At 52.9% G+C, this 237,820-nt stretch overlaps 7 protein-coding genes and 3 long non-coding RNA genes across 34 annotated transcripts; 5 read left to right on the top strand and 5 right to left on the bottom strand.

Moving 5' to 3' along the window:
- Nucleotides 1-3,966: 3,966 nt before the first annotated feature.
- Nucleotides 3,967-29,096, bottom strand: ASMT (acetylserotonin O-methyltransferase). 4 transcript variants are annotated; one of them, XM_049704907.1, is made up of 6 exons: nt 27,264-29,096; nt 25,204-25,335; nt 20,311-20,451; nt 14,101-14,265; nt 4,752-4,828; nt 3,967-4,398 (listed from the first exon to the last, which is right to left on the bottom strand). In XM_049704907.1, the coding sequence occupies exons 1-4, from the start codon at nt 27,523-27,525 to the stop codon at nt 14,237-14,239; spliced, it is 564 nt and encodes a 187-aa protein (XP_049560864.1). In that variant the 5' UTR covers nt 27,526-29,096; the 3' UTR covers nt 3,967-4,398; nt 4,752-4,828; nt 14,101-14,236. The 4 variants fall into 4 exon arrangements, with proteins under 4 accessions (XP_049560864.1, XP_049560863.1, XP_049560862.1 ...); XM_049704906.1 differs by having other exon boundaries at nt 3,967-4,828; XM_049704905.1 differs by lacking the exons at nt 3,967-4,398; nt 4,752-4,828 and adding an exon at nt 11,595-13,341 and having other exon boundaries at nt 13,410-14,265.
- An 11,442-nt stretch (nt 29,097-40,538) lies between these two features.
- On the bottom strand, nt 40,539-49,778 carry AKAP17A (A-kinase anchoring protein 17A). Of its 3 annotated transcripts, none has more exons than XM_033420270.1 (6): nt 49,588-49,778; nt 47,211-47,988; nt 46,437-46,585; nt 43,448-43,688; nt 41,524-42,455; nt 40,539-41,273 (listed from the first exon to the last, which is right to left on the bottom strand). In XM_033420270.1, exons 2-6 carry the CDS (start codon nt 47,970-47,972, stop codon nt 41,249-41,251), a joined length of 2,109 nt encoding a protein of 702 aa, XP_033276161.1. In that variant the 5' UTR covers nt 47,973-47,988; nt 49,588-49,778; the 3' UTR covers nt 40,539-41,248. The 3 variants fall into 3 exon arrangements, with proteins under 3 accessions (XP_033276161.1, XP_033276162.1, XP_004265481.1); XM_033420271.1 differs by having other exon boundaries at nt 40,539-41,243; XM_004265433.3 differs by having other exon boundaries at nt 40,539-42,455.
- A 22,385-nt stretch (nt 49,779-72,163) lies between these two features.
- Nucleotides 72,164-123,583, top strand: P2RY8 (P2Y receptor family member 8). Of its 5 annotated transcripts, none has more exons than XM_049704900.1 (2): nt 72,164-72,274; nt 120,389-123,583. In XM_049704900.1, the coding sequence occupies exon 2, from the start codon at nt 120,416-120,418 to the stop codon at nt 121,475-121,477; it is 1,062 nt and encodes a 353-aa protein (XP_049560857.1). In that variant the 5' UTR covers nt 72,164-72,274; nt 120,389-120,415; the 3' UTR covers nt 121,478-123,583. The 5 variants fall into 5 exon arrangements, 3 of the variants coding, with proteins under 3 accessions (XP_049560857.1, XP_004286318.1, XP_033273313.1); XM_004286270.4 differs by lacking the exon at nt 72,164-72,274 and adding an exon at nt 99,745-100,594; XM_033417422.2 differs by lacking the exon at nt 72,164-72,274 and adding an exon at nt 115,728-116,220.
- A 4,061-nt stretch (nt 123,584-127,644) lies between these two features.
- Nucleotides 127,645-155,057, top strand: ASMTL (acetylserotonin O-methyltransferase like). Of its 3 annotated transcripts, none has more exons than XM_012539293.3 (13): nt 127,645-127,851; nt 129,396-129,527; nt 130,716-130,763; nt 132,774-132,838; nt 133,565-133,626; nt 135,082-135,190; nt 137,073-137,460; nt 140,460-140,622; nt 144,603-144,790; nt 146,757-146,874; nt 147,676-147,819; nt 151,014-151,136; nt 154,763-155,057. In XM_012539293.3, exons 1-13 carry the CDS (start codon nt 127,759-127,761, stop codon nt 154,963-154,965), a joined length of 1,836 nt encoding a protein of 611 aa, XP_012394747.2. In that variant the 5' UTR covers nt 127,645-127,758; the 3' UTR covers nt 154,966-155,057. The 3 variants fall into 3 exon arrangements, with proteins under 3 accessions (XP_012394747.2, XP_049560849.1, XP_049560850.1); XM_049704892.1 differs by having other exon boundaries at nt 127,647-127,851; nt 129,396-129,583; XM_049704893.1 differs by lacking the exons at nt 127,645-127,851; nt 129,396-129,527 and adding an exon at nt 131,940-132,182 and having other exon boundaries at nt 130,254-130,763.
- On the top strand, nt 140,629-142,555 carry LOC125963083 (uncharacterized). The gene is made up of 2 exons (XR_007474871.1): nt 140,629-141,295; nt 141,803-142,555. It is a non-coding gene; the product is annotated as an uncharacterized LOC125963083 (long non-coding RNA).
- On the bottom strand, nt 145,850-146,640 carry LOC125963080 (uncharacterized). 4 transcript variants are annotated; one of them, XR_007474861.1, is made up of 4 exons: nt 146,582-146,640; nt 146,282-146,369; nt 146,077-146,205; nt 145,877-145,891 (listed from the first exon to the last, which is right to left on the bottom strand). It is a non-coding gene; the product is annotated as an uncharacterized LOC125963080 (long non-coding RNA). The 4 variants fall into 4 exon arrangements; XR_007474859.1 differs by lacking the exon at nt 145,877-145,891 and adding an exon at nt 145,983-146,026; XR_007474860.1 differs by lacking the exon at nt 146,077-146,205 and having other exon boundaries at nt 145,850-145,948; nt 146,206-146,282; nt 146,546-146,640.
- A 4,996-nt stretch (nt 155,058-160,053) lies between the features above and the next one.
- IL3RA (interleukin 3 receptor subunit alpha) lies at nt 160,054-199,902 on the bottom strand. Of its 4 annotated transcripts, XM_033417427.2 has the most exons (12): nt 193,740-193,856; nt 186,322-186,420; nt 178,044-178,186; nt 175,898-176,012; nt 174,235-174,367; nt 173,969-174,147; nt 171,767-171,885; nt 169,325-169,351; nt 167,472-167,592; nt 166,744-166,840; nt 165,483-165,564; nt 160,054-165,195 (listed from the first exon to the last, which is right to left on the bottom strand). In XM_033417427.2, the coding sequence occupies exons 2-12, from the start codon at nt 186,383-186,385 to the stop codon at nt 165,121-165,123; spliced, it is 1,155 nt and encodes a 384-aa protein (XP_033273318.1). In that variant the 5' UTR covers nt 186,386-186,420; nt 193,740-193,856; the 3' UTR covers nt 160,054-165,120. The 4 variants fall into 4 exon arrangements, with proteins under 4 accessions (XP_033273318.1, XP_049560854.1, XP_033273320.1 ...); XM_049704897.1 differs by lacking the exons at nt 175,898-176,012; nt 178,044-178,186 and adding an exon at nt 198,558-199,902 and having other exon boundaries at nt 173,969-174,053; nt 193,740-196,827; XM_049704896.1 differs by lacking the exon at nt 160,054-165,195 and having other exon boundaries at nt 165,552-165,689.
- Nucleotides 160,130-163,154, top strand: SLC25A6 (solute carrier family 25 member 6). Its single transcript, XM_004286271.3, has 4 exons — nt 160,130-160,266; nt 160,897-161,383; nt 162,049-162,189; nt 162,608-163,154. Exons 1-4 carry the CDS (start codon nt 160,156-160,158, stop codon nt 162,763-162,765), a joined length of 897 nt encoding a protein of 298 aa, XP_004286319.1. The 5' UTR covers nt 160,130-160,155; the 3' UTR covers nt 162,766-163,154.
- Nucleotides 167,619-228,867, bottom strand: CSF2RA (colony stimulating factor 2 receptor subunit alpha). Of its 8 annotated transcripts, XR_004480235.2 has the most exons (15): nt 228,785-228,859; nt 222,355-222,462; nt 221,745-221,887; nt 220,617-220,740; nt 217,198-217,327; nt 216,933-217,105; nt 214,545-214,678; nt 214,011-214,040; nt 213,174-213,309; nt 211,292-211,388; nt 209,424-209,505; nt 208,597-208,702; nt 208,118-208,203; nt 206,068-206,573; nt 167,619-168,026 (listed from the first exon to the last, which is right to left on the bottom strand). XR_004480235.2 is itself a non-coding variant. In XM_012539291.3 (13 exons), exons 1-12 carry the CDS (start codon nt 228,819-228,821, stop codon nt 208,604-208,606), a joined length of 1,293 nt encoding a protein of 430 aa, XP_012394745.2. In that variant the 5' UTR covers nt 228,822-228,859; the 3' UTR covers nt 207,098-208,203; nt 208,597-208,603. The 8 variants fall into 8 exon arrangements, 6 of the variants coding, with proteins under 6 accessions (XP_012394745.2, XP_049560852.1, XP_033273322.1 ...); XM_012539291.3 differs by lacking the exons at nt 167,619-168,026; nt 206,068-206,573 and having other exon boundaries at nt 207,098-208,203; XM_049704895.1 differs by lacking the exons at nt 167,619-168,026; nt 206,068-206,573 and having other exon boundaries at nt 207,098-208,203; nt 208,597-208,699.
- On the top strand, nt 192,898-204,653 carry LOC117199049 (uncharacterized). The gene is made up of 4 exons (XR_007474856.1): nt 192,898-193,089; nt 199,897-200,809; nt 204,175-204,313; nt 204,518-204,653. It is a non-coding gene; the product is annotated as an uncharacterized LOC117199049 (long non-coding RNA).
- Nucleotides 228,868-237,820: the final 8,953 nt, after the last annotated feature.

Here is a 237,820-nt window from a genome sequence, read left to right as displayed (position 1 = left end):
AATCATACATTACATTTATGTTTTCATGAATCTTATACAATTTGTAGTTAACATATCATGCACAATGGAGACGCAAAAATGTTATTTGAGACCCCAATGCATAATTTTCTTTAACAGACTCTACGGGGTTTCAGCAAGACGGGGGATAGGATTCAAACACTGGGGAAGAAAGGTGGCGTCTCCCCAGGCACCTTCTGGCCCCTCACGCGATGCCTGGGACGTGAGCACGGTGGCGGTGAAGGCTGTGCGCTGGGTGCCCAGTCGCAAGGAGTGTGGACTCCGGGAGCCGCAGCCCCTGGGCTCCGTGCAACAGCCCCTCTCTCCTCCCCCAGGCAGCCCCTGACCTGTGACCTCAGACCCCTGCCCATTCCCTGACCCCCATCTCCCCTCCTTCCTCCTACCGACCCCATTCCTCCCAAGGCCCCACCTGCCCTTCTCTACTCATCCTAGAACCAGCTCTGCCCAGGACAGCAACCCCACCACTCACTGCACTCCTGCCGGACGGGCCCTGCGTCCTGACTCCCACCCCATCCACACACACCCCTGTCTTCTTTCCCAGGTCCCTTCCCCAGCTGTATCCGTGGGGCTCTCCAGAGAAGCAGAACCAATGGGATGTGTGGATGGAAAGAAGATAGGTAGATAACAGATGGATAGATGATAGATAGATTGATAGATAGATGATAGAGATGATAGATGGAGATGATAGATGATAGATAGATACATATAGATATAGATACATATAGATAGATAGCCATGATATATCCTCCCTCCACTTTTGTTCTATTCAGACCTTCAACTGATTAGATGAGGCCCGCCCACCCTGGGGAAGGCCACCTGCTTCACTCAGTCCACTGATTCACATGCTCATCTCATCCAGAGACACCCTCCCAGACACGCCCAGAATCACATCTGACCAGCTGTCTGGGCCCCTGTGATCTATAAAGTTAAGCTGACACAGAATTAACCATCACAGCTGGGGAGCAGCATCAATACCCGTGCGGAGGGGGAGAAACAGGGTGGACCCCCCACGTCTCTCTGCAAAGCCAGCCAGGAGAGGGCTCGCGGCTCTGGGGCTCTTCTTGGGAGCATCAGCCTGCAAGGAGAGGTCAGGGTGCTCACGCCCTCCTGTCTCGACAGAATCTGCGAGCCCCCCATACAGACATCGTCCCAAGCTGGCAGGAAGCTGAGGAAACCTCTGTCGTTCCTCTCTCCGTGTGGCCTGTTCCAAACGCCTGACGGTATAAATCCCCATCAGAAGGAAAGAAGCCGTTTCATCTGGGCGCTTGGATGCGAACCCGTTTTCCTCGCGGGGGCTCACCCCGACTATATCAACGGGCAGAATTCAACAGAAATCATTCTCCTTTCCCTCGGAGAGATGCAGCCCAGGGAAACAAAGACCTTCAGGGTCAGCTCGTGGGGTCCCTTCCTATTTACTGCACTCCGCAGAAATCCTTAGAATCCTTAGAATTCCTATAAACAAGGGGTCGCATTTGCAGGTGAATTGGGACGACCTTGGCTGCCTGGTGTTCACACGGGAACGGAGGATGCTCTTCCCGCTCAGTAAAGCACATCTGATGCAAACAGTCCTCTTCCTTCCGCTTTGCTCGTCCTCGATGTTTCTGAAATCTAACCCAGGTTTGTAGGCAAGATTGAGGTGAAGACGGCAGTTACGCCTGGTGACCCCAAACCGGGTAATCCAGGAAGATGTCATCCTGAGATCCTTCAATTCATCCCATGTGCAGAGACCCTGTTTCCAAACACGGTCACGGTCACAGGTTCTGGAGATAAGGATGTGAGCACATTTGGGGGGGAACCCAGGCCCTGCTAGTATTGCCATGTTGTAACCACATAATCAATCCACGAATGGGGGTTGTCCACAGCCACCCAAACGGCCAGCACACAAGATGGACAACCCTTCCTGCAAAGACCAGAATGGAAATTAATCTCAGAAACACAGCTGCCCCTGAACTGATACCTTCCTGGAAGTGACAGGCTCGTGACTGCACGAAACCTCCGTATAAGCAGGTACGGCGAGACACTCATTTTCTGCTTATTTTATAAATTCCCGAACCTAGGTCGGAGGTAATAGATTTCCTTTTCCAAAGAATATGCCTCAGCATCTCCGTATATAAATAACCTGCTTATTCAGGGGTAAAACTAGCAGCGTGGATGGGATCGTTCAAACAGAAACAGCGAAGGAGAAGAAAATGAAATGTGCAGACTCCAAAGGTTAAAAATGGTGGGCAAAAAAACCTGAAAGAGCGCATGTGCAGTCACAAAAGAAACAGTCTGCTCTGGAAATAAGCACGTGGGAGAAAAAGAAGCACTCAGCTGCGCTGTGGGGCGGGGGGGGGACATCATGAACCAACACAGGTGGAAGCAGGGGATGTCCCCCACCCCATCATCACCTGCCTCACCTGGGGAAGGTCATCCGGACCAACCAGTCTCCTCTGTAAACCAGGGATTGGATATGGGTTTGGACGCTGTATCAAGGTTCCCAAGACACCCCAGGATTGACAGCTGTCTGGAAGGACTCAGGCTCATTACAAGGTGGAACTCATGGTGGTGGTTTAGTCCCGTGAACGGATACAGAGCAAAATTAGCAAAGGGAAAGCTGTGTGGGGTGGATCCTGGGGGGAAGCAGGTGCAAGCTTCCAGGGGCCTGTCCCTGTGGAGTCGCACAGGATGCACTGAAGTCCTCAAGCAACGAGCTGTGACCACATGTGTGAAATGTGGTCGCCAGGGAATTTTAACTGAATACAGTAGCGCTCAAACACTGTGACTGTGCCCCCAGGGGACACTTGGCAATGTCTGCGGACAGTTTTGGTTTTCACCACTGGGGAGGGGATGCTCCTGGCACGTGGTGGGTGGAGACCAGGGATTCTGCTCCACAGCCCACAGGGCCCGGGACGCCCCGCATCAGAGCGTCACCCAGCCCCGATGTCAGTAGTGCTGAGGCTGAGAAACTGTGACCTAACATGAGAGACTATCTATCTATCATCTATCTATCTATCTATCTATCATCTCATGTATCTATCTATCCATCCACCCATCCGTCCTGTCTTATCTACCCATATATCCTCTATGTATAATCTATCTATCCATCCATCCATGTCTATGTATCTATATATCTATCCATCCATCCATAACCTTTCTCTCTCCGCACCCATTTATCCATCTGTCTATCCATCTATCTATCTATTCATCCATCTATCCATCCATATCTATCTATCTACCTACCTACCTACCTACCTATCTCAGTGGTTCATAACTGGGGATGACTTGGCCACCCAGAAGGACACTTGACAATGTCTGGGGACATTTTTGGTTGTTACAACTTTGGGGAGGATCCTACTGGCTTCTGGCGGGTGGAGACCAGGGAATCTGCTCCACAGCCCACAGGACACAGGACGCCCCACAGCAGAGGGTCATCCAGCCCCAGATGTCAGCAGTGCTGAGGCTGAGACACCCTGTCTAGCATGAGAGACTATCTATCTATCTATCTATCTATCCATCCATCCATCCATCCATTTATCTGTCTATGGCTGTGGTTCTAAACCAGAGATGACTTTGCCCCCAGGGGGACATATGACAATGTCTGCGGATGTTTTTGGTGTCACACTGGGGGGAGGGGGTGCTCCTGGCACCTGATGGGTGGAGACCAGGGAAGCTGCTGCACAGCCCACAGGGCCCGGGATGCCCCGCCTCAGAGAGTCACCCAGCCCCACATGTCAGCCGTTAAAACTGCTCTAAGGGGGCTTCCCTGGTGGTGCAGTGGTTGAGAGTCTGCCTGCCAATGCAGGGGACACGGGTTCGTGCCCCGGTCTGGGAGGATCCCACATGCCAAGGAGCGGCTGGGCCCGTGAGCCATGGCCGCTGAGCCTGCGCATCCGGAGCCTGTGCTCCGCAACGGGAGAGGCCACAACAGTGAGAGGCCCGCGTACCGCTAAAAAAAAAAAAAAAACTGCTCTAAGGAAGTCCTACCACCATGAATTTTCAAAACATTCTTTTCTCTCAGTCTTTCCCAGACTTGGTACCAACGACATCTGGCACCTGAAAGGCCGCACATGCCCGGCTTGTCAGGAAAAGACTCTTAACGGGAAAACGCAGAGGTGGGTGGGAATGTGAAATTGGAAGAGGATGGCTGACTTCAGGAGGAAGACGGTTTACAACTCGGACGTGGAAAGGCCAGGAGAAGAGCGAGGAACAGAACGGAAGGCTCAGGGGAGCAGCCATGCCGGGAAGCGGGCGGCGTGGATTCGTGTATTAATTCAAAGCAGGAAGCGAGGATGCAGGGCGCCTCCCAGTGCAGCTGAGATGTTGGTCTGTGACGTGTCACGGGGGAGCCGGGGCTCACCTGGTCCAGCCTCACCGGCTCAGGAAGCCTCGTTAAAGTTGCTGAAAACGAACACGGGGGGCGTGAGCCACAGGCAACAGAAGCCACAGCTGAGGAGGCAGGAAACACAGGCTGTGGGGAACCCAGGGCTGTCAACTGAGCCCGGGAGGGGATCAAAACCAGCCTGCGCAGTTAGACATACACGACCTTCTCCTCCCCTTTCACCTGGCCCTTCGTGGTCAGCAAATGTCACGGCCTTTGAAAAGCGCAGGACCTGCCCTCCGTGGACCCCGTGTGGCCGTCCCCCAGGGAATGACACACAAAGGGCCAAGCAAGAAGATGCCCTGAGCATCGCTCCCTGAATCCCCTCCTCCACCCTGCGCGCCCCCACCCCCAGCCCCAGGCCCCCACTGACCTGCTTCCCGTCACTATGGCAGTGATCGCACCGTTTAGAACTTTCTAAGCAGGGGATTTCCAGACATTTACATTTTCCTAGAAATGGAAGGACACCGTGTGTTCTTTGGGGTTCTAGCTGCTTTTACTCTGCATCGTTATTTGGAGATTCCTTCACCTTTCTCCTTCTTACACTTTCGTGCCAGGCTTCTTTTTTTTTTTTTTTTTTGCTTTTGCTTTCTTTTTTCTTGAATGGCCCATTTCAATGAATCAAAGAGGTAGATCCCTAGAATACATCCCCCCCATCAATGCCACACAGTTAATCCCACACGTTTTTAACCGTAAAAAATAAAATCCTGTCCTAAAAAAGAGATTGGAAGCTACGTGTATGCTTTTATAAAGGAATGCCTTTCTAAACACGACGGACAGAGGTGGACACGGTGAACAGAGACTGGATGATTTGTTTTCCTATCAAATTAAAAATGGCAAATCAAAAAAACTTAAGCGGGAGGGATAAATTGGGAGATTAGGAGTGACATAGACACAGGACTATATATAACACAGATAACTAATAAGAACCTACTGTACAGCATGGAGAACTCTACTCGGTGCTCTGTAATGACCTATATGGGAAAAGAACCTAAAAAAAGAGTGAATACATGTATATGTATAACTGATTAACTTTGCTATACACCTGAAACTGACACAACACTGTAAATCAACTCTACTCCAATAAAATTTTTTTTTAAATAAGTTAGGGACTTCCCTGGTGGCACAGTGGTTAAGAATCTGCCTGCCAATGCAGGGGACACGGGTTCGAGCCCTGGCCTGGGAAGATCCCACATGCCATGGAGCAACTAAGCCCGTGCGCCACAGCTACTGAGCCTGCGCTCTAGAGCCCGGGAGCCACAACTACTGAGCCCACGTGCCACAACTACTGAAGCCCAGGCGCCTAGAGCCCGTGCTCTGCAACAAGAGAAGCCACCGCAATGAGAAGCCTGCGCACCACAAGGAAGAGTAGCCCCCGCTCGCCGCAGCTAGAGAAAGCCCGCACGCAGCAACGAAGACCCAGCACAGCCATTAATTAATTAATTAATTAATTAATTTTTAAAAGGTTAAAAAAACTTAAGTGGCAAATTACAAACTGATTGGAAACGGGCAAAGCAGGCAAACGGGCTGTTTGCACAAAGTCATCACGCTTTGCACGCACGCCAGGACTCATGTTTTTCCAGCTGAAACCCCCCCCTTTCAAGTATTTATCAATAGGAAAATTGCCTCAGAAACACACAGTAATTAGCCCTGCGAGGAGGGTAACTGACACTTTTCCGATCCTTTCTTCCTTTCTCTACATCCTGCTGTTTTCCACAGGGACTGTCTTCAATTTTGCTGTTTGAAGCCACTTGTGTTATTTCCGTGAGAGCCTCGTTTCTTGTCAACGGAGACTCTGTTCTCAGGCGGCCCTGGGGACCTGGCTGTCATGTCCAGCCACTCTCCTCCGGGCACAATTTGGACGGTTTCCGGAGTATCAAGAGCTCTGTGTGTAGCATCAGCTCGGGAGGTGGGCAGCCGGGATTGGAGTGGGGTGTCTCTGCACGTGAAAACGCACCTGGGGAAAGGTGACTGCTAGCAGCGGCCGGTGGTCCAAGGCTGTGGTTTCTGCTTTCTTTTTTAATTAATTAATTAATCTATTTATTTATTTATTTTTGGCTGCGTTGGGTCTTCACTGCCGCGCGCTGGCTTTCTCTAGTTGCGGCGAGCGGGGGATTCTCTTGTTGCGGAGCACAGGCTCTAGGTGCGTGGGCTTCAGTAGTTGTGGCACGTGGGCTTCAGTAGTTGTGGCTCGCGGGCTCTAGAGCGCAGGCTCAGTAGTTGTGGCACACGGGCTTAGTTGCTCTGCGGCATGTGGGATCTTCCCGGACCAGGGCTCGAACCCGTGTCCCCTGCACTGGCAGGTGGATTCTTAACCACTGCGCCACCAGGGAAGTCCCTGCGGTTTCCTCTTGGTGCAGCCTGGTCTCCGGTACGCGACAGGGAGAAGTCCAGCAAGGCTGCAAGTAGCCCGGGGCCTAAATGATGCAGATAAAGAGGAGGGGGCGGGGCATGGGGGGCGGGCGGGCAGCCCTACTCAGCTGGCATGGGGAGAGGACCCCCTCTCGGGAAGCAGCACTTAGCCCAAAAGCCAGCGTCGGCACCAACAAGCCACACGGGGGTGTGAAAGCATCTCACAAAAAAGGCATCGGGAGTGTGTTCTGGGCGGAAGGGATCCAACTCCTATTATTTTTACAAATCCTCCCGGTTTCCCAAAGTCCTTAGAATAAGCAGGGTCGCGTTTATCGTCATACAAATGACCTGTCACCTTTTCCTTCAAAAAGCATAAAAAGCGATAAAAGCCGAAAGGGAGTTGATTCTTTTCACGGGACAAATTAAGCAGAAGCGGCCAATGCATCCGACGGAAGCCAAAGCAGAGCCGAGGAGCTGGGGATTCATCTGAGGAAACAGATACCTGGGGCCGATAGTCCTGTAAAACGTTAAGTCTCCTGGTTACGGCAGAAACGCAAATGAGTCTACGTGTCATAAAGACTAAGGTGGGCTCTTCGGTGGAACGGTCCCTCCGACTGGACCGGCACAGTCTTTCTGGGTGGAAGTCTGTCCACATACATGAGTCTTGGGTCCTCAGATCTGAGTCGGAAATCACTATTTTACAGTTATTTCTCAACCCCACGTGGATCAAACCAGGGTCGCTGTCGGTGGCTTTCTGGGACCAGCACACGCTGTGGGATTTATCATCTGCCTGTGGGATGAAAAGTCTAATCGCTGAGTCATCCCCAGGGAGCATACCTGAGGGTCCCACATCGCCTCCGGGGGCCCAGTCTGGGGTCTGGCTCGGAACCCGTTTGCTGAATGAATCAATCCGCCCACTAATGATTCAGTGAGTGAGGACATCCATAGGTCATCTACAGTGAAAACAGTCAGAAATGCCCTAAATGTCCTCCCAAAACACAAGCCATTCGATGCATGTACGCAGCCGCCAAAACCACACGGTTAAGGAAACTTTCAGAATGTGGAGGAGAGACCCTAATGAAAGAGTAAACAGACATGATCAGTCTATTTTTGAATGTTTGGTGCCTAGCAAAGAAATACACCAATTATAACTAGCGGTTATATCACCAAGACGCGCAATTTTTAAGCATACTCTCTTTTCCTAACTCTTATTGAAAGTCCTCAAGTTTTGAGTTAAATTATAAAGAAAAAACCATGCACTTTCAAAGCGGTTTTGTAGTTTCTTGCATTAAGTAACTGAAATTTAGCTGATGCCTACGTTATACAAGAACTGGCCTTGACATCTCCGCATGTCCTGTCCCCGGGGGGCCACAGGTGGGCCAGTCAGCAGGCAGCCTGGGTGGGCGTGCCCTGCACCCCGCTCCCCCATGTCTGGCTCCACTGCTATGTCAGCTGTCCCGTCTGAGGCTCTGTTTCCTGTTCTCCCCACTTACAAATTCTCTTCCCCCTCTCATCCGTAACTTCAGCCACGCCAGACGACTTCCCGGCTGGAAATGTTTCTTCCTGTCTACACCAAGGCCACGTGCTCTCGAGGCCCTCCCTCCTCACGCATTCCACCTAGAAGCAGCGGGGGACTCAGCTTCCCCCCACGTAATGAGCCAGGAGGACCTGATTTTCTGAGACTGGGGGGGCGTTGAGGGTGGACCTTGTGTCCACACCTCATTTATTATCTCTCCAAGGGAGCAGTGATGTTTACTTCCTTCCTGGAAAACCACGCTTTCAACAAAACATTTCTACTAGTGCCTTCCCATCCAAAGGGCCAAAATATTCCCCAGGGTTATATAGTACCTTTTCACAAGCCGTCCCTCTGATGCTGGACCAACTCCATGGAAACCGGAAGTTGAACCCCTCTGTCCACAGCCTTTTATCTCCTTTCCATACACACTTGACATTAGGTTTGGGGCCGCAGACTTTAAATAAAAGCTGGAGTTGTCTGTCTTAGTCACAGGACCCCGGTATCCCCACGACAGAATTTTCATGACCCCTTCCACCTAAGCTCAAATGGGGACACAGAGCCCAGGTTGGCTTGATTTGGAAAAACAAAGGAGTGTGACATGTCCCTTAAAACAGTCCACACATCATCCCTCTTCCACGTAGCAACCGGGTGACTTCTAGTCATCCAAGGACCATCAGACCCCAGCCCCAGCACCAGCACCGCTGGGCTCAAAGCTCCGTGCTGATGCCCACTTCCAGAAAGTCAGTGACGGTCTGTGCCTCCGTTTCCCCATCCATAAAGTGAGAATAAGAATGCCTGCCTTGGGGGAAGGTTGGTAATGAAAATAATGAACGAAATACGGAAAGCATGCAGGATGGTGCCCCGCACAGACTACATGCCATATGGCTGTTAGCACTTTAAAAAATATTATGATCATTATTAATCATTATTACAATAATTCTATAAACACAAGGGAGAAAATGGCTTCCTGAGATTACATATCTCAATGTGTGTTTAGCCAGACGTAGAGAACAGACTTGTGGACATAGAGAACAGACTTGTGGACATAGAGAACAGACTTGTGGTTACCAAGGCAGGTGTGGTGGGGAGGGAAGCATTGGGGGTTTGGGGTTAGCAGATGCAAACAATTATATATAGGCTGGATCAGCAACAAGGTCCTACTGTAGAGCCCAGGGAACTCTACTCAATATCCTGTGATAAACCATGGAAAAGAATATAAAGAAGTATATCAGGTGTTTTGAACCCTGTGTTATTAAAAGCCAAAACAAATCAAGAAAGCAAGAAGAGAGAAATAAACAGAACAGGGAGAGAGGGGAAGGAAGGAAGGAAGGAAGAAGAAAAAGAAAGAAAGAGAGAAAGTTGAGTCAGGATTGGCAAACTCCATTGGAGAATGTAGGGGAAATTCATACCCAATTTAGGAAGATTTATACTCAAAATTTTTCTTTTATTCAGACTTTAATTCAGTTGTGCTGAATACCTCTTTCCATGGCCACCTGGAATAAATGAGGTGTCTCTGTAGTTGGAAAAAAAATGCACAGAGATGCCAAGTATTTGAATAAATTGTAACGTTGTAAAAAACAAAAGTGTTTAGAACACATAAGTTGCCTATACTTATAGACAGACCACAGAATAAGCTTTCAGATTATACAGAGACAAGCAGTGGGACCGGGGATTAAAGAAATGGACATAGTCTTATCATCCCGGACACACACGGGTGTAGACACACACGCAGGGTCATAAATACAGACCCGGAGATATCTACGGACAGGCGCCATCCTTGGATTATATATTATAGAACCAGGTAGAAACAGATGCTGTATAATTACAGAAGTAATACATGTAGTCATACACTGGTCCAGTCTCCACGTAAAACAGCAGGACAATTACTAGAAGTCATAAGTCAGACACGAGTAGATGGGAAGCCACTTCCGACCCAGAGTCCCCGGCAAAGCGAACGCCCCGAGCGCCACCACCAGGCATCTTTCTTCGGGACAGACCACAAAGTGAATATATAACAAAGTGAATCAGTTATACATATACATATGTTCCCATATCTCTTCCCCCTTGCGTCTCCCTCCCTCCCACCCTCCCTATCCCACCCCTCTAGGTGGTCACAAAGCACCGAGCTGATCTCCCTGTGCTATGCGGCTGCTTCCCACTAGCTATCTATTTTACGTTTGGTAGTGTATGTATGTCCATGCCACTCTCTCACTTTGTCCCAGCTTACCCTTCCCCCTCCCCGTGCCCTCAAGTCCATCCTCTACGTCTGCATCTTTATTCCCGTCTCACCCCTAGGTTCTTCATGACCTTTTTTTTTTTTTCTTAGATTCCATATATATGTGTTAGCATACAGTATTTGTTTTTCTCTTTCTGACTTACTTCACTCTGTATGACAGACTCTAGGTCCATGCACCTCACTATAAATAACTCAATTTTGTTTCTTTTTATGGCTGAGTAATATTCCATTGTATATACGTGCCACATCTGCTTTATCCATTCATCTGTTGAGGGACACTTAGGTTGCTTCCATGTCCTGGCTATTGCAATCAACGTGATACACCATATTAATAAATTGAAAGAGAAAAACCATATGATCGTCTCAATAGATGCAGAGAAAGCTTTTGACAAAATTCAACACCCATTTATGATAAAAACCCTGCAGAAAGTAGGCACAGAGGGAACTTTCCTCAACATAATAAAGGCCATATATGACAAACCCACAGCCAACATCGTCCTCAATGGTGAAAAACTGAAACCATTTCCACTAAGATCAGGAACAAGACAAGGTTGCCCACTCTCACCACGCTTATTCAAAATAGTTTTAGAAGTTTTAGCCACAGCAATCAGAGAAGAAAAACAAATAAAAGGAATCCGTGTTGTGCTTTGTGGCCCAATTCTCGACGCCACCGAACGAATTATCCGGAAATTGTCACGCTCGAAAATCTCAGGTAAACAGCTCAGTGGAGAGGAGAGGAAAGACAGGGGCGGGGACACAGGGAAGCATCCCTCTGGCTAACTGGGGTTGTACCATCTCGGCACAGACGTTTTAAAGGGGACGGGGAGGCTGTCGACACGACAGGCCTCATCAACGGAACATCTGTTTGCAAACACTCATCGAAGCCTTCCCTCCGTGATGAATTTCTAGAGACGACTCTGGTCGACAGAGCAGCTGGACGGGATGATGAGGCAGGAGCGCCCCCTGCTGTCCGTCGGGACACCTGCTCGCTCCCACCTGGAATGCGGCTTCCCGGATAGGACACCTGTGTCCTCCAGCTCCCTGCCACCCCTACCAATGCAGGTCCCTCACCCTCCTGCTGCTTCTCCCGAGGCAGGTAGCAGGAACCTGTCCTCCAAAGCCAGCAGATTCCTTCTGCGGCCTGGGTCATCGCGTCTGCGCTGAGGGGAATGTGCCTACAGTTCTTTATAGGGGATTTGTTTTAATGATGGAAAAAAGATGCAACATCAAATTGACCATTTTTAAGTGTACAGCTCAGTGGTCTTGAGCATATTCACGTTGTACAGCCATCTCCAGCGTCACCTCCAGAACTCTTTCATCTGCCCAGACTGAAACTGTCCCCATTAAACACCCACTCCCCAGCCCCAGGCACCCACCCTCCTTCTCTCTGTCTCTATGGATTTGACTCCCCTAGGGACCTCATATAAGTGGAAGCCTGCAGGATTTGTCCTTCTGTGACTGCCTTGTGTCACTGAGCCTCATGTCCTCAAGGTCCATCCATGTCGTGGCCTGCGTCAGAATTTCCCCCCTTTTTTAGGACTGAGTAATATTCCACTGTGTGCAAGGACCCCATTCTGTGTGTCCATCACCCATGCATGAACATTTACGTTTATGGACGTTTACAGTCCATATTTTGGCCGTTGTGAATAACGCTGCAGTGAACGTGGGTGTGCAAAGGCCTCTCCGAGTTTCTGCTCTCAATTCTTTTGGCTAAATACTCAAAGCCTGCATCCTATGGTAGTTCTGTGGTTAACTATTTGAGAAACCTCCATTCTGTTCTCTGCGGCAGCCACACCATTTTACATTCCCACCAACACCGCACAAGTGTTCACGTTTCTCTCCATCCTCGCCAACACTTGTTATTTTCCGGAGTCTCTTTTGATAGTAGCCATCCTGAGAGATGTGAACCTGTTTATGATTAATTTTAGAATCTATTTTCCCAACTGAAGTCTCCTATACTAATTAGGCTTTGATTTGCTGGTAGCTTAATGACTTGGGTGGCGGGTCAGGTATCTGGAGGATGGCTTTACTATTAAGGACAAATTTTTAACGCAATTTCTACTTTTCCAAAGCTAACCATTTTGTAGCCATGTCCATCTATAAGCATCATGAAGATCACTTATTATTCTAAAAAGTAAAATAATGTTCATAGCTGCACTATTTACAATAGCCAGGACATGGAAGCGACCTAAATGCCCATCGACAGAGGAAGAGATAAAGAAGATGTGGTCCATATACACAATGGAATATGACTCAGCCATAAAGAAGAATAAAATCATGCCGTTTGCAGCAACGTGGATGGAGCTGGAGACTGTCATATGAGGTAAAGTCAGTCAGACAAAGAAAAATATCCTATGATGTCGCTTATCTGTGGAATGTAAAATATGGCACAGGGACTTCCCTGGAGGTCCAGCGGTTACGACTCTACACTCCCAGTGCAGGCAGCCCGGGGTTCGATCCCTGGTTGGGGAACTAGATCCTGCGTGCCGCAACTAAAGATCCCGTGTGCCCCAACTAAGACCCGGCCCAGCCAAATACATAAATAAATAAATATTTTTTTAAAAAAACCCTGCTATACGGATTTACATTTGTTAAAGAATCACATTAGAAAATTTAAAATAAACGGTGCCAAGGTATTGTCTAGCCGAGGGTGGCCCTTTGAAACTCTGATAACGTCCGAATAATACCCGTTTGTACAGCCTGGCACTGAAGAAGCTCCTTGCTTCCTTCCTGTACGGGTCAGCGCCTTGGAGATCATAGATGAGACACTCCTACAGCGTGGGCTTGGCCAAGGGGAATCCCCAAGGGAGGGGGATGCACCCCCCCCCCCCAGGTCTCGAAGACCAAAGGAAAGAGCTGCTCAGTTTGGGGAGAAGAACCCAGGAGAAACCTGCTAGGCAGCAGCCCCTTCTCACCCATTGGCCGACGCCCCCTCCCCGAAATCAGGCAGTTAGAGAGCCAGGCAGGTGTCAGTCACATGGGCACAGGGCAGCCCAGAGATAAACCACAGTCGACCTGGAGGACCCCGTAAGCCTTCTCCAGCACAGTTTCATCACCAGCATCTCCACAGGGCAGGGGTTGGGGGTGACAGTCCCACCCTGGTGCATTGTTCCAAACAGGACAGACTCCGCTCCTTAGCAAACATCTCCCTGCATGCATTTGCACAAGCCCGGCAAGTCCATTTTTGCACACTCAGCCCCAGGGGTCCCATGAGATGCTAGGCGTGAAAATTCTGTAAAAGAGGAGGGTTTGGGATGTGCTTATTGCCGTCTCCCTTCAATACCATATTTCCCTTCGATGCTCTTCCCATAGACACGGTCGTTCTGCAGGAGTGATGAAAGCCAAAAATGCAAACTTTTGTTTTAATTTTTTAAAAGTATTTATTTATGTGGCCGCGCTGGGTCTTAGCTTGCGGCAGGCTGGATCGTCACTGCGGCGTGTGGGATCCAGTTCCCTGACCAGAGATCGAACCCGAGCCCCCTGCATTGGGAGCCCAGGGTCTAAACTGCTGGACCGCCAGGGAAGTCCCTTTTTTAAATTTTTAAAATGACTTTTTACTGGAGTATGGTTACTTTACAATGCTGTGTTAGTTTCTGCTGTAAGGAGCCGTTAACTTACATGGATGGATGCATTCGGCCCTTGTACATAAAGGGGTTCCACTTTGTGCAGACTTGGGGCCCCACGTGGAGGATGCAGGAGGCATTGCAATGACCCAGGCAGCGGCAAACACGTTCTTTGGGAAATGTTCATCCGTTCAGCGTACATCGTCGTCCCCCGTGGAAGCTAATACGTCAGAGAAACAAAAGAGAGGGGTTTTCGTTTTCTGTGACAACCTTGTATAAGAACTGTGTGTGTGCGTGTGTGTGTTTTTTAATCCAAAGGGTTCATGTCGTGCTATGTGTTTCAGCAGCTTTTCTTCTAAACAAGCTGACCGGGGGCTTCCATATCACCTCTGACCACGCAAATTCTTTATTGGGGCAGAAACCCTCCAGAAAGGTGGTGTTTCCGGCAATGGCTCCAGGGCCCTGCTGCGAGAGATGCAGCCGGCCCTACTGTACATTTTTATCCACCAGGCCCAGGGTGTCTCTCCACGGGACAGGGTGTTGGCGGGGGGCAGTGTCCCCTCCCTTACTTAGAACCTGGAGAATGATGCCTTTTATTCTTACTTTGTAATCGCCCTTCACGGGGGAAAATGATGAAAAGGTACTTGTTTTCGTGAAACCTAACATTTTCGGGGGCAAAGGCATAAAGTGTGTGTGTCTTCTCCGTTTACGGCTACCCCAGCCTCCTCTGGTTGGTGACTGCCTGGTCCGTGGAGCCAACGTCCATTAAACCACCCAACGGCGCCATCTGCTGGCAGACAGGCATCCCGGTCCTGCCCCAAGTGATCCAGCGTCGCCGTGGCAACGGGAGGATGTCTCCCTCCAAGGCTCCAGGCTGTCCTGAGAGGTATTTGGGAAGAAGCCAGAGCAGGTGATTCCCGGCGCCCTGGAGGGTCCTTCCTGCTGGGTCCACCCGGTCCCTCCCCAGGCGACGGAGCTGGACCAACGCTGGGGAGCACAGTCTGGGACCAGCAGCTGGCTTTCCATCATCTTCTGAAGGTCTTTCCAATATCTGTTTCTCTTCCTACCCCCAAGGAGACAGCGTGACCCTCCCAGAGCCCTCAGCTCAGGAGGACTCTTAAGAAATCTACGCACCCCTAAGAGCCAGTCCTGTCGTTACTGCCACGAGTATCGGGGAAGCTGCAGTGTGACCACATCCTAACCCAGTCTCCCTAGCCCGGCACTGTGGGCACTGGGGGCTGCTGGGCCACTCGCTGATGTGGGGTACCCTGTGCACTGTGGGGTGTCGGGCAGCATCCCTGGTACCCAGTTACCAGCTGCCAGCAGCGTCCTCCAGTCCAGCGTGACAGCCCAAGACGCCTCCAGACACTGCCAGGTGTGTCCCCAGCGGGGGGCGGGGGGCAAAATCACCCCAGCTGAGAAGCATTGGTTGGACGTAGTCAAAGAATCGCAGGGCATTTAAGACGAACTTTGGAGATTACCCAGTCCCGTCTGTTAAGTTTGAAGGGTGAGGGTGCAGAGAAGGTAAGTGACGTGCCCGAGGTCAGCTTCCTGCTGGCTAGAAATTCCGGGCCTGCAAAGCCGTGCTCCTCCGCTTCCGAGGGCTGCCCCTGGCTTCAGCACCATCGACGGCTTCCCTTGCAGAGTTGCGGCCGTCCAGAGATATATGCAAACCGGCAGGCGCTGTGTTTGGATCTCAGACACAAGGGGGGTGAGCGGCAAGGTGACCGTGGTTGCTGTGGGCAGCGGCCCTGGTGCCAGGTCCCTCCCGGGCGTGGCTTCACCCAGGAAACACGGCGGCTTTATTTATATATTTTTGTAATTTTTTTTTTTTTTTTTAAAAGAGCCTAAATCAGCTCTCCTACAAGAGCTGGGGAGAAATATGTGTGAGGGGGTCAGATTACAAGCTGGACTTCTCTGCCTGGACCTTTCATCAGCATTTGGTTTTCGAATCATGCAAATGTGTTAGTCCTCCAAGAATTAACACATAAAAAGCAGAGGCAAGGCCTAAACACTGGAAGCAAACCAAAGACCAGGAGCCGATCCATCGGCGACATCACCTCCGGGCGACAACTGCAGTTTCTGTGACCCTGGACGCACCAATTCGTGGATATTCTAAACAGAAGAACTGCAGACAAGCCACAGCACGGCCTGGCAGTTCTCTTGTTTGCAGTAACCTTGGTTTTGCTCCTTTGGGATGACGTCATGTACAGATCAGGACAGGCAAACAAGTACTATTGATGATCTTAGGAGCATGGCTCCGGGCGTAGGACTCCACACAAGGACGGCGTTAGAAACACTGAGTAGCTGCCCGGTAACGTCCCTATGGATGGAAATGTAAATAATTCAGCGTGTTCAATCCATTTCCTAGCTCTCTCTGCGGAAGGGGTCTAGAAACACTGCCCTCCCAGCAAGGGCAACTCCACCTCTGAAAATGATTCTCCACCAACAGAACCACAGTTTCTGGGGAAAATGGACGATTCTGGAGAGGGAGAAGCAATGCAAAAGCCTGAGGCATGGTGACGTCCCGAAAGCAAGGAAACCTTCAGCAGTCAGCTGTGACTGTGACCTCATCACACACAGAGGCTGTGCCCACTCCCTCGTGGACCCGCAGCATCGTGACCTCACAGGATACTGTCCCCATCACACACAGCGGCTACCTCCATCTTTCGTTGGGATACGCTGCAGGATGGTTATCAATGCCATTTTTTTGTCGGTTTTAATTACTGCTGTGGAAGGAGAGCCATTTGGTTGGACGACTCCCCTTACCTGTGACATGAACTCAGTCCCCGGCACCCCAAGGAGAGTCTGCCAACCCTGCCCCGAGTTGACAGCACAGCGACACCCAGCCCTACCACATATCTGTCTTGCAGGCTTGACAGATTCTCACCAGCAAGTGTGAACACTTCTCATCCGTCCAGTCATGCAGGGCCCTGGCCAGGATGCACAGATCCGGCTCTGGAAGGCAGTCTTTAAAGAAATCTCCTGTAACCCAGGGCGAGTGCCCTGGGGTCAGCCTGCATCTCAATCCTGTTGGACCACACCAACACCCAGCAGGGAAAGGCCACCTATATGGACCGAGCTTTCCCAGATCTTCCCAGCTGGTGACCCTTCAACCAGCCCCTGAACAAAAAGAAATCTCAGTGAAGACAGGACCATTCCGAACGATGTTTGGGGGCCCCTTTCCCTCCATCAGATCTGGACAATGGTTTTATTTTTATTTTGTTTCCGAAGGTCTCGTGTAAACAGACAGCATCCTTTAAGCCATGGATTTCAGGAGGTCCCTGGCAATGGATGAGAAGCTCCATTCCGATGAGTCAAACTGGACCAACAAGGTCCATACGTGTTTCCCTGACTGAATAAAGATGCCCACGAGACTCTTATCTGTAGGTGATGGCCAACACTCAACTCTCCTCCCATTTTTCCTGCAAGAAGTATCAATGTGGGAAGAGAGCTTGGATAGCCCTGAGCCGTACAGGGTTACCTCAGCTGACCTGTGTGGTCCATGCTCTGCAAATTCACGGGAATTGGGGAGGATGTCTTGGATGACATAGATGCTATCCCCTGGATCTCTTTCTTGTGCTGAGTATCCCAGGAAACATGGACCCCAGAATATTCCCCCATGAGACAGGGCACGGAGAAGGAGGTTCCTCCAAATGGGTTTTCTTCCACTCAGTGAAGAAAGACGGGTTTTTCTTAGAAAACTACGGCCCAAGGGCCAAATTCGGTCAGGCGTCTGTTTGCCTACAGCCTGGAGAGAATGCAGACCCAGGAATGAAGGTCGACATGCCTGCACCTTCTACCAGCTGCCCTTGGGGACCAATCGCAGACACCCAACCTCAACGGGGTAACAGCACATAATAAAGTAGAATTTCACTTAATTCCCCCAACCTCCAAAGTCTGCTTCTTCACCTCATTTTCCAAATGAGGCACCGAAGTAACACTGATCGTGTAACTCCAAGAAATAGGAGGAAGGCTCCCCAGGGGTGGGATTAGGGTTAAGATCAGGGTGAGGCACTGCCTCTGCGCACAAAATTTAAGGGGCCCCAAAACTTGGTCATTGAGGTTCAATATATTTTAATACAATGGCTTTAGAAATCAACATTAGGGACTTCCTTGGTGGCACAGTGGTTAAGAATCCACCTGCCAATGCAGGGGACACGGGTTCGAGCCCTGAGCCGGGAAGATCCCACATGCCAGGGAGCAACTAAGGCCGTGCGCCATAACTACTGAGCCTGCGCTCTAGAGCCCACGAGCCACAACGACTGAGCCTGCGAGCCACAACTACTGAAGCCCACGTGCCTAGAGCCCATGCTCCGCAACAAGAGAAGCCACCGCAATGAGAAGCCCGCACACCTCAACGAAGAGTAGCCCCCGCTCGCCACAACTAGAGAAATCCCGCGCGCAGCAACGAAGACCCAGCACAGCCAAAAATAAATAAAAATTAAAAAGAATTTTTTAAAAATCAGCATTAAGCCCCCCACACCCCCCACCAAATTCCTGACGGTCAAAATTTCAGAATTTTAAATTTTTATTTATTTATTCATTTAGGCTGCACCGGGTCTTAGTTGCAGCACGCAGGATCTTTAGTTGCGGCGTGCAGACTTTTTAGTTGCAGCTAGTCTAACTGCGGGGTCTAGTTCCCCGACCAGGGATCGAACCTGGGCCCCCTGCATTGGGAGTGTGGAGTCTTAGCCACTGGACCACCAGGGACGTCCCCAAATTTCAGAATTTTCAATAAAGATGGTATCCAGCCCTTCAAGGACATGATTCAGCACATTCTTGTCACCTTGAAATCAGCCTGTCGGATCCAGAGCTATTCAAAAGGAGATGATCCTTCGTCTGGATCAGTCAACATTTCGGGAGTGTCTACCCCACATCTGGCCCCAGATGCAATGCTGATGGCCTGTCCCATGAGATGCCATGAACTTGGCGGTGATTTTTTTTTTTAAAGATCTTTTGCTGTAGATCATTTTATTGAATTTGTTACAATATGGATTCGGTTTTATGTTTTGGTTTTTTGGCCATGAGGCATGTGGGATCTTAGCTCCCCAACCAGGGATCGAACCCACACCCTCTGCATTGGAAGATGAAATCTTAACCACTGGACCGCCAGGGAAGTCCCGTGCAGGTGATATTTTTAAAAAAAAAAACATAATAGCGAGGGACTTCCCTGGCGGTCCAGTGGTTAAGACTGCACGCTTCCACTGCAGGCGGCACAGGTTCAATCCCTGGCTGGGGAGCTAAGATCCCACAAGCCGTACGGTGTGGCCAAAAATAATAATAATCATCATAGTGAATTTACAGCAGATCTAAGAGTGGATGGAAATGATATCCCCACCTGGTGTTTTTCTTCTGAGCGAGCAGAAAAATAGAACCACGAAAGGCCAGTTTCCTCCATAAATGGAGGTACAGGGCGTCTGCTGGTTAGACCTTAGTTCCTGGGACAGCATCTCTGGGAGCCGCACCCCGCATTTCCAAAGCAAGAGGAAGTCCCTTCCAGCTCTCGGCAAAGCTGCTGTGGTCTCTGAACCTTGGAAAGCCCGAGAACCTTCTCAAGCTTCTGCGTCAGGAACTGACCCCTGACCCTACCGTCAACCCACGTCATTTACTGTCATTCATAAGTGACCTGGATTTAGATGCCTGTGTGGGTGCCCTGCGGCGGCCGTAAGAAATGGCCACAGACCAGGAAACCCATCCTCCCCCATCCTGGAGACCAGACATGTGAGGTCAAGGTGTCCCAGGGCCGCGCCCCCTCCAGAGGCCCCAGGGGAGGGTCCTTCCCGCCTCTTCCAGCTTCTGGGGGCTCCAGGCGTCCCTGGGCTCGTGGCCGCGTCCCTCCCGTCTCTGCCTCTGTCTTCCCGGGGCTTCTCTGTGTCTGTGTCTCTCCTCTTCTGTGTCTTGGAAGGACCCTGTCACTGGATGTAGGGCCACCCTCCTCCAGGGGGACCTCATCTCAGACCCTTCACTGCATCACCTCTGCAAGCACCCTATTTCCCAATAAGGTCCCATTCGCAAATTCTAGCTGGACATGAATTTTGACGGGACAGTGTTGAACCCAGTACAATACTCAAGAAAGAATTAATTGCAAGAAAACAATATACCCTCCCAGAGTTTTCCATCTGTCATGACTCACAGTTCTAGGTTGAGGGGAAGTATATTTGGAGGGTGAAGGAACCCACTCTGACCATCCACTGCCGCCTTCTCCCACGCCCCCCCAGGACGCATGTTTCCCCGTGGACACAGACAGCACTTGGAAACCCACCTTCACAGAAGCCGATCCGTTCATCCTCCGGGAATAAGAAGTGCCTCTTTGCCATCTGGACCACGTCCGGGATGTCAAACACGGTGACCTGAGACCCCGGGTACAGAGACATGCACGCCTTGGCCAGAGCCCCGGAACCACCTGCAAGCGGACACAGGACGTGACAGGGTGGGGACCTGGGTGGTACCCACACTCTGGTCTCCATAGTTACAGGCTCACCTACAGGCCCTGGAATCTAGGGGGTCTTCCTGGTTGGGCCGACGCGCATGCCAACCTTCCACACAGACTCTGACCTGACTGTGTCCTCTCGTGCCAGGGCATTTGTCCGCCCGAAGACAACAGCCAAGCAGAGGAAGCCCTGGGCAAATGCTGGAGTGAGATGTGCCCGTGGGTCCCTGTGGGGCACATTTCCAGGGGACGCCCCAGTGAGAAACAAGGGGGACCCTCCCAGACGCCAACGGCATGCACGTCCCAGGTCCTGGAGACCCTCCTGTCTTGCATTTTCACACCCAGCTGGCCCCAAGGCAGAGCAATTGCAAGTCTGCTCTTGCTTAGAGGAACCTGCTACCAGCGAACATGGCAAAGACACCCCTTGTGCACCAGAGATGATTTTCTGAAGCCTCACATCCCTACCCGAAGGGCGACCCGTGCTTTCCGTCCCTCCTCTATGGGAAGGCAGTGCTGGGTCAGGAGGGAGCTGCGGGGTCTCCTGAAACCAGACCGAGGGTTGGTGCTCACCGCTGCCGTTTTGCCCTCAACCAAGCCCCACCCCCTTATCCCGTAAGACAGGGAGGACGACCACCCACCCAGTCCTGCGTCTGTTCTGGGAGCTTCCCAGTGTCCAACGCACAGGCGTGGCCGGCCTTCCTTCTCATCCCCGCTAGCATCACAACGGAGGAGTGACATCTGCCCCCCAGGACCCCAGTAAACTCTCCTGATCCTTGCAGGCTCACACGGTGTTTTCCTCCACCAGGAAGGCAGCGTGAGAAGACTCTGCTCTCGGAGTTTCAGCAGACCAGCCTGCAACCCCGCCCAGAGGATTCTCACTGCTGTCTACACGGAGAACCACATCTGTGTCCCACGCCCTCGTCCTTGGAGCCGGTGCTAGTTGGCTGCAGTGAAAGGAGCTAGGACCACAACAGCCTTTGGGAAGTGACAGAAAGATGCTCCCCACTGTCCTACTGGGATATCCATCTTCTTCCTTCGCTGGGTCACCGGGAACTATTAAAACCAGGGTGTCCTTGTGCACTGATGGTGGAGATGTAAATTGACGCAGCCACTATTGAGAACAGTACACAGGTTCCTCAGAAAACTACAAAATATAGTTGCCGTATGAACTTGCAATTCCACTCTTGGGCGTGTGTCCGGAGAAAACCATAATCTGAAAAGATCCCAAGATGCACCCCAATGTTCACTGCAGCACTGTTTCCACGTAGGACATGGCAGCAACCTAAATGTCCACTGACAGAGGAATGGATAAAGACGATGTGGTGCATATATACAGTGGAATATTACTCAGCCAGAAAAAGAATGAAATGATGCCATTTGCAGCCACATGCACGGACCTGGAGATTACCATACTAAGTGAAGCAAGTCAGAGAAAGACAAATACCATATGATATCACTTCTACGTGGAATCTAAAATATGACATAAATGAACTTATGTATGAAACAGAAACAGACTCACAGACACAGAGAACAGACTAGTGGTTGCCAAGGGGGAGGGGGCTGGGAGAGGGAAGGAGTGGAAGGTCAGGATTAGCAGATGCAGCCTCGTATATATAGGATGGATACACAACAAGGTCCTACTGCAGAGCATAGGGAACTCTATTCAATATCCTGGCATAAACCATCATGGAAAAGAATATTAAAGATTGTATAAATGTGTATAACTGAGTCGGTTTGCTGTACAGCAGATAGTAACACAACACTGTCAATCAACTACACCTCAATAAAATTTTAAAATATAAGCATAACCCTATCAGAGCAGGTGCTTGGGACCTGCCTGGCGGTCCAGTGGTTAAGACTCCTGCACTCCTACTGCAGGGGGCTCGGGTTCAACCCCTGGTTGGGGAGCTAAGAGCCCGCAGCGAGGCCAAAAAAAAAAAAAAAGCAGTTGCTTGGCGTTACCTGTAGATGGCAGTGAAGAGCTCCTCGGAGGGAACCCCAAAGGCCTTCAGATACCGGTTCCTCCTGTCTCGGAAATCGGGGGCGGGCATCACTCGGGTTCTGAGACTTTACTGCACATTAGGTACCGCACACTGGTGCTCACAGACCCTATCCTTACATCGCAGACAGAACAAACAGGAAACAAGTAACCCAAGACACTCACGAATTCCTTTCTACTTTGCAAAAAATAACTGCACATTCAGAGCTGCACGTTACCCGTCTAGCAGGCCTCTCTGATGTGAGGAAAGAAGAAACGAGGGACAGTCTAAAGACGGTGTAAAGATGCCGTGAAATGAGGCGATGCCTCGGTCCAGGAGGACTCAGCCCCTGGCACCTGGGGATGGGGCCGTCCTTGTAGCTGGAGGGCCAGCGGGTCTACCCACAGCTTCCTGCTACTCCCCGGAGGCCGGTGGGGGGGGATTTCTGGGTCCTCCTGGGCCCCGCTGCCTGATGTACAGGTGAGCTGGCTCCCTGCGGTGTGTCCTCCTTCCATCCTGGATCCTCCGTTGCTCCGAAACCAGAGGCTCCTTTTGCACGTGGGGCAAAGCACTGAAGTCCCTCGGCCCGACTCCAGAGGGTCCAGCAAGGGCTGCGGAGATGTGGCGGCGCCGCTGGTTAGTCGCACCCTCGGGCGGAGTCCACTGGGCTGTGTCCAGCTCCTCACGGCTTCCTTCTTTAACTGAATGGGCCCCAAGGTCAAAACCTCAGGGGATGTCCCCTTAAAATCGCGACAACCTGCTTCTCGTAAAACACAAAGTTCGGAAGCTGGGGCGGCTGTCACCCCATGGCCGCGTGGGCACAACTTGTGGGAGCTGACGGGGGGCTGACCCCTTAGACGGGCATCCACGCTCTGCCGTGCCACTGCCCCTACTGTGCCCTCTTGTCTGGTTGTGACACGAGACCCCTGACGCTTTGGTCTCCCTCAGAGACCTACTGAGAGTCCCCTTGGCTCCAAGCTGTGGGCCCGACCCTGACGCACTTTGCGCACCAGCCCTGGGCCACCTGGAGACGCTCAGAACAGCATCGACGCCACGTGCGCGGTGAGTCTCACGTGGGTGTGATCTTGGAAGAGAAACGTGAAATCAAACAGTGACGATAAGCGTGAATCTGATGAGCTGTACCTTTTCCAAAACCAGCGGCAGAACTGGGTCCTCGGGTTCTCACGGCTAAGCTACCGGAGGCTCAAGATGGGGTTTAAGTTAAAATAATTAAGAAAGAAAATGGAGAGCCACGGTTCTCAACAATGTCAATGTCTTCAGTTGGTTGTCACAACTGGGGGAGGGCAGCTCCTGGCACCCGGCGGGTGGGGACCAGGGAAGCTGCTGCACAGCCCACAGGGCCCGGGACGTCCACATCAGAGGGTCACCCAGCCCCGATGTCAGTCGTGCTGAGAAACCCTGACCTAGCATCAGAGATTCTCTCTATCAGTCACCTATTATAATTCCACTAGCTATCGCTTATTGTCTATCTATCTATCTATCTATTCAGCCAGGGTTCCCCAACCCCTGGGCCGCGGACCAGTACCGGTCCATGGCCTGTCAGGAACTGGGCCACACAGCAGGGGGCAGACGAGCGAAGCTTCATCTGCCGCTCCCCACGGCTCGCATTACCGTCTGAACCATCCCGCCATCGCTTGCGTTACTGCCCGAATTATCCTGCCAGCCCCCTCGCCCCGTCTGTGGAGAAACTGTCTTCCATGAAACCGGGCCTTGGTGTCAAAAGGTTGGGGACTGCTGTATTCATCTATCTCTCTATCATCTATCTAGACCCACCTATCAATATTTATCATCTTCTATCAGTATTTACCAATAATGTCCATCCATCATCATCTATCTCTCAAACTATGCATATTACCTATCAATCATCTGTCAATATCTATCATCTATTGATCACTATCTATCAGTACTTATCTATCAGCATTTATCTAACAATATTTATCTATCATTAACATCTACCTATAGATTCACTATCTATAGATCCATCTATCTACCTATCATCTATCCATACCTAACAATAGCTATCATTTTATCAATATCTATCTATATCTATCAATCACCTATCAAACTGTCAATATTGTCTATCAATCATCTATCATCTATAATGTATCATTACTTATCTATCAGTATTTATCTAATAATATTGATCTACCAATATCTATCACTTATCTATAGCTCTATCCATCTGTCTCTACCGTAGTGATTCCCAGTTACAACTGATTTTGCCCCCAGGAGACACCTGTCAATGTCTGGGGACATTGTTGGTTGTCTCACTGGGGGGAGGGGGTGCTCCTGGCACCTGGCGGGTGGAGACCAGGGAAGCTGCTCCGCCCCCCACAGGACCCAGGACGCCCCACATCAGAGGGTCACCCAGCCCCAGATGCCGGTGGGGTGAGGCTGAGAAGCCCGGTGTGCGGCACAGCCATCACACGCAGAGAGCAGCACGCAGGGTTTTCCACCGTATGTTCCAGATTATCTTCCTGCTTTGCCCTGGGGCACCCCCGCTTCCCCTGGAGACTCCTGAAGCACAAGGATTCTCATCACGACATCATTAGAGTAATCCCGTCGGTCGACACCAGGTGACCTCACACATCTGCTCCGGATTCCCAAATCTAATGATGTCGCGTTTGGTTCTACAAGAAACCCGGCATTTCGATTCCTCGGATGCCCTGAAAACCAGCCCCCAGGCAGCCCTGGGACTCAGGAGCGCCACCGACACCGCACCCACCTGACAGCCGCGCGGCCAGGTGGCCCCAGCCCAGGTAGGTGGTCCTGGCCGTGTACAGCAGCATGTCCTGCTGGGACTTGGGGCTGGCTCTGGCCAGGTAGGTGCTGGCGAGCTCTGTGTTTTCATACACAGCTGAAAACACACAGAACAGAGGAAAAAAAAACCAAAAACGCATTAGATACCAAGGCACCGCCGACATGCTGACACCAGCACTGGGAACACCCTGATGGAAACGCGATTCCTGCCTGGGACAACGGAAGTCCCAACAGCTGGACCCTCGTCCCGAAGGGCCGGCTGATCTGTGGGCAGCAGCCGCACCTGCTGGGTGCAGCTTCGGCAAATCCCATGGGAAGATCCGGCGGAGCAGTGAACAGCCAACGAGCCCGAGGGAAACGTATATTACAGTCTGCGGACCTTTAAGCAACACCTGATTCTAAAATGGACATATGGGGGCAACAGCCCGACTCGTGCAGAGGAAACAAAGATCAGGGGAGAAAGGGGCGCTTTTTGGGTGAGCTCAGCTGTGCAGCAGGGACCCGAGCCTGGTGGGGCCATCATCTCCACAAGGTGCAGGACGCCCACAGCCCCCCGGGGCAGACGGCACCGTGCTCCCCGGCTGCACCCTAAGCCACTCCATCCCTCCAGCCCCCGACAAGGGGGGACGGCCCTGGGCATCTCGGGGCCACATGTCCGAACGGCTCATCCGGTGCCTGGGCCTGTCCTGGGGGCCCAGCTGTGGTGCTTGGGGTCCGGCGTGGTCCTGTTCTTGGTCATGGCATCCCTCCTAGGACAGGAGCGCCTTGTCCCGCTCACGAGGAGGAAGGATCTAGCCTTTCATTTCTCCTGCACAATGCGTACCTGCCCAATGTTTGTGGGTCTCCACGGGGACCCCAGAGGCACAGCCGGAGTGGACGCTGCCGTCACGGGGCTTCCCAGCCTGTGCGCTTGCCCAAATCCTCACCTGCCTGGGCCGCATGTCAGCAGGAACCACAGGCTCCTCCCACCCCCAGGTGCTTCCCATAGAACAGCCAGCATCCTCCACAGGTGTGTCCTGGCTGGGTCTCAGCATGGGCTGGGCATTCAGGGGCAGTGCTGCCAGTGGGGGCCGGGAGGGGGACCTGCAAAGCTTGTTCCCGTGGTGTGGCTGGTACCTGCTTGATTTCCAAGCCAGGCTATCTGAGCACCACCAACCCCTCAGATGATGTCTCCCTGTTCAAGTTAACTCGGCCGCACCCCAGAAATCCAACAGGTACACAAGTCCTTTGGCTGCAAGAAAAAAGCCCACCAGCTACCCCCCCCCACCTCTGGTCCACCCACTCCTGTTCTATCAAGCGATAGTCCCTACACTTTGCAATTTCTCGGATTGACAAAACTCTAAAAAACCATCTGGATGACCGACATAGGGTTGATAGTTTTGAATCTTGCAAAGGAAGGACATTAAAAAAGAGAAAAAAAAACCCTACCATCACCATCTTCCAGCAGCTTCAACACCAAAATAATATACTCTCATAAATGGCAACCCCTGAACTGAATCAGTTCAGCTTGATGGAAAATTACTCCCTTGAGATTTCTTTTTTTCACATTTTTATCTTGTTCCTTGGATACTTCATCGGGGTTCCAGTGCATACACCAGCCTGAGGAAACCTCTAGATCTGATTTTGGCCCTCTGCCTGTTTTTGTCAATAAAGTTTTATTGGAAACCTGGCCCACTACCTGTTTTATCAATAAACTTTTATTAGAACCCTAGCCCACCACCAATTTTGTCAATAAAGTTTTACTAGAACCCCGTTCCACCACCTCTTCTGTTAATAAAGTTTTATTGGAACCCTGGCCTACCACCTGTCTTGTCAATAAAGTTTTATTGGCACTCAGCCCCTCCCATTTGTTTGTCTCCAGCTGCTTGGGTGCGCCAAGGGCAGAGATGAATGGCAGCTGCAGAGACCACACCGCCAGCCCACGAGGCTAAGAATACTTACTCTCTGGCCCTTTACAGAAAAAAAAAAAAAAGTGCTGAGGGTGCACCTTTAAAATGCCTCCTTCAAAATAGCCAGGATGCTTACCTTTTTCTCTCCTCACTTCCACTTGAAGCAGCTTCAGGGACACACAGGCATCCAGCAGTAGCTCTGTCCCCCGGGAGCTGACGCCCAGACGTGCAGCCACTGCAGCCGAGCCCAGGGCCTCCGGGACCTCGGCCAGAAGGTCAAAGACTCCCAGCTCACAGGCAGCGAAGAGAACCTCGGGGCAACGGCAGAAACCAGACTCAGCTTTAATTCTCTTAAGAACCACACTCAGACGCACACGCCATGGGGAGGGAGCGTGCATCTGCAAGTGCTCAGGGAAACAGGGCAGTTCCTCACAAAATTCAGCGTAGCATGACCACAGGATCCAGCAATTCCACTGCTGGCTGTAGACCCCAAAGAACCAAAAGTAGGGGGCCAGATAGCGTGGACACCCGTGTGTTCACGTGAAGCATTCTTCAAAATGGCCAAAAGGTGGAGGCCACCCAGGCGTCCACTGATGGATGGATGGATACACAAAATACCGTGTAAAAACAATGGAACATGACTCAGTCTTAGAAAAGACGGGAATTCTGATTCAGGTACGATGTGGATGAACCTTGAGGACATGATGCTGAGTGAGAGAAGCCAGACACAGAAGGACACGTACCAGGGTTCCCTAGAAGAGTCAAATTCACCGAAAGGAGATGGTGGGTCCAGGGGCTGGGGGAGGGGGAGTCAGTGTTTAATGGGGACAAAGTTTGGGAAGATGGGAGAGTTCTGGACATGACGGTGGGGATGGTTGCCCAGCAATAAATGGACTTGATGCCAATGAACTGTGCCCTTAAAAATGGTAGATTTTATAGTACGTCTATTTTACCACAATAAAAACAGTTTTTAAATGACGCTCCACCTTGCACCCACGAAGAGACTGCTCCTGCTGTTTCAGCCCTAATCCTGCCCCACGGGAGTGGATGGATCGGTCCCCAGGGAGGGTGGGCGCCAGGGCCCGGTGGGGGCTGTCCCCCCAGGGGCAGGGGCCAAGGGCGTCATTCGTGGGCTGGCCAGCCGGGCAGGAGCAAAGTTGTGGGAGCCTGGTAGGTCCAGGCGTCTGCAGCAGCTGCCCCCGCCCTGTCCGTCCACAGAAGCTCTTCACGGAACCTGCCCGGAACAGCAAGAACCTGTCCTGGGAAATGCACACCCCCCGTGAGGGACTCTGAGGTCTCCAAAGGGGACGCCCAAGGGATATCGAGGGGCACATGCAACCACGGGAAGCCACGCGTGAGTTTTCAAAATCCTATAATCCTCTCTCGCTGGTCACACTGGTCACCTGGGAGCAGAAATTCGGGGGATGGGGGACAGACAGGGCCTTCTGCGTTTTCATTCTACACCCTTCCTTCTGCATTGTTTGCATTTTCCAAACAAGGAAATATACGCAGTCCTTTTTCTTTTTCCTGAAGGTGTCAGTGGTGTTCCCTACCTGCTGGTGTCAAGAGTCTTAAGACGGTTTATTTTCTCTTTTTCTCTCTCCATCTAAAGAAGTGAATGGGGTGCCTCCAAATAATACAAAAAGGGTAAAAATAATGAATAAACCATCAATGCATTTTTCTCCCTCGCACACAAGGTTTGGGATAACATTGGCCATGAGAGGTGGATCCATTAACGCCCCACAAGGAGAGACAGTTATTTTTCTTTTTTCCAGAATTGTACCCTAGATTTCGGGTACAATTTTTATTTTTATGTTTTTGAAGTAGAGTTGATTTACAACGTCGTGTTAGTTTCAGGTGTACAGCGAAGTGACTCAGTTATATATAAAAGAATACACGTGTACATTCTTTTTCAGATTCTTCTCCCATATAGATTACAAAATATTGAGTATAGCTCCCTGCGCTAGGACGCAGGGAACTGTCTCTCTACAATACAAAATCCAACTCCAACTTCCCTCCAGTTTTCATTGAAGCAAAAATTCAAGTAACACAGAATCACCTTTAACCATTTTAGACTAAACAGCTCAGCGGCGTTTAGCACATCCACAACGTTGGGTAACCGCCACCTCCATCTGGTTCCAGAACCTTCTCACCCCCCCAGAGGACACCCCGTCCCCACGAGCCGTCACCCCCCATCCCCCTCCCCAGCCCCTGGCGCCACAAGCCCACTTTCTGCCCGTCTGACTTGCCTGTCCCCCTGGCGCCACAAGCCCACTTCCTGCCCGTCTGACCTGCCTGTCCTGGACGTTTCCCATAAACAGAGTCGCACACCCTGGGACCTTCTGTGTCTGCAACTTTCACTGCACATAATATTCAGCCACGAGAAGGGATGAAACACTTACGTCTCCTACCTCCTGGGTGAACCTTTCAAAGCTGCCCCGATTTTAAACGCATCACCTTAGGGTGCAGCAGACGAGCACCCGTATTCCTCGATCACCAAGTGTTTGAAATAAGTTGACACCTGTATTTCATTTCCTTTGTAATCTTACCTAGTTCAGGTTAAGCTTGCATGAACAGCATTCTGAGATGGAGTCCACGGGGGTCAACAGATCCCCAGAAGGGCCCCAGGCCCCGATGGCCAAGCTTCGGCACACAGTCTTGTCCAGAGTTCCCGGACATTCTCATCCCCCCGGAGGAGAGCAGACAGTGCAGGTGACAGCCTCAGGCTGTCTACGCGCCCGGCCGCTAGCTCTCAGAGCCCCCGACCTGGGCGACCACAAAGGCGCTGGAATATTCCTCCAGGAGACCGCAGTTCTCCTCCCCAGGGGGAACCCGTCTTCCCTCCAGGCCAGCCTGGCTTGGAGGACCCCAACGTCCTGGCTTCGGGAATCACGGGTCTCTGAGCAAGCTGAGGGGACGGCCAGGGGCTCAGTGCTGATGCCCTAAGCTCTTTGCTGGAGGCCCGGGAGTGAGCCCAAGATGGATTGTTCTAGAAAATTCCATCAGCCTGATTAAGGGGATGACAAAGCTTATGGGGACCCCCGGGGTTTCCGCTCACTCCTTCTGTCCCTGATGAGCACACAGCCCTAAAATCACCTGCACCCCCAGCCCCTGCCCGCCCTTGCACCATCAGCTGTGGAACTGGTCCCAAACCCGTACGCCCACTAATCCCTGGTGTTGATAACCCATTGGATGGATTGAACAGCTCTGGGCCCTTCATATGGGGAGAGAGGGGGTGTATCAACTTTCTGGTGCAGCTGTAACAAATGACCACAAACTGGGGGGCTGTAAACCACAAACATTCATCCTCACCTAGTCCTGGAGACTAGACGTCTGAGTTCAAGGTGTCCCAGGGCTGCGCTCCCTCCAGAGGCTCCAGGGGAGGGTCCTTCCTGCCTCTTCCAGCTCCTGGGGGCTCCAGGCGTCCCTGGGCTCGTGGCCGCATCCCTCCCGTCTCTGCCTCTGTCTTCCCGGGGCTTCTCCTCTGTGTCTGTGTCTCTCCTCTTCTGTGTCTTAGAAGGACCCTGTCACTGGATGTAGGGCCACCCTCATCCAGGGGGACCTCATCTCAGACCCTTCACTGCACCACATCTGCAAACACCCCTTTTCCAAATAAGGTCCCATTCCTGGGTTCTGGGGGTTACGACAAGGACATATGTTTTGGGGGGCCATCATTTAATCCGCTACACCAGGGTGATCAATTATTTCCACTGAAGGCGTTTCAATCACCAATGAACCATGGTGAGCCATGCTAATCCCAGAGGAAGCCCAGAACCCGCCCTGAACCGGGTCCTGCCATGGCCCAGCCCCGCTGGGGAGCTGCTCCCCCCTTTTCCAGCCATTTCTGACGCTCAGGTTTAAACCCTCAGAGCCCAGATGGGGGCTGCAGCTCCCCCCCGCACCTGCTCCCGCCGTGGTGGCCCTCCTTTTTCCACCCTGGACCCCGGCAAGCAGGACCTCAGTGTCAGCTGACCATGCCACGGTGGACACAGCCTGAAGGCGAGAGCGACGGGGGACCCCTGGGAGGGACCCACAGGAGGCCAGAGGGGCTGGCCTTGGAGACCATTTGCTTGATTAAAACGCAAGCAGCCCTTTCTCAGCCAAATCCCCCTCGGCTGCAGGACAATCCGGCATCTTCACTTAAGGTGATTAGTTTAGTAACGAGATTGAGTGACAAGAAGGAACCTATGAAATTCAAGGTCGGGGCTTGGATTTACTCTTCCAGGGGCAGAAAGTGTTACCGACCGGGGTTCCTGGCCTCCTTAATCGATAGAAATTGATCAGAGGCCAGACAAGAAATTCAGGCAAAGCTTTACTGGGGTCCCTGCTGCAGCAGGGGGGGAGCGAGAACAAATAACAGGTACCCTTGCCCCGCTCCCCGAGGGGGGGCAGCTGGTTCCTTCTACGGGGTGAGGGTACGGGTGGGTCCAGGGGTCGGGCCGGAGGGGAGGCTTAGGGGGTCTGCCCACCCCTTTGGTGGTGTGAGTGCAGGGGGCGTGCGCAGTGCCCTGCCTTGGTGGTGTGAGTGCAGGGGGCGTGCGCAGTGCCCTGCCTTGGTGGTGTGAGTGCAGGGGGCGTGCGCAGTGCCCTGCCTTGGTGGTGTGAGTGCAGGGGGCGTGCGCAGTACCCGCTTTTGCTCCCGGCTCTTCAGAGGTCACAGGTGGGTTTTTGGTCTCTTTGTATCTTTTGTCCAGAATTTGCCCCAACTGCGCATGCACGCAGTTATTTTTAGTCCCTTCTAGTTTCTTTGTATTTTGCTGCTCCAGGAGAGGTGTGTCCAGGTGCAAGCCCTGCAGCAAAGGGTCCCAGGCCCCAGCCTGTCTCAAAAGGACTTAGAGGCCACGAGAGCCCCGAGGTGCCTGGCCGTGCTGAGCTGTTCATTGGAGCATCTGTCCTGCACAGCCAGGCCCTCAACGGTCCCCATTTATACCGGAAGAAGGAAGACGGCATCCTGACAGAAGGCTATTCTCATCGGCCCGAAAAGAATTTATGTGGACGAGTGTTCTTTAAAAATGAGCCTAGGGGCTTCCCTGGCAGTGCAGTGGTTAAGAAGACTCCGCGCTTCCACGGCAGGGGGCGTGGGTTCGATCCCCAGTTGGGGAACTAAGATCCCACATGCCGTGCAGCGAGGCCAAAGAAAATAAAAGAAAAAAGCACACAGATATCCGCTGGAGAGATTGCGGGTTCGGTTCCAGGCCACCCCAATAAAACAAACATTGTGAGTCATAGTAATAACATCAAAAACCATAGACACCATAACAAATAATTTAAAGGTTTGAAATGCTGCGAGAATGACCCAAATGTGACACCGAGACACAAAGTGAGCAAATGATGTTGGAAAAATGGCGCCAACAGACTTGCCCGACACAGGGGGGCCCCAAACCTTCCATTTCTAAAAAATCCACCATCTGTAAAGTGCAGCAAAGCAAAGCATGACGAAACAAGGTCTGCCCATCCGTGGAAACTTAGGAAGAACCAGAACACCAAAGTAGCCTCAGGTGATCGCACGTACAGGCCGGATGAAAATGCACGGCCTGTTCTGGGCTGCGTGGCTGCCCTGCCGCTGTCTCCGGGGGTCCCTACACATCAGTGTTGAAGACACACACGTGCAGGACAGAGACGGATATCCCCACTGCTCCTCTGCTTCTCAGTACACGAGCTTGCAAACAGCCTCTTCTGCTTTCACTGCAAACAACCATACGCGTTCTAAAACCATCTCTAAATCATATGGTCCAGTAACACACTGACTGGTAAAGATCCATGCACCCCAATGTTCACAGCAGCACTATTCACAGTAGCCAGGACACGGAAGCAACCTAAGTGTCCATCAGCAGAGGACTGGATAAAGAAGATGTGGCCCATATACACAATGGAATATTACTCAGCTATAAAAAAGAATGAAATCAGGCCATTTGCAGCAACATGGTGGACCTAGAGATGATCATACTAAGTGAAGTAAGTCATCCAGAGAAAGAGAAATGTCATATGATATCACTTATACATGGAATCTAAACTATGACACAAACACCTATGAAACAGAAACAGACTCACAGACGTAGAGAACAGACTTGTGGTAGCTAGCCAAGGGGGAGGGGGTGGGGGAGGGATGGAGTGGGAGTCTGGGGTTAGTAGATGCAAACTATTACATTTAGGATGGATCAACAAGGTCTTACTGTAGAGCACAGGGGACTATATTCAATATCCAGGGATAAACCATCATGGAAAAGAATATGAAAAAAAATACATATATACGTATAACTGAAACACTTTGCTGTGTAGCAGAAATTAACACATTGTAAATCAACTCTGCCTCAATAAAATAAATGTTTTTTTAAATCTGTAACTTAAACGTAAGCACAAATGTAAAAAGCTTTCGGCTTTTTAAACACTCCCAGGGCTGACGTGCAAGGAAGATGTTAAATCAGAGATTCAACATGATCTAGTCACTAGGTGAGAAATGGTTGTATCAATTCCAAAATGTACATTTAAAAAACCCAAACACTTAACTTCTCTGAAATAGGGATGTTGCACTGGGTTGAAGACTGTCCCCCTAAAATTCCTGGAACCTCAGAAAAGACCTTATTTGGAAATGCAGTCTTTGCGGGTGTGATGCAGTGAAGGGTCTGAGATGAGGTCCTCCTGGAGGAGGGTGGCCCTACATGCAATGACAGGGTCCTTCTAAGACGCAGAAGAGGAGAGACACAGACACAGAGAAGCCCCAGGAAGACAGAGGCAGAGACGGGAGGGATGCGGCCACGAGCCCAGGGACGCCTGGAGCCCCCAGAAGCTGGAAGAGGCAGGAAGGACCCTCCCCTGGAGCCTCTGGAGGGACCTCGGCCCTGGGACACCTTGACCCTCACATGCCTGGCCTCCAGGACTGGGGAAGGATGACTGTTTGTTATTTTAAGCCCCCAGCTTGTGTCCATCTGTCACAGACGCCCCAGGAAACCCATACAGATTCCTCACCAGTAGCGGCGAGTCACGGATCAGTGTTGGACGGCAGCGTTCCTGTTTCAGAGGTGCACCCCTCACTCTGCGCCTTGCAGCGGGTGGGGTCCAAGGCTGAGGAGATACTGGGCTGCTGTAAGGACGACGCAGGAGCAGGAGAGACGCCCCGGGCTGGGAGCCGCGTGGGCTGAAGCATGGCGGGTGGGCGGCGGCCACACCATCCTCTGCTCCGCCCACGGCCCAGGAGGGCGGGGCTGGCCGATGTCTGGGGACCTGTACACCCTCCAGTCCCTGAACCAAACCAGCCTTCTAAACCTTTTCAAAGATCGAGGCGCCCAGGGAACTGTAACCGAGTAGGAGCCTCTGGGGCCTTCCGGGACAGACCCCTCCCCCATGCCCTCTGCCGTAGCTCCTCCCTGAAGTACTTAGATAACAGTATCCGGTGCACGTTTCCGGAGTTGCTCTGCAGAGGCTAAAACCACCACCAAGTGGAAGAAATTAACTACCTGATGATCATGAGCACGCAGCCCCCAGACCCCCTGGCAGCTGAGGACTGATGACGTGAACCCCTGTGACCCTGTCCTGGTCCCTCACCGTCAGGCAATCAGAGAACTGTGCAGGAGCTGATCGCACATCCTGGGACACGCCTACCGTGCTTCGCCTTTAAAAATGCCTTGCCGAAGCCCTTCGGGGAGGTCGGGTTTTTTGAGCACCAGCCCTGTTCTCCTTGCTGGGCCCTGCAGTAAGGCTGCACTTTCCTTCGCCACAGGGGTGAAGGAGACTGGCTTTGCTGCACACAGGACCCGAGTTTGGCTCCGTTACAGAGTTAGACCAAGAAGCCGGGAAAGGAGAAATCAAAGAAAAAGCCAAAACACCATATCCTTAGGTTTTCATTCGTGTAAAATGCACGTAACATAAAACTGACCATTTTAACCATTTCAGGTAAACAGCTCAGAAGCGTTTAGGACTTTCACAGTGTTGTGCAAACCTCACCTCTATCAAACCTTCTCATCCCCCCGAGGAGACCCCGTCCCCATGAAAAGTCTCTCCCCCTCCCCCTCCCCCAGCCCCCGACAACCATGGATCTCCTTTCTTGTATCTGTGGATTTGGCTGTTCCGGACGTTTCCTACCAACGGAATCACACGCTGTGTGTCCTTCTGCGCCCGCTTCTCTCACTGAGCATCCTGTGTTCAAGGTCCATCCACGTGGCAGCCTGTGTCAGGGCTTCACTCCTTTTCACGGCTGAGTCATATTCTACTGTGTGCATGGGCCCCGTGCTGTGTATCCATCCATCCATGGACACTTGGGTTGTTTCCACATTTGTCGCCGTTGTAAATACTGCTGTTATGAATATCCCTGTACAAGCTTTTCTTAGATGACTGCTTTCAGTTCCTCTGGGTGTACACTTGGCAGTGGGATGACTGGGTCCCACAGTACGTCTATGTTTAACTTTTTAGGAAACTGCTATACTGCTTCCCACAGCAGCTGCCCTATTTACATTCCCACCAACTGTGCACAGGGACCCAGTTTCTCCACATCCTTGTCAGTGTTTATTTCCCTTTTATTATTACTATCAGTGATGGTGATTAGTAGCAGTAGTAGTACTGCCGCTCTAGTGGGTTTTGGCTTTTTAATTGAGCAAATTGTTTGCTTTTTAGTGTGGAGCCTGGGGCCGCAGGATGATTTAACTCGCCGCCCTAAAGCAAGAGGGAACGTGATTGGAGAAGGGCGAGTTCAGACGCACTTGGAGACCACCTGGTATTCGTTACTTGCAGCTCCTGTAATACCTCAGACTGGGGGCTTATAAGCAACGGACACTGATTCCTCACGGTCCCGGAGGCTGGACGTCCGAGATCCCGGCGAGGGCAGATTTAGCATCTGGTGAGGACCCTCCTCCTGGTTCCTAGATGGACGTCTTCTCACTGTGTCCTCACACGGAGGAAGCGGTGAGGGAGCTCCCTGGGGTCTCTTTTCTAAGGACACTAATCCCATCCACGGGGGCTCCACCCTCATGACCTCATCACCTCCCAGAGGCCCCACCTCCTGACACCATCGCCCTGGGGGTAAGGGGCCCCCCACAACACGTCTGAATTTGGGGGGACGTGAACGTTCCATCTACAGCGCCTGGGTGCGAGCGTTCTGACGGGGCGGTGAGGGTGGTGGGAGTGAGGGCAGCGCCTGAGTTGCAGGGCAGGAGAGAAGACCCTCCTGCAGGAGTTTTATGGACGAGAGCAGAGATGGGGGGACTCAGGCTGAAGCGGGTGTGGGGAGACACGTACACAGCTCGGGGATGGAGACGTCAGGCTGTCTGCGCTCTGACTGGAGGGGCCTGATGAGAGAGGCGGGTACGTATAGCACCCGGGAAGGGCCTGCCCGGAGGAGGGGGCTGGGCCTCGGGCACACCATGTGCGTGTGGGCAGTGGGGCAGGTGGGAGGGGCTGGAAGGGACGCTCCACGAAGTGCACCCCCTCCTCCGACAGAGCACGAGCATCACCTGGAAAACATCTGTTTACAGGAGCTCCGCCTCCCCCCCCACACACACACCTGCCGCGTGGAATCCTGCCTTTTCCTCTCACCCCGAGGTGAGCCCAGAACACCTGGAAGTCTGAAACCAGACAGCCATCCCGGGGGAGGGGTCTTTCAGGTACCCGCTACGCTTTTTTTTTTTTTTTAATATCATCTAAATGCAAATGCAAACGGTGCAATGCTTGGCATATAATAGACGTTTTTCCAATTTGCTGCATTCTTTAGTGTCTGATAGAACCTGAACACCCTAGCGATTTAATAACTACATCCATCCACTTAAAACCCCACAAGACAGTGTGTTTAAAATAATAATGTCATGCGGTTTCCTTTTCTAGTTCTATCCACGTTCTCAACTCACTTCTCTCCCCGCCAGGATTCTGGACTCTGTGTTTTGTGCTTAGAAATGTACCTGGTCATCCCATCATACTTGTGAAGTAAGATGTCTATACACGAGGTGACGGAGGCTAACTAGCCTTTTCGTGGTGATCGTTTTGCAGTATACACAAATTTCAAACCAATATGTCAATTATATCTCAATAGAACTAGAAAAAATAAAATATATAAATTGAAATTGTAAGAGAATTTACGTTTTTTGGGTTTTTTACTGTTAACAGAAGGTTTTATGTGTTTTCTGTGCTCTGACTCATCGTGAGCAGGTGTATAAATGAAAACTTTGCAAATGTTAATAACTGATGTTCGATTGGAAATGCGTCCTCTAAACGAGGTGGACAGGGCTTCCTCTCACGATGGCTCAGAGTGAACTTTCTCCCGGTTTTCCTTGGGTCTGGGGCAACCTGGTTCATGTACTTGGTGGGAGCAGAAACATGGACAGAAGGGTGTCACTTCCTTTTTAACAATCTCCCAGCACACACCTCCAGGAGGTCCTTCTTCCGTTCCGCTGTCACCGTGTCGCTCCCAGACCCACCTCTCCAGGTGACACTGGGACCCTAGAAGCCGTGTCACCTTGGGGAGCAGAGCCCAAGTATGAGGAAGGAGGAGGCACGGTGCCTCCACGGGGGCCGCGAGAGGGAGGAGAAGGGGACGCTGGAGCCAGGCACATTCCCAGGATGATCAGTTACAAGAACAAGTTTAGAGCGAAGCCGAGGACTGAGAAATGGACCCGACCCCCTTCAAACCGTGTGTGCATCAAGGACCCCGTGAGCTGGCATGGAGCCCCACATGGGAGATCACAGGGCAAAGACAGGAAGTGGGGACTCTAGCTAGCAAGACGGCAGCCTAGGTGACTCAGGTGAGTCGGCGGCGTTTCCGCCGTGTGTGTTGAGCAGGGATAGGCATGGTGAGGAAAAGCACAGGTGCCTGGAGGAGCGAGGCATGGTTACAGTGGTGACACCCTCCTCTTTGGCAGAACTTTAAAAATCCAGATAAGTAAAAGCAACCACAAAACGAAAGCAGGTCAAAAATCCCTTTGCATCGATAGTCGCCTGTCAGATGCAGGGTTTGCAGGAGTGAAGATGGCAGTGAAAGGGGTGAGACAACTGCCCGACGCCACGTTAACCTCGTTCTTCCCTGGAGCCCTCCCTGAGAGCTCTGCGCCTTTTCTCATGTCCCAATCTCTCCTCGAATGCAGGTTGCTAGGTTCCAGAGGACACAAGAGCCACAGTCAAGTCCCAAATCCCAGAACACCTGGTGACCCCCAGGCCCTCAGGTCTGGAGAACATCTCCACCGGGTGAAACTGATAAATTGGGGGTGGATTTTATTTACCTACAATGAGATAATGAGCCCACTCGGCTAGAACGAGGCTCAGGACAAAATGCTATGAGACAGAAAAGGAGAAGCAAACCTCCCGTTCATTCACCCCAGAAGTTGGCAGGACAACGCTTCTAGGGTGGAAACCTTCCATTTCCTCAGTGAATGTGTTCCTTAGTCACAGCGCCCTTGGTTACAATCTAGTCACCTCAGAACTAAGAAAAATCCTGGTTTGTGAAGATAAAATCTAATTAGTTAACAGACGTGTTTCAATTAATCTCTATTTTTTATCGCTAACAACTCCTACAGAAAACAAGAGAACTTATAGAAAATAAATGAAAGCACAATTGTCCCTCGGTATCTACGGGGATCCGTTCCAGGACTCACTGCCAGTACCAAAATTCGCCAACGCTGAAGTCCCAGAGTCCACCTCCCGTATCCATGGTTCCGCACACACGGATTCAACCAAGCACGGGTGGTAAACGTAGTATTCAATCTGCGGTTCACTGAATCCACGCATGTGGAACCCGTGGATAAGGGTTGGTTGCACGGGTAACCTGGGAAATCCCACCCTAAGTCATAAGGACGACAAGTGTCTTAAACCCAAGATGAGTCCAAACCAGCAGGATCCCAACGGGCTGTATGGGTGCTCTTCACCTGGTCCCCACGCAAATCACTGCCGTCAGCCTCACAGAAGAGGGGCTGTTGGGTGAAACGGTTCTAAGCCAGGCTCCCGAATCCTCATTCTTAGGCACGTTGCCTCTAAAAGTATCTGCTGTGTCACAACAAAAAACTACTGTCCTCTCCTCTGCGGAGCTTGGCTTGAAAAGAGAGAACAATCATGGCTTACGCCAAAACCTTCTTTTCCCGACACCCTCGGATGCTGTGTGTGTGTCTAGGAGACACATACATGTAACGGACATCTCTTTCCATCAAATTCCTTTCCTCCCCATTTACCACCAAACAGACTTCAGGACAAGGAAAATTATCAAGGTACAGAAGGGCACTGCAAATGACCAAGGAGCCAGTTCTCCAAGGAGACGTGACAATCCTTAACTTGTACGCAACTAATAACACAGTGTCAAACACAAAAGGCACAAACTGTTAGGCCTTTGAGGAGAAAAAGATGCATCTGCTGCTACGGCTGGAGATGTCAATGCCACCCGTCTCAGGAACTGACAGACCCAGCAGGCGGAGGACCAGTCGGTTAGGGAGGATTGGCCTGGGCAGCACTGATTACGCCGCCACCTTCTGCTGCGTAGCTCAGTGGTTTTGGAGGTGGAATACGCATGATCAGTGGAACAGGTTTAGAATTCAGATGCCTGACTCTCGTCCACAGCGATACCTCCCCTGACCTCAGAGATGTGTGCTGATCTGACTCTCCCTCACTTCAGAGAAACCTCCTCTGACCTCACGGAGATCTCCCTTGACTTCAGAGACCTCCCCTACATACACACGCGATGCCACGTGGCCTGCTCCTCAGTCCTGTACTTGCTCCTTCAAGATTCCCATGTTTCAGGGGGCCTGTCTCATCCAGCAACATATCCTGGGCACCCAGAGTGACACCCAGTCCTCCGACTTCCTCAGAGCTGCTGATGGGGCAAAAAACACTTAATGCCAGGCTGCAGGAATCCTGACACAGCTGCCCGTGTGCATCTCTGAGAGGCATCTCCAATCACTGGGCATCTGAGCACGTCCTGCACCCACACCTCGACTGGTGACAGACCAGACCAATGCCAGCGCAGAGAAAGAAAGTGCAAGTCTATTGTGCCGACCTGAGATCTTGACGATGATGTGACTAGGGTGGAAAAAGCATATAACTGCCCTCCACATGCTGAGAACATCTGCATTTGACTTAAAACACAGACAGACGGAGGGATCACTTGCAGCTCGGGGTCCCAGCAGGGGCACTGACACCTACCTGCTACCTCAACTCAAGGTGAGGAGAGAACCACTTTCTTTAAGTCTTTTTTTTTTTTTTTTAATGGCACTGTAGCTTTAAAAAGACTGCTTCTGTGACCTTGCTACACTTTTATGTTCCCGGTAAGCAAATCGAAAGAGTCTCAGGACCCGTGTTCTCCTCCAGGGAGTTACTTTACAAAAGTCACAGCATGTGAAATGAATCTTCAGAAATCAGCGATTTCAGATATGCCAAATTACGCTCAGGTCAGTGAGGCAGCCCAAAGAACTTAAAAACGCGAACACACATTAAGTATGGGAAACATTAGTTCATTGGAAAAGGATTTTATTTCACCATAAAAATGCAAACTGGAATAAACACCATCTCTCCTAAGGCGGACGATAACAGCTATTTTTCAGTATTTCTGAGCTTCACTCAGAGAAGCCAACGATTATAAAATTTAACATGTTTGCAGCATTAAATCTGAAACGCTCCAAGTAAAAATAATTTAGCAAAACGGTTTCTTAAAAAAACCACACAGGCTAACCTTGACTAGGAACCAAAACTAATTTTAATCAACCTTTTTTTTTTTACGCTGAATTACTTGAATTTGTAGAAAAGTGAGCTTCTGGGACCCTCCATACCACTTCCGCACCTGCCCACACCTAAAAAGACGGCACGTCTGAGTTTCCGCGTTGCAGAACGTACAGCTTCCCCGCCGATGACTTAAATGCACCAGAGCCTTTTCCTTTGGCATCCCACCCAAACTTTGTTCCCAGTCCGTTAAACTTACAAAAGAGGGAAGAAACCAAAAAACAAAAAAACACCCGCAGGGCGAGGCTTCCTCTTTTCCGTGCCCCATGGGGCTGTGGCCGCCACACCGGACAGTCCATCCCCGTGACGCAACAGGCAGCTCCCGTGAAGTGAGTATGAGAGGCATCTCCGAGCAGGTGCAGGGATTCGGCGCTGCCAGCCTGTGTGCCCAGGGTGGGGTGGTCTGCAATTCTCACGGCTGGCGGCCTACGTGTTCCTCCTGATTCAGAGAGGACTGCTGACGTTAAAGCTATTGGATCAACAGTTTTAAGGGAAACGAAAGCTCGTCACCGGGGACGATGCCTCTGAACTAGACCCACGGCCACGAGGGAGAGGAGGCTGGAGGCGGTGCCTTCCTCACCAGGGAGCTCCCTGGGTGTGCTGGGGGGCGGTGGCGGGGTGGCGTGGGGGGCAGCGAGCAGCAGCAGGACGTGCGCCCCACCCCCCACCCCCGTCCTGGTCCGCCGGGACGGCTGCTGCCTGGGCCCTCCGTGCATTACCTGTTCCAGGTGCTGCGGTGCCGGCTGGGGGAGCCCGAGCGCGACCTCTCGCTGCGTCGGTGGCGGCTGTGCTTCCTGCCCGAGCTGCCCCTGCGGTCCCGGTCCCGGCTCCTCTCCCGCCGGCCATGCCGGTCTCTGCTGTGGGACCTCCGCGACCGCTCATGCTCGTGCTCGCGCTCGGGGCTGGCGCTGCGCCGGCGGGGGCTCCCGTCCTGATGCGAGCGCTTCCTGTGCGACCTCCGCTCCTTGGGCAGCCTCACGTCCTCCCGGCTGCCCGCCCGCCGCGGCCGGCTGCGCTCCCGCTTGGGCCCGTCGTCGCTGCCCCGGTCCCCGCTGGCCCGGCCGCGGCCCCCGCTGGGCTCACGGTTGCACTTGTCTTGTTCGGAGCGCGCGTCCTTCCTGGGCGCGCTCTGCTCGCAGGCGGCGGGCGCGGCCTTGGGCTGCTGGTTGTTGTCGGGGATGCAGGCGAGGACGCCGGGGCACCTCTTCTCGGAGGGGCCGTCGTCGGGGGCGACCCGGCGAGGATCCTGCTCCTCCTTGCTCGGGGCCTCGTCCGTGGCACCGCCGTTCATGTTCTGGGCGGGGCCCGCGGCCGGCGGCCGGGGCGGGTCCTCGCGCTGGGCGCCGGGCGTGGGCGGGGCGGCACCCGCGCAGCCGGCCGACACGGTGTGCAGGATGTCCAGCACCGGCTGCAGCAGGTGCGCGTGTGCGGCGCCCAGGCCCGCGGGCGCGCGGGCGCCGTCCGCCTTCTTGCTGAGCAGGATGCTGAGCAGACGCTCGCGCAGCTCGCGCTCCCGGCGCTGCAGGCCCAGCGCGCGCTCCTTCTCCTCCTCCACTCGCCGCAGCTCCGCCTCCTGCAGCCGCCGGCGCTCCTCTTGCTGCTGCAGCCGCAGCGTCTCCTCCCGCTGCTCCTGCTGCCGCAGCTTCACGGCCTGCGGGACAGAGGGGGCCGCGCCTGAGCTGGGCTCTGAACCCGCACGGACGCTCCGCGGCGCGCGGCTCTGCAGACGCCGGCCTGGGGGACCCGGCGGGCGGGCGGGCGGGCGGCCGGCTGGAGCCCGGCCCGCCGCACCTGCCCGCGCCCGGGCGTCCTGCCCAGCCGGCGGAGGAAAGCCCTGGCAAAGCTCCTCGCCGCAGCCCCGGGGCGGGCCTTCTGCGCCTGCGGTCGGTGCGAAGGTCGCCGGCCACGGGGAACTGAGATTACGGCGCGGAGGCGCGGGGCCGGGCCTGCTCAGGGTCTTCAATATTCACCATGAAACAAGAACACGCTGCCACAGGTCTCAGCGCGCCCGCCACGCTCCTTCCCGCGGACTGATCACAACTGTAACCAGACAACAGGTTAGGGTCGCCCCGCGCCTGACTCCGCGGCCCGCCTGAGCACCAGGCGCGCCCAGCAGGGTCCGTCCACGCCCCCGGCCCGGCTCGCGGCAGTTACCGGCCTGGCCTCCAGGAGAAGCAGGTGCGGGAACCGGGAGGGCCGTCCGCACAGCGCAGCTGAGACCTGTCAGCTCTGCAGCTGCGGACCGAGGGGGCGCGGCCCGGCTCCAGGCGCCTGGCTTCCCGGGGCCACGGCGAGGACCGCGCATCTTCCGGCCTCCGCCCCGACCCCCGGCAGGCCCCGGCCCAGGGCGGCTGACCTGACGGGGCCTGAGCAGCGCGGCCCCAGTGAGCCCCGGGGGTGGGCGGGCGGCCCTTGGCGGGCTCTGCCCACCCCCACTTCCCGCCACCTAACCCCCCCCCCCGCCCCCGTCAGGCCGGCCCTTGCGAGGCCTGGACGTGGGGAGGCCAACCCACAGCTCCGCGGGCTCCCTCAGCACAGGGTGCGGATCTGGAGCGACGACCCGGGACGCCAGAAGCGTCGTCCCGCGCAACGAGCCCCACCCGCGGGCCGGGCGCCGTGTCCCGCAGGCGCGGCAGGTGGTACCTTGGCGCGGCTCAGCAGCTCGGCGATGAGCCGGATGGACTGCAGGTTGCGCTGCGCCAGCAGCAGCTTGCGCTCCTCCAGCCGGATCTTCTCCTGCAGCTTCCGCTGCTCCTCCGCCTGCAGCCTCTCCAGCTTCCGCTGGCCGCGCCGCAGCTCGCGCTCCCGCTGCCTCTGCGCGCGCCTGCGCAGCTTCTCCTCCCGCCGCCTCTCGCGCTCCTGCTCCTCCAGCTCCTTCTGCTTCCTGCGCAAGCGAGACACGGGCTCCGTGAGGCCGCGGGCCGCATGCGCGAGGGCGCGCCATCCACAGGGCACCCGGGTGGCGGCTGCGGGGCTCGGCATCGCGGCGCTTCCTCCCCGGAGAAACCTCAGTCGCATCCGGGGACCCCGAGGAGCGCGGCGCTCAGGGGCTGCGAGTTTCCGGCGTCACCCGTGGGAGAGTCTCGCTGAGTGCGACCCCAGCCCGGAATCGTGAAGAAAGGGACGGATGGCCAGGGAGGACGCAGCGGCCGCTGAGTTTTGAACAAGAGGCACCCGGCTGGCGGAGGGGCGACGACGGACGGACGGGGAAAGGGCTGCGACGCGGAGCGACGAGGCCCCTCCGCTGGCCGCACGCACCCTGAGCGCAGAGCCAGCGTGCTGCACCGTCCCCAGCCCCAGCGGCAGCGGAGACACCCGGCCCGGGCTTTCACACCCCGGGAACCCGCGGGCCCTGAGCGGGAGGGAATCGGCAACGTACACAGCCGCAGGAAGGTTCCGGAAGCAGCGAGCTAAGGGCAAGACCAAACACGAGAGACTGTACCGCATGGCCTTTCATAGGAAGTAGTGGAAACGACAAAGGCACGGGGACGCAAACCCGACCCGGTCTGCCTTGGGGTGTACCCCGACAAAGGGGTCCCCAGAGGACGCACTGCCTGGGGAAACCCTGCGAGATCACTGCGTACACACTCCCTGGAGACAGCGACTGTTCCATAAACACCCCCGCACCACACCCGCCAGCCTAGACCCTAAAACATCCTTCCTCGTTCGGAAATGAGGATGCCACCGAAAGCAGGATGGCTCCAGACCCCCAGGGAAGGTCTGCAGACCAACGGATGTGTCCACCCGGCACACCCGCATCTCCTGCGAGCTTTTGTTCGCTGAGTTGCCGGTGGGGCCGGCACAGCAGAGAGGCGAGGTCACTGCGGGCAGGACCAGACACAGAGGAGACCCCTGAGGCCAGAAGGCGGACTGTCTGCAGAAGAGCCGACATCACTCCCAGGGTGCCAGGCCCGGAGGAGGCGGCGGGAGGACCCAAGCTCATCCGGACGCGGAGGAGGGGGGCGGGCTGGGCACCGAGGCCGGGCTAACGCGGGGAAGCAGGACAGCTCGAGGGTGCCGGCGTCCAGGAGGCCACACACACCTGAAGGACTCCCGCAGCAGGTGTCCGTCAAGAGCTGCGGGTCCTAGCTGCCTCACGGGCCTCAAGTGACTACAGCTCTCAACTGTGGAGCTCATGGCCCACGACGTGCCACGACCAGGAACGCGACCGCCACTGGCCGGTTGCACTCGGTTCCTATGAACACCGAAGGACCCAGAGACGCGCGCCCGTGATGCAGCACAGACGCCGAGGCTCCGCCCCACAGCCCTGGCCACCACTGCTCACCCTGGGCGCCTCCCGAGCCCACCGCTCGTGCCAGGCCAGCCCTGCCACGCTCCATGGCCACAGCCGAGGCGCCGCCCTGGGGCTGCGAGGCCGGGTCCTCACCAGGACGTGTCCTGCTCTGTGTCCTCCAAGGCCACTCTCAGTCCCGTTTCCCCACCCGCTTTTCCTGCCATAAGGTCAAGCAAATTGCCTTTAACGAGACCTCAGAGCTGCTTTAGGAAGGCCGTGGGGAACTTCTACACCCCCCAGCTCGGGGGCTTGTGGTCACGGCCCACCTCGAAGAGGGGGGACAAGGCCCGTTTGGGACAAGGGCGGGTGGGTGGTCCGCACGCCACTTGCGCTTCCCGGTTCTGCCTGAGGGGGCCGTGCTGACGCTACGGCCCGGTTCACTGCACGATCCCAACCATCCCCGCCAAGGGCCGCCTCCTGAGGGCAGCCACGCAGCAAGCACAGCCTACACTCCCCGGACGCCCGTTCCTCTCTCTGCACCGACGGCCTCACTCCAGGGCTCCTGGCCCCCGACCAACAGCCACACCCTCGTCTGCAGCCCAGGCCTCCCTGCCTCCCCGCGGGAGCCACGTGGGGCTGAGCAGAGAAGAGTGGCATGGTCTGGACGTACTACCCTGGAGCTGGGTTCCGGTGCAGACAAAGGAACTGCTACCCGCCGAGATATCTCCGCATCTGTGTTAGTGCTGTCGGTGAAGAAGGGAAAACAAAACAGGAACCCGACAGCCGGAGCAAGAGGTAAGTCAACTCAGCCAACAGATAAACAGACTGGTGAACAATGAACTGCCCAGATCACGCACACCTAAGACTGAACAACACTCTGCAAAACACACGACACCTTGACTGTAACACACACACACACACACACGCTGGAAAGAAACACCAAGCGCACAGCAGCCGTGATGGACCAAGAAGAATCTTTCCTTGTTTTCTAAAATCCAGGTAGTATCGTTAGGTTGCTTTTATAACTCACAAAGCAAAAGATAAAAGGGGGAAAGGTCGTCCCCCGGGTTTGCCGTTAGACGCGTGAACCTCAGTTACTTTACAGACCTCCTAAATGAGGCGTTTTTGCTAAAACCCGCCAACGTCATCAGTTCTCTACTTCACTTAAAAGCAGCTTCAGCCTGAACGCAAAAACCTGCAGAACAGCCAAGACTCCGTGCCTGTGTCAGCAGGACCCGCGCACGGCACTCAGGGAGGCTCGGAGGGGGAACGCCCGTCCAGGGCACTAGGCAGGGCCACGCGGGTAGGGGGCTTGGCCCCGCCGCCGCCCGCACATGCGCACACGGGTGCGCGCACGGGGCCCAGGCGGGAGCCCCGAGCGGCCCGGGCCGCACGCACCTCTCCTCGGCCCTCTGCCTCTCCTCCGCCTCCTTCTCCCGGCGCTTCTGCTCCTCCCGCTGCTGCTCCAGCTCCTGAAGCTTCTGCCGCTCGAGCTGCCGTTTCCTGATGGAGGCGTCGCTCAAGTGCTTGGTCGAATCGAAAGAAACCTTCAGAGGGAGAACGGGGCAGGTTGGGGCGGGTCGGGCGACCGGAGAGCCCCCCTGAGGGCGACAGCCCCGCCCGCGCGAGGCCGGCTCCCCCAGACTCAGCGCAGGGAAGGGGCTCCCGGGACGCCCTCCCCTGCGTGGCCGCGGGCCCCGAGCCTCACGGTCAACGCTCAGGACCCCACTCCTCCCGAGAGGGGAAGGGGACCACGAACCACAGGGACAGCGCCGGGAGCACGAGCGCACCCGGAGCCCCGACGCCCTGCCCCGGTACCGGCGGGAAACGCGCCCCTCTCCCCTCCTGCCACAGGGCCCCGGGGCCCCGAGGCCGGCCGCCGCGCCTCCCCCGCCCAGGCGGCACGGGGCACAGTGCGCGGCCGTAAAAGAACCGTCGCCTCGTTTCAAGGGACGTTTGGGGGCCCGGCTGGAGCCCCTCCCAGGGCGACCGTCACCCTGGCAGCCACGGGAGGATGTTCGGCTCCCTCGCGCGCCCTGAAGACGCAGGCTCTGTGAGAGAAGCACGGGGCCGCCCGCTCCCCTGCCCGCGGCTGCCGTCCTGCAGGGCGCGGCCTGCCGCGGGGACCTTCTCCACGGGGCCCTGCCCGCGCTGCAGGGGCCCCTCCCTCACCTTGATGTTGCAGGCCACGGCCTTGCCGTCCTCGCCCTTGTACATGAGCTTCATGCCGCGCAGGGCGCTCATGGCCTGGATGAAGCCCGCGTACTCGCGGTACTGCACGTAGGCCTCGAAGTTCAGGTGGCCCCCGAAGCTGAAGGTGTGGAAGTTGCGGCCCGTCATCTCCTCGCGGTAGGGGTCCAGCATGGGGATGTCCACGTTGCGGATCTCCCCGAAGCGCTCAAACACCCGGACCAGCACCTCCTCGCTGGGCTTCTCGGAGCCCGACTCCTTCAGGGCGAACCACTTGCAGGGCAGCCCCTCCAGGTGGATGGTGTCGGGCCGCTCGCCCGGCAGCGTCTCGTTCATGTCCTTGGCGTCCCGGAAGAAGGAGTCCCAGTCGTGGCGGGTGGGGAAGTCGATCTTGAACTCGGCGGCGCGCACCTTGAGGATGTCGGAGAAGCCGCTGAGCTTGATGGTCTTGCCGTCCAGGCAGGCCAGGAAGGCCCTGACCAGGCTCTTGTTCTCCACCTCGCCCTCGAAGCGGATAAAGTCCATGGTGCTCTTGGAGATGCGCAGCGCGGAGAACTGGTGGTCGCGCACCATGCCCTTCAGGCGCTCCATCACCTCCCAGTTGGAGATGGACTTGCCCGGCTGCTTCAGCTGCGGGAGCGCCACGCTGATGGTCATTTTCGTGATGGGCTTCAGGTACAGGCCGTAGGGAGGGCACAGCTCCACCGCCTCGGACGTGTCGTGCACGATGGTAGCCGCAGCCATAGCCGGGACCTCGGGCCTGAAAAACACGCGTGCGCGACGGGTCAGGGCTGGGCACCGGGCCGAGGTGTCCCAGGCTGGCCGGTGCCGCGGGCCCGGAGCAGGGAGGCAAGTCTGCTCGCTCTCTGTACGTCAGGCACACGGGCCTCTACAGAGGGAAAGGCCCTCGGCCCGAGACGTTGGTGCTTTTAATGAGATAACACTAAAGCAGGGGAGAAAACGGGCCGACAAAACGTTTAGGCACAGTTGGCAGCCCGACTCCTCCAGCAGCGCTGACCTGCCCCCAGTACCCAGAGGCAGCTCTCCCGGGGCCAGGGCAGTGGGAGCCCAGCTCGGCGGGGTCGGTCGCTGCCCTCAGCGAACACGGGGCAGGCCGGCTCCACCCGCCACCTCCACCAGAGGGTGCACACACCTCACGGGGGAGGGAAGGGACGGCCCAGGACAGGCATCTGGGAGGGTCTGTGGAGGAGGTGGCCCTGTGTTTCCACGGAAGAAACAGGAAAGAAGTTTCAGGCTGAAAAAAACAGCCAAGGGCCATCGACTTCAACTTCCCCACTGTGGGCAGAGGCACCCTCTCTGTTCCCAGATAAAGCATAAAAAGTGACCTTTCGGAAACCGGGGGAGGGGAGGGAGCCCCTCCTCCCCTCCTCCCCCAGCTCTTCCCACCTGCTGGGAGACGTGCCTGCTTCCAGAAAGCCTGACCCACGGACACCAAGCCCTACAGGTGGCGGCCTCAGCCGGTCTGCCCGCCCACCCGCTAGCTCTCGGAGCTCCCGCCCCAGATCCAGGAGGAACCCCAGGGGTGCGGGCGTCCCAGCTGGAGGAAAGCCACGTGGCAGGGTCAGGAGCACTGCAGAGGAGCTCTGGCCTGGTTTGAGACCTGTGACTCCCCGCTCCACAGGACCCCAAAGGCCGCAGGGAGGGCCCGAACCAGAGCCCCGGACACCCTACCCCCTCCCCCGCCTGCCTGCCGGGAGCCCCGGTACTCCCAGCTTCCCTGTTGCTTGGCTTCTCCTGCCTCCTGGGCGCGACCCCCAGCTCCTTCGCTGCCCTGATACCCCCAGCTGACCCTACGCGGTGCCCAGTACCTCCAGCCCCTCTAACTGTCCCCCCCGCCCCTCAGTTCCCGCCTTCCCTGTCCCGGGCCGCTGCCTGTAACCCCCGCCAACCCCATTAACCTCGGAACCCCCAGCTCCCGGCCCCGCCTCCTTCCCTCTCTGTCACCGGCCCTGCCCTCACCCCCCGCACCGCCCCCCCCGGTGCCAGTGGCCTCCTGGGAACCCCCGTCTCCCCGGACGCCTTCGGCTCTTCTCCCAGCCCCCAGTGTCCTCGGCCCCAAGATCCCCGCAGACCTCGGCCCCTGCTACCTCGTCACCCCAGGTCCCCCTCCCCCGGCTTCTCACAGACCTAGGCCCTCGATTCCCAGACTCCAGGTCCCCAGGCCTACGACCCCCGCCCCCAGGCCGCCCGCAGACTCCCGACCTCTGGGTCCTCCGCCCCTGGGTCCCTGTTCCCGAGAGCCCCGCAGACCCCGGCCCTCTGATACCACGGCCACTGGGTCCCCGCTCCCAGACCCCCGCCCGGCTCGCGGGCGGAGGCGGCTGCGGGCGGCGCTCACCGGAGCGGGGTTCCGCCTGCGTCCCAGGCCGCCGCCGCCCTGGCCCCAGCTCTCCGCGGGCCCCCGACGACCCTGGCAGGCGCGGCCTCCCCACCCGGCGTCGCGACCGTCCACCGGACGCAACCCCAACGCGACCCGCCGCCACCGTCGCCGCCACCGCCGCCGCCGCCGCCCGCCCCTGTGACGCATATCCGCTTCCGGCGCCGGGGCCCGCGGAAACGGCCGCGCGGCGGCTCCCTGTTTCTCCTCCAGGCCCTGGTCCCGCCCTCAGAGGCGGGACTTCCGGAGACGACGGGGTGGTGCAGGCCGGGGCCTCCCCTCCCCCCCGGGCTTTGCACTGCTCATGCGCGAGCCCACCCCGCCCCCAGGCCGCTACCTGTGTTCAGGTCCAGGCGGAGGCCACACCTGGGGCAGGAGTGTGAGGCCACCTGCCTTAGGACCGGGACCAGGTGTTTGGGCCTAAATTTCTATTATAATTATGCATCGGACATAATATGTAATATAATTTCGTTATAAACTATTACCTAATTACATATTGATTATTTTATTTACTATAGGAATTGATTCGTTGCATAACGTTATTATATTGTAAGGTAATTACATCTACATATGTAATACAATGTTAGTGTAAACATATAGTATTTTTACATTTTGAATGTTTTACATTTTAACATTTATTTTTCTATAATATTTATTTTTAATATCTGAAAATGACACAAATTACATATCGATTATTTTTACTTACTTGATATATACTTTATGTATTTTATCATTTTAAGCTGAAGCCTAATAATATCTAAAATTTAAATGTAAATAAGTAATAATATGCTTTAGGTGTTATATGCAACGTATTTCATATGTAATGAACTTTTGCATAACTACATGTTACATATATTTTATGCATAATAATATACATATAATTTTATGATATAAATTAACAAATGACAATTTATTAAGCTCCCACTTTGTGCCAGGCGCTGCACAAGGCATGTGATTCTGATGCCCCAAATATGTCACAAGTCCCCACATTGAAAATCCAGGGTTGGGGGCTTCCCTGATGGTGCAGTGGTTAAGAATCCGCCTGCCAATGCAAGGGAAACGGGTTCGAGTCCTGGCCTGGGAAGATCCCACATGCGGCAGAGCAACTAAGCCCTGCGCCACAGCTACTGAGCCTGCGCTCTAGAGCCCATGAGCCGCAATCACTGAGCCCGCGTGCTACAACTACTGAAGTCCGTGCGCCTAGAGCCAGTGCACAGCAACGAAGACCCAACACAGCCAAAAATAAAAATAATAAGTTTATTAAAAAATAAACAACCCAGGGTCGGAGAACAAGAGCACAGACCCTCTGTTTTTCAACATGGAAAGTGCCAAAGCATTTGCTTCAGAAGGGGCGAGAGTGGGTAACTCCACCCTATGTCAGGTGGAGTTTTGAAAAGAGGCTCCTGGGTTTTTGCTGGGTGTCTGCTATGGGTGAGATATGTAGTCGAATTAAATGCTACCCATATAGTCAAATATAATCATGACATCCACCTGACAAGGAGGAAACGGAGGCTCCAGGGTCCCCCAGGTAGGGGGGTCCCTCTTTGAACACAGGCAGGCTTCTCAGTGGGGTATGTATCTTTTCTGCTTTCTTTTGTCTTCTTCTGGAGAACGTAAAGGTGTTTGGCGTTCCCTTGAAAGCCGTTCTCCCGAAGGCTGCTTGCATGTGGACGGCCTGCTTATTTCCCTGGAGAACTGTTAAATTTGGAAACTGCTTTTCCGCTGTGTTCTACCAAGCAATTTGCAAAGTGAATTAAGAAATGAGGTATTCACTTCTTCGGGAGCGGCAAGACTAAGAGATGATTGTAATAATTTGGGAAATGTTCAAGGAAAATCCTTTTACAGTTTTGAGCAAAATGTTCCTCCAGGGGATGTACCCCAGAAACAGAAAAACAAAGTTCCCAATTACCTGTAGCCCGAATCCTTTGTCCTGGCGTGATATATGCGTGGGTATATAAATCCCTCTCGTTGAGCGTGACGGGGACCTGGGAATAGGATGAGATATCGCTCCCAGGATCATATGGCAATGGTGAAGGAATTCTGTGGTTGTAATTTAAGTCTATAATCCACTGATTCGAGCTAATGGAAGGAGAGATTATTCTGGATGGGCCTGACCTAATCAGGTGTCGGGGTCAGGGCTAAGACGTCGGAGAGCTTTGAAACAGCAGAGGAACTGCCTGGTTGCCTCGAGGGAGCAAACTGCCTGGTGGAAAAATACCACTTGGCAGGGATTGGCAGGTGGCTTCTGGGAGATGACGGTCTTAATGCCCCAACACAAGAAACTGAAATTCTTCCAACAAGCACTGAGCTTTGAAGAGAGCCCCAAGCCCCCAGTGAGACCCCTAGCCCCGGCTGACACCTTGATTTCAGCCCGGTGAACCCTTGAGCAGAGGATGCCATTAGCCTGTGCCTGGACGCCTGACTTAGGGAAACTGGGAGATGGTAAACATGTGTTGTTTACAGCCTCTACGTTTGGAGCCCTTTGTTACCCAGCCATATATGACTACTACATCTGGAATCAACATATGGATCCTCAGCCCTCCTTAATCACAGAAAAACATGCCTCTTTACCCCACGCAGAAAATGACCTCCTCTCGTGCTTAAATAAGCAGTGATTTTCTTATCATCACTCGATTCAGTTTTTAGGACTGCTGTAACACATTACCCCAGACAGCACAGAAATGTACCCCCTTCAGACCAGAAGCCTGAAATCAAGGTGTGGGCTGGGTGGGTTCCTTCTGAGGGCTCCGAGGAAAGATCTGTCCCAGGTCTGTCTCCTGGCTTTGGGTGGTTTGCTGGCACTCTCCAGTGTCCCTTGGCTTGTGGCAGCCTCCCTGCCATCTCTGCCTCTATCCTCAAAGGATCGTCCTCCCTCTGTGTGTGTGTCTCCATCTCTTTTTCTCATAAGGGCCCCGTACACATTAGATTAGACCCACCCTCCTCCGCTGTGCCCTCATCTTCATGTAACTAATTACAGCTGATGCAGAGGTACTCAGGTTCATGCTGGATGTAGGCATTCAATGAGGTACTGCAAGAATTGAGAACAGTAAGCTGGACACCTGTTTCTGAACCCAGAGCTACTCCAATTCTGGCTTCCATCTAGATTCAGATACTTCCCTCCAGGTTAGACACCTTCCCCCCGTCTGTATCAGCATTCCTTTCACTTTGAGCCATATCGAGGGACCCTGTTAATCCTTTTCCTTCGAGAAAAGTGCCTGGTGTTAGTATGGGCATCTATAAATGTATGTATATATGTATGCATACATCTATCTATCTGTTCATCCATCCATCCACCCACCCATCCATCCATTCATCTACCCATCTATCCATCCATCCATTGACCCATCCAGCCACTCATCCAACAACCCATCCATCCATCCACCTATCCATCTGTGTGTCCATTCACCCTCCACCCATCCACCCATCCACCCATGCGTCTCTCCATCACCCATCCATCCATGTACCCACCCACCCATCCATCCATTCATCTATGCATCTATCCATCCATCCATTGACCTGTCCTTTCATCCAACAATCTATCCATCCATCCATCCATCCAACCATTTGTCTGGCTATCCATCCATTCATCCACCTGTGTGTCCATTCATCTGTCCATTCATCCTCTACACTCCATCTGTCTGTCTCTTCATCCATCCATCCATCCATCCATCTATCCACTCATCCACTGGTCTACCCACCCACCCACTCATCAGCCTATCTGTCCACTCACCCATCCATTCACCCATCCTTCCATCCACCCACTCACCCACCTGTCCATCTGCCCATCGATCCACCTACCCATCCAGCCATCCCTCTCTCCATCCACTTCACAGATCCATGCCTCTCAAGACTTTATTCAAAACAACCCCTTTCCACCAGGTGGCGCACACACCTCCTTAATGAACACTGGCAAGAGCTCCACCATATTAATCCTCTGGTCTGGATGTGAAGCCAAGGTCTGAAGGGTCATCCATCCTCAGCAAAGTATCAGTCCAGTCATTTCCCATGAACATTCCCCTATTTATGGAGTCCACCTTCTGCCACTCAGTCTCCTATTAGATCATTTCTTATTTATTCCAGAACTTTCTATGCAATGTATCATGCCGTAAGCAGCACAATAGAAAGAAAAAGGCACCCCACAACTGAAGACTCTGCAGAAATGCACTCTCGCCTCTGCTGGTGCTGGCGGTACAAATTAGCCTGATGTTCAAAAGTAAGTTCCACAAAATCTCTCAAGTACCATGTTTAAAGTGCTCACATTCTCTTTGAGTCTCCAGCCTCAGTGTTGGTAATTCAGACTATAGAATTATTCCCCACAGATATACAAAAGCATATGTGTAAGTTCTGCATGCGTGCGCGTGTGGCCACACACACACATATAGTATGCGTATATAAGGTACATATGTGTGTATATACATATATATATATGTGTGTGTGTGTATATATATGTAGTCCCTGTAGGTATACAAGGCATATGTGCAATTAATACTTCTGGCTGCGTTAGAAGACCTGAAATTGGAAACAGCCCTAATGCACACACACAGGATGCTGAGTAAGCCGTGACAGCAACCTCTATGCTGAGTCAGGCACAGATATACTCACCCACTCACTCTCTGAGTGTTACATGAAGACCTCATGCTGCAGACGTGTTACACGCCCCCGCTGTTGTGATGATACGGTGGTACTCAACGGTGACGTCAGACTGTGGGATCAGTAGTTTGGGGTGGGTGACTGCACCACTGTCGAAGATGGAGAAAGGGGATTAGGCTGGGATAAAGGACTCAGGGATTGATCAAGGGTGTCTGGTTGGGTTACGAGGGTCAGGGGTGGTGGGATAAGAATGACTCTGAGGTCCCAGGCTCTGGCCACCGGGTGAGGTCAATGACATGCACTGAGGGGAAACCAACAGAAGAAGGTGCAGTTTGGAAGAGGAAGGAGGCAGGTGGGTCCAGGAGGGTTGACTTAGCTTGGAGGTGCCTGCAGCCTTAAGGGAGCTGTCCTGTAAACTCAGGAGCCCCGGGTGAGTTTAGAGCAGGAAAAACCATGATATTGGAGGTGCATCCCCGGTACAGGAGAAGATACTGGGCACAATTCAACCATCCACCCCCCAATTCATCCATCCATCCAGCCAGCCATCCATCCATCCATCACTCCATCCATCCATCCATCCGTCATCCATCCATCACCCATCCGTCATCCATCCATCACCCATCCATCATCCAGCCAGCCAGCCAGCCACCCATCCATGCATGCACGCATCAACGTGTGACAATATGCACAGAATATTGTCCACTAGGGAAACTCACCTGAGCCTCAGCATCCAGGATTATTGGTACTCAACCACGTGGCTGTCCTTTAGTCTCCAGCCCCCTCCAGACGTTCAGGATACTAATGTTTGTAGTCTCCATCTTCTCCTGGAGTTTGGAACTGATATGGCATGTCCCAAAGTCCCCATCATAAATCGCATCGTTAAAGGGTCCAGCAGCCAACGTCCCCAAGCAAACAAAGACACGCCTATGAAGCAGGACACTGCAGGGGCCTGGAGGTCACCTCTCGGGAGTAGAGGGCAAAGACAGGCCTGTCTCCGGGTCAGGTTAAGTCTTCACTACACACAAGCAAAGCACAGGAGTGCTACAATTTATGGCAGTGCTTTGAAGGAAGATGAGAAAGGGTGACATAAAGCCTGGGGAGGGCGAGGGTGGGGTCCCCTCATGAGAACAGGGCGAGAGCTTTAAGGGCAGTACAGCAGGGCTTGTGGAAGGTAGTTGAAGGGAACGTGGCCTCCTGGTGCAAAGAGGCACCCTCTGCACAAGCCCAGACAGGAGTGGCCAAATGTCCTTATGGGACTTTCCCTGGGGGAGATCAGAGAGCCCTCCGGTGGGGTCCCCAGCACAACGAGATCCTGGCGGGTCCAGGAGAGGCTGAACCATACACCAGCCGTCAGCACCCAAGTGGAGGCTGCGGTTATATCTTGCTGCGTTAAGATCGATTTCATCTCCCACTTCCCCTCACCTGTGTGGTCCACCATACGATCGCAGAGAGACACACAGTGTTTCCTGGAGCAGAAGGTCGGTTTAGCAAGGGCCCTCCCTCCTCACTCTGTGCAAAGATGGACTATATTTTCAGGGTGGTTGTTCCCAGTCTGTAGACATGAGTAAAGTGTCTTCATGATTTGGTGCCTTCCCCATTATTTCTCAAGAACGTTCCTTAAATCTCTACATTATTTCCTCCCCAGATCTGCATAATTAGAGCTGGAATTTTTTTTCCTTTTTTTTAGTAAACGGTACCAGCCTCACCTCTCCAAGTCTTTGGAAGGAAAGGTATTATGTGTGTGGTTCTCTCGGAGACTTTCTCCCACTGTCCCTTTCTCTTCCCCCGACTGCACTACAACACGTTAATCATCTCTGAGCTTGGGTTTGCAGATACAGAGACCTAAGGGGTGGTCGACAGGAGACAGACACCACCCCAGTCACTGGAAGTGGTCTGGAGGTGAGGTCACCAGGAGAGATGATCCGTGTCTAGCCCTGTTAATGATGAGATCACAAGAATCAAATACACTCCATGAGAAAGGACCCAGGGTACCACGACAGGTTACCTAAGGTTGCTTAGGAACAGGGGGAGTGGGGAGATTTCACTGACAACATAGCCTGATGAGAAAATGCTGCTTCCTGTGTTGCAGAGTCCGGGAATTCATTAGATGTTGATGTGCAAGTGATATTTTAAGGAGATATGCTATGGGGGGGTGGGGTCTTATATGCTATGGGGGGTCTTATTTCCTGTGTGAGGAGGAGAAAATCAGATGTTGTGAAGATCAGAGCAGAGGGCAGTCTCGGAGCAGGAGATAAAGGTACAAAACTGAGATAAAGGAGAGTCCCTCCTTTCACAGAAATACGTCCTCAGGTCTGTCACCAACGTGCGGGCCTTCCCTTTTCTCTTTAGGGTAACTGGGGTGTAATTCAGAACAGAGTGGAAGGTGTTTGTCCGGGATGAACAGAACCAGGAAAAAGCATGGGCTCCAGAGCCAACTGTGTAGCGATGGTCAACTGGAAGTTTCCAGTGGCAGGTGACAGCTGGGGGTGGGGGAGGCCCAGGACTGTGGTCCACACCACGAGGCCCCCAACAAGTGAGGGCTGCCAGACAGACTCACAGACAGGGCCCAGTCCTGAGAGGTCGGCGAGAGAAGGACTCATCCTCGGGGACTGGGCTCTCGCCTCCTGGAGCTGGACACTGAGGGCGACGGGGGGAGTGGGTAAGCGTTGTGTGGACTGAAAAAAATGCAGAACCTAAAAGTTGAGAATTACGTTTTATTTGGTGGACTTGCTGAGGACTTAAGTCCGGGAGGCAGCGTCTCAGAAGGCTCTGAGGCACTGCTTGCAAGAGGTCGGGGAGGGGCCAGGGTATCTAGGGGTTTTTGCAAGAAAGACCAGGTGGTCAGAACATTAAAAGGTCACAGTTAATTAAAGAAAACCAGGCATTTCAAGTGCATGAATTCAGCGCGTTTCTATGTATGGGGAGATGCAAGAGTCTGGGCTCATCGAAATCATTCCTTTGATGTGCACCTTAGCTGTCCGGGGCCAGCATCCTGTTTTTCTCCATCCTGAGTCCCTCCAGGGTGCACCGTTGGGAGTGGCTGTAGTGGCCTCATGGCCGCAACATCCTTTATTTACTGAAAGGGCAGGCAATATTTTTCATTCACGGTTGCAAGAATCCCAGCGACCAGTGAACTGAACTAGGGTCCAGTGTTAGAGCACTGGCCACCTTTGTCCTCTCCATCCATCCACCCACCCACCCACCCATCCTTCCTACATTTCTACTGGCCCAACTTCGATGGATGAACGCTCATCAAAAATATTCTCAAAGTCTCCTTCTTCACCCATCTCATCTTAGGTTGAGAGAATTGCCCCACTTGACAAAATTCTCTTGACCAAGGGACCATCAACCTCTCATAATGTTTCACTTCACCTCATGGGTCCCATCCTTATTTAAAACGCTAATGTTTTGTTCCTTGTGGATTTTTGCATCAATTTTTATTGTTGTCAGTGATCACATGACATGAGCATCGTTACGCTGAAGACTGAATTTGGGGCACAATAGTTTTATTTTATTCCCCCCCCCCCCCGGACGTGCAATCAACAAACCCAGGGAAACTCTCACCAGTAGTGCTGGGTTTTCCCCCCCACAGCTGGGTTGCCAGCCCTGTTCAGTCACCCAGGTTTGCTCAGAGGTGGGGCTCCCCAAGGTAAGGGGATAACTCGGGCCGGCTCTTCATTTCCTGCCTTTTTTCTGTTCCATTTGCACCTCATTGCTCACTGGACATCCTGTGGACATGACTGACATGCAGAATTCCAGGGATGTTTAGAGCTGGAGAAAGTGTTACCCGCCGCATTCCCCTTCTCCCTCTACCCACTGTGGCCAGGACCACCACGCCTGGCTCTCTCCATAAACCAGCAAGTTCCCTAGCATTCACTGTACCACCCTCTGGTCGCAGGCAGCTGCAGAAACGCAAGCTGGCTTTATGATTTTCTTCCTTGCGCACGGAAAGCTGTGAGGGTAAGATTAGCCTGGACGCAGGAACGGTGGTATCTGCTCAATCTTCTTGTCGGCAAACCGAAAGCTGAGCACCGCCTTCTCACTGGAAGACTTGTCCACGGAAAGTTAGCACCTTCCTGAAGCTCAGAAGAGCGAGCCTTTTTGGTAATGAACACCTACCAGCCTGGGTATGAAACAGACAGCAACCCCAAGCCTGCCTGCCTCTCCACAAAGGCAGCAGAAAGAACTCGGCCACCTGCCCTGGTCCAACGTCCCGTTTTAGCAAACGTCATCATCGTGTTTCCCTGACACCTTCCAGGGGTGACTGCGTCCCCGGACAAACACCACAGGGTCCGCATCCCAGACAACAGCCTGTCTGTGGGACAGATGTCCCCCCTGTGACCAAGCCTGGACCCCACCGCAGTTTGTCACCCGAACCCGTTGCGTTCCATCGGTGTCTACGCAAACCAGCCGACGCCAGTAGATAAAAACAGACAAGACTCCACCTCATAAGGCTGTGGATTCACTCATGGTGGCTGACCGAATGGCCGCCACTTCTGGGCCTGCGTTTCGGATGCGACGTGGAAAGGAAGAACACGGACTCAGGGCACAGCGCGCCACACGAGCTGGTCCCAGGACCTGCTGGATTTTTGTAAATGTTCGCAGGCTCATTCCCGGTGGTTCTATCACGTGGACCACCTGCATGGTCTTGCGACGTTCACTGGCGCAGTGACCATTTGCAGAAGCGCTGGACGGCTGCCCAAGGCGTATTAGGAGTGCAAACAACGGCCCTCCTTCCCCACCCTGGTCCCTAAGAAGCTTAATTTAAAACCAGGTATTTTTCTTTACTGCGGTGAACCACAGAACATGTAACTCACCATGTAAAACGTACAGCACATTCACAATGTTGTGTAACCACCACTTCTCTCTGGTTCCAGAACCTTCTCATCCCCCTAAAGGAGACTCTGTCCCCATGAGCTGTCACTCCCCATCCCACTGCCCCAGCCCCTGGTAACCAGGAACCCACTTTCCAACTCTGTGGGTTTGCCTGTTCTAGAAACTTCTTACCAGTGGAATCCCACAGTGTGTCCTTCTGTGTCTGCTTCTCTCACGCAGCATCCTGTGTTCAAAGTTCATCCACATTGTAGCCTGTGTCAGAGCTTCAGTCCTTTTCATGGCTGGGTTTTCACCCCAAGGAAAGAAAGCCAGTTATTTTTACTCTAAAGAGAGCAGCAGGGCATTCTGCTGGTTTTTTAAACTGGGTTTGTTTTCAGTAGATGTTCTGGGAACAGGTCAGAGCAGAGAGCATCTGCCTACACACTTCCAACTAGCATGGGCCCGTGGACCTGTGGGGCAGGATGGTACAATCCTTCCAGGTGTAGAAACCTGCCCAGTGTGTTAACTATCACTGGGGACTACCACGGGTTTCAGAGCTATCCCTCTAACCACCCAAAAGAGAAAGGGCCCTGCTTAGGGATGGGAGCTGGGGAATTTTTAGGGACCAGATAGCGTTTGTGCTTTGCTTTGCATCTCTGCTTTTCTCTTGGGTCCTGCTGTGATCTGCTCTCTGCAGACAGGTTTTCTCCATTCTCCATGTGGAGCAAAGAGGCAATCCCTCCACCTCTCAGCATACAAGGTTATCTATTTGTGACGGTTACTGTTATGTACCCACGTGGCTGGGCCACAGTGCCCAGATATGGGGCCATATATTATCCTGGATGTTTCTCCGAAGCTATTTTGTGAGTGAGATGAACATTTACATCAGTGGACTTTGAGTAAAGCAGACTGCCCTCCCCAGTGTGGCCGGGCCTCATCTAACCAGCTGAAGGCCTCAAGCGAATGAAAACCCATCTTCCCTGAGCCAAAAAGGAATTCTGCCAGCAGATGGTCTCTGGGCTTCAGCTGCAACCTCAGCTCTTCCCTGGGGTCTTCAGCCTGAATATCTGAGACTTGCACCCTGAAAATTGCGTGAGCCAATTCCTTAAAATGAATCTCTCTCCATACCTATACATCTGATGGGCCCAGTTCAAGTCACGTGTCTCACTTCAGCGTCTGCCCTGATGCCATCGGTAGGTCTAGCCAGAGGTCCTGCCCCCTTTCCAGGGGCAGGATCCTGGAAAGCACTGTTGGGAGATGACAGGACAGCCCTGACTGTTCCTGCTCTGGGAGGTGGGGGCCAATCCTTGGTGTCACCCCGGTGAGCAGGGCAGCATCCTCTGCTTGCCCCCCACCCCCTAATCCCACCCCCTACCTGCTTGTGAGCAGAGACCCTGCCTGAAAGATGCAGACACACAGGGAACCCAGAGAACCAGGGAAGCCCTTCAGGACGCCTGCTGATTGTTCAGAAACATGGTAGACCCCACGGCAGCTGCTCCTTCTGCAGGTCCAGCACAAAGATGGGGGACAGGTGGTCAGAGATCCCCGCCTCTTATCTAAGTGCCAGGGGAAGGGTGTCCTCGGGACTGGAGTGATCAGAAAAGTTACGAGTGGGAAGGACAGCATGGAGAATTCTTAACAGGCAAATTAAAATCAAGAGCCAGGGCAGTAAAGATGGGAGGTCATCCATCATTAAATCCATCAGGAAGGGTCAAACTCCGGCGGAATAGTGAGGTAAAAGGATTAAAAGATAATTTAATACTGAACATATTATTACATGAATGTGATATAACATATGTATGAGTTACAGGAATATATATAAAGTGTATGAATATAGTATATATATGGTGTTTGTGTATATACACACATACGGTGTATACATAGCTTACGTTATATATGTGCATGCCATATTTATTATTTCATATCTCTACACATAGTATATTTGCAACATAAATCCCATGAAGAAAACCAATAAAGCAGAAACAATAATCAAAAAAAAATAAACAAAAATATCCCTGTACTGAATACAGCTGTGCAAAGAAAAGCACCCCTCCCCCAAGGGAAAAGAGACCCAGAAATTCCTCTTGGTAATTTTTCTTAAATACTGAAGATAAAGAACATCGTCTAGAACACAAGAAAAATAAACAGATTATTTACAGAAACAAATCCTCAGTCATCCCCAGAACCAAATACCCAAACATCTGAAGCACCAGGTCTCTCCAGGTTTTTTTGGGGGGTGGGGGGGCCGGGCGCAGGGGCTGTCTATCTAGTTTTGACAGGGAAAGGTTTTCCACCCCAAAATCCTGTGCTGGAAAAGGTGTCATCTTGGAAGCATAAAGTTGCAGGCATGATTCAAAACATGCTCCTCATGTTCCCTTTTTGGAAAAAAAAAAAAAAAAATCTCATAAAACTAACTCTGGCCAAAGAAGAGAGGAAGTGAAATCTAAAATTTTAGAGTGGAAAAGCTTCGGTACAAAATAATTGGCAGTTTGCCATAAAAAATAAAGAGTTTAACAAAAAACATTTTAAATGTGTAATATATAAAAATACACAATGCGTTGGCATAATTACATTGTAATTAATAATTAATGGTAATGGAGTAATATTATACATATTAGTTGTTATGAACTAATATGAACATTATATATTTGTAACCTTTTTAAAATTGAAGTATAGTTAATTTACAATGCTGTGTTCATTTCTGGTGTACAGCAAAGTCATTCAGTTTATATATATATATATATATATATATAAAATATAGTTTCCTGTGCTATACAGTAGGTCCTCGTTGTCTATCTTATATATAGTATATATAGTAGTGTGTATCTGTTAATCCCAAACTCCTAATTTAGAACACAATGTATTTTTAAAGTACAATATAGAAAACACTGACTTTGAAATAAAAGATGTAAAATGTTTCAAGAAATATAGGATCTAGCTCTGGAATACCCGACTGTATTCTCATCCCACAGACTGGGGTCCACAGTGGACTGGGGTCCGCTTTTCATGATAATAATAATTTTTTTAAAAACAGGATTCCATACAGTTACTTCTCACTGCAAATGCAACTGTCAGCAGGGATAGGTTGATATTTGCAAAACACTGAAATAATAATTCCTGAAACTAATTCAAGCAAGTGTAGCATGAGAAATAGAGGGCATGAAACAAAGTAATAATACTTTCAACAGTAAATGCAAAGATGTTCCATTCTAGGAGCCCAGACTGTTTTTTTTGTTTGTTTGTTTTGTTTTTTGTTTTGTTTTTTGTTTTTGCGGTACGCGGGCCTCTCACTGTTGTGGCCTCTCCCGTTGCGGAGCACAGGCTCCGGACGCGCAGGCTCAGCGGCCATGGCTCACGGGCCCAGCCGCTCCGTGGCATGTGGGATCTTCCCGGACCGGGGCACGAACCCGTGTCCCCTGAATCGGCAGGCGGACTCTCAACCACTGCGCCACCAGGGAAGTTTATTTCCCTTTCTACCGCCAATTTTCTCCAGTGGGCGTTCTTTTTACAATTAGAAGAAAAGTGATTAAGAAAAACTGAAGCAGAGGCAGAAACAAGGCAATAAAGGTGAAGCCCACAGCAGGGAAAGAAAACAATTTTGGAAACGCGCAACTGATGTGAAAGTCTTAGAAAATGGCAACTATAACTAGAAAGAATCATTTTTTCCACTTGTTGCCCCACGTACTTGGAAAATACCACAAACTTTATACAGCTTCTTTTTTTATACTTTTATGTTTTTGTTTTTATTTTATATTGGAGTATAGTTGATTGACAATGTTGTGTTAGTTATACAAGTTCTATTTTATTTTTTTAAAGAATGTAAAAAGGAGTGGATATGTGTTTTTTTTATAACAGATTCACTTTGCTGTACACCTGAAACTAACACAACATTGTAAATGAATTATACCCCAATAAAAATTTTTTAAAAACTAGTTATGCAACCTCTAATGTAACACCATAGATCTTCCCTCCTGGCTTTATTATAGTAAATTAATATAGATACCCTTGTATTTCACTTTGATGACATAAAAGGATACACAACTCCTCCTTCCTTGTATTGAAAAACAGAGAGAGTCCCAGGGAGGTTTCAGAATTCAGAAAGATTCCCTGAAGGATGAGTTTGGACCTGCTTCCCATGGATGAGTGGGGTGAAGGTCGGCTGACCACAGAGATTGCTGATGTCGTGGGTGGGGGGAGCCCCACTTCACGGGGTGTGCAGCCAACTTAGAAAGGTCCCTTTGCCACACGGTGTTGAAGGAATACATCCCATCATCCCAGCATTATTGGATTATCTCCCAATATTAAAAAAAAAAAGTATATGGTGTTTGCAGGTGGAATCCCTGACCCAAATGTCCTTCCTAATTGCATTGCAGATCCAACCTCAGGATCAACCCCAAATGCCTCGCCCTTGACATCTTCCTGCTTCCTTACCCCTCCACACTCCAGCCACACACACGCTCAGGGTCTCCTTCCCTATAAAACATCCTGAGAAATGACACCACGTTATTACAGAAACTAAACAGCACGTATCTTCCCAATAGGGTGACTGTTCCCTGATAGGGAAGAGCCACCCGCAAAACAAGGGGGAGTGTCAGTGCCCTGGTCCCGAAACCGAAGAATCCTTGGAGACCAGGTGTCTTGTCCATAAGGCACCTGGGGGCCTGGGGCTGTTTCTTACACCTTCCCTGCCAACTGGGTCTGATGTGCACCCTCCAGGGGGCTGTGAATCCCGGGAGACGACTGTCCTCTCTGGGGTCGCAGCCGCTCCCCAGACGGGGACGGCAGGAGTGTGAGTGAAGTGTGACCCTCCCCGGAGCCAGGTGGGACCAGGCCAGGGCCCCCGGGGGTGGTATGGCCCCGGTCACAGGACAGAAGGGCCGGCAGGAGCCCTCCAGTGCCTCTGCCACAGCCAGGGTCTCTCTATTCGGCTGGTCTCCAAATCTCCATTCACAGCGATGGTGACCGCACGGAAGCTAAGCGACCCCAAAAGCACGCTGTGCCGGGAGATCAGTGCGGGACAGACCAGGAAGGACAGTGTGGGCAGATTCGCCCTCTTAGGGCAGACTTCTCAGCCTCAGCACTCCTGGCATCTGGGGCTGGAGGACTCTCTGATGCGGGGCGTGCTGGGCTCTGTGGGGTGTGCAGCAGCTTCCCTGGTCTCCACCCACCACGTGCCAGGAGCATCCCCTCCCCTCCGTGCTGACAACCGGGAATGTCTCCAGACGTTGTCATATGTCCCCTGGGGGCAAAGTCATCCCTGGGTGAGAACCACAGCTGTAGATAGATAGATAGATAGATAGGTAATAGATAGATATAGAGAGACAGGCAGATAGATGAGGTTCTTTGCTCAGTTTCTGAGCTGCCGAAAGACAGGAGTCTGACGAGGAGTCAGGGAGGGGTCCCTCGCTCTGAGCAGTTCTGTCTTCGCCTTGATGAGAGGGAATCAGACAGATGAAGAGTGGCCCAGCACTTGCCCCAGAGGAAAACCCCAAACCGCACAGGCGTGGGTGCTTTCTGTGGGTGGGTCCACAACCCCCGGATTGCCTCAGAATTAACCCATTCACAACCACAAAGCAAGCCCCGGTCCAGGGGAGACTCCGGCGTAACCCCATGGCCCCTCCACCGCAGGTGAGCCCTGGAAGCTGAGGCTTCATGTCAACCTCCAGAACTTCTCTGTGGGACGTAATGGAAATAGTCTATGCAGAGGTAATTCATGCAATGATCCACATGAGGTCCCCCTGGAGGAGGGTGGCCCTACCTCCAATGCCAGGGTCCTTCTAAGACACAGAAGAGGAGAGACCCAGACACAGAGGAGAAGCCCCGGGAAGACAGAGGCAGAGACAGGAGGGACGTGGCCACGAGCCCAGGGACGCCTGGAGCCCCCAGAAGCTGGAAGAGGCAAGAAGGACCCTTCCCTGGAGCCTCCGGAGGGAGCACGGCCCTGGGATACCTTGACCTCAGACGTCTGCTCTCCTGGACTGGGGGAAGATGGATTCCAATCATTTTAAGGTGTCCAGCTTATGGTCATTTGTGGCAGCTGCCCCAAGAGACTCACACACCGGTATTATTTAAAACGTGCAAGATTTCGGGTCTTTTGGACGTGTAGAGAAATCTGGGGTCTGGAGACCCCAGGCCAGGAGACCCAGAGGGCACGCACGGGCCTGGCAGGTGAGGGTTTGCTCTCTCGGGGCTGTGTCCTTGGCTGGGAGCCCGCACACATCCCGATAGGCCAGCCAAGTGCAGGTGGGCCTTGGGCGTCCCACAGAGCCTGGTGTTTGCTTTTGGTTTCAAGATCAACATTGCAATGTCCCAAACCCTCATGGGGAGCTCACGCTGATGGGGCCGTAGAAACTAAAACTGGGGTGAGTCAAAAGCAGGTTATTTATTTTCCATCCATTGTCAGTTTTACTTTTTGTTTCCAGAGAGCGACCTCCAGGGTCCCATCAGCTCTGTGTGCAGCCTGGCTCTGCTCTGCCGGATCATACGAATGCCAGAGGGACCTTATTGCCGAATCAAACACTCCCCCATCCCAACGGTGGGCTCTGGGCTCTCAGCTCGGGGTGGGAGGGGGCCCAGTGGGAGACCTGAAGGTCCTGGTGCAGCTGACATTCCCATGAACGGAGGCCAGTCCGTCTGATTCTTTTTATTTTTTTTAAATTACAGGGAAATCCACATAGCATACAAGTAATCCCTTTAAAACACACAGTCCAGAGGCACTTAGCACTTTCACAGTGCTGTGCAACCACAACATTTATCTAGTTTTAGGACATTCTCATCCCCCCCAAAGAAGACTCTGTCCCCATTAAGTCATCCCCCTTCCCCTTCCACAGAAAGCACCACGAACCCACTTTCTGTCTCTGGGGATTTGCCTGTTCTGGACGTCTCCTATCAGTGGAATCACACACTGTGTGTCCTTCTGGGTCTGGCTTCTCTCACTGAGCATCGTGTGTTCAAGGTCTATCCACGTTGTAGCCTGTGTCAGAGCTTCACTCCTTTTCATGGCTGAGTCATATTCTACTGTATGGATGGACCCCATGCTGTTTATCCAACATCCATCCACCCACCCACCCATCCACCCATCCACCCATCCATCCATCCATCCATCCATCCACCCATCCATCCAAGGATCCATCCATCCATCCATCCACCCACCCACCCATCCATCCATCCATCCACCCACCCATCCATCCATCCACCCATCCATCCAACCATCCATCCATCCATCCATCCATCCATCCATCCATCCAAGGATCCATCCATCCATCCATCCACCCATCCATCCATCCATCCATCCATCCACCCATCCATCCATCCATCCATCCAAGGATCCGTCCATCCATCCATCCATCCATCCATCCATCCATCCAAGGATCCGTCCATCCATCCATCCATCCATCCACCCACCCATCCATCCATGGACACTTGGGTTGTTTCCACCTTTGGGCTGTTGTGAATCATGCTGCTTGAACAACACAGAGTCATTGCCTCCTGGGTCCCAGTTAATGGGGCCGAGAGCTTTTTGTGACACCCCCTAAAGCTGGAGGATCACTCACACACCGAGACCGCCCAGCCTGGCCTCACGCCAGGGCTATGGGGAAGTGAAACGGTTTCCCTGGGCCTCCCGTACCCATGAGCTTGTTTTTTCTCTTGAGGTTTTGTCAGTACCAGCCTCTGGAGGGAAACAACCGGCCCAGAAGTTGAGGACCTGATGTTGTGGTGTGAGCTGGAGGGTGTGTCCCTTCCTTTTCCTGTGCATTCACCAGATTCTCAGCACCATTCGGTCCACCCAGGGCTGCACAGAGACCAGGAGGCCGTGGTGCAGGGACCCACCTTCCTGAGAAGCCAATCATGGTTTCTGTAGAACCGGGGCCTCGCTTCATTGCCTCTTGGGGTCGGCTTTGCTCTGAAAGTGGGGGTGGGAAAAAAAGTGCAGGCTTGGGGCTGTGACCCGGCATGTGGGTCTGATCTCTGTGGTTTGGATGAGGAAGTGTGGGCAACTGGATTTCCCCCAACACATGCTCAGGGCACTCGCTCAACCCAGATGGCATCAGCGTCTACCCTGGGGGGTCTGACCCTCTCCAGTGGCAGATCACCCTTCTCTTCCTGCACCCCATGTTTGTTTGCTGGAGACAGGACCGCTGTCCCAGCAAGCCAGGATGGAGCGCAGACCCTTCACCTGCTGGAAAGACCCCAAGAGGATGGGTCTTGGGGTTTGGGGGTTTGTGGGGCTTGGGTGGCTGCCACATTGCCATCCTGTCATCCTAAAGTGTTTTTCAGCAACTGAATAATCTCACACCACGTGGAGAATGGACTTCTCTCTCCCCATTCTAACCGAACAGGACCCTGTAGGGGAACAGATCCCCACCACCACCACCCTGCAATGTCCTCCGCATGCCTTCTCATTTGTAGAAAAGCTTTAGCCTCTGAGACCTTCCGAGTTCCAAAGAATACATTTAATCAGAGAAGTGAGAAAATGCAGGAAGAAAGGAAAACAGTCAAGCAAGACAAAATAATAATAGTTGGGCCATAAAACAAAGTCAAGGACTTTAGTTCCTCCTCAAGGGCTGTAGATCATATTCTGAGCTGTATCCTGTGGGCTGTTTTGCAGATACTGAAACCTCCACCAGGTGGGAGAAGTTACCTTCATATGCTGCTCACCAGCATGGAGACGCCAGACCAGCTGGGACCAGAAGGTTGATGATGTGGACTCCCGATGACCTCGCCACCAACCACTCAGAAGAATGTCCACCAGCTGATCACACAGCCCACAGCTCCACTCCCTCACTGTCTTTAAAACCCTTTCCCTGAAAGCCGTCAGGGAGTTTGGGTCTTCTGAGCACCAGCTGCCTGGACTCCTTGCTTGGTGCCTGCAATACATGCTGTACTTTCCTTCACCACAACCCAGTGTCAGTAGATTGGCTTTACTGCACGCAGGCGAGTGGACCCCAGTTTTGTTCGCTGGGGACAGGATGGGGCACATCTCTCAGATGAAAACCCTAGAAGATGAAGGTCAACCAGGGTGGGTCCAGCATCAGGCATGCAGGTGGCTCCAGTGGGGCTGTTTGTCACCCTCCTAATGCCTTTTGGGAATTAAGGGGCACCAGGGGCCATTTGCCATGGAGCCTCTGAACTTCCCAGAGCCGGTACCTTGTCTACACTGCGGCCAGTCCTGGGGTCCGTCTGTGTTAGAGGCAAACCAAGAAGCAAGCTGAGGATGTGGAGAAATCGGAACACTCAGGTACAGTGGGTGGGAAGGCGAAATGGAGCAGCCACTGGGGAGAACAGTCAGCAGATCCTCAGGAAGATGAGTCCATTTTCCCCACCAGGCACACGCAGACCACGTCCCACCAACACATGGGGTTCACGAATGGCCCTATGTTAAACCCCCGCGTGTGGCCTCTGCACAGGGGACTTCGCCATTCCACCACAGGGGCCACAGAACAGGGCTCCAAAACTCAGCCCTCAGACCTGATCTGGCCCTCAACTTGCTTTTGTAAATAAAGTTTTATTGGAAGAGTGCTGGGTTCACCGCACTGTTGTGGTGTCAGCACCACATTGTTCATTACAATGGCAGAGTCCAGTGATCTCAGCAGACACCACATGGGGCTCAAAGCTTAAATATGTACCTGCTTCCCCGCTACAGACAAAATATTCCAATGTGTGTTCACCACAGGTCTACACTCCAGGGCAGGGTCTCTGACGCCTTCAGCCCATTCTTCAGCCCATCAGGATTCTGAGGTATTGGCTGCATCATTTAAAAAACTTCTTTCTTGGCATGGGTCTGCCTTAGACCTGCACACTTTGGAGCTGATGGGACAGCAGATTCAGGTAAACTCCACCTGGTCTGTTTAGAGATGAGAGAATTGACCTTAGGATGGTGAAGTTAATCACTCAGCATCCTCTGTATGGCTGGGGCAGCATCCTGTAGATAACGATCCCATCCACCATCTCCTGGACCAGGTGGTTCTTTCTCCACATGACTTCATAAGACCTCTCAACCTCACGGCCACACCTGGGCACACCTGAGCCCTGTGGCCCAATCCACCTGCCCCCTTTCCCACGCACGGTGCCCATTTCCCATAAGGAACTCCATCATGGCCCCTCCAACCTGACCACCTCCGCAGGAACCTTGTAATGGTTTCCTGAAATCAGCCGTGGACACCAGGGAAGAATTCCTCTCGAATCTGCCTTCCAGTGAGTCAGCCCCCTTAGAGGCTGAACTTTGTCCTCCCCAGCCCCACCTCCCAAAAGTTACTTTGGATTCCTCAGCCTTGATGAGAAAGGATGGTTTTGAAAATGGAAATCATGTGCAAACTCACCAGGTGGAACCTTTAGATATCAGGGGTGATGGGCAGAATTGTGTCCCCCTCCTCAAATTCTTTTTTTTAATATAAATTTGTTTATTTTATTTATTTATTTTTGCCTGTGTTGGGTCTTCATTGCTGTGTGCAGGCTTTGTCTAGATGCAGCGAGTGGGGGCTTCTCTTGTTGTGGAGCACGAACTCTAGGCGTGTGGGTTTCAGTAGTTGTGGCACACAGACTCAGCAGTTGTAGCTCACGGGCTCTAGAGCACAAGCTCAGTAGTGTGGCGCATGGGCTTAATTGCTCCGCAGCATGTGGGATCTTCCCGGACCAGGACTCAAACCCGTGTCCCCTGCATTGGCAGGTGGATTCTTAACCACGGCGCCACCAGGGAACTCCAGACACAGGGTCTTTATGGAGGTGATCAAGTTAAGATGAGGTCATTAGTTTGGGCCTGATCCCATAGGACTGGTGTCCTTATAAGAAGAGGAGATCAGGACACAGACACACACAGAGGGACGACCACGTGAGGACACAGGGAAGAGACGGCTGTCTACACGCCCAGGAGAGAGGCCTCAGGAGGAACCAGCCCTGCCTATGCCTGGATCTCAGATTCCAGCCTCCAGGACTGGGAGACATAAACGTCTAACGTTTAAGCCACCCCGTCTGTGGTGTTTGTTATGGCAGCTGAGCTGAGCTAACACAGACGCTTTCAAACACAAACCAGGGAATAGCGCATGGAAGCCCATATACCTTCACCCAGTTCCAATCATTACCCACAACGTACTGACCTTTTAAATTCTCCTCTGACACTTATGCCCAGCACATGTGCACCATTGTCCTTTCTTTTCTTCCGTTTTACATTTGGGCCATTTAAAAAGAAACAGAGACTTCCCTGGTGGTGCCCAGAACCGTAGCAGCCCGGGGCCACGTCCTCTCTGAGGGGCCAACCCACCACCATTAGCTGTGAACTTGCAACATGGGAGAACCACAGTCTATAGAAGGATGAGATGTATAAATCGATGGATGGACTGATGGATGGTAGATACAGATAGATGATAGATACACAGTGAGATGCTGGATGGATAGATAGATAGGTAGATAGGTAGGTAGATAGATGGATAGTTAATAAGTGGTGATAGATACAAGGATGGATGGATAGGTAAGCAGACAGATGGATGGATAGATGGATAGATAGATAAAAAGCGGTAATAGATGCAAGGATGGATGGACGCATGCATGAATGGATGGATGGGTAGGTAGGCAGACTGATGGATGGGTGGGTAGACAGATAGAAGAATGGGTGGAGGGTTATGTGTGTGCATGGGCAGGCAGATAGATAAATAAATGATTGATAGAAAAGTGACTGATACATACATGTGAGATAATAGGTAGATGATGCATAAATAGATACAGACAGATGACAAATAGAAACAGATAATAGATAGATATGATGATGGATAGATAGATAATAGAAATCAAAGACAGATAGAAGACAGATGATAGGTAGATAATATCATCTGATATCTAAAGATCACTAATAGGTAGATAATAGATAAATATAGAGATAGAAAGATTGATGGATGGATATATGTCATCAGGCAGGCGTATTGATGGATAGATATAGATAGATAATAGATGATAGTTATAGAGATAGAAGATAAATAAGTAGAGAATTGATAGGTAGATAATAGATCAATATATAGATATAGACGATAGATACATGATAGAAAAATATAATTAAATGATAGATAAACATAGATACAGGTATAGAATGTAAATAGATGATCGATCGACAGACAACAGATGCCTAGGGGTACATACATCCTCCATACTCTGTAAATAGATGACCCTGGGTTTCCCCGGGGAACAGCGTTTCCATATTCGCGAATTCATCATCCCCATGACTTCCCGGCACACAACCTCTGAGAATCACCACCCTCCTTCCCCCTTCCAAGTGACCCCGGGGCGCCAGGGCTGGACCTTGGTTCGGGGGTGGGGGTTGGGGTGGGCTTTCGAGCAGCTGCCCCTTTCCGATGACAGCGCGCCTGGCTGTGAAGTCATCATCCTCACCTGCGCACGTGCGCCCCGCCGGCCGCCCAGCTCCCTCTCTGCCCTAGAGGACGCGGTCCGGGAGGCGTGAACCCCGCTCCATCGGGGGTGGGTGGGTGGATGGGGAACATGTGTCAGGGGCACGCCCCCCCGGCCCCGCCAGGGCAGTGTCCGGGCAAGTGTCACCGGGCGGGTCACCTTCTGGCTGCAAGACCAAAAGAGGTCGCCAGGCACCCAGCTTTCGCCTGCAAGAGGAAGTCAGTTCGCTTAGCATATTTTTAAAACTTAAAAAAAATTTAAAATCCCAGGCATTTATTTGTTCCGTCTGGGAATCCACTTCAGGTCACCGCCAGCTACACCATCGGACTGGGCCCTCCCTCCCGGCCCGGTCTGCAGGCAGCAAACCCTTTCGGAGAGGCAGGGTCTCCCCGCAGCCGCCTCGGGACAGGACGAGCCCTGAGGTCGCGGCTCTGGGGGCCGGCACCCCGCCCCCGGCAGGGCGCGCGCTGATAGGACGGGGACCGGCGGGTTTGCACTACGGGAGCGAGCAGACAAACAGACGTTACACAGGAAATTTCAAAACGGGTTTCCTCTCCACCTGCCCTGGGTCTCCACAGCAGCCTCCGGAGCCCGGCAGGGGGACCTTGGAGGATTTGCAGCCGGCGAGGGTGCAGCCGGCGCGTCATGCCCCGCGCGCACCTAGCCCGAGAGACGGCCGGGATGCTGGCACCGGGGCTGCGTCCCGACACCCACCCCGGCTCCTTCGTGGGCAGCGGGACGCCGCTTCCCGACACCAGGCCCTGAGGCACAGCTGCTGCGTCTTCCGATCCAGTCCCGGCGGCGTCTACACTGCAGACGCGCACCGCTACAGCAGCCCCGGCCGTTCCAGGTGCGTTCAATGCCCGCTCTTTATTGACGTGCGTTGTCTGCAACAGGGAGCGTCGCGGGGGTGGGGGGGGGTGGGGTCTTACGGGGTGAGAGCCTGGGAGGCGGGCTGCGTGCGTTCTCGTCTCCGCGGTGCAGACAGAACAGGAAAACCTGTAGAAAGACACGCACGGCCACTTGGCGGGGAGGCGCTCGGGACACGCTCTCCTGTGCAAACTCCTTCAGGAAACCGCACCTGCGTACAGGTGAGCGCTGAAGGCGGCCAGGCACGAGGGAGGACGGGAGGCTGAGCCTGGAACGGTTCCGGCCGCTGAGGGCCCCCCGTGAGACCTCAGATCAGCTCTCAGGCCCCGGCTCACCCAGAAACCCGAGTTCTAGGTGCATTTTACAAACCGTCCCAGACGAGCCTGGGAAGCAGGGGCGCCGCACGCGCGGGCTGGCGGCGGCCCCGGGGATTCGCGGCCGTGCACACCAGCCGTCTGCACCCTTCGGATCACGCCCGGCCGAGAGGAATTACGGAGCGTGTGGTTCCGCTTCCAAAGCGAGGTGGGGTTTTTTTCTGCCATCTGTCATGGTGTCACGTGCGCTCAGCGTGTGCGGTCAGAAGCGGGGCCCCGGACAGGAGCCAGGAGGAACCAAGACCCGGAGGGCCGCCCCCGCATGGCCGCGTAGGAAGCCCCTTGAGCGGCTGGATTTGAAGGGGGCAGCTGGGCCGGACGTGCGCGTGTATTCTCCGTTTAAGATGCTTCCACGGCGCGAGAATGGTGTTTTCATTTGCTGGGGCGTTGCCAAGGCCAGCGTTGGTGGAGGGAGGGGCCTTCAACCCCTGGGCGTTGTCCCTGAGTCCCGGCGACCCCCTCCCCCTCCAGGAGGAAGCGGGCCATGGGAAGAGCCAGGAGGACCCTCCAGACCTGGGCTGTAGTTTCTGAAATATCCCCGCTCAGCCACAGGGACCGAGGAGGGCGCAGGGGCAGGACCACCCTCGACAGGCCACCTGAGACCCCCGGCCAACCCTACGGAGGCCTGTGCTGTCACCTTAGGGACAGGGCAGGGGGTGTGGGTGGTGACGGGTTAGCGACAGAATGGCGGTCCCCAGGGTGCGGCTTCTCACCCAGCCCTGTGCCTGTCTGCGCCCCGTCCGTAGGTGTGGCCACCAGCCGGCAGAAGCGGGGGCCTGCCGCCCACACCCCTGTTCTGGCCCGGAGGCAAGGAGCTGGGCGTGCGGGGTACAGGGAGCCCCATGCTCCCCTGACACCTCGCCCTGCTCCCTGACCGCTGGCAGCTGTCCAGGCCCCCGGCGCCGGCCACAGACCCACCCCCCCCAGGGCCAACACCGCACCGCGGGGAGGCATGACCTGGCGAATGAGCACACAGAGGGGCTGCAGGGTGGGCTCCCCCAGTGCGTCCCCTGGGGTCAGCACTGGGAACCCCCAGGGAAAATTCTGCAGCCGTGTCCACACCCTCCTGGCTGGACAGACAGACCCATGGATGCAGGGTCTGCCTTATTCTAGGGAAAGCCATGCGTTGAAAGGCAGCTGGTGACTGGGTTTGCTTTTGAGCCATGCAGGGAACTCGGGTGGCCATGTTCCTGCCGGGACCTGGGGGAGGGTATGTACTTGCTGTGACCTCTGGAGGCCACGTCTGTGCCAGGACCTTGGGGGGCCACATCTGTCCTGGGCCCTCGGAAGACTGTGTATCTGCTGTGACCTCAGGAGGCCTCGTTTGTGCCGGGACTTTGGGGGGCTGTGTCCACGCTGGGACCTGGGGGCCACATCAGTGTGGGCGCCTGGGTGAGGGAGCAACGCCTGCCGTTCTGTGCAAGTTTTCCTGCTGGGGGGAAGGTGGCCAGGCCTGAGGGGCAGAAGCTGGCTCTCTCCGTCCCAGGCTCCTTGGCAAAAGGAGGGCAACATGCCAGAGCAAGGGCGTCGGTGGACGGGTGCTGTGAACCAGAACTGTGTGTGCATCGACCCCAATGCACACGCTGCCCATGGACCGTCTCCTCCAACCCTAACCTCGCCGTCATCATCCCCACATCCCAGGTGGGGAAACTGAGGCTGGAACTCGGCCAAGCACACGGCGCCTCTGAGGGGCCGAATGGGAAACTTGCACCGACTTTTGCCCTCCAGGGCCCTTTTACCTAACTCAGTGTCCAGCCGCTGGCCTGGACAGTTGATGCAGGCAGTGGACTAGGCACCCTGTGCCTGTCGTGGTTCAGAGCACTTCCGGGGAATAGAAAGACCACACAGGGAGATGCAGGCCACGAAGGTTCAGGGCGGGAAGGAATCCAGGAGGCCTTCCTGGAAGAGGAGGCATTTGCCGGGGCTGAGTGGGACAGCTGGGAGAGCAGGGCTGTGGCAGAAAGGATGTCATGAATGGGAGCGGCGGGGGGGGGATGGGGGGTGTGTTCTGGGTGGAGGGAGGCTTGGGGCGCATTGGACAGAACGGTCCCGGGAGGATGGTGAGACTTTAGCGGCTGGCCCAGAAAAGCTGCGGAAGCTTCCGGCATGGCTGGCGATGCTGGACTGTGCTTTGGAAAGAGCTCTGGGCAGGGCCGTTGTGCCGGAACAGGGGTGTCAGTGGGGTCAACAGTGTCCTGAATGGAAAACAACTTAGGGGTGGAATCTGTGCTTTGCTGACCGATGACGGGGCCAGACAGGAGGTAGGGACCGAGGTGGCGCATGGCTGGGGAGAGGGTGGTGTGGACCAGGCAGGGCAGAGGGGCGGGCCGGGCTGTGTGTGTTGCAGGTGGTGCTGGCCTGACCCCCAGGGAGGCTCATGAATGGGCAGGGGGCTGAGAGTGTGGACCCTGGGCTTTGAGTAGTCATGGGGGTGGCTGGGCGTTGTTTATGGGGGCGCAGCATGAGCATGGGACCCCTGACAGAAGGAGGGGCGCAGGAAGAGAGGGGCGAGGGGGTCTTGGGGAAGAGTCAAGGTCACATATACAGGGTCAGGACCCATCTCCTGTGGTGTGGCACGAGTGACCCTGCGGCTGGGTGGTCCTGTTGTGCAGTGTGGGATGTGGAACAACCTCCCCGGTCTCCACCCATCAGGTGCCAGGAGCTCCCTCTCCCCCAACCAGAAATGTCCCCAGACATTGTCATATGTCCCCGGGTGGGAGGGCAAAGTCACCCCTGGTCACTCACCACTGATAGATGAATAGATGACAGGTAAATGACAGGTAAATAGATAGGTAAATTAGATGCTCGATAAATAGACAGATGATTGATAGATAGATGATACATCAATTGACATGACTGATGGATAGACAGATGAGTAGATGTTAGGTAGATAGACAAATAGATTATAAATAAATTAGGTAGATAATAAATAATTGATAGATAGATGGTAGACTGACTGACAGCTGATAGATGGGTAGATAGACAAGTAGGAGATTTTTGATTCATAGATAAATACATAGAAAATAAATGATAGATACATAGATGATAGATTGACAGATGGATGGATAGATAATAAATTATATAGACAGATAAATATAGATACATGCATAATAGAAAAATATAGATAGATGATAGATAAACAGATGGTAGTTTGATTAATTGATTGGTAGATAATGGATGGATAGATAGACAGATAGATAGATAGAAGGCTCTCAACTCATACTACTGGCATTTTAGACAGGATAATTCTCGGGGTGTCCTACACACTGTAGAGTATTAAACAGGATCCCTGGTTTCTACCCACCAGATGTCAGTAGCAGCCCCACAAAGTATGACACCCCCAAACTGTCCCCAGATATTATCAGGTGTCCTTTGGGGGGCAGAACTGCCCCCAATTCAGAACGACCCAGAAAAACACAAGAAGGGTCAAGGGACAGTGCAGCCAGAGGGCTGGGGGGAGAAGCAGGGCCAGGTCCCATCTCCCGGGTCTCAGGGAGAGAACCAGACTGGGTCAGGGCATCCTGGGCCACTTTCTCCCTTGTCTCAATCTTATCTGTGCGCTCCTGTTCCTATAAGATGATAATTAAAGTTAAAAAGACCCTGTGATAGGCACAGAGATCATGTGTATAGGATAAACAAATATCCCTCTGGCAGGCCACGTCCCGGGGCAAATGGGTCAGGATTTAATCCCTACCAGTCCACAGAAAGGGCCCCGACTTGAGCATGTGTCATCCCTGTCCCGTGGGATTATCTGCCCGAGAACAAAACATGGGCTCCAACAAGTGGCATTTTTCTGACAAACCAGGACCAGTAGGAAGACTCTTTGTAATATCCTGTGCTATAAAGGGAACAGAGGAAGTGGGTGGATTAGGTGATGCAGCTCCCAGCTGCCTGGTCACTCCCTGCCGCAGGCGTTGCCCATCTGCCACTCGCATCTTCTCCTGCGAGTACCCTGCCACCGGAGGCGCCGGTCTCCAGGTTTTTACGTGAAACATGCACGTGTGCCAGCGGTGGGATGGGCAAGGCCATCTCTGCACTCCGGACGGGGCAGACCAGCCAGCAGGCACGTGGTGGGATAGGATCAGAGATAACCCCTCAGGCACAGCCACAGGAAACAAATGGGCTGGGTGCCCGCATGAGCTGTGACCTTGTAGGTGAGGGGCCAGCATAAATCAGCATGAGCTCACTGACGCTTTGTTGGATGATGGATGGATGGATGGGTGGGTGGGTGGATGGTAGATGGATGGATGGATGGATTGATGGATGGATGGATGGATGGATTGAAGGATGGATTGATGGATAGACGGGTGGATGGGTGGAGGGATGGAGGGATGGATGGATGGGTGCGTAGATAGACAGATGGATAGATGGATGATGAATGAGTGGACAGATAAAACAGGAGCTGAGACTGGTTCCCCATGAATTCCCCTGAATTAGTTTCCTGGGACAGCCATACAAATTACCACACACTGGGCGGATTGAGACAACATAATTTTATCCTCTCACGTTCCGGAGGCCGGAACTCCAAGATCAAGGTTTCTGCAGGGCTGCGTACCCTCCGGGGCTCCAGGGGAGGGTCCTTCCTGACTCTTCCGACCTCTGGAGGCTCCGGGCGTCCCTGGCTTACAATCAGCTCCCTCCAATCTCTGCCTCTGTCTTCCCACAGCCTTCTTCTGTCTGTGTGTTTCTGTGTCTCTCTGTGCGTCTTCTATTCTTACAAGGACACCAGTCATATTGAATTAAGGCCCACCCTAATGACCTCATCTTAAACATCTTAATTACATCTTCAAAGACTCTATTTCCAAATAAGTCCACATTCTCAGGTACTGGGCTTCAATACAGCTCAAACAAATTCTCCACGAAACCCTGTGCTACTCATCCTAACCAGAGGAGGAGAGAGGGTGCATTGGATGTGTGGAGACCTGGGGCCCCGCTCAGGCACCCCCCACTCTGAGTCCCTCTCTAGCTCACGGACCCCTGGCCGCAGACTGCCTCATGGGGTCATTGTGAAGACTGCGTGAGATCCATCTATCTGTTCAACGCTGGTGGCGAGCAAGGCCCTGACAGATGGCATTCTCCTCGGGGAGTTCATCCCACATCATGCGGGATTCCCAGTAGGGCCATTGTTGGTGCTCAGATGGACTCGTGGAACCCTCATGTTGTCCCTCGGAGAGCATTGTCTAAATCCCTTTACATATGGGGACACTGACGCACCAGGCGGCTTCGTGGCCTTCTCAAAGCCACCCAGGCCGTGGGCTACACTGCCTGCTATCGTTACGCCTATGATGATGATGATTCCTCCATGCACGGGGATTCTGAGCATTCTGTCTGCCGACAGTACTTAAAGCTAAAATACCCGTCCACTTGGGCGTGAGGGTAGCGTCCTAGAGCTAGGTGGGGGTCGTGTCTGCACAACGTGGCGAATGCAGCCAACGCCACTGAATCATTCCCTTTGAAATGCTGAGTTGTATCTCCGTTTAAAAAAAGAGACAGAGGAAACAAAATAACTGTCCGCTACGTTAGCCCTGCTCTTACTTCCTCATCCCGGGCTATAAACTCTCTGAAGGAGGGTTTGAGCTTCCGAGAGCTCTGGAAGGTTCTGAGTCACACTCACAGGAAGCCGGTAAATGGGCGTTGCTGAGATCCCCACCACAAGGTGCCTTTCCCCGGCCTCGGCTGGCTGGTTTCCTTCACTGAGCTCACTCGTCTCCCTTCTAAATAAACGCGGCCGTTGCCAGTTCTAAACAATCATGCAAATGATGGACGGCCAGGTTTCTGCACGTGGGGCTCTGTGCAGCCGTGGCTTTGATTCCGGGTTCCTGAGGTGCCTCACAGCCAGGTTCCCTGCTGGCTGCTCTGTAAAAACATCTGTCTTTGTCCACGTTGCCGATGATTAAAACGGACCGTGCAAGAGAGATGATGGGGGACCGGAGAGGATATCGGGGACCAGAGACACTGCTGGGGACAGGAGAGAAGATTAGGGGCCAGGAAGATTACTAAGGAGCAGAGAGAATATCAATGAGCAGAGAGAAGATTGGGGATCAGAGATATTATTGGGGGACCAGAGACAATATTGGGCACCAGAGAGATTGTTGGGGGACCAGACAGGTTATTGGGGACCAGAGATTACTAGAGGACCAGAGAAAATATTGGGCCTCAGAAAGATTACTGGGGGCAAGAGATTATTGGGGACACGTTGCGAACATTTTGGCCTCATGCCCCACCATCAGGGGATCTCACCTGGGTCTCCGAGACAGCAGAGCACACTTTCCCCTGAGAACATGAAAAGGCCATGCCCGTGCAGAGTGACCCCAACATGGAGGATTTGATCTCTGCCCAAGCCCAGCGCACAGATTAGCTACAGACCCTCATTTTCCACCGAAAGTGGTTTCCATTTTACCCAGAGCATCGGAAAACTTCCTTAGTGCCTATCCTTTGTCCTCGGACTCTGGGGGGCGGGGGCCATCAGCCCCAGGCCACGTGCCGGGGCTTCCCGTAGGGGTGGGACGGGGGCTGGTTGCTCCCCCACGTGAGGGCTGACATCTGTGGTGCTTACAGCTTGTCCTTGGACGTCTCTGCCTCCCCGGATGTCCAGGTTCATACCCACCAAGCACAAGCCAGCTCCCACTCAACACCGCCACACTCACCTGTCCCCCAGGTGTGCACAGAGCCCCTACCCCACCTCCTCGCCGCTCACCTAGCACCAACCCACGGTCTCCACGCCATCCCCTTACAGTCTGCGTGTTAGGTGTGCGGTCACCAGCTGTCTCAATTTGCCGGGGAAGCAGGAAGCTCCAGGGGGGTAGAGCTTTGGGGGCTAAAATGGGGACAGTCCTGAGAAATGGAACTAATTGATTACCCTGGTGTAAGGGATTGAAGGACGTCCTCAAGCACACATCCATGTCCTGACCCCCAGAACCCAGGAACGGGACCTTATTTGGAAACAGGGCCTTTCCAGATGTGATGCAGTGAAGGGTCTGAGATGAGGTCCTCCTGGAGGAGGCTGGCCCTACATCCAATGACCGGGTCCTTCTAAGGGGCAGAAGAGGAGAGACCCAGACACAGAGGAGAAGCTCCGGGAAGACAGAGGCAGAGACGGGAGGGATGCGGCCACAAGCCCAGCGACGCCTGGAGCCCCCAGAAGCTGGAAGAGGCAGGAGGGACCCTCCCCCGGAGCCTCTGGAGGGAGTTAGTTTGGGGTCACTTGCTAGAGCAGCCCCAGGACACTCGTATTCTAGACTGTACCCTGGAAGGAGACCTACAAGGCCTGTGACCACCAAGCCTCCTGGCGCGTCCTGTTGATTTTACTCATGTCCTATGATGGGCCCTGAGTGAGAGGGTCCAAAAGGAAGGCTGGAGGAGAAGACCGGCCCTGAGATACTCAGGTGCCCTTGGGAGGGTCCCTGCGCCTCCCGGCCTCAGTTCCCCTCCCTCCCTGTGCACCGTGGTCTTGAGTCTTTCTGCCATTGCTCCCGGCCCCGCCGTCCTACACTCAGTCCTAACGGTAGTGACCACAGACTGATCCTGAGATGCCCACGCCACCTGGGGGCCATAATGAAGATCGGACCACCAGCCACTCCTGCCCTCCCGCCCAGGATGGCCCGGCCATGGTCAGGGTGACCCCACGCAGGGGATCTATCTAACCGCAGCTCACGGACGCCCACCTGGGTAAACAGGAACTTGACTCCATCTCAGAGGCTGACCGTCGGTGACATTGAGGGACACTGGGGCTTCCTCATGTTTCAGGGAACACCCAATAGTGTTGTCATGGAAAATCAGAGTCTGTTGTATCGAATCCAGTGAATTATGACGCAGGCCAGCTTTCTTGTCCTCAGCACTGTGGACATTTGGGGCTAGATGGTGCTCTGATGTGGGGCGTCCTGTGCACTGTGGGGTGCTGAGAAACATCCCTGGTCTCCACCCACCAGATGGACCCTCTCCCAAGTTGTAACAACCAAAAATGTTTCCAGACATTGTCAAGTGTCTTTCTGGGTGGCCAAGTCACCCCCTGTTATCAACCACTGAGATAGATAGATAGGGAGATAGATGGATAGATGGATGAATATGTAGATGGATAGATGGATGGATGAAAGGGTGTAGAGAGAAATGATGGATGGATGGTTAGACATAGAGATATGGATGGATGGGTAGGTAGATAAATGGATGCAAATACAGATGGATAGACGGATGGATAGATAGATAGATAAAGAGATAGATGATAGGTAGATACTTAGATGATACATAGACGGATGAATGATAGATACATGATGGATAGATAGATAGTCAGATGATAGATAGATGTCAGATAGATAGGTAGATAGACAGACAGATAGATAGAGTCTTTCATGCTAGGTCAGGGTTTCTCAGTCTCGGCACTACTGACATCTGAGGCTGGATGAGTCTCTGATGTGGGGCGTCCTGGGCCCTGTGGGGGGCGGAGCAGCTTCCCTGGTCTCCACCCACCAGCTGCTGGTAGGACCTCCCCCTCCAGACTTGTGACAACTGGAAACAACTCCAGACATTGCCAAGTGTCCCCTGGGGGACCAGATTGCTGAAAGCCCTTGATGAATACTCAGCCTAGTTAAAGCGCAATATTAGCTGCATCTCGTGGGCTGACTGCCCCCGGTTTTGAGGGATGCCAGGACGTCTAATATTGACCAGAAAATCAGTGTTAGTTGGACCGAATCCAAAGTACTTTGACCATGACCAGCCCTTGGTCCTTCCCCCAAACCCACAGGTAGTCTGTCCGGGGCTCTGCCATGAGACCGAATCAGCGGCTCCCTCTGGCCCTGTGTGAAGCCGTGGTGGTGGGAGGTGAGAACCACGGGGCCACCTCTAGCATCATGACATGGACCATGCATGGTCTGGCCTCACCGTGAGGAGGTGTGTGTGTGGCAGGGACCCGTGTGGCTTTGCATCTTCCATGCAGATCTTGACACAACCCCAGCTGTATGTCTGACCACGGCCACCCCATGACCTAATGACTTAACCTCAATTTCCTCTTCTGTTAAAGAAGAAAAACACCACTTTCTCAGCACAAGGACGCTGTACTAATAAACGAGTCTCTATAGATATAAAACTCCACAAACGAGAGGTGTCCACCCATGAAACAGGTTTACCGGCTATCGATGGTGTGTCCTCAGCTCCTCCGAGCCTCGGTTTAGCAATCCATACAATGGGTATACCGGCACTCTTTGGTGTTGAAAGTTGAATCAGCTCCGTGCCTCCACCCCAGGATACACGGTAAATTAGGCAACGTTGATTATCAGCTCAATGACGATTTTCTGGTGTTGCGGCTTGGTGGGGTCCCAATGTTGGTCCATGAGTGATCGGTCTGTAGATTGTAGACGTCAGATCCTGGAAATTCTCACCCTCCACGACCACGGGATGGCTTCTAGGATAAGCCCAGCTCCCCCATCCAGGATAACCTCCTCCAACCCCCCCCTTTCTAAACCTTCCTGGCTCTGCTCAGAGGCAGGTGGTAGGTTGTGCATGAGAAGGGGTCGCCAGTAGCCTCGTGATGGTGGGACAGGGCTCCTTGGACCCACATGGCCTCTGGTTTGAACCTTCCCCAGGACAGATCTTGGCTTTGCCTGGCTCCCGGGGCCCCTGAGTCTATGATGCTTCCAGGAAAACTGCATCTTTTGGTCACCCTGTCCCTTCCGCTGCCCCAATTCACACCGTTGCTTTGAAGTTACCTGGTTCTGCCATTGATTGAGAGTCTCGTCACTGGAGTCCTAGGGGGCATGGCGGGAGGGTAATGTGGGTGTTCTGGTGGGAGGTGGGAGGGTTCTCTTGAAGGCGAGGGTCTCAGAAGTCAGAGAGAGACATGTGTTTTCCCTCCGCACTGGGAGGAATCAGGAAGGTCGTCCAGGGTCTTGCTTCTGTGAACTTTCAGGTATAAGTCAGGGTTCTCCAAACAAACAGACTCAGGTGGGTAATTTTATGTGTCAAGTTGATGGGCCACAAGGTGCCCAGGTGTTTGGTTAAGTGTTATTCCAGGTGTGTCTGTGAGGGTGTTTCTGGACAAGATGAGCATTTGAATGAATGGACTGAGGAAAGCAGATGGCCCTCCCCAGGGTGGGTGGGCCTTGTCCCATCCTCCAATGGGCTGGAGACCTGAATAGCACAAAAGGCTGGGTAAGGAAGAAGGAGTTCTCTCTACCTGACCATCTCTGAGATGGACTTTAGTCTTCTCAGAATGAGACTTACATTGTTCACTCTCCTGGGTGTCTGTAAGATAGTAGATGGCATATCCTGGGACTTCTCACCCTCCGTGATCATGGGAGCCAGTTCCTTATTATATGCACCCTATTGGCTCTGTTTCTCTGGAGAATGCTAATACAAGAACCAAAAGGATGGATGGATGGATACATAGATAGATAGATCGATCATGGATGGATAGATAGACAAGATAGATGATAGATACATGATAGATAGATGTACATATCTATATTTATCTATAGATTAGACAGATGATAGATAGATAGATAATAGAAATAGATTGAGCTAGAGGTCGATAGATAGATAGATCATGGATGGATAGATAGAGAAGATATATGGTAGATACATGATAGATGTATACATCTATAGTTATCTACAGATTAGATAGATAGATAGGAGAGACAGAGCAAGATTTAAGGAACTGTCTCATGTGATTGTGGGGCCTGGAAAGTCCCAATTCTGTAGGGTAGACCAGTAGTCTGGACACTCAGGGAAGAGGTGATGCTGCAGCTTGAGTCTGAAGTGTGTCTGAAGGTAGAATTCCCTCTTCCTCGGGGGATCTCAGTCTCTTTTCTCTAAAAGGCTTCAACCAATTAGATGAGGCCCACCCACATTTTGGAGGGTCATCTGCTGTACTCAAAGTCCACCGATTTAAATGTTAATTCCATCTTTAAAAAAAAAAAAACCTTTACACCAACATCTAGACTGGCATTTGACCACATATCTGGATACTGTAGCCCAGCCACACTGATACACAAAATTCACCATCTTGGTTTGGTAGCAATCCACATGGATAATGTCTGGTCCGTGGGGCCATGCTCAGGGCTGACCCTGCCTCTCACAGCCTGGCCTGGGTCCCGGGGTCTGACCAGCCCCCAAGTCTCCTCTGTGTCCTCCATCAGGCCCCCAGATCTGATATCCCCCCTGGGTTTCTGTGACTAGCTCCTTACTCCTCAGGCTGGGCCCCCAGGTCTCCTTTCAGCTGCCCCTTCCCAATCCTCTTCTGTAGCTGTGGAACTCACAGGGCCTACCCATGTCCCAGGGAAGCACACGTGTCCAGAAAACGGAAATATCAAGGACTCAAGTGTAACACTCATAAGTCACTGGGCCGTGGTGACATGGCTGAGCTTCTGGTCACCATGGCATTAATGGGGAGAGGTCTCTCAAGGGTCCTTGGGGATCTGGGGTGGGCGACAGCCTCACATTCACCCAACGGGCATCTTTGCTCGCTAAGGAGGTGAGCCCTTTTCTCCTTTCTGTGTGACAAACCTCCCATCTCACTGTAGAGGGGATAAGGGCATGGGGAACACGTGTTTTGATGTCTTATACAAGTCCTTGTGTGGACATGTTTTTTTCCTTTCTTTATCCCTCCAACATTTTTTTTTAACTATTACTATTCATTAGAGTGGAGAGAAAGAGCAAACACTGGCTACAAACAATATGCAAAAGACACAAATACAAACAGTAGTTAACATTTCTGAACTTCTAGACTTAAGTTCTAAAAGGATGTCAAAACTCAGGACACTATTACATTTAACCATGATGTCAATCACCTCAAAGACAGAAATCTAGCTCCTGAGAAACTGCTTTGTTTTAATAACAGAAAGGCATTTTGTGTGTAAACTGATGGGCAGACCTCTACCAAAGGAAAAGCAACACTTGCAGTTTATGGAGTCCCCAAGAAAGATGTTGAAAAGTCTCTCACTCCAATAGATGCCCTACACATAGGGTTTGCTTCTCATAAATATTTAAACTGTTTGTTTAGGATGTAGGAGTTATCCCCGCAAACTTTATTGAGATGTAAGTGACATATAACATTGTCTGAGTCCAAGGTGCACCACACGATGATTTGGGTACCAGTGTGAGGGAGCAGGGTTTAAGAAGGAAACAAAGATGCTTTGTTCAGTATCAATCAACATGGATTTCTGTTATGAAGTTTAGAAATGGGAAACAATAAAAGAAGGCCATACTTCTTTTGGACCTCAGAAACAGAAGGGAAGTTTTACACATGGAGAACGGGGAGCCTTGTTATGCTGATGGGCGGGATGTAAATTGCCAACAGCCACTCTGGAGAAGTGTATTGTGTTTCCTGAAACATCTAAAAAACAAAGCAACAGAGCCTAGGGCACTTCCACTTATGGTCCTATAGCTTAGGGAAATTAAAATCAAAAAGACACAGCCACCCCACAGTGGAAGAAATGGAGAAAAATTACAACCCCTTCATTTGCAAACCAGTCTTTATTTTTTTTTCCTAATCTCACTGAGAATCCTCTGAATTTTGTGGTCAGAGCCAAAGTGAAGAAACCTTTATTTATGCCTTTGGAGATTCATCAGCTGTATCGAGACAGAGAGGGTCAATTTTTTGATCCCCGCCATGGTGAACGCTGGGAAATTCAGTAAGGGGATAGGCTATCTGGTCGTGAACACCCCAAGGTAAACGGAAAGGCACCTTGTGGGATACTCATCACTCCGTTCACAGAAAGATAAAGATCTGCTTCGTATGATCTTACCAATTATGCAACGATCAGCCCCCTGGTCTCCACTTGTCACACAGGAAACCTAGCCCTTCTCCACCGTGAGGCCGTGCCTCTGCATGGTAGGAGATGGGGCCTCAGATTCTGTGTCTGCACAGCACAAGTCTCCAAGGGTTCACAGACACAGATAAACAGCGAGAGCCCGAAGCGAAGTTTCATGTAATTCATTCAGTGGGAAACCGACAGAATAACCGTCTACCTAGCTATGCATCCTGCTGATGATGTGTGCATGCCAGAAAATCTCTGCCTTAAATGTGGGAGGGTGTTATGAGCTGAATTGTGTCCCCGGAAAATTCAGTTGTGGACGGCCACATCCCCAAGACCTCAGAATATGACTTTTTTGGAAATAGGGTCTTTGCCGAGGAGGATCTTTTAAGGTCCTTTTGCAGAATAGGGTCTTTTAAGATGAGGTCCCTAATCTAGTAGTGCTGGTGTCCTTAGAAGAAGAGGAAATTAGGACACAGACACACACAGAGGGATGATCCTGTGAGGACACAAGGAGAAGACGGCCGTCTACACGCGCAAGAGAGAGGCCTCAGGAGGAACCAGCCCTGCCCACACTTGGATCGCGGACGTGCAGCCTCCAGGACTGAACGAATAAATGTTTATTGTTTGAGCCGCCCTGTCTGCTTCATTACAGAAGTCACCAGACATTCTACAGCTGGGACTAGTTTCTACTCAGCCTTGAGTCTACAATCACTGTGTCTTTCTTCTCTGCTTCCTGTTCTAACCTGTTATTTCTCAGCAAGAGTGACCAGTCCCACGGAGGAGAGACCGACACCGTTGTCTGCTAGAGGACGCCTTCTGTCCGGAGCCACCCTCGCTGGCCTCCTAATGAAATGTGGCCTGCACATGGCTTCCAGGAGGAACTCCTTGTATCCACGGCCCCTGTCAGCTGGAGCCTTCTCCGGACCAGACAGACATGGACCACCCTGTAGAGTTCTCTCTCCCGTCAGCTACTGAAGCCGGGCACCCCAGGGGACAGAGACCATGAAGGGCAGTACGTGGACAGCCCTTGGCCTCCGGCCACCCAGGATTTCCGTATCTGTGCTCTGGACCCCACAGACATAACGATCATCTCCATGCAGCCCCCAAACAGAACATCTCCTGAGTCTGCAGGAAACCTCACATGTTTCAAAGGATGAGACACATTCAGGATACACTCTCTGACCTTCATGGAATTAGACTGGAAACCCGTGAGCTAAAAGATGACTGAAGATTCTTCAACTGCTGGACATTTCTGAATAACCCAAGGACCAAAGAAGGAATCATGATGAAAACAGAAGAGATTTTTCATGAATGATACAGTAGACAGAATAATGTTCCCTGAAGATGTCCAGGTTCTAAGCCCCAGAACCTGTGAATATGTAACCTGACATGGCAAAGGAGCCTTAGCAGATGTGATTAAGTTAAAGATCTTGACATGGGAGATGGTCCTGGATTATCTAAGCTGCCTTAATGTCATCACAAGGATTCTTATAAGAGGGAGGTGTGACTCTCAAAGTCAGAGAAGGAGATGTGATGACAGGAACAGAGAAAAAGATATTTGAAGATGTTCAGAATAGAGAGAATCAGAGGGGAGAGAAGAAGCTATTCTGGCTTTGAAGGTGGAGGAAGGGGCCCCTAGCCAAAGAATAGAGGTGCCTCTAGAATCTGGAAAATGCCAGGAAACTGATTCTTCCCCAGAGCTGCCAGAAGGAACCAGCCTTGCCAACACTTTGAGCTGGTGAAACTGATTTCAAACTACTGGCCTCCAGGACTGTAAAGAAAATAAAGTTCGGTTGTCTTAAGCTTGTGGGAATTCATTACAGCAGCCACAGAAAACTCACAGAAATGATACTGAAGATACAACAAATCAAAACCTATGGGATGAAACCAAAGCAGGGAAAACAGGCAAATTCATGGCCTTGAATGCATTCACTGGAAAAGCAGAAAGGTTGCAAAGCCATGGCCTAAGATTCCATCTTAAGAATCTAGAAAGAGTTTCTCTTTTTAGATCAAACCCAAAGAAAGTAGAAGGAGCGAAATGATGAAGATAAGACCAGAGATCAGGGCTACCCTAGTGGCGCAGTGTTAAGAATCTGCCTGCCGATATAGGGGAGACGGGTTCAAGCCCTGGTCCGGGAAGATCCCACATGCTGCAGGGCAACTAAGCCCGTGAGCCACAACTACTGAGCCTGCGTGCCACAACTACTGAAGCCCGCGTGCCTAGAGCCCGTGCTCCACAACAAGAGAAGCCACCACAATGAGAAGCCCGTGCACAGCAACGAAGACCCAATGCAGCCAAAAATAAATAAATAAAATAAATAATTATTTTTTAAAAAAGAAAAGATCAGAGATCAGTATAACAGAAAGAAAAACGTGCACAAGAGAAAAGCCCACAAGAATAGTATCTACACCACAGGGTCCTTTTGAGTTGAACAAGATGCATCTGTTGGATGCTGGCTGATAGTAAAGCCTGATGCACACCCACTCTTTAGAGTGAGAAGTTCCAAAGAAAGCCACACCTAAGTTCTCCAAGGGTACATCACCACCCTGCTTCATGTGACACCCTCCAAAAACGTATGTTTGCCACAAACACAATGAAATTCTGAAGCGTCTGCCTTCTGTCTACACCCATTAAAACCAGAAAGAAAAAAATAACAGACAACCCCTGAAACACTTTTGAGACCTAGGCTCAAAGACTAATTTTATTTATTCTAGTGTTTTTATTGTGTTCAGTGTAATACCATATAGTCATCGAGCTTTTTAGTAAATAGTAAAGCTAGTCCTTTGAAGTAATCACCATTGTCCCAAGAGCAACTTTTCACTCCCACTCTCTGCTGGAGTTTGAGCCGGTCAGTGGAAAGCAGAAACGTTCTCATTAATATTCTCTCCCTCTCCAGATACTGTTCAGCTGGGATGGAGGTCAGTCTCCAGCTGTCCAGATCCATGCAGGGTTCCTGAGGCTCTGAGTTGAGTGATTCTATGTCCCTTCTGAAAAATGCCCCCAAATCACACTCCCTCACTTAACATTTTCCACATTTCCACATGCATTTACAATCCCATACAAATCAAAATAATTTCATTTAGGAACGCCTTTTTGCACATAGGCCGGCACCCCTTGAGTCCTGGGTTATCCCCTGCCTCTTCCTGCATGAAGGTTTAGGGCAGTGGACTTTTCATGCTGGGATACCCAGAGCACCAAAGATCATCTTGGTTTTTAGAACAATCAAGGTCAGATCCTGTACAGTCCAAGAGGATGATTCTAGTATTACACAGACCTATGTTGGAAAGTCTTTAATTCATCAGCTCATCCGACTCGTGACAAGCAAAATCGTTTTGTTTTGTTTTGTTTTAGTCAAGATTCTCTACAGTTCAAGTGCAAGTCCAACATAGAGAACAAACTGGTGGCTGCCAAGGGGGGAGGGATTTGGGGGAGGGATGGAATGGGAGGTGGGAGTCAGCAGATGTCAGCTTTTATATACAGAATGGATAAGCAACAAGATCCTACTGTAGAGCACAGGGAACTATATTCAATATCCTGGAGTAAACCATCATGGAAAAGGATATGAAAAAAAAAGAGGAATATATATATATATGACTGAGTCACGTTGCTGTACAGCAGTAATTAATACAACACTGTAAATCAAGTATACTTCAATGAAAAAAAAACAAATGCAAGTCCAAGAAAATTGTAGAATTCTGGGTGAACATGAAAAAGCAAAGCCCTCCCCCAGGACAGATGTAGAACAACAAGCAAAGGAGGTGCCCACCTTCTTAACATCCAGCCCAGGTGTCACAAACCCAGAGGGCCTCACGTCCACACTCCTGGAGGTACCTGTGTTTTGAGGGTTGGGGGGCTGACTCAGACGCAGGTGCTCAGGGCCCCAGGCAGCGGAAGCTCCCCTCCTCCCTCCATGACGTTGCAAAGAATGGAGAGGTGCCAGTTGGACACACCAACTCCTTTCAACATGGCGGGATCATCTCATCTCCTTGTGATTTTCAAGATTCATGGGTTAATCTCAGGGAAGAAACTTTTGCACCATCTCCTTCAGATCTGCTACATGTTACCCCAAGACTTAGCAACCACTTACTTGAACAAGTCACAGTCTACTAGGTCTGGTACATGAAGTTCTCATCCTTTATGACCCTATAAACTGTGCAATACATTCAATGCCTATTAAAAGCTAAAGTGAGACAAATGAAATTATTTATGCGACAGAAAGAGACCCACAGACTTAGAAAACAAACTTACGGTTGCCAAAGGGGAAAGGGAGGGGATAAATTAGGAATTTGGGATTAAAAGATACAAACTACTATATATAAAATAGATAAACAACAAGGACCAACTGTTAGAGCAAAGGGAACTCTATGCAATATGTTGTAATAACCTATAATGGAAAAGAATCTGAAAAAAAATAGAGCTATATGTGTATAACTGAATCAGTGTGCTATATACCTAAAATGAACACAACGTTGTAAATCAACTATACTTCAATTTAAAAAAAAAAGAAAGAAAATAAATAAATAAATAGAAGCTAAAATGATATACTAGAGATCGGTTCAAGATGGCGGAGTAGAAGGACGTGCTCTCACTCCCTCTTGTGAGAACATTGGAATCACAACTAGCTGCTGAACAATTGTCGACAGGAAGACACTGGAACTCACCATAAAAGATACCCCACATGCAAAGATAAAGGAGAAGCCACAGTGAGACTGTAGGAGGGGCACAATCCCAATCAAATCAAATCCCATAACTGCTGGGTGGGTGACTCACAAACTGGAGAACACTTAGACCACAGAAGTCCACCCACTGGCGTGAAGGTTCTGAGCCCCACGTTAGGCTTCCCAACCTGGGGTCCAGCAATGGGAGGAGGAATTCCTAGAGAATCAGACTTTGAAGGCTAGTGGGAATTGACTGCAGGACTTTGACAGGACTGGGGGAAACAGAGACTCCATCCACTCTTGGAGGGCACACACAAAGTAGTGTGCGCATCAGGACCCAGGGGGAAGGAGCAGTGACCCCACAGGAGACTGAACCAGACCTACCTGCTAGTGTTGGAGGGTCTCCTGCAGAGGAGGGGGGTGGCTGTGTCTCACCAAGGGACAAGGACACTGGCAGCAGAAGTTCTGGGAAGTACTCCTTGGCGTGAGCCCTCCCAGAGTCCACCATTAGCCCCACCAAAGAGCCCAGATAGGCTCTAGTGTTGGGTCGCCTCAGGCCAAACAACCAACAGGGAGGGAACCCAGCCCCACCCATCAGCAGACAAGCGGATTAAAGTTTTACTGAGCTCTGCCCACCAGAGCAACAGTCAGCTCTACCCACCACCAGTCCCTCCCATCAGGAAACTTACACAAGCCTCTTAGATAGCCTCATCCACCAGAGGGCAGACAGCAGAAGCAAGAAGAACTACAATCCTGCAGCCTGTGGAACGAAAACCACATTCACAGAAAGATAGACAAGATGAAAAGGCAGAAGGCTACGTACCAGATGAAGGAACAAGATAAAGCCCCAGAAAAACAACTGAATGAAGTGGAGATAGGCAACCTTCCAGAAAAAGAATTCAGAATAACGATAGTGAAGGTGATCCAGGACCTCGGAAAAAGAACGGAGGTGAAGATGGAGAAAATGCAAGAAATGTTTCACAAAGACCTAGAAGAATTAAAGAACAAACAAACAGAGAAGAACAATACAGTAACTGAAATGAAAACTACACTAGAAGGAATCAATAGCAGAATAACTGAGGCAGAAGAACGGAAAAGTGACCTGGGAGACAGAACTGTGGAAATCACTGCCACAGAACAGAATAAAGACAAAAGAATGAAAAGAAATGAAGACAGACTAAGAGAACTCAGGGACAACATTAAATGCACCAACATTCACATAATAGGGGTCCCAGAAGGAGAAGAGAGAGAGAAAGGACCAGAGAAAATATTTGAAGAGATTATAGTCGAAAACTTCCCTAACATGGGAAAGGAAATAGCCACCCAAGTCCAGGAAGCGCAGACAGTCCCATACAGGATAAACCCAAGAAGAAACATGCCGAGACACATAGTAATCAAATTGACAAAAATTAAATCAAAGAAACATTATTGAAAGCAATAAGGGAAAAACGACAAACGACATACAAGGGAACTCGCATAAGGTTAACGGCTGATTTCTCAGCAGAAACTCTACAAGCCAGAAGGCAGTGGCACGATATATTTAAAGTGATGAAAGGGAAGAACCTACAACCAAGATTACTCTACCCGGCAAGGGTATCATTCAGATTCGACGGAGAAATCAAAAGCTTTACAGACAAGCAAAAGCTAAGACAATTCAGCACCATCGAACCAGCTCTACAACAAATGCTAAAAGAACTTCTCTAAGTGGGAAACACAAGAGAAGAAAAGGACCTACAAAACCAAACCCATAACAATTAAGAAAACGGTAATAGAAACATGCATATCAATAATTACCTTAAAAGTGAATGGATTAAATGCTCCAACCAAAAGACACAGGCTCACTGAATGGATACGAAAACAAGACCCATGTATATGCTGTCTACAAGAGACCCTCTTCAGACACATACAGACTGAAAGTGAGGGGGTGGAAAAAGACATTCCATACAAATGGAAATCAGAAGAAAGCTGGAGTAGCTATACTCATAACAGTGAAAATAGGCTTTAAAATAAAGACTGTTACAAGAGACAAGGAAGGACACTACATAATGATCAAGGGATCAATCCAAGAAGAAGATATAACAATTTTAAATATATATGCACCCAACATAGGAGCACCTCAGTACATAAGGCAAATGCTAACAGCAATAGAAGAGTAAATCAACAGTAACACAATAATAGTGGGGGACTTTAACACCTCACTTACACCAATGGACAGATCATCCAAACAGAAAATTAATAAGGAAACACAAGCTTTAAATGACACGGTAGACCAGATAGATTTAATTAATATTTATAGGACATTCCATTCAAAAACAGCAGATTACACGTTCTTCTCAAGTGCACATGGAACATTCTCCAGGATAGATCACATCTTGGGTCACAAATCAAGCCTCAGTAAATTTAAGAAAACTGAAATCATATCAAGCATCTTTTCCAACCACAATGCTATGAGATTAGAAATCAATCACAAAGAAAAAAAAAGTAAAAACTACAAACACATAGAAGCTAAGCAGTAAGTTACTAAATAAGCAAGAGATCACTGAAGAAATCAAAGAGGGGATCGAAAAGTACCTAGAGGGCTTCCCTGGTGGCGCAGAGGTTGAGAGTCCACCTGCCGATGCAGGGGACACGGGTTCGTGCCCTGGTCCGGGAAGATCCCACATGCCGCGGAGCGGCTAGGCCCGTGAGCCATGGCCGCTGAGCCTGCGCGTCCGGAGTCTGTGCTCCGCCACGGGAGAGCCCACAGCAGTGAGAGGCCCGCGTACCGCAAAAAAAAAAAAAAAAAAAAAAAAAAAAAAAAACCAAAAAACCTAGAGACAAATTACAACGAAAACACAAGAATCCAAAACCTATGGGATGCAGCAAAAGCAGTTCTAAGAGGGAAGTTTACAGCAATACAAGCCTACCTCAAGAAACAAGAAAAATCTCAAACCACCTAACCTCACACCTAAAGGAAATAGAAAGAAGAACAAACAAAACCCAAAGTTCGTAGAAGGAAAGAAATCATAAAGATCAGAGCAGAAATAAGTGAAATAGAAACAAAGAAAACAGTAGCAAAGATCAGTAAAACTAAAAACTGGTTCTTTGAGAAGATAAACAAAATTGATAAGCCTTTAGCCAGACTCATCAAGAAAAAAGACAGAGAGGACTCAAATCAATAAAATTAGAAATGAAAAAGAGGTTACAACGGACACCACAGAAATACAAAGCAACATAAGAGGCTACTACAGGCAACTCTATGCCAATAAAAAGGACAACCTGGAAGAAATGGACACATTCTTAGAAAGGTATAACCTTCCAAGACTGAACCAGGAAGAAATAGAAAATATGAACAGACCAATCACAAGTAATGAAATTGAAATTGTGATTAAAAATCTTCCAACAAACAAAAGTCCAGGACCAGATGGCTTCACAGGTGAATTCTATCAAACATTTAGAGCAGAGTTAACAAGAACACACTTTGACATAAGTCACAGCAAGATCTTTTTTGATTCACCTCCTGGAGTAATGGAAATAAAAACAAAAATAAACAAATGGGACCTAATGAAACTTAAAAGCTTTTGCAAAGCAAAGGAAACTACAAACAAGACAAAAAGACAACCCTTAGAATGGGAGAAAATATTTGCAAATGAACCAACAGACAAAGGATTAATCTCCAAAATATATAAATGGCTCATGCAGCTAAATATTAAAAAAGCAAACAACCCAATCCAAAAATGGGCAGAAGACCTAAATAGACATTTCTCCAAATAACACATACAGATGGCCAAGAAGCACATGAAAAGCTGCTCAACATCACTAATCATTAGAGAAATGCAAATCAAAACTACAATGAGGTGTCACCTCACACCAGTCAGAATGGGCATCATCAAGAAATCTGCAAACAATAAATGCTGGAGAAAGTGTGGAGAAAAGGGAACCCTGTTGCACTGTTGGTGGGAATGTAAATTGATACAGCCACTGTGAAGAACAGTATGGAGGTTCCTTAAAAAATCAAAAACAGAATTACCGTATGATCCAGCAATCCCACTACTGGGCATGTACCCAGAGAAAACCATAATTCAAAAAGACGCATGCACCCCAATGTTCATTGCAGCACTATTTACAATAGCCAGGTCATGGAAGCAACCTAAATGCCCATCGACAGACGAATGGATAAAGAAGATGTGGTACATATATACAATGGAATATTACTCAGCCATTAAAAAGGAATGAAATTGGGTCATTTGTAGAGACGTGGATGGATCTAGAGACTGTCATACAGAGTAAAGTAAGTCAGAAAGAGAAAAACAAATATCATATATTAACGCATATATGTGGAACCTAGAAAAATGGTACAGATGAACCGGTTTGCAGGGCAGAAATAGAGACACAGATGTAGAGAACAAATGTACGGACACCAAGGGGGGAAAGCGGCAGGGTGGTGTGGTGGTGGGATGAATTGGGCGATTGGGATTGACATGTATACACTAATATGTATAAAATAGATAACGAATAAGAACCTGCTGTATAAAAAAATAAATAAAATTCAAAAAAATAAAATCAAATGACATACTAGGGGCTTCCCCGGTGGTGCAATGGTTGAGAGTCCGCCTGCCACTGCGGGGGACACGGGTTCGTGCCCCGGTCTGGGGGGATCCCACATGCCGCGGAGCGGCTGGGCCCGTGAGCCATGGCCGCTGAGCCTGCGCATCCGGAGCCTGTGCTCTGCAACGGGAGAGGCCACAACAGTGAGAGGCCCGCGTACCGCAAAAAAAAAAAAAAAATGACATACTAGCTGCAGGGTTTTATAAATCCTTAGCTGTACAAATATTCCTTTTCGTCAAATGTGTAGGAAGATCTTGACGGTAATGCACCTCATTCAGGAAGCAAAATCCAATACATTCTTTTTTAAGTTTATTGTTTAATTATTGTGCATCAAGGTCCATAATACACTTCTGTTGCTCTGATCACTTTTCATCCGAGGACCACTCGCTCGGAAGAGACCTTTTAGCACGTAGGCCCTGATGGTACAGGAAGTGAAACCCGTGTTGAGGTGCCAACGCTTACACCTATTTTTGTTGCCGTGAGTTGGATGGGGTGATATACAAAAGATTTTCCGACATAGATTTCGACAATACTAAAATTAGACTCTAAAAATGGTAGAAATGAAAAGACAATTTCACAAAAGGAAAGATGTGAATTTTTGAGAAAAAAAAAAGATTTTAAAGAAGAAAGAAAGGAATACTGTGAAATTCCCCAATCTTTAAATTGAGTTTCTCCATGGGCTATTTCAATGGATGATGGAGTATATAGCACCGATACAGTTAGAATCCACAGCATACCCTCACAGTTGTCACCCAGCAGTTGTATGTTGAAATAGCATGGTTCATGATTTGTCAGAAATTGTTTGCATCCTTTAAAACTTAAAATATTAGCTGTCAACACTGAAATTCTTTTAGCATGTGCAGAGAACGTTGTTCGTGCTACTTCCCTGGGGGCCATAAAAAGGACCACAAACTGGGGACTTAAAACAGCAGAAATGCATCCTCCCCCATCCTGGGGACCAGACGTCTGAGGTCAGGGTGTCCCAGGGCTGTGCTCCCTCTAGAGGCTCCCGGGGAGGGTCCTTCCCGCCTCTTCCAGCTTCTGGGGGCTCCAGGCGTCCCTGGGCTTGTGGCCGCGTCCCTCCCGTCTCTTCCTCTGTCTTCCCGGGGCTTCTCCTCTGTGTCTGTGTCTCTCCTCTTCTGTCTCTTGGAAGGACCCTGTCATTGAATGTAGGGCCACCCTCCTCCAGGAGGACCTCATCTCAGACCCTTCACTGCATCACATCTGGAAAGGCCCTGTTTCCAAATAAGGTCCCGTTCCCAGGTTCCAGGGGTCAGGATGTGGACACGTTTGGGGGGTCACCACTCAGCTCACCACACCACTGGAGGCCATGAACCCTGCTTTGCTGGGTGGAGGCTACTGATCCAGCCTCACTGCTGAGGGGCCAGCTGGGGACAGGGCTGTCCCACAGCGGGGACCCCCCGGGGGGGCCTTGGGGGTGGGCATGGCAGCTGGCACAGAGGCCCCAGCAGGATGTCTGCAGGGGAAGGGGGCAGGGCCCACTGAGAGTGACAAGAAAGAGGAACTGTGTCCCCAGCGGGGCTCGTCCCCGGCCGGCTGTCACCAACACAAGCTCCATGTTACCAGCGGGGAGGGACCGAGGGAGAGGGGCTTAGAAGCAGGGTAAATAAACCCATTCTCTTTGCAAGGTACACATGGGGACATAGTTCCACCCATCACACGTCTGGAAATGGCTTTACTTCCAAATCCAAAAGTGAAAGCTGAACAGAAACTCACAGACACGCGAAGGCCTGCAGCTCCCGGCCAGCAGCGCTACCAACGGCTCCGGGGTCAGACATTTTGCGCTAGCAGGAGTCACCTCCCAACACAGACAAGCCTGGGCCAGACCCAGACACTGGAGGACAGTCCCACACCCTGCCATGTTGCCCTGTGGTCACGGGAAAAGGTCAGGGTTAAAAATCCCCACCTCGATAAACAAGGGGGGGGGGGGCGGTGGAGGGAAGGCCTGGGAGTTTGGGGTTAGCAGGTGCAAACTGTCATATATAGGATGCATCCACAAGGCCCTCCTGTAGAGCCCAGGGAACTGTATCCAATCTCCTTGGATAAACCATCACGGAAAAGAATATGAAAAAGAAAACGTATATGCAGACATATATACGTATATGCATACATATATACATATATGCATACATATATACGTATATATGTGTATAGTGGGGTCACTTTCCTATACAGCAGACGTGGGCACAGCATTGGAAATCAACTACAGTCCAATCAGAAAGTAATAATGGAAAAAAAAATCCCCACCTCAACAGGACAGAACAGCCCGGGCTGCAGACGGGGGCCACTTCGGGCCCCCACGCCCTGTCCCTTCCATGGCTGCCACCCAGAGGGTGGACCGGCTGCAGCTCACCCTCCTGACGCTGGGGACTCTCCCGGGTTAGTCCTAAAAGTCGCTCCTCCCTGGAAGCCCCTGCAAACCCTGCATCCTGGCTGAGGGAGCTCGGCGGGGCCAGAGACACAGACACACGCAGAGAGTGTCCTCGCCGGGCACACGGGGAGCAATGGACCTTCTGGGGCGGTCGGGGAAGGCTGGGGAGGGGCCGACCCTCAGACCCGCAGCCGCCTTCTGCTGATGCCATCATGACCCCAAATGCTGCCTCTGAGCCTGGTTGGATCCGGAAACTCCTGAACATAGAGCAGCACCCACAACATTTAGGGTGCCTCCCTCCTGCCACCCCATCACACTTAGAAGGACTCTGTGCTGACACGGGGCCACCCAGACAACCCGGGGTCATGTCCCAGCCTCGGCCGCCCCTGACCAGGCAAGGCCCACATGTGCTCGGGCAGCTGCATCCTGTTTCCAGGCTGTGCACCGCTGACCGAGGGCTTACACTGGAATCAGTGTAGAAATTCCCTTTCTCTTCCCCCACCAAATCTGAAAAGCTCCATTTTAGTTTATCTTCTTTTTTATTGTATCTTATTTTAGTTTACTTTGTTTTCTTTTTTCATATTCTTTTCCATGATACCTCATTACAAGGTATTGAATATAGTTCCCTGTGCAGGGTCTTGTAGTTTATCTATTTTACAATATATATAGGAGTGTGTATCTGCTAATCCCAAACTCCTAATTTATCCCGCCCCCCCACGCTGTATTTTACTTTAAAATTTTAACTTTTACCTTGCTTTATTTTATCTCATTTTATTTTGTTTCTGTGGAAAGAACACTTAACATCTACCCTCATAACAGATTCTTAAGTGCATAATACAGTATCGTCATCCGTGGGCCCAGTGCTGTACGGCAGGTCGCTAAAACTTGTTCATCTTCCCAAACCAAGACTCTGTCCCCATTAAACACTGACTCTCCATCCCCCTCCCCCAGGCCCCGGCCCCCACCATCCTACTGTCTGTCTCTATGAATCTGACGGCTCCAGGGAGCTCCTAATAAGTGGAATCACAGAGTATTTGTGTTTTTGTGACTTTATCTCGCTGAGCGTCATGTCCTCAAGGTTCATCCTTGTAGCCTGTGTCAGAATCTCCTTCCTTTTTCACGCTGTATAATATTCCACAGTATACAAGGACCCCATTCTGTGTATATCCGTTCATCAAACAATTAAAAATAGAGCTACTGTGTAGTCCAGCCATCCCAGGTCTGGCTCTATATCCCAAATAATTGAGATCAGAACCTCAGAGAGAGATCGGCACCCCCATCTTCACAGTGGTAGGACTCACAGCAGCTAAGACGTGGAGACGCCCCAAGGGTCCCTCCAGGATGAACCCGTGTCAAAGTTCTCAACCTCTGAGTAATCCCTGGGTGACACGCGTGCCTTGCACGTCCCGGCTGTCCCTGGGCTCCCGGGCAGGACGGTCAACCCCATTGCTGGTCCTACAAACTTTAGGGAAGCAGGGAGGCTGGACTCCACCCACGGCCATGGGAAATGTCCGTGGTTCCCACGGCCACCAGGGGCACCAGCGTTGGCTTCCAACTTCCCTAAACTCTGTCACGCGGCCCCACCCCCGTCCTTCCCCACCCACAAGACCCTCATCCTGTGCCGGCCACTCCCACGGCCGCCTGCTGCTCTCCTGGGCCCGCCGGAGACTCTCTCCTCTTGGTCTTCACCGTGGACCCTCAAAAGCCACGGCAACCCAGGAGATGCAGGCTGCTAGCCTTGGGGGGCATCCCTGATCACAGCCCCTTCTCCAGGCAAGATGCCCCGACCGTACCGCGCCTCCTTCGCCAGAGGCGTCCACGTCCCATAATCCCCAGAGCCTGAGGGTATGTTTTGGTACTGGGCGCAGGGGGCTGACCTATACCATTCATGAAAACTCGCTTCTGTTTTCATCATGATTCCTTCTTTGGACCTTGGGTTATTCAGAAATGTCCAGCAGTTGAAGAATCTTCAGTCATCTTTTAGCTCACGGGTTTCCAGCCTAATTCCATGAAGGTCAGAGAGTGTATCCTGAATGTGTCTCATCCTTTGAAACGTGTGAGGTTTCCTGCAGACTCAGGAGATGTTCTGTTTGGGGGCTGCATGGAGATGATCGTTATGTCTGTGGGGTCCAGAGCACAGATACGGAAATCCTGGGTGGCCTGAGGCCAAGGGCTGTGCATGTACTGTTCTCCATGGTCTCTGTCCCCTGGGGTGCCCGGCTTCAGTAGCTGACGGGAGAGAGAACTCTACACGGTGGTCCATGTCCGTCTGCTCCGGAGAAGCCTCCAGCTGACAGGGGCCGTGGATACAAGGAGTTCCTCCTGGAAGCCACGTGCAGGCCACATTTCATTAGGAGGCCAGCGAGGGTGGCTCCGGACAGAAGGCGTCCTCTAGCAGACAACGGTGTCGGTCTCTCCTCCGTGGGACAGGTCACTCTTGCTGAGAAATAACAAGTTAGAACAGGAAGCAGAGAAGAAAGACACAGTGATTGTAGACTCAAGGCTAGTTCCAGCTGTAGAATGTCTGGTGACTTCTGTAATGAAGCAGACAGGGCGGCTCAAACAATAAACATTTATTCGTTCAGTCCTGGAGGCTGCACGTCCGCGATCCAAGTGTGGGCAGGGCTGGTCCCTCCTGAGGCCTCTCCCCTGGGTGTGTAGACGGCCGCCTTCTCCCTGTGTCCTCAGAGGGTTGTCCCTCTGTGTGTGTCTATGTCCTGATCTCCTCTTCTTATAAGGACACCAGTGCTATGGGGTCAGGACCCACCCTAATGACCTCATTGTACCTTCATCCCCTCTTTAAAGACCCCATGTCCAAATCCAGTCACATCCTGAGGTCCTGGTGGTCAGGATGCCAAGATACGAATTTTTGGGGGGAATACAATTTAGTCCATGGCGGGGGAACCTCAGAGAATATATCCCACTGCTTGACAACCAGGGGCCCTCTTATCCCAGTGTAACGAGTAGGCTTTTAAATAGCTAATATTAGCAGTTTTTGAAAAATAAACTAATATTAAATATATTCAAAGGACGCCACACTTCAACTCATTACAGTCTCTCATCATAAACTAACAGCTCTTAGGAAGTGATTCCTGAATCTATTTGGGGGAGACTTTTTTTAAAACTTGTTTTTCTAAAAAGACATATTATAAAAATATGTAAAATCCACTCTAGTGACCCATTCCACCACCAACCCCAGGGACCCCACCGTGAAAAAGAGGAACCTTTTCCATCCACGGCGGCTCTGCCCTCGGGCTCCGAGTTTCGTAACCTTTGTGCACTTAATTACATCTGCAGATGACAAGTTACCGTTAGAGGCAGTCTGCCGCGTCCCTGGAGGGTTGGGGACTGTGTCTGTTGCAGGGCTGGTTGGGGGACAGACAGTAGGGTCACCAGCAGAGTGGGGAGCTGTCTTGTTCCTGTGTGGACCTTCCTCTGAAGGGGCAACCTCCCGTGCCCCGGAGTGAGGGTCCCCAGCACCCGGCTCAAACAAGCTGCAAGGGGCCTGCTCACCCAAGACCGCCACCCTCCCAGCAGCCACCGTAAGTCACGGGACAAGGTGTGGGGGTGGGGGAAGGCAGTACAGCGTCCCCCAGGGGTGAGCCGGGAGGCAGGGGGACGCGTGTCTCCATTTTAACGGTGCCATTTAATTGCGGGCCAAGGGCTCACGTCACATCAGCTCACTTTAGGGCTGTGTTATTTTAACCCGGGCACCCCAAAGTCCTAAACGTATCTGTGGGGTTTGCCGAGAGAGGACAGAGGCTGCAGGGGAGTCCTGAGACTAGGGTGGCGGTGCTGGCAATGGTTGAGACTTCCATGGAAAACCCCCATTCTTCCACATCCTAAGGTGCTATTCTTGTCATTTCTGTTGATATGGAAACTGAGGGTCTGAGTTAAGGAACTTGTCCAAGACTCAGATGCAGAGAGCCGCAGAGGCGGGTGCCGGTGGCTGCACGCACGTGGCTACCGTGGAATGTCCAAGCGTTGGCTGAGGCACGAGGTGGGGGCTCCGTGGGCGCCCTCCTCTGGAATTCCGTCCCGAGTGGGGACGCGCTGCTTCCTGGTGGGTGAGTCGTCCCTCTTGGTGGCAAACAATAGAAACTTGGCTCATGCTAGCCGAGGCCAACGTGGAAATTGTCGAATTGGATAATTAGGAATGTCAGGGCAGCTTCAGGCATGGCTGGATCCAGGGGCTCAAGTGGTTGTCCGCTCCCGTTTTCTCTCTTGTCCCAGATTTCAGCTCCGCCATCCTCTGTCTCCCTGGCAGGCTTTAGTGGCCCTGGAGGAAAGGCCAGTCACTCCGTGGAGGGAAAGAGGGTCCCGGCAGCCCCAAACCCCCATCTTTACAGAGCAGAACTCACAGGGAAAGGAGACAGCCTCTCTCTCCCAGCACCTCTAGAGGGTTCTGACTGGCCCTGCCAGGGTCAGATGACCAGCCCTGGACTGATGCCTAAGGACAGAGTGAGGGAGATCCGTGATGGGCCAGGCTTCAGCCACTTCTCACTCTTGTGTGATTGACAGTCCCTCGGACCAGGGGCTCAGAGTGGGACAGGTTCCAGAGGAAGAAGGGATACTAGACACCAGGTCCCCTGCAGCAGGGGGATGTGAGGGGGGGGGGTTCTGGACACCAGGTTCACTGCAGGGGGGGACGTGTGGGAGGTTCTGGACACCAGGTCCACTGCAGGGGGAGTGACACGGGGGGTTCTGGACACCCATCCGCTGCAGCAGGGGGATGTGAGGGGGGTTCTGGACACCAGGTTCACTGCAGGGGGGACGTGAGGGGGGTTCTGGACAACAGGTTCACTGCAGGGGGGATGTGAGGGGGTTCTGGACACCAGGTTCACTGCAGTGGGGGGACAGGAGGGGTGGCTGGTTAACTTGTCCGAAGTCACAGGCCTAGGGCTGGTGACCTTCTACGCCACCCCCTTCCTTCTGTTTGTCCATCACGCCTCCATCTGTCCATTCACTCTGCATTTATGGAGACCGTCCTCGTGTCATCCATTCCCTCACTCTTCATTTAGCAGGAACGTCCTTGTGTCCGACTTAAACTCAGGACAGAGCTGTCCATGTCCCACGCAAGGCCCTTCATCCCTCTGTGCGTCGGTTTCCCCATTTGTAAACGGAAACCAGTAGGGGCTTGTCTCCGAGGAAGGGTCTAGGAGGACACGTTTGCACACATGCAGGATGATTCTTTCCAAGGAACGGGAGACGCAGCCCGAGGGCTCAGGGAACGGTGGCCCGAGCCTTCCACGTCACCCCCCGGGTGCAGGGCCAGGAAGGATGCTGTCTATGGCCTTGGTACAGAAGGAAATGAGAACAATGGCAGCCCCTGGGAACCTCGGCCCGTCCACGGTGGCTTCCAGCACGAAGCTTTGCGTAATCAGCGAAGATGTTCAGGCCACCCCTTCCTCCTGTTCAGGTCGTGGCTGGGATTCGCTCAGCCGTGGGGACCACAGACCTGAAGACGTGGGCGGTCAACTCCAGATACGCTGGCAGTGACCCGAGGGGTGAGGACGCTGGGGTACAGGGACGAAAGCCTCAGAACTAGGAGTTCACGGGGCAAAGGGCCAACTACACACAGGGAAGCACAGCAGAGGCGTCCTCAGGCTTCTCCCTGCGATTTATGAGGCATTTTTAAAAATTGAGCTATAATTCACACAACATACAATTAACCCTTTTAAAGTCAATAATACAGGGGCACTTAGCACATCCACAATATTGTGCAACCATCACCTCTGTCCAGTTCCAGAAAATTCTTATCCCCCCAAAAGGAGGCCCTGTCCGCACTGAGTAATCAGTCCTCATTCCCAACTCCCTGCGGACTCTGGCAACCAAAAATCTGTTTTTTGTCTCTGTGGATTTGATGATACTGGACATTTCACATAAATGGAATAATAAAATATGTGTCCTCCTGCGTCTGCTTCTCTCACTGAGCATCGTGTGTTCAAGGTCCATCCACGCTGTAGCCTGGGTCAGAGCTTTGCTCCTTTTCATGGCTGAGTCATATCCCATCATGTGGATGGACCCCATGCTGTGTATGCACCCACCTACCCATCCATCCACCCACCCATCCATCCATCCATCCACCCACCCATCCATCCATCCATCCATCCATCCATCCATCCATCCATCCATCCATCCACCCATCCACCCATCCGTCCATCCATCCACCCACCCATCCATCCATCCATCCATCCACCTATCCGTCCATCCATCCACTCACCCATCCATCCACTCACCCATCCATCCACCCATGGACACTTGGGCTGTTTCCACCCTTCGTTGTCAATACTATGGCTACGAACATGCGTGTACATGTTTCCATGTGGACATACGCTTTTATTTCTCTTGAGCTTCTACCTAGGAGGATAAGTGCTCGATCACATGGTAACTCTACATTTAACTAATTGAGGAACCACCAGACTGTTTTTACGAGGCAATTTGTAAAGAGTGAGGAGTTGAAGGGGACAGGATGAACTCTATCCTCGGTCCAAGTCCCCCGGCTTCCCACCTCATCTGGGGCCACCCTTCACATTAGGAATTGTCGGGCCACCCCTCAGTCTAGCCTGGCTCTCAGACCCCAGACTTGTATTGAAATGCTGACCATAATAATCGATGTATTAAGTAGTTTGTCTCAGGAAGGACCACATAAATCTATGTGTGTGGGTGACCCCATCAATCTCAGAACGGTCCTTTGCCTTATCACCACCCGTTTCTTGGGTTGAGACATGTCCCCCCAAATTCACATCTGCCCACAGCCTCCAAACAGGACCTTACTTGGAAACAGGGTCTCTGCATATGTGATGCAGTGAAGGTCATAGATGAGGTCCCCTGGATCAGGGTGGCCCTACAAACAATGACAGGGTCCTTCTAAGACACAGAAGAGGAGAGACCCAGACACACAGGAGAAGCCCCAGGAAGACAGAGGCAGAGACGGGAGGGACGTGGCCACAAGCCCAGGGACGCCTGGAGCCCCCAGAAGCTGGAAGAGGCGGGAAGAACCCTCCCCGGGAGCCTCCGGAGGGAGCGCGGCCCTGGGGCACCTTGACCTCAGAGGTGTGGTCTCCAGGATGGGGGAGGGTGGATGCTTTAAGTCCCCCGTTTGGAGTGTTTTATTCTGGCGGTCCCAGGACATGGACCCACATTGACAAGTTTCCACTCTCTCCATGGACCCTGGGAATCCAGTCACCAGCTCGCACTTTCTGCTATAAACCAGAGCCCCTGCCTCCACCACTGATGTATCTATCTTTAACTTTCTGGCCCAGCAAGGAATCCCAGGCTCGTGGGCACTGCCACTCCCTGCCACCCGTGACTCAGGCTGGAATTAGCCCTTTCCTGAGCCTGAGTTGTCACCCTCGGGCCCTGCATCTCCTTCTGGGGTTGGTGACTCAGCTCTCCTATGGAAAGGTGGTACCCCACTGACCTCATCTCTTCCCCAGTAAACAGCTTCCAAGCCCCACCTGGTTTTCCGTTTACTCATTTCCAGACCTAACCCTTGCGGGGGGAGGGGTGGGTCAATGTCTGACCGTGCATCTCAAAACATGTGCGTTCATTTCGTTTATGAACCAGACACTCACGGGCGGTCAATCCTTCTACTAATTCTTAGCAAAGTGCAACGTCTTTCTTATGTTCCAGACGAAAACCAGAATTCAATTTGCAAGCCCTGAAATGTTCTTCTCAGGCCCCCATGGGTCATCTTGGACCCTCTCTGGAGGATGGGCTTCTTCCTTGGAGACCCTCACTCCAGGCCGTCTCTGATTCGCCAGGTACCCTCGTAGGTTTTGGTGTGTGGTCTGCTCAGCCCGGAAGACCCCCATCTCTGACCTTCTCCACCTGTGCCTGGGGGCTTGGGGGCAGAGAACCCAAGTGGGAGGCGTGTCTGTGAAGTTTCACGTGTGATGCAGCTGACTGTCCAAGAGGACTTATTATGGTGACGTCATTTAAAATATCCTTTTTGCAGGGGGGCACAAAGCACTTCCTAAAAAGTCACCCTGACATGCATCTGTGTCTGTGCTTATCGCCATTTTAGGGGAGTTTTCCACTTTACCAAGAGAGACGTTTCCACGGCATCTCCAGAGCAGGAAAAAGTATATGTCACACCTCGGGGTTCTGGTCACCAGGGGTCTGAATCGAGACACCAAGGATGGAGCCCCTCTTGGGGTTCAGGCAGGAGCGAGATGACAGCGGTACCTTGGTCCCTTCTCAAAGGTTCCTTAGATGGTTTTCTCCCTGGCACCTGGGCAGGTCACATTGATAGCAGTTGGATGAAAGGAATCACCGCGAATATGATTAAACAGTTGCATGGCTAGCCAGTAACCTAGAGAAGGCATTTGAGTGACCACCTTTAAATAGAGGAGAGTATTAGTAAATCAAGGGTGTACACCTCTCTCTCTGTAGGTCTGTCTCTATCTCTCTGACCCTCTGTCTCTACTGATCTGTTAAGCAAGTCTCGCCACGTTGTTCACACAGCTGGCGTTCCGGTTCACCCACGAATGAAGCGCTTTTGAATCTCACAATACGTGCCACTTGCAAACTCCTATTTCGCAGCAGGGCCCCAGCCAACACCCCCCAGGCCGGCTCTTTTCTCTTCTTTACATCGTCACTTCACGTTCATTACCGCTTAATTAATGCATCCGCGTCAGGTTGCTTCCTGCCTCACAGACGGAGGCTAAATGTGCAGGTGTGATTCAGCCCAGACGGCTGAGAGGTGCAGCCTGAAAATGGAAACAAAACAAACCAAAAAAACCCCATTGTCATGCAAAAGAAAAGCAGAGGCTTCTTGCTTTGGGCAGAATGTGGTCTCTGGCTACTTTGGTGTCGCCCAGAGCTCGGAGAGCAAGACACAGGAGGCCAAGAACACTGGAGCGTGCAGGAGGTGGATGAAAATCACCTGTGTGTAGACGGCCAGCGGCATGCAAATCACCTGTGATGGACTGTGTGCAGATTGTGTAATCAAAGGGAAAATAAACGGAGGGACGGAGATAAGAGCCCCGCTTGTGTGTTTGCGCTTAGCGGGGAGCGTCCTCGCCTTGCAGTCTGAGGTCTGAGGGTTCTGCCGAGAGCACAGAGGGACAGATGCCCTATCTGTCCTCCGTCTCCCACAGCTGCCTCGTCTCTGCTGCTCCGTCTTCACTTTGAAGCTGGCAGAACCTAGCATCCCCTTAGGGTTAAAACAGCGGTAATGGGAGTCTTGTGGCTACAAAGAGGGGGAATCTGGAGGGTGTGGAAGCTTGAAGGCATCAGGTCCCACTCAGGAAAGTGTGGTTCCCGCCTCCAAGTGAGCAGACGGCCACAGAGGATGCAAGCACCCTCTTATAACGCCCAGCGTGGAAGAGAGTTCCCATTTCAGATCCTCACTGGCGTGTGGTGGTGGTGTTTGCAGATCTTAGTCATTCTGATAGCTGCCAGATGGTATCTCGATCTCGTGGTGGTAATTTACAATTCCCTGAGAGGCTACCAACGGGGAGCGTCCTTTCCTGTGCCTCGTTGCCATCTGTACATAGTCTCAGATGAAGTGGAGTCTTTGGCCCGTTTTTATATTGGGTTCTTTGTTTTTCTTATTGTTGATTTTTAAGAGCTCTTTGTATATTGTGGATTCCAGTCTTTTTTTTTTTTTCAGATGTGTCTTTTGCAAATATGTTCTCCCAGTCTATGGCTTGTCTTCTTATTCTATTTACAGGGTCATTTGCAGAGCAGACTTTTTTTTAAAATTTTGACAAAGTCCAGCTTATCCGTGATTTCTTTCATGGATTGTGCCTTTGGTGTTGTATCTAAAAATATCTGATTGAAATATGCAATCAGATAGTCAGATGGCCATGCCCACGATCATGTAGGTTTCCTCCTGCATTACGTTGTAGAAGTGTTATAGTTTTGTGTTCTACATGTAGGTCTCTGGTCCATTTTGAGTTAATTACTGTGAAGTGAGCAAGGTCTGTGTCTAGATTCCTTTTTTTTTTTTTCCACGTGGATGTGAGTTGTTCCAACACCATCTGTTGAAGAGGCTCTCTTCACTCCATTGTATTGCCTTTGCTTTTTTGTCAAAGATCAGTTGGCCATATTTATGGTGTCTACTTCTGGACTCTGTTGTGTTCCACTGATAAATTTCTCTATTCTTTCACCAACACCACACTGCCTTAAACAAAAAAATTACCTAGAATATTCCTAAAAGGTCATGATTCTCTTTTTTTAATTGAAGTATAGTTGATGTACAATATTATATGTTACAGGTGGACAATCTAGTGCTTCACAATTTTTAAAGGCTATACTCCGTTTATAGTTATTATAAAATATTGGCTATATCCCCTGTGCTGTACAGTATATCCTTGCAACTTATTTTATTTTTTTTAACTTTTTTAAGGGCTTAGAGAAACTTTACTTCTCTCTGCTGCAGGAAAACCCACCATAGCTTATCTTTTTTTTTTTTTTTTTTTTTATTTATATAGTTGCGGCACCTTCGCTGTGGTGTGTGGGATCTTTAGCTGAGGCATGCATGTGGGATCTAGTTCCCGGACCAGGGATCGAACCCGGGTCCCCTGCATTGGGAGTTCAGGGTCTTATCCACTGCGCCACCAGGGATGTCGCCACCACAGCTTATTTTATACATCGTAGTTTGTACCTTTTGCTCCCCCATCCCTGTATTGCCCCTCCCCGCTTCCCTCTCCCCCCATCTTGCTTCCTGTAGCGTTAGAGTAAGTCTTGAAGTCAGGCAGTGTCAGTCCTGCAATTTTGTTCTTCTCCTTCCATCGTGTGTTGCCTATTCTGGGTTTTTTGCCTCTCCCTATAGACTCCAGAATCATTTGGTCTAAATCCACCTCTTGTAACGAGGTGTTAGGATGGCAGGTGTCTCTGCGGTGCCCCAAACAAGCCCCTTAAGGCAAGGCTTACAGCCCCAGTTGGGGAGACAGTCAGGTTCGGGTGGGTGAGTGAGCCCAGGGACAGCTCAGATACAATTGCTTTACAAGAGTTTGGGATTTTACGTTGTGTTTTCTTGGGTCCCGCCATGCATTTGCTCGGCAGACACGGAGCCTCTGCAAAGAGCAGACATACTGACAATCCCCGTGTGTGACGGCACACGAGGAATAGTGACAATACAGCCTGGGGCCCAGAAAATAACAAACATTGGGCTTCCCTGGAGGTCCAGTGGTTAAGACTCTGCGCCCTCAGTAAAGGGTGCGCAGGTTCGATCGCTGGTCAGGGAGCTAAGATCCCACATGCCTCGCGGCACAGCCAACAAACAAACCAAGCAGAATTCCCATCACATATCAACAGCTGCTACCATCATGCTAACAAGACAGAGTTCTGAGTGGCCCAATGGCGGGTCGGTCTTGGTTTCCGAAAAGGAAACGCCAGTGTGAGAGCATGAGAAAGGCACTCAACCTCTGTGGCCGTTATGAAGGTGTGACTTGAAACTTCAGTCAGACGCCACTCATCGCCCATCAGATGGAAAAGATGAGACGGGCCACTGACAGATTTTCGGTGACAACTTGAGGAATGAGTTCCCCACCTCCATCCCCCTGCCCTTGTTCTATTTTCTGCAAATTCAAATTGGCACCGTGTGTGGGAAGGGTGTTTGGTGGTGGCCTCTCTGCTGCTTCAATCTTCTGGAAGACACTGTAGAGAACTGGTATCATTCCTTCCTTCAGGCTTTGGTAGAATTCATCACGAGCCCATCTGGACCTGGTGCTTCCTGCTTTGGAAGGTTATTAATTATTGATTCAATTTCTCTCATAGATATAGACCTATTCAAATGGCCTATTTCTCCGGGTGCCTTTTGGCATATTACGTCGAGGAAGTGGTCCATGTCATCTAGGTAATCAAATCTGTGGGCATAGAATTGTTCATGTTATCCCTTGAACCTCCTTTTAACGTCCGTGGGATCGGTAGTGATGTCCCCTCGTTGATTTCTGATATTTGTAATTTGTGTCTTCTCCCTTTTTTTCTTAGTCAGCCTGACTAGAGGTTTATCGATTTTATTGATCTCTTCAAAGAACCAGCTTTTTGATTTCTTTTTTTCTCCTCAATTGATTTTCTGTTTTCAATTGCATTGATTTCTGCTCTCGCTTTTATTATGTCTTTTCTTCTGCTCGCTGGGGATTTAAAAGACTCTTCTTGTTCTCGTTTTCTAAGGAGGAAGCTTAGAGGGTAGGTTTTAGATCTTTCTTCCTTTCCAACACATGCGTGCAATTTAAAAAGTGCACACCCTTTGTGTCAGCAACGCTACTCCTAGGAATCTGTCTTAGAAGACGTTATCACATGCTCGCACAGAAATGCTTGCAGAGGTGTGAGTCAGCACAGGCTGAAGTTCAGGTAATCCCTCCAAATGCCCACAGCCTGGGGAGCAGGGTGAAATACCCACAGAGCATTCCAGCGTGGAAAATGGCAGAGAGGAACTCTACGTAAGTTCGAAGTGGGAACGTTGGGACAGGTGATATGTACAGCATGCAGGTGAAAACTCCTACCTGTGTGGGTGCATGCACATACACGTGTGTGTGTGTCATGTACACCGAGACGTGTCTGCAAGGATGCGACACAGCAAACATACCCCAGTGGTCACCTCTGGGCGGGGGGAGCAGGGAGGGGCCTTGTACTGCAGGCGAAAAGCATGAGGTCAGACACAAATACTGCTGTTTCTTTTTATTCCTTGACCCGGAGCAAATATGTGTCTGCTCTATAATTGGAGTGTCTAAACGCTTAAGCAATGTTGTGCCTCTTTGGAGCCTGGAAGCTCAGTAGAGCCTACCTCTGCCTCTTCTTGGGCTGTGGGAACTCAGGAAGCTGCATAGAAGAGACAGCTTTGACCCTGGTCTTGTTGGGATGAGTTGGGGTCCAGTGGGGAAGGACCAACAGGAATGCAAAGGGAGCCCTGTAGGGGGGAAGGTGCAGGGTGGGAGGCTTCTGGTATGTACCTCAAAGGCATCTTGTCCTCAACCTCCTCCCTGCCCCTCTGCTTCTCCAGCTCCTGCCCTCTCTGGTCAAGCTTCTCTCTTGGTCTATAATTTCTCTGCAGTCTCTCTAGTTCTTGGGATTTCTCTCCCCAAAAGATAGAGAGGTAGAGATATATATATAGAGAGAGATCATAGATAGATGATAGATACATGATTCATAGATAGATAGATAAATGATAGATACATGATAGATAGGCAGATAGATGGATAAATAGATGATAGATAGATAGATATAGTAGACAGGTGATAAATGAAGGGATGGATAGATAGATAGGAGAGAGATGATAGGTTGATAGATGCTTAGATGATAGATGGATAGCTGGAGGGATCATAGGTAAATGATAGGTAAATAGACAGATACATAGATATATAGATACATAGGTACGTAGATAGATGGATAGATAGTCTTTCATGCAAGTCAGCGTTTCTCAGCCTCAGCACTACTGACATCGGGGCTGGATGACTCTCTGATGTGGGGCGTCCTGAGCATTGCGGGGTGTGAAGCAGCATCCCTGGTCTCCACCCACCAGGTGCCAGGAGCTCCCCCTCTCTCAGCTGTGACAACCAGAAATGTCCCCGGACATTGCTGAGTGTCCCCTGGCGGGGATGACAATGTTGACTGGGTGAGAACCCCTGGGGTCCGTCCACTATCTCTGCCCCCCTCAGGACCCCTCATATATCGAGATGACCTGTCAACCAAGACTCTTGCTCCAACAAGTTTCAGTGTGTGAATGGGGACCACGGGACCATGTCTTACTGGCCATGCCAGTAAGTTGGCCCAAAGCTGAATTCTCCTTGAAGCCAGTGTGACTCTGCCTACAAACATACACCTGTACCCCTGGCCCCACCAGGGCTGGACGGGATGCTGTGTCTGGGTCCTGGGGGGTGTCCCCCAGCACTGTGGGTCTCTGGAATAAGGGGTGCTGGGGGGAAAGCTCACCCACTGTGGGCAGGAGACCTGACCAGGAGAGCCTGGAGTATTTCTTTAGTCCTCGGGCGCAGCTCCACGTTGGCTGGAGCTTCCATTCATCCTGGGCTTCAGCAAAGCTCATTTATATGCCCTCCCCCTGAGAGTGTTGGCCAAAAAAGGGGGAGAGGTCACATCAATATGTGTTGATGTTGCTTGCCATGCAGTTTTTACATCTTTCGCTATTTCTATCCCTCCTCCCTGCTAGCGACGTCACCCCGAGGCTGTCGGCTGTGTCTCCATGTCTCTCTGTTTCCTACGATCTCATCCTTTCAGGCTCCATCTTTTCTTTGAGATCCCTCCCTCTCTTTTATTTTGCAGGATCATTGCTTTGGCTTTCTGAAGTCTGTCAGCTCAATCCTTTCTCTTTTCCCTTGTGCATTTTTCTCCTGGGGCTGCTGGGGGGCTTCAACAACACAGATTCAGCGTCTCTCCTTTCCGGAGACCTGAAGTCTGAAGTCAAGGCGCCTGCAGGGTTGGTTCCTCCTGGAAGCTGTCGGGGAGACTCTATTCCACGCCTCTCTCCCAACTTCTGGTGTTTCCTGGCCACCCTTGGCATTTCTTGGATTACAGAAACATCACCTCCGTCTCTGCATCCATTGCCACCTGGCTGTCTCCCTCCTTCTGTGTGTTTGTGTCCAAATGTCCCCTTAGGGACACCGGTCATAGTGGACTCAGGTCCCACCCTGCTCCAGTGAGATCTCGGCTAAATCTAACTAATTACATCTGCAAAGACCCTCCTTGGAACTAAAGTCACACGCTGACCTACGGGGAGTTAGGACTTCAACCTATGAACTTGGGGGGAGATGGAGTTCACCCACGACAACCCCAGAGTTTCCTATGTCTTCCGTGAGTTTCCCATGGTCGACCAGAAAACCCAATGCAGCTTCCTCTGCCGGGCAGCTCCAGAAGCATCAGCCAGGTCCTGGGGTCGCTGGCAAGAAGGGGGTCTTCCACACGAGGCCGCTGGTGAGGGCGCACAGCCTCCTGGCGTCCCGACCCTTGAGGGAACGGCCAGAATTCCTGGGCATGATGGTTAGATTCCAGACCAGCCTTGTGTTCCCTCCACCTCTGCAGCATGGGTGCCCGGGGTGGGCGGAGGGGGTCTTCTCTCCAAAAACCAAGGCCTCAGCCTTGGTGCTGGAGGGGATGTGGCTAAAACTGGAACCCCCACCCTGGGATGCACTGAGGTCAAAGAGCACTTAGAAATAATCTCCCTGATGCCTGAAGTTGGCTGAGGGGGGGTCTGCAAAAAACATCTCCACGTCCTGGCCTCCAGAGCCTATGAATGTGATTTGTTTGGAAACAGGGTCTTTGCAGATGTGACGAAATGAAGGATCTGCAATGAGGTTCTCCTGGACTTGGGGTGGCCCTACGTCCCACGACAGGGTCCTTCCACAAGTGTGTCAGACAGTCGGTGACCCTGAGCTATTCTTTAAAAGCCTACTGATTAGTACTGATTATTGGCACCTATGTAAGGATTCTGGAAAGACAAGTGCATCAAATGTCATGATCAAATTCCAGGAGAAACTCCCCTGTTATGAGCTGAGCTGTTTATCGGGCTCTTGCCCAGTGGGAGGGTGTGGTGAATTGAATGGTGTCCCCCAAGATTCATGACCACCCAGAACCTCGGGAAGGGGTATTATTTGGAAACAGGGCCTTTCCAGATGTGATGAAGTGAAGGGTCTGAGATGAGGTCCTCCTGGAGGAGGGTGGCCCTAAACCCAATGACAGGGTCCTTCTAAGATACAGAAGGTGAGAGACACAGACACAGAGCAGAAGCCCCATGAAGACAGAGGCAGAGACGGGAGGGATGTGGCCACAAGCCCAGGGACGCCTGGAGCCCCCAGAAGCTGGAAGCGGCGGGAAGGACCCTCCCCTGGAGCCTCTGGAGGGAGCGCGGCCCTGGGACACCTTGACCTCAGACGTCTGGTCTCCAGGATGGGGGAGGATGGAGGCCTGTTATTGCAAAGTCCCCAGCTTGCGGTCATTTGTTAGGACAACCCAGGGCACCCCCCGGTTACTGACCTAGTTAATATTTATGCGCACACCCCAGTTTATGCCATGCTTCACCATCACTGGGTCACTTGGTACCCTGGCAACCCTCAGAGGATGAGTCTATATCCCCGATGTGACACATGAGGACACTTGAGTGTTTGGGTGGGGAGACCCCACGCCACTCGTTTTCCCAGCACTTCCCACATCGGTCAGCTGTTAGTGCAGCATGGCTCCGTCATCCTGAGTCTGTTGAACAACATCTGTGGGGTGGGAGCTGTCCCGGGTACGAGAGGAACCAGTGGTCCCTGCAGCGATCAGCCGGGCAGGGCTGCTCAGCCCATGTGCATCTCAGGAGTGAATATTCTACGTACCACGAGGCGCCATCCACTTGGAGGCTCCGACATCACCAGCTCTCCGAAGCAGAGGCCCTTGAACGCTTCGGGGCTGAGGCTCCCGTGGCAGAGCACCACAACCCCAAGAAACCCAGAAGGAAGGCCAGTCCACGCTGCCCAGGGCTGGGTCACGGCTTCCCAGGGTCCAGACCCTCCAGTCCCCGCCACTGTGAGTGTAGCCCCAGCACTCGGGAAACACTGGCTGTGATGGTTGAAAGGATATGGGGGGGCAGTCCCCAAATGGCACTCATCCCTTTGACTCAGGGGTGCTTTTCACCTCCCCACCTGAGTAAGACCCACCTCAACAGAGATGGAGGGACCACTGTACTCAGCATCTCCAAACTTCACGTCGGGAGTGGTCCCAGGTGACCGATAAGCAGTTTGGTTCACAACAAACAAAAAGTGGAAACCCAAGTGTCCATGGATGGATGGATGGATGGATGGGTGGATGGATGGATGGATGGATGGATAAACAGCATGGGGTCCAGCCACACAGTGGAATATGACTCAGCCATGAAAAGGAGTGAAGCTCTGACACAGGCTACCACGTGGATGGACCTTGAACACACGATGCTCAGTGAGAGAAGCAGACCCAGAAGGACACACAGTGTGTGATTCCGTTGATAGGAAACGTCCAGAACAGGCAAATCCACAGACACAGAAGGCAGATTAAGGGCTGGGGGAGGGAGATGGGGAGAGACTCTTAATGGGGACGGGGTCTCCTTTCGGGATAATAAACACGTTCTAGAAACAGATAGAGGCGATGGTCCCAAAGCCTTGTGAATGTGCTCCGTGCCACCGAACGGTCCACTTTAAACATGGTCACTCGTACGACACATGAATTTGAACTTAATTTGTAAACCTGTATCCATGTGTGCTGGGGCAGGGGAGTGTGGGGTGATGGCCGTGGTGTGCAAGGTTTCTTTTCGAGACAATGAAAATGTTCTGGGATCACGTGATGGGGGTGGGTGCACATCTGCAAATCTATGAAAAACTGCTGCAGTGTGCATTTTTAAAAAAATTTTATTTTATTTACTTATTTTTGGCTGTGTTGGGTCTTCCTTGCTGCGCACAGGCTTTCTCTAGTTGCGGCGAGCAGGGGCTACTCTTTGTTGCGGTGCGCGGGCTTCTCATTGCGGTGGCTTCTCTTGTTGCGGAGCACGGGCTGTAGGCGCGCGGGCTCAGTAGTTGTGGCTCGCGGGCTCTAGAGCGCAGACTCGGTAGTTGTGGCGCACGGGTTTAGTTGCCCTGCAGCATGTGGGATCTTCCCGGACTGCAGCTCGAACCCATGTTCCCTGCGTTGGCAGGCGGATTCTTAACCACTGCGCCACCAGGGAAGCCCTGAAGTGCCCATTGTAAATGGGGGAACTTGATGATCTATAACTTACAGCTCAATAAGACTATTAAGAAAAAAGAGACCAAGACGGGGGGGGGGGGGCGGGGGGCCTGCAGGGGGGATGCACGGGAGCCCTGGACACCTGAGACGCAGCTGAGTCTGTGTCTCAGAACTGCCTGCGGTTTCCTGCAGAGAACAAGCCAGAACTTCCCACCCGCCGCCTCCAGGCCGCCTGCTTCGGGCAGCCCTGTGTCCGGTGCCTTTTGCAAGAGCCACCTCTGCTCGCCCAGCGCCTGGGGAGCGTCTGGCGGCCACCAGTGGCTGTTTGTCGCTCGTTTCACAAAATTTCCATCCTGTCACCGCCCAGACCTCCTCCAGGTCCAAACCACAAACGCCGTGGGTTTCAGAGAAGCCGGCATCTGTTAGAGGTGATTTCTTTATTAATCAGCCGTGATCTCTGCAGCCGGCGGCAGGCTGGGCTTCCGGAGCCCCAAGGGTGCTGCCTGCCCTCCCCTGAGATGGTACAGGTGAAAGCACGGGGGGGCCCACGGCGGGGGGAAGGCAGCAGCTACAGGGCTGCAGAGGGTGGCCAGAGCCTCCTGACATCCACATGGGTTTTCTGCAACCCATGCAGGGCAGCCGCGTGTTATGCAAATTCACACTCTTTTGAAGCTCCCACCTGGAGGTTAGGACAGATCAAAACCCCTGGGGGGTGGGGGTGGCATTCATAACTGTTTGAGCAGAAATGGAAAAAGGCCTCCCAAATGCCGCCCCGCCCTCGGAATTCCACTCGAGGGGGATGGGTTCTCTGTCTGAAGCTCTGTCCCTCACCGATCTTCTCAGACCACCCCCCCCCATCCCCCGGGGACCCACAGCAGCCTCCCAGGTCACCCCACCCCCCACCGTCTTCTGTAAATTATCGGCATCTCTCCCTTCCATGGGTCCCGCTGCAGCAGCCACGGGGATCCCAAGAAGTACGGCTCCCTTTTCCTCCTGAAGCCGAGGATGGATGGAGGTGGGTGGCTGTGAGGAGGGGCCCGTACCCACCCCCCGCAATGACCATAGGACGGCACCTGGCCGCGAGCCAGCAGAGCAGAGCGCTTCCCACTCAAAGCGAAACCCGGGCCAGTTTTAAGTGGGTTTGCGGAAGCTCGCTGTGCACACACGCACCACAGGTGGCACGGCTCCTGCAGAGGAAGAAAGACCAGGGCAGGAAGGCTTGAAAGGGGAGTTGCAGTCAGATAAGAGTCGAAGGCTGGGTCCTGGCCTCGCCAGTGGCTCAAGGACCACGTTTCCCGCTAACAGACATCCAGGGATGGACGCCCCTGTGACCATCTCGGGACAAGTCAAACTGCAGTGCGGATGGGAGCCGTGGCTGTCTTAGGGTCCTGTGCCCGGCTGAGCCCCACGCCCTGATTTCAGGAGCCCCGGCATCATACACACTCGCGGTCAAATGCAGAAGGGACAGCCTCGGCCAACGGCAAAATAGCAACGGTCATCCCCGGCAGGATCTCGAGAAGAGAAGTAAGAGGTACGGTGAGAAACACAGACCTCGAAACCCCAAGCCGATGGCAGAGTTTCCTCTCGTGGGGTGTACGCTGGGCTCCAGGGAAAGACCCCCAGGCTGGCTAAGACCCGGCCAACTTCTACACGACGTGCTGTTTGCACAAGCTTGCAGCTCCGGTTTCCGAGTCCCAAACCCTCGGGGGCAAAGGGCTTCTCCAGGTGACCCCAGCCAGAAGGAAACTCTGGATTCAAGTGGAGCGAGTCAAAACCCAGATGAACCCATCAGGGAGACCTAAGAGCAAGATGCGGGGTCCTGTGAGGTGCGGTGCAGGGAATACACACCTGTGACCACCGCCGTGTCACCACCACAGCTCGCATGCAGCCACGGGCTGAGGCCATCAGTATAATGTCTGTCTGGGTCAGTTCGGGCAGCTATCACAGAATATTGCAGACGGGGCAGCTTAAACAACAGACATTTACTTCTCCTAGTCCCGGAGGCCGGATGTCTGGCATCGAGGTGCCAACGGGGTCACGTTGTGGTGAGGACCTCTTCCTGGCTTGCAGATGGCCCCTTACAGGAACGTGGCATCCTGGGCAGATCCTCAGCACAACAGCACACCTAACGGTCCCTTACAGCATCCTTAAGCCATGTCCTTGACCCCCACCAGCTGTCCCCACCCCGTGGACTCCAGGTCAGGTCGCCCAACTTGAGTGCCATCTTTGAAAGTGAGAAAATGCACACGCCGCGCTTCTCTTTCTTCCTTTTGTGTTTGTTTGTGTGTTTTGTTGGGGTGTTTTTGTTGCTGTTTTTCCTACTTTAAGTGTTAAAGCTCTTTTGTCCGGCATTCGAAGAAAGAGAAATCCGGTGTCCTCCAGGTCGATAGGGCAGCAAAGCCGTCACCCAGACTTTGAAAACCAGCAGAAGTGAACAGTGCGCCGCCTTTGGTTTGCATTTACATAAGAAATTAGAAAGAAAGTGAAACGGGGACCCGCTGTGCCCAGAAGGCGGGGTGTAGGCAGCCCCAGGGATCCCTTGTCCCCTCTGGGCCCGGGCCCTCCGTCTCTGTGGGTCTGAGGGGCCGACAGTCAGGAGTGGGGTGTGCGGACAGCTGGGTGGACTTCTCTGTCACGGGGGCGGGGGGCAGATCAGCGGGAAAACAGAAGTTCAGGAGTGCGAGGCTCAGGTGCCAGCAGCTCAGAGCCCACTGGCTCCGGAGGGCATCCAGGGCATCTGCCCACACCTCAGTTATGCCCATATTTGCAGGAGGGACCCGGCGTGTTGGGACCTGGCATCGGCATGGCTGCCCGGCCCAGGGCTCTGGGGCTCTGCTCCAGACTCTGCTCTGTGAGCTCTGAAGGGCAGGCTTGGTGCTCCCCAGCGGCTCCAGGCAAAGAACAGGGGCTTTCACGCCATGAACGTGGGCAGGAGACCCAGCCACTTGTTCCCAGCTGGTTTTGGATTTAACGTTTCTGAGAAAGCGTGGCGTGAGGACCCGGTGGGAGGTGCCGCTGTGGGCAGGGACCTCCCACCTCTGTTATCCCGAGCGCTCTATGGAAGGGTCTGGAAATGCAAACCCACTGTCTCTTAACAGGAGGGTCAGCATAAAAGTAACGAGCATCTCGTCATGGTCCCCCAGCCCCAGGAGGGCCCTCAGGACCATTGGCTCTGTATCATCAGGGTTCTCCGGAGGAACAGAAACCAAAGGATGGAGAGCTATAGAAGCATGTATCTATACACGTGTATATTCAGTTGCATGTACCTGTATGTGTACACATGTACTACTGCACAGATGTGTATGTATATCTATACATAGACATCCTATGACGTGCATATATATACGTGCATATACACACACACATATATAACCTATGGCATATATACCCTATTGCATTTATGTACATATTTATGTCTACATATATACACATAAATTGTATACACATACTTGTGTAATTGAATATACATACACATGCGTGCAATTGTATATACACGTGTATATATATACACACACATGCATGGATATGCCATAGGATATATATCTGTGTGTATACACATACACACACACACACACACACACACACACACACACACACACACACACACACATATTGGGTTGGCCAAAAAGTTTGTTTCGGTTTTCCCATAAGACCTTACAGAAGAACCCGAACGAACTTTTTGGCCAACCCACTGTATGCAGGCAATAGGGTGTATATGTGTATATACACGTGTGTATACATGCAATATGACATATATGCGACCAGATACGTGTGTATACACACACACATGTATATGCACACCCACACATACAACTATATGCAAGAGGATGTATATATACATAAGTGTACACGCGTATACAAACACACAAGCCTATATTTGCACATATACGTACCTACAAATGTTAAGTACAATATATACATAAAGATATTTATCTCAAGGAATTGGCTTACACTGATTGTGGGGCTGGTGAGTCTGAAATCCGCAGGGCAGGGTGTCGGAGCTAGAGACCCAGGCACCAGCTGACCCTGCTGTCTGGATTCAGAATTCCTTCTTCTCCGGGAAACCTCAGCGTCTGCTCCTAAGACCGTGACCTGATGGGCAGTTTCCCCCACTCCTGTGACACATATTCTGATCGCATCCTCCTTTGCCCACAAAGAGCCCGTCCTATGCTTGGGAAAAGCCCTGGGAGCTCCCGGGGGGGTCAAGACAAGAACAAAGATGCCACACACCCGCCCGACAGCCGTTCCGTCTTCCCCATGGTTTGCAGGGAATGGGCTGCCAGCCGCACGAGGTACCTGGGCCTCTCCATGGGCTCCTGTATTGCTGTGCACTTCCCAGGAGGCAAGGAGGCCGCTGGGGTTCCAAAACCACGTCCGGCGGGGATGGCGGGGACATGGCACCTGGAAGCAGGTGCTTGCAAGACAGACACCGCTCCCTTCAACCGTAGTCCCTGGATCCCTCGGCTGGGAGCAGCCCGGGGGAGGCTCCTCTGTGGGATCATCGGGGAGGAGCAGAGGATGCTCTGTGTGGTCTGGGGGGGGGAACCCCCAGGACCCCCCATTAGGGCCGGAGCCGGGCAGGGGATCCACTCCCCTTTGCAGTTTGGGAACGTGTCACCAGCACACCTCCAAGCCCCTTTTCTATCTTCATGTCCTGCTGGTGCTACCGGTGATGTCACAATAAGAGGAGTATAGTGACATCACCGGGGAGGGAGGGAGGGAGGGAAGACATGGGGATGATGTCTCAGGGGCCCCAACATCCACCACCACCCCCGCCCCAAAGGAGCATCCACAACGTGTGCTCTGGGATTGGGGTCCCGAACTTGGAAGGGAGTGGGGCTGCGGTGTTGGGGTGATGAGCGGTTATGGGCCAAAGGCAGGAGGCCAGGTGCAGGGTGACAGTTACTATCCTGCTGGGACCACGACGCCAGCAGCACAGCACACCCGTGTGGTCGGGGAGGGCAGCCTGCGATACCCAGCACAGCCCTGGGGTGGGGGGACCCTGACTTCACTGTGTGCCAGTGAAGAAATTGGGGCTCAGAGCATCCGAGGGAAGCTACTTTGCAGGTTGGAAACAGAGTCATTCCCTTGGTAACTTTGTAACCTTGTACCTCGGCCTCACCGCCCTGCATCCTCATGGCCCCAGCATCGAAGCCTCCGCACCGTGCCTCACAGCACGCTCCCCATGCTTCCAAGTCACAGGAAGGAAGGAAGTTGCCAGGGGAGGGGCAGGAGTGCAGTGACCCAGGTGCAGCTGGGCTGTGGGCCGTTACAGGAAGAGTCCTGTGTCCTCTGGCCCCAGCAGACTTGAGCCCACACCTGCTGCCTGCAGGGACAGGACGCGGGGTCTCCACGTCCTGGTGTGGGGTCTCTTTCCCCCCCCACCACCCGGTGCAGGATGGAGGGGCAGGTTTGTGACCCCCATGCTGGGTCAGGAGCCTGGCAGCCGGTGGTGGGTGTTTTCATATGGTTCCTTGTAGCTTTTGTGGGTGATGCAGCCCTTGAGGATTTAGCATCTATTGGGTCTGGGATACAGGTGGAGGGCGGGAAGAGGGACCAGAAGGGAGGGAGGGCCAGCAGAGGAGGAACCGGGAGCTGCCCGCCCCTCGGGCGCCGGGGACCCTCCCATCTCTCCGTCCCTGTGCGGGCAGACCCCGTCGTCCACCCCTCTCACCCCTGGCGCCCCTTTTCTCTTCCAGATCGGCCCCCCAACCCCCGGCTCCAGGATGGACATGAACGTGACGCGTCCGGACAACGCCACCCTCCTGATGCTGCGGGACCCGGCCATCGCGGTGGTCCTGCCGGTGGTGTACTCGCTGGTGGCCCTGATAAGTATCCCTGGCAACTTGTTCTCCCTGTGGGTGCTGTGCCGCCACATCGGACCCAAGACACCCTCGGTCATTTTCATGATCAACCTGAGCGTCACGGACCTGATGCTGGCCTGCGTGCTGCCCTTCCAGATCTACTACCACTGCAACGGCAACCACTGGGTGTTCGGCGAGCTGCTGTGCAACGTGGTGACCGTGGCCTTCTACGCGAACATGTACTCCTCCATCCTCACCATGACCTGCATCAGCGTGGACCGCTTCCTGGGCGTCGTGTACCCGCTGGCCTCCGCCCGCTGGCGCTGCCGCCGCTACGCCGTGGCTGCCTGCGCCGGCACGTGGCTCCTCCTTCTGGCCGCCCTGTCGCCGCTGGCGCGCACGGACCTCACCTACGCCGTGGAGGTGCTGGGCATCGTCACGTGCTTCGACGTGCTCAAGTCCAGCATGCTGCCCAGCGTGGCCATGTGGGCGGTGTTCCTCCTCACCCTGTTCGTCGTGCTCTTCCTCGTTCCCTTCGTGGTCACCGTGGCCTGCTACACGGCCACCATCCTCACGCTGCTGCGCTCGGCCGACCGCCACGGGGAGGCCCGGAGGTCCCGCGCCGTGTGCCTGGCGGCCGTGGTGCTTCTGGCCTTCGTCACCTGCTTCGCGCCCAACAACTTCGTGCTGCTGGTGCACGTGGTCAGTCGGCTCTTCTTCGGCCGCAGCTACTACCACGTGTACAAGCTCACGCTCTGCCTCAGCTGCCTCAACAACTGCCTGGACCCCTTCGTCTACTACTTCGCGTCCCGCGAGTTCCAGCTCCACATGCGGCACTACCTGGGCTACAGGCCCCTGCCCACCGGCAGCCCTGAGGGGCACCTCGAGAGCCTCGGCTCCGGACGCACGCTGTCCGTGCGCTCCGTGGAGGGGCTGGACGCCGCCGGCCGGCCCAGCGTCAAGCGGCAGGAGAGCGTCTTCTGAGCCGGGCGCCCCTCGGGGGCGGGGGCGGGGGCGGGGCAGCCGGGAGAGGGCGGCGCGGTCCTTCCCCCGCCCTGCGACAATCCACCCGCGGTCCCTCCGGGCACTGGGATTTGGCCACGTGCCCGTGGACAGGCCACCTCGGGCCCCGTGCTCTGGGGGCCCATGGGGCCCTGCGACATCACCTGTTTCCCCCGACATCACCTGGTTCCCCCCCGCCCCCCGGAGCCAAGCAAACACGGGGGCTCCCCGGCGGGGATCAGGTTCTCCTTAAATATCCCCAAGCCACAGCCCCCAGACCGGAAGGTCGTCCGTCCCAGAGGTGTGGACCGAGGGTCTCTGGGCGGATGACAAGTTTCTGAGTGTTCGCAGCTACAGCTGCACCTCCCTGACCCGCCTCGGGGTTCAGCTCGCCTCAGGGGCCCCCTCCGGCCCGTTCTCTGGCTCCGCCTCCGAGCTGAGAACCCCGGGCCACGGCAAGTCGTCCTGGGGGTCTGGAGAGGCTCCTGGCCTGACCCGTGGGATCCTTGGAGGACCAGGGGAGAGCACTGACCACACGAGCCCGTAGCAGGTCTGCTCAGCACCTGGGACACACCTGTGCCAGCCCCACTACCTGGGCTGCTTTGGGAAGACAAGGGGCCCAGTCCCCGGACTGCCCAGGATGCTAAACCAGCAGGTTCCCGGGAGGCCGGGATTTGCCTGAAAGAACAAACTTTGGGGTGCTTTGCACATCACGGGGAGATGCACAGGACTGAGCTCAGGGCCCTCTTGGGAAAGGAAAACAGCCCTGCAGCCTATAAGGTGAGACCTTGGAGGGGCCGGCAGGCGGGGGCTCAGGGACCTCCAGGGTGGCTTGGCCGTGGGGCAGGTGACGTCCCCTCCGTGGGGCAGAGATGCGGATGGGGGTTGTGAGCTGATGTTCTGGAAGCACCTGGTCACATTGGAAGAGAAGCAGACACGTACGCTGGGGTGAACGGTGTCTCGCCAAAGTCCATGTCCGCTAGGAGCCGCAAAGTGTGACCTATGGGATCAGGGTGGCCCTACATCCCATGGCAGGGTCCTTCTAAGACACAGAAGAGGAGAGACCCAGACACACAGGAGAAGAACCGGGAAGACAGAGGCAGAGACGGGAGGGACGCGGCCACAAGCCCAGGGACGCCCGGAGCCCCCAGGAGCTGGAAGAGGCGGGAAGGACCCTCCCCTGGAGCCTCTGGAGGGGGCGCGGCCCTGGGACGCCCTGACCTCAGACGTCTGGTCTCCAGGATGGGGGAAGATGCAGGTCTGTCCGGGGTTTTAGCCTGCAGTTTATGGGAACCTGTTATGGCTGCCCTCAGCCGTCTGGTCTCCGGGCTGGGGGAGGGTGCAGTCTGTCCGGGGTTTTAGCCTGCAGTTTACGGGAACTTGTCACGGCTGCCCCAGGAGACACACACACTCTGAAATTCTGAGGCTGAGCCTCTGGCTTCTGCTTGGGTGGCTGCAGGAGGGCCTATGCCTGGTGCTGGCTCCCAGGGTGGGATCCAGTCCCTCGGCTTGGAGGTGCAGCCTGGAGGGCCCCTTCACCGTCCTCCGCCCCAGGCCACGCAGCTGGGGCATCTCCACAGAGGACGGTGTCCGAGCCAGTGTCTGTGTTTACAGGGAGCCGAGAGCCACCCTCGGGAGCCTCAGAGGGACAGCCGGACGTGCCCCTGGGGAAGGACTTGAGCCCATGGGTGCAAGGGACGAGAAAAGGGCACGTGTCCAGGACCTGGATGGTCCGTGCATGGCGTGCTGTCCCCCCGCTCTTCCCGACTGTCCCAAAGGCGAACCCTAGAAAGCCAGGTCAAGGGAGCAACAGTCTGGGGGCGGAAACCCTGAGCCGGAGAGACAGTGGCACCCACGTCTGGGCGTGGGCCTCCAGCGTCTGATGCTACAAAAGTGTGAAAAACCTCAAACCACCCTCACAGGACGTTTTTCTGCTGCTTTGTGATTAGGCGTCAAAGTTTGAATTCAGAGGAAGCCAGTCTAGGTAGTAATACCCTCCCCCAGTGGCTGTCACGTCCCTCCAGCCTTTGGGTCCCAGAGGGCTGTGCCCCCCCTTATTTGGTTGGCGGCCACTCAGCCATCCAGGGCTGTCGACGCCCCCATGACTTCTGCCTTCTAGGGGCCCCCAGTTCCACCGAAGTTCAGGAGGTCCGACAGGGTCTTTCGAATTGCTGGGAATTTCCATCCAGAACTTCAGGTGACCGTCAGCCTGTCCGAGAGGTCCGTCAGATCACCTGAAATCCCAGGGCGGGATTTGCCCCCCTTTTGGCCTTTTAATAATGGGGTGTGTGTGTGTGCGTGTGTGTGTGTGTGTGTGTGTGTGTTCTCCCCACACACTCCTTCAATCTGTTGCCGTCTTAAGCCTCCCGTAAAAGGATAACACATTCGCATGTACATAGACATGAGAAAAAAACAAGATGCGGTTCTGTGATTCAGCTCTTGGGAGGGTGTGGGAGGAAAAACGCAGAGACCCATATCCCTGACTTCTCCCCATGTGCTGGGCGGACAGGTTTCTCCCTCGGACTCCTGAGACCCCTGCCTGACCGAGACCCTCCCATCTCACGGCCGAGCCGTCCCATGACCCTCCCACCAGGCTCCCTGGAATTTCAAGGATGGCAGAATCATGGTGTTCTGGGCTCCTGGCGTGAACCGGGCCAGCAGAACACGAACGGGGCACAGGTGGAATCCAGGATTGGTTGGGTGGGACATGAACGGGACACGGGTGGAACCCAGGATTGGTTGGGTGGGATGATGGGGCTTTGGGTTTGTTGAAGGAGATCCTAAAATGCTGAAGGTGTAAATGAAAACAGTCCTGGGCGGAGTGCTACGATGGTTGATGCTTGCTCTAGAATATGACAGCAGATACAAGCATGCACATATATACCTGCGTGCACACCCATATATGCACACTTCACACACGTGTACACGTGCATGCGCCCACGTCTTCGTGTGTGCACGCGCGTGTGTGCATTTGTGCCCGCGTATTTGGGGACTGGACGAACGAAAACTGCCAGAATGCTGATAGCTCATAATGCTTGAGCCCGGGCGAAGGGAACACGGGGTTTCATTATGTCAGTCTCTTTACTTGAGCCTGTTTTAAAATATCCATGCTCAAAACAGGTGGTTTGTTGGAAACTCTCACACGGAGACGTTGATTTATTTTTTCTTCCAGCGTCTGATCTGTCTTTGGAAACCTATACGGTTCTGTAATGCCAATGAGATTCCTTAGTGCTGTTGACATACCTCTAGGGTAGGAGTGGATGTAAATAAACGTGCAGGGCGGGCTCCTAAGTGGGATGAGATTACTGCTGTGGGACTCACCGATAAAGGCCACAACGGTGGCCCGGAGCTGGTGAATTAGCCAGCAGGGAGTCGAACCCAGCACCTGCCTCAGAGTCCCATCCCACACCCGTGGGGACCCAGCTTTGGCTGGTAACCCTGCCGGACATCCCTGGCTAAATCCCTAGTTTACAGTGTGTCCCGTGCCAACCACCGTTCCTTTCTTGCCTTCCTCGTCACCTTGTTGATTTTGTCTGTCACCAAGACCTTCCTACAGCGTAAGTCAAAACCATCAAGACATCCGTCAGCCTGCTCCCCTCCTTGTCCACAATCCTGAGAAAGATGGAAGCTGGAACATCTAAGGAAAATGAGAGGATCGCAGACTGGATCCCAGAAGAGCACGGGGAACACGGGCGAGATTCCAACCCCGATCCCTCCTCGGAAACGGACCAATGTCGGTTCTTCGTTATGGCGGGGATGTCGGGGGTTAACGTGACGGGGAAGGATGCGGGAGGTGGCTGAGGAGCCCCAGTACTATACTGACAAGCGCCCTGTACACCTAGAACTTCCTCAGAATAAACCGTCTATTTTTGTAAGCGAGATGTTCGGCTTGTGCAGTGAACGGAACGGGAGCCTTCGGGGCTGGTTCTGGAGGTTCGGGGGGAATTGACCCCATCAGACAGTGATCCTTCATTAAATGGTTTTCCAGTTTGCCTTTGCAATACCTTCTCTGATGTCTTCATCCAGATAAAACTCAGTGACACCAGCATCGACAGAGGAGAACCACTAAGGGGGCCTCAAGCTCGGCTGGAGGGCGGGCAGTTTGACACCTTTTCTGCTGTGCAATTTGAAAACAAGTATTTATGCCTCCACCCTGACCTTTCGAGCTAAATATTCATTGTCACTGTCCGGGGAAAGATGATTCGGTGATAAAGATGCTTCCTGACTGGTTGAACTTGTACATTTCCTTGAAATGCCTAGAATTAGAAAGAAGAAGAAGAAAAAGAAGAATTATTTCTAACTCCAGACATTTGAGGGAAACGTAAAGTTCAACCAATCAGAAAATGACTCCCCCCAAATGGGTAAAGTTTGGGGCAGGGTGAGTCCACACGGTGAATCAGAACTCACTGTGGAGGGGCTTACTGGTGGGTGGTCAGCCTCTGATGGGTTAACCAAGAGGGGGTTAGGGTGGGGACCTGAGGGGCTTGGTGCACAGGAACCTGATTTGCACGACCATCTGATGCCTTGTGCTGGATCACCCAGCACAGAAGGTTAAGGGGGAAAAAATAGGACATTACGATGCTATCAAAACATACATTAGGGGGCTTCCCTGGTGGCGCAGTGGTTGAGAATCTGCCTGCCAAGCAGGGGAGGCGGGTTTGAGCCCTGGTCTGGGAGGATCCCACATGCCGTGGAGCAACTAGGCCTGTGAGCCAGAACTACTGAGCTTGTGCGTCTGGAGCCTGTGCTCCGCAACGGGAGAGGCCACAGCAGTGAGAGGCCCGCGCACCGCGATGAAGAGTGGCCCCCGCTCGCCGCAACTAGAGAAAGCCCTTGCACGGAAACGAAGACCCAACACAGCCAAATAAATAAATAAAATTTAAAAAAAAACATACATTAGGATGTCATGTTGATATATACCACATACCATGATATACCATATATATATACAGGCACATGTACATCTACGTACACATAGGTATGTATTAGTTTATATATATGTGCGATGTATTAGTCAGGGGTCATTTTGGTTGTCACCGTCGTGGCGAGGGGTGCTCCTGGCACCTGGTGGGGGGACACCAGGGATGCTGCCTCACAGCCCACAGTGCATAGGACGCCCCGTATCAGAGAGTCACCCAGCCCCCAATGTCAGTAGTGTGAGGCTGAGAATTCTGACTAGAATGACTCTATCTGTCATCTATCTATTAATTATCTGTGTATCTATCTATGTATCCATCCATCCACCCATCCATCCGTCATATCTATTTGTCTCTATATTAATAAATAATCTATCTCTAGCATTTATCCATCTAGCATTTATCTAACATCTATTTATCTATCTACGATCTATGTATCTGTGGCCATCCATCCATCTAACTGCCCATCCATCCATTGTATCTATCAATCATCTATTCACCTTATCTATCCATCATCTATCTATCTATCTATCTATCTATCTATCTATCTATCTATCTATCTACTCTATCTATGTATCATCTATCTATCTATAGCCCTGGCACACAACGAGGGGCGATTCGGTCCCCCAGTGGCTAGGACATGCGCAGACGGTCGGTTGTCCCCAACTTGGAGGGCAGCTACTGCCATCTAGTGGACAGAAACCAGACATACTGCTAAATACCCTGCAATCGCCCAGGGCAGCCCCACAAAAATGAATGACCTGCCCCCAAACTAGCGCTGAGGCTGAGAAGTGCCGCACGCCCACTGCGCCCCGTCGACCCCATCTCCGCCCCCCACCGCGCCCCGGGGACCCCTCATCTCCGTCCCCCACAGCACCCGCGGGGACGCCTCCACCAATTCACACGGACACTCCTTTTTTTCCCCCATCGCCCTCTTAGTGCTCCCAAGGTGCCCCTTGGTCTCCGGGCTCTGAGGACCTGGAGACCGCCCTCGCCCCAGGCCCCCAGCCCGCGCCCAGCTCGCGTCGCCGGCTGCAGGGCGGGGACGGGGCGAGCGTGGGGGCGGGGCTTCGTGGGTGGGGCGGGGCTTCGTTCAGGGCCGGCACGGAAGCGGTCCGGAGCCGCTTCCTCCGGGGGGGGGGGGGGCGGGCCCTGGGTGGGGCTTCGTGGCGGGGTGGGGGGTGGGGTGAGGCCTGGGCGGAGCTCCAGTGGCCGGGGCGGGGCTTGGTTGGGGCGGAGCCGGGGCGGAGCTTGGGCCGCGGTGGTAGGCGCCTGTCGCTGGGCGCGCGGCCTGGGGCGTGCGGTTCTAGGCGCGGAGTCGAGCTTGGGTCGGGTCGCGGCGGCACCATGGTGCTGTGCCCGGTGATCGGGAAGCTGCAGCACAAGCGCGTGGTGTTGGCCAGCGCCTCCCCGCGCCGCCAGGAGATCCTCAGCAACGCGGTGAGCGGCCTGGGCCTGGCCTGGGCCGGGGTCTGCAGGGCCGGGGTCTGGGGCGGGCCTAGTGACCCGGGCCTAGGCACCAGGGGCCTAGTGGCCCGGGGGCTAGTGACCAGGACTTAGCTGGGGGCGGGGTGGTGTCTGCAGGGCCGGGGCCTAGTAACTGGGAGTGTCCAGTGATGGGGGGGGCAGGGTCTAGTGGCTGGAGACGAGTGACCGAGGGTCCTAGTGACCTGGGCTTAGTGGGGGGCGGGGGCACGGGGGTCGGTTGGTCTGCAGGGCCGGGGCCTAGTGACTGGGGGGGCCTAGTGTGTGGGGGTGTGTGCAGGCTGGGGCTTCATGATGGGGCCTCATGACAGGGTCTGAGGTCCAGAGTCTGCAGGGCTGGGGCCTAGCGACTGGGAGTCTGGGGTCTCTGCAAGGCTGGGGCCTTGAGGGAACCAGGAGGCAGGACCCTAGTGACCGTGGTCCAGGCCTGTGGGCCGGGGGGAAGGAGGAGTCTACCTGATCTGGGGGCCAGCGTCTTTCAGCCAGGGCCTGGAGACCTGGTGCCCTGCCGGCCGGGGTCTGTGGACCTTCAGGCCAAGGCCAGGTCTGTGGGCCTGAGCCGTGTCTGTCCAGGAGCCGGGAGGGAGGGAGGGAGCGGACAGAGGCTCCAGCGGAGGCTTGGTCTTGGTGGGGAGGCCCTGCCTGGCGGGGGGGGAGTGGGCTGGGGTAGGGGTAGGTGCCGAGTAAGGGGTGCTGCCTGTACCTCCAGGGGGAGGACGGCGGGTGCTGTGCTGTGTGGCGGGGGAGGGTAGGGGAGAGGGGAGTGGAGGGGGCCCTGGCAGACATGGGCGGGGAGAGGAGCGGTAGGTGCAGAGAGAGGGGTGCCGGCTGGGGTTGTACAGACCCAAGGGGGGCTCACAGTGTGGTCCAGGGGGACCTGGGGGTGTGGGAGGTCCGTGATGGAGGGGAGAGTGCTGGGATGCGGGGAAGGTAAGAGCCAGCTGGGTGCTCCACGGGGTTCCCCGTGGGGATGGGAGTTTTATCCTCTCTGGGCAAGGCCCACAATCCTGTCCCCCATCCCACTCTGGATGTCGCTGTGTCCATGACCTGCCTTCCACAGGGGCTGCCTGGTCACACGTGTTGGGGACCAAGTTAAAGCAGCCGTATTCACCCTCGCGCAGCCCTCGTTAGTGGCATTTTTGTGGCATTTCCTGCAGGCGGTGTCATTTCAGTAGTTTGACCCCTGTGGAGGCAAAGCCTTTGGGACTCTCTGGGAGCCCTTTGACCCCTCGGGGCTGCAGGCCCCAGCATGGCAATCAATACAGCCCTGCTGGCCTCTGCGTGTGCAGAGGTCTTCCCGCCAGCGCCCCCGGGCCCTCTGCAAGTCCCGCAGCCCCTGCGGCCGGGGGCTGGCGCTGGGTCAGCACCCAGTGTCTAGACCAGATAGTCAGGGAAGGTGGGCCGCGCGGGGAAAGGCCAGTTCCTGCAGAGCCTGCACATCCGTCAGCATCCTCAGGTTCCTCCCGTAAACCCTCCTGACCCCTTCTGTCCTGTTTCAGGGCCTCAGGTTCGAGGTGGTCCCTTCCAGGTTCAAGGAGAAGCTGCACAAGGCCTCATTCGCTACTCCGTGCGCATACGCGGTGGAAACAGCCAAGCAGAAGGCCCTGGAGGTGGCCGGCAGGATGCGCCAGGCGAGGGCTCCTGCTTCTGCTGCTTCCTGGGTCTCCTGCTAGGAGGGCAGCTTCAGGTTTTAAACATACGCGTTATCAATAAGTGCAGTTAGTCTAGCGTCTCTGCGGCTGAGGGTCCTCGTGTTGTGCACTGCTGTTAACTTATGTGATAGTATCACTTATAGAACATAGCTTACCTCTTACTTTGCTAGGATGTAACATACTATTGCAATTCCCATCATAGTGTCATTTACGATAAAGAATTGATCTACCCGATCTATTACTAGGTGTTACCATGTCATATGCTATTGTAACTAATATAACAGCATCGTTTATGATGTAGAACTAATGTAGTTTATCTCTTACTAAGTGTTACTGTATAATATATTGTGATATTTAATATAACAGCATCATTTATGGTACAGAAATAACCTAGCTTATCTACTACTGTTCCTATGTAATATACTATGGTATTTAGTACGTCAGCATCATTTACGATATAGAAACAATGTAGCTTATCTATTACTGTTACCATATAATATACTATGGTATTTAATATAACAACGTCATTTATGATATAGAAACAATACAGCCTCTGCATTACTATGAGTGTTACTATAGAATATATCATTGCAATTAACATAACAGTATGACTTACGATATAGAACTAACTATAGAATTAATGTACCTTATCTATTACTAGGTTTTATTATATAATATACTCTTGTAATTAATGTAATGGTATCATTTATGATATGGAATTAATGTAGCTTCTCTATTGCTGTGTGTTACTATATAATATACTAATTAATATAGTAGTGTCATTTATGATACAGAATTAAAGTAGCTTACCTGTTACTATGTGTTATAATAATACCTAATCGCAGTTAACATATAGGACCCATATATTCAAGTTAATGCTGTAAGAAGTATTGGTATAAATAAATGAACGTTGACGGACTGATTTCCGGCCGTGGAAAGGTTAGAATTTAAGTGCAGCCAGAGCAGAAGGTTGTGTGCAGGTTTCCAGTGAGTGTCTTGGGGTCACGTCTTCCTTGCTTGGTGTGTCGAGGACACTGAAATCTTGCTTTCCAAAGTGAGACTGGGTTCGCAAGTAAGCAGCGATGCTGTGTCATGTGCGTCATGGCATGACAACGTGTAAGACGTGCAGAGTCGTCCTTTCTAAAGCTGAGTCTGGATTTCTTGCAGAAGGACCTGCGGGCCCCTGACGTTGTCATCGGAGCAGACACCATCGTGGTGAGTCTGCTTTCTGGCTCTCCGCGTGGCGGGCATGTCCTTGGTAACCGAAATCAAGGCGTCGGCAAGGCTGGTTCTTTCTGGAAGACCTAAGGGAGGATCCGTCCCAGGCCTCTCTCTCTCTGTCTCCCCGCCCCCCCGGCTTCTGGTGGTTTGCCTGAAATCCCGGGTGTCTCTGGGCTTGTGGCCGCATCCCTCCCATCTCTGCCTCCGTCTTCACGTGCCTTCTCCTCTGTGTCCCAGTTTCCTTCTTCTTATAAGGACACCAGTCATCATGGATTAGGGCCCACCTACTGCAGTACGACCTCGTCTTAAATTTTCTTACATCTGTAAAGACCCTATTACCAAATAATGTCCTGTTCCCAGGGCCGGGCATCAGGACCCCGGCATATGTTTTGGAGGGCAACGGTTCTCGCTAAGATAGGGGTTTTGGCCACTGAGGGTTGGACTTTTTGGTGGGAGGTCACAGTGATCGGTACAGTAGCTCTGCCATGCTGGTGACAGCCCTCCGTCTGAGACCCTCGCTGGCCTGATGGCAGGCATCTCCCAGGGATGCTGGGCCTCATTGCTAGGGTACCGTCATGGTCTCCAGGCGAGGGACCACCTGTTTGAAAGAGTCTGGAGTTACTGTGTAGAACAGGGAACTGTATTCAATATCTTGTAATAACCTGTAATGGAAATGGATCTGAAATACATATATGTACATATATATATATATATATATATATATATATGTATTCGTATAACTGAACCACTTTGCTGTATACCTGAAACTTACACAATATTGCAAATCAACTGTAAAGAGTCCAGGGTTGGAAAATGCCAGATGGGGTGATCCCAGGGTCTGCCTTGCCCTCAACGTGGCATTTGTTTCTGTGCAGCCCAGGTGGATGGGACCTACCTGTGTGCAGGTGAGAATCAGACATCGTTTCTGGTTCATGGTTAAGGCTGCATGGAAGTAAAAGAGTGAACGGTGCAGGTTCTTCAAAATGTTAGTCGAAGAATTACCATATGACCCAGCAGTTGTGTTATGGGCTGAATTGTGTCCCCCAACCCGATTCCTATATTGAAGTCCGAGTGCCCAGGACCTCAGAACATGACTGTATTTGGAGATGGGGTCTTTAAAGAGGGGTTGAAGGTAAAATGAGGTCACTAGGGTGGGTTCTGATCCCACAGGAATGGGGTCCTTATAAGAAGGGGAGATCAGGACACAGACACACACAGAGGGATGACCCTTTGAGGACACAGGGAGGAGACTGCCGTCTACACGCCCAGGAGAGAGGCCTCAAGAGGGACCAGCCCTGCTGACACCTGGATCTCAGATTCCAGCCTCCAGGACTGGGAGAAATAATGTCTGCTGTTTAAGCTGCCCCGTCTGTACTGCTCTCGGGCAGCCCCAGCTAAGACATCTACGCTTAGGTACATGCCCCAAAGAATTGAAAACAGGTGTCCAGACAAGTATTTGTACGTGAATGTTCATAGCATTATTCGCGACAGCCAAAAGGTGTGAACAGCCCAGACATCCCCCCTTTGATGGACGGATGGGATCCATCCACACAGTGGAATATGACTCAGCCGTGAAAAGGAGTGAAGCTCTGACACAGGCTACAACATGGATGGACCTTCAACACACGATGCTCAGTGAGAGAAGCCAGACCCAGAAGGACACACAGTGTGTGATTCCATTGACAGGAAACGTCCAGAACGGGCAAATCCACAGAGACAGAGAGCGGGTTGGGGTGTCAGGGGCCGGGGAGGGAGGTGGGGAGTGACAGCTCACGGGGATCGAGTGTTCCAGATGATGAAAAAGTTCTGGAACTCAACAGCGCTCCTCGCCCAGCCCTGGAAATGTACCACACACTTGAGTTCAAAATGGTGAAATTCATGTTATACACATCTCTCCTGCTTTTAAAAAAAAAAAATATGTGAATCTAAACAGTGGACAGTGCCTCTTGCACAGACCAGCCCAGGGAGCGGAAAAGGACGCTTTCCCTCCCGTTCCTCTTGCAGGCGGTGGGAGCGATGATCCTGGAGAAGCCTGTGGACAAGCAGGACGCCTACCGCATGCTGTCAAGGTGGGTGGGCCTTGGCCGTCCTACGGGGAAGTAGCCCTGCATCCAACAGAGCCTGGGCCCGGTGGAGGGGCCGGGCTTCCTCGGGGTGGGCTGTGGGTGTCCGTGCATCACCTCCCCCGTCTCCCACGGCAGCCCCTCCAGGTCCAGGTCCGAGGATGGGCCGGTGCCTCGAACGTCCGCTGCGCTGGCTTCGCCCTAACGGGCTCGTCCGGGAGCCCCGTGTCTGCCCCTCCTCACTTTCCTCATCCTGGCTCCCCCTGCCTTGTTGCCCCAGGAGCCCAGTGCCCCCGAGCTCCCGCCATGGGAAGCAGGCCCTGTCCCTCTCAGCGTCCTGGAACCCTGCCCCCGGGCGGGAGTGGGGGGCCACACCACCGCCCACCTTCAGGGTGTCTTCCTGGCTCAGCACCCCCGCGTGTCTGCGCCCAAGAGAGCGAAGGGACCCGAGAAAGAGCCGCTGAGAGCTGCCAGGACCCGGGTCCTCCCGGCGTGGCCCAGGTGCTCCGTCCTCGCATCCCGTGAGACGCCCCGGCCATCCCCCAGCCCCCACTCCGAGGGCACCGAGCGCCCTCTCGCCTGGACCTGCGCGCTTGCTGCGGGAAGGTTTCCCCGGAGGCCGCGTGGCCAGGGCCGGCGGGTGGACCAGGGGCTCGCGCCCGGTGGTGGCAGGGATGGCGCTGTCTCGGACACCCCACACGGTCGCCTGCTGGGCCCCGTCGTGTCTTGCAGGCTGAACGGGAAGGAGCACAGTGTGTTCACGGGCGTGGCCATCGTCCACTGCTGCAGCAAAGGTACCACGGCCACCTCCGTCCCCGTCCCCCCCCCACCCCCGGAGTCGGGCGTCGTGAAGGGAGCCTGGGGTCCTCGGGGACGGCTCTGTCTTTGCTCCCCGTGACCCTGCCTTCCCGTCCTGCCTGGGAACGTCAGGGTCCCACGGGGAAATCCTGGGGTGCACCCTGAGCGCCCGATGGAGACCGTGCTGGGGGGCGGGGGCCGTCCTAAAAGCCCGTCCCATGCGACCGGCCCAGACGCTTTCTTTGAGGTTTTTGGTCTGGAAGGTGGAGGAGTTCGGCCCCTGTTGGCGAGGGTTTTCTCTGTGTGTGTTTTGGCCGAGCCCTGTGGCTTGTGGGGTCTTAGTTCTCCGACCGGGGATCAAACCCGTACCCACTGCAGTGGAGGCGCAGAGTCCTAACCACTGGACCGCCAGCGAAGTCCCAACGGGCTTTTTTTTTTTTTTTTTAATGCACAATTTTTAAAGCTGCTTAAAAGATATTTTAGGTCCAGGAAGGACCCTGAGGCTGACTTTGAGCTCTTGGGCTCCCCGAGCACATCCCACAGGTGGGTGACCGCGCACCTGTCTGCTAATTAGTGATTGGGTTACTCTTACCTTCTTGGTCTGTCCTGGACTTTAACCTGTGCTCTTTGGGGAGAAAGCACTTGCTGGACAGTGTGGTTCCTTTACCTGGGGCTTGAGACCACAGGCATCCATCCTCCCCCATCCTGGACACCAGACGTCTGAGGTCAAGGTGGCCCAGGGCCGCGCTCCCTCCAGAGGCTCCAGGGGAGGCTCCTTCCTGCCCCTTCCAGCTTCTGGGGGCTCCAGGCGTCCCTGGGCTTGTGGCCGCCTCCCTCCCATCTCTGCCTCTGTCTTCCCGGGGCTTCTGCTCTGTGTCTGGGTCTCTCCTCTTCTGTCTCTTAGAAGGACCCTGTCACTGGATGTAGGGCCACCTTCATCCAGGAGGACCTCAGCTCAGACCCTGTGTTCCATCACATCTGCAGAGACCCTGTTTCCTAATAAGGTCCGGTTCTGAGGTTTTCAGAGGGTGTGACGTTTGGGGGGCACCGTTCACGCCAGGACGGCTGGTGTGGAGAGCCCTCACAACTGGCCGCCATGCACAGCCACTGTACTGTGTGCCTGGGGCATTTCCAGCCCCACAGCCGAAAGCCTCGTGTAGACTGCAGCATCACCCTGTGGTAACTCTGCTCCACGACTTAGCACAGAAACCAGAGGCCCGTGTCATCCAGCTCTGCAGGCTGCAGCTTTTTCTCCTGCTTTTGCCAATTCTGTTGCCCTCTTTTCTGTTTTATTCTTTCTCTTTTCCCTTGCCTAAAAGGAACCGTTAACGACCGTGTGTGAATCCCACGCAAAGCTCAGGCCAACTCCCCCCAAAGGCAGCGGCTAGAACCTGGGGACGCGGGGGCCTGGCGCCGGCCACGTACCCTCACTGCGGGGTCCTTCCTTGCAGACGGCCGGCTGGACATGGAGGTCTCGGAGTTCTACGAGGAGACCACGGTGAAGTTCTCAGAGCTGTCAGAGGAGCTGCTGTGGGAGTACATCAACAGCGGAGAGCCCATGTGAGTCTCTATTGGGAGCTGCGGTGCCGAGTCCCCACTGTGGGCGGCGGATACACTGGGCGCGCGGCTCAGCCTGTGTTGGGGGCCAGGGCTCCTGACGAGCCCGGTGCCCCGGTGCCTGGAAGGTGCTGGAAGGATGCCTTCCTAGGGGTCCCCGTCCCGTGGATGCTCCTACAGCGCAGCCGGCCCTCCCAGGGCGCCACGCCCGCTCCCATGATGGTGGGGCAGCCGGGGCTGGTCCCTGGAGGGCAGAGGTCACCATGACCCCAATGTCACTGACCGCCCCAAAGCGCGCCGGGTCCGGGCAGCTGTCTTCTCAAGGTCACGGAGGCTCAGCTCGTCCTGCAGCCTCGCTGGCTTCACTCCCCACCCCCGCCGGGGCTGGGCTCGGCGCCAGCTGGTGGCTGGTGGCCTCGCCACGGGTCTGACGGTGCCCCGGGGACCAGCCTCCCCACGTATCTTCAGGAAGCGGCTCACTCAGGGTGCTCGCGAGGGGCCGGGCACCGACAGCCGTGGGGAGGTGAGCGCAGAAGCCCTGGGCTCCTGAGACCGAGGGTCCGAGCGTGTGTTCTGCTGGTTAAAGCCGGTCTCAGGCCTGCTCAAGGTAAAGGCAGGGGAGAAGAGTCTCCCTGGGGTATTGATCTTGTGGAAGCAGCCCCAGCAAAGGAACTCCCCGACCGGCCTGTCCTTCTGGCGGGCGTGGGAGCCCCCTTTGCAGGGTAGTAAGGGAGTGCTGTGCGCCCAGCCCTGTTCTCACCATCTTCTGTGATGAGTCCTCACAGGAGCCTCAGATGTGGGGCATCCTAGTCTGCTTGGGGTCCTAAGAAAGCGCTACAGGCAGGGAGCTTGTAAACAAGAGACTTATTTCTCACCGTCCTGGAGGCTGCAGGTCTCAGATCCTGGCGGGGCCAGATTTAGCGTCTGGTGAGGCTGCTTCCTGGTTCATAGATGGTGACTCCTCGCTGTGTCCTCGCCTGGAGGAAGGGGCCAGGGAGCTCCCTGGGGTCTCTTTTAGGAGGACACTAATCCCATCCACGGGGACTGCACTCTCATGACCTCATCACCTCCCCGAGGTCCCACCTCCTGACACCGTCGCGTTGTGGGTTAGGATTCCGCAGGGCGCCGGGCTCTGGGTGGTGACGGCTGTCAAGAGCGGAGCTGCTGGGTATCGGGGTGTCTGATCAGGACAACACACCAAAACGAGAGGCAGGGTCAGGCCGTTCACCGCTGCAGCTGCAGCGGGACCAAGAGGCCGAACCAGAGGGCATGCCAGCTCCCCCGTCCCCTTTCCCCCAGGAAAGGGCCCGGGCGAGGGTTGGGGGGTGAGCGCAGGCGTGAGGACCATGGGGGTGGGTTCACTGCCGGGGGGGCGCCCAGATCACTGCCCCTATCGCTTTATGGACCCGTGTCTGGCACAGCGGGAGAGGCGGGGGAGTCAGGGCGGAGGGAGGGGCTTCACGGGCCCCTCTTCCCCCGTAAGGAGGTCTCAGCAGTGGCGCCCGGGGAAGACCTGGGCCGAGGACCCACATGAATGGACATCCGAGGGACGGGGATGCAGGTGGCAGGAGAGTACGGCCGGGGGCCTGGGTCCTTGACAGCAATCCCCCTCCCCTCAGAGAGCCTGCTGGTGGCCATGCGCCAGGCCTGGGGTGGGGGGCAGCTTCCTGAGTGGCCGCCAGGTGCCCCTCGTCACGTCCCAGGGGCGGGACCGAGGGGTCACTGGGATCTGGGCCCGGACGCCCCAGTGCACAGCCACCCGGGTCCAAGGTTGGTGGGTTCCCCTGCAGGGGTCCTGGCTGCAGGTCTGCTGACCCCAGGAAGGTCAACGTCGCTGCCATCTTCTCTACCTTCCTTCCCTCCCCGCTGTGGTTCCCTGCCCCAGGGACAAGGCTGGCGGCTACGGGATCCAGGCGCTGGGTGGGATGCTGGTGGAGTACGTGCATGGGGACTTCCTCAACGTCGTGGGCTTCCCCCTGAACCACTTCTGCAAGGAGCTGGCACGGCTGTACTACCCGCCCCGCCCCGAGGACCTGCGGCGGGTCAGGCGCGACTCCATCCCCGCCGTCGACACCTTCGAGAACCTGAGTGACTCGGAGGCAGGTGGCTCAGACCCAGGTCAGAGCGCCAAGGGCGGCCGTGGTGGCGAGCAGGCGGATGGAGACCGGTCACAGGCTCCGCGCGCGCTGGATGCAGCCCTTAACGGGGCGGACAGCCGGCCCCCGTTCCCCACAGGCCTCCTGGAGCTGATGGACGGCTTCAAAGCATCCAAGGTACTTGTGTGGTTCATGACCACATGACCCCAACACAGGGGAGCCCAAAACCGCAGGCATCCATCCTCGCCCATGCCGGGGACCACAGCTCAAGGTGTCCCAGGGCTGCGCTCCCTCCAGAGGCTCCAGGGGAGGGTCCTTCCCGCCTCTTCCAGCTTCTGGGGGCTCCAGGCGTCCCTGGGCTCGTGGCCGCGTCCCTCCCGTCTCTGCCTCTGTCTTCCTGGGGCTTCTCCTCTGTGTCTGTGTCTCTCCCCTTCTGTGTCTGTCATTGGATGTAGGGCTACCCTCCTCCAGGAGGACCTCATCTCAGACCTTTCACTTCCTCACATCTGCAGAGACCCTGTTTCCACATAAGGCCTCATTCCCTTATTTTGGGGGTCAGGGCATGCACATATCCTTTTGGGGCCACCGTTGAGCCCATAACTGTGGTCTGTGCCTGGAGGGGGCAGGGCAGGGTCTGTGCGGGTGTTTGAAGGTAAGCAGGCCTCACGTGACCCCAGCGAGGGGCCACATTATGTCCCCAGTCCAGGGAGGTGGGGCTGGAATGCCGGCCGTGCAGCCGCCTCTGGGACCCTGCAGCCCTGCTGGCCGGGCAGCAGGTGGATGGTGGCCCCCAGGACACCAGCTGCCTGCAGGGCAGGCCAGGTCAGTGTGTGTGTCCTCATCGTCCTGTGGCCTCGGGATCCTGGGCAGCCGTCCCAGCCAGAGGGTGTCCTGGGCAGGGGAGGGGGCAGTGCTGGGCCAGCTCGATGCTTCCTGGAACCACCAGGTACCTTTGACCACAGGTTGCCCTGTGCCCACGTGCAAGGCAGCTGTGTGCAGGTGCTTCAGGGAAGCCCCAGGCCCGGGGCCCGATGGGAAGTGGGTTGGGCAGCGGCCCATCCAGCTGGCCTCCACCACCTCTCTGGCTCTTGCGGACGCACTTGTGCACCCGCCCAGCTGTGACACGTGGCCCGGCCCACCCCCTTCCCCACCAGACCCTCTCCTGCAGCTCTGGGCTCCTGGGGGTTGGAGCAGGGGGCGGCCTTGCTCGCGCTAGGGCCCCTCAGGGGTAGCCTCAGTGGCTCGTGGAGAGACAGGACACTGGCTGGGGAAGGACTGGGGGCCTGACCTTCCCCCCCTCCACCCCGGCCACCTTCCTGTCACCTCCTCCTCAGGAGAGGGGACCTGTGTGCCTAGGACAGAAGGTGGTTATGCTGCGTTATAGGTCAGATTCTCTGATCCACCTGGAGATGCTGGTGCAGACAGCGCTGCTGCAGCCCGTCAGGCTGGCGCTCGGTGGAGCTGTGCTGTGCTTCCACGGTCTGTCGCTCTAGCATCTGTCCATCCATCCATCTATCCATTTCATTTGTCTGTCATCTATATCATCAAGCTATATATACTGTCATTATCGTCTGTCTGTGTACCTGTCATCTGTCCCTCCATCCTCTGATCTAGGTGTAATCTATATCCGTCGTCTATGTATGTCTATTGTTTACCTGTGTCTGTTGTTACTATCATCTGTCTACCTCTGTCCATCCATTCATACATCTGTCTCCCTACCTATCACTTATCTCTCCACCAATCTATCAATCATCTCTCCAGCTATGTATCTGTGTTTATATCTATCATCTATCTATACACATCATTATATATATATATCATTATCTGTCTTCTCTGTATCCACCATTAATCTAGCTATCATTTACCTATCTGTTTCTATCTGTTATCTATATTTATCTATCTACATCATCAATGTATGCATACCTGTGGTTATCTATCTATATAACTATCATCTGTCTATCCATCCCTCTACTTATCTGTGTATAATTTATATCTATTGTCTCTCTATATCTGTTATCATCTGTCTTCTCTCCATTGTTCATCCATCCATTTTCCTATCATTTGTCTGTCTCTATCTGTTTATCTATTTATCTGTCACCTGTCTCTCCACCTGCTTATCTGTCACATCTATCTGTATCTATCGTCTGTGTCTCTATCTGTTTATCTATTTATCTGTCATCTGTCTATCCACCTGCTTATCTGTCACGTCTATCTGTATCTATCGTGTGTCTCTATCTCTGTTTACCTATTTATCTGTCACCTGTCTCTCCACCTGCTTATCTGTCACGTCTATCTGTATCTATCGTCTGTGTCTCTATCTCTGTTTATCTATTTATCTGTCATCTGTCTATCCACCTGCTTATCTGTCACGTCTATCTGTATCTATCTTCTGTGTCTATTTTTATTCCTATCTATGTATCCACCCATTTATTTATCATCTCTGGCTATCTGTATATATCATCTACATGTCTATTATTATCACCTGCCTACCTGTCTATCCCTCCATCCACCCATTTACCTATCTATCACCTGTCTGTATCTGTCACCTATCTACATACCTCCCCATCTGTCCATTCACCCTCGTGTGACACGGGTCTCCTTACAAAGGTCTCCCAATGGCTGACCAAGCCGGGGTCTGCTGGGGGTCTTGGAGCAAGTGTCACCCACCCCCGCCCAAGGTCAGTCATGGTAGTTCTGGACGCAGCTCAGGTAGGGCCCTTTCCCGAAGTGCCCCTTTACTCGTCCCTGGAGGTGTTCGCGTTACGACGAGGTGAGAGCTCCAGGGAGGTTTACGGTGTCACGTGAGGGTGTGTCCTGAGCAGCGTGGAGCGTCCGTGCCCTGCGCAGAGGCCCCGTCTCCACGTGGTCTCATCCTGAGGTCCTGGGACTTGGGGCATCGACATAGGAACCTTGGGGGGACACCACACAGCCCCTGACAGCAGCGCTTTGGTCTTTCTCCGCTGGGACAGTTTCTCTGCTTGGTGTTCATCGACTTGGTCTTACCTGGAGCAAACCTTGTACAACCTGGAGCCTAAACCCACTCGCCTCTGCAGAAGTTTCCCTTGATGAGCTCGATGTTTTTGACCATCCTGCCGTCCCTCTTTGGAGTCCCTGGGAATAAAGAGCAATTGATAAGTCACGTTGTACGTCTAACTGTAACTGTTCTTCACGGACAGGTTCTGTTCACGGCTTGCGAGCTCAAACTGTTCGATGTGTTAAAAGACCAAGGCCCCCTGCAGGCCGTGGATGTCGCCCGCAAACTCAGCACCTGCGCGGGCAGGACTGAGCAGCTGCTGGATGTGTGCGCGGCCCTGGGTTTACTGGAGAAGACGCGCAGAGGTGAGGGGCTTCCTGGGTGTCTTTCCAGCAACTGTGCCTGCGAGACCAAGTCACCAGGTGGCAGTGGCTTCTGAGCGAGGCAGGGAGGACAGACCATGCGTCATCCCTGTGCCCCAAGAATGCCCCAGAGGGTCAGGAGCGGAGGATGGATGGAAGGAGGAAACGCGCGCGCGCGCGTGTGTGCGTGCGTGTGCATGTGTGCGCGCGCGCATGTGCGTGTGTGTGCGCGCGTGTGCGCATGTGTGTGCGCGTGCGTGCGTGTGCGTGTGTGGTGTGCGCGCGTGTGCGTGTGTGCGTGTGCTTGTGTGGTGTGTTACGAGACAGGCTTCTTTATGGGCTCAGAGGGCCTGTATCAGCCAGGGTTCTCGAGAGAAACAGCCCATAGGGTTTGCATGTGTGCACAGCATAGATAGCAGTTTATTCTTACTTATTTGTTTAGATAGGCAGACAGATGAGGTGGATGGATGGATAGATAGATATCGATTGATAATAGAGATGATAGATAGGTACGTGGATGGATAGCTAGATGATAGATGAACAGATGATACGTGGATGGGTGAATGGACAAGTAGGTAATAGATGGGTGGGTGGATAAATGACGGATAGATGATTGTTTGGTTGATAGGTGGGTACATAGGTATGTAGATAGATAAGCAGATAGATGGATGAAGAGGTAGAGGATAGAAAGATAGCTAGGTTGATAGGTGATACATAAATAGATGACAGGTGGATGGATAAATAAATGGATGGATGGGTAGATAATAGGATAAGTAGATGGATAGATGATAGATAAATAGATGATGGATGGATGGGTGGGTGGATAAATAGGTAGTAGATTGATAGATCAATAGATATAAATTGATAATAGAGATGATAGATAATAGATGGGTGGATAGACAAATGATAGATAAATAGATGGGTGGATGGATAAATAATAGATGAATAGACAGATGATAAAAAGATAGATAATAGATATAGATACATAGATACATACACAAATGCTAGATGATAAGTAAATAAATAGATACATAGATGGATACATGATGATGGATATAGATGATTAATAGGTGAGAGAGATACATGTAGATGATTGATAGGTCATAGATGTGTAGGTAGATAGATAGTTTGATAGGTGGATACTTAGGTATGTAAATAGATAAGTAGATGGATGAACAGGTAGATGATAGAAAGATAGATAGATAATAGAATAGATATGATGGATTAGATAGATAATAGAATAGATAATGATGGATGCATAGATCAATGAGAGATAGATGATAGATGATAGAAAGATAGATAGATAGATGATAGAAAATACATGATAGATGGAGGGATGGATGAATAGATAATAGATGGGTGGATGGATAAATGATAGATGAATAGAGAGATGATAAAAAGATAAATGATCAGTATATAGATACATGTATACATGCACAGGTGATAGATGATAAATGAATAGGTGGATGGTAGATGGATGAATAGGTGATGTTGAAGATAGGTGATTACTAGATGAGAGAGATACATGTAGGTGACTGATAGGTAATAGATGGATAGGTAGATACGTAGACAGACAGATAAAACGAAGTAGACGGCGTATGTGGTAAATGGACGGATGAAGGGTGACAGTGTGGATTTGCTGGGTGCACAGAGCTCTCGAGGGTGTTCTCAGAGCAGAGGGTGCTACGGATGGTCCTTGAGCAGATGGAGAGAGGCAGGGGCTCAGAAGACCCCAGAGCAGGAGACACAGCATCCCTTCTGTGGTGAGCAGGGAAGCAGGGTGCTGGCGGAAGCCCCCCAGAGCCACCCCTCATACGAGAGGCGGACAAGTACACGCTAAAGATTTGGGTTGCAGGATGCAGAACTTCCCCCCAGCCAGAGCATCGTAGTAATGTTCTCCTCCATTTTTAAAAAAAATATATTTATTTATTACGTTTGACTGCGTTGGGTCTTTGTTGCTGCGTGCGGGCTTTCTCTAGTTGTGGCGAGCAGGGGCTACTCTTCATTGTGGTGCGCGGGCTTCTCATTGTGGTGGCTTCTCTTGGTGTGGAGCACAGGCTCTAGGCGCACGGGCTTCAGTAGTTGTGGTTCACGGGCTCAGTAGTTGTGGCTCGCGGGCTCAGTAGTTGTGGCTCGCGGGCTCTAGAGCACAGGCTCAGTAATTGTGGCACATGGGCTCAGCAGTTGTGGCGCACGGGCTTAGTTGCTCTGCGGTATGTGGGATCTTCCCAGACCAGGGCTCGAACCCGTGTCCTCTGCATCGGCAGGCAGATTCTTAACCTCTGTGCCACCAGGGAAGCCCCTCTCCTCAACTGAAAATAATGACCAAATGTGGAGAAAGGGTCCAAGGTCCGGACTTCCAGTCCCTGCTACCTGGCAGACGCCCTGCAGGGTCCTCAGCTGAGCCCTGCCAGCCGCTCCTGTGCCTCTGCACGGGGCCTGGGGTGGGGCGGGCGGGGTGGGTGCTGCCCGTCAGAGGACCCCAGGCCTCAGAACTCAGAGCTCTCGGTCATTAGGGAACACTGCTCAGCATCTGTGACAACCTAAATGGGAAAAGAATTTGAAAAAGCACAGATACGTGTCTACGTGCAACTGAATCACTCTGAGTGCACCTCAAACCAACACAACATCGCTCACCAACTATACTCGAATATAAAATAAAAAGTTTTTAAAAAATATATATTTATATAATTAAAGATAATAGTTTTTAAAAAAAACGTGTGAGGACTTCCCTGGCGGTTCAGTGGTTAAGGCTCCACGCTTCCACTGCAGGGGGCCTGGGTTCCACCGCTAACTAAGATCCCGCATGCCGTGCGGTGCCGCCACGAAAAGGAAAAACAGAAAATTAAGCAGCAGTAAAAATCCAGTTTCTAAAACAAACAAACAAAGACAACATGTAAAGTGCCAAATGGGGCTTCCCTGGTGGCGCAGTGGTTAAGAATCCGCCTGCCGATGCAGGGGACACGGGTTCGAGCCCTGGTCTGGGAAGATCCCTCATGCCGCGGAGCAACTAAGCCCGTGCGCCACAACTACTGAGCCTGCGCTCTAGAGCCCGCGAGCCACAACTACTGAAGCCCACGCGCCTAGAGCCCGTGCTCCGCAACAAGAGAAGCCACCGCAATGAGAAGCCTGTGCACCACAATGAAGAGCAGCCCCCGCTCGCCACAACTAGAGAAAGCCTGCGCGCAGCAATGAAGACCCAACGCAGCCAAACATAAATATAATTAATTAATTAATTAAAAAAGAAAGTGTCGAATGGACAGTTAGTTTCAATAAACTTTTTAAAAGTTCAGAAATGGAAAACCGTAGACACCATGCTGTTCTGTCCGTCTGACGACAGACGGTGTTACGTGGGGCTGTGGTGTTACGTGGGGCTGTGGTGTTACGTGGGGCTGTGGAGGTACAGGGCGTCTCAGCCACCATCCCCTCTGCCTGCAGCCTCCAATTCTGCAGGTAGGGGTGTCCCGGAAGGGCCCTTGGGGGCCGGGCCGGATGGACAGCCCGCCAGGAAGTGGGAAGAGAGCGGGCCGCCCCGTACCCCTCAGGGCTCCGGAGAGGCAGACCCCGCGGGATATGGACAGATGGGTCCGTGCCTTTGGGCTCCGGCGCGTCTGAACCCCTGCGGCTGGCCGCTCGGTGCTTCTCTGCTCTCAAGGCCGTCAGCTGATGGGATGAGACCCACCCACGTTACATAGGGTCACCTCCTTTACCCGAAGTCTGCTGACGTGCAGGTGCGAAGCACATGACCAAACCGCGCCCTCTCCCCGACGGGGACGTCTCACTGGGGACTGTAGCCCGGCCAAGTGACCATCCCAGGGGCTTGGAGGGTCACCTCGAGGAAGAGCAACACCCTTGCGTCGTTCTCTGGGCCGCCTCTGGGCGTCCGTGCGCTTGGCACTTAGTCAGATAGACATCCCGATGACGCTGGGCGGTGGCTCGCCCCGCGGTCAGCTGAGCCATCGCACGGCGCCCCGTCCTTTCAGGTTACAGCAACACGGAGGTGGCGACCCTGCACCTAGTGTCAGACGGCGAACACTCTCTCCAGGGCGTGGCCGAGTACCATGACGCCCACGTCTGGGGCGTCTTCACACGCCTGGGCCTGGCCGTGCGGGAGGGGGCAGACCAGACCCGCGGGGCCCTGGGGGCGATGGAGGAGGAACGCCTGTCCCAGGTACTGTAACCCCCGTGTTCCTTTTCACGCCCCGTCTGTGCTGCGAAAGGACCAGTGGGCACCGAAACATCTCAGATTCTGGCCGACGTGGGAATCCCTGCGGGAGGCCGCCATGGCGGGGAGGGTGCGGCTGGCTGGTCACAGCTCCTGAAAAGAGGGCTTTTCTAGGAAGGGGCTGCCTTGAATCAAGGCACCGTGTTTCCTACGTGGAGTTGCATTGCACAGACTCCTGGTTCTTAGCTCAGCGCAGGGTGTGCAAAGGGCTTCCCGGCCCTTCCCCCGCCCCCTGGCACCCACGACCCCTGTTCACCGTTGTGTGGGAGGGAAGGAGTCTCAGAGGGTCTTGGAGGGTCTTGGGTGATAATCTGAGGGTCTTGGGTGGTCTGGGGGGTCTCGGAGGGTCTTGGAGGGTCTCGGGGGGTCTTGGAAGATCTTGGGTGGTCTTGGAGGGCCTCGAGGGGTCGTAGAGGACAGTGTCCTGGGAGATGCTGAGGTCCCCAGGCCCGAAATCTGGGTGAAATGGCAGCAGCACCATCGTGGCCTCAGGCAACGAGTCCGGCCCCCTCGGGCCCCGGTCTGCACCCCCCACCCCTTGGGATTTCAGCTGACTCCCTGCCCATCCCTCGCCTCCTGACCACCCTCAGGAGCCCTAAGAGTGTCAGGCCCAGGCGGGTCCCCTGCACGCTGTCCTGCCGGCCTCCTTCTCTGCCCCAGGGACTCATTCCCTCGCACCCGGGTGGGACCCGAGCACACGTGGACCCCACCGGGGAGCTGGGTAGGGAGCCCTGGTCTCTGTAAACGGTCAGATCAGATCATCCTCAGTGAGGTGACAGCTGAGGGGGCAGGGGGTCGTTACCCCCTAAGTCCTCCTGGTTTGGTCCAGTGAGACCCGAGTGGGGAGTCGGCAGTCTCCCAGGAGGAGACCCCCTGCAAACTGGAAATCAGACCCAGAGAGTGCGCTGTGTCAGGGTGCAGTGGAGCTACCCTCCTGGCAACGCTCCAGCCTCACCGCCTAGGTGGACACAGTTCAGACCCAGTGCCCCCTCCCACCCTCCTCTACCCAGGCCCCTCCCACCCTGCTCTACCCAGACCCCTCTCGCCCTCCTCTCCTCTACCCCGGACCCTCCCCGCCCTCCTCTACCCCAGGCCCCTCCCACCCTGCTCTACCCCGGACCCCTCCCACCCCCCTCTACCCCGGACCCCTCCCACCCTGCTCTATCCCGGACCCCTCCCACCCTGCTCTACCCCAGACCCCTCCCACCCTGCTCTGCCTAGGCCCCTCCCACCCTGCTCTACCCCAGGCCCCTCCCACCCTCCTCTATCCCGGACCCCTCCCACCCTGCTCTACCCCAGACCCCTCCCACCCTGCTCTACCCCAGACCCCTCCCACCCTCCTCTACCCAGGCCCCTCCCACCTCCTCTACCCAGACTCCTCCCACCCTCCTCTACCCCGGACCCCTCCCACCCTGCTCTACCCCGGACCCCTCCCACCCTGCTCTACCCCGGACCCTCCCCGCCCTCCTCTACCCCAGGCCCCTCCTACCCTCCTCTACCCAGACCCCTCTCGCCCTCCTCTCCTCTACCCCGGACCCTCCTCGCCCTCTTCTACCCCAGGCCCCTCCCACCCTGCTCTACCCCGGACCCCTCCCACCCTGCTCTACCCCGGACCCCTCCCACCCTGCTCTACCCCAGACCCCTCCCACCCTGCTCTACCCCGGACCCTTCCCACCGTCCTCTACCCCAGACCCCTCCCACCCTGCTCTACCCCAGGCCCCTCCCACCCTCCTCTACCCAGACCCCTCCCACCCTGCTCTACCCAGGCCCCTCCCCCCCTCCTCTACCCCAGACCCCTCTCCATGATCCCTGCTGAGCTCCCCACCCACACGAATGCCGGGTGGAACCTCATCCCGGGTGCAGGACGGCCTGCGCTCCGGGTGGGTCTCCTCAGACCTGCTTCCACCACCAGAGCAGGGAGCTGACGCTGCAGTTCATGAGGGCCAAGCACAGCCTCAGCAAACTGACCGCCCACCACGTGGCCACGGCCTTCGACCTGTCCCGATTCGCCTCTGCCTGCGACCTGGGAGGTACACTCACCCCCCCCCCCCCCAGGAGTCGGGTGCAGAGGGCTACGTGCTTTTCTTCTTTTGTATTAAATCTAGGGCACCTTACCTGCTAATGAGACTTGCAGAATGGGTTTATCTCTACAAACCATCTGAGGACCTAAATATATCCAGGGTGGGTGCGGGGGCTTGAGCTGATATTCCCAAGTGCTAGGAGGTCCCGGGGATGGCCCAGGACCCCCGTAGAGGTTATGGGACCCTTCCTGGTGGCTGCCAAGTAGGGGAGGGGCTGTGGAGCCCGTCTGCTGCCATTGCGTCAGGTCTAATTATGCCACACACACCCTCCACCCCATCCCAACCAGTCCTTTCCCCAGGACAGTGGACGGAGGAGGAGGAGTTGCCCTGCCCAAGGGGTGTAGTGGGATTGGTGTCCAGGAGGGCTCCTGCGCTGCCAGCTTGCGTTTCCCCACCCTCTGCACGCCTGTCCTCCTGGTGGTCCAGAGTGGCTGCTGTGGCACCAGCCATTGCGTCTGCATTCCCGCAGCAGAAAGGGGCAGGGAAGAGTACGGCTCCCTAGAGCTTTGCTGCCAGGATTCCCCACGAGTCTGTGCCCACCCCACTCACCTGCTCTGGGCCAGCACCCGCCCACGAGGCCCTGACTTGGAGACCCCAGTGATCTCCCCACTGGCTGACCTCATTTCAGGGCACGAGCCTCAGGCCGCATCTGAGAGCATCGTTTTGGTTTTGCCAGAGCTGAACTCTGGAGACATTCCAAGGGTTTCACACATGCCAGGAGGGTCCAGAGTCTGCCTTTGCTTCCCGCAGGCTGCACGGGCATCCTGGCCCGCGAGCTCGCCCAGGAGTACCCGCGTCTGCAGGTGACGGTGTTTGACCTCCCAGAGGTCACTGAGCTCTCTGGGGGCTTTCAGCGTGGCGGACGACAGACAGAGCGGATCCGCTTCGTGCCAGGTTAGCGTGGCTTCGTGTCCCCCGGGCGTCAGCATTTGGGTGACCTTATTTATCTCGTATGCAGAGCGGGTGTGGGTGTGTGTGTGTGTGTGTGTGTGTGTGTGTGTGTGTGTGTCGGTATACGTGTGTCTGTGTCTGTGTGTGTATCCATCTTTCTCTGTGTGTCTGTATGTCTGAGTGTGTACATTTCTGTTTGTGTGTTTCTGTGTCTGTGGGTATGTATCTGGGTCTGTGTGTGTGTGTGTGTATATATGCACATTTCTGTGTGTTTCTGTGTCTATGTACATGTATATGTATGTATCCGTGTGTGTGTAGCTCTGTCTTTGTGTGTCTGTGTGTGTATGTATCCATGTTCCTGTGTCTGAATATGTTTGCATCTGTGTATCTGTATATCTGTGTGTATTCTCTGTGTGTCTGTATGTGTCTTATATCCATGTTTCTGTGTGTTTCTGTGTCTGTGTGTGCATATATACTGGTGTATCTGTGTGTCTGTGTGTGTCTCAGTGTGTCTGTGTGTCTCTATACATGTATGTGTCTGTGTGTCGATGTGTTTGTATATGCGTATGTGTCTGTGTGTGTGCGTGTATCTTGGTGCGTGTTTGCACATCTGCACACAGGGGCGCATCTGCAAACCCCGAGAACAGGAGTTTGAAGTTCTCAGCGAGGGGAGTAGCCGGGCGGGAGGGCAGGTGGGGATGGGCACGGGCCAAGATCGGCGTCTGCAGATGTCGACCAGCGACCCAGGCCTCACAGGGAAGTGACACGGGGGCTACAGCAGGAGGGCCTTGGGGTGGATGTGAGGAAGGACTTTCCAGCGGGACCGGATTGAAAGGAAACTCTTGGCATCTGGTGACTCATCCACACTGCGGCCCGGCCTGAGGGTGGATGTGCTAGACGGGCCTGTGCCCCATGACCACCTGATACTTTCCTACTTAAAAAAAAAGAGCCAGTCACCCTGCTGTGGACTGAATTGTGTCCCCAAGTGCCTATGTTGAAGCCCCACCCCCAGTGTGACTCTTATCTGAAGGTAATTAAGGTGAAGGAGGTCACAAGGGTGGAGTCCTAATCCCGCAAGACTGTGTCCTTAGAAGGGACACCAGGAACATCTGTCTATATATCTATCGTTTATCCATCATCTGTCTATCTATGTATGTAGCGTTTGTCTGTCATCTATCCATCCATCCTCTATCTTTGTATGTATGGTTTATCTATCTCTTTATCGTCTATCCATCCATCCACTTATTTGTCTATCAGTGTATCTATACATATCTATCCATCTATCTATCATCTATGTATGTATCATTTATCTGTCATCTATCCATCCATCATCTATCTGTGTATCGTTTATTTATCTATCATCTATCCATCCATCCACTTAGTCATTTATCAGTGTATCTATCTGTCCATCCATATCTATTTATCCGTCTATCCATCCAACTATTATCTATGTATGTATCATTTGTCTGTCTGTCCATCATCTATCTACCTGTGTATCGTTTATTTATCTATCATCTATCCATCCATCCACTTATTCATCTATCAGTGTATCTATCTGTCCATCCATATCTATCCATCCATCTATCATCTATCTGTCTGTGCATTATATCTACCATCTAGCTATCTATCCATCCATTCATCCATTTATTCATCTCTCATCTATGTAACTATCAATGTAGCTATCTATCCATCTGTCATATCTATCTTTTATCTACCTGTCTTTATATCACTCATCTATCATTTATTTATGTATCTATCATCTATTATTTATCATCTATGCATCCATCCACCTATCATTTATGTCCTATCCTATTTATCGAATATCTATTATCTGTCTATATCATATATGTATCCATCCATCATATCTATTCTATTATCTATCATCTATTTATCTATCACATGTCTATATCTATGTCTCCATCCATCATATCTATTATCAATCTATGTATCATCTGTGTATCTATCATTTATCTATTATCTATATCTATCTATTCAATATTTATCAATCTATCAATCATTTGTCTACCTCTCTGTCTTTATTTCAATCATATATCTATCATCTATCTACCTCTCTATTATTTATCATCGATCTCTCCGTCCATCCATTCACCTATCATTTATCTGTTCTTTCTATGTATGTATGTATGTATGTATGTATCTATCATCTATCTCTCCCCACTGTGAGGGAACAGCAAGTAGGCCACTACCTACATGCCCAGCAGAGGGTCCTCCGCAGGAACTGACCCTGCCAACACCTTGATCTCGGATGTCCAGCCTCCAGACCATGAGAAATCAACGTGTGTTGTTGAAGCCCCTGTCGGTGGGACTTTGTTGCTTCTGCCTGAGCTGACAGAGACACACCCTAGAGCTTCAGATCCAGGAGCAGCACGATGGGAGCTGTGCTGCTGCTTCACCACGTATAGGAAGGAGAACCACGAAAGCAAAAGAAAAGGAAGTGCATATTGCCCACCTCTGTGCAGCTGTCTGGGGCCGCCCCGTGTAGACTTGTCTGCACCCCCGTGTTTACTCTCCCTTCATGCCAATTCGAAGTGTCTTCTTTCTTTCTTGTTTTGTGTGTGTAAATGTGAGCTACATCTAACCCTTTGTGGAACGAGGCAGGGTTAGGAGTAACAAATAGCAAAGGTGCTGTGTCCACAGTTACAGATACACATTTGGTAGATGGCAGGGACAAATGACCCCAAACTGGGGGCTTAAAATGACCCGAATCCATCCTCCTTCAGTTCTGGAGACCAGACCTCTGAGGTCGAGGTGTCCCAGGGCCGCGCTCCCGGGGAGGGTCCTTCCTGCCTCTTCCAGCTTCTGGGGGCTCCAGGCGTCCCTGGGCTTGTGGCTGCCTAGTTCCCGTCTCTGCCTCCGTCTTCACGGGGCTTCTCCTCTGTGTCTGTGACTCTCCTCTTCTGTGTCTTAGAAGGACATTGGATGTAGGGCCACCCTCATCCAGGAGGACCTCATCTCAGACCCTTCCCTTCATTTCATCTGCAAAGACCCTATTTCTAGAGGGCCCGTCCCCAGGTCAGCCCTTGAACGTCTCTTCTTTGGAGAACACAGATCTCCCCACTGCAGGCAGCGTCTCTTTCGGTTTCATCCCTTGTAGAACGTGGTGCAACTCCTTTCTGTCGGGTGCAGGACCAGTTCCTGTGGCCCTAACGGTTCAATGCCATTTGTTTTTAAACCAGGTGACTTTTTCAAAGACAGCCTCCCGGAAGCAGATCTGTACGTCCTTTCCAGAATTCTGCAGGACTGGCCGGATGACAAACTCCACAAGCTACTGAGCCGGATCTCAAGCAGCTGCAAACCAGGTGAGACCACATCACGTACTTGCCTTTTTCAACACGTAAAGACAGTTTCCAATTTTAAAAAAAGCGTACATTTTATAGAGGAAGCTCCCCGTCCTCCAGCCCGCCGTCTGGTGCTCAGTTTACCGGCTCCCTGAGGACGTACCCGATTCTCGGGTGTCAGTGATGTGTTTCGGAACTTTATGGTGCCAGCGTCTGGGGCTTGGGCTCGTGGACGCCCCCCCACCCTAGCCGTGTCCCTCCCCGGGCCCCGCCGGGCTCAGGGTCTCCCTCCTCTGATGATGATGATTTTCCGGGCTGCTCTGTGGTACCCAGCCTCTCCCCACGGCGCTCGGGGCCAACGTGGGTCATCGGGCTTGTGGAGTCGAGGGCAGCAAGCCGCCCGGGCCCCTCCCTGGGTCCCCACGTCCAGCGGCGCAAGACGAGCTCTCTTTCCACGTCCTGCGACCCTGGCGTCTCCCGGGGCACCTCCACTGCCTCTTCTGTGCGGTTATGAAACAAAATATTCAACAATCCGGGGTCATCTTCAACTCCCAGGAAAACGACCCCCATTCCCGATCTTTTATTTGGGACAAAAACCAGAGCGAGGGTCGAGTCCATGCAGGCGGTGTCTACAGGAAGTAACCACGTGGCAGCCGTCCTCGGGCCCCGTCTCCTATAGCCGTGACCTGTTCCCAGGACCCGTGCGGTTCAGTACGACTGCAGCCCCTCCCCTGGGGTCTGAGCCCTGCAAGCTGTGACGAGCATCTCCATCCGGGGTACCCAAAGGGCCGTTTCTTTTTTTTTTTTAGTTAGATTTATTTATTCTTTTTTTAGACTGTAGTTGCTTTACAATGCTTTGTTAGTTTCTGCTGTATAGCAAAGTGAATCAGTTGTATGTATACATATATCCCCTCTTTTATTTTATTTAATTTTATATACACTTTTTGGCTGCATCACGCGGCATGCGGGATCCTAGCTCCCCATCCAGGGATCAAACCCGCACCCCCGGCATTAGAAGCGTGGAGTCCTAACCGCTGGACCGCCAGGGAAATGCCTAGGAAAATATTAATAAAAGCGTGGAAGGCTAAGCAAATTTTTTAAATGAGCCAGTTTTAGTCCCCCAAACAACAGTGTAGTTAAGGCATTCTTGTTGGTCCCTGTAGCACAATGAAGAGGGTCCCCCCCCAAATTCACGTCCACCTAGAATATTATTTGGAAGCAGGGTCTTTGCTGATGAGATGAAGTGAAGGGTCAGAGATGAGGTCCTCCTGGAGGAGGGTAGCCCTACATCCAATGGCAGGGTCCTTCTAAGACACAGAAGAGGAGAGACACAGACACAGAGGAGAAGCCCCGGGAAGACAGAGGCAGAGACGGGAGGGACGCGGCCACAAGCCCAGGGACGCCTGGAGCCCCCAGAAGCTGGAAGAGGCGGGAAGGACCCTCCCCGGGAGCCTCTGGAGGGAGCGCGGCCCTGGGACACCTTGACCTCAGACGTCTGGTCTCCAGGACTGGGGGAGGATGGAGGTCTGTGGTTTTAAGTAGTTTGTTCCGGCCGCCCCAGGACACCCACGCAGCCTGTGAGATGCAGGTTTTCGTGTGGTCACAGGAGCATCACACGGACATTCGGGGTACCCTGTCCAAGAATGTGGCCCCAGGAGGGCCGGTTCCTGTTTGCTACCTGCTGTGCCCCAGCCCGAGAACAGAGTCCCCACATAATGGATGGAACACAGTTGAGAAGGAAGGAATCACGAAACAGGGGTGCCCCCGGGGGCGAGGAAGGGCCGGGAGATGTGAGAGCTGGATTCTCACCCGCCTCAGAGACAGGCACTGAACCTGGGGACAGTCAGTTCCAAGTTGCCTTTATGCTGCGAAGGGTTTTGGGGGGCGGGGGTGGGGGGGGTGGGCATGGGTGTGTTGGAGCTTAGACCTGCTGGCTAGAACCGCTTGTTAAATGTTCAGCACTCCTGCCAGCCAGCTCATACCAAGCTGTCAGCGTGAAATTGGCAGTGGAGGAAATCCTTAGAGCTCAGAAATTGGCAGGCACGGGGAACCAGGGCTTCCCTCCACCCCCGTAGCTGGGATTGCAAAGGTTGCCTGCACCCTGGGGACAGTGGGGGTCACAGATAAGAACTGAGCGTGACCTCCTGGGAATTCCCTGGTCCAGTGGTTAGGAGTCTGTGCTTTCAGTGCTGACGGCGCGGGTTCAACCGATGGTCAGGGAACTAAGATCCTGCCAGCTGCACGGCAAGGCCAAAAAAAAAAAAAAAACCCTCAATATAGGGCTTTTGGAGCCGCTGAGTTAATAAACCCGTGTATCCGTGAGTCTGAAAAACATAAAAACTGACAGAACGAGCGCACCATATGATCCCCTTTTTTTTTTTTTTTTTTTTTTTTTGGGCGGTACGCGGGCCTCTCCCTGCTGCGGCCTCTCCCGTTGTGGAGCACAGGCTCCGGACGCGCAGGCTCAGCGGCCATGACTCACGGGCCCAGCCGCTCCGCGGCACGTGGGATCTTCCCAGACCGGGGCACGAACCCGCGTCCCCTGCATCGGCAGGCGGACTCTCAACCACTGCGCCACCAGGGAAGCCCGATCCCAATTCTTTTTATTGACGTATAGCTGCTGCACAATGTTATATAAGTTACAGGTGTACAGTATAGTAATTCGCCATGGTTGAAGGTTACAGTCCATTTATAGTTACTGTAAAATACGGACTCTATCCCCTGTGCTGTACCATACATCCTTGCAGCTGATGTTATACCTAATAGTGTGGAGCTATGATCCCAGTTTTGTTAACTTCATGTTTACTTAAATGCCTAGAACCCAAATGAGATTTTGCAAAAAGCTTTCCCAGTTACCGTCACCGGCAAGCAGGGCTGGGGCTCGTGTGCCACCACCTGCTTTGTGCCTCTTCTCGGGCCCCGTAGCCCAAGCAAAAGGGAGAAGCAAGCGCGCTACCCCGCCCCTCTGCTTTCTGGCCCAAGGCTTGTCTTCTCCCGGCTCGGCTCCCCCTTCTTCACAAGCGCTTCTGAAAATACATACACAGGGAGTTGGACAGATACAGGCGTGTGTACACACGCACACGCGCACACTTTCTACTTCTCAAGGCTCTCATGTAGGTTGTCCCCAACAACAGTGCAGCTCCACATATAAACACCACTCTATATGAAACAGAACCAACAAGGCCCTACTGTACAGCACAGGGAACTCTGCTCCAGTATGTTGGAATAACCTATAATTGAAGAGAATATAAAGAATATATATTTATATACATACATGTATAACGGAGTCACTTGTCTGTACACCTAAAACTAACACAACGTTGCAAATCAAGTATAATTCAAAAAAAAAAAAAGATAATCTCGCTGAACCAATTAAACGTCAGAAAAAAACAAATCGTGCTCCTGGCACCGTCGTGGCCGGTGCTATCCCTGTGCCACGCAGGTCCGCCAGGGACACTGCTGCCAGGGAATCCCGGTGCGGTTCATTATGGCATCAGGGAGGCTGCAGCTGTGTCCCTACATTCAGACTCCCTGCCGTCCGTGTCTTCCTGCAGCGAATCCCTTCAGTGGGGAGCCCGGGGCACCCGCAGCCTGCGTCCTGAGACTCTTCCCCCACCCCGTCTCTCTCTGTGTCTCTGGCTCCCCAGGCGGTGGCCTCCTGGTGGCTGAAGCGGCGGCAGAGGAGGAGGGGGCGTCGCGGAGCCCCCGGCTGCGGACCCTGAGCGCCGGGCAGCCCCGGAGCCCCGACGAGCACCGGCGCCTTCTGCAGCGACACGGCTTCCGGGACGTGCGGGTGGCGCGCGCGGGGGACCTGCTGTGCGTGGTCCTGGGCACCCGAGCTGCGCCCTGAGGGTCACCGGGGACCCGGCGGGCCCAGCACCCGGGAGTGAAGGGTTCCTGGAGAGCAGGTGTCACCGGACACATTAGAGGAGGCGGAAAGCACGGCTGTCTCCGCGCATCTGTGACGCGCCCGGGTGGTGGGATGCGTGGGCGGGGGGACCCTGGGGCCGGCGAGGGATGCGCGGGCCAGGCCAGGTCCCCAGGTGATGTCAGCATCTCCCTCGCTCCCTCTTAGCTGGTAACTAGATCTTGGCGCATCTAGACCCTACTTCCCAGTGTTTCACTCCTATTTTCAGTGCGTTTGTCCTCTGCCCTCCCGGCCTCGTGCACCTTCTCTTACCTTCAGGGCGGCAGAACCTACCTCTGCCCCCGTCCATGGTGAAACCGCGTACAGGAGCTTACGCGGTGGAAGGTTTATGGGGTCAAGATGCTTGTTTACTGCAAACGTCTTCCAGGTACCTGGGTGAGGCTAAGTGTCTCTTCTCTTAATGACTACGTGAGTGCAGTGGTGACTGCGTAGCAATGTATACGTTGTCTGTTACGTGTACACCATTATTGTTAGAAAAAAATGCCCCGAATGTCAGATGGGGTCCTTTCAAACAGGCCCCCTGTAAGTGTTGACATTCACCTGTGCTTTCCAGCTAAAACCACCACAGACTCTTAGATACATAACTTCCAAGAATAGAGACGTATGTATAATTTTCTAGGTGTAAGGATATATTTTAGGGGCTTCCCTGGTGGCGCAGTGGTTAAGAATCCGCCTGCCAACACAGGGGACACGGGTTCGAGCCCTGGTCCGGGAAGATCCCACATGCCACGGAGCAACTAAGCCTGTACGCCGCAGCTACTGAGCCTGCGCTCTAGAGCCCGTGAGCCACAACCACTGAGCCCGTGTGCCACAAGTACTGAAGCCCATGCACCTAGAGCCTGTGCTCCACAACAAGAGAAGCCACCGCAGTGAGAAGCCTGTGCACCGCAATGAAGAGTAGCCCCCACTCGCCGCAACTACAGAAAGCCTGCGCTCAGCAACGAAGACCCAACACAGCCAAAAATAAATAATTTTTAAAAAATCCTTTAAAAAAAGAATATATTTTATATATTTAGAGCATATAAACTATGTATGTCACATATAAATGGGTAAGTATATATTTGTAACATATATACACACACACACAAGTATATAATTTTGGACGGACTCCAATTTTTAAAAAATCACAGATTGTGTCTCCATGTGAGACAAAGACAGAGGAGGGAGGAAATGAAACACTGGCTATAAAGGGAGCTGCACCATCCCGATGGAGCGCCGGCAGCTCTCCTGAGTGAGAGGGACAAAGGAGAGGGGTCACGGCCCCTCCATCCGTCTGGCCCCGGGGTGGACCTGCAGCCTCAGTGAAACTGCAGCTAGGGTCGCAGGAGACCGCCCACCCAGGTCCCCTCTGCCCGCCGCGTCCCTCCACCTGGGCAGGGCGGTGCTTGGCTGCTGGCAGGGCCACATCCCCTGCGCGGTGGACCCGGGGTGACGCCGACCCTGTTCACCGGGGGCCGCTCCCACCCCCTTCCTACCCGGGAGGAGAGGTGAATCCCTGCAGGTGACCCTGCCTCAGCGAAGGGCACCGTGTTGCAGCAGGGCTGGGTCCCCAATACCAAGCGACGGGTACAGGGCATGTGGAACGCCCGTGCTCTGGCCGGGCAGGGAGCCAGCCGTCTTGACACTGGGTATGCTAGAAGAAACTGCACTTGTAACCAGAGGTGTCAGGGCGCCTGCCTCGGCCGGGGGAAGGGGGGTGGTACCCGACCCCCCCTTAGTCCTGGCTACTGGGAGCCCTGCGGGCTGCGTGCAGGGAGGCTGCTACAGGCAGGGCCCTGACCCACGACTGTTCCCGTAAACCAAGGATGCGCCCGAGGGCCACGCCCAGTTGGAAGAGTAACTAACGGGCAGATGACGCTTGTGGAAGCAACGAAGGGCCCATGGCTTCCTTGTACCGCTCCCTCTCCTTGTGTTGGAACAGTTTGCAGTAAGAAAAAGATAAGAAACTGAAAGGTGAGAAAAGAAAGTGTGACTTCCACACAACCTGTCTCTTCATTTCTTAGAAATACATGCAGAAGCAGGACTTTTAGGGAAGCTGGCGTAAAACAGCACACGGGCGTGGCTGCCCGCACGTGCCTGTGTCTTTAAATCAACAGGGATTTCTAGGCTGGAATTGCCCTGGACCTGACCCCAGCCTTCCGGGTCACATTCATTCATTCATCCATCCATCCATCCATTCACTCAGGAGATGTCTGAGTGCACACTGCAGACGGGGCCTGTCTGGATGCATCACCGGGTGACACCTCTGTCCTCTCCACTTGTCTGGGGTGGACGGGCAGTGGGTGTAGGGGACGATAAGGATGACACCCGAGACAGCAGCGTGTGGTCCCCCCTGCAGGGTCCCTCCACCAGGCAGGCGCCTTCCCTGAGCAGCCCCCCGCCCCTCACCAGACCAGTTAACTTAATGGCCACGCCCCCCAATGCCACCCTCATCCCTTCTGTGACTCACTCTGAGCCGTCAGTGGAAACCCGATCATCTTTAAGCACCTCCTCCATTACTTTTCGTTAGGCCACCCATTTTTCAGATACCCAGCTTCTAATACTGTCCAGGTCGCTGTAAGACTTTGGGGCAGCGTGAGGAAGGGGGGGCCATACCTCGGCCTCCCCACCCCTGCCCCTGGGGATCCTAGGACATAACCCCTTCCTCTCCCCGCCGCAACCCCACCTCTCAGCCCCCTTTCTCCCTTTCCAATCCCCGGTGCGCAGTCTACCTCCTTCACCAGGTACACGGTATTCTTGTGCGTGGTCCTGCCGCCCTCCCGGGTCAGCCCCCCTGAAGCACGAGGGGTGGGTCACCCCCGCTCAGCCCCACCCCGACAGAGGCACATATGCACTGGTTAGACAGATGGGTCTGCGTCTAAGGCCCGCATGAGATGCTTTTTAAAGAGAAACGCGTTCTGAACCCCAGTTAGCAATGGGGAAGAGGTCACAGCCATTCATTCCTCCCAACAGCGGGGTGCTGACCTGCGCGGGGGGCGGGGGGCGGGCGCTGGGAATGCAGGTGGGGCACAGGGAGGGGTGTCCCTTGCCTGGGGGAGGGGAGCGGGTCGCTCAGAGGTTAACCGCTCCCACCGCGGCGGGAGAGGCTCTCCAACAGAAGCGCCTACTTCCAGGGCCTCACAGCCGGAGCCTGCAGGACCAGCTTCAGCTGGTTGGCCCCTGTCGGCCCAGCGGGCAGTGATAACCATCACAGGCTCCCTGCACGCCCAGACAGGTGGCTCCGGCGTACAAATGCAGACAGGAGAGATGCTCTCTTCACCTGGGAGTGCCCAGACGGCGCCAGCACCCTGTCCCTGCCCAGAACCCACGGCCGCCCTGTCCTCTACCCGAGCCCTGCGGTTGCTGCCAACGGGAGCCGGGCAGGGCCCCCCAGCTCTTGTCCCCCAGTCCCGTGAAGCCTCAGAAAGCGCCAGAACATCACACACACACACACACACACACACCAATCCTCGCCCAGTGCTTGCCCTGAGCCGCCCCACCCTCTGCAGCGGCACCAGCCTCAGGTCCCGCCTCTTACCTCGCCTCTTACCTGCTTCTCCACGGAAGTCATGAGAGGGCAGAGCAAGGCCCTGCAAGGACACCGGGGACCGGGGAAACGAATGGCAGGCTCCGGGTGCCCTGGGCTCTGGTGGGCCCGCCCCTGGCATCATCCACCCAGCGTCACCGGCTGGAGGGGATGCAGGAAAGCCCCTCATGAAAATACGGGGGGGTGGAGCAAAGAGAAAAAAGAGGAAGAGAGAAAGAAGAAACAGCCAGGGAGGGAAATAAATGAAAGGACGCATCCTTGCACCAAGAAAAAGATACTTTCTTGACCTGGGTGCTGAGACACCATTGCACTCAGTGAAAATTCACAGAACAATACACTTACGACTTGTGCCATTTAGTTATAATTCAATAAAAAGTTCACAGCATTTCAAAACACCTAGGTCTCAGGAGACTTCCTGGGGGGGAGGGGGGTAGATGTGCTCCTGCGGGTGACATATGTGCCTGTCTGCGTGTGTATGCAGGTGTGCGTGCAGATGTGCGTGGGCATGTGTGGGCACGTGTCTAGGCATGGGCACGTGGATGCATGTGTGAGTGAGCGTGTGCGGGCAGCACATGTGCCCCTGTCGCTCTGGGAGCCGCCACGTCGCAGCGCGCGGCATGGCAGGGGGACCCGAGTCTGAGGCCCACTGGGCCCCGGGAGGTCAGGGCCCAGGGAAAGCGGCCGGGTGGGTGGAGAGGGACCCCCGGGACCCCCCAGTGCCCGGCGCGCCCAGTGCACCCGGAGTCTCGGGGTCAGGGTCGGGGGACCCCACGGCAGGGCGGGGTCCTCCGGGGGCGCTCCTACGGGCGGACCCGGGGCCTACCGGGCAGGGGACAGGCAAGCCCTCGAGAAACCGGGCCTGGGGGGCTCGGAGCGGCCTCCTACTCCGGCCCTGACCCCGCGAACTGTCGCTCCTCCCGCGGGGCGATCCCTGGGGTCGCGGCCGGGACTCGGGAGTCTACAGAGGTCATTAAGACGAGTCCGGGGTCGCCGCCGGTCCTCAAAGGTCAGCGGACTTAGACTGGGGGTCGCGGTCGGGACTCGGGAATCACCGGGACGACCCCAAGGGTCCGAGGGTCCGATGCCGGGGCCGGGGCAGGATGAACATCGGGCGTCGGACTCAGCGACCCCTGGCCTTCCCCTTACGTAACCGCCGTCTATCGCGTCCCCCTGGCCCGGCGTGACCTTCATAAGGTCAAGGCGGCCGCCGCGCCCCCCAGCCCGCAAGGCGCATGGGCGGGGCCCGGCTCCCTACATGCCCCGGGCGCGGCGAGCGGGAAGGGGAGGGACGTCGGCGGCGGCTCAGCCAATGGGCGCGGCGCTCGAGGGCCAGGGGCTGGGCGCAAGCTGCTCCCGACAGCCCGTGGGGGCGAGACGAGCGGGAAGGGGCGGGGCTTGTGCGGTGGCGCAGCCAATGGGTTCGGCGCGCGGGGGATCGGGGCGGGGCGTGGGCGCCTTAGCGGCTGCGCGCTGGCCACCCCGTCTTTTCGGTCCCGGCGGCGGCAGCGCAGACCAGCGGTGCCCACACTCCGGCTCTCCGCGCCTCCCCTCCACTCTCTTCCCGCTGCGTTGCCCGCCTCGCCACCATGACGGAACAGGCCATCTCATTCGCGAAGGACTTCCTGGCCGGAGGCATCGCCGCCGCCATCTCCAAGACGGCCGTGGCCCCGATCGAGCGGGTCAAGCTGCTGCTACAGGTGGGAGCCGGCTACGCACACGCGGACGCCGGGCGAGGTGCGAGGGTCCGGGGCGCGGGGACAACGGGCCGGGCAGGCCGCGTGCACCGGAAGCGGGAGGCTGCGCCGCTTTGTCCGCGCGCCGCCGGCTTCCGGGGATTGCCCGGGCGCGCGTCACGTGGGCGCTATCGCTTGCGCAGAAAAGGGGCCACGGGCGCGTACGCGCGTGCGCACTGGGCCTTGCGGCGCAGTTCGGCGAACGCATGCGCATGGAGCAGCCGCGTGGACGGGCCCCGCGGGGCGAGGGCCGTGACCTTGGGCGGGTCACGAGGGCAGTCGTCGTGTCCTTCATTGGACTTCCGTTCTTTTCCCCTTTTTATTTCCCTTTTGCTGTTCTGAGTCAGAATAAGCTGTTTTTGTTGCGGGATTGTTAGAAATGTAGCGCTAATGCAAACATCGTTGCTAGTTTGTTGTTTGTAACACTTGTAGGGACCCGTAGTGACCAAAAGATGCTTTTTTTCTGGTAGGACGTTTGGCCAGCTTAAAGGCCCCATGCACATGTTATCTTACGAAGATGGCACCTTTCGTTGGGGGTTCTTGGGGGCGTCTGACTTAGGCCCTCGTGTAAAACCCCTGTCTTTCTGCCCCCAGGTACAGCACGCCAGCAAGCAGATCGCGGCCGACAAACAGTACAAGGGTATCGTGGACTGCATCGTGCGCATCCCCAAGGAGCAGGGTGTGCTGTCCTTCTGGAGGGGCAACCTGGCCAATGTCATCCGCTACTTCCCCACGCAAGCCCTCAACTTCGCCTTTAAGGATAAGTATAAGCAGATCTTCCTGGGGGGCGTGGACAAGCACACGCAGTTCTGGAAGTACTTCGCCGGCAACCTGGCCTCCGGCGGGGCGGCTGGAGCCACCTCCCTCTGCTTCGTCTACCCCCTGGATTTCGCCAGAACCCGGCTGGCTGCTGACGTCGGCAAATCCGGCACGGAGCGGGAGTTCAAAGGCCTGGGAGACTGTCTGGTGAAGATTACCAAGTCTGACGGCATCCGGGGGCTGTACCAAGGCTTCAACGTCTCTGTGCAGGGCATCATCATCTACCGGGCCGCGTACTTCGGCGTGTATGACACCGCCAAAGGTGAGTGCGCTCTGCTCTCGGGGCTGACTGGACAGGTGCTGGGCGGGGGGCTTCAACAGCATGTCTGTGGACTCCCAGTCCTGGAGGCTGGAATCTGAGATCCAGGTGTGGGCAGGGCTGGTTCCTCCCGAGGCCTCTCTCCTGGGCGTGTAGATGGCTGTTTCCTCCCTGTGTCCTCACAGGGTTGTTCCCTCTGTGTGTGTCTGTGTCCCAATTTCTTCTTATAAGGACACCAGTCCTATGTGATCTGGACCCACCCTGATGACCTGATTTTTTTTACTTTAATTATGTCTGTAAAAGCTTTTATTTTCTAGCACAGTTACACTCTGAGGTCCTGGGGTTTGGGGCTTTAGTATATTTTGGGGGAGGACACACTTCACGCCCTGTAAAGTAAGTCACCCTGGTTGTCGGGGCCCAGGCCCGCTGGCAGCTTTGCAGTGGAACGGGTGTGAAACCTTCCACTTGCCAAGACCCGTCTGTTTCTCTCTAGAGAGGCCCCTGCCGCCGGGTACTGGGTTGGTCTCTGGGGCCATCCTCCCAGCCTGCAGGTGGCTTCCCCATCTCTGGCTGGTGTGCTGACCCCAGTGTGACCAGTCTAGCGTCACCTGGTGCTGGGATCCCCGCGTGGAGATCCCTGGGGCCTCACGCCCACGGTGACCCCGCAGGCATGCTCCCCGACCCTAAGAACACGCACATCGTGGTGAGCTGGATGATCGCGCAGACGGTGACGGCCGTGGCGGGCGTGGTCTCCTATCCCTTCGACACCGTACGGCGGAGGATGATGATGCAGTCGGGGCGCAAAGGAGGTACCGTTTCTGCCCTGCTCCGGGCCGCCTGTGCTCTGGGGGTGGGGCATCGCTGAGTGGCCTGGCGTTCGGCCCTTCGGAGGTGCACAGCCAGCACGTGAGGTGCTCCGGGCGGGGGCGGGGTGCAGCATTTGGTCCCAGAGGGAAGTAGCTGGGCTTCGTGGGGGAGGCCTGGGCCGGGTGCCTGCCCCCTCTCTGCCCTTGATCCTCGGGTGTGCTGGGCCCTAGGGAGGCTGGGGCTCGAGTTTGTGTTCGATCCCCACCCAAACTGTGGGTGTCCAGAGCTTCCTTTTCCTGCAGTCGAAACGCCTAGCCACCCAGGTGGTGGCAGCTGGGGCCCCGCGTCGGCACCGTGTCTCTCCGGGGCCTGCTTCGCGCCTGTGTGATCCTCTCCGTGACCCCCGCCCTCTCCCCGCAGCCGACATCATGTACAGGGGCACCTTGGACTGCTGGCGAAAGATCTTCAAGGACGAGGGCGGCAGAGCGTTTTTTAAGGGTGCCTGGTCCAACGTGCTCCGCGGCATGGGCGGCGCCTTCGTGCTGGTCCTGTATGACGAGCTGAAGAAGGTCATCTAGGCGCCCTGCCCACTCGCCACAGCGACCAACACCTCCACATAGAGGAATATCTGTTACGGACCATCGACCTTCGAGAAATTCCAGTGTCCTCGCGGAGGGCTGGGGCGGCCCCGCAGAGGGCTCCTCGTGACCGTCGGCCCTGGGTCCATGTATTGATTACGGGGGGAGGGTAATCGTGACGTCTTCGTGGGTCCACAGGCGGTGAGGCACCTCTACCCGCCAGACCTAGATTCCAGGTGCTTGTAGGACCGACTCGTGTTTAAGTATTTATTTAAGAAAATCTCGTCTCCATTTGTACTTAAGCACTATTCTCTTTTGCACAGCCGAATATTTAGTTATGTTCTATGTCAGGCGTTCTGCTGCGAAACAATAAAATTAGGACACACGGACGCCGGTTTTGTTTCTGAGTCGAGCGGCCTCGTGGGGCGGGAGCAGGAAACAGCAGGGTCTCAAGCTGGGGAGGGGGAGGCTCTGGCTGCCCATCTGTGGCCTGGCCTGTCCCAGGGGCCGCCCTCGGGTGCTGAGGGGAGCACGCAGATGCGGGGACCCTGGGGCTTCCTAACCTGAAGTTCCCTTCCCCCAGTGCCCACCCTTCCAGGCCTACCTGTCACTGGGGTTTAACCAGAGAAGCCCTCTAGGGTGGTAGCAGCTGTGTGTCCCGTGGGCCACCCCTGCCGTGGGCTCACAGGGGAATCCCTTGCAAGGTGAGCATGTGCACCCTCTCGGGTGTGCCTGACCCCCAGCCCCAGGCAGGCAAGCATCCTTCCCCCCTTGGAGCCGTATCTGCAGGAAGCCTGATGTCTCCAGCACGGAGAGAACTTGCTTTGAGCGTCTCTCCCAGGCTGGCCCCAGGGTCCTGGTACGTCATCATGGGGGGATGGGGTGTATTCTGGGGCTTGCTCTGGGTGTTCTCAGGGTCCGGGACTGTGCCTGCGGGGTCATCACCAGTCTGAGGCCTCACGGTCGCACACAGAGCCGCCCAAGAACAGAACTGTCCCCTGGGTCCACGTGGAGCTTCCAGCACCAAGTGACCTTGAAGAGGTCAGACGGGTCCGCTGCAGGGGCTGGAGAGGGGAAGCCAGCTGCAGGCCACAGCAGGACCGCCCCGAGGCCGGCTGAGTTCGTCGGAGAGCAGAGCTTCCATCTCCAGCCCAGGGTGAGGTCTGTCAGAGAAGACGAGCTGGAGCTGGCTTTCCCCAAGGTTACCTTGCTGGAGCTGGGTGGGGGACAGGACAGCACCGGCCGCCACACACCCACGTGGGTCCCGCCAGCCCCGGCTCCACAGAGGAGTCCTGAGTGGAGCTGGGTGGGGGACAGGACGGCACCGGCCGCCACACACCCACGTGGGGCCCACCAGCCCCGGCTCCACAGAGGAGTCCTGAGGAGCAGCCTGGGCTTCTGAGCCACCTGTGTCCCAGCCCTTGGGGTGGAGTCACTTAGAACTGGGACATCGTCTGTCTGTCTACCCAGACCTGTGCTGACTGCCGGGGTCACACCTGGGACACGGTTCCACCCTTGTGCATTTAGGCCCATAGACTGTGCACCATCTTGCAGACGCAGCAGGGGTGCCTTCTGCAAAGCTAGCAAGTCTGCATCTGCCGTTGGGGTTGAATTCTTTGCTACAGAACTTGACATGTTAAGCGTGTAAACAAGGGAACGAAATTAGAGGTCCTCCAGGGAAGCCTTGCCTCTTGGAGACTCGGGTTCCCGTGGGCCAGGCAGTGCACGTGGGCGTCCTTTTCCGTGGGCGTACAGGTGGGTGTCTTCACTGCCCACCACGACCATGTCTGGACACAGGGCCACACCTCTGCGCCTGCGGACCCCCGAGGCCCACAGGCCACGCTGCCCTGACACCCCGTTTCCTGCCGCCTTGACGCCTGTCTCCCATGTGCCTTCCCTGGGGTCGCACACGTAGCCAGGGGAGGGATGTAGACACCACCACCCCCCCGGCCCCGCGTTGTCACACAAGTGATTTAAGGGGCTTACAAAGGGGAAATGCAGCAAGAAAACAGTTCAAGACAGAGAAACCAGGCAGGCAGGGCCCCTTAACGGACTTGGGAAGGAGCAAACCCAGTGGGCATGTGGGCGTGTGAGCACCGGCCAAGTCCAGGAGGCTGGAACGTGGGGCTCAGCGGCGCTGGGGGGTGACCCCCACTTCCAGGGGTCACGGATGAGGAAAAAAGCTGTGACATGAGACATGAGCCCAACACATGTTTTGTTCTTTCTTCCTCGAGGTGACCCCGTGTCAACTGCACCGGGCTTTCCCATCCCTGACCCCGCTTGAAACATCCACGACCTGCCATGAGCAGGCTGTGCGCCCTCTGCCTGGCGGAAAACCGGGCCTCTGCACCAGCTTCATGTTTCCCCCAGAACCTGCACCTCGGCCACTGGACACTCCTCCTGGCTGTCTTGGTCGGGGTCCCAGGTCATCTGCGGGGTGAGGGAGGCGAGGTGAGTGCAGAGCCACCGTGGGGGCAAGTGCACCCTGGAAAGCCCCAGGGGCAGGGCCAGCGCAGAACACACGTCGGCGGGAGGCTCCCCAGGGGCTCCCGGACCCGCATCTCGGGGTGACCGCCCGTGCCACAGGACCGGAGCCGGCTCCTCCCCTGCCCATCACATTCCCGGGCCACCCTCCAGGGCCAGCAGTGCCCTGCTCCCTGGGTGGGGCTGCAGGCACCTGGCACCAGATGTGTCCCCCGGCGGGAGACACCACGTACCGTCCTTCCGTTCTGAAGTTTGCCATTGATGTGGTCTTTCATGTGAGGGATGGGAGGGAACAGCTTCTGCATCACCGAGAACCTCGGAGGAGAGAGAGACACCTGTTCTGAAACCCGCACCCACCAGCGGAGGGGAGACGCGGCGTCCACTAGAGCCCCAGCGAGGCCCCGATGTAGTAGGAGTGCAGCCTCCCTTGGGAGGGGTCCCTGCAGGAGACGTGCGGAAATGAGAAAGCGGAGCCCTAGCAGAGCTGCATCTGCTCAGTCAGCTGCACCGCACCCACCTTGGCACCTCTCCCGAGACCCCATCCTATCACCATGGCAACCTCCCCACCCCACAGCCTCCGCGCCGAGCCGGTGGTCCCCTCCCTCCCTGGGGCGGCGTCCCGTCCGCTCCCAAACCAAGCCCCTGGGCGGGGCGGCTCAGCCTGAAGCGGCTGGGAGGGGTGGGCGTGAAGCCAGCAGCCAGACGAGGCAGGAGCCGGCGCTCGGGCGGGGCGGGGCGGGGCCTGTGCCGGGCGCACCCTTTCGGCTCAGCACGCAGGCCTGTGGAAGGGACCGCAACCGGCCTGGCTGACGCTGCCGCGCGCCTGCTGCCTGCCGGGCTGGGGAGGGGTCCCGGAGCCCCGTCCGGAGGAGCTTCCTTTTCTAGGGTCGTTTTTACGGCTGCCCCAGGGAACCAAGATGGGCGCCCAAGAGAGAGCCCGGCCAGCCCCCCTTGGGAGACAGGAAGATGCCTGGTGCTCAGAGGGGCCTGGAACCTCAAGCTCCCTTTGCGTCTCAGCTCAGGCTCTTGGCATCCAAAGAAAAATATTCTTTCTAATCACTAGAAGGTCAGTATTCGTGGTGGCCACCGCCGTTGAGGTCAAGAAGAGTGGTGGCATCTCGGGTGTCAGAGGGACGGAGGGGGCGGCGTCGGGGTGAGGTGTGAGGGAGCGAACAGCGCGGGCATGTGGGGGCCAGCAGACCCCCACACAGGTGCTGGGGAGGGAGGGGCCCGCAGGGTGCTGCACGGGGGACCCGGCTCCTTGGGTTCCGCGGGCGGCAGGGACCAGGTGGCAGAAACCAGGCTCTGGTTGGCAAAAGACCGCTGGGGCGACGAGAGGCGGTGGCTTGCGACTGGCGGGGGCGCGTCCCGCAGCCCAGACGCACGGGCGCACGGGGCGGGGCGGGGGCGGCGGAGAGTGGGCAGCGCGGGCTGCGTGGCCTGCGGATCGCACTGCAGAAAACGACCGCGCAAACCAGGGGCCCGCGGGCTCACCTGCAAAACCGGAGCACGAGCCCCATAGCCAGCAGCGTCCCCAGCGCGATCAGCAAAGACGTCAGCCAGACGGGGAGGCGCGCACCCTCCTCACACACTAGGGAAGAGGGGCGGGACGCGTCGGGCAGGTCCCGGGAGGTCCGGGGTCAGCACCTCCACGGGGGCTTGGGGAGGAGGTGGCCGGCACGGGGGGCGGGGGGCGCGTCCAGGAGCGCCGTCCACTTGGGGACAGCGGCCACCTGCGCACCGGGCCGGGCCCCTCGGGAATCCCTCCCAAGTCGCCAGAATCCCGATGCCCCCCGACCACCGACCGACACTTGGAGTTGGGGGCTGGTAGCGCCGACCCCTCGGATCAATTCGGGTCGCGGGCTTGGGGGACGGGGGTCAGCCACGCCCATCGGGAGGGGCGGGGCCGAGGTTGGTCTGTTCCCCACCTCCCTCCCTCCCTGCCACGCTGCGTCCTGGGTGCGCGCTGCCCTAGTTCTTGAATTTAATATATGGATTAAACATTATGGATTTTTCGCCTCAATTTCGATTCTTTTTTTAAACTGCATTAAAAGGTTTGTCTTGTAACTCAGAGTGTTGGCGATAGCCGTCTCCGCGCGCCTGGCGCAGCGCCATGGGACAGCTTGGACACACCATCACAGACGGGAGGGAGGCAGTCACAAGCCCAGGGACGTCGGGAGCCCCCAGAAGCTGGAAGAGACAGGAGGGACCCTCCCACTCACCGAAGTGTTGGGGGACACTCCACGGGCCCCAAGGTTTGTAATGGGAGAAGGTGGCATCCCTGGCCCTTACTTGCACCGTGTAGGTCCCAGGATTGTTCAGCTCCAAGAAGGCTTTATAGATCTGCAGTTTAAAAGAAAGTAGAGGGGAAAAAAAAAAGAAAAAAGAAAGGAGAGGGGAAAGTCCATTCCCAGTCCGTGGCGGAAGAATGGGGCCTTCAAGGGGTTGAGTGGGTCCTCCCCACATTCACGTGTTGGGGTCCTAACACTCAGCGTCTCAGAAGACGACTTTATTTGGAAATAGGGTTGATGCAGATGTGATGAGTTAAGAGGAGGTCGGATAGGGTACAGTGGACCCCTAGCCACTATGACTGGTGTCTTTATAAAGAGGGGAAACTCGGAGACAGACACGTGCATACACACAGGGAGACACCTTGTGGATATGGAAGGGATACGGCCACAAGCCTGGGGATGCCTGGAGCCCCCAGAAGCTGGAAGAGGCAGGAAGGACCCTCCGCTGGAGCCTTTGGAGGGAGCACAGCCCTGGGACACCTTGACCTCAGACGTCTGCTCTCCAGAACTGGGGGAGGGTGAATGTCTGTGGTTCTCAGTCACCCAGTCTACGGCTGCCCCAGGGAACTAAGACGGCCACCCAAGAGAGAGCCCGGCCAGCCCCCCTTGGGAGACAGGAAGATGCCTGGTGCTCAGAGGGGCCGGGAACCGCAAGCTCCCTTTGTGTCTCAGCCCAGGTTCTTGGCATCTAAATAAAAATATTCTTTCTAATCACTAGAAGGTCAGTATTCGTGGTGGCCACCGCTGGTGAGGTCAAGAAGAGTGGTGGCATCTCGGGTGTCAGGCAGAATGGAGCCTGTAGAACATTCAGTGGGGTCCCCCCAAGAAGAGTCGTACCCCCAGAACCTGGGACCTTATTTGGAAACAGGGTCTCTGCAGAAGTGATGCAGTGAAGGGTCTGAGATGAGGTCCTCCTGGAGGAGGGTGGCCCTACATTCAATGACAGGGTCCTTCTAAGAGACAGAAGAGGAGACACAGACACAGAGGAGAAGCCCCAGGAAGACGGAGGCAGAGACGGGAGGGACGCGGCCACAAGCCCAGGGACGCCTGGAGCCCCCAGAAGCTGGAAGAGGTGGGAAGGACCCTCCCCTGGAGCCTCCGGAGGGAACTCGGCCCTGGGACACTTTTATCTCACTCAGACGTCTGGTCCTCAGGACTGAGGGAGAATGAAGGTCTGTTGCCCACACTGTGTGGTCCTCTGTATATACACACACACATATATCTAGTATTGATTTGAATCATATCCCCTAAAACAATAGATAAGTCCATATTCTAACAGCTGGTACCCGTGAATGGGATCTTACACGGACTAAGGGTCTTTGCAGATGTGATGAGGGGAAGGGTCTGAGATGAGGTCCTCCTGGAGGAGGGTGGCCCTACACCCAATGACAGGGTCCTTCTAAGACACAGAAGAGGAGAGACACAGACACAGAGGAGAAGCCCCGAGAAGACAGAGGCAGAGACGGGAGGAAGAGGCAGAGACAGAGACAGAGAGAGACAAAGGAGAGACGGGGGCCATGGGGTCTGTGGCCGGTAGTTGCGGTACGGAAGCAGCTGCCTCCGCAGGTTGGAGGCAGTTAGGTAGTGAATTAGGGCGTGGTGACACTCCCACCGAATCCTGAGGGATTTGGGGGCCGGGGGGTGGACCTTTAGGGCAGCACCAGGCAGGTGATGGCATCCGGTCTATGGACCGGGGAGCTTCATCTCAGAGTCACTGGACAGTAATAGACATAAGGAGCCTGCGCTTGGGATGCCAGACTGGGGCGGGGGCGGGGGACACCCACCTCCTGTTTGTAGGCGAGCTCCGTACCCTGTAAGAGAAAAGCAGAGCGTGGGTGCCTGACCCCATCCCCAAGAAGGGCCGTCATTTGTCAGAGCCTCTTCAGGTTTACAGAAAAGTCGAGGATAAAATAATCAGTCATTGAGTAGAAATAATAAATAGAGTACTTCTGTACACAAAAATAATAAATAGAGGTAACTGAGTATAACATATCGATGAACTAAAAAGTACCTGGGGGAGGGATAAATTAGGAGTTTGGGATTAACAGACACACACTACTCTATATATATAATAGATAAATAACAAGGACCTACTGTAGAGCACAGGGAACTCTACTCACTATCTTGTAATAACTTATGATGGAAAAGAATCTGAAATATATATATATATATAACTGAATATATACAGTTAATATGTGTATGTAACTGAATCACTTTGCTGTGACCTGAAACTAACACAACATTGTAAATCAACTATGTTTCAATCAAAAACAAAAAGTTTTTTAAGTACCTAGTCTTTTATGAAAAAAATAAAATTGATAGACTTGATTTTTTTGAGCCGTTTTGGTTAACAGAAAAATTGACCATACGCTAGTTGAGTCTAAATAATAAATATAGTACATAAGTCAGTAGACAGCAATAGTGAATGTAAGTAAATTGTAGAGTATAAAATACCAACTACCTCAAAACTATCTGGTCTTTTTAATCAATAGACTTGACTTTTTTTGAGTGGTTTTGGGTTTACAGAAAACTTGAAGATAAGCAGTAATGGAGTATAAATCATAGGTATATAAATACATTGACATAATGAATAAATATAATAACTGAGTATAAAAATACCAATGAGCTCAAAACTACTTATTTTCTTTTAATTTATGGACTAATTTTTTGAGCAGTTCTAGGTTTATAGAACAGTTGAGTATGAAATAATCAGAACACGAATATAAATAATAAATACACACAAACAGGTAAATACACATAAAAGATAAATATAAGTAAATAATTGAGTATAAGATGCTGATTAGTGCAAAGATATTTGGTCTTTTAAATTAATAGATGTTTTGAGTAGTTTTAAGGTTGTGGAAAAATTGAGTATAAGCAGTGATTGAACATAGATAATAAATAAATGTAATAAATATAAGTAAATAATTGAGTATAAAATACTGATTGACTCAAAGTGCTCGGTCTTTTTTTAATTAATAGATTTTTTGAATAGTTTTGTGTTTATAGAAAAATTGAGTAAACAGCAAGGTCCTACTGTGTAGCACAGGGAACTATATTCAATATCCCGTGACAAACCATCATGGAAAAGAATATGAAAAAGAATGTATATATGGGTATAACTGAATCACTTCGCTGTATAGCAGAAATTAACACAACAGAGTAAATCAACTATACTTCAATAAAATAAAAAATGAGTACAAGCAGTTATTGACTATAAATACATAAACAATAAATAATTACAAGTAGACAATTAAATTGTACAAAATACCACCTAGCTCAAAAATAGCTGGTCCTTTTTTTTTTTAAATCTATTGACTCCATTTTTTTGAGCAGTCTTAGGCTTATGAAAAAGTTGAGTGTAAAGTATAAATAACTGTAACACGTACAGAAAAATAAACATAGTCAATAACTATGTCAGTCACTGAGTATAGAATACCGGTGATCTCCAGCATATTTTTTTAACAGTAGCTTTATTCAGGTATGATTTGCATACAGCAAAGCACACCAGCAGAGCATATAATCTGCTGACTTTGGCAAACGTGTGCGTGAAACCGGCACAATACAGGAAACGTGTCCATCACCCCCAAATTCCCTCCAGCTTCTCCTCCATATGCCCTCCTCCCTGCGCCCCTGCCCCAGCCCTCAGATCTGTCCCTACAGAGCATCCTGAGTTTTCCTGTGTAAATCGTTTCTTTTATGACATTTTTAAACATACACAAGGGACCCTCCAGTTCTTGGTGGCTAGGATTCCGCTGCGTGGCTATATTTTGTTCATCCCTTCCCTAGGGTTGTGTCCTGTTTAGGGACCATTATACACGTAGGTGCTACACACACTTAGGTCCCATCTTTGGGGGGCTACTGGTTTCATTTCTCGCAGGGGAATTGCAGGCTCTGTGACATACGGTCAGACAGAGTTTCACCAAGTGGCTGTTTCAACCTTTTGCTCTTTTTCTGTAGGGTTATCTTCTGCGTGTTGACAGGTAAACATCTCTCCTCTACCCCAAACCTGACGAAAGTATGCAAGCATTCCCTTCCATATTCTGATTCCTTTCCAACGTCAGCGGTGTCACTCAAACGGCCAAACACTTGGAGTTTTGCTACAGCTCATTTATTTTACAGTTCCTCTGGGTTTTTTTTGTTTTGAGTGTTTCACCTACCCCCAAAGCCCCGGAGTCCAGGGGGCTGTAAGAGTATAAGAGATGCCCACCCAGGAAACCGCTTACCTTCTGTATCTGCAGTTCATACTTGAAGTCATCATTAAGGTGACTCCTCACTTGCCACTGCATGAACGAGTAGCTTTGGTTACACCACCTGCTAGTGATGTTGGGAGCAGCTAATACCTCTAGGGAGAAAAAAACCACTTTTATGAGTAAAGCACATCAAAAAAGAATTTCTTCCCCCCCCCCCCCCCCCCCCGCCCAGAGATACTTTTAAAAGAGGCCTCCTACAAGCTGGGGGGGTGTGGGGGGGAAAGAGAGGAAAATGTCATTCCAAGGTTAAAAAGTATCAAGAGACAGAGACAAGTGAGAGAAAACTGTTGGCATGATTAGGGTCACTGAGCCTGCGGACCAGCTCAGACACTGGCCCGGGGGGACCCCTCACCCACTCGGAGGCCCTTGCAAAGCTTTCTTCTCGTCTGTGCAGGGACACCCCTCAGAGCAGCGCTGTTCTTTTCCCTCTCGGCGATTCCAGTCCCTGGGGCTACGCTTCTCCAGCAGGGGGAGCAAAGCGCGGTCCAGCTGCAAGGTCCCGCCCTCCTGCCCACTGGACCAATCGGCTCTGCTCAGACCCCACCTCCAGGGCAGCTGGCCCCTCCCCGAGCTGCCCGGGGCCAGTCCTGCCCCCAGGACTTTGGCCGCCAATCCCACTCCCAAAAGTTCACCCGGAATCTTCTGCCCCCGCCTTGGACTCTGACCGGGTCCCACCCCCTGCTTCCTTCTCACCTGCCACCCCCAGCGTGGGACCCAGCTCCTCCAGGACCCTCGGGCCCCCTCTGTGGGCTGTCCCAGGGCTCCGCCCTTTGCCCTCCCTGGGGTGTTGTGCATCCCTGATTCCGGCTCCATCAGTTTCCTGAGGGACGGCGCCTAGGTCTACAGGTCTGACCCCCCGCCAGGACCCCACTGGTGTCTGCCCAGGCTCACCATGGGGTGGTCCCCAGTCCCGGGTCCCCCCACTGATGTGCACTCAAACCTCCGGCCACCTCCACTCCCACTGCCACACGGGCTGGCACCACCCCGCCACCCCTGCTGGGAACCAGGCCGTGGACACCCCACGTGGACAGCAGGGCTGGGGCCGGAGCACAGTGCGGAGTTGCGGGCGGGGCTACACGTGTAGGGCTGCACTCGCCCAGGGGTGCATGGTGTGTGAGGGACGTGGCATCAGAGTGAGGTTGGCTCCGGGCCGGGGGGACACCACAGACAAAGGCAGGAGGCCCATCCCGGCTTCTGAACCGGAGGCCCCCATCTTCTCCCCTTTTGCACCCACCTCTCCGCTCATATGCTTCCCTGCTACACGTGGACCAGCCAGGGTGGTGAGGGGCCAGGTTTCATGGGGCTTGAAGCTGTCCTAGTTTGGGGGGCAGTGGGGTCTAATTTAAAGTAAAAAGTATTGACAGAGCTTTGCTAAGATGGGTTTTGTGTCCTGAAAACCTGCCGTCGATAGATTCAAACAAAAAGAATAACTATTTTTGAGCTATTTTTGAACACAGGGCCTGGAGAGGGGCGACCCGTGTGAGACCCCCAGCCTCATGGTGCAGCTGTCCTCGGTGGATGGGGGGCACAGCGCCATCTGCTTGGTGTGTTCTGGAAATGCTTCCTTAGGTCCAGGGAACACGGAGCAGCTGCTGTGAGCTAGGTGTCTGTGTCTCCCCAGATTCACGTGCGGAAGCCCTGACGCCCAGTGGGACGGCTTTAGAGGCAGGGCCTTTGGGACACAATCCGGGGTTAGATGAGGTCCTGAAGGTGAGGCCCCCATGATGGGATCAGTACCCTTATAATCAGAGCAAGGGGGTGTGGGATGAATTGGGAGATTGGGACGGACATACGTACACTAAGATGTGTAACACAGATACCTAATGAGAACCTGCCGTACAGCACAGGGAACTCTACTTCGCGTTACAGCAGAAACTAACACAACACTGTAAAACAACTCTACCCCAATAAGAAATAAGAATAAAAAAGAAGTGGGGGAAGAGGCACCAGAGTTCGCTCTCCACTGTGTGAGGACACAGCAAACACGCAAGCCAGGAAGAGGGTCTCGCCAGGAACTGACGTGCCCACGCCCCGACCTCCGACTCCCAGCCCCCAGGACTCTGGGAGAGGAGTGTGTCATCTAAGCGCCCAGCCTCGGGTATTCGGTTTCAGGACGGCAAGCAGCATCTCCACGGAAGTACGGCACACGAAGCAGGGTCACATTTTCTTACTCACCGATTTTGGCTAGTCTATCACTCGTTTCAGAGCAGGGGATTTTGGAACCACTGCCGGTACCATTCACCAGGAAACGCGTCTGATCCTTGGATAACACAGAGATGTTGTGAAAACGGCACTGGACGTTTGTCCCTTGCTCATCTGCTCTGTACTGGGAGCACGGCCACTTCTCATAGGAGCTGTGAGGGGTGCGGCTGCGTCATGAGCGGCCCTGAAGCCCCCGCTCCAGCCCGGGGGAGCCCCGGCGAGCCCAAGGTCACACCTACTCCAGGTTCTCCAGGTAGAGATGGTACTGCACGTCCCTCGGGGCCTCCCGGCCCACCGCCCAGCTGCACGTCAGGAAATCCACGTCGTGAACCCAGCAGGTCAGGTTTTCTGCAGCCGCCCTGGGATTCCCTTCTGGGCTTGCAAAGAAGTGGGGAAAAAAAACCAAAACTGAGTCCCGGATAAACACCAAGGTCCTACTGTAGAGCCCAGGGAACTATATTCAATATCCTGGGATAAACCATCATGGAAAAGAATATGAAAAAGACTATTTATGTATAACTGAGTCACTTTGCTGGGCAGCAGAAATTAACACAACGTTGTAAATCAACTATACGTCAATAAAATTAAAAAAAAAATTTTTAAGTGAGTCTCTTTTTAGTGATCCTTGTGAATTCTCACGCGGTTCTAAGAAATAATAGAGGGGCTTCCCTGGTGGCGCAGTGGTTGAGAGTCCGCCTGCCGATGCAGGGGACGCGGGTTCGTGCCCCGGTCCGGGAAGATCCCGCATGCCGTGGAGCGGCTGGGCCCGTGAGCCATGGCCGCTGAGCCTGCGCGTCCGGAGCCTGTGCTCCGCAACGGGAGAGGCCGCAGCAGTGAGAGGCCCGCGTACCGCAAAAAAAAAAAAAAAAAAAAAAAAAAGAAAAGAAATAATAGACACATCCATGTAGCGCTTACCGTTTCTGCAGTGGTAACAACTCCCCTCCCTGCAAGGCTCCCCGCCCATGGCCCGCCCCCCGTGACCCTATATACCCTTACCGGACCCCTCCTGCCCCCAACCCTGCCCACCTAACCCTAAGCCTAAGAAACGCCCAACAGTCTTCTGGAACTTTCTTTCTTTCTCTTACTAGCTACTCCTCAGCTAAAGTCCGTTGCCATCAGAACCCTATTTTTAAGAAGTGATATATTTTGGATGAAACCTGGATCAGCTAGAGTCACGGAAGACATTTTTGTTTTTTTTGGCAGTACGCGGGCCCCTCACTGTTGTGGCCTCTCCCGTTGCGGAGCACAGGCTCCGGACGCGCAGGCGCAGTGGCCATGGCTCACGGGCCCAGCCGCTCCGCGGCAGGTGGGATCTTCCCGGACCGGGGCACGAACCCGCGTCCCCTGCATCGGCAGGCGGACTCTCAACCACTGCGCCACCAGGGAAGCCCCATTTTTTTTTTTTTAATGAAAGAGGAAAAGAAAAATCCAACAACATAAACTGTATTTCCAACAATTTGGAGCCAGAGTTTATCTTCCTCGTTTCCCCATTCTCAGAAGAGCACAGTTTTGTGATATTCCAACTTCCTGACAAAGAGCGCAGGAGGTGTTCAGACTTGCTACTGGTGTTCTCTCTGTCCAAACCGTATATGGGATCAGACAATCTGTTTGCTTGGCATGAGGTAAATGATAAAACTCTGTTCTCAAACTAAAAAGACAAAACAAAACAAAAAAGCAAAAACACAAAAACCAACAACAACAAAACCGCTCTATGTTTCTACAGCTCCATTCATTCAGGCAGGTGCCGTGTGTGAAATTGCGTGAGACCCTCCGAGATGGTCTTTTTCCCACGAAGCTATGTCCCTGGAGACCCATCCAAGGTAAAAGCCATTATTTTGGTATTCAGAGCACTAACGGATGATTGAAAGCAAAGAACACCCTGAAAGAGCATCTTCCCCTTACCTTTACTAGGATACTGAATCCACGTGGAGAATGGCTGACCTTTGGTCACCCTGATGCTGTAGTTTGTAGCTTGGCATGACAAGTCAGGAATACTGCAATACGTCCTTTTCCGTGCCTGAGAGAGACAGAGCAATCTATTATTGCTCTGTCCCTAATTATTATTACCAATCATAATTAGGGGAGAACTAATAAAACACTGAGACTTTAGATTTAAAAAAGAAAGAAAGAAAACTATAGGTTTTCTTTAGTTTTCCTCAACATCCAAAGCCAGAGTCTCAGTATGCAGAGAGAGAGAGGGAGAGAGGGAGAGGAAAATGAGGAAATCACTCACCAAAAGGAAAAAAATATCCTAGAAGGTTCTAAGACAGAGTTGGCAGAATGCCTTGATATTTTGAGAAGATATTTAGCCATTTGGCCAAGAAGGTGATGGTAAAGTAGTGATGGACAAACTGGGCAAACAGATAAAACCTCAAGGAAATGGAAATGATTAAATTTAGGAGAAACAAACATTTGTGTAAGACAGGAAAGAAAAATCCCCATTAACCACATGGCTCAGGTGTGAATAGTGTTCATGTGGTTATAATAAACTGAATATCTGTCGAGAGAGGAGAGAGTGTGAGCTGGGGATGGCAACTGCTGGGGAGGTGAGTTGTGCATAGGAAACAGAGAGTGAAGCCTCCCGTCCCTTAGGAGGAAAATCAACACATTTTGGCTAAACGGAGTGAATCAAGAATTTGTGTTATAGAGAGATGCAGAGGTCTAGAACAACAGCATCAGGTGTAAAACGGTAAAAAGTGAGGTCTCACTGAAAAGCTGCTATTTTGTTATAACGAACCCCGTACGACTATTTTCCTCTTTAAACTCTGTGCAGGTATTGCTTTGATTTGAAAACAAAAAACAGAAAGCAGGAGAAGAGGGCTTCCCTGGTGGCGCAGAGGTTAAGAATCCGCCTGCCGATGCAGGGGACACGGGTTCGAGCCCTGGTCCGGGAAGATCCCACATGCCGCGAGCAACTAAGCCCGTGCGCCACAACTACTGAGCCCACGTGCCACAACTACTGAAGCCCGTGTGCCTAGGGCTGTGCTCCGCAAGAAGAGAAGCCACCGCAATGAGAAGCCCATGCACTGCAACGAAGAGTAGCCCCCGCTCGCCGCAACTAGAGAAAGCCCGCGCACAGCAACGAAGACCCAACACAGCCAAAAGTAAATAAATAAATTAATTTAAAAAAAATTTCTCGGTTCTTCTGCAACATTTGTTCTTGCAGATAGAGTTTAGGGTCAACTGGCCGAGCTCCATTAAAATCCCATAGGGGTTTGTCATGAACTGGATCGTGCCCTACCCGCCCCGCAAAGAAAACCCCTCATATATTGAAATCCAAAGCCTTAATGGAAATGTATTTGGCGTTGGGGGTCCTTAAAGAGGGGATGAAAGTAAAATGAGATCATTAGGGTGGGTCCTGATCCCATAGGACTGCTGTCCTTATGAGAAGAGGAGATCAGGACACAGACACACACAGAGGGACGACCACGTGAGGACACAGGGAGGAGACGGCCGTCTACACGCCCAGGAGAGAGGCCTCGGGAGGGACCAGCCCTGCCCACGCCTGGATCTCAGATTCCAGCCTCCAGGACTTGGGGAGACACATGTCTGTTGTTTACGCCGCCCCGTGTGCGGTGCTTTGCTACAGCAGCAGCCCAAGCGGACTAACATAGGGTGTGATTTGGATTGTACTCAGTTGAGAGTCATTTGAGGGAACCAACGTTCTTCCCAAGGACGCGGACAGGTGCGTCCTTCTCATGAAACATGCTCAGCGGTTGGCATTCTCACCACGGCCTCTGCCCATGAGACGTGTCACAGTTCTCACGCCCTCCGAACCCTCTGATACAGGAGGGGATTTGAGTGGGGGGCAGGGGATGGTGGAGGGGGACAGCGTTTCCCGAGGTCTCACTTTCAACTGGGCTTGGTTCTCTACCTGCAGTATCTCAGCCCATTTCCACACCAACCCTCTCCGGTGGGTACCATTCTCGATGTCTTACAGATCAGGAGCCCCAAGTCGCAGTGCCCGTAAAGGACCCCACATTCCACAGCTGAGCCCAGGAGTAGAACCCGTGTCTCTGTGATGCTATGTACAGGGAAGACGGTTTACCTTAGTGAAAGCTTTTGAATTGATGAAACACATAATTTCGGAAACGTTTCCATGGAGGTCCCAGGTCAATCTTTTTCTTTCTGGCTCCATCCTTAGGTTCTTAATTGGTGGGTCTGGATCGGAAATGTCTATAGGGTAAGGGTCTGGAGAGAGGCACACAGCGCTTAAACTTTGTCCTACTCAGTTACCCCTTGGGAAGCTGAGTTCCACACGGAGAAGTGGTTGCCTGAAGCAGGCAGAGGCCCCGAATCTGTAGTACCTTAGTGAGCTCACCAGCTCACCCTCCCAACAATGGGGGGAGAGAGTCAGAAAAGCAGATCACTGCTGCCGTCCGCGTTGATGGGAAATGTACCTTTCTTAGGCATGTATGTCAAAGAAGGTCGTTTTCACTGAAAACCAATTCAGGCTGAGAGAGTTGGCTCAGTGTCTGCTCTACAGACTGAGAATTCGGAATGCTTTGCAAGTTGCAATAGAAATTTTAATGTAGGGACTTCCCTGGCGGTCCCGTGGTTAAGACTTCGCCTTCCAATGCAGGGGGTGCGGGTTCGATCCCTGGTTGGGGAGCTGAGATGCCACATGCCTCGGGGCCAAAAAACCCAAACATAAAACAGAAGAAGTATTGTAACAAATTCAATAAAGACTTTAAAAGTGGTCCACATCAGAAAATCTTTAAAAAAAAAAAGAAATTTTAATGTGATATATTAAAAATATATAAACTTATATACAAGTATATATAATGGAGTATATATTTTCATAAAGTAGGAGACCTGATCTTTACACAATGATATTTATGTTCTTACACAGAGTGCCAGAGGAATTCTCATCTTCTTGGAAAACCACCCAAAATGCGTACATCTAAATACATTTTGAAGTGTAATCAAAGCACATATATATTCGTATGATGCTGTCAATGGGGACGGAGGTCAGAGTTTGCAGACCAAAGGATTCCATGTGTTTTATCAGTGACTTGCTTCATGAAGCAATCACATAGGACCAATAACTCAAAGTTATAAAGGTCCCTCAGATATTTCTTCAGCTGTTATCTGTGACCCCTCATTTAGAGGATTTCGCAGAAATGACTGTTTATAAACCGCAAGCGCTGTGATCAGTTATCAGGATCAACAACCTTAGTTTGACAAGCAAGACCAAATCCTATGAATATCCTGGTTTCTGGCATTACGGTCTCCCAACCTATAAGGATAATTTATTCCTTAAAAAACAACTTCCCTAGGGAAATTTCTTAAAAGTGAAAATGTAATTTTTAATGGATTCTTATGCCTCAGAATTTATATTCACTTCTTCCAAAACAACAGTAAATATCATTAAAACAGCTATGAGTGATGCAGTAGAAAATATGAGTTTTAGCATATTTTTATTACATTTAAGTTTGTTTTTAATTTTTATAGCTTTATTTACAACTTTAATTATTTTATTTTGTTTTGTTTTTGGTTTTTTTTTTGCGGTACATGGGCCTGTCACTGTTGTGGCCTCTCTCGTTACGGAGCACAGGCTCCGGACGTGCAGGCTCAGCGGCCATGGCTCATGGGCCCAGCTGCTCCGCGGCATGTGGGATCCTGCCGGACCGGGGCATGAACCCGCATCCCCTGCATCGGCAGGTGGAACCTCAACCACTGCGCCACCAGGGAAGCCCACAACTTTAATTATTTTAAAATTAAAATTTTAAAATAATCTTTATAATCTAATATGAAATGTACTTATATAAAATTATATATATTTATATAAATAAGTCCATATATATTTAAATCACATAACAAGGGAGTTTTCTGTCACTATGTTTTCCATAAAATCTACCTGTGCTCCCTTAGAGTGGTTATTATCTACCCAATTACAGTTGTGCTCACAAATAAAAAAGAACTTTAATGCCAACAGAAGAAAGTAAAAGCAAATCTGTAAAGACAAAATGAAACAAAATCAATGCAAATACACATAAGAGTGTTTACTGCAATATACTCGTGACCCTCCAGTACTCTGAAAGAAAAGGGACATAGTGTTCTCAACCCTAGAGCTTTTGAAAAACTATAGATGGTGGGAAATACTCTTCCAGTCATGGTAAAGTAGTCTCAGATGTATCTCTCACCATAAGCCCCTAGAAAACGGCCAAATATATAAAGCAACTATTTTTAGACTTTCTGAAAACGAAGACAAACAATTCTGAGAGTGTATTTTGGGGTGGGAGACATTCACAATCCAATGGGACAAGGTGGAGATTCCTTGCTGAACACTGAGAAGTCAGTAAAGACCCCAGAAGAGTCAGGCCTTTGTTGTCGGAGAGAAAAAGCTAAAGGTGACTCACCTTGAAAAACTTCAAAACAAGGCGACCCACCAATAAAGGAACGGCCTGCTGAAACAAAACTCACCATCTTTAAAGAAGGCAACCAAAGAAGGCCCTCACCAACTCATCCTTCACAATATCCAGCACCCAATAAAAAATGACTAGACATGCAGAGAAGCAGGAATGTGTTGGCTGTGACCAGAAGAAATGTCAGGTCATAGAAATCGTCCCCTGAGTGGCTGACGATGAAATTAACAGAGACGTCCATTAAAACAGCCACTATAAATGTGTTAGAGGACTTGAAGGAAAACATGAACACTATGCAGTGAGGAATGGAAGATATAAAGGAGGAACCAAACAGAATTTTTAAAGGTAGAACATATAGCATCTGAGATGAAAAAATTCACTTGGATGAACTGGAAGACAATGGAAATGATCTACGCTGAAGCCCCCAAAGAAAAATATTTGAAGAAATTGTGGCCAAACATTTCCTAACTTAATGAAAATTATAAACCTACAGGCCCAGGAAGCTCAAAAACCCTACTAGGATACACAGACACACAGGTACCAACAAACACAAACGCTAAGACACATCATCCTCAAATGCCTTTTTAAAAAGTGGAATCAAGAAAATCTTACAAAACCAACGGAAAAAAGACACCGCACCTATCAGAGAACAAAGATAAGAATTTCTGCTGATTTCTCTTTAGAAACAATGGGAGACAGAAGGTGACAGAGCGACTTCTCCCAATGCTGCAAGAAAACAATACAAATCCTGGTCAACCTAGAATCTATATCTTAGCGATAAATGGAAGGTGAAATATAAAGACTTTTTATAGGGACAAAAAGTGAAAGGTTTTCTTTTTTGTATTTGTTTGTTTTTTTCCCAGAAGAGCAGGTCTGTAAGAAATGTTTTCAAAAAAGGCTTTTGTGGCTGAAGGAGAAATCAGCAGATGGACACTCACGAAGGAATGTGGAACCAAGGTGAGCAGAGATGCAACAAAAGCATACCAGAAATAGTAGGAATGTAGGCAAACTGGAAAGCTTTCCCATTTTTTTAAGGTTTTAAAAAGATAATTCTTTAAAAGAAAATATTGTATTGTGTATTGTGGGCTTATAGAGACGTAGAAGTACATGTGTGACATGGCACAAAGGATGAGGCAGGAAGTAAACGTATACTGTTGTGAGATTCCTATGTTCTGTGTGAAGTAGAATAACATTATTTGAAGAGAGTATGTACTGAATGAATCATCCCAGAGGAACCACACAAGCCGTGGAACAAAGAGGGCTAGCCCAAAAGCCAACGGTAGAGAAAAACACAAAAACAAGAAAAGCGCTAAAAAAGTAACTGAAAAGAAGTCAGGAAAGGAGGGGCGAAAAAAAGAAAAAAAAGAAAAACTGAAAAAAAAAAACCCAGCAAACAAGTAGCAAAATGGTAGAATTAAAGTCAATCATCTTAATAAGTTCATTGCATGCAAATGGTCTAAACACTCCAGTGAGAAGGAAAGATTTTCAGACTAGACTTTAAAAGTACCCCACAGTACGCTGTCTGCAAGAAAGGTACTTTAAATATAGTTTAAATGGCAATAATAGGAAAGCATATTTTATGCAAGCTCCAATTGTATAAAACCTAGGATTTTATCCCGGGATTTTATTTCCGGGGGTAAGAAGGGACCATTTCAAGCGATTAAATGGCCAATTCACCCTAATATATGTGCTCTCAACAGTCATTTTGAAAATACATGAGGCATAAGCACCACCTCCCTCTCTAATAGAACAGATAGACAGAATATGGGAGGGGTATACAGGACTTGAACAAAATATCAACAATTTGACCTAATTGACATTGTGGGGACATTCTAACCAATGATGGCAGGGTGCACATTTGTTTTTGTTTTTTTTTTGTCGGGGGGCGAGCCGCACGGCTTGCGGGATTTTAGTTCCCTGACCAGGACTGGAACCCGCGTCCCCTGCAGTGGAAGTGCAGAGTCCTAACCACTGGACCACCAAGGAAGTCCCAGGATGCACATTTTTATCAACTACAAACAGAAGATTCATCAAAATAGACCGTGTACTGGCACGGGAAGTGTCAGTCCTTTTAAAAAGGTTTAAATCATTCACTGTGTATATATTCTCTGACTACAATTCTCTCTTGATTAAATTCAAGATCACTCTTTTAAAATCTGGAACACACCAGATATTTGCAAACAAAATGACAAAGTGATAAATTACCATGTGCATCTTAGAAGAAATCACAGGAAATGTAGAAAATATTTTGAACTGAATGAAAATGAAAGAAAAAAAAAGTGCGACGCAGCTACAGCAATGCTTACAGGGAAATTTATAACATTACATGTTTAGGTTAGGAATAGAGTTTAAATTCAAGAATCAGTTTCCACATGAAGACGTTAGAGAAAGAAGAACAAATTAAACTGAAAAGAAATTAAGCCTAAAGCAAAATCCCTAAAAAAAATAAAGGGAACAAAAAAGAATCAGTGAAAAAGAAAATGGAAAAACTATATAGATTGTCAAGGAAACCAAAAGCTGGTGCTATACAAGAGACAATATAATGGAAAAACCTCTCTCTTGCTACACTGATCAAGAAAAAAACAAAAAAAGACCAATTTTAGGCATGAAAGAGGGGCCACTGGTACACATCCTGAAAGACATTGAAAGAAGAATTGGGGGTAATTTGAACACAAGTTATGCCAATACCTTCAACAATGTATGACATGAACCAGCTTCTTGAAAGACACACATTAGCAGTACTGACATAAGTGGCAAACCTGAGTAACCCTGTAAGTATTAAAGGAGTAGAATATATAATGAAAAAGCTTCCCCGGAAGAAAGCATCAGGCACAGATGGGCTTGCGGCTGAATCCCACCAGCAATTTAAAAAAGAAACAGTAACAATGTGCAGAAACTTTCCGAAAACAGAGGAAAGGCGGGAAACATGTTCTGACTCACTTTATGAGGCCAGCGTTATCCTGATACCAAAATCAAAACATTAGAAGTAAACTGAAACCGAAAACGCCTTATACTCCTGGACACCAAATTCCTTCACAGAATACTAGCCCAGAAAATCAGGTAAAGTACAAAAGTGGTAACACCTCCTGACCCAACGGATTTACTCCAGGAATATTATAAGGCTATTTTAACCATCGCTATAATGGGCCCCTTTAACAGAAAACTGGTGATCGTATCCATAGAAGCAGGAAAACCTTTTGACCATGTTTAACACCCCTTTGAGACGAAAAACTCTCAGCAAACTAGACAGGGACGAAAACGTCCTTCCCCTGATAAATCTGTGAAAATCCTGGCGCTAATTCAGACTCAGTAGGGAAGGTCTAACCACTTCTCCGTACGATTCGAACAAGACAAGGTGTCTGGTTTCAACGCTTCTATTCCACCGTGTCCTGCACCCACGGCCTCTCTAATGCACTTTGACCAACGTTGTAGTTTTAGGGCGCTTTGGGGGGAAATGTTAGAACGGTACAACGCGCTCCCTGCTTCCTTCAGCGTTTGGCTCCTAGAAAGCTACTCACTTCCTGCCTGTGGTCAGTGACCCCAGAATGCCCATGGGCCTGAAGCCACCACAAAGGTGGCAGCGGCCTCAGCCCCGTACAAGTGGGGCAAAGACGGGGGGCGGGGGTGGGAGCCTCAGGCGTGGAGAAAGCCCCCTCCCCTCCCAGACCTCCTGCATCTCCCGGCCCCTCTGGTCACCAGGTGCGGCCACGTGACTGACTTGGAGTCCAGGAAATGGACAGAAGCAATGTGTGGTCCTTTTAGCTCAGACCTGTAAAAACTCCCGTGTGATCCGTCTACAAACTCCTCCAAGGAGATGATGGAGCTTCCCAGGTCCATCCGTATGTAAGGGTCCCGGGTCTGTACATGGAACAGAGCCACCTGGGATGGAGTGAACTGTGTCCTTTCCCCAGCCCTCCCCAAATCATGCTGGAGTCCTAACCTCAGAACGGGACCTTAGCTGGAAATAGGGTGAGTGCAGATGTAACTAATTAAGATGAGGTCCCGCTGCCATACTGTGGCCCTAACCCAATCCGACTGGTGTCCTTATTAAGAGGGGAAATTTGGGTACAGGTACACACCCGGGGAGAACCCCCTGTGAAGACAGGAGGGAGGCAGCCACAAGCCCAGGGACACCTGGAGCCTCCCAAAGCTGGTAGAGGCGGGAAGGACCCTCCCCGGGAGCCTCTGGAGGGAGCGTGGCCCTGGGACACCTTGACCTCAGACGTCTGGCCTCCAGGACTGGGATAAATAAATGTATGTCACTCAAGTCCTCCAGACTACGGTATTTTGTTAAGGCAGCCTGAGCTGAGTAAGCCAGCAGTCCCCGGAAGAATGATACCTATGCCCTAACACACACACACACACACACACGCACACGCACACGCACACGCACACACACACACACACACACTCTCACACCATCTGAACTCCACTACTCTTTGAGGAAGGAACGAACTTCTCATGGTTAGGCAATGCTGTGGCCATCACAGCGGCACAGGGCGCGGCGCCTGATGCAAGCACCCAGCGTCCGTGGTGAGGGGGTGCACTCTGCTCCCGTTGCCTGAAGCGCTGCTCCACATGTGCGTGTTGTGCGAGCTGGACAGGAGGCTTGGTCACTGTCCCGGGTCCACCGGTCACTCAGCGAAGCCCTGATGGGAGGGGCTTCTCTGCAGACCCTCCCCAAGGCAGCATGCCCGCCTGGAGGGCACCATATCTCTTGTACTCCTGTAAGCATCCAGGTCTTTGCACCCCGAGTTGGGCGCCCTCACTACTGGGCGCCCAGGAAACGTAGACTCTCCGTACCCCGGGGCCGAGGGCATGGCTCCCCTTGGGGGTTCTGCTGCCTGGTGGTGGGCACTCTCCACCAGCAGCAGACTGGCTCTGCACCCTGCCCCACCTGGGATATTCTCTCCCAGCCACACCTGTCACCCGAAGTCAGCCGGACACTGACAGTCAGAGGTGGGCACGGCAGCTTAAGAACCTACATCACTGTCTTTTCACCTCCTTATCGTGTGTCACGGTCGAACTTCACTATCACGTCGCGAATTGTTTCCTACCCATCACCACCGTGCTTGAAGATGGTGGGAACTTCCTGGACGCCACGGAGACCCTGGTTTTCACCCTACCCCCCCGTAAATCTCCGTTACAAATGTGAGAAAAACAGGATGGAGTTGCCCCAAAAGCATCTTACTCGTTGCTCATCTGCCTGTCCAAGCTCCAGACGACGCATCTCTCATGACACCTGGATTTTTATCTCCTGGTCCCGGAGGCCAGGATGCTATAGGATTGGTTCTTCCCACAGACTCAGAGGGAGAATCCGTTCCAGCTGGAGAACCTCTGCAGCTTCTGGGAGCTGCCCTGCCCCAGTCCTAGGCGTTCCTGCACTTGTGACTGCATCACCCCAATCTCTCCTCTATCGCCACCTGGCTTCTCCCTGTGTCCATGCCTGGGTCCAAATCTCCCCTCCTCATAAGGACACCCATTGTTCTGGACGGGGATCCACCCACGTGACCTCATCTTAACTCAGGGACGTCTGTAAAGACCCTATTTCCAAATAACTCCGGTTGACAGGTTCTGTTCGTTAGGACTTCAGCGCATGAATCTGGCGAGGACCCAGTTCAGCCCATCACTAATGTTTGCACGGGGTTCTTCCGACCCAGAGAGAGGGTGACAATACATCCAAGCACACTGCCGGGTCCCAGCGCCGTAGCTACACCCAGAGCTCTGGACGTAGTGTCTTGACCATATCAGGATGAACATCCTGTCTGTGAGGTACCAGTTTTGCAAGATGAACCCGCCGGGGTGACTGAGGGGAAGGCTACGTGGGAAGTGTCTGCACTATCTCTCACGGCAGCCGAGTGACTCGACCATGACCCCAACGTAAACAGTTTCACTGAAAAGCAACACAGCCCCAGGGACCCACAGACCACACGCGGCTTTTCCTCCGGCTTTTCCTACCGTGGTCCGGTGGCAGCAGGCCGGAGACGGGCACCAGGAAGACCGCCAGCCAGACGAAAGCCATGGCCAAGGCAGCTGCCACAGGAGGGCGGGCACCAGCTGGAAGAGAAGAGACAGTGGCCGCATGGGGTGGCGGCAGGGAGGAGGCTGAGCCCCCAGGGCTGTCTTGCTCCGAGCGCAGGGAGCTGCTTCCGGGAGGAGAGCCTCCCGTGCGTGAGCACGTGTGTGTGCATGTGTGCACGTGTGTGCATGTGTGCGTATGTGTGTGTGCACGTGTGTATGCACCCGTGTATACCGCATGCCTGTGTGCATGTGTGTGCATGTGCCTGCACATATTACTTGTGTTTATGTGTCTGTGCACTGTGTGTGCACGTGTGTGCACGTGTGTATCTGTGTGCATATCTCTGCGTCTTGTATATGTATCTGTGTGCGCTGCGTGTCTCTATATGCATATGCACGCATGTGTGCACACATTACATGTGTTTGTGTGTCTCTGTGTGTGCTGTGTATGCATGCATGTGTCTCTGTGTGTGCACACATTACACAGGTCTTTGTGTGTCTGTGTGTGCATGTATGTCTGTGTGCATGCATGTGTGCATGTGTGTATCTGTGTGTATTGCGCACACACATTACACAGGTCTGTGTGTGCATGTGTACATGCATTCCTGCGTGTATGCAGGTCTGCACATATGTGTCTGTGTGCGTGTGTGTGTGTGCGTGCGTGCGTGCGTGTGTGTGCGTGCATGTGTGTGTGTGTGTGTGTGTGTGTGAGCCTCTCTAAAAAGCTCCCGCCCTGGGGTTTGAGCTCACCCTTGGCTCCAGCCCCATCCCGGAACCCAGAAATCACCTTCCACGCAGCACCAGGAAACACTGGGCTCACAGAACAGTTGAAGGAAGTTTAGTTAAGAGCATGAAGTACAACGCAGTTTCCTGAACAGACCGAGTTACGGTCACTAAATCCCGTGCTGTCTCATCGTTCCTGCCAGAGCTTTTCCCCAGGTCCCCATGAAGCCCCCCTCTGCAGGCCGGCTCTCCTAGACCCTCCCCCGGGGGTCCCCCTTCTGCACCTTCCGGGCCCCAGCGGCAGGGTCTCCCGACGGACCCCACCCATCCCCCCCCCCACCTGAGTCACTCATGCAAATGCCCTTGGCGCCTGGAGGCCGACCTGGGGCTGCCACCCAAGCAGAGCCTTGGACCCTCATCTGCCTCGGGGGCCACACCCTCAGCAGGGCCTCAGGCTCTCTGTGCCAGTCAGGGTCGCCCAAAGACCTGACCGCCACTCCCCGCCATCCCACCTGGAGCGTCTTGGCTGGGATTGGGGGGGGGGGCCCAGGACGCACCCCATCTCCTTCAGGGCCTGTCCAGCAGCCCCATCATGAGACCCAACCCGGACTCCATCCATCTGGGGTCTCACCTGCTCCCCCATCCAGGTCTGGGGCTCCCACAGGATTCCCCAGGACTGACCTAGTCCCTCAAAAGTGCCAACTTTCACACAGATTTGACACCAGAAGCCGACACCCAGGGTCCCTCTTGCCAAACTGGGTGGAGGGAAGCCCGAGAGACCCCTTTCCAGGACAAGGCAACGGGTCAGATCCGGAACTGCCCATCACGGGGAGGCGTCCCGGGACAGATGCCAAACCATCTATCTGTGGTACAGGGATGAGGGTGAGGAGGGCCAGGCGTCGGGCACAAAGCTTCAGGGGAGGTGCCTCCCAGCCGGGCCTCACGATCCAGAGCAGTAAACGCCGCGCTCACAAAAGGCCCAGGCGCGGATCCACGGGGAGAAGAATACCGGATGAGCACGACCTCGGGCTCCTCTTTGATCGATGAAGACGGGCCCCCATGGGCGTCGAGGCAGGGCTGGGTGTCTGTTCCTGGCGTCTGCTCAGGTGAGCCGAGCCCCACAGGTACCCACGGCTCCAGCCTCGCGACACTGAGCCCACCCACAGGCATCTCTCCTCGCTCGGAGAAGCTCACGTCCTTTAAACACCCACATTGCATGAGGGTCATCGACGTATCCTGCTGCCCCCAGATCGCAAAGGGAAGAGGCATCCCTGGGCAGAGTCAAGCCCCCAGAGGCGGGGGATGGGGCCGGGCTCAGCAGGGTCGGGGCGAGGGAAGGGGCCTTGGGGCTCTGCACCCCGGCAGCTCGCCTGCCTGCGTCTGGGGGCAAATGTGAGCCTGCAGGAGTCGGGGGCACTGTGATTAGGGGGAAGCCTCTCGTCCGGGGAGAGCCACCCCGAACCGTTCATCCATTCGGCCAACGCATAGGACCCGGCGCAAGACACAGAGGTGGTCAAGACCCCGGGCACCCAGCCTAGTACAGGGTGGCACCGCGGTCGGATCCCGTAACCGGGGTCCGTGACACAGTCGGCATCCTCCTTGGGTGTAAAGGCTTTGAATCCGTTGTGTGTTGCCCCGGACGACACATCTCAGCGGCCACGAGCCACGTTCAAGTCCTGGGGGTCCCGCCCCCGCCCCCGGGGCTGGCGGTCAGTACTGAGTCTCCAGGGACAGCAGTCGAGGCCGCTGCCTGCCTCCCGCCCCCAAGCCCGGCCCCGGGGTCTTACCTGGGATGCAGAGCACGGCTGGCCGGAGAGAGGCACCCTCTCCTGGTACTGGTCTAGCTGGCCTGGGGGTGGGCCCCAAGCTCTCCTGGCTTCTCAGCTGTGCTGCAGGCAGCCTCCCGAAAGAGAAAGAACCTTGTTTCTTCTCTCATCAGTGTTTTTATAGCCTCCGGGGTCAGCCCCACCCCTAAAAACTAAGCCCCGGTGAGCCGGGGAGGCGGGGAGAATGCGTTGAGGGTGTGACCAGGTCCAGGAGCGCTCTGCACCCCTCAGCTCAGAATTACGGTCTGGGGTCAGGGACAGGACTGCAGCTCTGTGCTCTCCTGGAAGGAACACCCTTGCTTTCAAAGTCTGCTTTTCCCGTTCTCACTTCTGTTTGCAGGTTCCCCTTTGTCACAATCCTAGTGGCTTCCCGCCATTCACCCGGCTTGGGCAGTTTCCCGGAGCCGTGTTGTGGGTAAAGCCGGTCAGCGTGAATGACCGGGGCCCTGGGCCCTTCCTTCGAGGTCCCATTGGAGTGACCGCTCGTGCCCAAGGGGACAGGGAGGTGACCCCGGGCCCCCGACGCGCTGGCTGCACGGGACTCACGCAGCTCTCAGCCTGGCCCCTACCAACCTGCTCCCAGGTGACCTTCCCTCACCCGGGCCCTCCTGGGCATCCCTTGCCTTCGCCCTACACCTGTCATCTGCCTGTCGCCGCTCCCAAGCTCCAGCCCCACGTGTCAGTCCCTCCACCCTCTCCCTTGAGGCAGGTCCTCTTGCCTCCTCCAGTGTTTCCTGTCTACTCCACAGCCCCAGTGCACATCCACCTGGACTCTCAGAGCGCGGTTTATTTAGAAACAGGGCTGTCACAGGTGTAGTGGATTAAGGTAACAGACTCTACCTGGAACAGGCTGGTCCCTATGTCCCATGGGACTGCTGTCCTTATGAGAAGGTGGCCCCCGGGAGACAGGGACACAGGGAGGACACAGCCACATAAGGACAGAGGTGGGAGCCGCCTGGCGCCTCCAGAAGCTGGAAGAGGCGGGAAGGACCCTCCCCTGGAGCCTCTGGAGGGAGCGCAGCCCTGGGGCACGTTGAGCTCAGACGTCTGGTCCCTGGGGCTGGGGGAGGATGCAGGTCTGTGGATTTAAGCCTAGCAGCCTGGGGTCCTTTGTGACGGCCGCCCACTTCCCGCAGAGCATGAGTCTTGGTGGCTGACCAGCGCCTCTGAGAGACAAAAGCCGCGTCTCCCCAAGGGAAGGACCAGACGCCCATCCCCTCATCCCTGTTCAGGGCTGGTGAGCATCTTGCTAAGAACTGAGGCGATTGTGAAATGCACGCTAGGCAGTGCCCACTCTTGGTGGACACCTCATGTCTGCCCAGGGTCCCTCTTCGTCTGGGACTGAGCCACACCCCCAAATCCGCCCACAGCCCCGCCAGTATCGCTATAACCCCGGGGAAGACTTGAGGTTTAGTGTTTGGGGGGGGGGGGTCTCCGGAAGGGGGGTGGGACCAGGTGAGGCAAAGGATGGTGGTGCTACCCAGAGGAGGCAACAGAGGCCCAGGGGCGCATGCGTGCTGAGCCGTCTCCCTCCATGGGACCGCAGACCCCTCGGCCGCCCACTCCGGGGCCCCCGGCTCCGTCCCCATCAGCGGTTTAGTGCCGTCAGACAAGCAATGACTAATTTCAGAAAAGCCCCCACACATCCGGGGGCTGGCGGCGTGGGGAGTGTGCGTTGTGTGCCTGGAATCCAGCCCTCCATGTGGGGAAGGAGCTACGGGGAACAGAAATGGGGAACCGGGAAAGGGGGTGGGCGAGGCCAGGGCACGGAGCAGCTGGGCCGGGAGAGACCAGAATAGCAGCCGGTCCAGCCAGCGCCTAGCACCTGCCACGCGGCCCGGGGGCATGGCCGGCTCGGCGAGGAGGGCGGGGTCGGCAGCGCCTCCGCCCCAGGAAACCCGTGGCCCCGTGGACGGCAGACGACAGCCCACCCGGGGCTCCCGGCCGCCGGGGGACTCCTAGGGACCTGCCGAGGGGCGGGACGCCCCCCCGCGGGATGCAGTGGATCAGTTCCCGGGGGGCTGACTCCCTGTGGCCACGGTCACCGCCCAGCAACGCAGCCCCTAAACCCCCTTCCCACGCGGCCTCCGGCTGGGCCCGCGTACCCAGAACGCAGGCCACGGCACAGAGCTTCGACCGGCCCGTGGACATAAAAGTGATGGGCTCCCACCCTTATCATCCAGGCGCCCGGGCTTCCCATCCTCCCAACAACGTTTATGAGACAGGGTTTGGCCATGAGATGACGCTTTTTGGCTACATGTCCTTCAAACACCACAGTAAAATGCTAACAATACTAGTGACTGTGATTCTATGATGAAATAGTTGCAGGACCACCTTAAAGTAGGCTCACATATTTAAGAGAATATATTTACACAGTGCTATATATAGGATGGATAACCAACAAGGACCTACCGTGTAGCACAGGGAACTCTATTCAATATCTTGTAATAGGAGACGAATCTGGAAAAGAATATATATGTGTAACTGAATCACTTTGCTGCACACCTGAAACTAACACAACACTGGTAATCAACTATACTCCAATATAAAATAAAAAGTTTAAAAGTAAATAATAGGGACTTCCCTGGTGGCGCAGTGGTTGAGAATCTGCCTGCCAATGCAGGGGACACATGCCGTGGAGCAACTAAGCCCGTGTGCCACAACTGCTGAGCCTGCGCACTAGAGCCCTTGAGCCACAACTACTGAAGCCCACACGCCTAGAGCCCGAGCTCTGCGACAAGAGAAGCCACCGCAATGAGAAGCCCGCGCACCGCAAAGAAGAGCAGCCCCCACTCGCCGCAACTAGAGAAAGCCCGCGCACAGCAATGAAGACCCAACGCAGCCAAAAATAAATAAATAAATTTTTTAAAAGTAAATAACAACTAAATAAAAGACTACATGTATATAGTATATTATAATCATACAGGTACATTAATGTATGACTTACATGGTGTACATTAATTAATGTTTGCATCAATGTTACATAGCGTTCATGTCTATTAATTAACCTTGGTGTATAAGTACATTCGTATACATTAAATATTAAATGTGTGTTTATTTATTTAAGGGAAAACGTTCCGTCCGTCTGTCGCTACAGACACACGCGTGTTTCCGGCGGGGTTCAGCCTGTCTCCCTGGGGCCTGCGTCTCACACACACCTGTTGGGTCCAGCGGGTCCATCCTGAGGGCAGAACCTGACCTTCCTGGGGCCACCATCCCCAGCCCCTGGGGGGCCCCGGACCCACTTCAAATCTACTCTGGTTTAGACGCCAACACCCACACCTGCTCTGAAGCGTTTCAGGAACCTCTCTCTCACGGGGAGACTTGTATCTAGTCTTCCGTCCAGAAAAACATGCAGAGAGAAATTCTTGTCTCCAGGGAGTCCCCCCTCCCCCTCCCCTCCCCCTCCCCCCCACCCCGCGCTCTGCCTCTAAACCGGAAGTCCCTCGATTTTGCACGACCTTCGGGGAAGCCAGGGCGGGGAGTGGCGGGGGGGGGGGGGGGGGGGGGAGCGGGGGTGTGTCTCAGGCAGGAGGCGCCAAACCGCAGCTCATGACCTGGGGCGGGGGCCCACCCCGCCCCCCTGAGCTGCGCTGCACCTCCCTCGCTGGCCGATGCCGAGCTTTGCAAAGCTGCAGACGGGCGTGGTGGGGTGCACGTCGGGACCTGCAGTCCTGCCGGTCTGAGAGCCCAGGGCAAGAGCGACAAGTGAACATCACAGGCTGAGGGGACTTCCCTGGCCGTCCAGTGGCTAAGACTCCGCGCTCTCCATGCAGGGGGCCCGGGTTCGATCCCTGTTCAAGGAACTAAGATCCCACACGCGTGCCGCAACTAAGACCCGACGCAGCCAAATAAATAAATAAATATTTTCTTAAAAAAGAAAGAAAAATAAAGAAATTCGCAGGCTGAGGCACAGGGTACCTCGTGCGCTCTGAGGTCCCCAGAGACCCTCCAGGGCCACTTCCCGGCACAAGTCTGGGCCGTGCCCTCGGGGTCAGGCCGGGCTGGTCTCCGGGATTCTCCCGAGGGGAGGGGCTGCTCTCATGACCTTTCCCAACAAAAGCACTTCCGGCGTGGTGGCGGAGCGTCTTCCTGGAGGAGGGGACACGCCTTGCTGTAAGATTCCTGGCCTGGCGCTCCGGACACGGACACGGCGCGGGTGAGCTGTACCCTCTGCGTTCTCGGGGAACCTGCAGACCTGTCCTCCCAGCTGCTGCTTCTGGGGGCCCCGGCACTTAGGGATCACCAGCGCCCTGTCCGCTGGGGGTGGGAATCTTTGCTGCACTTTTTAATAACTCTCCAAATTCACATCCCTTAGAGCCTCAGAACGGGACCTTGGTAGGAAACAGGGCCTTTGCAGATGGGATAAAGTCAAAGAGCTGAGCTGAGGTCCTCCTGGAGGAGGGTGGCCCTACATCCCATGACAGGGTCCTTCTAAGACACAGAAGGCGAGAGACCCAGACACAGAGGAGAAGCCCCGGGAAGACGGAGGCAGAGATGGGAGGGACGCGGCCACAAGCCCAGGGACGCCTGGAGCCCCCAGGAGCTGGAAGAGGCGGGAAGGACCTTCCCCTGGAGCCTCCGGAGGGAGTGCGGCCCTGGGACACCTTGACCTCAGGCTTCTGGTCTCCAGGACTGGGGGGAGGATGGATGCCTGTGGTTTTTGGCCCTCAGTCTGTGGTTGTTAGAGCCGCCCTGGACTCTGCTGTAAGAAATAACACTCTTTTTCTCTCACCATGCACCCCTACCCCCTCCCTCTGGCCTCCTGAAACCTGCCCAGGTCCCTGGCCCCATGCCAGGGAAGCTTACCCTTCCCATAGGGTGCCTGTCCCACCGGTGCACAGGTCCGCTCTGGAACCTGCCGGTGGCCAGCCCAGGCTTGGGCTGACTTGCCAGGTTCTGATTTTTATTGTAAACCCATCCGTGTACATAAGAGTGAGCCGGGGCCAAGCCCATCCGTAGCCGGAGCTGATGCTCCCACGAGAAGCCCGTCTTTCCAGGTCCAGGTTGTCTCAGGTGGCGTCGTGGCCAGAGGCTCTCTGGGGTGATGACACAGGGTATCTCGGGGTCACGGCTTCCTCAGCCACAGCGATAGCGACTGTTTCCTCCACTTAGACCTCATCTTTTCTATTTTCTCTGAAGCACCGCACGTCTTTTGAAAGAGACGCCTTCTTAGCTCTGGCCCAACCCCAAACATGGAAGTTTCTAAATGAAATCTTCCTTATCAGCGGCCGAGGCCTTTCGTGAAACGCCCGTTTCTTCGTAGTGTTGTCTTCGGTTGGGCTCAGGGCGTCCCAGGAAATCGGAGCGGGCGTCTCCCTCTGTGTCTGGGGCGCGACTCTGCTGTTTGCTTCCCTGGACGACAGCCTGAGCGAGCCCCGCCTGGGAGATGGGTCTCTTCTGGGTGTGGACGGAACCCAGCCTGGATGTTTAATGTGGGGTTGTAGAGACACGCCACCGAAGAGAACTGTCCTCAGCTGGGCGTGTTCCATCCTCGTCCTGTCTGTACTCCCTTTGTCCTTCTTCCCCCCGTGGCTGGAAGATGGGCAGGGAGATAGGTGTCTTTGTTGTTCATATCGAGTTTTGGGGATGCCCCATGTTGGCCACCTTGGGGGGAGGTTTGTGATTATTTTCCTCAATGCCTTCGCTCATTCTTTCTTTTTTTTTAAAATAAATTTATTTATTTATTTTTGTCTGCATTGGGTCTTCGTTGCTGCGAGTGGGCTTTCTCTAGTTGCGGCGAGCGGGGGCTACTCTTCGTTGCGGTGCGCGGGCTTCTCACTGCGGTGGCTTCTCTTGTTGCGGAGCACGGGCTCTAGGCGCACGGGCTTCAGTAGTTGTGGCCCACGGGCTCTAGGCGCGCGGGCTTCAGTAGTTGCGGTGCACGGGCTTAGTTGCTCCGCCACATGTGGGATCTTCCCGGACCAGGGCTCGAACCCGTGTCCCCTTCATTGGCAGGCAGATTCTTAACTACTGCGCCACCAGGGAAGTCCTGTCACTTTTTAATTTTACTAAAAATACACCATGAATATCTTTCCTTAGGCGCAGAAATGAATCTACGTCTCCTTACAATTTCTGCACAGCCCACACCATTGCATTCATACAAGTCCGTGAATAAACATCCAGGCGATTTTTCGTTTTCTTTACTTATCATAAACGGTTTTCCCTGAAAGGGAGAGAGGTCACACCCGGACAGGGGAGGGTCAGGGCGGAGCACAGATGCCAGCTTCGAAGTCTGCACGTGGTAGTGTGACAGCAAGGATGGGGCCGTCTGTCCTAAGTCGGAGGCTGTCTGTCTGTCTGCCCCCCAAGAGGCGGCGAAAACCCATCCCTCCACCTGGGTTGCAGGCATCTCGGAGATGAAGATGCCCGTGATGTGTTCGTTCTTTTCTTTCTTAAAAACGGCTTTATTGACGTTTAACTCACAAGCTGCAGAATTCATGCTAAGTGCACAGTTTGACGGCATTCAGCACATTCCCAGTGTTGTGCAGCCATCACCTCTGTCTGGTTCCAAAGCACTATCATCCCCCCAGACGGAGGCCCTGGGGGCCCTACACATTCCCAAGCCCCCCCGGACTCCCCAAGTCTCTCCAGATGTCCCCCAGGGCTGCATGCTATAGGAGAACCCCAAGACGCTCCATCAGTGATTCTGGTCCTTGTGTATGCAATGGTCCACAGACGTCCGCAGCGGACATGGGACGCCCCCACCTTCCTCCACACGCCCGCAGCCCCTTGGCTGGGTGGTCTCCTAGGGATGCCCGTGCCCCAGGCACTCCAGGTGGTCACCAGGCATTCAACACATGCTGCACAGGTGTGGCGAGCCAGCCGGCAAAGGGGGCAGAGCCTGCATCTGCAGCCAGGGCTGATGCCACCGCCCTGAGTCGACCCCTCGGGCCAGACACCACCCGCCTCGGGGCCTGGGAAGCTGAGAAACCGGGGCCGGGAAATAGGCGGGTTGCTCACCGCTGCCCCCGTGTGGTGGCTGTGACCATAGCCGGCCTCCATCGCCTGTGCCTGGACGGTCACCCAGCAGGTGGTTCCGAATTGTGACACCAGGGACAGCCCCTAACCGGTACTGAGCTCACAGTCGCTTTGCCCGGCGGCATCCTCAGGACCCGTCTTCCAGACACGTGTGTGCTCTCTGCAGAGACCCCTGGCTTTGTCTCTTTCTTGAAAGCCTCTTCTTTTTAATCAATACACTAATTTATTCATTTTTTATTGGTGTATAATTGCCTTACCATGGTGTGTCAGTTTCTGCTGTACAGTGAAGTGACTCAGCTCTATGTATACCTGTATCCCCTCCCTCTTGGACCTTCCTTCCATCCCCCTCCCCCATCCCACCCACCTAGGTCATCACAGAGCACCGGAGCTGAGCTCCTTGTGCTATGCCGCAGGTTCCCACTGGCTATCTGTTACCCACGGTAGCGTATTTATGTCAATCCTAATCTCTTTTTAAAGTTTATTCTTTGGAGCACAAAATAATGACTGCCTTTTGCGGGAAGCGTAAAGCCCGCAAGCACACGGGAAAGTCAAACTCCCCCCGACCCGGCCACCAGGAGAGAACCAGTGCGGACATTGGGCCACGTATGGGGCTCAGGCAGCAGACGGGCCATCCCTTTAGCAGCCGCCCCCTGCCCTCATTCCCCTCCCTCCGCCCTAAGCAACCTCAAATCTGCTTTTTGAATCTGGGTTTCTGGCCATTCTGCGTGCACGGGGTGACAGGCGTGGGCCCTTTTGTGTGTGGCCTCCGTCATGCTGTTCTCGAGGGTTTTTTGGGGGTGGGGGTGGGGGGGCGGGTGTTGCCTTTTACAGAGGAATTTCAGGCCCATGCTGGACAAAACCGCTGCCCTCACCACCAGCCCGATCAGGACCACAAGGAAGTTCTTCTCTGGGAAACCTGATGGGACAGAGGCGCAGAGGGTCAGGAGTGACCGGGTGGTCAGGTTTGCACACGTCGGCTACCAACCCGGTATCAGACTGTGGGGCGGGGGAAGCAGGGCTGAGCAGAGGAGAAGAGAACTTCCAGACACAGGGGCCTGAGGAACGTGGGAATCTTGGCGGTGAAGAATCGATGCTTCTGCGATCCTGTCCCACCCACCCCACCCCTTTTCACTGTCCCCATATTTCCCACCCTGCTGCTCACAAGAGAGGACCCACCAATTACATTTCCACGAGGGCACGGCTAATACCACACAATGCCTTCCTTCTCAATGGATATTAACTTTCACTACTGCACTATATAACCAAAGGAATGAATGTGTAATTGTGAAATGTCAAGGATGAGAGAAAGGGGTGTGTGTGTGTGTGTGTGTGTGTGTGTGTGTGTTGTTTTCGTTTTAATTGCAAATGAGGCTTTTCTGGGGGAACTCTGACTTGACTCGTGTAGCCTGGACCCCTTCTGCAAGCCATGAACCCACTGCCTATGGGGAAGGAGGCTCAGACATGGATTTGGTAGCTCCTCTCTGGGGAAGGGGTGGGGCAGCCCTTCTTTTAGGCATTCAGCAGGTGCATACTTAGAGCTCATGCCCTGTTGGCTGCTAATGAATCCCGAGGGAGCCCTGGAGGGAGGGACTGGGTGGATCCCGACCTTGTGGGTTTTCTGCTGGTCCTACAGGGCAGGCATGAGGCTGCATGAGGTGCCCTGTGGGTCTGCCAACCTTGAGCTTACGGGGCCAACCCTTGGCATTTCCTGCCAGGAACCAAGCCAGCCGTGCTGACAGATGGCAGCTGTCAGATTTTCAGGCAACTCACTTTGTGATACCCCTCCCGGCCCCCTGAAGGAGGGAGGCACTCTGGAGGTCAGAGCCCCCTCATGTGGGGAGAGAAGTGGGGACACCCTGGCTGACCCCACGAGGGTGACATCCCTGGGGTGGGGGGTGACGGGCAGCCGGAGCCTCAGAGACATCCCAGTGAGACCGAGGCAGGAGTGACCCACAGCAGCGTGTGTTCCTGTGGTTGCAGCTGGGTGGGGCCCTCCCCATAGGGTTACCCCAGAAACATGGGAGGGCGCGTAGGGCCGCAGGACAGGCTGCAGGTTGTGTGTTTAATCAGAGAGCTTGCGGGACCCACCCTGGGGCCCCTCTGCTGGGAGGGGCCCTGCAGTTGGCTCAGTGGACCCCCGTAAAGATGTGTCCCCATCCTATACCCTGGGAACCGGGACCTTATTTGGAAAGAGAGTCTCTGCAGATGTGATGCAGTGAAGGGTGTGATGAGGTCCTCCTGGAGGAGGGTGGCCCTATATCCGATGACAGGGTCCTTCTAAGAGACAGAAGATTCCTTCCTACCAACCAACCTCTGTACTGTTACCATTCTATAGGAGAATGGTTTCCAGGAGCACATAATCTTTTAACAGTTCAATTATTAATGTGCAAGTTTTTAATTTATAGAACAAACATTAAAATTGCACTTACAGTTACCTCCTCGCAAAATGGAGATTCAATGAGATAATGCATATACCTGACTGTTTTGTAAGCTCTTAATGAAGGTGAAACTATTTGAAATAAAAGAGAAACTGACCCCCCCCCCAAAAAAGAAGGAGGGTCAAGCAGCAGGATTCAGAGGAAGGGCCCCTGCTTCCCTCCCCCCTGGCCAGGCATCGGTGGCCTCGGGTGTTCCCGGGAGACTCACCGAAGTGCTGCGTGGAGCTCCATTCACTCCAGATTTTATAGGACATGCGCGTCACACGCATGCGGGCGGTGTGCTCTCCCATCACGGCAGAATCGGGCATTCGCTACTCATTTTTATCACCTCCTCTTTGGAAAACCTTTAAAAGAAAAGAGGATCTTGTGATGGACTTTGGTGACAAACGCCAGGCTGGGAACAGGGCGAAGGCAGAGCGTGTGCACATCGCAGGAGAGCATCCTGACACCGGGCGGACACCTGGGACCCGCTTCCTCGGTCCATATTCCCCTCCCTCCCCGCAATGGCAGGGCCCTAAGGGGCTTTGCCGTCTTGCACCTGGGTCTCACAGCTGTCCGTCTGTGCCCACATCTCGGGCAGGGTCCCCATGCCCTTGGGAAGTGAGGTTGGGGTTATTCTGATTCTTTCTACACAGAGGACAGATCCTTCACTTCATCACATCTGCAAAGGCCCTGCTTCCAAATGAAGTCCCATTCTGTGGTTCTGGGTGGACATGACTTTTAGGGGGACGCTTTCAGGTCGCTACACTGTGTACTGAGAAGGTGTCAGTAGCTCCATTGGGAAGAAGGACGTTGCTCTCTCCTCGGGGCGGGTGACCACCGGCTTCTTGAGCTGAGTCAGAGGCATTTGGGAAATCACAGCTTCACCATCGGAGACAAAGCCCGGCGACCCCTAAAGGGGCTCAGTGGGACCCGGGGCTGAGCTGTGCCGGCTGCCCACTGAGGGCTCAACTTTGAGCATCTAAGACCCAAGCAGGGAGGCTGCAGAGAAAGGAAGGGGTGCTTACGGGGTCTCGCTTAGAGAGGCTGCCCTGTAGAGACAGAACAAAGGAAAGATGGTAAGTGGCTCTCTTCTCAGCCTTGTCTGCAAATGTGGGAACCCCCTCGGAACCCCAGGATGGTATGAAATGATTTTAAGCAGAAGATATTTGGGTTTCAACAGATGCAGGAAAAATAAGGCTTCTCGGAGTTTCTCTTATCAGACTGAAAGCAAAAACTTCTGGGAGTGAAGCATGCCATAAATTCCCTCGGGGACACTTCACTCCCAGGAAAGGGTTGAAACCATCATAAATTCTGTCTCCAGGGAAGTTTTATGGCCTTGAAGACAGTACCACTGTACTGGCATAAACAAACATTCTCACAGACTTTCTTATGCACCATTTGTTCTCCTAGAAACCCATCTGTCTTTCCTAAAGATACCCATCTGTAGGAAATTCCCTGGCGGGCCAGTGCGCTTTCACGCCGTGGACCCGGGTTTGCCAGAAAGCCATTTTTTTTTTTCCCATTGAAGCCTCTTCTCCCTTCTTTCCTTTCCCCTATTCATTTAGGAAGAAAAGTTCCTAAGTTCAGCTATTTCAAAGTGAGTTCTTTTGTGCACTCCGTATGGATAGGAATCAACGTTGCCTTTTTTGACGGGGCCCCTGCTCTAACGGGACTTGCTTTCCGAAGAAAGCAAATGTGGATGAAAACCCTAAAGGTAAGAGCTAACAGTACAAACCCCTCAGAATAAAAAAAAAAGCGGAATCTTTACAACTTTGGGCGAGGCAAGCCAGTTTGCTAGGTACTACAATGTCTTTTGTCTTTCAATGACAAAAGAAAACAAGATAAGTGAACGTCTTCAGAAAGGAATGAGCAGGGCTTCCCTGCTGGCGCAGTGGTTGAGAGTCCGCCTGCCGATGCAGGGAACACGGGTTCGTGCCCCGGTCCGGGAAGATCCCACATGCCGCGGAGCGGCTGGGCCCGTGAGCCATGGCCGCTGAGCCTGCGCGTCCGGAGCCTGTGCTCTGCAACGGGAGAGGCCACAACAGTGAGAGGCCTGCGTACCGCAAAACAAACAAACAAAAACAAAACCAAAAGAAAACAAAGATAAAGTTGCTAATTTCCTGACACTTTCAGACCAGAGGAGGATTTTAGAACCTAGAGCCACTAGCCAGATGAAGGAGATGGGTGTTTTCTTCCTGGATGTTTGGACATTTTAGACCGGTGCCCCCCCGGGGCCTTGAGGAAACATTTCTGGACTGTGGGACAGCATTTAACATGACGACCCCAGCGAGGCCTCATGTGTAATTCACTGTATGTCTATTCGTCGTCAGTGACAAGATAAGAAAACAAAACCTCTTTGGGGGGTCACAGGAACTCTTGTCAAACCTGCACCTTCATCAGAGAGCTTGAACGACGTTCGTTACGGGGTACCATCTGCTACAGGTTTTAGACGCACTTGATGAACACGCTGAATGTATGGTAAGATGGTTTTGCGGGGTAGGGGATGTTTAGGGTGTTATGAAAATTTAACTTCGCCCACAGGTATGATATAGGATTCAAAAAGGCTCTTGTTATAAATTAAACCAGCAAAGTTGTAACCAAATTCCCAGGGAGGGAAGAGCCCATAAGACGGTATCACTGAGCTGAGAAATCATTCTTTCTTTTCAGCTAAAAGCTACTGACAGGGACTTCCCTGGCGGTGCAGTGGTTAGGACTCTGTGCTTCCACTGCAGGGGGTGCAGTTTCCATCCCTGGTCGGGGAACTAAGATCCTGCAAGCCATGCGGTGCAGCCTCAATAAATAAATAAATAAAGGTCCTTTTTGGAATCACGCAGACGTTTTGATATCTAAGGGTAGGCATTCTATCAAAGCTCATATATATATAGAAACAAGCAGCGGGAAGGTTACGAAAAAGATCATAACGAGAGCTGCTAGGGATGCTGACGACCCAGCACCCTCAAGCGCTGTTTGTGGGGATCTAAAATAGTGCAGCTGCCTTGGAGAACAGTCTGCCATTAACCTGCTCGAGCTGCCATAGCAAATACCATTAGTCGAGGGGTTTAAACCACAGATGCTTATTTCCCACAGTTCTGGGGCTGAATGTCTAAGATCAGGGCACTGGCATGGCTGGGTTTCTGGAGAAAACCTTCTTCTTGTCCTTCGGACAGCCACCTTCTCACTGGGACCTCACGTGATGGAGAGAGGGGCTCTGGTGCATCTTCTTCTCTTTTAAGGACACTAATCTCATCATGGGGGCCCCACCCTCATGACCTCATCTAACCCTAATTAATCACCTCCCAAAAGCCTCACCTCCTAACACCATCCCATGGGGGGTCAGAGCTTCAGCACATAAATGTTGGGGAGCACACAGCAAAAAGCAGGCAGTTCTTAGACCTTATAAAGCCAGACATACAGTTCCTATGCGGCTCGGGAATTTCACTCTCAGGTATTTACCCCAAATAAAGGAAGAATCCCTTCCACAGAAAGACTTGTACCCAAATGTCATACAGCGGCTTGATTTTTTTGTCACCCCAAACTGGGAATGACCAAAGCACCCATCAATGGGAAAATGCACCTAGCAACTGTGATACAGACGTGCGCTGGGTTGGAGTGAGATTCATCTATGAAAAGCACCGAGCTCCCCGTATACTCAAGGGCGTGGACCAATCTCAAAACACGCTGAGCTAAAAGAAAGCCAGACCACAGGATTCATACCATGGGCTTCCCTCTCTAGGAAACTCGGGAGATGGTGCATCTCATCTACAGGGGCTGGGGTGTCCCCTGGCTGAGGGAGGGACAGGGAATCCAGAGGCAAGCATTCCACGTCGTGCTTGTGACACGGGTTTGTCCACTTGCTAAACCGCACGAGGCTGCACGAAGGATGTTCAAATCATCCCTCCGTCCGGCAGATTTTCCAGAAGACCTTAGAGTTGTTAGCTAGGAGATGTTGAATTAGGAGAGATGTGACTGCCCCCTCCCCACTCACCACACCCCTCCCGGGATTAGAGAAGGAGATCCCAGCCCTGGTAGATGTTTGTGCTGCCCTCAGCAATGGGGTCCCCGGCTGCCCTGAACTTTTAGGACCGCACAGGGTGATGCGGGGTGGGAAAGACCCGGTGCGCAGTGTCACCACGCAGAGTACTAACCCCACGGGCTGGCTGGTCCCAGGGACCCTGAGGGCTGCATCGCCCTGAAAGCTCAGGGATGGAACACCTTGAGGGCACCCTGGGGAGAGACAGGCCCTGCCCCTGCAGGATGGCGTGTGGGTCAGTGAGTGAGTCAACGAGTCCACGTCCCGTTTCCCCCTCTGACCTGGCCGCCCACGATGGACCGGGGTCCCTGGCGTGGACCCCAGAGGCAGCAGGCTTCACCCACGGCCGGGGTCTGTCCCCTGTGTCTCAATGAGAGGGGGGGCCTCCCCGGGACCCTCAGGTCCTGCAGGGCAGCCACTGCCCGCTGGGGACTCCACTGAGAAAGACAGAGACAGAGAGACACCGCCGGAAATAGTGCAAGTTGGCGGTGACTCAGTTTGTACTGCGGTCTGTCCGCAAATGACATTTCCTGAACTGTCACTATTCTGTGTTCCTTCCGTGTTTCATCACCTAAAAGAAAGAGTCTGCTGAGACACGGTTTTCCTTCCAGAGACCCTGATACGCTTTGCAGATTTTCGCCTTTTATTTCCCTGCTGTTCCCCTAGCCTCTCCCCCCTGGCCCTTTAATATTATTATCATCCTCGTTACTGACGGACAATTTTTTCAGCAGGTTTCGCTTTTCGGAGACGCTCAGCGGAAGGCACGGAGTTCCCATGGACCCCTCTCCCACCCTCTCCCAGGTTCCCCTGTTACCCTCCTATTATGGAATATCCTGCGTTGGGTGGTGCATCTGTTACCATGGATACGTCGATACTGATAACATTGTTCTTAGCCGGGATGTTGTGTAGCCACACAGAACCGGTTCCCTGTCGGAACCAGGGCTTCCAAAGCCCCTGAACCCACTTTTCTATTTCTTTTTTTCCGCGTATGAAACAGAGAAGTGGCAGCTGCCACGGGGAGAGGATTGGGCTCCAGACTCTACCTCATCCCGCTTTCCCTGTCCTCCTTCCGCACCCACTACCCATCTATGAATTTCTTTTTCTGCTTCAACAAGAAGTGGGGCCCTTTACTAATGAACTCAGCCGTGTTCCTTCCTTAGGGGGTTTACGACCATCCGGTGTTTTGTGGTTTGTGAGCAGGGACTGTGCTGGTGACAGAGGAGGGTCCGTTCGTCTGATCTGGGTGGCCGGGCTGGACTTGAGGATTTGAGCTGGCGGGGTGGGGAAGGGGCTTCTGGGTTTGCTCCCTGAGTCCAGGTGGGTGGTCACGGGTCCCTGGTCCTGGACACCCTCCCCCCATGTGAGATGCCCCGGCAGGTCTTGTCTTGTAGGGCTGGACCCCTGTGTCCCTGTGGGGGGGTGATGCCTGGTCCCGGAGACTACTGGGCCCCTCCTCCTGTGGGTGGGTTCCCGCAGCACCCCAGCTTCTCCATCCCAGGGAGGCCTCAGCCCCCAGAGCACTGGGGTCCCCGGTGCAGCCCTGAGGAGGAATCAGTGTGCTGGGGTGAGGCAGGAAAGTGCATCCTCAGGGCTCTAAGAAAGTCAGGAAAATCCTGGCTTTATTCCGGGCTCTTCCCTCCCCACCCCATTCTAGCCCCTCCAGACCCAGTACAGACAAAAGTCTCAGCACAAGCCCCTCCCCTTCCACCCCTCCCCTCCCCAAGCCTCAGGGCTCTGTTCAGGGACTTTGTGGGCCTCCCTGGAATTCCCACAACCCAGTGGAGCAGGCACTGTCTTCAATCCCATTTCACAGATGCGGCCCAGAGAGGGCAAGCAGGCTGCCCAAAGTCACACAGCCTTGACGGCATATCCCCTGTGCGCACTTGGGGACTGTTGCCTGGAGTTCCGAGTTGGCACTCAGCGAAACAAAGAAAGCATTGCTCTCTGAGCAGGTACGGCAAACACCCGAAGACCCTGCAGGGCGGGTATGGCCCAGTCACTCAGTGCTGGTGGGGATGTGCAGAGGGGTCCCCAGAACGGGGTGGAGGTCATTTATGACATTGGGGGAGCCACGTAGCGCGATGCCGTAGTGAGCAGATTCTCAGCCTCACCCTGTTGGGGAAACATAATGAACCCCAAGCCTCCTGCGAACCCAGGAAACCTTCCCACAATGACTGGAGGGGAAGAACACAGTTTTATCACTGAAGGAGCCCAGAACCAGGAAGGGACGCCCATCACAGGCTGAGACCTGGCAGGGACCGGAAAAGTCCCACCTTCTCGCACAGCCCGGAGGGGACGACCAACCCCAGCCTCCTTGTCGGGATAAACGATCACTATTTCCTGAAGCAACAGGCCTTGACTGCCCCGCGGGCCGCGCAGCGTTTGCCCTAAACCCCCTGGCTTATAGGGGCCCCATCTACGTTAACCAGCTGCCTCTCTCCGGAGAAAGAAAACACACGTCTCCCAGCTTTGGTGCCAGGAGGTACGTGTGCAACTTGGAGCGAGGTCGTACTTGCCCTGATGTCACAGAAGAGAGAGTTTAAATCATCTTTCTTGGCCTCCCACCTTCTGAGATGGCCCACACTCTGTGGTGTGTGTTTCTCTCTAAATAAAGAAAAACAAATATCATATAATATCACTTCCATGTTGAATTTAGAAAAATGGTACAGATGGACTTATTTGCAGAGTAAAAACAGAGTCACGAGATGTAGAGAACAAACGTATGGTTACCAAGGGGGGGTGGGGGTGGGTGGGGTGAACTGGGCAATTGGGACGGACATCTGTACACACTACTATGTATAAAATAGGTAACTAAGGAGAACCTGCTGTAGAGCACAGGGAACTCCACTCAGTGCTCTGCGGTGGCCCGAATGGGAAGGAGGGGATAGGTGTATATGTATAACTGATACACTTAGCTGTACAGCAGAAACTCACACAACAATGTAAAGCAACTCTACTCCAGTAAAAATTAATTTTAAAAATAAATAAAATTATTTTCCTTCATTTTAATTTGTGTCTGTCCTTACAAATCTCATTTACCTGACCTTCACCTCAGAGAGGGCATGCACTGGGGTTACCGGCCAAAAGCGGCCTGTGTTTGGAGGGCCTGTGAGGTAAGAATAAATTGTTACATTTTTAAAGGGTTGTTAAAAAAAAAAAAAAAAGAGAGACTGGATCTGGTTGACAGATGCGCGTGGCCTGCGGAGCCTGGAATGTCTAGTTTTCACAGGAGCGGACGTTTGCGGACGCTTGGGGAAAGTGGATGGAGGTAGGGCTGTGGGTGCAGGTTGGGGGCACTTTGGGGCAGGGCTGGGGGTTAGGGGTGCACACAGTCGGGAAGGAGCCTCTTTAGAGGGGCGTGTGGGCAGAACTGTGTTCCTTCCAAAGCGGTAAGTCCACCTCTGGACGCCCCAGAACCTCAGAAAGTGACTTAATTTGGAAACAGGGACTCTGCAGAGGTGATGGAGGGAAGGGTCTGAGATGAGGTCCTCCTGGATGAGGGTGGCCCTACATCCAGTGACAGGGTCCTTCTAAGACACAGAAGAGGAGGGACCCAGACACAGAGAAGCCACGTGCAGACAGGGGCAGAGACGGGAGGGAGGCGGCCACAAGCCCAGGGACACCTGGAGCCCCCAGAAGCTGGAAGAGGCAGGAAGCACCCTCCCCTGGAGCCTCTGGAGGGGGCGTGGCCCTGGGACACCTTGACCTCAGACGTCTGGTCCCCAGGATGGGGGAGGATGGATGCCTGTGGTGTTTAGCCCCCCGGTCTGCGTCATTTGCTGCTGCCGCCCCAGGACACCGTCCATGCTTCCCCCCAACCCCGGCCCTCCCGCCTGTACATCCAGACCCAGATTCTCCTCCAAAGGTCCCCATTTCCCCCCACCCAGCCATCACTGCCCCTGCTCCCTGGTCCCCGGCAGTGTGGAGACCCCTCGCCCTGCCCGGAATCCCCTCTCCGGCCTCCACGAGAGCCAGCACTGGCTCAGCTTTAGTTGTTCCCGGGAGAACCCTTTCCCCCCAGCACGGGGCTGAGAGCTCACCCTCAACTACGAGGTGCTTCCGAGTCCTCTGCCCCCGGATCACGTCACTCACACGCCGTCCACGTCCTTCCCTGCTGTCCAATGGTCGGCTGCCTCAGCAGGAGGAGAGCTCCATTGGGGCGGGACTTTTCTTCTGTCTCCGCCTTCCAGGGCCCCTTGGTACCCCGTGATCCTAGGACAGAGCCCGGGGCGTGAATCTGTGCGCGGTCAGTCTTTGCTGACCTAGTGCCTCAACTGTCTATTTAAGGACGCAACTTAGGCAACTACACAGCTGCCCCGAGAGGGGTCCCCAGGAAGCACATGCTCACCCTTTGCCCTCCCACGGGGAGAGGATGCCGGGGAGACGGCTGGTGTCACTGGGACCAATCCCACCACCCCAGCTGTGCCAGCCTCACACATCCTGTTGGGCAATGCTGTGGCCTGAAAGTTCCTGAAAGTCTGCCTCTGCAGCCGCTGACCCCTCGTGTGAGCACAGGGGCACCATTGTGCAAACCACACAGTCACCGGGAGGGTCCAGGCCGGGCCTCCCGGGTGGCAGAGACGGGCAGGCACCTGCAGCCTGAGCGTCGGGGAGATGATGGGCTGGGACGCTGCAGCCGGTCACCACTGGGGCCACAGAGGATACAGGGGCATTAGGTCCTGAGTGCCTGGGGCATCAGTCCAAGAACTCGTTTTTTTCCATTAGAATGACCTTAGTTTCTTTTTTAATTTTTATTTTATATGGGATTCTAGTTGATTTACAATGTTGTGTTGGTTTCAGGTGTACGACAAAGTGATTCAGTTAAATATATATATATTTTTTCAGATTATTTTCCACTCCAAGTTATTACAAGATATTGAATATTGTTCCCTGTGTTACAAAGTAAATCGTTGTCGCTTATCGATTTTATGTATAGTAGTTTGTATCTCTTAATCCCAAACTCCTGATTTATCCCCTCCCCCACTTCCTTTCTCCTTTGGTAATCATCACTTTGGAATCTAAAAAATAAATGAATTTATATACAAAGCAGAAACAGACTCACAGACATAAATAACTCATTTCTCTTGAGATGTGACATCCGTGCAGTAAAATGCTCAGCTGCTCTGCCTTTCATGTGGGTGTGTGCGGTCTGCTGGGCCATTTTCCAACACCTACAACCGGCTCCCCAAGACTCCAGACCTCACTCCCTTCAGACCCCCAGGTGGGAGCCCCGGGCAGCCCGGACTTCGGAACGACTGGCTATAAATCAGGGCTTCCCATGACCCGCCTCCTCAGGCTTGATAATTTGCTAAAACTGCTCACGGGACTCACGCAAAGACGGGGATTGAAAACAAAGACTTTGCTGGCTTACGATAAAGCATGTAACTCAGCTGGTTTTGACTTAGGATCCAAGTCAGGTGGGAGGGATGCACAGGGCAGGTATGGGGAGGGGGCACAGAGCCCAGTGGGCCAGGTGCGAATTCGGAGGAGTGAGGGCGGCTCTGAGCTCGCCCATCACAGCCGCTCAACCAAGCTTCCCTCCTTGGGCTCCGTGGGGTGGACGGAAAAATGTCCCCAAAGAGGTCCACATCCTAATGCCTGGACCCTATAAAAATGTTGCCTTCTGACAGAAGGGACTTTACAGGTGTGATTAAGTCCCGGATGTCGATCTCGAGATGGGGACATGGTCCTGGATTACCAGGTGGGTGTGACATCACCCACAAGCATCCCTGTAAGAAGCAGGCAGGAGGGCTTACAAGCTATAATGAGTAGGCGTCCGCTGTGTCGACTCGGCAATTGTGGTCCTGTTAGAGCAGCCACTGGAAAGTCATTCCTTTCTGAACTGCAGCCAGTAGAGAAAGAAGGAGGATGTCAATTTTCTGCCAGTGGAAGCGGGCGGCGGCACAGACCCTCATCCCAGCGCCAGCGGCCAGCAGCAGCTCCGACCCCTCCCTGTGAGGAAGGGGTGGTGTTTCCCTGGAGCAGCTGGAAGGTGCATTACGTGGTCAGGGTCCACGGGCCTCGAAACATCCCTCCAACTACAAAGCATCTTTGCAAAACATCACATTAGTTTTCAGAGTAAAAAACCAAAACAAAACAGAACAGAAAGGTAGAAAAATGCTCAAAACAATTTAAAAAAGCTACATTCACAACAATTAAGCAAAACATTGAAAACACATTAAAAGAAATTGTAAAAAAACTAACGACTTCCAGAAAGTGCCGGGGATGCAGACACTTGGAGTTCACGCATTCGCTGGGGCTTCTGTGACTTCTTCCACGGCTAAGACCTCTTCTTTGTCACCTTTTCCCGCGTCATGTGCAAATTTCTCCCAGAGGATCTGCTGGGGAGAAGGATGGGGGTGTCAGGAGCCCCGCGAGCAGTGGCCATGGGGGGTTCAGCTAGAAATCCGAGACGGCTCTCTGCGTCAGATCTTGTAGCTGGCAGACGAGCTTGTGGGAGGGACATCGGAGCCTAGGGTACCACATATGCTAGGGCCACCCGGAGCTCAGGGGTGGCGGGACGTGTCTCATGCTGGCCCCCTAGGGTGGGCGGGCCCCTGGAGGTCCCAGGGACCCGGAGAGGGTGTGGGTCGGTGCTCCTGAGAGGAGAGATGCCCAGCTCAAGAATGGAGGTGAGCAAGCTGACAGCTGGGGGATATGATGCCAGACAGCGGAGTAGGTAGACGTACCCCCGCCGCACGGAGAGGCAGATGTGATGGGTCCACCCAAGGGGGGTGTCGCGTAGGGGGGGTCTCCCTTGTCCCTTGTCCTTTTTCATCCTCTCTGGGAGCTGTCCGCTCCCGGAGATCTGGTCAGACCCCTTTCACTCTGTCTCTACCTCTCTCTTTCTCCCTCCCCGTCTTCCTTCTCTCCTTCTCCCCGCACCCAATTTCCCCAGACACAGCTCGCAGGTAAAACCCCAGTCCCTGACCGCTGCAGAAGGCCAGGGAGCAGGACACGGGATGGCAGCCACACCCTGTGGACCCCTTTGGGTGGACACACTTGAGATTCTGGGGTCGCTGTCCCCTCTCCTCCATCCTGGTTTGCCCCCCCCATATGTACCTGGTGGTCGATTTGATGGCTATCGCTCAATTTATCTTTGATCCGTGGAATTGGCGGGAATAACCTGTTCATCCCTAGGAACCTGGTGAGACAAGAAACGTGTGAAAAAAAGACCTAGACGCCCACTTTCCTTCTTGCACCCAAAGGGGACATGTTGTCATGTCACGTGCAAACACGCCATGCAGGCTCATTTCTTCAGAACAATTTCCTTTAAGAATCACAGAAGGACCAACTCCAGGCTTAGACCATGGAGAAAATGATAGACTCTGTGAGGGTCTTTCTAGAACCTTCACTCACTCCCTTGGACACAGGGATGGGAGTGAGGGGCATGTCCAGTCTCCGGCAGCTTGGAGGAGTCTGGGGTCTCTTGTGTTTAAAGACCAGGAGGCTTGTCCAACCTTGAAGCCCACGGTTCCAGATCGGGCCACCTTTGTCATGCCTTTTCAATGCTCTCTCTTAACCAGCATATTCCATGGTCCCGCAGCACCCCAGTCCTGCATGTTCACAGGGGCGTTTTCTTTCTCACCACACGAATGGTACCTCCAATCCTGTGACATCATCAGGAGAGCTTGTACTGAGTTGAAAGGTTGCCTCCAAAGTTATATTCACCTCCTGACCCCTGAAACCTGGGAGCGGGAGTTTATGTGGAAACGGGGTCTTTGCAGAGGTGATGCAGTGAAGGGTCTGAGCTGAGGTCCTCCTGGAGGAGGGTGGCCCTACATCCAATGACGGGGTCCTTCTAAGACACAGAAGAGGAGGGACCCAGACACAGAGGAGAAGCCCCGTGAAGACAGAGGCAGAGACGGGAGGGACGCGGCCACAAACCCAGGGACGCCTGGAGACCCCAGAAGCTGGAAGAGGTGGGAAGGATCCTCCTCTGGAGCCTCTGGAGTGAACGTGACCCTGAGACACCTTGACCTCAGAGGTGTGCTCTCCAGGATGGGGGAGGATGGATGCCTGTGGCTTTAAGCCTCTGGCTTGTGGTCACTGGTTCCGGCAGCTACAGGAAACTCACATATCTTTTCTTTAAGATAAGTCTTCTGTGTAAGGCATGAGATCTGTCCCTGTCACCACAGCCAGTGGCCGGGCTGCCCAAACGCCTCTTTGCTCCCAGGTCCAGTGTCCCTCACAGTTGCTTTCACAGGGCAGACCAGTGTCTTGCCTGGTCCCAGGTGACATTTAGCACAGGACGCCCAACCAGGACAGGGGCATCAGGACAGGGGCCACAGGTGGACGCCCACAGCATCCCCACATCCTGCAGGAGGGTCTCAGGTGCAAAATCTCTCCATGCTTTGCAGAGTGCGTCATGCCGTACGCATGCAGGTTTAGTCTGCATGTTCATTGCAAAGCGTTTGCCCGGTGGCCACAGACCCTGTGTGATGCCTGGGTCACACAACAGGAAAGATGACTGCGGAGGTGCCCATGGACAGGCTGACTGCAGTGGTCTGGGAGCCGGGGCTGAATGACTTGTGCTGGGGGAAATGAAAATCAGAGGAGGAGAGACCTTCTGGGAACTCCAGAAGCTCCAAGGGGCTGAGGGCAGGCAGAGCTCTGAGCACAGCAGGGCTGTGAGGGGCGCCCGGCAGGAGTCTGGGGGCAGGAAAGACCCTTGTTGGTCTCCTGCCACTGACGGACGCAGCCCCAGAGCTGTTTCTCTCCTGTGTGTTTTTCCATCTCTCCAACTTCCTTCCCTTTTTCCAGACAAGTTTTCCTCCAGAAAACCCACACGCCAATTGGCTGCTAGGACGGCCTGGGATGTTTGCAGGCTGCCCTCTCTTTTTTGCCAGCCGATTGGGGCTGCCTTTGGAATAAACACCGGCCCCCTCCACTGACCACGGGGATGCCGACCTAGGACGACCTGAGGTTACCTTTTGAAAAGGCAGCTGATGGTCAGGCCACAGACGAAGGTCCCCAGGACCACCAGCAGGTAGACGTGCACCAGGCTGGATTCTGGTTCCGCAGAGCCTGGGGAGAGAGAGGGGAACACGCCAAGTACGCCGGGGGCCGGGGCATGAGCGATCGCCGCTCAGCCAGCTTATGTCCTCACTAGCTCACGGAGGAGGAAACATGTCCAGAGCAGGACGGACACCTAAGGAAAGGACCCACTCCTGCAACTTTCACAAAAAGATATTCGTGAGACAACACGACCCCGGGATCACGTCCAAAACGCATAAAGCGATTTTAAGACACAGCAACCCAAAGACCGAGAATTCAATTTAGAAACGGACCAAAAAAGGATGAATACACATTTCCAGGCATACGGTTTTAAACAAAATGGCGTCGCATCTATTCTTAAGCTTTAACTTCACGTGTCATTTAGGATAAGCGCTCTTTACAGCACATTGTTTTTCTGATAAGGCACATTTTGTCTGTAAATATTTAACAATCCAACGAGAAATCCCAGTTCTACCAGGATCCTCATAACCTGATGGAGGGGCCGCCATTGTGAGATTTTTCAATAGGAACAGATAAAATGTGACCTATTACACAAAGCTGTCGTTGTTTATTTTAAGCGATATGTTAATTGTCAAAAGTGCGTATTCCGGAGGGGAAATGAAACCAGAAAAAGCCACACGGATGTCAGCCAAGTCTGCTTAGAACTCTGTTCCGGGAAAAGTCTATTCTTTTTGTCTATTCTTATTTTTTTGGTGGGGGGGGGCATATTTTAAACCCATTTGTAAAGTGGGTTGTCAGTGTTTTTGTTCTTGGCGTCTCAGAATACTTTATATGCTCTGGAGGCTTGGCCCTTATCAAATGATTTGAAATATTTCCTCCCCTTTCATGGGTTGTCTTTTCACTGTCTTGAGCGTGTCCTTTGATGCACAAGCGTTTTCATTTTTGATGAAGTCCGCTTTGCCAATTTGTTTCTTTCATCAGTCCTGCTTTTGGTGTCACGGCTAAGAACCCGCTGACAAATGCAACACGGCAAATCAACTCCTTACGGTACTCAGCTGTCGCTTCCAGCTTATGAAATATTGCTGAATCCTTATTTCATTTCATAAATTCGACACCGTCAGGTATCAAAGGCATTGATCTTGGATCAGAAAAAAACAACCACAAAAAAAACGTATGCATACTGTGCTTGCTAAAACACTGAAGGTGTTTGAGACTGGATGGAAGGGAAGGTAGACTCTTAACTATCAGATTGGCTTTAGGGCCAAACCATTATATTCCTGCCAGCTGATCAAAGTTAGAAGGAGGAAGGTGGTAAGATCTGTCAGGCTAGGGCTTCCCTGGTGGCGCAGTGGTTGGGAGTCCGCCTGCCGATGCAGGGGACGCGGGTTCATGCCCCGGTCCGGGAAGATCCCACATGCCGCGGAGCGGCTGGGCCCGTGACACATGGCCGCTGAGCCTGCGCGTCCGGAGCCTGTGCTCCGCAATGGGAGGGCCACAACAGTGAGAGGCCCGCGTACCGCAAAAAAAAAAAAAAAAAAAAAAAAAAACCAAAATCTGTCAGGTTAGCCCTCCCCCGATTAGAAAGAAACAGAGCCAGTTTGGATGTGAGCTGTATCCCAATCAGAGGTGGACCGTGACGGCTGTTTGGTGTGACCAGGAGGGATGGGTCATTTCCTGGTGGGGCGGAGGCTTAGGAAGGCTCTTAGTAATTCTTAAAGCGTCCCTCTCACGAGCCCTTGCTGTTGCCAGGGGAACAGTGTTGCAGGGGCCGGTGGACAGGAACCCCTCCCAGAATGGCTCAGAGATGAATTCAGGATGCCAGGATCTGTCTGGTGATGATCTCGGGACACGTACCAAACTCAGCTGGCTGACTCCAGGCACCCCAGTGGGCTTTCCGGGCATCTGCCGTCCTGATCTTCACAGTATGTTTGGCTCTGAACCCCGGTCTCGGAAAGCTATATTTATTCCCCGAGTCACCAGACACCACAATCTTTGGAGAAAACAGAAAGTTAGACAGAGTTGTTGCCTGTGTTGAGAAACAGAATGCGGGTGTCTTTTCAGTTGCCCAACGGAAGTGAAAGATTCAAAGCCACACTCTCCCAATCTGGGCAAGAACGTGGCATTTTATGTCCTGAGAGCCTGGGAGGAGTGCTTAAGGGAATAATGACAACGGGTGATTCTGCCGTTTTCCGAGTAACCACTCCTGGGGTTGCTAGGATCGTAAGTATAGATGCAGAAATGATTCAAGAGCTACAGTGGGTATGAACCCACCCATGGATGGATAATGCCCCTGTAAATGATGTTAAGAGGACCAAGTTCAACTTCCTCATCGGACAGAGGAGGATACTGAGGTCAGAGTGGTGGTGAAACTTAGAAAAGATCAACAAAAATTACTTCGATGATCAACCTCGAGAGGAATTTTGGAAGAAGACATCATCCCCTTGACACTCCGAGGAATATTTCCTTGACCAACATGGATAGAAGAGGGAGACCCCATCCAGGGGCCTACTGGGGGGGGGTGCCCCTATATCACTGACTGGACGGTACTCTAGGAAACCTCCATCCTCTGGTTTTTACCCCGTCCCCATCCTGGCCACCGCTGGACAAAGTTTGCAGTTGGCATGTGTCCATTGCCCAACATCGTACGCTTAAGCTACAAGGGTGATATTTTGGGTCAGAGTTGTAACTCACCAGTTGATTTCCACTGCTTCCGGTATTACTCTAGAAAAAAAAAAATCCAGACCAAAATAGAATGTTTATTTCTCTCCATTTTGAAGGTTTTTCATGGGTCTCATCCAATCTCCCCCTTTGAGCGCAGTCAGGAAAAACCGAAACAGTCAGGGTCCAACAAAGGGTTGAGCTCCTACTGTCCCCCCTAACCTGCAGTGGCCCCCAAGTAGAAGGATGGAACATGCCCACAGGAGAGAGGGTGCCCCTGTTCATGGCTCCTTCTAGAACCTCAGCTGGTTATGGATCCTAATAAGAATTCAGGTGGGCTTGGAACATAGGTTCCTCCTTGTCTGCACTGGGTCCAGGTGGACATAGGGAGAGGGTTCCTCCTTGTCTACACTGGGTCCAGGTGGGCTTGGAGCAGACCCTGAATTTTCCCAGATGTTCACCCATTCTGAGCCCACCTCATGTGCCCCAGGTTCTCATGGTGGGTCATGGGGGTGGCTGCCAAGCTTCTTGAGGTGTGGTGCCCTGCTTGGAGCAGTGTCCACTCACCTGTCTCTGGATGTCCAGCTGGTACTGGAACTCCCTGATGGACAACGTTTTTCGGGTCCTGGGCTTTTCCCACCGGATGAAGCAGTGTGATTCGTTGCAGTGCACGGTGATATTGTTGGGTGGGTTATATTGCTCTGTAATGAGAACCCAGCAGACACCTCTAATCCAGAATGCTTCCCCTGGACCACAGAGAGGAGACCCAGTTCTGCCTTCGCAACATTGATGGTGCCTCACCAAGGTCACCGGGAGGCAGGGGTGGGTCTGTGTGTCGTCTCTTGGGGAAGATATCAATCATCAGGCCGCCATGTGCAGAAGGGAGGAAGTTGCGGTTCAACAAGACCTGGGGAGACTTTCCTGGTGGCGCAGTGGTTAAGAATCCACCTGCTGATGCAGGGGACACGGGTTCGAGCCCTGTTCTGGGAAGATCCCACATGCCGCAGAGCAACTAAGCCAGTGAGCCACAATTACCGAGCCTGTGCTCTAGAGCCTGTGAGCCACAACTGCTGAAGCCCATGCACCACAACTACTGAAGCCCGCACGCCTAGAGCCCATGCTCCACAACAAGAGAAGCCACCACAATGAGAAGCCCGTGCGCCATAACAAAGAGTAGCCCTCGCAACTAGAGAAAGCCTGCGCGCAGCAACGAAGACCCAATGCAGCCAAAAATAAATAAAATTTTTTAAAAAAGAAGACCTGGGGAGGTAGGTGGTGATGGGTTTGGAGGGCAGGAGAGAGGCCGGTTTGAAATGACTTTAGCCTTAAGAGGCCTGGACTATCCTATGGGATCAGGGAGCCTGCAGGTAGAAAGAGGGGCTGGCGTTCAAGAGAAGACATTGTTTGGCATACGGGAGTATCTTCAAGAGACCAGCCTGGAGCAGAGCGCTAGAAAGAAGAGAAAGAGCTGGCAAAAAAAAGAAGAAGAAGTAAATTCACAGTGGTCCAGGATGGGTGGAGGGGCTTGGACTGTCACATTCTAAGGAGAGAAAGAGGAGGTGGCATCTGGGTAGATTCAACTGGGTGTACACTTGTCCTTGTAGCAGGTTACCCAAAGGGAGGGAAGGAGGGAAAGATGGGGGCTTGGAGGAATTGGGTCCACATGGAGCTAGCAAAGTCATGGTTTCCAAATGGGGGAGTCGATGCATGTTTGAAAAGGTCAAGGAACTTCAGTGTCCTTCATCGTTGAACAGATATCCAAACAGTGACCCCATGACGGTGCATGCCAGCAATCAACAGGATGGGAATTCTGTATCTGACTGCATTTTGATGGGCATCTGTTCCATTCTAAAAGCTGAGATTCAATTCTGTTGTTGGAATCTTTGAAGGTCTGTTTGGACAGCTTGGCTGTGTGAAGCTTCTCTTGTGACTGTGAATCTCACGGACTCCACTTCCACATTGAGTAGATCTGATCGTCTTTAAATTTAGAGATGAGATGCTCTATCCCTAGGATACTTACACTGGATTTTCCAGCTCAGAAAAAAGTAAGGGATATAACTCCTCTGGCCTATCGTTGTGATCTGGACTTAGGATTCTGCACCCAGTTCTAATGTGTGGGACTTCCCTCCGACCCCCAACACCACCAAGCAATTCTCTGACACCAGCTGGGTGTCCTACAATTCAACTCAATTCTGACACTATCTACCTGGAGGTAGCGTCAGATTCCACAGGTGAAGGGCTCAGTCCTCCCACTTCAAATGTCAATCCCAAGTCCAGGTCATCACCTGTGCTTCCAACTGACCTGCTATAGATCAAAGATTCCCCTGACCTCCTCCGTGGGTTTGATTCATTTGCCAGAGAAGCTCTCAGAACTCAGGAAACATTTTACTTACTAGATCACTATTTTACAATAAAAGGACATAACTCAGGAGCAGCCAGACAGAAGAGATGCATAGGGCAAGGCATGGGCAAAGGGTGTGGGGCTACCATGCCTGCTCTTCTCAGGTGGCTGTCTCTCTAATTTGTGGACATGTTTGACTGAGTAATTAAGGATCTTGAGATGAGGTCATTCTGGATAAGATGAGCTCTAAATCCAATGACTGGTGTCTGTATAAAAGGAAGGAAGGGAGATTTGTGATATACCAGGAAGATGGACATGTGGACAGAGATTGAAATGATGCAACCATAAGCCAAGGACTCCTGGCCATCACCAGAAGCTAGGAAAGAGGCATGGGAGCAGAAGTTCTTTCAGACAGTCCAGAAGGAACCAAACCTGCCAATGCCTTGATTTTGGATTTCTGACCTCCAGAACTGCAAGAGAATACATTTCCATTGTTTTAAGCCTCCCAGTTTGTGGTCATTTGTTACAGCATCTCCAGGAAACTTACGCAGATTTCAACGCAAATTCTGTCGGACCTACTAGGCAGTGGTTAAATCACAGGTGGTTGCTCTCACCTATTTCTTTTAACAGCAAAACCGAATCGAAGAACTGGATTCCTGCTTCTTGGCTGGTACCGTTAACCAGGAAGTAACTGTACGAAGTTAATCCCGAGAGGTCTTGGAGGTGACATCCCACGTGGGTTCCCGAGTCTTTTAGGTAATGAGGACATTCTCTTTCGATTTTTTTCCTGTAAGATTCCAAAGTGTTCAGAGAACAATCAGGGCATATTTCTTTCTTCACTGTATTTTTCAGGGTTGTCTACATGAGGTCAACACTTACTTTGAGTCTCTTATATACAAAAAATATTGAACGTCATTGGGCGCTGCTTGGCCCTTGGCCCAGGTGCAGTTCATGAAATCCGCATTGTAGATAAGACAGGAGAAGTTTTGGGCAGCTGTGCCCTCCCCACCTGGGAAGAGACAGAAACAAAATGATTTGTACATGGAGTTTAAAGGGGGATGGACCGGATGGCTTCATGGTTCAAAGAAGAATCAATACCAATTCTTCTCAAACTCTTCCCAAAAAGAGAAGAGGGAACACTTCTAAACTCATTTTCTGAGGTCAGCATCACTCATCACTCTGATACCAAAGCCAGACAAAGAAACAAGAAAAGAAAATTACAGGCCAATATCCCTAATAAGCATAGATGTAAAAATCTCCAACAAAATGTTAGCAAACCACATCCAACAGCATGTTAAAAGTCAAATTTATCCCTTGAATGTAAGAATGATTCAACATATGCAAATCAATCAACGTGATGCACCACATTAACAGAGTGAAAGAGATAAACTACATAATCATCTCAATAGATGCAGAAAAAGTGTTTGACAAAATTCAACATCCATTCAGGATAAAAACTCTCAACAAAATAGGTATAAAAAGGATTTACTTCAGCACAATGAAGGCCAAATATGAAAATCCCACAGCTAATGTCATACTCAATGGAGAAAAACTGAACGCATTTCCTCTAAGGTCCTGTACAAGACAAGGATGCCCACTCTCACCACTCCTATTTAACATAGTACCTGAAGTCCTAGCCAGAGCAATTAGACAAGAAAAAGAAATAAAGTTATTCAAATCAGAAAGGAAGAAGTAAGATGATCTCTGTTTGCAGATGATATGATCATATACGTAGAAAACCCTAAGACTAAACAAAAAAAAATATTGAAACTAATACATTTAGTAAAGTTGCAGGATACAAAATCAACATACACAAATCAGTGGCATTTCCACACAGTAACAATGACATAGCTGAAACAGAAATTAAGAAAAAAAAAATCTCATTTACAATAGCAACAAAAAGAGTAAAGTACCTAGGAATACACTTAACCAAGGAGGTGAAAGGCTTGTAAGTTCAATGTTGCAAGACATTGATGAGGGAAATGAAAAAAGACACAGATAAATGCAAAGACACCCTGTGTTAATGGACTGAAAGAATTAATAGTGTTAAAATGTCCATACTACCCAAAGTGATCTGTAGATCAATGTGACCCCTATCAAAACCCCAATGACATTCTTTAAAGAAAAAGAAAAAACAGTCCTAAAATTTGTATGGAACCACAAGACTCCAAATAGTGAAAACCATCTTGAGCAAGAAGAACAAAGCTGGAAACTTCATGTTGCCTGATCCCAAGATATATTACAAAGCTACAGTAAGTAAAACTGTACTATGATGGCATAAAAGTAGACGTAGAGATAACTGAAACAGAGTAGAGAGCCCAGAAATAAATTCCCACACTTATGGTGTACTGATATTTGATAAACCTGCCAAGAACACACCAGGGAGAAAGGATTAGTGTCTTTACTAAATGATGATGGGACAACTGCATATCCACATGCAGAAGAATGAAATTGGGTCCTTATCCCACACCACATACAGAAATCAAGTCAAGATGGATTAAAGACTTAAATATAAGACCTGAAACTGTAAAACTCCTAGAAGAAAGCATAGGGAAAGAACATCTTGACATTGGTCCCAGCAATGATTTTTTGGATTTAACACCAAAAGCACAGGCAACAAAAACAAAAGTAGAAAACTAGAATTGGATCAAACTAAACACTTCTGCACAGCAAAGGAAACAATCAACACAGCGGAAAGCCAACCTATGGAATGGGAGAAAATATTTGCAAACCATATGTATCTGATAAGGAGTTAATACCCAAAATATAAAAAGAGTTCAAGCAACCCAAGAGCAAAAAACAAATTTTTAAAAAACAAATAATCTGATTAAAAACAGTCAAAGGATCTGAATAGACGTTTTTCCAAAGAAGACATCCAAATGTCCAACAGGTACCTAAAAAGATGCTCAACATCACTAATTGTCAGGGAAATGCAAATTAAAACCACAATGAGGTATCATCTCGCACCTGTCAGAACGGCTCTCATCAAAAAGACAAGAAATGACAAGTGTTGGCAAGGATGTGGAGAAAAGGGAACCCTCGTGCCCTGTTGGTGGGGATGTAAATTGGTGCAGCCACTATGGGAAACAGTGTGGCGATTCCCCCCAAAATTAAAAATGGAACTATCATATGATCCAGCAATCGTTTTTTGTTTTTGTTTTTTTTTTTGGTACGCGGGCTTCTCACTGTTGTGGCCTCTCCCGTTGCGGAGCACAGGCTCCGAACGCGCAGACTCAGCGGCCATGGCTCACGGGCCCAGCCGCTCCGTGGCATGTGGGATCTTCCCGGACCGGGGCACGAACCCGCATCCCCTGCATCGGCAGGCGGACTGTCAACCACTGCGCCACGAGGGAAGCCCTCCAGCGATCCTTTTTATGAGTGTATATTCCATGGAAATAAAATCTGGATCTCGAAGAGATATCTGCACCCCCATGTTCACTGCAGAATTATTCACAGAAGCCAAGATATGGAAATAAACTAAGTGTCTGTGTGGACAGATGAATGAATAAAGAAGATGTGATACACACACACACACACACACACACACACACACACACACACACACACACACACAGAGGAATATTAGTCAGCCATGAAAGGGAGGAAATTCTGCCATTTGCAACAACATGGATGGACCTGGGGGGTATTATGCTAAGCGAAATAAATCCGACAGAGAGAGACAAATACTATATGATTCACTTATATGTGGAATCTAACGAAAACTCATAGAAACACAGAATAGAATGGGGGTTCCAGGGGCTAGGGAGGGGGGGGGAATGGGGAGATGTTCGTCAAAAGGTACAAATATCCAGCTGTAAGATGAGTAAGTTCCAGGGATCTAACGCACAACATAGTGACTATAGTTAAAATACTGGATTGTTCACTTGAAAGTCACTAAGAGAGTAGATCTCCAGGGTTTTCACCACAAAACAAACAAACAAAATAACTACTTGACAGGATGGATACGTTAATAGCTCAGTTGTGGTAATCATTTCACAAAGTATACGTACATCAAAACACCAAATGTGGGAATTCCCTGGGGGTCCAGTGGTTAGGACTCTGCCCTCTCACTGCTGAGGGCCCAGGTTCAATCCCTGGTTTGGGAACTAAGATCCCACAAGCCGCGCAGCATGGCCAAAAAGATAAAAAAACAAAAAACAAAAAACCCACCAAAGGTACCTCTTAAATATATGCAATTCCTATGTGTCAATTCTATCTCCATATAGCAGAAAAAAGTGGGGGAATGTACCCTGATGCTCATGTGGGAAGGAGAAGAATCACCACCATGTTTTCCCTACCTGGGTTCAGGTAGACCAGTGTTTCTGAAATTCGTCTTTGGTTGATATTTACTTCGACAGTGAGCGTGACTCCCCCATGGAGAGAACAGTCCTGAAAGGTGCACTGACATTCCTTGTCTTTGACCTGAAAAGATGTCACCAGCCAGTGAATTAAGAACCAGTCTTCTTTCGTTACATCCTGGTTGTTTGCTCCTACCCTGACCCTGTGATGACATCCACCTCCCTCTGTGACATCTCCCCCAGGTACCTTCTTTGGCAAGACACCAACTAGCAGCCTTCAAAAGGTCAGAATAGAGCTCGCTTTTTATTTTATTTTATTTATTTATGTTTGGCCGCGTTGGGTCTTCGTTGCCGTGTGCAAGCTTTCTCTAGTTGCAGCGAGCGGGGGCTACTCTTCATTGCGGTGTGTGGGCTTCTCATGGCAGTGGCTTCTCTTGTTGCGGAGCACAGGCCCTAGGAGCGAGGGCTTCAGCAGTTGTGGCATGCAGGCTCAGTAGTTGTGGTGAACAGGCTCTAGAGCGCAGGCTCAGTAGTTGTGGCGCACGGGCTTAGTTGCTCTGCAGCATGTGGGATCTTCCTGGACCAGGGATCGAACCCATCTCCCCTGTATTGGCAGGCGGATTCTTAACCGCTGTGCCACCAGGGGAAGTCCCAGAGCTCACCTTTTAATATGAGAGCCCTCAACTCTTTAAACTGTATGGGAACTTCACACCCTCTTTTATGGGATTGACTTTTCTTGTCCTATCTCATACCCACCGTTCTCTCACAGGTGTCACGTTTACATTGTATCCAAGTCAGTCTGTTTACTTTATTTCCATTGAACAGGCAGAGCTAATGTTATTTCTCTCTCAGGTTTAAGTCTTGCAGGTGGACCAACTGAGCAAAAGGCTGCCATTGCAGGCAGCCAGGAGCCCCCAGGCTAATTGGAATAGGGATGCCTGAGAGAAGAATGGGTTCCTCTCAGGGAATCAGCCCTCTGGACACATCTTGGACACAGCAGCACTTTCCTGGTGCACTTCGAACCATGAGTCTGTGATGTGTCCCAGTGTCACGCGTATGTTTTTTATTTGTCCTGCTTGACGAGAGCTCTCCAAAGAACAGTGATCGAGCACATCCAATCCATCTTACCTTTTTTTTAATCTGTCCCTTCTCCTTGTGAATCAACACACATTCCCCGTAGGTAGCGTTTTCCTGGCAGTCCCAAGTTAATTTTGTCGTCTTTGGGTCAAACTTCATGTTTAGACTGGAGTTCTGTTCCACGGTTGGAAGATCTGAAACATACAGCCTCAGGAGTCAGAAACTACCCTTCTTCTCCCGTCTCCATTCTCCCTTAACCAATGCATCTCACATCTTGTGAGCAGAGATCAGGGCTGGGAATCACTGTGCCCCTACCCCTCTCACACACCCTCATCACCCCCTACCCCTTTCCCACCTCTCCTTCCTGCCCTTTCTGCAAGGGGAGATGTCCACTGTGGAAATAAATGAAGACAGGAAGCAGCAAAGGCTATTTATCCAGATCCTGCCATAGTAAAGGGAGTTGGCCACCATCACCTGTGTCTGCAGAATGGGTGGGGGGGAATTCACATCACCAGCAGGGGGAGCACAACAGGAGGTGTGATGCCGGTTGACCGTTGCATATGAGGATAAAATGAAATGAGATGCAGGCATTGGGATGTTTCCCCCAGAACCCAGGGTCATGGGAATGGGAGCAACGGGGAGAGGGGAAGCACATCCATACGTTTATCCCATTGGTCCTGGGTCAGGAAGAGTGAGGGTACCAGCAGCATGGAGAGTAGAACGGCCATCGCCAGGGCACACAGGGGGCTGACCGAGGGACGTGAAAGTGCTGGGGGAAGAGAAAATCAGCTTTCATGGGGGTCTGGACATGGAGACCAGGGGTGTTTCCCTGGCGGGATGTCCAGGGAAAAAACACAGGACTCTCTCCAGGGTGATGGTCAGCATGGTGACCTGGCCAGCCTGGGTCACTGTTGGCTATAGAAGGTCCTCAGGCTTCAGTAAGCCTCAGAGATGGCCCCAGAACCAAGATCCTGTCCTCAAGCCTGAGCACCACGTCCAGTCTTCCCTGTTACCATCTGAATCACTTTGGGCAAGTTGCCCACCTGCCTGGTCTGTAACATGGTGGCAGGGGTTGGGGGGTTGGGGGATAACTCCCAAGTCAAAGGCAATGAAAGGCCATGTACCGTGCCCAAGGATGGGGTTCCTTCATGCAGTGGGAGACCCTTGGGAGACCCTCCACCTGACCCTTCAGCATCCTTTCTCCAGCGCCTGAGGATGAGGGTCCCTCCATGCAGTGCATTTGGGGAAACCCAAACCCTGAGTCTCCAACGTGGTTATCAGAGTCTGTGGATGGGAATCCCTCTGGGCAGTGTCTTTCTCTCTGCACTAAGAGACTGTAAGCCCCCAGCCATAGCTGTTTCTCTATCCCCAGAAATGCATCCCCAGCATATGGGCATCAGGGCGCTGGATACACATTTTACAAATTGAGTGGATTACTTCTCCAGAGCAGACTGTGCTAAAAGCACGTGTAGCCCCTGGAGCAGCTGCTGAAGTTGGGAACAGAATAGCAGGGATGGTCTATGTAAAGAAAATATAAGCCATTTATATACATCATGATATAATTCCCCTATGCATTAATTATAAAATCTATCTCTTCATTTATAATAGAGATCTTCATATAAAATTGTAAATATAATGTGAATTATATAGAAATAATCCATGTTTGTATGAATATGAACAATTTTATAAATAATATTGATACATAAGGACATTCTGTGACTTAATTATATTATCTTTATGCTAGGAGACTCTCTCTCTAACAAGCTTGCTTCACACTTTGATCCCCTTGTTATTCACCCCCGATGAGGGAAGTTGATAAATGAGCAGAAGGACAGACACAAAATCAGACAGATGTCATGAGTTTGTAGGGGCTGAGCCTGACGTGGATGTACAGTTCCCCACAGAGCATGGAAACCGGGGAGCTTTTCCTGCCCCCCAAGAAAACTGTGTTACTTTCCTTGTGCTCCTGTAACAAATTCCCACAAACTTGGCATTTTCTTTTTTAATTTTTTTATAAATTTATTTTTATTTATTTATTATTTTTGGTTGTGTTGGGTCTTTGTTGCTGCACGCGGGCTTTTCTCTAGTTGCAGCGAGCGGGGGCTACTCTTCGTTGTGGTGCACGGGCTTCTCACTGCGGTGGCTTCTCTTGTGGCGGAGCTCGGGCTCTAGGTGCGTGGGCTTCAGGAGTTGTGGCGCACAGGCCGTTTAGTTGCTCCGCGGCATGTGGGATCTTCCCAGACCAGGGCTCGAACCCGCGTCCCCTGCATTGGCGGGCGGATTCTTAACCACCGCGCCGCCAGGGAAGCCCCAGACTTGGCATTTTAAAACTCCGCCCTGCATCTCTTGCAGTGCTGCAGATCAGAAGTCTGACAGGGTCCCTTTGGGGTAAAATCAAGGAAGTGGCAGAGCTGCTTCCCTGTGAAAACTCCACAGGGGAACGCGTTCCCTTGGCTTTTCCAGCTTCCGGAAGCCACCTCCTTCCTGGGTGCCTGGTCCCCCTCCATCTTCAAAGTGCATTACTCCAGCCTCTTCATCATCACAGCACTGCCTCTCTCTTATAAGGACACTTGTGATGACACTGAGCTCAACCAGATAATCCAGAATAATCCACCATCTCAATACTTTTCACTTAGTCCTGTCTGTCATGTAAGGTAACATATCAAAGTTTCTAGGGATTAGGACATGGGTGTTTTGGGGGACGTTTTCTGTCGACCATACGGGGACCAGGACTTGGAATTCGTGGCTCAGGTGACCCATGAATCCATGGCTGCCACATCACGGTGATTATAAGATGCTTTGGGGGGCTTCCCTGGTGGCGCAGTGGTTAAGAATCTGCCCATCAATGCAGGGGAAGCGGGTTCGAGCCCTGGTCCGAGAGATCCCACATGCCGCAGAGCAACTAAGCCCGTGCGCCACAACTACTGAGTCTGCGCTCTAGAGCCCACGAGCCACAACTACTGAGCCTGTGAGCCACAAATACTGAACCTGCGCTCTAGAGCCTGCGAGCCACAACTACTGAAGCCCGCGCGCCTAGAGCCCGTGCTCCGCAACAAGAGAAGTCCCCGCAATGAGAAATCTGCTCACCGCAACGAAGAGTAGCCCCCGCTCTCTGCATCTAGAGAAAGCCCGTGCGCAGCAAGGAAGCCCCAATGCAGCCAAAAATAAATAAATAAATTTATTATTATTTTTTTTACAAAAAAGATGCTTTGGGGAAAATTACAGCCCCTTTGCTTTGTGTCTCATTGCTCTGACTCTCTCTTACTAATCAGACTGGATTTGGGGAGAGTGGAACAAGAAATGCGTGTTCAGGTTTCCTTTATGATATTAACACATTTTTTGAGATCTTAAAATATTTTTTAAAACTTGAGTTTTGCAACAATTAAAAAGCGTCATTAGGAACAAAACAGAAAAATAGGAACAGTCAGTACACAGAGAGACACGGAGGAACTTTCAGTGCATGTGACTGGGTAAAGGAACCAATCTGAAAAGGGCTTGTAGTGCATGATTCCAGCTCTATGAGAGTCTGGACAAAGCAAAACTGTGCAGACAGTAAAAGCATCAATGGTTGCCAGGGGTTAAGAGAGGAAGAGGGATGAAGAAGTGGAGCACAGGGGATTTTTAGGGCAATGAAACTACTCTGCATGACACTATATATAATGACGGATACAGGTCATCATGCGTTTGTCCACACCCATAAAATGTGCAACACCAAGACTGACCCCTAATGCAAATTATGAACTTGAGTCAAGAATCCTGCATCCAACTTGCCCCATCAATCGTAAGACATGTGCCACACTGATGAATGGTGTCCGTCACGGGAACTCTCTGTAGGGGAAGTGGGTATGTAGGAATCCCCTTACTTTCCACCTAATGTTTCTGTAAACCTACAACTGCCTTACACAAAGTCAATTAACATTACCAAAAAATAGTACTGCAAAAGCACCATGCTCTATTCCGATAAAGCCACACCCCACAGAAGACACCTGGTCTTCCGGCTGGGTCTGGGGTGGCATCTGCGACTCTGCTCACCGTTTCCCCAACAGTGTCTTTGGTTGTGGTGATTCATTTTCTGGTGTTGCTGTGACTTGGAATGTGGCCTTTCCTTCTCTGGCGCTGAGTTCTGCCAGTGCGCGCCTCACCTCTCTGCGCTCCCAGAATCCCATCCTTCTAACGCTTCATCCTTCCCTGGAGGGCCTCTCTCTCTGCATTTTATGGTGCACGATCATATTTTCTGTAATTTCCTTGCATTTATGGAGTCTATTGGTCTAAACGCAGCCTCTGTCTCTTGGTGTTTTAGTTGACTGGGGGCTGCCCTAAGAAAGGACCACAAGTTTTCTTCCCTCCCTCCCTCCCCCCTCCCTCCCCCCTCCCTCCTGGCCTTCCTTCCTTCCTCCTGGCATTTCCCTAATTCATTCCTTCTCTATCCAATCCTGTCCTGCCTCTGGTTTTTTTCCCACTATGCCCAGCACGCCGACCCCTTGGACCTCCTTCTCCACATTCTCGTATCTCCCTCCTGGGCTCCAGCCCCACCAAGGGGGCTACTCCATCTTCCGCCAAGGCTCTCGGACGACCTACAGGACCCGCCATCAGCGGACCGCTGGCCCAGCTCCTCCGTGGCCTGTGTCACCCTGGGTGACTTTGGCATCCATTGTACAAGGGGGACCTCCCGACTTCCGTGAGCCATCTCCACCAGCAAAGACCCCTTCACCCCAGCTGCCTTCACACTCCCAGTCCCCCTGGCCCATTATCACCTGGGCCCCGACCCCGCTCGGAGACCTGTTCAGGAGTGTCCCGAGCCCGCTGGCGCTCCACGGGCACCGGACACCCTCTCCTCACACCCCAGCTGCCTCTGCTAAGAAGCCGTCAGCACCTCCTGCGTTTAATTCGCTGTTTCCATGAACGCGCCTCCTTTCCCACCTCCTCTGCTGAAGCCTGGACTGGCTCATCTATTGGAGCCGGGAAGAAAGGAAGGAAGGAAGGAAGGGAGGGAGGGAGGAGGGAAGGAAGGGAGGGAGGAGGGAGAAAGGAAATAGATTCCCTGAACCTTCACTATCTCCTCCTGGCTGGGTCCCAACAATGGAGGACCCCACCCACTCCCTTTTTCAGGTGTGCATACCTGGGCCACCGCACACCTGGAGACAAGCACCCAGCCTCAGATTCCTGCCCCCAACTCCGCCCCCCCCGCCCCCTGGGACCTCACTTGCTATCAGAGAGGAAATAAAAGCCACAGAGCCGACCTGTTCCAACTTCCCCACCCGCCTGACATCTCCTGCCCTTCTCCCACGATGGGAAAGCACCCAGCTTCCTCCACCTGCGAACGGGACCCCGGACCACCCAGCTTTCCTCTGGGTCTTGTCCCCGGTCCTCTGTGCTGGGGCCGGGGCACCCAGAGGCTCTGAGAGAGGACCTTCCTGGGTCAGTGCACGCCCGCAGAGACTCTTGCCTTGATTTTCACATCCGCAATTTGTGCACTGCCCTTGCGGTTGGAGCTGAGCCTCACTTAACGGGGCGGGGGATGGGCCGCGGAAGGGCCACAGCCCGCAGCACCTTAGTCCTCAGCGGTTACAGCACCTGCGCTCATCACCTGGCCCTCTGTCCCGTCAGCTTCCTGGGTGCACTTTTCTCCCCCTTAGTGCCTCGCATCGTACCTGCCTTGGGAAGCGGGGTGGACACGCAGCGGGTACCCAAGGATACACACTATCTTAGACTGATCGACACCCTACAGCGCAGTTCCCCATTCAGCTTCCTCTGAACCGAAACTGCCTTGGCTTCTTGCTCACTGTGATGGGGCAAAACCAGAAACTTCTGTAAACTTGACTTAAAAAAAAAAGCCAAGTTCTCACACACCACAAAGGGACACAGAAATCCACCCAAAGGTCGCTGCTTTAGATCAGCGGTCCATCGCAGGCCCCCGCTCTGGGTCGAGGATGGCGAGAAACCTCCAGAGGACGGTTCGCGCAGAGCATGAGATCATCAGTGCTATGACGTATCGTGTGCAGACAGAGCCTGGTTTAATTCTCACCCCGTCCTACGAGGCAGCTCCTGGTACCCTCGCAGAAGTGGCCGGAAGACCAAAGCCCAGTGAAATCTCATTCTTTTACTTTATTTGTTGCCTTGATTGTTTTTAAAGTCGCGGCAAAATTCACATGGTATAAAATTCGCCCTTTAAAACGTACAGCTCAGCAGCACTTAGGACATTCATAATGTTGTGTATCCCACCACCTCTATCTGGTTCCCGAACCTTCTCACCCCTCCAGAAGGAGACCCTGTCCGCATGAGCTGTCACTCCCCAGCCCACGCCCCCAGCCCCCAGACACCATGAACCCACTTTCTGTCTCTGTGGAGTTGCCCGTCTGCTTGTTTCCTGTAAATGGAATCGTGCCCTATTTTGCCTTTTGTACCCACTTTCCCTCTTCTTCTGGTTTTCACCAGGCTGGGTTTTCTTTCCTCTTTTAAAGATTTCAGCTTTACACAGATGTCAGCTGGAAAGAAGGTGCTGAGACCTTGTCTCAGAACAACATCTCTCAAATTCGAGGCACACAGGAAACACCTTGCAGGGGCGTGGGTCCACGGGGGACCCTGGCACAAGCTGGCATTTTGATCTCGCTGTGGTTCTGGGGTGCCACGCATCACTGATCGGGCAAAACACAGACACAGAATGCAACGCCACCCTCTTCAACAGCACCTGTAACCTGGGCAGGCCACCCGCTCTGCAGGACACACAGCTCCACGAAGGCGTCCCACCCGAGCCTTTGGACTAAATCCAAGCTACGTCCCAGGCACAGGCTTGTACAGAGAACTCCACACACTCTCACTGCAAGCTGGCTGGGTCCCTGGGACTCACTCAGACCTTACAATGCAGCTTCACGTGCTACGAGACGTACCCATCACCAATAACCATCTTCACCTGGGTGCCCTTCACCCAGCAGTTTTTATTGCCCACCCTCAAGTTCTCGCCCACCTGGAGTGCCAGCTGCCCGGAGCAGCAACAGAGGCAGGAAAAGGTCCCCTAGTGACTTGACACTTTGGAGGACCCCAGGATCAAGGGGACCGGACTAGCCCACCGTACCACGCTCGCCCCTGCCAACCTGTGTTCCTCCATGCTGCTGCCTGACGCTCCCACATCTGGCCGCTCTGACAACTAAGTCTCTTCCTCGTCCGAAAGCAAGTGCCCAGATTGCGCGACAAGAACATTTCAGCTCAATATCTTCCTTTTTTTTTTTTTCCTCCTTGATTTCCTCCCCCATCTGTGGTGTTTCTCATTACAAGGAATTGGGAAACCTTCGTGGTGGATTTGCCCCCCTTCACCATAGATACAGAGAAGGTCACCCTCCTTAAAGTCCAAGCAGTGGCTCAGGAGGCTGCCCAGACCAGCTACCAGGTGGGCCTCTCGTGTCACTGCCCATTTTCATCATTGACGTGGAGAAGGTCATCCTCCTAAGAGGTGGACCAGATAGATCACCAGGTCTGCTCAGAGTGGACACCATGGTGGGTCTTCATGTCTTTGGTGGAGAACACCCCCTTGCTCACATTCACAACCAACCCAGTTCTGGTCAATTCAATTCGTCAGAACTTTCCTGAGTATCCCAGGGATTTAAAACCAGCCAGAGTGGGTAGGAAGTGGCTTTCCAGCTCATGATGGGGCAAGGCTGAACAGAAGGGTCATGGGGGCTGGGGACACAAACGCAGCACTGGATGTCCCCAAGGAGGGTCCGTCACATGAGGTGGTGGACAAGAGTGGGTGTGGGGTTTCCTGGGGACTACATCCTGGGTGTGAGGGAGAGATGTTGTCTCCCAAGCTCACTGGGGCTCCGGGGCTTCAGAAATGCAGGAATGCTGGTACGGATCAGAGTTAGGGCAAGAGGAGGTACTGGCAAAGGGGATGGAGCTGGGGGAAGGCTCAGTCCTGCCATGTTTAAGTGGCTTCCCTGATGAGCCCCGGAGGGGAGGCGTCCATCAGGGAGCTGGATGTAGGGCTCGGCCTCAAGGGAGAGATCTGAAAATCTGAGCTCCCTTCCGGGCAGGACTCCTCTTCCTGATTCTTACAGGATTTGAGTGGCGGCAGAATGAACATGCTTGGGTAGTAAAGGGTCACCTCAGCAGCCCTGGGTGGTCCACACCCTGCCCACTGCAAAGAAAGGTCTGACCCTTGACCAGCTCCTGGAGGTCACCTAGGAACCCTTGGAACATCCTGCCTTGTTTGCCTAGAGTCTTGGGTCACATCCAGTGGTCTGTGCTCCAATGTAAGTTATGATGGGACTGTGGGTCACGCCGTATCCAGACCTCGGGAGGGGCTGAGTAACTCACGTCAGCCATGTGGACGCTCCGTGCTGCGTGCCTGACCCCAATACAAAGCCTGGACGCCACGGCTGGCTGAACTTTCCCATTGACAAATACCCCATGCCTGTCATCAGGCATCATTGCTGGGAGCAGTAAGCCCTGTCCAGACAAGCCCACAGGGAGCCGACACTGAGAAGCCTAGTCCCTCCTGGACCCTGCTCCCTGCATCTTTTGCCTTTGATGATTTCAGTCCGTATCCCTTTGCCGTATGAAACCGGAGCTGTGTATATAACGGTCTTGCTGATTTCCGTAGGTCCTTCTAGTGAATCGTAGAACCTGAGGGTGGTCTCAGGGACCCCGACACACTACCTGTTTACCGTCGTACAGGCCGCTATGTCTGGTCAAGCATGACACACACAAGAGAAGGTGAATAACTAAAGGTCTGGACAAGCGACACCGTGATGTTTCTCGGGACCCCCTGGTGTTCATCTTTTTTTTTTAATTAATTTTTATTAGAGTATAGTTGCTTTACACTGTTGTGTTAGTTTGTACTGTACAGCAAAGTGAATCAGCTGTATGTATACATATATCCCCTCTTTTTTGGATTTCCTTCCCATGTAGGTCACCACAGAGCACCGAGTAGAGTTCTCTGCGCTATGCAGTAGGTTCTCATTAGTTATCTATTTTATACATAGTAGTGTATAGATGTCCATCCCAATCTCCCAATTCATCCCACCACGCACTTCTCCCCCTTGGTATGCATACACCTGTTCTCTACGTCTGTGTCTCTACTTTTGCTTTGTCAGTAAGTTCATCTGTATCATCTTTCTAGACCCCACATATCTGTGTTTCTCTTTCTTAGTTCACTCTGTATGACACTCTCTCGGTCTGCTTTTCATCTTCTGTGCTTTTCTCTGGCTTTTTCAGATTCGCTCAGAGTTCCCACCAGGGGAAGGAGAGTAAAGGAGATGCTGCCTGGTCTTGGGTGTCTTGTAAGGGTCCTTCTGGGACAGTCTGGGGAGAGCATGCAGGGTGGGGCGGGGGCGTGGGCGCCAGAGTCCTCTCTAGCGACCACCAATTTCACAGGGCTTCTCACCATTAGACTGTCACTTTAGCACAATGCACTGTGTGTTCTCGTTTTCACTTTCTCTATTTGGGGCTTGGGTGTTTTGTTTTGTTTTATTCTGACACAATACATTTTACCCTTTATTAGAGGGTAAGTGTAACCTTTGTCATAAGTCACATTCTGAGAGCTGAATGTGGACCTGGATGGGCACACTCCAGCCTTCCAGGAACTCACAAAGGAGGAGGAAAGGTTAAACTGTCCCCAACAGCTCCAGCCCTCCGGTCCAGTACTGCTCTGGGCATCAGGATGGGGTGGGTTGGAAGCACCCCAGGGCCCGGGGACAGGCCACCAAGGCTGGGGACTCAGCGGCCATCACGTGTGCCAAGGAAGCATGAGCCCTCACTCCTTCTTTTTTTCGAGAATATTTTTGGTCTTCTGGATCCCTTGCATTTCTGTGTGAATTTTAGGATCAGCTGGTCCATTTCTGCAAAAAAAGGCAACTGGGCTTTTTGAAGGGATTGCATGAAATCTGAAGACCACGTGTGCGATTTCAGAGTGTCTTAAGAAGATGAAGGATTCTGATGGAACACAGGATATCTTTCTATCTTTTTGGGTCTTCTCGTCCCTTTCAGCAAAGCTTCGCAGGTTTCAGTGTATAGATCTTCCACTCTTTGGTTCAACTGATGTTATTATTTATTTATGGGTAAAATGACTCAACGGTAAACACGGATGTCCTTTGTTCTTTTGGATGCTCTCGTACACGGGCTTGTTTTCTTAACTTCATGTTTGGATGGCCCATTGCACACGGGTGTTGACGTGTGCATCTCGTATCCTGCAGACAAGCTGAATCTGTTTATTGGTTCGAGGAGTTTTTTAGTGGATTCCTTAAGATGGTCTATATATACTAGCCGTCTGCAAATACATAGAGTTTTACTTCTCTTTTCCGATCTGCATGTTTTGAAAAGATTTTTTTTTTATTGAAGTATAGTTGGTTTACAATGTTGTGTTAGTTTTGGGTGTACAGCAAAGTGATTCGGCTATTATATATACATATTCTTTTTCAGGTTCTTTTCCCTTACCGGTTACTACAAAATATTGAGTACAGGTCCCTGTGCTGTACAGTAGGTCCTTGTTGGTTATTGCATCTGTTAAGGCAAGTTCACGTGCCTGACGCACAGTGAGGCCAAACAAGGTCACACAAGGAGACGAGGTGCCTCGTGCCCTGAAGAGCCCCGAGCTCCCCGAAGCGTTCTGGCAAAGCACTTTTACGAGCCAGGTGAGGGAGGGGTGTCGCAGGGTATGTGATCAGCGTGTGCACAGCTGTCTGACCCGCGGATGGTGAGGCAGCAGGGTGGTGTCACCGGGGTCAACGTGATCAGTCCTTAGGCTCCAGGAGGCCTGGGGCTGTGTGTGCATGCTCTCCAAGGAGTTAACATCCACCATTTCGTAGGGAGGTTTTCACATCTGCAAAAGAACTCGGGGAGGGCTTCCCTGGTGGCGCAGTGGTTGGGAGTCCGCCTGCTGATGCAGGGGATACAGGTTCTGTGCCCCGGTCCGGGAAGATCCCACCTGCCGCAGAGCGGCTGGGCCCGTGAGCCATGGCCGCTGGGTACGCGCGTCCGGAGTCTGTGCTCCGCAACGGGAGAGGCCACAGCAGTGAGAGGCCCGCGTACCGGAAAAAAAAAAAAAAAAAAATTTCGAAGAAAACACCACCCCGCAAAGCGGCTTTTCCTAACGTTTGGGGCAGCCAGTCTGGAAGTCACAGCTGTAACAGAAATGATGACGCGCTGAGTGTCTACGTTGGGATGGTTTTTACTGACGTCACTTCCTGCAGCAGTTCCCCTGACACTGGTTAATCAACGGGGCCACGGCGATGATTCACGGGCCTGCAGCCAGTTCTGCCCATACCCTGGCTGTGAGACACCCACACCCACTGAAGCCCGACGCTCCCCCCATAAGAACACTGAGGTGCCAGGCGCTGGTGGGGAGCCTGTGTCCATCGCATCACCTGGCAACAGGATCCCAAGGTGTGCCTTCAACAGGGACGGATGCTGGGGGTGTACTTACCACCCAGTGTGGACGCTCCCCTTCCCCCGCCGACACTGGGGAGCTTCATGGGGCCCCCAGCTCGCAAAGCGCTTCCCGCGTCTAAAGCCCAGTTGCTGATACACAGAGCCGGAGATCACAGTCGTGACAGCAGACGGGTGAGGACCCGTCTTCCGCCTTCCTTTTCCTCGTCAAACCCGCCTTCCTGCAGGATTAAATTCTGCTTTGCGCTATTTCACACCAGACCTGCCCTCGCGCCCCACGTCCCGTGGAATGTGCTCTTTACACAGGTTTGCTGACGTTCCCAATGGGGGGTGGGAATTTTGCTTTCCTACCCCCAGGGGACACTTGGTCATGTCTGGGGACATTTCTGGTTGTCACAGCTGGGAGAGGGGGTGCTCCTGGCACGTGGTGGGTGGACACCAGGATGCTGCCCCACACCCCCAGGGCCCAGGATGCCCCATGTGAGAGAGTCATCCAGCCCCAGATGTCAGCAGTGCTGAGGCTGAGACACCCTGACGGAGCATTAGAGACTTTATCTATCACCTATCATCTCTCTATCCATCTATCCATGTACCTATATCCTCCATCATCTATCTATCTACCTACCTGTCTATGTATCTATCTCTTGTCAATCTCTCTGTGTATCTACCTATCTATCATCTATCTCTGCGTATCCCTTAACACATACCTAATCTCCATCATCTATCCATCTTTCATCAATCATGTATATCGACGCATCTATCTGTCCATCCGTTTATCACCTCTCTATCTGTCTGTCTGTCTGTGGCAGTGGTTCAAAATCAGACATGACTTTGCCCCCAGGGGACACTTGGCAGCAGCTGGAGACATTTGGGCTGTGACAGCTATGGGGGAGGGCAGCTCCTGGCACGTGGTGGGTGGAGACCAGGGATGCTGCTTCACAGCCCACAGGGCCCAGGACGCCTCACACTGGAGTCACCCAGCCCCGAATGTCAGTAATGCTGAGGCTTAGAACCCTGACAGCCTCAGAGACTTTATCTATCATCTACCCATGTATCTGTGTATCTATCTATCCATCATCTAGCCATCATTCAACTATCACTTCTATCGATCATGCATCTATCCATTTATCAGGCTGTCACTTCTCTGTCTGTCTTTGGCAGGGGTTCCAAACCAGAGATGACTTTGCCCCCAGGGGACAAATAACAATGTCTGGAGACATTTTGGCTGCGACAGCTATGGGGGAGGGGAGCTCCTGGCACCTGGTGGGTGGAGACAAGGGAAGCTGCTGCACACCCCGCAGTGCCCAGGACGCCCCGCATCAGAGAGTCCTCCCGCCGCAGATGCCCGTGGGGTGAGGCTGAGAAGCCCGCCCCAGGTGCTGGGTGAGTCTATCCGTTTGCCGACACCTGCCCCGCGCCCCCAGAGTCACGCTTTTCCTGCTTCCCCAGCCTCTCCTCCTGGGCAGAGAAGGGGGGTGGGAAGAGCAAGTCAGCCACTCTTCCAGAGAAAAACAGACGTGAGGGCAGGAGCTGCTTAGAAGCAGGACCTCTGTGAGTGAACGTTCTGGGGAGGGTGTAGCCCGGCAAGTTGTAGCATCTCTGTTCCCAGAAATGGAAGCAGGTACTTGGAGACACATTTCCAAATAGCTCCACCTCGTCCGAACTTCCAGAAGGAGTGTCTTCAGGCCACAAGAAGGCTGGGCTGGGCTGCTTTTCTTCTTTTTTTTTTTTAGGCTCCGGACGTGCAGGCTCAGCGGCCATGGCTCACGGGCCCAGCCGCTCTGCGGCATGTGGGATCCTCCCGGACCGGGGCACGAACCCGCGTCCCCTGCATCGGCAGGCGGACCCTCAACCACTGCGCCACCAGGGAAGCCCTGGGCTGCTCTTCTTAAATGCCTAGGTTTGTGTTGTTTAGTTTTTATTTTAGTTTTATTTATTTTATTATTGTGATGATTGTTTTTTTTATTGTGATGATTTTTGACACGCGGCATGTGAGATCTTAGTTCCCTGACAAGGGATCGAACCCATGCCCCCTGCAGTGGAAGTGCGGAGTCCTAACCACTAGACTACCGGGGAAGCCCCTATTTTATTATTTTTTAATTGAAGTATAGTTGACTACCAATATTGTATGAGTTTCAGGTGTAGAGCAAAGTGATTCGGTTATACATATGTATTTTTTTTCAGATTCATTTCCATTATAGGTTATTACAAGATGCTGAGTCTAGTTCCCTGTGCTATCCAGTAGGTCCTTGTTGGTTATCTATTTTATATATAGTAGTGTGTATCTGCTAATCCCAAACTCCTGATTTATCCCTCCCCCACCCCCTTTCGCCTTTGGTAACCATAAGTTTGTTTTCTATGGCTAGGAGTATTTCTGTTTTGTAAATAAATTCATTTGCATCATTTTTTTAGATTTCACATATAAGTGATGTCATATGGTATTTGTCTTTCTCTGTCTGACTGACTTCACTCAGTATGATCATCTCTAGGTCCATCCATGTTGCTGCAAATGGCGTTAGTTCATACTTTTTCATGGCTGAGTAATATTCCATTGTGTATAGGTACCACATCTTCTTTATCCACTCCTCTGTCGATGGGTTGCTTCCACGTCTTGGCTATTGTGAATAATGCTACAGTGAACATTGGGGTGTGTGTGGACCTTAAACTTTTGCAACTGCTTTTCCTTATGGAGGTAAATCGGGCCACCCCAGGAGCAGAGCACCCATCACTCACCTGGCTTCAGGAATTGGCAGACAACTTTATGTGTCTCCTCGTGTAAACTGGGGTTCTACCTGGAAGGTGAGACTTGATCAGAGAAGAAATAAAATGGTAGGATGAGTCCCTGAGGTTTTCCCTGAAGGAATGAGCATGGTGTCCACCATCTCCTTGGCTGTCTAGATGACAGATACAAAGGTGACACTGATTAAGGTGTTCTGGAAACTTCCACCCCGCCCTGACCAGCAAGGCAAAGGAGGATTCTGCCAGGACCAATGCACTGGAAGAACCCTGGGGCCTCACTTGCATCTCCGGCCCCTGTTTACCTCTCGACCAAGATTCTTCCATGCCTTGGTCTCTTCTCAGGTGTGCTGAAGCAAGGAGAAGCTCCTTCCTCTCCCTGGAAGACGCAGAACATGTCAGATTGCACAGAGCACACAGAATCCTTTCCTTCTGCCCTCACTCCATGGAGCGTGGTGGGCCTTTGCCGTTACACTTGCTCCTCAGGCCAGCAGCCAGCAGGCCCCCATAGCATCTCCTGCACCTTGAAGATCAGCTGACCAGGGTCCTGGGAGCACATCGCTGCTCCATCACCACATGGCTTCTCCTATGAGCGTCTCTGCGTCTTCTCTTCTTATAATGACACTGGTTATACTGGATTAAAGACCCACCCTCAGAAGCAACCTCAATGTCCATCGACAGAGGAATGGATAAAGAAGATGCGGTACGTATATACAAGGGAATATTACTCAGCCATGAAAAAGAATGCAATGATGCCATTGGCAGCGACATGGATGGACCTAGAGGTGATCATACTAAGTGAAGTCAGACACAGACAAATATCATACGATATCACTTATACACAGAATCTAAAGAAAATGATACAAATGAACTTATCTACAAAACAGAAACACACTCCCAGACCTAGAAAACAAACTTACGGGTACCAAAGGGGAAAGGGAGGGGAGGGATGAATTAGGAGTTTGGGATTAACAGATATACACCACTGTACATAAAATAGAAAAACAACAGGACCTACTGTATAGCACGGGGAAGTCTCCTCAATATCTTATATAAAATATAAAAAAACAAGGAATTACCGTATAGCACAGGGAACTATTCATATCTTGCAATAACCTATAATGGAAAATAATCTGAAAAAAATATATATATATAAAGTTTAAAGTCGGTAGACATAAGCAAGACCCGTTCTTAAAAACGTTAAGACTCTTCATCCCAGCCTTCTGCCCTATTTTACAGAAAGAACTGAAAACCCTCACCAGAGATGAAAAGAACAAGAAAATACATCGACCAACATGGCAAGACAGAGTCAAAACCACGTAGCGCATACTTTGGACCGAAGAAAGCCAGGGCAGGACCCAGAGGACAGCGTCCCCTGCCCAGCCCGTTAGGAGAACGTGCAGGACACACAGTCAGAAATCCCCAAACAAAACCAACTGGGACCCACACCCTCCAGGATGCCTGATGGAAAATGTGACCTCCTTGCTTTCAGGTCCTGCCTTTGAGCTACATTTCTCTCCAACTTCCTGAGAGGCAGGACTTAAGTCTGCCGTTGGCCCATGACTCTGGGTCCCTTGGAGGGGTCGCTCCCGGGGGACGGCTCGGACACTGCGCAGTGGTCCTGGGCCACCTCTGAGCTGCCCTCATGAGACATTCCGGGGCTCCAGACGTCCCTCCTCGCCCTGGGGCCTCCCGGGTGTTGGACTGTGCACCCCAGGCTCTCAGCTCGGCCTCCCTCCCCACTCCCACCCCCGACCACCACGATGCCCAATTCAAACTTCAGTTTCACTTTTGAGCCCAGCGCTCCTGCACCTGGTTTGCAGAGAGCGCTACTGACCCCTAGTGACCAAAACTTCCCAATGAAAGCACAAACCCCAGGACACGGTGCTAGCCAGCCGGGCTCCTAGCCCAGTGAAGTAAAGAGCTTTCAGCACAGACCTACCCTCCCAAGTTCCACCCAGCAGGACCTGAGTGCAAAGGCCTTCCTTGTAGCTCAGGAGTTGCTGAGTCAG

This window comes from Orcinus orca, chromosome X, assembly GCF_937001465.1.
Source record: "Orcinus orca chromosome X, mOrcOrc1.1, whole genome shotgun sequence".
Lineage (NCBI taxonomy): Eukaryota > Metazoa > Chordata > Mammalia > Artiodactyla > Delphinidae > Orcinus > Orcinus orca.
Note: the sequence above shows the minus strand (reverse complement) of the source record. Positions and strands in the feature narration are given on the sequence as shown.

Coding starts and splice junctions, on each gene's coding strand:
- ASMT (XM_049704906.1), bottom strand. CDS start 27,525: ATGCACGCTCCCTCCCCATGGCGTGTGCGTCTGAGTGTGGTTCTTAAG. Junction 25,336..27,263: donor GGAAGTGAGGAGAGAAAAAG/GTAAGCATCCTG, acceptor GTGTGTTTTCAG/CTGTGTATGAAAACACAGAG. Junction 14,266..20,310: donor ACGGATCGGCTTCTGTGAAG/GTGGGTTTCCAA, acceptor CTGACGTATTAG/CTTCCACGGGGGACGACGAT.
- AKAP17A (XM_033420270.1), bottom strand. CDS start 47,972: ATGGCTGCGGCTACCATCGTGCACGACACGTCCGAGGCGGTGGAGCTG. Junction 43,689..46,436: donor AGGCAGAGGGCCGAGGAGAG/GTGCGTGCGGCC, acceptor TCGCTTGCGCAG/GAAGCAGAAGGAGCTGGAGG. Junction 41,274..41,523: donor CACCGCAGCACCTGGAACAG/GTAATGCACGGA, acceptor TTGATCCAATAG/CTTTAACGTCAGCAGTCCTC.
- P2RY8 (XM_049704900.1), top strand. CDS start 120,416: ATGGACATGAACGTGACGCGTCCGGACAACGCCACCCTCCTGATGCTG.
- ASMTL (XM_012539293.3), top strand. CDS start 127,759: ATGGTGCTGTGCCCGGTGATCGGGAAGCTGCAGCACAAGCGCGTGGTG. Junction 137,461..140,459: donor ACGGCTTCAAAGCATCCAAG/GTACTTGTGTGG, acceptor CTTCACGGACAG/GTTCTGTTCACGGCTTGCGA. Junction 151,137..154,762: donor CTCAAGCAGCTGCAAACCAG/GTGAGACCACAT, acceptor CTGGCTCCCCAG/GCGGTGGCCTCCTGGTGGCT.
- SLC25A6 (XM_004286271.3), top strand. CDS start 160,156: ATGACGGAACAGGCCATCTCATTCGCGAAGGACTTCCTGGCCGGAGGC. Junction 160,267..160,896: donor GGGTCAAGCTGCTGCTACAG/GTGGGAGCCGGC, acceptor TTCTGCCCCCAG/GTACAGCACGCCAGCAAGCA. Junction 161,384..162,048: donor CGTGTATGACACCGCCAAAG/GTGAGTGCGCTC, acceptor GTGACCCCGCAG/GCATGCTCCCCGACCCTAAG.
- IL3RA (XM_033417427.2), bottom strand. CDS start 186,385: ATGGCTTTCGTCTGGCTGGCGGTCTTCCTGGTGCCCGTCTCCGGCCTG. Junction 176,013..178,043: donor ATTCAAAAGCTTTCACTAAG/GTAAACCGTCTT, acceptor TGTCTCTCTCAG/GCACGGAAAAGGACGTATTG. Junction 169,352..171,766: donor ATGAACTGCAGATACAGAAG/GTAAGCGGTTTC, acceptor TTTCTCTTACAG/GGTACGGAGCTCGCCTACAA.
- CSF2RA (XM_033417431.2), bottom strand. CDS start 228,821: ATGTGGGAGCGTCAGGCAGCAGCATGGAGGAACACAG. Junction 221,888..222,354: donor CCAGGACCAATGGGATAAAC/GTATGGATGTGC, acceptor TGTATGTTTCAG/ATCTTCCAACCGTGGAACAG. Junction 220,741..221,744: donor AGGGACAGATTAAAAAAAAG/GTAAGATGGATT, acceptor ACATCTTTTCAG/GTCAAAGACAAGGAATGTCA.